At 46.4% G+C, this 288,358-nt stretch overlaps 6 protein-coding genes across 23 annotated transcripts; 2 read left to right on the plus strand and 4 right to left on the minus strand.

The window, feature by feature from the left end:
• Positions 1 to 332: 332 nt before the first annotated feature.
• LOC122940299 (proline-rich protein 36-like) lies at positions 333 to 1,756 on the minus strand. 2 transcript variants are annotated; one of them, XM_044296902.1, is made up of 2 exons: positions 1,492 to 1,756; positions 333 to 1,383 (listed from the first exon to the last, which is right to left on the minus strand). In XM_044296902.1, exons 1-2 carry the CDS (start codon positions 1,754 to 1,756, stop codon positions 620 to 622), a joined length of 1,029 nt encoding a protein of 342 aa, XP_044152837.1. In that variant the 3' UTR covers positions 333 to 619. The 2 variants fall into 2 exon arrangements, with proteins under 2 accessions (XP_044152837.1, XP_044152836.1); XM_044296901.1 differs by having other exon boundaries at positions 333 to 1,453; positions 1,490 to 1,756.
• On the minus strand, positions 333 to 40,575 carry ZNF384 (zinc finger protein 384). Of its 12 annotated transcripts, none has more exons than XM_044296891.1 (12): positions 40,320 to 40,575; positions 21,380 to 21,459; positions 20,552 to 20,619; positions 19,408 to 19,500; positions 16,745 to 16,985; positions 14,255 to 14,561; positions 12,708 to 12,932; positions 7,495 to 7,677; positions 6,136 to 6,318; positions 5,795 to 5,873; positions 4,547 to 4,705; positions 333 to 2,635 (listed from the first exon to the last, which is right to left on the minus strand). In XM_044296891.1, the coding sequence occupies exons 3-12, from the start codon at positions 20,612 to 20,614 to the stop codon at positions 2,402 to 2,404; spliced, it is 1,767 nt and encodes a 588-aa protein (XP_044152826.1). In that variant the 5' UTR covers positions 20,615 to 20,619; positions 21,380 to 21,459; positions 40,320 to 40,575; the 3' UTR covers positions 333 to 2,401. The 12 variants fall into 12 exon arrangements, with proteins under 12 accessions (XP_044152826.1, XP_044152825.1, XP_044152823.1 ...); XM_044296890.1 differs by having other exon boundaries at positions 16,745 to 16,982; positions 19,408 to 19,503; XM_044296888.1 differs by having other exon boundaries at positions 19,408 to 19,503.
• A 31,070-nt stretch (positions 40,576 to 71,645) lies between these two features.
• On the plus strand, positions 71,646 to 159,024 carry LOC122941029 (WD repeat-containing protein 5-like). Of its 2 annotated transcripts, none has more exons than XM_044298008.1 (14): positions 71,646 to 71,735; positions 74,396 to 74,501; positions 79,173 to 79,276; positions 111,013 to 111,158; positions 118,817 to 118,922; positions 120,217 to 120,335; positions 120,412 to 120,495; positions 121,168 to 121,254; positions 142,440 to 142,528; positions 142,787 to 142,994; positions 144,183 to 144,308; positions 154,256 to 154,424; positions 155,950 to 156,023; positions 157,792 to 159,024. In XM_044298008.1, the coding sequence occupies exons 2-14, from the start codon at positions 74,403 to 74,405 to the stop codon at positions 157,878 to 157,880; spliced, it is 1,500 nt and encodes a 499-aa protein (XP_044153943.1). In that variant the 5' UTR covers positions 71,646 to 71,735; positions 74,396 to 74,402; the 3' UTR covers positions 157,881 to 159,024. The 2 variants fall into 2 exon arrangements, with proteins under 2 accessions (XP_044153943.1, XP_044153944.1); XM_044298009.1 differs by lacking the exon at positions 71,646 to 71,735 and adding an exon at positions 71,762 to 71,835.
• Positions 158,296 to 188,837, minus strand: LOC122941030 (PILR alpha associated neural protein). 2 transcript variants are annotated; one of them, XM_044298011.1, is made up of 6 exons: positions 188,708 to 188,837; positions 187,834 to 187,885; positions 174,303 to 174,604; positions 174,146 to 174,227; positions 164,957 to 165,139; positions 158,296 to 158,433 (listed from the first exon to the last, which is right to left on the minus strand). In XM_044298011.1, the coding sequence occupies exons 2-6, from the start codon at positions 187,839 to 187,841 to the stop codon at positions 158,412 to 158,414; spliced, it is 597 nt and encodes a 198-aa protein (XP_044153946.1). In that variant the 5' UTR covers positions 187,842 to 187,885; positions 188,708 to 188,837; the 3' UTR covers positions 158,296 to 158,411. The 2 variants fall into 2 exon arrangements, with proteins under 2 accessions (XP_044153946.1, XP_044153945.1); XM_044298010.1 differs by having other exon boundaries at positions 174,303 to 174,871.
• A 17,599-nt stretch (positions 188,838 to 206,436) lies between these two features.
• Positions 206,437 to 226,119, minus strand: MLF2 (myeloid leukemia factor 2). 4 transcript variants are annotated; one of them, XM_044298732.1, is made up of 9 exons: positions 226,058 to 226,119; positions 220,541 to 220,639; positions 220,330 to 220,456; positions 220,172 to 220,207; positions 218,119 to 218,172; positions 217,807 to 217,938; positions 216,288 to 216,447; positions 215,616 to 215,779; positions 206,437 to 207,311 (listed from the first exon to the last, which is right to left on the minus strand). In XM_044298732.1, exons 2-8 carry the CDS (start codon positions 220,591 to 220,593, stop codon positions 215,619 to 215,621), a joined length of 723 nt encoding a protein of 240 aa, XP_044154667.1. In that variant the 5' UTR covers positions 220,594 to 220,639; positions 226,058 to 226,119; the 3' UTR covers positions 206,437 to 207,311; positions 215,616 to 215,618. The 4 variants fall into 4 exon arrangements, with proteins under 4 accessions (XP_044154667.1, XP_044154665.1, XP_044154666.1 ...); XM_044298730.1 differs by having other exon boundaries at positions 225,976 to 226,115; XM_044298731.1 differs by having other exon boundaries at positions 220,541 to 220,653; positions 225,976 to 226,115.
• Positions 226,120 to 254,879: 28,760 nt separating this feature from the next.
• LAG3 (lymphocyte activating 3) lies at positions 254,880 to 268,857 on the plus strand. Its single transcript, XM_044299326.1, has 8 exons — positions 254,880 to 255,006; positions 257,578 to 257,710; positions 258,781 to 258,998; positions 262,388 to 262,633; positions 264,137 to 264,391; positions 264,520 to 264,771; positions 266,812 to 266,927; positions 268,521 to 268,857. The coding sequence occupies exons 1-8, from the start codon at positions 254,958 to 254,960 to the stop codon at positions 268,602 to 268,604; spliced, it is 1,353 nt and encodes a 450-aa protein (XP_044155261.1). The 5' UTR covers positions 254,880 to 254,957; the 3' UTR covers positions 268,605 to 268,857.
• Positions 268,858 to 288,358: the final 19,501 nt, after the last annotated feature.

Genomic DNA, 288,358 nt, shown 5'->3' on the forward strand with positions numbered 1-288,358 from the left:
CTGAAAGCTTTTCATGGCGAACTCCTCTGCAACCTCTACTAGAACTGTATAGGGTTCTGGTCTCTCCTGAACACACATACTGTTAAGCCTCATGCAGACGTCCGTGAGATACCGGACTGGCATTGCAGGAGCGCACGGCGTCATAGCAACCAATGATACCAACCAATAGCGCTCCTGCAATGCCAGTCCGGTATCTTACAGACCGCGCTCCACAGACGTCTGCACGAGGCTTTATATGGTGCTGTGTATCCATTCTCAGTACATGTCACGACTGTCAGTTTATACCGCCCCTTCATTCCTGATGAAAAATCTCTCAGCGGCTGCAGAGAATATAAAACACAATGTAGATGGAGGTTTATTTCTACACAATATACTAATATGGGGACAGGAGAGGACACCAGTAGAGTCTGACAACAACTGCAGCCTCCCACATCACAACAGCTGAATGCACGGGGCGTGTTTGGCCTCTTCCCAAGGCTGATTTTTTTTTTTTCCGTAAATGATAATGGATCCAACAAGGTGACTTGGAACAAAGCAAGTTATAGTGATACTGGTAATAACAGGACAGGTGCGAGAAGATGGGTAAAGTTATCCATTAGAAAAGAGGAGGAAAACAGTGCTAGGAACACGTTCGGCAAGGTCTTGAAAGTTTAATGACAGAGGAAGGGGGGGGGGGGGGGGGGATAAGATCGGGACCAGGAGCAAAGAAAGACCAGGTTAAAGAGGTGTCAGGACCAGGGTGGTGAGAAGGTAAGAACAGGACAGCGAGCAGGGTGGCGAGTAGGCAGGACAGCGAGCAGGGTGGCGAGTAGGCAGGACAGAGAGCAGGGTGGCGAGTAGGCAGGACAGAGAGCAGGGTGGCGAGTAGGCAGGACAGAGAGCAGGGTGGCGAGTAGGCAGGACAGAGAGCAGGGTGGCGAGTAGGCAGGACAGAGAGCAGGGTGGCGAGTAGGCAGGAGGACAGGACAGAGAGCAGGGTGGCGAGTAGGCAGGAGGACAGGACAGAGAGCAGGGTGGCAAGTAGGCAGGAGGACAGGACAGAGAGCAGGGTGGCAAGTAGGCAGGAGGACAGGACAGAGAGCAGAGTGGCGAGTAGGCAGGAGGACAGGACAGAGAGCAGAGTGGCGAGTAGGCAGGACAGAGAGCAGGGTGGCGAGTAGGCAGGACAGAGAGCAGGGTGGCGAGTAGGCAGGACAGAGAGCAGGGTGGCGAGTAGGCAGGACAGAGAGCAGGGTGGCGAGTAGGCAGGACAGAGAGCAGGGTGGCGAGTAGGCAGGACAGAGAGCAGGGTGGCGAGTAGGCAGGACAGAGAGCAGGGTGGCGAGTAGGCAGGACAGAGAGCAGGGTGGCGAGTAGGCAGGAGGACAGGACAGAGAGCAGGGTGGCGAGTAGGCAGGAGGACAGGACAGAGAGCAGGGTGGCGAGTAGGCAGGAAGACAGGACAGAGAGCAGGGTGGCGAGTAGGCAGGAGGACAGGACAGAGAGCAGGGTAATCTCTGAAAAATAACACCGCATCTGAAGATACAGAGAAGAGAGAAGACCTGGCTTGAGAGCTGGGACCTAAAACTGGAAGCTCCCCATACGCCATCATGTATAAGAATGTATAAAAAAAAATAATGACAAGCTGCGCAGGAAATAAGCAGTGGATAGATATACACACTTTGTTCTGTATATATTTATACATAGTATGAACCAGGACACAGGTCCCTGGCAGGTGAGCAGAACTAGCTAATAGATCCTCTAATGCAGAACTCATCCGCCACCTCCCCTCCCGAGACCGGCAATGTCAGTCTTAATCCTACGCAGTGTACTTCCAGGGAAGATGTCAGCTGAGGAAGAGCAGGAACAAGATATGGATAAAATAATATATAATACAGAGAGCTGCCCCCCCTCCCCCCTCCCCATTTTATGTATTAGGGTATAAAATAAAGTCCAAAAATCTTAAACCACACTTCCCCCAATCTGTCCTGTGCGGGCAGTATTGCTGGATATAAACTGCAGTCCTTTCAAAACACTAGCGGTGCATGGCATCCTCCGGGCCAGTGACCTGTATATAGTCATTAATGGGATGCAGTGCACTGTATTTAACACTGCTCGGGCACTGCATTTCTCCATGTGCTGTTAACGTATACTATGAGCAAGCAGCAAAAGTGTTGACGTCAGGACCTCCGCCTGATCCCAGCCCATGTCCAGGGCTTCAACAAATTCATAGCTTGAAAACCTCCATTATACTGAGGCTGATTATGGAGTCCATTCTCTCCAAAGTTCCAACCCACGACGGGACTTTTTTCTTTCACTTTTCCCCCACCCAACAAGAACTGGTCCAGACCTTTAAATCCACCCCCACATGTCTGGTCAGGGACCGTTCATTCCCCTCCCGCCTGTCCAATTTTTTGTATAACTAGGAGCTGGCTAAATGTTCCACTTGGATGGCGCTGGTGGAGACGGTCAAACATAAGTCCTTGTGATGATCCGTCTTGAAGGGATTCATGTCAAAGGAGCACTGGGGTCCGTCGGACGTGGGGGCCTGGGACACGGGGGTGAAATGCGCTTGTGAGGATAGGACTTGTGTCGAGGGCGGCTGCGAATTGTCTGGAGCGTTGTGTTTTCTCATGTGCTTCATCAGATATGTTTCCTGGAGAGGAAGGAAGGAAACGCGAGAATAAAATGAATATACATAAGTGTAGTGATAATAAGGCTGTATTTACAAAGGCGTCCGGCACTCCTGGAGGATCTGAAAGGGCATGTCAAGTACTAGGTACTTCTCCTATGTAGATAGGATGTGCCCCTCTGTTCTTTTGATTCTCTGTCAGAATGCCCCCCTAATGTGCTGGTGGTCACACAAGCTCAGTACCACCCCATGGATCCTCTTGTACACGGGCAATGGTTTGATTTCTGCCAGTCCATGAGAAGGGCGCACACATGAGGTGGGTGTTCTGATGGAAAATGTAAAGATCACAAACACCAAGGGGGGCAATAGCAGTAACAGTCACAACTGCAAATGGAAAACATGTCTTTCCTGATCTAATAGACTAAATGAATATTTAATCTCGGGTCAACATATTTAACCCCCATGAGGTTCAGACCACCTTTAGCCCCTAGAACCAGTAAAAAGGTTTCATTTTTCCTTTTTGCATTCCGGCAGTCCTAACAGGGGATTATAAGAGGCTGGATGTGTCCATGTATTGTAGGTTTGTAAATTATTTTTGGGAAATACACATTAGTGTTTAAAGCGACCCTCCGGATCAAGAAAAAATATATATATTTAAAAAAAATCACATTAACTGAGCAACAAACGGAACGCGTACCTGGTGCCGTCCTTTTCATCTACAGATCCGCTAAGTCCCTGTCTTCTCTACTGCCATCCAAGATGGCTGCTCTAGTGCTCACACCGCCTAATGCATATTGCACATTTGGTAGTCCAAGACACTTCCTGCTGCTCTTGGATTGGTCAGCACTGCTCATGTGAACAGTGCTGGCCAATACACGAGAAGGGATGGGCAAGCAGTGTCTTGGGCTACCGATGCACAGTCTGAAAGGCAGGGCAGGTGCCCGAGAATTAGCGGATCTGCAACTAAAAAGATGAAAAGGAGGGCACCAGGTAAGTGTTCTGTTCTTTTCCCAGTTAAAAGGGTTTTCAAAGATTTTTTGAATTTTTTTTACTGTTTGAATGGGCAGTGGTGTTCCTGCGAGCGCCGCTGCCTTCTCTCTGCTCATCAAGCACAGCGCCATATAGCATACACACATCATTATTAATGACGCCATCTGTTTATTGTCCAGGTTGTGTATATTATGTTATGTCTTGGCTTGACATTTATTAAAGCTCATTTACGATATAAAATGTGCATTTGTTTTTTCGATTACTTATTAATATTACTTTTTTTTTTATCCCCATCATGACATTCTTACTTTTAACTGTAATGTGCTGACAAGCACCTATATGGCAGTACAATATTCTGTGTGCTAAGACTACGCAGGCAGTGGTTAGGGTAGACTAAGGAGAAATATGGTCAGACAGCCCCGGTGGATATACTAGGTGTGAGCCTCGACCGCATCACGGGGACTCAGTCTGTAGCTTTCTATACTGTAATCAGCATTGATTGCTGCAGGTTTAAACATTAGAGCAGGCCTGTGTATTAAAGATGTTGCCCCCATCCCTGATCGCACGGACACCCATGCAATCAGCTGGAAAGGTACGCCAGTCATGATGGGCATCCTCGCCCTGCGTTCTCAACCATTTGGACACCCATCAGCACCCGCAATTCATGGAAAACTTCCCAGTTTCCGTATGAGCTCTCGTCAAATACGAAGAGCATTACAACCCTTCACACCCTCCCCTAAGACTGAAGGGAAAGCAGAGTAACCCAGTTGTTAATGGGTATCCTTGCAGTTCACCGTTTATGATGCGCAGTCCTCCAGTACCAAGAGCTGGAATCAGAGAAACAAAAGCATGCAAAGGGCTGAAGCACAAGAACTGATGAAATAGGCCGAAATACTGAGGGGTAGATAAACGAACGCAGACATATACAGTTATATTAACACCCACCGAAGTATACGCTCGACTACAGATGGAACAGGTATACACTTTAGCATGCTTGACGGTGTGAGTAGACAGGTGGACCTCTAGGGAGGACGAGTCGGTGTACGCTCTGTGACAGTTGTGGCACTTGAAAGGTTTATCTTTGTTGTGCTGCCTCCTGTGAGACTTAAAGAGAAACACAAGAAACAGTGAAGTCATCAAGGCGGCAAAAACACAAAAGCCGAGGGCTAAAAACCATCAGCTTTACAGATCTGCTATAAAAAGATGAGAAAGAGGCTGCAAGGTCCCAGTCCCTGGTGCAGTAGTGGCCACAAATACGTGGCTAGTCTCCATATCACTGATTGACTGAGTGGTAGGACCCCCCAACTATAATAGGGTCCGGCCAAAACCCAGCAAATATGCTGAGAATTGGCTGGACAGATAGCGCAGCACGCAGCGGTTGGTGTCTGGCCACTTCTCAGCATTCTTTTACAGCACAGCCTGCTGGAGAGCCATGCCGGCGGCAGTGTGGAACCAGCCTAAACATTCTAGTTCAGATCCTGCCCTAATCATGTCCCGCATACACAGCCACCCAACTCTCTCTGCTGCAATTTCTGACAAAACAAGACAAACAAGCAAATGCGTTTCTATAAAACAGCAAAAAACTAAAAAACAAAAAACAAACTGCAGATGTGGACTTTCCTTCAGTGTCTGACCACTAGCTACTAAAATCTACAGTCATGTCTCCTCCTGTGCTGCAAGTACATTTATGGAAATATCAAAGAGAAGAACATGCAAAGTCCAGGCAAATGCTGTCCTAACTGCGCCTGAACCCCAGACCCCACTGCCGCACGGTGTGTTGCGAACCTCTATGTCCCCAAGCTGTCCCTGAGTTCAAATGCTGCAACAATAGTGCATATTCCGTCAGTGAAAAATTGAGGCATGACTTCATTTATAGGGTGAAATCCACAGCAAAATCTACATTCAAGACAGTTTCCGATGCAGATGGAAAAACAATCTGCATTGTGGAGACTCAGTATGTGGAAGTCGATTCATCTGCTGCCCAGTCTGCAATAGTCTGATATACTATGTGCATGGGGTCAGTGGCTTGGTAACTGGCACATGTCCACCTGGATACCACAGAAGTATAGGCCTACGCAGGAGACGGCAGCACCAAGCTTGGCATCACAGCCTCCAATGAAAGACAGAAAACTTTAATATCCAGCAGCTTACAAGGTGTCAGTGTGTCATTCATGGTGGGGTAAGAGCTCTTACCTGCAGATTTGACAGCTGGGTGAAAGCCTTGTCACATCCAGGATGTACGCATTTATAGGGCCTGTCGCCTGTGTGAATCCTGCAAACAGAGATAAAAAATAAGAAGAATTACATCAACAAGCCAGACTAGCATTAGGGTTAGGCGCGGGAAGGCAGCGCAAGGGGGGGAGCGGGGAGGGGAGGGAATGTTAATGGGGGGAGGGGGTGAAATGAACAGACCGGATGTAATCCCTCCCCTGTCCCGGTTTCCATTCAGACACGTGTGCATGCGGTTGGTGGGGGGAAAGGAGGGTACATGCTGGTGTCGGGGCTCCCCCAGCTCTCTCCTCCTGCCTTCTTACCGTGTATGCTGCTGGAGGTGAGAGAGCTGGCGGAAGGCCTTCTGACAGTAGCGGCAGTTGTAGGGCTTGGCCCCCGAGTGGATGCGCACGTGCTGGGCCAGGTAGGAGCTGTTGGCGAAGGTTTTGGAGCAGTGCGGGCACTTGTGAGGCTTGGACACCGCAATATGCACCTTCGTGTGGATTCTGCCAGAACAACACAATGGTTGGGACAGGGACCATTAAAGAAAAAAATGGAAGAGAACTTGCAGAGGGTTTGCAAATCTGCCAATTCTCAGCGCAAGGTCGGGGGAACAAATCAATGATGTACAGTATGTATGGAGGGAGAGAAGAGGCTAATCTGTGTCTACAAACCAAGGGGGTGTGTGAAAACGTACACACATGCTAAGAGGTTACATACGTGAGACTGATAAGGTGTCAACGAAGTTCTGCAGCTTTTTAATATACATTGTTTTTCACTGACAAACAGGTACAGACCTAATACTTCTCAAAGCTGAGGGTTTGCTACAAATGTTTCCAAATGTTTCTGTATTGACAGTTTGATGCAATGTATCTGTGCGGGTCCAAGAACTGATGAAGTACAACTGTAGCAAACTATCAGCTGTGAGAAGTATTGGGTCTCTGCAAGATTCACTTTCTGCAAGAAAAGATAAGAAAATTAAGAAACTATGTGCAAAGTATTCTAAAAAGTCACAGAACTTCCTACTGTATGATAATTAAAGCGGAGCTGCAATATCGGGCATGGCCACAGATGTATACAATATATAATTGGTGCTGGTCTGGTGGTCAGACCCCCTCCAATCAAATACTGATGCCCCATCCTAAGGACAGGTCATTAAAGGGCTAGGGGTTTATTACTGATGACCTGTCCTTAGGATAGGCCATGAATATCAGTTGGGTGGTGTTCAGACTCTTGACACCCCCGCAAAGCAGCTGTTTGAAGGGGCTGTGTGGCTACGGTGAACAGGAACGCTGCAACACCCAGGACAGCGGCCATCATGTGTACGGAGCAATGTAAAAATGAAGAGGATGCAGCACTCACTGGAGCATCATAACCCCTTCAAATAGCTTATCATGGGAGGTGCCAAGAGTCAGACCCTCGGCGATCTAATATTGATGGCCTACCCTAAGGATAAAACAGTCCCTGTTAAAATCCTAGACCAATATGGAAGCAGACAGTTTAGCTGTGCCGAGAAGAGGTGAAGATCATAACTTTGAGTCCTTTAATTTAACCTCTAGAAGATGTGGGCCCGGGAATAGGATGTGTGCATGTAGAGATGTACATGGTGTAAACATTGTTAGGTGGGAGGGGTAACATGCTGGTGTCGGGGCTCCCCCAGCTCTCTCCTCCTGCCCCCTTACCGTGTATGCTGCTGGAGGTGAGAGAGCTGGCGGAAGGCCTTCAGACAGTAGCGGCAGCTGTAAGGCTTGGCCCCCGAGTGGATGCGCACATGCTGAGTCAAGTAGGAGCGGTTGGCGAAGGATTTGGAGCAGTACGGGCACTTGTGGGGCTTGGAGACAGCACTATGCACCTTCGTGTGGATCCTGCCAGAACAACACAAAGGTTGGGTCTGGAAGCAGTGAAAATTAATGTGGCGAGGCAGGTGTTGTATACAAGAGCATGGGGTAGGTTCCGGTCTCTGTCTAGTCCCTATGCTATTGTCAACCATAAGTTGTCACTGCTCGTGGCCGACCTGACTGCCACGTACACCAAGATGTGCTTTCTGAGCAATCCTTACTATGACTCTAATGAGGAGGGGATTAAGTCTCAGCTACTGTGTACACCTAACAGCTACAACTACAACTCCCAGACTGTTAGGGTCAAGCAGGGAGTTGTAGTTTCACAATGGCTCTACTCGATATGCAGAAGGATGTAGTGGCACCGCACTTAATCCTACTGATGACCTGCATTTGATGCATGCTGCATGGGGAAGTGACTGTGGCAGCATTAAATGGGTTGTCCGAGAGTCTAAGGGCCCCTACACATGGTACACATTTGTAAGCGAAAATCCTCCTGAGATCCACACCATAGCCTCACACAAATCTACTCTATTTATTGCGGATTCTGTGTGGTTTTTGTTGCAGATTTTTAGTTTATTAACAACCCCATTGAAGTCTATGGGAAAAAACACTCTACAGAAGGTGCGGAATCGCACAAACAATCAAACAATTGCCGAGCTGCAGATTTCAAATTCTGCACAGAAGAAAAAAAAAAAAAAAGAAGCAAAGTGAACATAAGATTTTTTTCTAATCTCATTCACATTGCTGGTACTGTAGTACGCTGCAGTTTTTCCACATGAAAATCCACACGGAAAAAATGCACATAATCTTCAACATGTGCAGGCAGCCTAAAGAGAGCTCCCTCTGCATGCTACAATCATACGTTTATCTGGCAGGACTGCTGCAGAAAATGAGCTGTAAAGCGCACACAGGGCCGACACGAGCCTCTCTGTGCACCTAACGCCGGCTCTTAGGCTAGGTCTACATGTTGACATAGGGCACAACTACACTGCAATATGTGCATTAATGCCGCACAACAATTTTTATGATTTAGTCTATGGTTTCGCACTGCGACATTCTGCGACAGTCGCCGTAAAATCCATCTTGAATGGTTTTTTTGCGACTGTCGTGTCGCAGTCGCAGTGTGACACCATAGACTATCATTATAAAAATTGTTGCGCAACATTGGTGCGACAAATATCGTCGTGTATACCTAGCCTTATTCCCTCGCAGCCCCTTCCATCTCCAGGCGTCTGAACCATCCAGCAATCCTGGGACCTAAAGGTATAATCAGAGTATAATATGGCGAGGGAGCCCTACCTATGGGTGACTTGTAGGGATGAGCCAACTTGTGTTTTCAAGTTCAGTGTACAAGGTTCGGGTTATCTAAGAATTCCGTTATGGATTCCGCTACCACGGACTATAAGTTATGGTCTGTGGTAGCGGATTCCATAACGGAATTCTTAGATAACCTGAACGTTGTACTCTGATCTTAAAAACACATGTTCGCTCGTCCCTACAAGTCACCCATGTGTCATGTCACCTACGTCAAACTGTTTGTTGACACAGGGAGACAAAGGAACTGCAGAGCCGTCAGGGCAGAGATGGAGTAAGAAACCCAGTGTCAGGGAGCAGGTAGGTACGATTACTGCCATGGGTCTGCCCATGCTTGGGGTGTCAGTAGAAAACATCAAGGGTAAACAGCTTCAAAAAATGTAAAAAAAAATAATTAAATAAATAAAAACCATTAATCCCCTGTTCAATCCCTCACTGTCCAAGCACCGATGCTTTGGTGGACCTCACTGGCTTTTAGTTTAGTACATCCATGTGACCGCTGCAGCCAAACACTGCTTGCATTTATGGCACAAAACTACTGAGGCCAGAGATTGGCTGCAGCAGTCATGCATATGTACGTACAGCGCCTCTGCAGGAAAATAACCATAGACCAGTGGGCACCGCCAAGGCAATGGTGCTGGACTGGTGAGGGATTTAATATGGAAATAATGGTTATTTTATATATTTTTATAAAACTTCTTGAGCTAATTTCATCTCCCTCACAGGGACTAAGAAGGGGGAGCTGCCTGACACATTCTCACGCTGGGTTTGTCTTTGAATCCCCTGTATCATGTTTGGCCCCCTCGAGCCCTGCACTAGGTATATTACAGTGCCTACATTTTGTGGTCCTTTAACTATAATATTATGGTAATGGCAATGTACACGGACTATGTTTAAAGGGGTTACCCGAGACTACAAAATGTCCCCTATATACCTTGGCCCCTCACAATGAATCTATTAACCTGGCTCCAACTCCCTGCACCACCGCTGCTGCTTGTCCCCCTGCGCGGATGAGGCGCGATGCTAGGGAGGCTCATCCCCATCACCACCTGCCATTGGCATGTTTTCATCATGGGACGGGAAGAAGCAGCAGTGGCGGTGTGGGGACCCGAAGCGGCGCAGGGAGCGAGTTAAGTAAAACCAGTGAGGGGGGCCCGGGCATATGGGGGACATTTTTTAGTCTCTGATAACCCCTTTAATGGTGGATGTACTCTGCTGCAGCGGGGATCTGACTTCCTCAGGATCCCCTTGTAGTCGGAATCATTCCAAAAACAACATAAGAGATTTACAGAAAATGGAGGTTCACTCCAAGTCCCTGCGTGTAATTCAGCTGGAAATGTGAACTGTACGAGAGCAATAGTGAATCTAAACCTGCGATGCACATGCTGAGGTGTGGAGGCTGCGATTCCAGAATGGTGCGCTCACTACGGGGGGGCTGGAGACCTGTGCGCCTGCCATGTGCTGCATCTGCGCTGGGGACCAATAAGCAGCTGTTAGTGGGAAAAAGAGACATGCTACCTGTATATAGCAGAGATAGAAGAGACGAGAACATGTGGGAGGAAAGCGTCCACAGGATTTTAGTGATGGAAACGTCTGCCGTGGAACAGATGAGTTGTGCAAAATGTAGAGGAAGGATGATGACAGAAGCAATGTCCATGACAAGGACGAGGAGAACATTGCATAACAGATGGGACAAGACACATGGGGTAGGAGAGAGACGTACCAGGTGCTGTAGGGTAGGATAGGGACAGCAAATACAAAGAAAGGGGCACAAGCAAAGCAGGACACATTGGTAATGGGGAGCCGGGACACCATAAGGGAGAAAGGCCGCGGCAGACAAGGGGAGCCTGAGGCACACAGTGGAATCCATCACCCTTAGGGGAAAAAGTACACCATGCTATTCCATATAGTAAGTGTACACTAAAGCATACCAGTCTATGTTCTATATTCTATTTTTCATGCAGCCCTGGCCCCATAGAAGTGAATGGGGCTTCAGTGAAAAACGCATGGCATCCGGAAGCAAGTGCGGGTGCGATGCGTTTTTCACTGATGGTTGCTAAGAGATGTTGTTCGTAAACCTTCAGTTTTTTATCACACGCGTGAAAAACGCATCAAAACCACGTGGAAAAAACTGAACGCAATCGCAGACAAAATTGACTGAACTTGCTTTCAAAATGGTGAGAGTTTCACTGAACGCATCCGGAGCCAATCCGTCACGCTCGTGTGAAAGTGCCCTAAAGGTACTTTAGGAACAAGAGGCCAGCTGATATAACAGGTGGTTGGAACTGGAGGAGATTGGGAACTAGGCGCAGTGAAGGGAGAAAACACTAAGTAAAATCCTACAGATAGAGCGGGGGGGGACGCTGAGCAATTAGGTCACAATATAGCGGACGGAGGGTTCAGGGAAGTAAAGACACAGACGGAGAAAACAGGACACTTCAGGAGGCAATGAGGAATCGCAATGGACAGAAGAGACAGACGATGGAAGGAGGCAACTATAGGGGAGGCAGCAGTGGAAGGAGGCAACTATAGGGGAAGCAGCAGTGGAAGGAGGCAACTATAGGGGAGGCAGCAGTGGAAGGAGGCAACTATAGGGGAGGCAGCAGTGGAAGGAGGCAACTATAGGGGAGGCAGCAGTGGAAGGAGGCAACTATAGGGGAGGCAGCAGTGGAAGGAGGCAACTATAGGGGAGGCAGCAGTGGAAGGAGGCAACTATAGGGGAGGCAGCAGTGGAAGGAGGCAACTATAGGGGAGGCAGCAGTGGAAGGAGGCAACTATAGGGGAGGCAGCAGTGGAAGGAGGCAACTATAGGGGAGGCAGCAGTGGAAGGAGGCAACTATAGGGGAAGCAGCAGTGGAAGGCGGCAACTTTAGGGGAGGCAGCAGTGGAAGGCGGCAACTATAGGGGAAGCAGCAGTGGAAGGCGGCAACTATAGGGGAGGCAGCAGTGGAAGGCGGCAACTATAGGGGAGGCAGCAGTGGAAGGCGGCAACTATAGGGGAAGCAGCAGTGGAAGGAGGTAACTATAGGGAGCAGTGAGGCAAAAGCAGATGCAGGGAGAGAAATGTGACAGCGGTAGCACAAAACATCTCAGCGCCACTTAGATGATACTTAAAGAGGTTTGACATGATAGTTGATGAACATGGGTTCAATAATAGAGAGATGACAATTAGTGCTGAGTGAACCTGTGTTTTCAATTTCGGCATACAAGGTTTGGGTTCGGGTTATCCAAGAATTCCATAAGTTATGGTCCGTGGTAGCGGAATCCGTAACGGAATTCTTAGAGAGCCCAAACCTTGTACGCCGAAAATGAAAACACAAGTTCGCTCAAAACTAATGAAAATGTGTCTGCGCCGTGTACAAGGATACATGACACCGTGTGTAAGTGCTGTGTACATGGAGAAGGTAAGAGACATGTGACACGATGTCCGAATGGAAACGCTCCCTGCTACCAATGGCATAAGTGTAACACAGACTGACTGGATGTCCTAGACTCAGAGCACATTCACGTCACATATCTAGTACATATCGCTAACACTGCTGCCAGAGAGCACAAGCCTATTCTGCGTGCTGAGGGATCCTAACGTACATCATGTCAAATGATTATGTCAGTGACAGCCTAGGACCAAAGACCGCCATATGCACAGAGCACATACGGTGACACCCAGCTCACACATTCCCAACCTACATTTACTTTCTAGCTTCCATCAAAAGCCTTCGGTTTGTCAGGGCTCCTCTTACCGTGTGTGCTGCTGGAGGTGAGACAGCTGGCGGAAGGCTTTCTGACAGTAATTGCAGGTATAGGGCTTGGCCCCTGAATGGATGCGCACATGCTGAGCCAGGTAGGAACTGTTGGCAAAGGTTTTCGAGCAATGAGGGCACTTGTGGGGCTTGGCCTCTGTGTGAGATTTGGAGTGAATCTGCATCTCGGACTTTGAGAAGAAGGTGATCGAGCACATCCGGCATCTGGAAGAGACAACGGGTGACTGTCAGCTCTGGTGACTAGATTTAAGTGAGATGCAAGATGGAGAGATGTGCACGTGACAATGAGGATCCATAGGAAAAGCCATCATCGGCCTGATTCATGGAAAGATCAGGGGACTTGCTGTATTAACCTCTTAAGGACCTGATTAAGGATGAGCAAACCCAAACTTTACAGGTTCTGTTATTCTTGGCCATCATCTATTATGACAGATCAGAACGGAATGCCTCTTAGAGGACTCTGCTTTGCACTCCGTCATAGAATTCTGTTATATTCCGTTATAACGGCATCCACAACGGGATTCCTCCACTGCCCGAACCTGTAAAGTTCACTCATCCCTACACCCGACATGTGGAGCTAGCCCTAGAAGTGGGGGTCAATACAATTTCGGTGATAGCAAATTTATATAGATTTAATAATGTTTAGCTACTTAAAAATAAAAATCTCTGAATTTTTTTTAAAACTTTTTCCTTGCATTGCCATATTTAGAAGCCGGTAACTTTTTAGATTTCCATCTACAGAGCTGTTTGGGGCTTGTTTTTACTGGTACCATTCTGCAGCACACACAACTTTTTATCCAATTCGTGGTGAAAAAAAAATGGCAAATCGTGCTTTTATTTTTTTTGTGACACTAGAAAAAAAAAATTATATTTTAATAGATCTGACATTTTTGGATGCGGTGAGAACACCGATACTTATTTTTTCTATTGCCTATTTTTATATGTAAAATTGGGAAAGGGGGCGATTTTAATTTTTGTAAAAAAAACTTTTTTAATGTAATTTTTATTCTCTCTAGGGGACTTGTACATGTAATCTTCTTACCACTTGTACCATAGACTATAACAGGATACTACTGCAGTCTATAGGATTTTCAATAGCTGCTTGTCAGGCCGTTGGCTATTCACAAGGCTGATCGGTGGGGGTGCAGGGAGCTGGGCCACCACCCCACTGATCTGATATTGCTGGCCTATCCTGAGAACAGGTCATCAATATCAAAATCCTGGAAACCACTTTAAGGGGTTGTCTGGCTAGGACAACACTCTTCTGTGGACAGCGAGCTTCTCCCCAGAGGTTAAGCTATTGGAACTCAGACGTTCGGCGATGCTGCTGACAGGCCCAGATTTTGCTACAGGGGAAACCCTGATACAGAGTAGTCCAGAGTAAAAACTATGCTTTGTAATAGAGCCTGAGAGAGTGTGTTGCAAATAGAGTGCCCCTTTTATGAAGTTCTTCTTCCCTAGTGGAGCTTTCCTAAGAGAACCACCACAAAAAACTAGCAGCACACTCGTCACAATAGGATTATTACCGGTAGGTCTTCCCATCTTTATGATGCTCTTCGTCGTCTTCATTAGACAAGTCATAGGGGTCGTGCAGCTCTGGTAAGGTAGGCTCTGGCATTCTCTTCTTCTTCCTCCCACGGCCTGATTTTTGGACGCCTACATTTCCCATTTCAGAGATTTTCGCCTTGGTCAGCTCAGACACGACTTGAAATGTCTGGGTACCGGGCAAAGTTGACACAATCATGGTGGAAGGGGCAGAAATGGGAAAAGTTTGACCAGAAGAGGATGGCGTGGTCACAAGAGATCCAGAAGGAGATGTGATGACCAGGCCGGCTGTAAGAGGGAGGAGATGTGTAACAATCACTACACGGTAACAATCACTACATGATATTATTTATTTTTTTTTTTTAATGCAGAACGACCAAGAAACGCATTCTATCTATCCTAGTCTAAAATTGCATTCCACTTCCCGTAAAACCAAATCAATATGTCTAATCATCGCAGATGCTATTTCTGATTGCAATAAGAAAACCTCGACGCAACGCCTAGATGTCAAATTATTTGTAGACTTTTAGGAGGAATAACAGAGGGACAGCATGATCCAAAGTTCTAAGATAAGACAAAGTATTTACAAATTTGTCAGGTCTTCTCTCACATTATTTCAGTTGCCTCTAAAAGTGCGGTCACTTTGCAAATACTTTTCTTTCATTTGTACTGACTTAGGCCCCTTTCACACGGGTGAGATTTCCGCGCGGGTGCAATGCGTGAGGTGAACGCATTGCACCCGCACTGAATCCAGACCCATTCAATTCTATGGGGCTGTGCACATGAGCGTTGGTTTTCACGCATCACTTGTGCGCTGCATGAAAATCGCAGCATGTTCTATATTCTGCATTTTTCACGCAACGCAGGCCCCATAGAAGTGAATAGGGCTGCGTGAAAATCGCAAGCATCCGCAAGCAAGTGCGGAAGCGGTGCGATTTTCACGCACGGTTGCTAGGAGACGATCGGGATGGAGACCCGATCATTATTATTTTCCCTTATAACATGGTTATAAGGGAAAATAATAGCATTCTTAATACAGAATGCATAGTACAACAGGGCTGGAGGGGTTAAAAAAAATAAAAAAAATAATTTAACTCACCTTAAAGGGACACTGACAGGCCGAATAAGCATAATTAGCTGTATATATGTATGCACAGGTCTTCTATTGTGTATTAAAAACATATAAGTCTAACCCCTGTCCACCTTATGAAGACTGTAAAATGATGTTTTATAACCTGATAGAATTGCTCGTCTTTCTGCCCAAGGGGCGGCGTTTCAGCTTTACTTCTGCCCAGGCAGCCGCCCCCCAAACGCCGCCCAGCTCAATATTCACTTCGCTGGGCGGCTTCTGCTGTCCCCGACGTTCCGAGATCCGGCACATGCTCAATACAAAGCTATGGGCATCGGACTCCATTTGAGCTTCAGCGCATGCGCCCGGTACCCTCACTGGCCGGGATCACATCGCGCCTGCGTCCCCTCTGCTTCTTTGAGGCCGCTTCAGCCTCTGCGTTCTGCACGGGACACTTTTCTGAGCAGCGCAGAAGCCGCCCAGCAAAGTGAATATTGATGAGCTGGGCGGCGCTTCAGAACGGTGTTTGGGGGGCGGCTGCCTGGGCAGAAGTAAAGCTGAAATGCCGCCCCTTGGGCAGAAAGACTAGCAATTCTATCAGGTTATAAAACATCATTTTACAGTCTTCATAGGGTGGACAGGGGTTACACTTATATGTTTTTAATACACAATAGAAGACCTGTGCATACATATATACAGCTAATTATGCTTATTCGGCCTGTCAGTGTCCCTTTAATCCACTTGTTCGCGCAGCCCGGCTTCTCTTCTGTCTTCATCTTTGCTGTGCACAGGAAAAGGACCATGGTCTATGGATGGTGTGATGGACCATGTGATGAGCGCAGTGACGTCATCAAAAGTCCTTTTCCTCAAAGAAGACAGAAGAGAAGCTGGCTGCGCGAACAAGTGGATTAAGGCGAGTTAAATGATAATTTTTTTTAACCCCTTCAGCCCCATTGTACTATGCATTCTGTATTAAGAATGTTATTATTTTCCCTTATAACCATGTTATAAGAGAAAATAATACAATCTACACAACACCTAACCCAAACCCGAACTTCTGTGAAGAAGTTCGGGTTTGGGTACCAAACATGCAGATATTTCTCACGCGCGTGCGTGCAAAACACATTACAATGTTTTGCACTCGCGCGGAAAAATCGCGCATTTTCCCGCAAAACGCATCCGGACACGCTCGTCTGCAAGGGGCCTCAGAGTTTTTTTGTTTTTTTTTCCTTATTTCCATTCACACAAAGCTTTCAGGAATCTGAAAGTTACCTGAATGGGTGACGGCAAATCCAATGCATTCAAGGTCCAGGATAGCACGCAGTGCAGACACCAAGTCAGTGAGGTCAGCCCTGGCCTGTCCTGAATAGCGCTGTGGCTTTAGATGACCCAAGATACTCACTTGCTGTCATGAGCCCTGTGGTGGGCACGGGCAGGACGGTGATGTTCTGTGTGACCGATGCCTGACTGTGAGGAATTCCATGAATCTCCACCTTGTTCTCCCCATCTAGGCTGATGCCGGCAGGTAGGGACATGGTCGTGGGTACCGTCAGGAGAGTGGGGTAGTGTGAGCCAAGATTGCAGCCCTTCTCCTGGATGAGCTGCTCTTTCACTTTGTTTAGGAACATGGAGTTGTCAATCTGCTGGAAAGAAAAAATAACGTGACATTAGCGCAACCTTACGGGACTCACTACGCTCTACCGTGTAAGTGTCCAACAGACTCCCGCTACAAAGGGATCATCTCACTTCAGCAAATGGCATTCATCATGTAAAAAAAAGTTACTGCAAGGCACTTACTAATCTATTGTGATTCTCCATATTGCCTGCTTTCATTTTCCATCGCATCATACACTGCTGGTATAGAGGGGTTATGGCCACCGCTGCAGCCCAGATACAAGGTAGATCTCGCGGTCCCAGTCACCAGAGGACAATGTTTTTTCCTATAGTGGGCAAGCATGACCACCGCGGCCGGATTGCAGGATGGTCGTAACCGTGGAAACGAGCAGTGTATAATGTGATGGAAAAATGAATCCAGCCAAAGGAGGCAATATGGAGAATCACAATACATCAGTAAGACTAGGCTTGTCTAGTCTTTATTTGACACTGTAGGAAAACCAACAAAACCGCCGTGGCTGCGATAGGTTGATTATGGAGTCCGCAGGCAGATCCCGGAGGATGCCATCTGACAAGCATAAAAGCCATTAAAGGGGTTGTCTCACGTCAGCAAATTTCATTCATCAGGTAGACTCATCCCCCAGGAGCTGCCTGCGGACTCCATAATCAACTTATCGCAGCCACGGCGGTTTTGTTGGTTTTCCTACAGTGGCAAATAAAGACTAGACAAGTCACAAAAGAAACTTACAAGGAGGCGTGAGCTTATTATACCCCACAATGCAATGAACTGTAACACACCAGCCAAACCCCTGAAAATTAATTTCACGGATTACCGAGATTTGATTGATTGTCACAAAAAACTGGGAGAAATATATTGAGACCCCCCCCCCCCCCCCCCCCACTATTCTATGTCTAGCCGTAAGGCAACTGGTTACAGCAGTAGCCCCCCCCTCTCCTGTTTCTACAATAGGAGAAAACTAAACACCCCCCACTAAAGAGAAGCACCAAATGGGATTGATTGGGAAAAAATGAACCCGTGCATTTAGAGAAACTTCCTACAACACTCTTTGCTTAAAAAAAATATAAAAATCTGAAAAACAATAGGGTCCGGCAGTGAACGGCAGTATCCGGCTAGGCCAGATCCGGTGAACTCCAGCAGACAGTTCTTGGTGGGAACAGCCTGCCAGAATTCACCGCATCGGACCTAGCCTGACGCTGCTGTTCACTGCTGGACCCCACTGACTATGAAAACAGGCACCTAGGCCAGAAAGCATCCGGATCCCATTATAGTCAATGGGGTCCGGCGGTGAATGACCATATCCAGCTAGGCCGAATCTGGTGAACTCCGGTAGACTGTTCTCTGTCAAATCCGTTTAACAGAGGTGTGAACCTACCCTTAGGCCCCCTTTAAAACAAGCGGATGTCACGCTGCAGACTCGCAGCACAGCACCCGGCCTGAACTTCCTGCACTGTCTGGATAACACTGGCAGCATTAGGTCAGTGTTATCCAATACATTCCAGAACTGTAAGGGTTACATAGCATCATAAAATAAATATAATGTGATGTGACCCCGGCAGGGCAGTGAGGTCAGGCTGGGAGCTGCGCTGCGACTCGCAGCGTGACAAACCCTGGTCTGTAAGGGGCCTAAGGGTCACATAGCATCATAAATTAATATAATGCTATGCGACCCTGTAAGAGCTGGAGGTTCAGGCAGAGTGCTGCGCGAGTCTGGAGGGTGACACCGGATCGTTTGAAAGGGGCCTTAGACTCTAATGCACACCTTGTCCTGATTCTGCTCCGGGGCGCTGATCTTTGGGCTGGTGACAGACAGAGGCACAGGACGTGCTCTCCATCTACTCCCTTAATGTAGAGGAACAGACAAGGGTATGGGCACCATATCAGAAAGATTTTGTTTCCCACTACTCCTTATTGAAACAAAGGATTTTGCAACCAAGCAGTAAAAAAAAAAAAAAAGAAACCTTAAAAAATGCAGTAAAATGTGTGGCATTACTGTGAGTCGCCGTAGGTTTGAGATTTACCAGTATTTTGTTTTTGGCCGCTTATTTCAATGTGTTTCAACTGTACACAGCGCTTAGTCTAAAACCGCAGCGACTCACAGTACTGCACGTGGTTTTGCTGTTATTTTTATGCCAATACGTTAGTTATAGGAACCCCATGAGACATTTCTCTTTATAACTGATCATTCTCCTTAGGCCTCATGCACACGACCGTTGTGTGTTTTGCGGTCCGCAAAACACGGATGGCAATTTGCGGAACGGCACGGACAGCCATTGATATAACTGCCTATTCTTGTCCGCAAAACGGAAAAGAATAGGAAAGGTTATATTTTTGTTTGCGGACTACGGAACGGAGCAACGGATGCGGACAGCACACGGAGTGTTCTCCCCATCTAGGCTGATGCCTGCAGGTAGGGACATGGATGTGGGTACCGTCAGGAGAGTGGGGTAGTGTGAGCCAAGATTGCAGCCCTTCTCCTGGACGAGCTGCTCTTTCACTTTGTTTAGGAACATGGAGTTGTCAATCTGCTGGAAAGAGAAAATAACGTGACATGATCGCAACCTTACAAGACTCACTACGCTCTACCGTGTAAGTGTCCAACAGACTCCCGCTACAAAGGGGTTGTCTCACTTCAGAAAATGGCATTCATCATGTAAAAAAATGTTACTGCAAGGCACTTACTAATGTATTGTGATTCTCCATATTGCCTTCCTTCATTTTCCATTGCATCATACACTGCTGGTATACAGGGGTTATGGCCACCGCTGCAGCGCAGATACAAGGTAGCGGGTAAGGGAGCTGCTGCGCATGCGTGCCAAAGAGCGATCTCATAGAAACATAGACTGTGTCGGCAGATAAGAACCATTTGGCCCATCTAGTCTGCCCAATATACTGAATACTATGAATAGCCCCTGGCCCTATCTTATATGAAGGATGGCCTTATGCCTATCCCATGCATGCTTAAACTCCTTCACTGTATTTGCAGCTACCACTTCTGCAGGAAGGCTATTCCATGCACCCACTACTTAGAGGGGCAAAGGTTTAAAAGTAATATCAGGAGGTATCAGAGGCCAATGTTTTTTCCTATAGTGGGCAAGCAAGACCACCGCTGCCGGATTGCAGGATGGTCGTAACCATGGAAACGAGCAGTGTATAATGTGATGGAAAAATGAATCCAGCCAGCAAAGGAGGCAATATGGAGAATCACAATACATCAGTAAGACCAGGCTTGTCTAGTCTTTATTTGCCACTGTAGTAAAACAAACAAAACCGCCGTCATCCCCCCCCGTTTCTGCAATAGGAGAAAACTAAACACCGTCCACTAAAGAGAAGCACCAAATGGGATTGGGAAAAAATGAACCCGTGTTCTCAGCGAAACTTCCTACAATACTCTCTGCTTTAAAAAAATAAAAAAAATCAGAAAAACAACGGGGTCCGGCAGTGAACGACAAAACGCAAAAACTGCGGCTCGGATGCGGACCAAAACAAGGGTCGTTTGCATGAGGCCTTATGTAGATTATACAAGCACATACTTCTGCCAGACACCCCTCACCCACGTGTATTGCAGTCACTTACCTGCCCAGAGACGGTGGGGACAGCAGGCCAGAAATAGGAGGAGTTGAAGTGAGACTCCTCCATGGCTCCTGTGAAGAGAGAGAAGAGGCGGCGTCACATCCCCATTTAACAAAATTGCGGATCTCCAAAAAAACCTCTCTGTTTTGTCCTCATGCATGCTGAATGGAAAGAGATCCGTTCAGGATGCATCAGGATTTCTTCCGCTTCAGCAGCATTCCGTTTTGTGACCGGACACTAAACCACGGCAAAATAAAAACGGAAAAAAAAAAAAAAAAAAAACAGAGCCGGCACTGAAAACAATGTAAGCCAATGGTGACGGAACTGGTTTTTTAGGAGCCTAAAATAAAAAAATCCGTCACCCTTTTTTTCCCCGTTTTGACTTTACACAACCGCATCCTAACACAACGGATGCATCCAGATGTGCAAAGTCAAAACGGATCAGTTTGATTCCGGAATGGAGATTCTCTGCCGGATCTCAATACCGGAATTAACGACGCAAGTGTGGAAGTAGCCATACTCCTATTACATATTTCTGTGCATGCCAATGTAATATATTGGACACATTCCGCCATCTCAGATGTTAGATTCATGGGGGCTTGTTTTCCTCACAGCAATAATGTATTGAATCTCTCATTTGGTCACTGGGTCCCCCCAGGCTTTGTGGAAATGCACAGCCCCTGCTCTCCCCTCTCCTGGTATGCAGCGCCTCCCCTATACCATACTGGGAGGAAAAACCTAGAAACATATATCATGACAAATGAGGAGAACACAGAAACGGCCCAGGACTGAAACCGAAAGGATAGAAGTGAATGAGGCGTCGTGTCTCACCGCTGCGCACTCCTGTGTCCAGCCTCTGCGGAGCAGCTCAGGGAGAAGTGTCCAGGTCAGTTCATGAAAAAAGTCTGAATCTGTGGGAGAAAAATACATCAAATCAGTTGTAGAAAAGAATACACGGTATCAGCCGTGTGTGAACCGACTGTAATCACTGCAGGGGAATAAACAGACAATCAGAAAAGCGTAAATGCTTGCAGGTCTAAGGCTTGGCGGGTGAGGGCCGGATGCGTTGCATCTGCGTTCAGGGAAAATCGCTCGAGTAGGCACGCAATTGCAGTCAGTTTTGTCTGCGACTGCGTTCCGTTGTTCAGTTTTTTTCCGCGTGTGTGCAATGCGTTTTGCACGCGCGTGAGAAAAAACTGAATGTGGTACCCAGACCAGAACCCGGACTTCACTGAAGTTCGGGTTTAGGTTTGGTGTTCTGTAGATTTTATTATTTTCCATTATAACGTGGTTTTAAGGGAAAATAATAGCATTCTTTAATACAGAATGAAAAGTCTAATGTCACTTAAGGGTTAAAAAAATAATAAAAACATTACTCACCTCATCCACTTGATCGCACAGCCGGCATAGTCTTCTTTGTTCTTCTTGAAGGACCTACAAAAGGACCTTAGCTAATGTCCGCGCTTAGTGACGTCAGCGCAGGTCCTTTTGCAGGTCCTTCAAGAAGAACAAAGAGGATCCCGGCTGCGCGATCAAGTGGATGAGGTGAGTAATGTTTTTATTATTTTTTTAACCCTCAAGTGACATTAGACTTTGCATTCTGTATTAAACAATGCTATTATTTTCCATTATCACCATGTTATAATGGAAAATAGTAAATGGGGTCCCGGGTCGTACATCCCTCGTCTCTTAGCATTCGTGCGTGAAAAGCGCATTGCATCCACACTTGCTTGCCGATGCGATTTTCACGCAACCCCATTCATTTCTATGGAGCCTGCGGTGTGTGAAGAACATGCTGCGATTTTCACGCAACGCACAAGTGATGCGTGAAAATCACCGCTCATGTGCACAGCCCCATTGAAATAAATGGGTCTGGATTAGGTGCGGGCGCAATGTGTTCACCTCACGCATTGCACCTGCGCGGAATACTCGCCTGTGTGAAAGGGGCCTAAGGGTAGGTTCACGAGGAGGTTTTTGGAGGAGGTTTTGATTCGCAGTTTCCTACAGATTTTTCAGCCAGAAGTGGATTTGAAAGAAATCAGAAATATTAAGGAAAGACTCATTGTCACTTCTTGCTCTGGCTGAAAATCCTGAAGGGAAATCTGCCTCAAAATCTGCTCCAACAACGCTCCGTGTGAACCTACCCCTAAACACTGTTCTAGTTTACCATCCAACAGCATAAAAACCGTGGGAAAACGGTTCTCTGTTCAGGACCTTGAGCCGCCAACAAACTCGGCTCCTCTATTCATTTGAATGGACACTATGTATTAGGGCTCATGCACACGAACATATTTTCTTTCAGTGTCCGTTTTTTTGCAGACCGTATGCGGAACCATTTATTTCAATGGGTCGGCAAAAAAATGTCACTCCGTGCGCATTCCGTTTGTCTGTTCCACAAAAAAATAGAACAGGTCCTATTAATGTTAGCATTACAGACAAGGATAGGACTGTTCTATCAGAGGCCAACTGTTCCGTAAAATACGGAATGCACACGGACACCATCTGTAATTTTTCCGGGTCTTTTTTTTCCGGACCGCAGGATACATACAGTCGTGTGCATGAGCCCTTATCAGCATGGTTGCTGTATGAGAACATATGTCAGCCACCGCTTATCACTACGGTTTACAGAAGGCAGACGAGGGTCAATCAGCTGCCTCCGGTAGTAGCTTATTCTTGGCGGAGGCCATCGATGTGCGACCGGTTGGGGTCCGACCCCCCACCACGATCAGCAGGACGAACGGCCAGCCAGAGCCATATGCACAGACGAGCTGCGGTCCATTCGATCCTGCTGATCGATGGAGGCTACACATTGACGAGCGCGAGAAGCTGCAGAATCCGTAATCACATCAGAGCATCTGACAGGTTTAACTTCTCAACTTCGTAGAGAAACAATAAGGGAAAACACTGAGTGACAAACTCCGCCAATATACACGGCGTTCCTCTGAAATCTGAAGGCTGCGCGGCGGATAAGTGAGCTACAAGTCTTCATCCATTACGAAATGTCAGCAGTGAGGCGCTGCGGTCGCCACTTTAATCACTTGCGTGACATAATCCTTCACGCTGGCGACGTCTATACCGTGCCATCCATTATGCACTCCGCCATATAGCGCAGGATCGCATATCGCCGCACGTAATGATTTCTGCTTCTGCATTTCTTGTCATCTCTACAAAGACACATGAATATTGAATGGCGAGGCTTAAAGGGGTTATCTAGGAATCCGATGGAACCATTAGCCGCCATTTCCTACCTCGAAGTGATATCGTAAGGCGTTTTACTTTACTGTTATGCTTTCTTTCACTCCATTATTCCCCCTGTCCACAACCCAGCCGTCGCTCTGTGCCACTGCCGAGATTCTGGTCAAGACATTTCATACCGAAAGCAGTTTGCCTGCGCTCCTGCGCTGTGCACCCCCTGGTACTGACATCTCCTCCACATCACTTGTGTTTTAGCTCCACCCACTACACCCATGAACTAGCAAAAAAAACGCCCACTACACCCAGGGGCCAGTTCACTACCAGATGCCAGGGGTCACAGTTATCAGCGCATGCGCAGAAGGATGTGGTCAACATCTATGCATGCGTGAGAAGTTTCCATGCACACACACAGCGTGATCCCAGCCCGTGTGACGTACACGGAGGTGGCGCCCACAGTGGGGGAAGCTCACGTGAACGGTGTGCGGCGCGTGATATAGAAGTTAGCAGCGGAAGTGAGGAGAGCCACCTGCTGTTTGTTCTATTCCTTATTCCTCTGTCCACCTTGCTGACGTGGTCGCACATGCTCAGTTCTATCTTTCAACTGCCATCAGCCAGATCTACCATTAGAAACTGTGACAGTTAGGGCTCATGCACACAAACGTTTTTTCTTTCAGTGTCCGTTCAGTTTTTTTTTGCAGACCGTATGTTGAACCATTCATTTCAATAGGACCGCAAAAAAAAACGGTTACTCCGTGTGTTACTCCTATTGTTGTTTCATTACGGACAAGGATAGGACTATTAGGGGCCGGCTGTTACGCAAGATACAGAATGCCCACGGGCGTCATCTGTATTTTTCGCGGACCGGTAAATACAGTAACATCCCACCCTACAGCTATCCCATGTATACAGCCAGCTTAAAGGGGCTGTCTCAAATAGACCCCCAACTGCCCTATTAGAACATATGGATATTATAGGCGGGGGCCTCCAGCTTCGGATCTCCCCCTCTATGAGTCAGAACCACTACCAACAGTGTGTCTGCTTTTGCTCACCTACTAAGCCATCTGTGTATCATACAAATGGCCAGTGTGCAATACCACATTTCACCTGTAGCAGGCGCTGGAGGTGTAAAAAGCGGGATCAAGGCTAAACAGCAGATGCCTATTGTTGTTTCATTACGGACAAGGATAGGACTGTTCTATTAGGGGCCGGCTGTTACGCAAGATACGGAATGCCCACGGACGTCATCTGTATTTTTCGCGGACCAGGAAGAAAACTGCAGCAGGACACACCCACTGAGCTGTTATACGGAGATATTTGCAGCAGAAAGGGCAAGCTATAATGGGAAGAGGTTGCACTAGACATGACACGTCTCCTGAGCTGCCAACTTGTAATGTTAATATATTTCATTTATAATTAATTTTGGCCCCTTATGGTCATTTTTCTTTAGTTGAAGAGACACTGAGCTCAGAATATATGGGTGAAGGCATCCTACCGCTGTACATAACAATATGGCAGATTACACAACAGTTTTCTTCCAAAAACAGCGCCACACCTGTCCATGGCCGTGTCTGGTACTGCAGTATTAAAAGTGACCGGGGCTGAGCTGCCACACAACTTTTACATGATGCATGTCACTGGAGGAGCGCTGCACTAGGACTTCAATTAGGTTTGCCATGGCAACCCCAGAGCCAGCACAACACGTGTAAATTCTATAATGCCTGTGAGTCAGTGGTCTACCAATAGTGCCTCTCCAACTATAACAAAACTACAACTCCCAGCATGCTCTGACAACCCTCTAAGCCATTCAGCAGAGCAGGAAGGGGTCACACGGATTACCTCCCTGCAGCACTCATTCCTTAGACACAGGAACATCCTTGAACGCTTAAAGGTTTCTTAAAGGGGTTGTTACAGACGTTTCCGTTACGGCCCCCGACTGCGCCACGGTACGGACACAAGCCACAATTATCCTATGTTGAGATTTATAAAATAAGCCCAAAAATTAGTTCCCCGACTGCAAATGTTAATCCCACATTAGGAAGAAGCTGCAAAAAAACCTCAGAGTCTGGTCAGATGCCAAGAAAAGCAGAAGCCCATCGAGCAGGACCCCGCCTGCAGGAGGCCTCCGCTCCGACCGCTGCAGAGGATTTGCCGCAGATATTTTCCCAGGTTAGACCAAGTAAAATATGCATCTGGGTGTAACAGGAGCAGTCTGTCTGGAGGGAAGTCATCGCTGTAATTTATTCCATATGACACGGTGGAACCAAAACAAGGGCGATCTGTTACTTCTGTCGCTGCAAGCGAGCGGCCATTTTACATGAGCCCCACGACTAGGAAACTAAACAGGAGACAGGACGCTTTACAAAGTCGATGTGGATCACATATTCGGTACACACATGATGCAAATTGTACACGGAGACACTAAGTGTAAGATCTGTAGAAATCCCCAGCAAACCCAGGCAGACTGAGGCAGGTCCGGCTACTGTAACCCCCAGCGATCAGCCGACGGCGGCGGGTCCGGCTACTGTAACCCCCAGCGATCAGCAGACGGCGGCAGGTCCTGCTACTGTAACCCCCAGTGATCAGCAGACAGCGGCGGGTCCGGCTACTGTAACCCCCAGTGATCAGCAGACAGCGGCAGGTCCTGCTACTGTAACCCCCAGTGATCAGCAGACAGCGGCAGGTCCTGCTACTGTAACCCCCAGTGATCAGCAGACGGCGGCAGGTCCTGCTACTGTAACCCCCAGCGATCAGCAGACGGCGGCAGGTCCTGCTACTGTAACCCCCAGCGATCAGCAGACGGCGGCAGGTCCTGCTACTGTAACCCCCAGTGATCAGCAGACAGCGGCAGGTCCTGCTACTGTAACCCCCAGCGATCAGCAGACAGCGGCAGGTCCTGCTACTGTAACCCCCAGCGATCAGCCGACGGCGGCGGGTCCGGCTACTGTAACCCCCAGCGATCAGCAGACGGCGGCAGGTCCTGCTACTGTAACCCCCAGTGATCAGCAGACGGCGGCGGGTCCGGCTACTGTAACCCCTAGTGATCAGCAGACGGCGGCGGGTCCGGCTACTGTAACCCCCAGTGATCAGCAGACAGCGGCAGATCCTGCTACTGTAACCCCCAGTGATCAGCAGACAGCGGCAGGTCCTGCTACTGTAACCCCCAGTGATCAGCAGACAGCGGCGGGTCCGGCTACTGTAACCCCCAGTGATCAGCAGACAGCGGCAGGTCCTGATACTGTAACCCCCAGTGATCAGCAGACAGCGGCAGGTCCTGATACTGTAACCCCCAGTGATCAGCAGACAGCGGCAGGTCCTGATACTGTAACCCCCAGTGATCAGCAGACAGCGGCAGGTCCTGATACTGTAACCCCCAGTGATCAGCAGACAGCGGCAGGTCCTGATACTGTAACCCCCAGTGAGCAGCAGACAGCGGCAGGTCCTGCTACCGTAACCCCCAGTGATCAGCTGACATCGATGGCGGTGACTTCACTTACTATGAACCCCAGTGATCAGCTGAATGCGACGGGTCTGGCTACTACAACCACCAGTGATCATCTGATGGCGGTGGCTCCAGCTACTGACACCCAGTGATCAGCTGACTGCGGCAGGTCCGGCTACTACAACCCCTAGTGATCAGCTGCTGAGGGCGGCGGCTCTACTACAACCCGCAGTAATCAGCTGACAGTGGCGGCTCCAGCTACTGTAACCCCCAGGGATCAGCTGACTTTGCCTTTTGATGCAGTGGGGGTCACAAATTTCCCCTGAAGCAGCTTCTAAAGGTGACCTAGTACTTGGCTGCGATCAGGCCCCATGAGCGGGGACGTTTTTCCAGTTGGGACATCCTTTTTTTTTTTTTTAAAGCCCCGAGCTGGTCAAAGGTGACCTCGTTCTAAGATGCTGCCATAGCAGTGGCCTCTGATCCCGGAGATTGGGGGGGGGGGGGGGTAAATACAGTAACATCCCACCCTACAGCTATCCCATGTATACAGCCAGCTTAAAGGGGCTGTCTCAAATAGACCCCCAACTGCCCTATTAGAACATATGGATATTATAGGCGGGGGCCTCCAGCTTCAGATCTCCCCCTCTATGAGTCAGAACCACTACCAACAGCATGTCTGCTTTTGCTCACCTAAGCCATCTGTGTATCATACAAATGGCCAGTGTGCAATACCACATTTCCCCTGTAGCAGGCGCTGGAGGTGTAAAAAGCGGGATCAAGGCTAAACAGCAGATGCCCTTTAGGATACATCCACAAGGGACGAAAACGCTGTGGATTTGCTTACGGTAAAATTATGGCTTTTATATACAAACACTGTATAATAAGTGCTGGCCCCACCCCAGAGACCCCCACAGATCCTGAGAATAAGGCCTCATGCACACAACCATATATTTGGTACACGTACGCATTATTTTTTGCAGTTTCATACGAGGACGCCTCTGGCTATACAACCACCAGTGATCATCTGATGGCGGTGGCTCCACCTACTATGAACCCCAGTAATCAGCTGAATGCGGCGGGTCTGGCTACTACAACCACCAGTGATCATCTGATGGCGGTGGCTCCATCCACTATGAACCCCAGTGATCAGCTGAATGCGGCGGGTCTCGCTACTACAACCCCCAGTGATCATCTGATGGCGGTGGCTCCACCTACTATGAACCCCAGTGATCAGCTGAATGCGGCGGGTCTGGCTACTACAACCACCAGTGATCATCTGATGGCGGTGGCTCCATCCACTATGAACCCCAGTGATCAGCTGAATGCGGCGGGTCTGGCTACTACAACCCCCAGTGATCATTTTACTGTGTGTATTCAGACATCAGTGTTTTTAGCACGGATGCATGCTCTATTTTGTCCGTGTTCATGGATCCATCACGTCTATTATAGTCTATGGGTCCGTGAAAACCACAGATTCCATCCGTGTTTCACGGATCATTAGAAAGAGATGCTTTGAAAATTATTTTTCAGCTGTTCAGTGTCAGTGAAACACGGATGCAACATGAACAGCAACAAACGGACACACGGACCCAACACGGATGCACCACTGACCGCCTGCTCACGGATTTGAGCACAGACGTGTGAATGAGGCTTAATACTTTGTTTCTCCTGTGGTGGCGCTGCAGAGAAATGGAACACTTACTGCCAAGGTCTCCCCCAATGATTACAGCCGATTGCTGGAGGTCCCAGCAGGGGGCTACAGTGATTATACGAAGCCGAGAACCCCTATATAAAAAAAAAAAAAAAGAGACCTTCCTACTATATATTCAATTGGGGTGTTGACTAAGGCAGACGACCTCTTTGCTGATTGAAGCTGCAGAAAGCCCCCACAGCCACTGCAGGAGTAAGGCTACATCCACGGCAGCGTTATGGACAGCCTGCCGGAGCTAACCGCATCCAGCGTTGCCGGATCATAGCCTTGAGTTGCTTACTTCCGCGAAGCTGCCAAAAATTCAGTCGTTATTGATATCTGGTCCTGGAAATGTCAGAAGTTACAGCTCCCACAAAGGGGTTCACACTAGAGTATCTAAACTACTATGCTAGGGCCTGGATGACATTGCCCAAAATAAAAAAAATCTGGTCCCCCCCCCCCCCCCAAATTTAACCCCTTAGTGACCAACCAAATTTTTTTTTTCGTTGTCGCATTCCAAGTGCTATCTTTTTTTTTATCTTTTCCATCAATGCCCGTTTTATACTGTTGCACAATTTTTTTTAATACATTTTATTTATATTTTTTTTGCATCATCACGTCCCAAGACCCGTAACATTTATTTTACAGAAATGTGCAAAGGCTTGATTTCTGTGGAACGACCTGTACTATTTTGGGGTACATAATTTTTTTTTATTTTTATTCCATTTAATGGTGGCGAATACGTTCACCGTGGGTGATAAATTAATGATAATTGTAATGTTTGGGTCAATATAGATGTGGTGAAACCAAATATTGTGGAGGGGGCTTTATTTTTAAAACATTTTTCCCACTGAAAGATATTTTCAAATGGAAAAAAAGAATACATTGAATTGTACATTATATAATGCATTGTACTCACCTGTAGCACAGTGTATTATGCTGTCAGCAGGACACCGAGAGGCAACCTACTAGGCTGAGCTTACACTGAAGGCAGACCTGGGGGTCTTCATTAGGCCATGAAGGATAGGTCATCAATATCAGATCGTACGAGCGCTGCTGTCTCTTCAAAGAGCTGACCAGCGAGGATCCCAAGTGTTGGACCTCCCCCCAATCTAATATTGATGACCTTTCCTGAGGATAAATTATCAGTATAAAAAAAAAAAAAAAAAGCAGACAACCCCTTTAAGACATTGGCACCCCACATTAGCAGTGGTGCCAACAGGTGACAGTGGGTGCCCCCCTCCCTCTGAAACGACCAAAATCGGGCAGTTAGAGCATTGGCTGGGCGGTCTTGAGAGAGCAAAGCTCCTGCTCTCCACTGCACAGGAGTCCCAAGCAGTGCTTAGACTAGGTGGCTGTAAAGAGGCGACCCGGGTGTCAGACCACCACTGATCAGATACTGAATACAGCCCTGAGACCAGACCCCCAAAGGAATACAGCCCTGAGACCAGACCCCCAAAGGAATACAGCCCTGAGACCAGACCCCCAAAGGAATACAGCCCTGAGACCAGACCCCCAAAGGAATACAGCCCTGAGACCAGACCCCCGAAGGAATACAGCCCTGAGACCAGACCCCCAAAGGAATACAGCCCTGAGACCAGACCCCCAAAGGAATACAGCCCTGAGACCAGACCCCCAAAGGAATACAGCCCTGAGACCAGACCCCCAAAGGAATACAGCCCTGAGACCAGACCCCCAAAGGAATACAGCCCTGAGACCAGACCCCCAAAGGAATACAGCCCTGAGACCAGACCCCCAAAGGAATACAGCCCTGAGACCAGACCCCCAAAGGAATACAGCCCTGAGACCAGACCCCCAAAGGAATACAGCCCTGAGACCAGACCCCCAAAGGAATACAGCCCTGAGACCAGACCCCCAAAGGAATACAGCCCTGAGACCAGACCCCCAAAGGAATACAGCCCTGAGACCAGACCCCCAAAGGAATACAGCCCTGAGACCAGACCCCCAAAGGAATACAGCCCTGAGACCAGACCCCCAAAGGAATACAGCCCTGAGACCAGACCCCCAAAGGAATACAGCCCTGAGACCAGACCCCCAAAGGAATACAGCCCTGAGACCAGACCCCCAAATGAATACAGCCCTGAGACCAGACCCCCAAAGGAATACAGCCCTGAGACTAGACCCCCAAATGAATACAGCCCTGAGACCAGACCCCCAAATGAATACAGCCCTGAGACTAGACCCCCAAAATGAATACAGACCTCAGACTACATCCCTATATGAATACAGACCCCAGACCATCTGTTAGCAGATGGTTTTTCCCCATGTCCGTTCTTGTGGCCTGTATACAGGACCATTCACTTCAATGGGGCCACCAAAAAAACAGACCCGTTCACTGCCGGATCTCCACCGACTATGGTGCGGTTTGTAGGCCTCTACAGAGGAGCAACTGACAACACTGTAAATGACACGCAGGGAATCTGAAGATTCTTATGCCCTTAGGTGTCTGTTGCAGCCTGTGAACCCCTTTGGGGAGCATTAATAAGGCTGTGTTCACAGTAGAGTTCAGATACCTGGCCGCTTATGCCGGGTTTCGGCTTGACAAATACCGTTGCATGCATTTTCGCCGGAACAGGCTATCGGATATCGGAACTGTACTATAAACGTGGCCTTAGCAATCCTCCCCCAATATTCTGAGAAGGGGTCCACAGACTACACCAAACTAAGGGGGCCAACGGCATAAAATCTTCAGATTCCCCAGTTGTCAGAGGCCTACAAACTGCCAGTCCGCAGCCTAAGGATCAAGTGAGAAGTGACCGAATGATAACGAACGCATAAAACACTCGGGGAGACTTCAGGTCGCGTTCACACTGCTGTAATATGGCTGCATCTCCTCGACCAAACCTGCAAAACCACAGAAATCAGCTCCACAAGGGCCATGTTGACTATAGGCATCTGTTCACACACGACAGATTGTGCCGCAGACATCTCCATTCATCTGAATGTGAATATTTTGCTGGGAAACCACATGGATTTCTGCGAGCCGCACTCAGATGAGCGGCGCTACGGCATAAAATTCTGCGACAAATCTGTTGCATGTGAATATAGACAAACGGGTTTTCCCATGAACAATCAACAGGATAGGGGATTACGGACTCGTTCACATTTCCATGTCCATTTGACGTCCATGGAAAATCCGTACGTGATTAGGCCTGAGCGAATCGGGCTTCTGATCATAGACCCGAAGTCGATTCGTTCAAACACTTTGGGGGTTATTTATTAACAGAAATACGTCTACAGCAGGGGGATTTCTGCCGCAGATTGTGGAGCAAAGTTTTTTCTGCGCTGCAATCGGAGACTTTTCCCTGCTCTCTCCGGGTCTACAAAAGTGGGCGTGGAGAAATGGATTGGGCCAGCAAGCCCGCCTAAGGGTCCATTCACACGTCCGTATGCGGATCCGCAAAACACGACACCGGCAATGTGCGTTCCGCACTTTCATAGAAAATGCAATTGCGGACAAGAATAGGACACGTTCTATTTTTTTGCGGAATGGAAGTGCGGTTCCGCAAATGAGAATGCTGACAGCACATTCCGGCCCCATTTAAAATGAATGAGTCCGCACCTGTTCCGCAAAATTGCGGAACAGATGCAGACCGATTTTGCGGATGTGTGAATGGATTCATCATTTTCTACGCCTCTTTTAAGCAAAAATGATCGAGCTCTATGCCAGCAAGGGAATTGGCGTAGATTTAGAAGCAGCGGTGGATACGGCGCAGCTACATAACCTCGGGGGATCCACCGCCAGTGCAGGGCCTTATTAACACTGGTGTCTAAAACACAGATTTTAATAAATGACCCCCTTTATTTTAACGTTGCTCGGTTACCTGTCTCAGTACAGAATTAGGCCTCTTTCACACTACCGCAATTTTTTTCCGTTTTGCGGGCCTTTTTTTGCGTTCCGTATACGGAACCATTCATTTCAATGGTTCCGCCCAAAAAAACGGAATGTACTCCGTATGTATTCCGTATCTCCATTCCGTGCAAAGATAGAACATGTCCTATATTTGGCCGCAAATCACGTTCCGTGGCTCCATTAAAGTCAATGGGTCCGCAAAAAAAAACAGAATGCATACGGAAATGCATCCGTATGTCTTCCGTATCGGTTCGGTTTTTTGCGGAACCATCTATGGAAAATGTTATGCCCAGCCCAATTTGTTCTATGTAATTACTGTATATGCCATATGGAAAAACGGAACCGAAACGGAAACACAACGGAAAAAAAAAAATGAAACGGACCAGTGAAAAACGGACCACAAAACAGTGAAATAGCCATACGGTAGTGTTAAAGAGGCCTTAAAATGTATCTGTGGAGGCAAAATTTGTTTCAGCTGAGGTCGCGCGAGACTTCGGTGAATGAATACGGTATTCACTTGTACATCTTTAAAAACATTTAAAATTCTGAATCCAAAGGCGGCTGGTACCTCGATACTAAACACGACTTCGGATTGCTAAATTGGAAGCTTTTTAAAGACGGAGAACCGATTACCGAATTCATTCACTGAAGTCTCACATGACTTCGGCTAAAACGAATTTTTCCTCTGTGGAGCCCATACATTTTAATGCTGTACCGAACGGGTCTCCGGACAGCATTAAAACAAAGTGTTTGAAAGAATTGACTTTGGATCTATGATACGAAGCACGATTCGCTCAACACTAACGAACGTGTCCGTGTGTGGTCCTTCGTGGGTCATCGCGTACTACACGCACACTGAAAATTAATTTCCAGATCATTTACTACTAGTGATGAGCGAACGTCTGTTTTCACTTTCGGCGTACAAGGTTCGGGTTGTCTAAGAATTCCGTTATGGATTTTGCTACCACGGACCATAACTTATTGTCCGTGGTAGCGGAATTCTTAGATGACCCGAACCTTGCACGCCGAACTTGAAAACAGACGTTCGCTCATCCTTATTTCCTACCAATGGTCTGTGAAAAATGGACCAAACATGGATGCCATCGGTGGTTTTTCATGGACCCATAAGCTTCCAGGGGTGTGATTGGTCCGCAACATGGACCAAATACTGATGTGTGAACAGACGTGTGTGCGCTGTCTGTGGAAAATGAGGATACTACACATCAGTGAAAGATGGAAATGTGAACGAGGCCGATGGCTGCCATGTTTCTCCATTTGAGTGGAGCGGAGGTGGCGTATGCCGGCTGCTACCACTCTATCTACGGGACTGCCAGAGATAGCCGTGCGCACTCACAGAGCCGAGTGCAGCGGACATACGTACTGTTTGTAGAAAAATCCCTTTAGGCCACCTGCACGCGTTGCGGATTTCGCATGGTCTTTCTTCGCCGATTTCCGTGCGGAAAAACCACAGTGTAGTACAACACCAGCAAAGTGTATGGGATTAGACAAGTCACATGCACACTTTGCGGAAATTAGGCTACGTGCACACGACCGTTGTGTGTTTTGCGGTCCTCAAATTGCGCATCCGCAAAACACGGATGACAATTTGCGGAACGGCACGGACAGCAATTAGAATAACTGCCTATTCTTGTCCGCAAAAACGGACAAGAATAGGACAGGTTAGCAACGGATGCGGACAGCGCACGGAGTGTCGTCCGCCTCTTTTGCGGGCCCCATTCAAGTGAATGGGTCTGCATCCGAGCCGCCTAAAACTGCGCCTCGTTAGCGGAACAAAACAACAGTCGTGTGTATGAGGCCTTAACCTGCGGTGCGGATTTCCAGAGTGTCAATGTTTAGGGTTTTAGCTGCAGATTTCAGTCACATAGAAAATTTGGTTTCTTTGCGAATCCAAAGCAAAATCTGCATCTGTAATCCGTAGATTGTGCGCTGGATTTGTGCGATTCCAACTCTCTAAACATTGGAAGGGGTGAAATCTGTGAAACGGACACTCGGAAAAATTCTGCGCCGTATGAATGAGATTTGTTCAAATCTTACTGTAAAACGCTGCGCACCCTCCATCCACATGGCAGTTCTGTGGATATTCCCTTATAGCTGTGATGGCTAACCTCCGGCACTCCAGCTGTGGTAAGACTACAACTCCCAAGATGCACACTTACTCTGTTGTAGAAATGAATGGAGTATGCTGGGAGTCGTAGTTTCACCACAGCTGGAGTGCCGGAGGTCAGCCATCACTGCCTTATAGTATACATTTAGGCGTAGAATGAGTAAGGCCTGGCACACACAAGCGAGTACAATGTGAGGAACACGCAGCGTGTCAGCGTAATTTCTATTAGGGTCCATTCACATGTCCGCAATTTCGTTCCGCGTTTTGCGGAACGGAATTGCGGACCCATTCATTTCTATAGGGCAGCACGATGTGCTGCCCGAATACGGAATTGCGGACCCGCACTTCTGGGTCCGCAATTCCGTTCCCTAAAAAAATAGAACATGTCCTATTCTTGTCCGCAATTGCGGACAAGAATAGGCATTTTCTATTAAGTGCGGAACGCACATCGCCAATGTCCGTGTTTTGCGGATCCATGATTTATAATGCTGTGTGACCGCGAGAGCCCTGGAATCTACTGAATTAGGCCTCATGCACACGACCGTTGTGTGCATCCGTGGCCGTTGTGCCGTTTTCCGTTTTTTTTCGCTGACTTATTGACTTTCAATGGGTCCGTGGAAAAATCGGTAAATGCACCGCATCCGTGATCCGTGTTTCCTGGCCATGAACCTGTCCTATTTTTTTCACGGCCAACGGTTCACGGACCCATTCAAGTCAATGGGTCCGTGAAAAATCACAGATGCACACAAGATTGTCATCCGCATCCGTGTCCGTTTTTTCCTATCATTTCAATGGCAAACTTGACTTAGATTTTTTATTTTTATTTTCATGTCCGTGGATCCTCCAAAAAACAAGGAAAACCCACGGACGGAAAAACGGTCACGGATCCCGTTTTTGCGGACCTTAAAAAAAAAACGGTTGTGTGCATAAGGCCTCACACTGACATAATGCTGTCAGTGTAATACAATAGATTCCAGGACTCTCTGGGTTAGGTCTCCTGCACACGACCGTATGGCTTTTTCAGTGTTTTGCGGTCCGTTTTTCACAGATCCGTTGTTCCGTTTTTTGTTTCCGTCTCTGTTCCGTTTTTCAGTATGGCATATACAGTATACAGTAATTACATAGAAAAAATTGGGCTGGGCATAACATTTTCAATAGATGGTTCCGCAAAAAACGGAACGGAAACGGAAGACATACGGATGCATTTCCGTATGTGTTCCGTTTTTTTTCCGGACCCATTGACTTGAATGGAGCCACGGAACGTGATTTTTGGGCAATAATAGACATGTTCTATCTTTTAGACCCCGTTCACACGTGCGCAAAATGGTTCCGCAATTTTGCAGAACGGGTGCGGACCCATTCATTCTCTATGGGGACTGAATGGATGCGGACAGCACACAGTGTGCTGTCCGCATCCGCATTTGCGGTGCGCGGCCCCGATCTTTAGGTCCGCAACTCCGCAAAAAGATAGAGCATGTCCTATTCTTGTCCGCAGCTTGCGGACAAGAATAGGCATTTCTATGGGGGTGACGGGCTGGTGTGTTGCAGACCCACAATTTGCGGGTCCGCAACACACCACGGACGTGTGAATGCAGCCTAAACGGAACGGAAATACGGAGTACATTCCGTTTTTTTGCGGAACCATTAAAATGAATGGTTCCGTATACAGACCATATACGGAACGCAAAAAGGACTGCGCCTCTTAAGCCAGTGACGCCCAACCTGCGGCCCTCCAGCTGTTGTAAAACTACAACTCCCACCATGCCCTGCTGTAGGCTGTCTGGGCATGCTGGGAGTTGTAGTTTTGCAACAGCTGAAGGGCCGCAGGTTGGGCATCACTGGCTTAAGCCAATGCATTCTGGGTATGGCCACACAATTCGTTTTTTTTAAGCCAAAATCAGGAGTTGACTCCGAAATAAATAAAAAAAAGGAGAGAAAAGACAACGTATCCGTCCTTTATACTTTCTACCATTTTATGATCCACTCCTAATTTTGGCTTCCAAAACCCCATCAGGAAACCTGACCACGTGGCCGTACCCTAAAATCTATGTATGAGACGCCATTATTATTTAAAGGGGTTTTCTGGTAATAAAAATAATAATAATTATCAAGTGCTAGCAGCAGAAGTTTCATACCTAAATCTTCCGGTCCTCCATGCTGCCCCACTGTTTACATCTGGCTGGCCATGAGCATGCTCAGAGGCACCGCTCCAGCCAATGACTGGCTTCAGCTGTGACATGCTACTTGTGGCCACATCACGGCTTAAGCCAGTCATTGGCTGGAGTGCTTCATGTGACCATGTCCATAGCCAACCAGATGTAAACCGTGCGGGGAGCAGAAGATGGAGACATCGGGGGAGCTTGGAGCAGGTAGGAATGAATCAACTGTTCCGGGTCAAGCCTGCACCCTGCCTCTCCATTAATATTTATAGGACCACTGGAGACGCCAACTACAACTCTCAGCTGTTTATAGCAGGTCTCATAGAGATGAATAGAGCTAGGGTGCCCTGCAGGGTACAGGCCCCCCTCCTTGTGATCAGTGGGAGACCCAGCGCTAGGATCCCCACGATCTAGTAGTTATCCTCTGGACAGGGGGCAGCTTGAAGGGTGGCTGCACACGGTGCGATTTGTGTGCAGAAAATCTGCACTATTCATTGCAGGTTTTGCTGTAGATCTCACTGAAAAGAGTGAAATTTGCACAGAAAATAATAAAAATAAAAATCATCGACAATTGACATGCTGCAGATTTCAAAATCCTAAGAAAAAAAAAGCAAAGCGTACATGAGACGTTCTCAAACACTTTTCTGGTACTGTATTAGGCTACATGCACACAGCCGTGCCACGCTTTACAGTCCGCAATTTGCAGAATGGAACAGGCTGCCCACGATAGAAATGCCTATTCTTGTCTGTCCGCAAAACGGACAAGGATAGCACAAGTTCAATTCTTTTTGCGGGGCCACGGAACGGAGCATCTTTTGCAGCCCCACTGAAGTGAACGGGTCGGCATCCGAGCTGCAAAAAAAAAAAATGCGTCTCGGATGTGAACCCAAACAACAGTCAGGTGAACGAGGCCTTATGCTGAGGTTTTACCGTACCGCGTGCAGTCAGCCTTAAATTGCCTCCAAAGTCTATTAGAAAGTTGCAGAACTTTTCGGCATTCCAGCCATTTTTTTTATTTTTTGTTTGCAAAATGTTGCTGTACAGCCTTCGGTAAATTCTCCATTGTATGCTTCATTCCATCACCATTTTCAAGCTCTCTGCTTGCTGTCACTGAATAAGGCCTCATGCACACGAACGTATTTTATTTCCGTGTCCGTTCCATTTTTTTTGAGGATACGATGCGGACCTATTCAAAAAACGCGGACAGCGCACCGTGTGCTGTCCGCATCAGTATGTCAGTTCTATTGCCCCGCCCAAAAAAATTGTGCATGTCCTATTTTTTCTCCATTTTTTTGGGGCGGACCGCAAAACACATACGGTCGTGTGCATGTAGCCTAAGAAGGTCCATATTCACACAAAAATAAAATGATGTAAAAGCCTTTAAAAAACCAAATAGTTCTCACAGCTGAGGACCTGCTACACTGCATCCAGTCTAGGCCATTCTCTGTGAGGTGAACACACCAGCAGTACAACACACTGATACATTGTAACACTAAAGCCCACTGTTTACCTCACTGGATACATTGTAACGCTGTAAAGCCCACTGTTTACCTCACTGGATACATTGTAACGCTGTAAAGCCCACTGTTTACCTCACTGGATACATTGTAACGCTGTAAAGCCCACTGTTTACCTCACTGGATACATTGTAACACTAAAGCCCACTGTTTACCTCACTGGATACATTGTAACACTACAGCCCACTGTTTACCTCACTGGATACATTGTAACACTGTAAAGCCCACTGTTTACCTCACTGGATACATTGTAACACTGTAAAGCCCACTGTTTACCTCACTGGATACATTGTAACACTAAAGCCCACTGTTTACCTCACTGGATACATTGTAACACTACAGCCCACTGTTTACCTCACTGGATACATTGTAACACTGTAAAGCCCACTGTTTACCTCACTGGATACATTGTAACACTGTAAAGCCCACTGTTTACCTCACTGGATACATTGTAACACTGTAAAGCCCACTGTTTACCTCACTGGATACATTGTAACACTAAAGCCCACTGTTTACCTCACTGGATACATTGTAACGCTGTAAAGCCCACTGTTTACCTCACTGGATACATTGTAACACCCAAAGGCTGGGACTACACAGCGGTTTTGGCTGAGACCAATAAGCCGCCACTGACCGGAAAGGAGGTCGCGGCAAAGATCTCTGTGTAGCCCCAGGATATGTTGTGAGACGTATTAGAATACTTTCAACTTGCGTTGTTGGATTTTGGCAGGCAGTTCAGTCGCTGGATCCGGAAATCTGTATGCAAACGGATAGCACTTGTTTCCAGATCCGGCTGACAAATGCATTGAAACACCGGATCCGTGTCATCTGGAATAACAGATCCGGTATTTATTTTTTTCACATTTTTAAAGGTCTGCGCATGCGCAAATTGGGAGACCGGTTCCGGTTTAACAGAACACTTGGTACAGGATCCGGCATTAATACATTTCAATGGAAATAAATGACGGATCCGGCTTTCCAGCAAGTGTTCTGGAATTTTGGCCGGAGAAAATACCGCAGCATGCCGTGGTATTTTCTCTGGACAAATACCGTAAAAGTGACTGAACTGAAGACATCCTGATGCATACTGAACCGATTGCTCTCCATTCAGAATGCATTAGGATAAAACTGAAGCGTTTTTCCCCTGGTATTGAGCCCCTGTTACAGAACTCAATACCGGAAAACTATAACGCAAGTGTGAAAGTACCCTTAGATAGGTCCAGGTTTTCAGCCTCAGTTCACCGACAGCAAGCGGAGATCTTGAAAACCGTGAAGAACAGAAACACAAAGTGTATTATAAAGTTGCAGAACTTTTCGTTACATGACAGTTAAACGCTAATAACATAAAAATGGAGAATCCCTTAAAGAACAGATGGAAATGATGGAGATGCAGCAGCGTACAGGCCGTCCTATAGGCAGGAACAAATGCGCACAGATACCGGAGCAGGGGCGCATGCAGAAGGGGGGCGTGCAAATAACACACAGGCAATGCCTAGAAGGTGGGAAGTTGCTGGGACTTGTAGTTCACCTGTCTGTTCAGCTATAGGTAGAGAAAAGCACCTGTACTACCTCGCAGAGACGTGGGAGGGCGCTATAAGGGATGAGGTAGGCATAAACTTGGGCAGAGCTATTCACAACACAGGCAGGACAGACCACACAGGCACAGTGGGGGTACACTGCGGGGCAGGGCAGCTCAGGGCGCCCCCTAGACCTGGACTGAGGGGCTATACAGAGCAGCATGACGTCACATCACGGTATTTACCCACAGTTACCTCACACGTTATCACCTCGCTCCCTCTCAGCCTCCGGGTCCCCCAGCTCCTGGCGCCGCTTCCGCTTCCGGTCCCCTCAGAGGAGGAGGGGAGGCGCGTCCACGAGCTGCGCGTTCACGACGCTTCCTGGCGCTCAAGCCTCTGCGGCGGCCATCTTGCTTGAGGGCATTACGCTTATTCCGCAAGCGTCCGACCGATCAAATCACGCCATAGGAACTCGGATAGACTCAATAAGTAAACGTAGACAACGGTCCCGCCATCCGTTCTGACAGAGCAAAGAGGAAACTTACCAGCGCGTAAAGTGCACCGGCCCACATCCAAGATGTCTGCCGCTTGAGCCAGCCGATGACGTCACGAACGCGACGTCTGCAGTCTAAGCATTCCGCGAGTCTAAGCCCCGCCTACTGCCTGCTGGACTTGGGCGTTTTTTTTTATCTTTTATCCGCCATTTTTTTTTTTTGCTGCAAATTATCTTTATTGACAAATTGTTTATTTTGCAGCGCTGCGGACTGTCTGGGTGTAGGAGAAGAGATGTCCTCCTGCAGAGCACTGCTATTAATGGGACTTTACAGTGAGGGGCGTCAGAGTTATAAGATACAGTACAAGCTGCAGGAGGCTAAAGGGGTCCTCAGAATGAGGATAAACAATGATAAAATGGGAGGGAAATCACTAATCTATATATATAAAGAAGGACGTATGTTTGTATGGTCCACAATCACTCAAAAACGCGATTTTCGCACAACTGATGCGTAAAAAAAAAACGTGACGTGAACGCATAGCCCCCGCACTCCACACTGAATCCTGACCCATTCATCTCAATGGGTCTGTGCACATGAGCGTTTTTTTTCACGCATCACTTCTGCATTGCGTGAAAAATCGCAGCATGTTCTATCTTCTGTGTTTTTCACGCAGCCCTGGCCCCATAGAAGTGAAAGGGGCTTCAGTGAAAAACGCATCGCAGACAAAACTGAATGACTTTGCAAAATCGCGCATCTTTCACTGAACGCATTCGCAATGCATCCGGGCCTAATCCGCACATGCTCGTCTGCAAGGGGCCTTAGGCTAGGGCTACACGACGACAATAAGTCGCACGACACATAGGGCACAACTACACTGCTACATGTGTCTGGCGACATTGATGTCGCGCGACAGTTTTTATAATGATAGTCTATGGTGTTGCACTGCGACATGTGACATGCTGCAGTGCGACTCCCTAGAGTAGACTATCATTCTAAAAATTGTTGAGACAAAATGTCGCGCGACACATGTCGTCGTGTAACCCTAGCATTAAAGGGGCAGTGCACTGTTAAAGAGGCTGACACTGTGGAGGTCACTGTTAAGGGGGTAGGGGCCACTATTAAAGGGACAACTGCTGTGGAGGTCACTGTTAAGGGGACGGGGTGCTGTGAAACTTACTGTTAAAGGGGCGTGCTGCTGTGAAGGTCAAAGTTAAGGGGGTGGGCTGCATGAGTAAGGGGGCGGGATTTCCGAAACGTCGCACATGATGGAGTAGGTTACAAGTCGGCATCTCAGAAACATAGGCCTGCAAACCCACAAATTACTTTTAACCTTTGCAAATAAATAACTAAAAGTGCAAGCACTTCATGAAAAGTGAGTAGTAATTTTTCTTCACCTATACAAGTAAGCTAAGAGCTGTATACAACTGAACTGCACTGAGTCGGAGTGAGACTCGAAGTCCGTTGTTTTATACAAGTGGGAGTAATCTGATATTTTGCACTGCTGTGGAGGTCAAAGTTAAGGGGATGGGCTGCTGTGGAGGTCAAAGTTAAGGGGATGGGCTGCTGAGAAGGTCCCATTTTAAAGTGGCGGGGTACTGTGGAGTTCATTGTTAAAGGGGCGGGGGCTGTAGAGGTCACTGTTATGTGGGATACTATCCATATATTTTAACGACACACACAAACATTAAATGAAATATACCGATGCGAAGCCCGGTCCTTCTGCTATTAAGAAATAAAAAAGAAGTTAATTTACATTCCCCAGAGCCTCTCACTCCAGCGTCGCCGCTACAATCATCCGTCCTGTCTTTGTTTACATGACTGCAGCCATGACGCACCCGTATGTATGCTCTGCAGCCAATCACTGGCCTCTGTGGTCTCATGCCGTAAACCTCCGAGGCCAGAGATGGGCTGCAGCAGAGACGTACGGTGTACAGGATGTCAGCACTGCAGCTAATGACATAAAGTCATGGCTGCAGTGGTGGCACTGGAGGGGGTTGGAATAGGGAGTATTGTTTTTTTTTTTTGTACTGTTGGCCTATCCAAAGGATAGGTTGTCAATATCAGATTAGTGGGGGTACAACTCCCGGCACCCCTGCCGATCAGCTGTTTGAAGAGATCACGGCACTCCGGGGAGAACTATAACCTCCTCACAGCAAACTACGCACAGTGCTGTACATTGCATAGTGGTTGTGCTTAGTATTGCAGCTGATCGGCGGGGGTGCCAGGAGTCGGACCCACACTGATCAGATATTGATGACCTACCCTGAGTATAACATATACTCCCAGCCTATGCAGTCTGCCATTACCACAGGTGTATAACATCCAGCCCCAGCCATGCAGTCTGCCATTACCACAGTTGTATAACATCCAGCCCCCAGCCATGCAGTCTGCCATTACCATAGGTATATACCATCCAGCCCCCCGCCATGCAGTCTGCCATTACCACAGGTGTATAACATCCAGCACCAGCCATGCAGTCTGCCATTACCACAGGTGTATAACATCCAGCACCCAGCCATGCAGTCTGCCATTACCACAGGTGTATAACATCCAGCCCCAGCCATGCAGTCTGCCATTACCACAGGTGTATAACATCCAGCACCCAGCCATGCAGTCTGCCATTACCACAGGTGTATAACATCCAGCCCCAGCCATGCAGTCTGCCATTACCACAGGTGTATAACATCCAGCACCCAGCCATGCAGTCTGCCATTACCACAGGTGTATAACATCCAGCACCCAGCCATGCAGTCTGCCATTACCACAGGTGTATAACATCCAACCCCCAGCCACGCAGTATGCCATTACCACAGGTGTATAACATCCAGCCCCAGCCATGAAGTCTGCCATTACCACAGGTGTATAACATACAGCCCCAGCCATGAAGTCTGCCATTACCACAGGTGTATAACATACAGCCCTCAGCCATGCAGTCTGCCATTACCACAGGTGTATAACATCCAGCCCTCAGCCATTTAGACATTAGTGAATAAATGGCTTGTTTTAAACAGAATTCTGAATTCCACTATGGTCCTGTATTAGGAGTCACTGCTGCCACAAGTCAGTTCCTGAAATGTCTTCCCTCCTAGATATCCCACCAACTGGGAGCAGTATTATTGTAAAGTGAAAGGAAACAGTACCTCAGCCACGAAGTGGAGACCATGTAAAGTTACAGAGCGGAGTCATCGGGTGCTGAGGAGCTTAGTGCAACAAAGTCACCAGCGCTCTGCGGACTCCAGACCTCACCTGCCTCACCAGCGCTCTGCGGACTCCAGACCTCCCCTGCCTCACCAGCGCTCTGCGGACTCCAGACCTCCCCTGCCATTAACATCAGCACAAAAACTGTGCTGAGCCAGGAGCTTCTTGGCATGGGTCTCCATGGCCGAGCAGCTGCATCCAAGCCTTCCATCACCAAGCACAATGCCAAGCGTCGGATGGAGTAAAGAATGTCACCACTGGATTCTGGAGCATTGGAAATGTCTTCTGTGGAGTGAGGAATCACGCTTCTCTATCTGGCGGTCTGATGGACGAGTCTGGTGGTGAATGCCAGGAGAACGATACCTGCCTGACTGCATTGTGTCAGTTGTAACGTCTGCTGGAGGAGGAATAATGCTATGGGGTGTCTTTCAGGGGCCAGTCTTGGCCCCTTACTTCCAGTGAGGAAAATGTTAATCCTTCAGCAGACCAAGACATTTTGGCCAAGCTGGACAATCCAGCTTTGTAGGAACAGATTGGGGAAGGCTCTTTTCTGTCCCAGCATGACTGTGCCCCAGTGCATAAAGCAAGCCCCAAAAAGGCATGGATGGGAGAGTTTGGTGTGGAAGAACTTGACTGCCGCCCAGAGCCCCGACCTCAACCCCATCCAACACCTTTGGGATGAACTGGAACGGAGATTGTGAGCCAGGCCTTCTCCTTCAACATCAATGTCTGGCCTCATAAATGTTCTTCTAGACGAGTGGGCAATATAAACGATATACGATATTATCGTCATAAACTCGGGCAACGATATAGATTTAAGTTATATCGTCATATCGCCATATCTGACCACGGAGTGGTAGTGAATTGAAGAAGCTTCTCACTCACCGCTCCGTGGCCTCCTGACTCTGCATCGCGCTTCACTGGCCAGGGCCTTGTGTGCACACATCGTCATCGCGCTGTCTGACGCTGTGTGTGATGTCAGGTCCCTTCCAGTGCATGCTGGGAAGAAGACGCGGTCTGTCTCCTGCGGACCCCATCAGCCAGCCGCGCACCCTGCAGGAAAGGTAAATATATTAGCAGGGGCCCGAATCTACCGGGGGTTGTATGGCTATGGCATGGGGCTGATGGCGCTGGCTGGGGGACATGATGGTGGTAAACTGGCAATGGCATGGGGCTGATGGCGCTGGCTGGGGGACATAGATGATGATGACCATGTAATTTGTATATGTACAGAAGAAAATAATATATTGCGATATATCGTTATATCGCACATGCTTCAAATTATATCGCAATATAGAGTTTGGGCCATATCGCCCAGCCCTACCAGTGGGCAAAAATTCCCCCAGAGACACTCTGAAATCTTGTAGAAAGCCTTCCCAGATGAGCAATGATGGGGGGGATACAACTCAGTACTAATTCCTATGATTCTAGAACGGGAGGTCATAAAAATTTCTGAAGGTGTAATGTGTAGGTGTCCCAATATAGTTGTCCATATAGTGTATACACTCAACATTGAAATTGCAACACCAAGAAGGAGAAATTATGGAAATCACAGAATCGATAGATATGTTACGGATATGTAAATGATAAAAAATTGATACAAAATATTCTAAACATCTGGATTTATTCAGTATGGAGTATGAGAGCCACACACAGAAATCCATGCACTTACACGCCTTGGTGTGCTATCAATGAAATTACTAATTGTCTGAGGAATGTTCTGCCACTGTGAATGCATCTGGGCACACAAATCATCAAGATCCACTGCCGGCATCTCCCTTTGCAATTGCCAAACAATAACGTCCCAGATGTACTCGATGGGAGACAAGTCCAGAGCCATTGCAGACCATGATAGCAGGCTTAGTTGCAATAGATTTTTATTGAGTGTTTTATGCAGTAAAACGAACAAACACTGTGGACGCAGCCACATGATGCAGAATAGTAAATAGATCATGCATTGATATGCTCTAATACACTTGAGCACCAGGGCACCCGCTCGGGTGCTGCCAACCTGGTACCGTTATTTTGCGCATTACATTCAGTTGAGAGTAATAGAGGACTTGTAGCGAATCTAATTCAGTATCAAATGTGACTATCCACGTTAGCGGTAGTGTACATATATGTAGTCGCATGCCCACTGTAGGAAGGCGCAAGGGTCCGTCATTGACGGAAGGTATGTGTCACTGAGGTTCCTGGCGTCAGTGAGATAAGAACCAGTAATTTTGTGTGGCTGTAAAGCCAATCCGGGCCGGTTCTTATTGGGAGCAGCCAAAGAGCAGGGTGCGTGGATCTAGGGATCCGGAGAGCATACATTAAAGGCTTATAAAATAGCGTCTGGGAGAGGTGTAGTATGGGAACTCAAGAGCCAGGACAACCATTGGTTAAGGGCCTTACTTCTGGATTGTAGGCCAGGTATGTACATTATTTCATGTTGCATATGCTGGTTTACCAGTTGTTGGACCTCAGTGATAGGGGGTGTGATGCCTTGCTTCCAATGGTGGGCTATTACTTTACACGTGGCCGTAAGGATATGTGCCACTATCCATCTTTTTTCGCAGGGAATATCAGATAAACCAATACATAGTATAGAAAGTTCCGGGGATGGGGAAACACGCATCTCAGTCACTTCTGAGATAAGAGCAAAGGATTGGTGCCATAGAAGAGAGATGAGAGGACAGAACCATATTGGTTGGGTTGCCCCTATATCCGCATCCACACCAACATACAGGTGGATAATCCGCAATCACATATGATAGCAGCTTTAGGCCATGCAGGATGCTAACCATAGTACAAGAAACTTGCGGCTGGCGATGTCCTGTTGAAAAATGGCTCCTGGGACTCTTTGAAGTCTGTACCACTGGTTCCATGACCAAATTATTGTAACATCGAGCTGTTAGTGTACCTGAAATAAAGACTAGAGAGGTCCGTCTACTATACATTATGGCACCCCACACCATAATCCCAGGAGTAGGACCTGTGTGATGCTCCCTTGTGAAGGTCTCTTCATGGTGTTGCCCACATGGTCTCCAGACCTCCATTCCAGCCTCCATTGCCATCTTGCTGTGCATCATGAGCCTTTAAGAAACGTGTGGCGAGGTTAGTCGAACACCCGGAGCTGGATGTCTGGCTTGTAGACCAATGTTGTGCGGACGACTTCTTATGGTTTATGAGACACTGTTTGCTGCCTTAGTGATGTCTAATTTCACTTGCTATACAAAATGGATCACCATGCGCCATTCTTCTAATCAGACAATCCATCCATGTAGAGGTTCTTCTCAGTCATCCTTTTACTCTCATTCCAGGTCCTCGTTGTTTTCCCAACCATCGGGACATGCAACGTTGAACAGTGCTGATGGAGCACCCCAGACCAGGGGGTAACATAGTTTATAAGGCTGAAATAAGACATCCCTCCATCCAGGTCAGCCTGTTATCCTGCAAGTTGATCCAGAGGAAGGCCAAAAAAAAACCTGTGAGGTAGAAGCCAATTTTCAGTACTTTACGGGAAAAACTTCCTTTCTGACTCCAACCAGACAATCAGAATAACTCCCTGGATCAACGACCCCTCTCTAGTAGCTATAGCCTGTAATATTATTACCCTCCAGAAATACATCCAGACCCCTCTTGAACTCTTTTATTGTACTCACCATCACCACCTCCTCAGGCAGAGAGTTCCATAGTCTCACTGCTCTTACCGTAAAGAATCCTCTTCTATGTTTGTGTACAAACCTTCTTTCCTCCAGACGCAGAGGATGTCCCCTCGTCACAGTCCTGGGGATAAATAGATGATGGGACAGATCTCTGTACTGACCCCTGATATATTTATACATAGTAATTACATATCCCCTCTGTCGTCTTTTTTTCTAAAGTGAATAACCCTAATTTTCATAATCTTTCAGGGTACTGTAGTTGCCCCATTCCAGTTATTACTTTAGTTGCCCTCCTCTGGACCCTCTCCAGCTCTTCTATCTCTGCCTTGTTCACAGAAGCCCAGAACTGTACACAGTACTCCATGTGTGGTCTGACTAGTGATGTGTAAAGTGGCAGGACTATGTTCTCATCACGGGCATCTATGCCCCTTTTGATGCAACCCATTATCTTATTGGCCTTAGTTTGTCTCACGTTCGGGTGTGGGAGGCAAACACCACACCGAACATAAGTCCAACTTGGAGAATACCTTGGCATCCACAATCTGGTTAAACAAATCAGGAATCAAAGGAAGAGGGTAAGTAATCCGATTGAGCTCACGGAAATCCAGACATGGCCTAAGAGTTCCGTCCTTTTTTTTAACAAAGAAAAACCCTGCTGCCCCTGGAGATTTGGAAGATCTTATGTGTCCTTTATCCAAACTCTCGGTAATATACTCTTTCAGGTCCAGAAAGGTTATACAACCTAGATTTGGGCAACTTAGCTACGGGAATAAGGTTGATAGGACAATCATACTCCCGATGTCAGAAAATACATTGGCAAAATCAGATATAAAAGAGGGTAATGTTTTAGTGGTTAAAGCAGAAAAAGATGTATGCAGACAACTGTCAACGCAATAATCACCCCAATCCAGAATGTGTCTAGCTTGCCAATCGATGGTTGGATTGTGCTTGCTTAACCACAGAAAACCCAGAACCACCGGAGCAGGGAGACCCTCCAACACAAAACACGAGATGAATTCCTGATGAAAGTCACCCACTCTTAGGGCTCATTCACACGACCGCAAAATACGGCACTTTCATGTGAACGAGCCCTTAATCGGATGTCATGCACCATCTGAGTTAAACTCTTCTAAGTTAGAGGTGCAGAATCAATAACAAAATTGGAAATGTTTTTCTCTAATGCACTTGGAAACAACCCGTGCATACGGACGAACTGAGCATAAATCAGGTTCACCCCTGCCCCACTGTCGATGAACACCTCAATGCCCACAGTCTTGGACTCTAGCGCCACCTCGACAGTCAGGAGAAATCGGGTACTACTAGTCAAAGACAAATGCACGTTCTCTGACTTCCCCTCCAAGAGTCAGATGGGAATTAGACGTCCCTTTTTTTTCTTCTTTTTGATGCTGAATGCATGGACATACATCGATAAAATGTAACTTTTGTCCGCAGAAAAAACACACTCCCTTTCTACGACTAATATGCTTAAAAGCAGATCCAGGAGTAGCTCCCCCTAACTGCATGGGTTCGTCCCCAAACATAAATCCAGGAGTATCTTCACCAAAAGTGTCAGAGGAAGACGATACGTTATGTCATAGTACGTCCTGAGAGTGGGGACCCCTAGATCTCTCTCAGGCGTCTATCAATGCATACAGCAAGTGACATAGCGGCTTCCAAAGACTCAGGATTCTCATGAAAGGCCAAAGCGTCCTTCAGCCTCTCTGATAATCCCTGACAAAACTGACTACGGAGAGACGGATTGTTCCACTCAGTATCGGTAGCCCACCTCCTAAACTTAGAGCAATAGACCTCCGCAGAATGCTCTCCCTGACGATTCATGTAGCTTGGCGGTCCGATCCGGGTCATAATAGATAAGACCCAGAGCTTTGAAAAATTCATACACCGACCGGAGAGACTGCGATCCGGTCAGCAGAGAAAAAGCCCATGACTGAGCGTCCCCTTTAACCCCTTAAGGACTCAGCCCTATTTCACCTTAAGGACTTGGCCATTTTTTGCAAATCTGACCAGTGTCACTTTAAGTGCTGATAACTTTAAAATGCTTTTACTTACCCAGGCCGTTCTGAGATTGTTTTTTCGTCACATATTGTACTTCATGACACTGCTAAGATTGGGTCAAAAAAGTAAATTTTTTGGCATAAAAAAATACAAAATTTACCCAAAATTTGGAAAAATTTGCAAATTTCAAAGTTTCAGTTTCTCTACTTCTGTAATACATAGTAATACCCCCAAAAATTGTGATGAATTTACATTCCCCATATGTCTACTTCATGTTTGTATCATTTTGGGAATGATATTTTATTTTTTGTTACATAGCTTAGAAGTTTAGAAGCAAATTTTGAAATTTTACGGAAATTTTCCAAATCCCACTTTTTATGGACCAGTTCAGGTCTGAAGTCACTTTGTGAGGCTTACGTAATAGAAACCACCCAAAAATGACCCCATTTTAGAAACTACACCCCTCAAGGTATTCAAAACAGATTTTACAAACTTTGTTAACCCTTTAGGTCTTCCACAAGACTTCATGGCAAATGGACATAAAATTTAAGAATTTAGATTTTTTGGAAGATTTTCCAATATAATCCATTTTTTCCAGGAACAAAGCAAGGGTTAACTGCAAAATAAAACTCAATATGGGTTGCCCTGATTCTGTAGTTTGCAGAAACACCCCATATGTGGTCGTAAACTACTGTTTGGCCAAACGGGAGGACATAGAAGGAGGGGAACGCCATATGGTTTTTGCAAGGCAGATTTTGCAGGACTAGTTTTGTTAATACCATGTCCCATTTCAAGCCCCCTGTTGCACCCCTAGAATAGAAATTTCGAAAAAGTGACTCCCCTCAAGGTATTCAAAACTGGGTTTACAAACGTTGTTAACCCTTTAGGTGTTCCACAAGAGTTAATGGCAGATGGAGAAACAATTTTGAAATTTAAATTTTTTGGAAAATTTTCAATTTTAACCCATTTTTTTCCAGTAATAAAGTAAGGGTTAACTGCCAATCAAAACTCAATATGGGTTGCCCCGATTCTTTAGTTTGCAAAAACACCCATATGTGGTCCTTAACTACTGTTTGGCCAAACGGGAGGACATAGAAGGAGGGGAACGCCATATGTGTTTTGGAAGGCAGATTTTGCAGGACTGGTTTTGTTTATACCATGTCCCATTTCAAGCCCCCCGTTGCACCCCATGAATAGAAATTTCAAAAAAGTGACTCCATCTAAGAAAGTACACCCCTCAAGGTATTCAAAACTGGGCGACTATCTAATGTAGGGGCTCATTTTTTGCGGTGTAAGATGGCGGTTTTATTGGCACAAATTGGGGGTGCATATGACATTTTGATCGCTCGCTATTACACTTTTTGTGATGTTAAAGGGATTCTGTCACCAGGTTTCACCCCTGTCAGATAAAAATATGCTGATGTTCAGGGCGTCTTAACGATTCCTAATGTGGGCTTATAAATGTCATCTGTAGGCTTATTTAGCTAAAAAACAGCTGTTACTAACCTGTCAGTCAAACAAATAAGGTGCCCAAGGGGATGTTAATGGATGCACACCCGCCGCCGTTCGTGCCCAGCGCCGCCTTTCCAGACTTCTGCACCGCCTCCTAATCCTCTGTGCCGCCTCTCGCTCTCCCTCCCTCCCCCCTCCTCCTGCTGTAAGATCTCGCGCATACAGGGGTTGAGCGAAGTGCCGGCACATGCGCACTTCGCTGTATGAAGCCAAATGAAGAAGTCCACACGGGCGCATCAGGCAGAGCCCTGTGCGCAAGCGCGAGATATTACAGCAGAAGGAGGGGGGAGGGAGGGAGGGAGAGCGAGAGGCGGCACAGAGGATTAGGAGGCGGCGGGGTCAAACCTGGTGACAGAATCCCTTTAAGTGACAAAAAATAGCTTATTTTTTTTAAACGCTGTTCATCCGGGGGGGGGGGGGGGGGGTTGGGTTAAATGTTATTTTTATAGAAAAGATTTTTACGGACGCGGCGATGCCCAATATGTATGGCTCTCAGACTTTGGAGACACTAAGCAGGCATCCTAAAACTGTGGCCCTCCAGATGTTGTAAAACTACAATTCCCACCATGCCCTGCTGATGGCTGTAGGTTGTCTGGGCAGCTGGGAGTTATAGTTTTACAACATCTGGAGGGCCGCAGTTTAAGGATGCCTGCACTAAAACTAATATTTTTTTTGGGAAAAAAATTGTTTCTGTGTCTCCAAAGTCTGAGAGCCATAGTTTTTTATGTTCTCTAGGGGACTGTTGGGGATTATAAAAATGTAGTACTCCTTGGAAGTGTGATACTCCCTGAAGCAATCGATAACGCAGAGGCCTGGATAATCGGGGCACGTGTCACATTGAGTGGTGGTGTGCTTCCGTATCCCCTTTTTTGGGTTCGTCCCTTCTTTCCAGTATGGGGGACCACACCTGGAAAGTGTTGGCCAGGGACGATCCGGGCGCCTCCAGTTCCCGAGGTACTCCGGCCTGCTCTTTCCCGGTCCGAAAAGATCAGGGCCTTGAGGACTGCCTCATAGAACTGGAGGAATGTCCCTGTGCTGCCAGCGCTTCGGGATAGTACAAAAGAGTTGTACATGGCAACCTGTACCAAGTAGACCGCAACTTTTTTGTACCATGCCCGGGTTTTGCGCATGGCGTTATATGGCGTGAGGACTTGATCAGAGAGATCAACTCCTCCCATATACCGATTGTAGTCGACGATACATCGGGCTTGAGGACCATTGCCGCGGTACCTCGCACAGAGACTGGGGTGGTGCTGTTACCGTGGATTGTGGACAGTACAAGGACATCCCTCTTGTCCTTATACCTGACCAGCAACAGGTTTCCAGTGGTAAGGGCACGGGTCTCACCCCTGGGGATAGGTACCTGAAGGGGGTAGGTAGGGAGGCCGCGTTGATTTTTCCGCACGGTCCCACAAGCGGACGTGGATCTGGTGGCGAGGGACTGGAACAAGGGAATGCTAGGATAAAAGTTATCCACGTAAAGGTGGTAACCCTTATCCAGCAGTGGGTACATAAGGTCCCACACGAGTTTCCCGCTAACACCCAGAGTGGGGGACATTCTGGGGGTTCAATACGGGAATCTCGCCCCTCGTACACACGAAATTTGTAAGTGTACCCTGAGGTACTCTCACAAATTTTGTACATTTTCACGCCATACCTCCCCCGCTTTGTGGGAATGTATTGGCTCCAGTATTGCCTGACACTGGGTTTTTGCACTAGAACCATGTGCAGCACGAGGGGGGGCTGGTGGTGGTGGGGGGTATGGGGTCTCAAAGCTGGAAAACAGTATTTTTTTTTCTTTTCCTAACTAACTTTTCCCTTCTATCCCTGCCTAACGGTGCCTCTCCCTCACTGACCCTAACCTACCTGGAGGGCGATGGATGCAGGAGGGTGATGGGTGCCAATGGGGGGATCGCGGGAGCCTGGTGAGGACGGTGCTTTAGGGTGCAGGTGCTGAACAGGAAGAGGAGGGGAGAGAGGAGCGCTGGAAGTTTGAATCTCGCGCCTCTCTCCCTGCACCAATCAGCACCCTGGACAGCAGGCATCAGCACCACGGCCAGCACCGCCTCTCCCAAATGCACGGACTGTGATTGGTGGTGTATAATCACACCACCGATCACAGTCTTTTTCCGGTTCATCGGGTCACCGGAGACCCGAATGGACCGGAAACGCAGCAAACCGCAGGTCTGAATTAACCTGCTGTTTGCTGCGATTGCCGATGACCCCCCCCCCGGGCGTTGTGACAGGATGCCCGCTGAATGATTTCAGCGGACATCCTGTTCGGATCAACCCCTGCCGCAATCGCGATTTAAAGTTAGGACGTACCGGTACGCCCTGAGTCCTTAAGGGCTCGGGAAACGGGGCGTACCGGTACGCCCTAAGTCCTTAAGGGGTTAAGCAACGAAATAACCACACCAACTCTCTGAATCTCATCCCCAGATGAGTGTGGACGTAGCCTAAAACACAGTTTGCACGCCTCCCTAAACAAAATGAAATTATCACTTTCCCCAGAGAATCTGTCCGGGAGGGCAACTTTAGGTTCGAGACAGGCCTGGTAACCACCACTAGGACCAGCAGCCTGTGGTCTCTGAATCTGCGAGACGGTCGTGCGGAGGTCAGCTACCTCCAAAGATAGCCCTTGCAGCTGACCTGCCGGTGCAGCAATAGGATCCATGGCTGTACTGAAACAAGCAAAAGAATGACTGTTTCTGCGGTTTATAATGGGGTGAGGGAACAAGGCCTGGAAACTAGGGAAAGGAGATGGACACCTCCTAGTAAAACCCTAATCAAATTGGCTAGCTTGCTACACCACTGTTTAGACTGGATTGGGGGACGTAGCAAACACTCTAACTTTGAGTTAGAGAGGGAAATGTTTAGGCCCTGGAACCTATCTACATTACTACACACTAAATTCTCAGAATTGCCAATCAAAGCTGGACATAGTCTTCTATTCAAGGACACATATGCGACATGGAAAGCAGTAAGGAAAAGACTAGGACTCTCCTGGCAATGCTCCAAATACCTAAATCCACTAACACTTATCCAACCAGATACGAAAAACACTAACATTTGGAAAGGACCAAAAACAATAACAGATTTCTGGAATAAAGAGGAAATAGATACTACACATTTGAGGAATTCAAGGACAAAACAGGGATAGAAAAATCTTCTTTCCTAAATTACTACGGAATAGTAGGAAAGCTAAGGAAAAAACTGATAGACTACACACAAGAGTCCCAGCACACAGTCTTTGATTCCTTAAAAGGAAATATAGGGGATAAAATAAAAAATATCCTACATTTATAAAGATATAAGGTGCCACACTTCCAAAAAACAAGCTGGAAGTATTTTCAAACAGTGGAAAAAAGTCATCCCGGAATTAAATGTACCGGCGGATGTGTTAAGGGGATGGGAATCAGTCAGCGAGATATGGAGAGAAACACAATATCGCATAATGCATAGGGCAATATATGGTTTTTACACAAGGAATAAACAGACTGACAAAATGACCTCCTGTCCTAAATGCAAGACAGAATACACAGACCTATATCATGGCCTGTGGTCATGTCCGTTGGTCAAGACGTTCTGGGAAACCATAAGACAACACATAAATAATACATTTAAAATAAGATTGGCTCACGACCCTTGCCTGTTCATAATGCAAGCAGGAAAGGGAGACACAGTATTAACGAAGGCAACACATATGTTAATTCTGGCATCTAAAAGATGTCTATTGAGTAAATGGTTAAAAACACAATTCCCAACCATCGCTGAAGTAATTCAGCAAGTGAAACGCGGATTAAAACTGGAAGCAATAGAAACTGAACAGAATAAAACGAAAGTAACCGCACAATTTTTCAACAAATGGCAACAATTTATTGAAGCTTTTATGTCTGAGGAAGAACTACGATCAATTGTAACACCATTCAAAGACACATCATGGTATCATAAGAGGGTGCTTTCAGATTCATTGGGAAGGTTGAAACTTTGAAAAGGAGTTTGTCAAAGACTAAACCGTCAAACTGAAAGAACCCACATTCAGAACAATAAAGCCAAGAGTGATACCAGTGGGAACAGAAAATAACCATGCCGAGGAGAGAGGGAGGGGAGGGGGGATTGTTCGGGACTCAAAAAGATTATTGGGAAATTATTATTGATTAAAATGCCTGTCATTACCAAAGCATTCATGTAACCACAGACACTCATCTTGCTGGCCAATGATAACATTCGATGTCATATGTAATGCTTTATTTACTTTGTCAATTCTCTTTGAAAATCCAATAAATAAAGTTTAAAAAACAAACCTTAATCAAAGTCCTGACTAACTACCAGTATGAACAGACCCCAGGGGTAGGTGAGTTCATACACAGGAATACCCACTGTCCTAACTCACCCTATAGGACCCTGGTACTAATGTCCAAAAGGAAGGACGAACAGGAGTCTCACTCAGGCCTTAATACAAATGACAGGGAAATGCAACACACAAAATAACCCAAACAAAATACAAAAGGGAAAGAAAACACTTAACTTCAAGTGGCTATGTCCGCACCAGGAACTCAGCCGAGATCCACACACCAGCTATCCACAACTCAAACTGAAGCTATAAACCACATAGCATAGTGGGAGAAAGAACAATAAATAGAGAAGGTTAACCCTTTCTACCCCGGGCCAGTTTTCACCTTCCTGCCCAGGCCATTTATTGCAAATCCGACATGTGTCACTTTATGTGGTAATAACTTTGGAACACTTTTATTTATCCAAGCCATTCTGAGATTGTTTTCTCGTGATACATTGTACTTCATGATAGTCATACATTTGAGTCAATATATTTCACCTTTATTTATGAAAAAATCCCAAATTTTACTTTTCAAAATTTCAATTTCTCTGCTTTTAACATTCCCCATATGTCTACTTTATGTTGGCATCATGTTGTAAATGTTATACATTTTTTTTAAAGACGTTAGAAGGCTTAGAAGCAATTCTTAAAATTTTTTAGAAAATTTCCAAAACCCACTTTTTAAAGACCAGTTCAGGTCTGAAGTCACTTTATGGGGCTTACATAGTGGATACCCCCCATAAATGACCCCATTGTAGAAACTACACCCCTTAAGCTACTCAAAACTGAATTTACAAACTTTGTTATACTTTTAGGCGTTCCACAAGAAATAAAGGAACATGGAGATGAAATTTCAAAATTTCACTTTTTTGGCAGATTTTCCATTTTAATCCATTTTTTTCTTTAACAGATCGAGGGTTAACAGCCAAACAAAACTCAATATTTATTACCCTGATTCTGAGGTTTACAGACACACCCCACATGTGATCATAAACTGATGTAAGGGAACACGGCAGGGTGCAGAAGGAAAGGAGCACCATATGGTTTTTGGAAGGCAGATTTTGCTGGACTGGTTTTTAGATGCTATGTCCCATTTTAAGCCCCCCTGATGCACCCTTACAGTAGAAACTCCCAAAAGGTGACCCAATTTTGGAAACTAGGTGCCAGTTTTATTGGTACTATTTTGGGGTACATATGATTTTTGCTCTATATTACGTTTTTTATATGAGGCAAGGTAACCAAAAAATGGTTACCTTGGCACAGTTTTTATTTTTTACAACATTTATCTGACAGGGTAGATCATGTGCTATTTTTATAGAGCAGATTGTTACGGACGCAATGATATCAAATATGTCCACTTTCTTTGTTTCAGTTTTACATAATAAAGCATTTTTGAAAAAAAAATTATGTTTTTGTGTCTCCATTTTCTGAAAGCCATATTCTTTTTATTTTTCTGACAATCGTCTTCTGCAAGGGCTCGTTTTTTGCAGGAAGAGTTGATGTTTTTATTGGTACCATGTTTGGGTACATATGATTCTTTGATCATTCATTATAACACTTTATGCGACAAGGTGACCAAAAAATTGGTAATTTTGGCACAGTTTTTATTTATTTATTCTTCCAGCATTCACCTGAGGGGTTAGGTCATGTGATATTTTGTATAGAGCTGGTTGTTACGAACGCGGCTATGCCTAATATGTATACTTTTTTTTTATTTCACTTTAACACAATACGGTAAGATCATTTTTGAAAACAAAAAAAATGATGTTTTAGTGTCTCCAAAGTCTGAGAGCCATAGCTTTTTTAAATTTTGACCAATTGTCTTAGGTAGGGTCTTCTTTTTTGCGGGATGAATTGACTGTTTGATTGGTACTATTTTGGAGGGCATATGCCTTTTTGATCGCTTGGTGTTGCAATTTTTGTGACACTGTTTTTATTTTATTTTATTTACGGTGTTCACCTAAGGGGTTAGGTCATGTGATATTTTTATAGAGCAGGTTCTTACAGATGTGAAAATACCTAATTTGTCTACTTTTTAAATTTCAGTTTAACACAATAATAGCATATTTGAAACAAAAAAAAATGATGTTTTAGTGTCTCATGTTCTGAGAGCTATATTTTTTTTAATTTTTTGAGCAATTTTCTTATGTAGGGGCTAATTTTTTTGCGGGATGAGGTGACGGTTTTATTGGTTTCATTTTGTGGGACATACACCTTTTTGATTGCTTAGTCTTGCACTTTTTGTGATGTAAGGTGACAAAAATGGCTTTTTTTTTTTTTTTATGGTGTTTATCGGACGGGGTGGATCATGTGATATATTTATAGAGCCTGTCATTATGTATGCGGTGATACCTAATTTGTGTGTTTTTTCATTTTTTATTTTCAATTTTTTATTATAAAATCAGGAAAAAAGGGCGTTTTTTCTTTTTTTACATGAAACTTAATTTTTGTTATTAAAAACACAGTTTTTTACTTCTTTTTTTTTAACTTTATTTCTGACTTTAACTTTTGGGGGTCTGATACCCTCTGCAATCCATTACAATACACAGAGTAATACACTAACGGGTTGCCTAGGAGACCCAGCCGGAGGCGCTGACCGCAGCATAGAAGGGGTTAATGCACCGGCGGGCGGTGATCGGAACAAGGTGCCTGCTCAAATCATTGAGCAGGCACCTCGGCTAAATGCACGGGGGGGTCCAGTGACCCCCCCCATCCCGTGTCGGCGATCGCAGCAAACCGCAGGTCAATTCAGACCTGCGGTTTGCTGCGCTTTCTGCAGTTTCTGATCCTTGCGGTCCCTGACCGCGGGGATCAGAAACTTTAATATGCCGAAAATATAGATTTTTCACCCGGGGGTGGTGCGGGCGGTGAATGAATATTCATTGGCGTCCAGTGGGTATACCAGAGTGTCATCACATAAACGGCTGACATCTGTGCTGTGATGTCAGTCGTTTAACCCTTTCCATACCACAGACCGCTGTATGGAAAAGGTTAACAGTCAGGGAGCTCCCTCCTTCTCCCATCGGGGGGCTGCTGTGCCTTTGCAGCACCCAGACAGGATGGGGTTACAGAGGGAGGGAGCCCCCCTCCTTACCCTTACCCGTCTGCTCAGTTGTGGCAGACGGGGAAGGTTCCCATGGCAACAGGACGCCTTCTCAGGCATCCTGCTATTCATGGTGCTGAACAGATCTGTGCTAAAGGCATAGATCTGTTCAGACAAAGTGTAAGGAAAATACAGTACAATACACTATATAGTGTACTGTACTGTATTATACAGAGATCAGACCCACTTGATCTTCAAGAACCAAGTGGGACTGGGTCAAAAAAAAAAAGGGAAAAAAGTAAAGATAAAAAAAAACACATTTATCACTGAATAAAAAAAAATACACTACACATATTAGGTATCGCCGCGTCCGTAACGACCTCTAAAACGGTCATGTTACTTTCCACGCACGGTGAACGCCATAAAAAAATAAATAAAAAAAATATGAGGAAATTGAAATTTTGCCCACCTTACTTCACAAAAAAGGTAATAAAAGTGATTAAAAAAGTCGCATGTACGCCAAAATAGTACCAATCAAACTGTCATCTCATCCCGCAATAATCTTACCCTACCCAAGATAATCGCCCGAAAACTGAAAAAACTATGGCCCTTAGACTATGGAAACACTAAAACATGATTTTTTTTTGTTTAAAAAATGAAATCATTGTGTAAAACTTACATATATAAAAAAAATTGTATACATATTAGGTATTGCCACATCCGTGACCACCTGCTCTATAAAAATACCACATGATCTAACCTGTCAGATGAATGTTGTAAATAACAAAAAAAAGCTTTTTCTTGTTACCTTGCCTCACAAAAAGTGTAATATAGAGCAACCAAAAATCATATGTACCCTAAACTAGTACCAACAATACTGCCACCCTATTCCGTAGTTTCTAAAATGGGGTCACTTTTTTGGAGTTTCTACTCTAGGGGTGCATCAGGGGGGCTTCAAATGGGACATGGTGTAAAAAAAAACAGTCCAGCAAAATCTGCCTTCCAAAAACCGTATGGCATTCCTTTCCTTCTGCGCCCTGCCGTGTGCCCGTACAGCAGTTTACGACCACATATGGGGTGTTTCTGTAAACTACAGAATCAGGGCCATAAATAATGAGTTTTGTTTGGCTGTTAACCCTTGCTTTGTAACTGGAAAAAAAATATTAAAATGGAAAATCTGCCAAAAAATGTGAAATTTTGAAATTGTATCTCTATTTTCCATTAAATCTTGTGCAACACCTAAAGGGTTAACAAAGTTTGTAAAATCAGTTTTGAATACCTTGAGGGGTGTAGTTTCTTAGATGGGGTCACTTTTATGGAGTTTCTACTCTAGTGATGCATCAGGGGGGCTTCAAATGGGACATGGTTTAAATAAACCAGTCCAGCAAAATCTGCCTTCTAAAAATCATACGGCGCACCTTTCCCTCTACGCCCTGCCGTGTGCCCGTACAGTAGTTTACAGCCACATATGGGGTGTTTCTGCAAACTACAGAATCGAGGCAATAAATATAGCATTTTGTTTGGCTGTTAACCCTTGCTTTGTTACTGGAAAAAATTGATTAAAATGGAAAATTTGCCCAAAAATCTAAATTCTGAAATTTTATCACCATTTGCCATTAACTCTTGTGGAACACCTAAAGGGTTAACGTTTAAAATCAGTTTTGAATACCTTGAGGGGTGTAGTTTCTAGAATGGGGTCATTTTTGGGTGGTTTCTATTATGTAAGCCTCACAAAGTGACTTCACACCTGAACTGGTCCCTAAAAAGTGGGTTTTTGAAAATTTCTGAAAATTTTCAAGATTTACTTCTAAACTTCTAAGCCTTATAACATCCCCAAAAAATACAATTTAATTCCCAAAATGATCCAAACATGAAGTAGACATATGGGGAATGTAAAGTAATAACTATTTTTGGAGGTATTACTATGTATTATAAAAGTAGAGAAATTGAAACTTGGAAATTTGCAATTTTTAAAGAATTTTTGGTAAATTTGGTATTTTTTTATAAATAAAAATTTTGTTTTTTTACTTCATTTTACCAGTGTCATGAAGTACAATATGTGACGAAAAAACTATTTCAGAATGGCCTGGATAAGTCAAAGCGTTTTAACGTTATCACCACTTAAAGTGACACTGGTCAGATTTGCAAAAAATGGTCTGGTCCTTAAGGTGAAATAAGGCTGTGTCCTTAAGGGGTTAATTCTGGCCTCATTCTTCAATATCACACTTCAATCACTGAGCAACAACCTGAGGGAGTAAACCATGACACAATACTTCATCAGGGCCACTACCACTCCCATCCTCTGCACTGGCTCACTGCACTGACATCTCTGCCTATAATTTAGAAAAAGTTAATACAAGGCAATTACTAATGTATTGTGATTGTCTATATTGCTTCCTTTGCTGGGAGGATTCATTTTTCCATCACATTATACACTGATCGTTTCCATGGTTACGACCACCCTGCAATCCACTAGTGGTGGTCGTACTTGTACACTATAGGAAAAAGCACTAGCCTATGTGCGCTCTCACAGTCCAGACTTCTAGAGAGGCCGACGCTTTTTCCTATAGTGTGCACGCAGAGCCACCAATAATAGATTGGGGGATGTCCATAACCATGGAAACAAGCAGTGTGTAATGTGATGGAAAAATGAATCAAACCATTAAAGGAAGCAATATGGACAATCACAATACATTAGTAAGTGACTTGTATTAATTTTCTCTACATGATAAATGGCACTTGCTTAAGTGAGACAGCCCCTTTAATAATTTAATTCAGGGCCTTCATTCAGTCGCATTACCACAGTTGTATACAATCCAGCCTCTAGCCATGCAGTCTGCCATTACCACAGGTGTATAACATCCAGCTCCTGGCCTTGCAGTCTGCCATTACCATAGGCGTAAAACATCCAGCCCCAGCCATGCAGTCTGCCTTTACCACAGATGTATAACATCCAGCCCCAGCCATGCAGTCTGCCATTACCACAGGTGTATAACATCCAGCCCCAGGCATACAGTCTGCCATTACCACAGGTGTATAACATCCAGCCCCAGCCATGCAGTCTGCCATTACCACAGGTGTATAACATACAGCCCCAGGAATGCGGTCTGCCATTGCCACATATGTATAACATCCAACCCCCAGCCATGCAGTCTGCCATTAACCACAGGTGTATAATATCCAGCCCCAGGAATGCGGTCTGCCATTGCCACATATATATAACATCCAACCCCAGGCCATGCAGTGAGCCATTGCCACAGGTGTATAACATCCAGCCTCTAGCCATGCATTCTGCCATTGCCACAGGTGTATAACATCCAGCCCCCAGCCATGCAGTCTGCCATTACCACAGGTGTATAACATCCAGCCCCCAGCCATGCAGTCTGCCATTACCACAGGTGTATAACATCCAGTCCCTGGCCATGCATTCTGCCATTACCACAGGTGTATAAAAATCAGCCCCCGGCCATGCAGTCTGCCATTGCCACAGGTGTACAACATATATCACAGTAGTGGGCTGCTCACAGTAGCACAAGAGGCATGTGGCTTGGCGTTGTCCTGTTGAAAAACAGCTGCTGGGACACTTTGGAGAAATTTGCGTACCACTAGTTCTACGACCAAATCAATGTAACGTTGAGGTGTTAGTGTACCTAAAAGGAAGAGTAGAGGGGTCTGCCCACCATTGTCATGTATCTTCTATATAAAAAGAATCTTCATATAAAAGAGAGGATAAAAAAAAACAAAACATAAAAATTATATTATCCTTCGGGCGGACATAAACACTCCTCTAAGTTCTTTTTATCGGGTATCTTAATTTGATTTGTGCAAGCAGTGAAACAAAGGGACAATTGTATATGCAAAAATATATTATCGTTTATTATAAAACAAAGCATATAAAATCAATACAATTGCAAAACAAATGATGAAGTTACAAAATAATACCCAAAATGTACCACATGGTGGTGCTAACACACCCCTATCTGATCAGCACAGTATGATTTAGTGATTTATGACAACCAGTGTCTCACATACCAAGAGAAACTTAGGATCTTCTGTTTATCAAACAGGCTATAGTAATAAAACATGGATTATACAGGAAAATAACTGTTATCCCTTGACTCTGTTTTCCTATGACCAATCAAAAATATATGATATTAATATGATAAAATATTCAGCTCGGCAATCAGACTAAGGAAAATAACTTTCCAAGGGTTTAGTCCTCTTTTCAAATAATGTCAGATCTTCCATTAACAATATGCATCTTTGCTAAGAGAATAATCAGCATTATGGAGGCACCTCACACTATATATTCCCACAGTATGGGAACTCTTGGCTATATACCGAGAGAAATATCTTATTAATATCATGAGTAGTAAACAAAATATACGTTACCGGGTCAAAGGTAGACAGAGTTCAGATGGGACCAGTTCTGAAGAACTTTCCTAGTAATCCAAAAAAATTATCCAAGTTTCTTCTGGTAAAGTTTTCTTTTTGATTGAATGAATGGATTGATGGATCTATGGCTTAATATGGATTATTTTTATGACCATAATTAATAATTCTTAATTGAATTATTACTCCCCGACACGCACCATACATTAAGCTGCACCATAATCCAAGGAGTAGGACTGGTGTGATGCTCCCTTGTGAAGGTCTCTTCATGGTTTTGCCCACATGGTCTCCAGATCAATCTACGACCATCATTGCTTCTAAGACAAAAGCAGGACTCAAGAGGACAGACCTCCATTCCAGCCTCCATTGCCACCTTGCTGTGCATCATGAGCCTTTGAGAGAGGTGTGGCGAGGTCAGTGGAACACCCGGAGCTGGATGTCTGGCTTGTAGACCAATGTTGTGCAGACGCCTTCTTATGGTTTATGAGACACTGTTTGCTGCCTTAGTGACGTCTAATTTCACTTGCAGCACAAAATGGATCACCATGCGCCATTCTTCTAATCAGACAATCCATCCATGCAGAGGATCTCCTGTCATTCCAGGAGATCCTGGACCAGCAAGTAATGGTTGGCAAGGAAAAGGGCTAATCACCCTGTTCCTCCCCTTTTGTTAGGAGTGGGCTGGTCCTGCTTGCTGCCAGGAGGGGGAGCTCCTTACACCAGCATTAAAGACACTGCTGCAAGGTGAGGGATTACAGCCAAGACACCCATCACTCAGAACGCTACTAGACCAATACCACATAAGTGCTGAAGTCATGGAGGCGGTCCCATCAGTGATTGACTACCTTCCCTTTGTGCTTACATAGGTAGCTATAAATCGCTGATAGGACCGCCTCCTCATAGAGGGAAGCCTGTCAGTCACTGATAGGACCGCCTCCTCATAGAGGGAAGCCTGTCAGTCACTGATAGGACCGCCTCCTCATAGAGGGAAGCCTGTCAGTCACTGATAGGACCGCCTCCTCATAGAGGGAAGCCTGTCAGTCACTGATAGGACCGCCTCCTCATAGAGGGAAGCCTGTCAGTCACTGATAGGACCGCCTCCTCATAGAGGGAAGCCTGTCAATCACTGATAGGACCGCCTCCTTGACTTCAAAGCTCTGAATGAGCAGCAATTTAAATGAATTAAGTATAAGTTATACTGAATATTTTCATAAAACTATATGTCAATCTGCTCAGCTCCTCCTGTTCTATAACATGCTGCCTGTAGATTATTTTGCATTTTCATGGCAACAGGTTCCCTTTAATTCTGGCCTCGTTCCTCAATATTACACTTCCACTGCACCGATCCCCCATGGAACAACAGCCTGAGGGAGTAAACCATGACACAACACTTTATCAGGGCCACTACCACTCCCATCCTCTGCACCAGCTCCGGCACTGACATCTCGGCCTAGGCGCGTAGCGATCTGCTGGAGTGATAAACCAAGTTCAAGGATTCTGTCCCTCTCAGTTTGTGACCAGTGGAGATACCTAGCATGTCAATGAGCAGGAGGCATCGTGCAATCATCCCACACGACGTGATTCCATTTTTGAGGTTTCATTTGGCTAAAAATTAGGCTTTTATGCCCCTCCCACATGCCACAGATTGGAGCTAGGTGCTTGAAAATTTGATAATCTGTAGATCTTTGTGACACCTGCAACTTTCTCAATATGCATAACCTTACGCTTCGTCCTTTTTGATGTTACAATGTCAATGTTGAGGAGTGTGTATATACAGACGCATTCATCAGTGTCTAAATAGGTAGATCATCTCTAAAATGAAAGGTGTTGTCGGGTGTTCCCATCAGATTAGTACCTGCGAAGGAAGGACAACCAGTAACATGGTCATGGGCTGCCAAGATGTGTGTGGTGTGAAGGCTAGCCTGTCTGGCCTGATCTCTTAGACAAGATATTGTATAGGAAATGTCTGACAATGTTCTTTCTGGCTATGATAGAGAGTTGTCAGGACACACAAGTTAACACGGCTTGTCTAGTTGCAGACCAATCAGAGTGCCCATGACCACCTCCGAGAATGCTTGCAATGGGTACCTGAGCATCAGAATTGGACAATGGAAGAAGGCGGCCTGGTCGGATGAATCACATTACATCATGTGGACAGCCTGGTGCATGTGTGGTACTTACATGGGGAATAGATGGCACCAGGATGCACTTGTCACGGTGGGGAGTAGGGGAAACGCCCCCACCGTATAATGTAAAGGGATAAAGGGGAAGCAGCTAGGTCAGGACGCCGGAATCAGGTCACCTCCTATTGCATCCCTAATCCTCACCGTATGAGCGGACCTGGGTGGTAGGACGGCTCATAGCAGCATACCTATGGCCCTGAGTCGCCCTGATAATCCCTCACATAGAAGCAGGGGAGAGACGACCTGTTCTTCCCAGACATGGATGAACAGGAGTCTCAAATGGCCTAGCAGCAGGGAAAAGGGAAGCCCATACACAGCTCGAGGATCGGCAGGTAAGAACAACAAGACTACTTACTTACCTGCCGAAGCCTCCACAACTGGGACCCGTGCTCAAGTACAGGAGCCCAAACACACAGCAGGTGACAGTACAAACAACCACACAGGAATCCAGCATACCAACTCTGCCAGAGCCCCCCATGCTCACACAGTGCATGGCAGCCCCAAGCAGCGCTGCATACAGGCTTATGGTTCACCCCTCCGGGAAACCAGCCCCCTCGTGGAGGTAACACACACAAAGGGAAACGTCTTGCACACATGCAGGGACAAACACCAACAACATCCCAGACATGCAACAACAAACCTCCAACTCAAACCCACACCATAAACAACACACCCGGAGGGGAAGGAAGACAAGGAGGAAACACACAGAAACTGGGAAGACCTTGATGACCACAAGGGTGGCCCTCACTGGACAGATGGTAAAGCCAGGAGCAGTGTACCACCAGCTCACACCAATCCTGGAGGAACACTGAGCTACAGGCTTCCAGCAGAAGCTAAATAGCCCAAAGCGACCACACCCAATCAGGGGCTTAACCCTTACAGCACCAGACAGGGGAAGGCTACAACTTAAAGGGGAAGTGCACACACCGGCAACAGCATGCGTGGCAACCATGTCACGGCGCACACAGCCAAGTCAGCCAGAGGTGTAACTTGACCAGCATGCACTTTCTATAATACTGGTGTCTTTTTATGCACCGCAAGGGTCTTTGGGCCCCTCAGGCTCCTGGGCCAGGTAGCGACTGCTACCTCTGCACCCCCCTATAGCTACGCCCATGCTTATATAGCAAGTTAAAGGGAAACAAGTGTTGGTTGTTTATAAATATGCTATTAGTCATGATTCTTATCTCAAGTCAATAAAAAGACGGTTTGCGATTTAACCAATATTCCTAATTTTCTATATATTATTTTATCCCTATTTTATGTGATTTTTATACATTTTTTATGATTTTTATTAGTATTTTGGCTTATCCTATACTGCAATTTCATAATAGCTTATTATGATCAAATAGATAGAAATATTATGGCATTCTTAGGTACTCCTGAGGGACGAGGGGGGAGGAAGGGGGAGGTATAAAAGGGAAAGGGGAGTTTTCAAATCAATATACAAGGATAGATATTGATTAGAGCCATCTTCCTGCCACATTATAGTCATCCTCTTTATTCATCTATAAAAATCTATCAAAAATAAAATAAAAAATTGTATCTCCACTATGTTTATCCTGAATATGTCTTGCAAGGGCAGTATCCGAGTCTGTATTAATACAACTTAGGTGTTTTGATATCCGTCGTCTTAGTTGTTGTATGTTTTTTTCCTATATATAACTTGGGGCATCCACATTTAATAGCATAGATTACTCCTGTGGATTTACAATTAATATACTCCTATACTCCTGTATATTTGGATACATCTTATTGTCCACTGGTTTAGTGAACTCTTTTTTAGGCACCATCTTGTTGCAAAATATACAGTCTCCACTGGGGTAAGAGACCCTTGTCGATAGTCATGTAGTTTTTCGTTCTTTTTGGTTTTGCTGGTAATGACTATGCACCAAGTTGTCTTTTAGGTTTCTACCCCTTCTATATGTAATTGTTGGATTGGGGGGAATCGCACTCCTCATCTGTCGTCAAAATGTGCCAATGGCGCTTCGAGATGTTCCTGACTTTTTCATGTTGTACATCATATGTACCAACGCATCGTATTATTTTCTTATTTTCAGTTATTTGCTTATGACTTTGTAACAGAATAGTTCTCTGGGGACGTTAGGGACATAGATGACATCTTAATTTTATGGGAGAGCACTGAAAAACACTTTTTACAATTTGTAGAGATACTAAATGACAACACAATAGGTCTTAGGTTTACTGCTGAAATACACAAAAAGAATCTCAATTTTTTGGACCTGAAAATTGCCCTCAAGCCTGATGGGAGTGTCAAAACAGAAGTGTTTAGGAAGACCACCTCAACTAACAACTTTCTCCATTGGGAGAGTTATCGCCCACCGGCCCTGAATATAGGTATTCCGGTGGGTCAGTACCTTCGAGCAAAAAGAAATTGCTCAACCAAAGAAGGTTTTGAGGAAGAAAGTCAGCTTTTATATAGAAGATTTAGGTCCAGGGGCTGTCCTAAAAAAAGTCTTGCATAAGGCATACAAAATAAAGATGTTTATTCGTCTTATGGGCTCGTAATAAACTTGGGCTATTCATCAGTGACATGATGGTCAACATGGCATCTAAAGACTGTCAGTGGGCCACGTTGCCACATGTGTGGCTGTGACACTTGTCATAAAAAATCCAACACAGGATGTGCTCCATTCATCAAGGGAGCGGGGCTAGGGGAGTATTCATTTTTTATTTGTATATATTTTTTAACACTGAGGGGCTTCACTACTGGAAGGGGACAAAACTATTGTAAGGGGGCATAACTACTGTGTGGGCATTCTTACTGTGAGGGGGCACTAAGGCCTTACTCAGACACCCGTAATATGGGCACAGAAGCCAATCTTGTCCTGACCAATGATCCAGACTCCCAGCATTATAGATCGCTGTGATAGAGATGTGAATATCATTCTGTTTCAATGACTACGCCAGTGGCGTAGCGTGGGTTGCCAGCACCCGGGGCAAGCCAAGTATTGCGCCCCCCCCAACCTGTGACCACGCCCCAAATAATGTAGTAGATATCACCTGCAGTCCTACATAACACCACAAATAACACAGTGATAGCTCTCTGAGTACAGATAATGTAGTAGATGGGTGTGAGGCCTCAGAATTCAGAACACGCACAGTGTCGCCTGAAGTCTGGGGCTGGGCTGAGGCAGTGTGGGCCAAATTCTATATACCCCCTCCCACCCTACCGTGAAACAGATATTTGGATAGACATATCATACATTGCTATGAAATATACTGTAAAGGAGAATACCGCACTATACCTGTTACATCCAGTGACATCTCCTGTGATGTAGACTTTCCTCAGCGTCTTCATTCGGCGATAGGACCGTCATGACAGCGTCTCGTCTCTGCAAAGTTTCGCAGATTTTTTTTTAGATTCCTTACTTTACTATCATCTTCAGATAACAGACCTCCCCTCCCTACGTAGTGTCCATAAGTATAATGCCCCCTGTATAATTATAATATATAATGACCACCTCTGTAGTATTATAGTAATAATTATGGCCCCCTTCAGCCCCTCCAGCATACAGTCCCGTGTAAGATAAATCACTTCACTGCCTTCAGCCCCTCCAGCATATAGTCCCGTGTAAGATAAATCACTTCCCTGCCTTCAGCCCCTCCAGCATACAGTCCCATGTAAAATACATCACTCTCCCTTCAGTTTCTCCAACATATAGTCCCATGTAATATAGAACCCCCAGAGGATGCCATCTGCCCATCTCTGCTGTCCATATACCAGGCCTACCAGTATTACCCCTTCATATACCGCCTGGTCACCCCACACCTAACAGTCTGAGCCACTTGTCTCCCTGAGTGTTAGGTGGGGTGACCAGGCGGGCAGGCGGTATATCAAAGGGTAATGCTGGTAGGCCTGGCCTGGTATATGGACAGCAGAGATGGGCAGATGGCATCCTCTGGGCAGTACTGTCTCTCTGGTCATCTTTCCCCAGCACCCTGACTGCCACTTGCTTGGCCTGGCTGTCATGGCACTTCACTGCCTGGTGCTTGGCTATCAGCGCTGAGTGACAGTCACACTGCGACACTGACTGAGTCACTCAGTGCCGATAGCCAAGCACCAGGCAGTGAAGTGCCATGACAGCCAGGCCAAGCAAGTGGCAGTCAGGGTCCTGGGGAAGGATGATCAGAGAGACAGTACTGCCCAGAGGATACCAGGGAAGGCCTGGTATATGGACAGCAGAGCTGGGAAGAATGCAGATGGCATCCCAGAGAGGCATACTGTCTCAGTCAGGGTCCCTGGGCTGGTCATCCTTCAGCAGCACCCTGGCTGCCACCTGCTTGGCAGCCTTGGCCTGGCTCTCATGGCACTGGCACAGTGGCACTTCACTCATATATTACCCCTAACCCCTGCCCTCAGCCCATGCCAACACACCTAACACACTCAGGGTGGGAGGGACACTGACTGTCACTCACTGTCAGTGTAGCTTTCAGGCTGCCTCTGTCTCTGGACAAACTCTCTAGTCTCAGTCCTGAAGCGACAGTGCGGCAGGTATCTTCTTCTTCTTGCTCTGGCTCGCACTGTATTTCCGGCCTGGAAGATGGGCGGAGCCTATCAGTGTGAACTAACTGCCGTGAGCGCCCCGCCTCCTCACTCTGCTCTGCGGCGCTATGCTGGAAGGTGGGCGGAGCCTATCAGTGTTAACTAACTGCCGTGCGCGCCCCGCCTCCTCACTCTGCTCTGCGGCGCTATGTGGGAAAAAAAACCCCACAGAATCAGCTATTTAAGATTTTGTTGTGCCAGCGGACAGCGCCCCCCTCAGTGTGGCGCCCGGGGCAACGGCCCCCCTGGCCCCCCCCACGCTACGCCCCTGGACTACGCAACCAGATGATTTCTATGTAGATGCTTGAAACTGCCTCTTCCATATAACAAGTGCCTCCCCTCTACCTTTGCTTCGAGCTGCCTGTTTATTCAACACTGAAGAGAGAAAGGAGGGGGAACGAAGCTGCAGAGGCCCCTCTCTTCTCCACACAGATGTATGAAGAATGATGTATGGACTGTAGAAGAATGCTTAAGCCAATTAGTTAGATTATATATATATCCAGTGCCTATAAAAGCTCCTCATTGACGTGTCACATATGTCGTATGCAGTATTGATATTAGTGAGAAGCCATTACAATATGGCGCTGGCACACAGATGTTCACATACCAAAGTATGTAAGATAGTGCACAATGCGCAGATGCCAAGTGTTATCTCTTTTCTTCTTAACTTTTTAGCCATTTAAACAATGTATGGGCCTCAGTGGAAGAACGTCCTCCCTGAAGATATATAAACTGCTTAAACTTACTGCCATAAAATGGAAAAGAGAGATTGTCTTTGACCCACCTTTGTCAGGGTGACCACTGGCTTCACCCCAGAAAGCCGGCCTCCCCGGCCATGCCCATGCCATGTCTGCGTCTCTAGTGACTGACTGGGGGTGAGAGAAGCCTCGGTCAGTTGCTGCAGCTCACGCTCAGACAGCGCAAATGAAATTTAAAAATTTGATCTCCATTTTCCTTTAATTCTTGTGGAACGTCTAAAGGGTTAACAAAGTTTGTAAAATCAGTTTTAAGTAACTTGAGGAGTGTAGTTTCTACAATGGGGTCATTTATGGGGGTATCCACTATGTAGGCCCCACAAAGGGACTTCAGACCTGAACTGGTCCTTAAAAAGCGGGTTTTAGCAATTTTCTTAAAAATTTTAAGAATTGCTTCTAAACTTCTAACATTCTAAAAAAAATAAAAATATGACATTTCCAAAAGTAGACATATGGGGAATTTATGAAGTATCACTTTCTGTTTTAAAAGTAGAGAAATTGAAATTTTGAAAATGTTTTCATAAATAAAGGTGAAATATATTGACTCAAATTTATGACTATCATGAAGTACAATGTGTCACGAGAAGACAATCTCAGAATGACCTGGATAAGTAAAACGTTCCAAAGTTATTACCACATAAAGTGAGATATGTCAGATTTGCAAAATTAGGCCTGGGCAGGAAAGGGGGCAAATGGCCCGGATGTGAAGTGGTTAAATGCTTTAATTGAAAGCAACTTCAACTGCTGTGACCGCTAGATCATATAATCGGAGCCGCAGTCAGGCTGAAGATGGCGAAACGCGAGCAGGCCGTGATTTACAGCCACCATACCAAAGCCATGACTCCACAAGTACAGCACTCCTCAATAACTCAATGGGAGCCCAGTTCCTTCTCTGCTGTCTCCTGATCTGTGTCAGTCTGAACTGTAGTTCTAGCTTTAGATTCATGAACTAGGGGAGAACTACACCCATTGGAGATCCACGTCTGTATATAACACAGTTGTAATACTACAGAGTGTGCCTTGAGGCATTATAGAGACATGCATATACTAGAAGTACAGCGGCAGCCCTGAGGTGAGCAGTGTGTACGGCGGCAGCCCTGAGGTGAGCCGTGTGTACGGCGGCAGCCCTGAGGTGAGCGGTGTGTACGGCGGCAGCACTGAGGTGAGCGGTGTGTACGGCGGCAGCCCTGAGGTGAGCGGTGTGTACGGCGGCAGCCCTGAGGTGAGCCGTGTGTACAGCGGCAGCCCTGAGGTGAGCAGTGTGTACGGCGGCAGCGCTGAGGTAAGCGGTGTGTACGGCGGCAGCACTGAGGTGAGCGGTGTGTATGGCCCCCGCACTGTCACATGCACAGGACCAATCGGAGGAGGAAAGGCTTTATTATAGAAAGTGCAGGTTCGCTGACTGCGCTGACACACACAAAGCAATCCAACAAAATGGTGACCGCGAGACTTCCGGTGTCCAGCCAGTCGCCTAGCAGCCGGCCGCACTTCCGGGTCATCCTCCTGTTTACCTTCCGGGGCGCGGGAAAAGGTAATATTGGCAAATTATGTTTTATTATAGAAGTCACCACAGAGCAGAGATGTGCGGCCTGAACTCCGCGTGTCCTAGTGTGGAGGACGGCTGTCTGCCTGTAGGAGAGATGGGGCGGCGGAAAGGGTGCTAGACCCAATGTGCTCACTGACTGGGCTGCTGGTTATACATCTATCATCTGTCTATCTCCTTATATCTCTATTTATCTAATATCTATCCCATATCTATCTATCTATCCATCCATTTCATATCTATCCATCCATTTCATATCTATCCATCCTATATCTATCCATTTTATATCTATCCCATATCTATCTATCTATCTGGTTGCGCTCTTTACAGTACTTAGGACCCCTATTTTACCTATCAGTGGGTCCCCCATGTATATAGCGGGATAAACCCTTTAAAAGGGGTAGTCACATCTCAGAAATGAATAACTTATATACAATATATCATGGAGGCCTTAAAGGGGTTCTCTGGGCTTTTAATATTAATGACCCATCCTTAGGATAGGTCACCAATATCAGATCGCTGGGGGTCCGACACCCGTCACCCCCGCCGATCAGCTGTATAACAAGCAGGCACACACCATGCGGACGTGCCGTCTCCTGTCAATGCGAGCAGAAAGAGAGACAGGAGACGGCACGCGCAGCACGTGCCTTCTCTTCATACAGCCCAGAGAACCCCTTTTGATTTTAGACCATTACCTACAGTAATAAATGATTAGTACTGCAGATCTGGAGTCCAGATCACTTTGTTATTTTCCTACTGCCTTTTAATTTTAATAGTACAGGTGTTATATTACAATTCAATGCTGCCACCTGCTGGCCTGAATTGTAATATAAAAGTAATGAGCATAGAAGTCTAGTACAGGCTCGGGCTCATTACTTCTATACAGCGCCTTCCCCTATATCTGCCTAGGGAGGCATTCCTGCCCAGAAAGCGTGCGCTTCAGGGTTTTCAGCCTCTCGGATGCCATGGTCAGATTTGACCATGGCATCTGAGGGGGTTACATATCTGTGATCGGCATTACCGCCGATCACAGACATTAAAGGGGTTTTCTGAGATTTTTATACTGATGACCTATCCCAGGACCCCGGTTGATCAGCTGTTCTGAGAAGGCATTGTCACTCTTGTGAGCACTGCAGCCTTATCGCAGCTTACCAGGCACAGTTTGGTACATTGTATAGCGGCTGTGCTTGGTATCGCACTGAGCCCAATTCATTTCTATGGGACTGAGCGCGATACCAAGTACAGCCGCTATACAATGTACGGCGCTGCGAGAAGGCTGTGGCGCTCACAGGAGTGCCAATGCCTTCTCAAAATATCTGATCAGCGGGGGACCCAGGTGTTGGACCCCCATGACCAGATGCTGATGACCTATCCTGAGGATAGCGGAAAAAACACTAGTTCAGAGCAGCACCAAAGTACCATGTAGACTTCCACAGGAATGCATCAGCCCATCCGTGACCCCAGATCCACAGTGGTCATTAGATCAGTATTCAAATCAAAGTTGACGGCAGGATATCCAAGATCTTTATTCATAATGGGTCCATAGAAAAATGTACAAAAAAGGCTTTAAAAAATACCTTTTCTGTACATTTTTCTATGGACCCATTATGAATAAAGATCTTCTATATCATGGATGTCAAACTCATGGCCCTCCAGATGTTGCAAAACTACAACTCCCATCATTCCCTGATAGCTGTAGTATGCCCAGGCATGATGGGAGTTGTAGTTTTGCAACAGCTGGAGGGCCGCGAGTTTGACATCCCTGTTCTATATGGATATACTGCCGTCAACTTTGATTTGAATACTATCCTGAGGATAGGTCAACAGTATCAAAATCTCTGAAAACTCCTTTTAACCCTGGTGTCTACTGTGCTGAAAGACCCGACATCCACCATACTATTACAACGGATATCAGGAAGGGGTTAAAGACGCATTGGCTTCATTGGGAGCTGCGCTGCAGTAATTAAAGGGAACCTGTCACCGGGATTTTGTGTATAGAGCTGAGGACATGGGTTGCTAGATTGCCGCTAGCACATCTGCAATATCCAGTCCCCATAGCTCAGTGTGCTTTTATTGTGTAAATAAACCGATTTGATACATATGCAAATTAACCTGAGATGAGTCCTGTCCCTGACTCATCTCACATACAGGACTCATGTCAGGTTAATTTGCATATGTATCAAATCGGTTTATTTACACAATAAAAGCACACAGAGCTATGGGAACTGGGTCTTGCGGATGTGCTAGCGGCCATCTAGCAACCCATGTCCTCAGCTCTATACACAAAATCCTGGTGACGGGTTCCCTTTAACTCCCTCAACTTCAAGGTTGATGGTGTTGTGTAGATCTGATGCCAAACTTATTCTCACTATCCTGAACCCTCTCCATCCATTCCAGTTCCACCTCTGTGTCCTCCCTGACGAACTTTGACTGCAGTGGTCTCATGTCTGTATACCTCAGGTGACTTCTGCAGCCATTGTGTGCTATATACTGCTGAAGCCAGTGATTGGCTGCAGTAGTCATGTGCAGTATATGGCACGTCTTGGCTGCAACGACAGGAGGGATCCAGGCGGCCCTGAAATGGAGGGGACCCTCGCTGCTATTAAAAAAATAAAATCTCCTTTTAACCCTTGTTTTTTTTTTTCTAGGACTGCAATGGCCGCTCTTGAGCTCCGAAAACTACGCAAGAAACTAAGACAGATTGAAACTTTAGAGCACCTTCCTCGGGAACTGGTCCCCAGTGAAATTGCAAAGGTGAAGTACTGCAGTCCTTATGTTTTAGGGCAATGCTGATCATATACTTTGTCTTTACAGCTTTATATATTGTTACATCAGTGAGTGTGAAACCACAATGTCAACTGTGAGGCGGTGACAGGCCTCATGGCGGTTAGGGGAGGTGTATGGCAGGTTTTACCATCTCTTCCCCATCAATCAGCAGGTCTGAGGCAGCACCAGGTGCCACAATTATTACTGGGGAGTAAAAGCCTATGGCTAGGTCTACACAACAACATTTGTCGCGCGACATTTTGTTGCACCAATGTCGCGCGACACTTTTTATAATGGCAGTCTATGGTGTCGCACTGAAACTGCGACGCAACAGTTGCAGAAAATCCATTCGAGATGGATTTTTCAGCGACTTTCGCGTCGCAGCATGTCACATGTTGCAGTGCGACACCATAGACTGCCATTATAAAAATGTTGCGCTACAAATGTTGCAGTGTAGTTGTGCCCTATCTGTTGCGCGACTATTGTCGTCGTGTAGACCTAGCCTATCCCAGACTGTCAGTTGGTGGTATGGTTACAACCAGAGGCCAGGTGAGGCTCTGGACGTGTAGTTTCAGCCGGGCTTGGCTGAGAAACCTTGAGGCTGGGAAATAGCCTGGACTGACCGTGTTACAGCCTGAGGGCTGGTATACGCTTAGCTGAGGAAGCCGGACCTGACACTGTATCTGAACAGCACTGTATAGGTGAGTCAGGGATTGTATCGTATGTTTAGTTAGAGCCCAGCCGGGCAGGTGTTTGTTCATTGTTTAGTTGTTCTGGTATTGCTTTTGTGCCAAAATAAATGTACGGTTTGGACTGCAACATGGTTTTCAGCGAGATATCTGTGACCAAAGCCCCAGAGATAGCGCTAATCCTTCACACATTGAGTCACACAACCAACAGATTGGACTTTGGGTCAGTCCTAAGGGCGTTATCCTGGTGGTCCCCTGGTATTCACCCTTTAACCCCTATACAGGGATATTGACTTCACTGCAGGGGAACCAGCGGACCATTGCCTTATGGAGTAGTGAAGAGCACCAAGGGGTCAGGCAAAATCGTAGTCAGGGACAGGTGGAGTATATGCAATACGGTACATGGTCTGAGATCAGGGCAGGCAGCAAAGGGGTCAATATAGAGGCAGAATCCAGTAAACAGGCAGAAAGTTAGTACATGGGCAAACAATAGAGACAGCACACCTTTGCAGGAACTTGGCAAACTATGGAACCTGTTGCCCAGGCACCCTTCTACAGCAGAAGGTGCCTTAATTGACCTGACTTGGCCAGCCATAGGCTGGAGCAGATTAAGGTGCAGATGCTCTGGCCGGTTTACAACCGGAGGGAGTGGGTGCGCACCGCCTAAGGGCACAGGAAGACGTGACAAGCAGGACACAGCCTGCGTGGACGGAGGGACAGCGCAAACCTGGCGGCCAGGCACACTGGAAACTGCTGAGATGGAGCCCGGTCCACGCCTCCAGGAAACCAAAACCCATGACTGATTAGTGAAACAGTGGTGGCCACGGGCTTTGGCTATAACATATATATTAAAAGACGTGTAGATTTTTGCAACCATTTTTACTGCTCCAGTGACTCCAAAATAAAGCACTGTCAGGGGCGTAGCTAAAACCTCATGGGCCCTGGTGCAAGACTTCAGCTTGGGCCCCCATTCCCTCAATGCTTTCTGGCCAGGGAACGGGAAGCACATAGCCTTTGTGCTGCCTGAGGCAAAAGTTGAAACAGCATCCCCCCACACCCATGCCAAATTCTTGACCTAATCCCCTTCCCTAACTTGACCAGTATACACTTGCTATAATACTGGTGTCTTCTTTTGTGGCACAAGGGTCTTTGGGCCCCCTCAGGCTCCTGGGCCCGGTAGCGACTGCTACCTCTGCACCCCCTATAGCTACGCCCCTGAGCACGGTAGTCTTAATTGAAAATCTCCTTCCGTTTCTAGACGTAGAAAATGGTCTAAATGTAAGACTGCTGGGAAGCTGGCTTGCATTTAGACCAGCGCTGGATACGCCAAAGTTTATGAAGAGGCCGGCACCACTTCATAACTTTAGTGGATCTACCACCAGATATAGGGGTTATTAAGACGGCGCCTAAAACGCCCCCTATGTGTCTCCATGATTACAGACATACCACAAACCTTAAATTTAGCCTTCCCTTAGGCTACTTTCACACTAGCGTTCGGGTTTCCGTTCGTGAGCTCCGTTTGAAGGAGCTCACGAGCGGACCCGAACGCAGCCGTCCAGCCCTGATGCAGTCTGAATGGAGGCGGATCCGCTCAGACTGCATCAGTCTGGCGGCGTTCAGCCTCCGCTCCGCTCGCCTCCGCACGGACAGGCGGACAGCTGAACGCTGCCGTTCGGAGGCGTGCGGATCCGTGCGGATCCGTCCAGACTTTCAATGTAAGTCAATGGGGACGTTTGAAGATGCCACAATGTGGCTCAATCTTCAAGCGGATCCGTCCCCCATTGACTTTACATTGAAAGTCTGAACGGATCCGCGCAGGCTACTTTCGCACTTGCGCACTTGCGAATTTTTTTAAAGTTATTAATGCAGACGGATCCGTACTGAACGGAGCCTCCGTCTGCATTAATATGAGCGGATCCGTTCAGAACGGATCCGCCCGAACGCTAGTGTGAAAGTAGCCTTATGTTGTCAGGTTCATCTGTTGCTTAGCTGTAGTCAGTTTCTGGGAAATCATGGTGACATCCAATAAAAAAAACAATGTAACTCACACAAGGGTTGTCAGTTGGCTTTCCTAAAACCCTCAAGAGGAAATCTGCCTAGATTTGCAATGATATGGAAGCAGAGGATGCATCAGTATGTAACAAAGCAGATCTCATTCAGGGCAGCTTTGGGTTGTTAGCCAGCTAAGGCTACTTTCACACGAGCGTTGTTGTCTGATCCGGCAGGGTCCAGCAAAAACGCTTCCATTACAGATAATACAGCCATCTGCGTCCGTTATGAACGGATCCGGTTGTATTATCTTAAACATTGCTAAAACAGATCCGTTTTGAACTCCATTGAAAGTCAATGGAGGACGGATCCGTTTTCTATTGTGTCAGATTGTGCCAGAGAAAATGGATCCGTCCCCATTGACTTGAATTGGATCCATTTTGCTCCACATCCCAGGACGGAAAGGCAACCGCAGCATGCGGTTTTCTCTCCGTTCTGGGGATGAAACGGAATGCATTTTGGAGCATTCCGTACCCTTCAGTTCAGTTTTGTCCCCATTGACAATGAATGGGGACAAAACTGAAGCGTTTTTTCCAGGTATTGAGCCCCTATGACGGATCTCAATACCGGAAAACTTTAACGCTAGTGTGAAACTAGCCTTATCCAAAAAAGGGTGTAAATAAAAAAAGCTGAAAATAATTTGAGAGAACAACTTGTCAGAAGGAGACAAATTGAAGCTCTGTTACAGGCTGTGGACACCTTTGCGTAGAATCTTTTATTGTTCATTTGCTTTTTTGAGTCTTTTTAGTCTTAACGACATCCTACCATTTTGTTGCTGCAGAGTTTGCGTAACTCCTCCACCTAGCTGGTGGTGCTGCCGCTTCTTACATCACAGCACGCTGCTCCTGACTCGGCTTTCTCGGCTCTCCCTTCTCTTGGTGTTACAGATAGCAGCTTTGAGCAGCAAGGAGACTGCACATGGCAGATCAGTGTGTGGAGAGGGGGGGAGCATCTAAGGAGGCCTGTAGATTGGGGCAGTTTTAACCCCTTGAACCCCAGCATTGTACATGTAACGAAAAAACAAAAAAATCCTCTGACTCAAGGGGTTAATGGAAAGAGAAAAACACAAAGGCTATGTGAAAGGCTACTTTCACAACTGCGTGTACATTTTCCAGTATTGAGATCCGTCATAGGGTCTCAGTACCTGAGAAAAACGCTTCCGTTTTGTCCCCATTCATTGTCAATGGGAAAAAAGAACTGAACAGAACGGAATGCTCCAAAATACAATCCGTTCCATTTGGTTGCGTTTCCATATCGGAGAGCAAACCTGTTTTCTTTCCGTCATGGAATGTGGAGCAAAACGTCTTTCCGTCATGACCCACAATGCAAGTCAATGGGGACGGATCAGTTTCTTCAGACACAATAGAAAACTGATCCGTCCCCCATTGACTTTCAATGGTGTTCATTATCCGTCATTGCTATGTTAAAGATAATACAACCGGATGCTTTCATAACGGATGCCGATGGTCGTATTATCAGTAACGGAAGCGTTTTTGCTGAGCTCTGCCGGATCAGACAACAACGCAAGTGTGAAAGTAGCCTTAATGTAGACAGGAGAGCACCCATGGCAGACACTGTAGGGGGAGGGAAGAATAATCCAGGAATAAAGCTGTGCTGAAAAATGAGAGCCAGGGAGGTCAGCAGCATCCTGGACACACGCCTCTCACATCCAGCACATATTACAGGGAGGGACACGTTCACAAGAGTAAATACGGAAACTACCAGCAGGTTGTAAACTGAATATCGGGTTCTGAAAATGAATGAAGGAATGAAGACTGCAGATGGAAACTAGTACAATACTAGTAGAATATGTCCGCAGCCTTGTTTTTAATGGGGGATCACCCTCTATGATGTCCATATACTATCAGCTATCGTATGAGCATGCACAACTATGATGTGACTGACCTCCTCCTTCATTTAGGTTGCCCAAAAACATGAGCTGCGGAGACTTATAGAGGAATTGTTATCTCAGACTGTAGAAGAGAAACCCAAGGAGGAGACGGTGGAGACAAGTGGAGAAAGCAGGTGCGTCCTACAACGTCATCCAGTTGCTATCTACAATATCTAACTGCGTCTGACGTCACACTGTGAGATGTTAAAGAGATTTTCTCACCTCAGACATTGGTGGCCTATCCTAGCGATATGTTACCAATGTCATATAGGTGCAGGTCCTACCTCTGGGACTTGATCCTATATACAGAAAGGGACACCCAAAGTGAATGGAGAGCAGCTGCACATGCGTGGCCACCCTCCATTCATTTTTGTGGGAGTTCTGAAAATAGCTGCTCGCCCAGCTTTTTCCAGCAGTCCCATAGAGGTGATTAGAGCTGGGGGTGCGTTTGTGTGAGCGGCTATTTTCAGAACTCCCATACAAATGAATGGAAAGCGCGCTGTGCAGTTTCCTTCACTTGGGGGGCCCTGTTTTTCTAAATTGGAGCATGTCCCTAGCGATATGCCACCAATGTCTTATGTCAATATAAAGAAATCCGCAGCACTCGTCAGATAATCGTGAATAAAATGGATTTATTCCATAAAGCAGCAAGGTAATGCCTGGTACCCCCGCCAATCAGCTTTTTGAAGAGGCAGCGGTCTGTGATGTCAAGTTCCTTAGTCACATGGCTCAACTCTGTTCTGTTTAAATGAATGGGCCTGGCCTGTAATACCAAGAACAGCCGCTATCCAATGTATAGATATGGATTACCCGGTGGCCGGATGAGGAGACGCGCTAGCTCCAGAGCCTGCAATTTTAAAAAAGTTGCCCACAGCAAAGTCAGTGACCCCTAGTACCAACCAAAGGCAGTGGGACACTATTCAGACCCCCTTCTCACCGTCTGAAAGCACGGGACACACAAGGAGGAAGCGCCAAGCAAGATCAAGGCATTCAGCAGGGCTGCCGGAGGAATCCAAGATGGCGCCTGCTCCTCACACCACGCGGCATAGGAGAAACAGCCTGACACTGCTCCCTTTCCAGCACGCCTCAGAAATACAGGGGGAAGAAGCCCCTCACCTCTAGGTCGGTCCACCTCTGCTGCATCATCCCCATCTGAAAAGGACCACTCACCTGCCTTTGCCCACAATCAGAATATGCTGCAGGATGCCACTTCCTCCTATAATGAGGGAATCCTACCCCAGGAGAAAAGTTTGCAAGCAATCTGCTCCCCCTCACCCCCAAATGATAGCAACCAGTCTTTACCAGTTACAGAATCCACTTTAAGGTCCTTACTATCTGACCTGAGACACTCCATACAGAAAGATATAACATCTGCGTTTATTGCCTTGCAAAAAGATATTACATGAAATGGAGAAAGAACGTCTCATATCGAGGATAAAATGGAAGAATTCCCTAACGCCCACAACCAGTTGGTGGTCGCACACAATGATGTTGAGGATGATATATCAGCATTGAAACTCAAACTAGAGGCTCTTAAGGATCGTTCAAGATGTAATAATCTAAGATTCAGAGGGGTCCCGGAAACCATTGAACCTGAAGCTATCAAGGACTTCCTTACAGATTACTTTGTCGCCCTGATTCCAGATGCAGAGCAAAAAGATCTAGTAATTGATACAGCGCATAGAATCCGTAAACCCAGAAGTGCCCCCAGTCCTGCTCTCAGAGATATCATTGCTAGGCTGCACTTCTATCATTTCAAAGAATTGCCCCTCAAAGCAGCAAATTCCGCACAAGACCTCCCTGAACGCTTCAAGAACATCTTAATATTTTCCGAACTCTCAGCAGCGACGCTGAACAGACGCAGAGAATTCTCCGCTGCTACCAAAATCCTAAGGGATCACAATATTCCATACAAATGGGGTGTAATGCCGTGGGCTCCTATGACCAGTTTTGAAGAAAGGCAGGGACACAACAAAGTCTCTTCAACACGGTTTATTGCTTGTTCCAGCAAACTTGCAGTTCAGTTACAGCCGGGTCGCATCTGGGTCAGGTAATCAGTCCACAGGCCAGTGTTGCTCCACACGTGCCTTGCACTTGGTGATCTGCAGCCTCTCACTCAACAGACACACCCTGCAATCGTGGACATGAGCCACGTATAAAACCCTGAGTGGATCGTGGGGAATAAGCACCCACCCAGCTCTTTGCTTATTCCCAGTAAAAGCCAGGTACGGATTAGTTGATACCACCTATACTAGGTAGCATCAGCGTCCACTATCTAACTTAGTGGACACCCTAGCTACAGGCTTCCACTCCACCAAGGCTGGGTACCTTGGTGGCACGTCTCAGGTGAACCACAGCAAACCACGATATGCATCCCCTCTAATAGTTTTCCTGCACCATTCTCAGAGATGCTTAACGTCCTTCGTATATGAGGCCTGTCACTGCCTCACAGGGACTACCCGGTAAAACTCGTAATCTTCAAGAACGGAATCACTCACACGATCTCTTTCCCGAGCGATGACATGAAGCTACTTCAGAAATGGTGGATACAGACAGCAGCTCGCCCATGAAGAAGAGGCCTCCTACTCTGGCTAGAGAATGTACCTGAAAGTCTCACCGGACAAGAAAGGACTTATCCTACTTGCCTCAAAGGACATATCCTTTTCTTTATTCAAGGGTCATTAGACTCATTTATTCACCTACACTTTTTGTTGCAGGTCTCATTGGAGATAACTTGTTTGCATTTCCTACAACCCACCTCCATTGATACCTGGATAAATTGGTATCCAGTTGGTTCTCTTTGAACTGGACTCTGATGCATCTACTTTGTTATAGATAGAGTTGAATTGTTCTGTTTAACCTTATCTATCCTATTCCTCCTTTTATTCTAACATTATCCTGTAATTACTAAGTGACAAGTGAGTTTGATATTCCTATACCTACGGCTGTAGAGAGACTGCGACACCCATACGCTGGGATACCCCCGCCTGCTCTGTAGCATATTGTATTATTTACTCTGTACTACCTTTACTGCCAGCAATGGTTATCAAAATTTCTTCAATTAATGCCAATGGACTAAATCCATTCTTGTTTAGTGTTTTACGTATCGTAGATTCGCTAACAGGGATGTTAGCATATGCCAGAGACTTGTGTAAGTCTTTAGCTGACACTCTAGGATTCTTCTCCACCTCATTGAGCAGTCTGCGCTGTGCTCTTGCAGTCATCTTTACAGGACGGCCACTCCTAGGGAGAGTAGCAGCAGTGCTGAACTTTCTCCATTTATAGACCATTTGTATTACCGAGGACTGATGAACAGAAAGGCTTTTGGAGATACTTTTATAACCCTTTCCAGCTTTATGTAAGTCAACAAGTCTTAATCGTCGGTCTTCTGAGAGCTCTTTTGTGCGAGGCATCATTCACATCAGGCAATGCTTCTTGTGAAAAGCAAACCCAGAACTGGTGTGTGTTTTTTAGGGCAGGGCAGCTGTAACCAACACCTCCAATCTCATCTCATTGATTGGACTCCAGTTGGCTGACACCTCGCTCCAATTAGCTCTTGGGGATGTCATTAGTCTAGGGGTTCACATACTTTTTCCACCTGCACTGTGAATATTTACATGGTGTGTTCAATAAAAATATGTTGCAGAAGAAGAAAAAAGATGAACCTTTGGATGGCGCTGTCAGCAGGAGTCAGAAGCAGGTAGGTATTGATAACACAATACTTTTTTATTTTCAGTCAATGCGTTTCAGGGGCGGAGAGCCCCCTTCATCAGGACAGTATACAACATAAAACGGCATTCACATGTGGCGGTTATTTAAACTCAAAAAAGGCACGTGAGGCCAAACAAAGGTGGAGCAAGGGGAGGAGGAGGGGGGGCGGGGAGTAGGTGTATATCTACAACTATAGAGAGCTGTCATCGGGCATAGGACACCTGTACCCAAAAGTGTGTGTGTATGTATGTGTATATATATAGATATATATAGATATATATAGATATATATATATATGGTATATAAAAATACAAAAATAGATATAGATATAGATATAGATATATATATAGAACACAAGGATGAGGCAGCACTCCAACGTCAGGTGAAAACCGTGGATCCTTTATTCCCCTCTGCAACGTTTCAACCGCTCATTGCGGTCTTTATCAAGCATGGTTTACAAGTGTCATACAGGGGTATATATACCCAGAGTGCATTGTGCCAATACAAGTGAAAATTATTCAATTACATCAATATAAGCATAAAAAAACATTTTAGACTAACAGAAATTATTACCGGAGTAAAACCAGCATCACAGTGAAAACATACAATTGTACATATAATGTGATGTGAAATATACCATATACATGATCATATAAATGCCGCAGCATAAATATTCTAAATGAGGCTCATTCAGCCAATGATTCACCACATGTGTAGACGTGTTGATTATAATCATAATTAAAGACATAAAATAAACTCACACAGCAGTAGATGACTATCGGCGCCAAAATCCGCGTCCTCTCACCCCAGCTGCGCATGTCCAAGCACCCAGCAACGCTACCCAACAAAACCCGACAGGAGGCATCACGCAGGCCACGGGATAGATCACCTGATCAACCACATGACCACCGCAACACCCACCCGTCACGTCAGAGGGCGGCGCCGGACCACGTCATCAGGGCGAGAGAGCGGCGAACGTCAAAGTGCAAACGGCGTCAGCTAACTGGCGTCGTTGTCACAGTAACCATCCGCACATCCCCGCCCACTAGACGCGTCCAAGCTAGAGGTGGACATGCGCAGCAGGAGCATACAAGGAGTAGGAGAACCAGAGGGCACAATCTAATTAAATGGTCAGCAAAACCAAGATATACAAGTGAATGTCAACATAAGAGGTGTGTTGACTAAACATGCCTGATCGTTGTGATAACAGCTCAAAAAACGAGTGATCGTGGTACAACATATATCAGCACCATATGAAATCTATCGAGATCGATGCCATACAGCTCAATGTGTAAAAGAGAAAGAGAGGGAGGAGCCAATGGTTATCCCATTTCCATGATCATAGCCAGAAGCTCATAAAAGGTGAGAGGTCAAGGACATATCAGTGCCCCGTACCCCAACACCCAGTTTCACCCCGTATTCTCAAAAGAAAAGATAAGAAGAGACCACCACTCCATATATAGAGCCATCAACAGACAACCAGCATAGTAATCATAAATATTTATTATGACATATATCTCAATTATTTAGTATATGATTATTGTGCTCCATGGAACCCCCCAATCACAAGATAACATAAACGGAGAGTCGCAGGATTCCGGAACCGCAGTACAACGAAACCGCTGTCAAGACATTGATAGAAGTAATCTAAAAGAGAAAACCAAAAACGGTTTAAACAATACTGTAAAACCAGTAATTGTAACAAATGGTGAAATAGATGACACTTATATATCTCACACATACACAAACAGAACCTAAGAAAAGGAAAAGCAGAAACGACAAGCAAGCCCTACATTATATCAAACTCCACTTGAAGTCAACATTAAGACCAGTGGGTCTCAGGGTGTTGAGGCGATGTATCCATCTAAGCTCCCTCTGTTTGAGAGCCCTTGTCCTATCACCTCCCCTCCTGGACTGAGTGATTTGATCCAGAATCATAAATTTAAGATCCTTCTCTTTATGATTAGCTTCAACAAAATGTTTGGGGACTGGCAAATCTCTTCTCTTACGTCTAATGGAGAAACGATGATTGTTGAGACGTGTCTTCATGTCACATGTGGTCTCCCCCACATAGAGGAGACCACATGGACAGGAAAGCACATACACGACAAACGAACTGTCACATGTCAAGTAGTGACCAATAACATAGGGGGACTCCTGTTTGGGGATGGATGAATCTCTCTCCCTTGATCATGTAGGAACAGTTTACACAACCAAGACAAGGATAACTTCCTCTTCTACGCGATCCAATGTACGTTTGTGTCAAAACTTTAGTTGGAATATCAGCCCTAACCAGTTTATCACGAAAACTGGTGGGGCTGTTTATATGAAAAAAGGGGGGGGGGTACAGTAAACACTGTGATATTTGGGAGATTGCTCTTGAGTATGGACCAATGTTTGCGGACAAATTTAGCTAAATTTGTCCGCAAACATTGGTCCATACTCAAGAGCAATCTCCCAAATATCACAGTGTTTACTGTACCCCCCCCCCCTTTTTTCATATAAACACCCCACCAGTTTTCGTGATAAACTGGTTAGGGCTGATATTCCAACTAAAGTTTTGACACAAACGTACATTGGATCGCGTAGAAGAGGAAGTTATCCTTGTCTTGGTTGTGTAAACTGTTCCTACATGATCAAGGGAGAGAGATTCATCCATCCCCAAACAGGAGTCCCCTATGCTTATTGGTCACTACTTGACATGTGACAGTTCATTTGTCGTGTATGTGCTTTCGTGTCCATGTGGTCTCCTCTATGTGGGGGAGACCACATGTGACATGAAGACACGTCTCAACAATCATCGTTTCTCCATTAGACGTAAGAGAAGAGATTTGCCAGTCCCCAAACATTTTGTTGAAGCTAATCATAAAGAGAAGGATCTTAAATTTATGATTCTGGATCAGATCACTCAGTCCAGGAGGGGAGGTGATAGGACAAGGGCTCTCAAACAGAGGGAGCTTAGATGGATACATCGCCTCAACACCCTGAGACCCACTGGTCTTAATGTTGACTTCAAGTGGAGTGTGGATATAATGTAGGGCTCGCTGGTCGTTCTGCTTTTTCCTTTTCTTAGGTTCTGTTTGTGTATGTGTGAGATGTATAAGGTGTCATCTATTTCACCATTTGTTACAATTACTTGGTTTTACAGTATTGTTTAAACCGTTTTTGGTTTTCTCTTTTAGATTACTTCTATCAATGCTTTGGCAGCGGTTTTGATGCACTGCGGTTCCGGAATCCTGCGGTTCTCCGTTTACGTCATCTTGTGATTGGGGGGATCCATGGGGCACAATAACCATATATTATATAATTGAGATATATATGAAAATAAATATTTATGATTACTATGCTGGTTGTCTGTTGATGGCTCTATATATTGAGTGGTGGTCTTCTCTTATTTATCCCTTTGAGAATACGGGGTGTAACTGGGTGTTGGGGTACGGGGCACTGATATGTCCTTGACCTCTTACCTTTAATGAGCTTCTGGCTATGATCATGGAAATGAGATAACCATTGGCTCCTCCCTCCTTTTTCTCTTTCTCTTTTGCATATTGAGTTGTATGGCACCGATCTTGATAGATCTCATATGGTGCTGATATACTGTGTACCACGATCACTCGGTTTTGAGCTGCTATCACAGCGATCATGTACATTTAGTCTACACATTTCTGATGTTGACATCCATATGTATATCTTGGTTTTGCTGACCATTTAATTAGATTGTGCCCTCTGGTTCTCCTACTCCTTGTATGCTCCTGCTGCGCATGTCCACCTCTAGCTTGGACGCGTCTAGTGGGCGGGGATGTGCGGATGGTTACTGTGACAACGACGCCAGTTAGCTGACGCCGTTTGCACTTTGACGTTCGCCGCTCTCTCGCCCTGATGACGTGGTCCGGCGCCGCCCTCTGACGTGACGGGTGGGTGTTGCGGTGGTCATGTGGTTGATCAGGTGATCTATCCCGTGGCCTGCGTGATGCCTCCTGTCGGGTTTTGTTGGGTAGCGTTGCTGGGTGCTTGGACATGCGCAGCTGGGGTGAGAGGACGCGGATTTTGGCGCCGATAGTCATCTACTGCTGTGTGAGTTTATTTTATGTCTTTAATTATGATTATAATCAACACGTCTACACATGTGGTGAATCATTGGCTGAATGAGCCTCATTTAGAATATTTATGCTGCGGCATTTATATGATCATGTATATGGTATATTTCACATCACATTATATGTACAATTGTATGTTTTCACTGTGATGCTGGTTTTACTCCGGTAATAATTTCTGTTAGTCTAAAATGTTTTTTTATGCTTATATTGATGTAATTGAATAATTTTCACTTGTATTGGCACAATGCACTCTGGGTATATATACCCCTGTATGACACTTGTAAACCATGCTTGATAAAGACCGCAATGAGCGGTTGAAACGTTGCAGAGGGGAATAAAGGATCCACGGTTTTCACCTGACGTTGGAGTGCTGCCTCATCCTTGTGTTATATATATCTACCTATAGCCGTTTGAGCCTTGAGGATATTTTGCACCCACATCATTTTTTGTCTTGTGCTGCTGGTTTTTTCTTTTTTCTTTTTTTCTTTTTTGTTATTTATATATATTTATATATATATATATATATATATATATATATATATATATATATATATATATATATATGATAATATACATCCTATATCAAAATGAATGGGTAAAATGTAATAAATGGTACAGGGGGTGGTGTAAAGCATGGTGGTTATATTGATTAAGGATTAAAAAAAAAAAATTATATAAAATGTGTATATCTTAAAAAAATAAATAAATTTTATTATATATATATATATATATATATATATACACGAACTTATACACACTGTGAGACAGTGACAGGTCTCACACAGGTTAGAGGCAAGGAAGGGGTGGATAGTTCGGTCCACACCCCTATTCCACCACAGGTGAGACCAGCTGGAAGTAATCAGGCTGGCACAAAGCACCTCCCAGGGTGTCAGCAAGGGGGGAGTGTGTTGCCTGTGGACAGAGGCCTGGAGGCTCTGTGTGGTCCAAGCCAGGAGGGCTGAGAGACCACTATTCCCCATGTGTGCTGAGACACTGGACTGGAGACAGTGGGCGTACTGTGCTCTGTACAGCCAGGAGGCTGTGGGACATTGGCTCAGAAAGCCGCTTAGGTTCACAAGGTGTGAACAAGGACTTAGGTGAGTCAGGAAACTCTGTGTTAGTTAGAGCCTAGCCGGGCAAGTGTTTATTATTTTATGTGGATGTCACATGTGTTAGGTGAAGCTGCGACTTCATGATAACCTGTATTGGTTGGAGTGTGCACAATAAATGCACGGTTTGGACCTGAAACCTGGTGTCCTAAAGTCGTATCTGTGAGAATGACCCCCAAATAAGAGGCGATCCCTTACAATTGGTGTCGGATGCGGGCAAGTTGTCCATGAGAGAAGGGCAACGGTCGGTTGCTAGGGGCAACGCTGAGACTGCAGGTGCTGCTAAAAGCTGTTTTTGCCGTGTGTGGCGTTAAAGGAACGGAAGCTTTTTTTTTTTGTCCAGTGGAGCAGGTGCTGCTCATAAGAGTGTGAACTATTTTGCTGTGGTGCAAGTAAAACTGCAGTGAATTAAAGGGCCAGTAGCCCAGCAAAAGTGGACTTGTGGCTGAAAGCTTTTCCTGCTACCATGGGTCTCGGGGAAGAGTACGTCCGGCAGCGCTGGCGCATACAGCAGGCAGAAGAAATGGCCATAGCAATTGGCTACACTAAAAATGAATTGGCGAAATTTGATGCAGAGCGAGAGGCTTTGGAGGCGCAGTTGCAGCTGGCCTTGAGAAATGGGTTCTCAACACTGTATGGACCCTGTACAGAAAGATCCTGCGAGTTGGTGATTGGGGGAATCCCGCTGGGGGTCACTCTAGATGCCCGCCAGCAGGTGTCTCGCGTCAGGCCTGAAGTGCTGGACTTTCTGGAGAGAGGGCCAGAGACAGATGTCACCGTGTCTCTGACCTTTATAACAGACTATGGCCCTGTGCAATGGGAGCTCTTAAAATGTGAGACCCTGGAAGTGGAGTTTGTGCTTGGCAAAGACTTCCCATTATTTTGGCAGCTGTGGAGCGGAGAAAATGCTACAAATTGTGTACCTGGAGAATCCGATGAACAGCAGATATATGCCGTTGCCAAGGGCAACCGTCGGGAAGACAAAGAGGTGGAGAGCGGTGCGGTTCTCGGGAGTGCATATCTTCCCTGCGACTGTGTCCGGAGTCCTAAAGAGGAAGTGCGGAGGTGCGGTAAAGCTGTTGCTAGGAGCAACCACAACCTTGATGAGTCCGCGGGAGAGGATGTCACTGCTTTACCAGAATGGTTGATTACAAAGGGTAAGACTGTTCCTGTTATTAACTATGTGGCAGAGCCGGCGGCAGGGGATATCTGCTGGGCCGGTAGGTAATAAGTCACACAGAGAAAAGACTGTGTCTGGACAGGCGGATAAGCCTGCTGTGATCGCTCCCTCGCAGGAACCCGCAGGGGAGAAGGTTTCTGTGTTACCTCGGTTGCCCATGACCAAAGCTAGTTTTGGGATGACAAGGATCCGGGATCCCATGCTAGCCCGGGTAAGGGGCAGCACAATATTGAAACCTGAGACTGGTAAAATAATAAAGGTGCTGGACAGTCGTGCGGAGAAGGACTATCCACTGATTTTCACTGGGCGTGAGACTCCAATGAGAACAGAGACGGATGAACTTGATGTTACAGATAAGCTTATGCATGAGGGAGTGTTGGGGTGTACTTTTCCCTTATGCTGGGAGTTGTGGAGTAATGGAGACACTTCTGCAGAGAGTGCAAAAACTCCTGCAGAACCTGTACCTGTCCCTTTAAGGGAGCTGCACTTTGACCTGCATGGGGAAAGAATATTGACCATTGGAAACAATGGTGCTGGTCAAATGCAAAGTGATGGTGACAAAAGTGCGGAAATGCATAAGGAAAATGTGATGTCATATGAAATATGTGATAATAATGACATGCCTTTTCCTTTGCAGGCTGTGATTGGGGAAAAAGCTCCCCCTGTTGGTAAACATGTATCTGATATAAAAGTGTTGATAAATGTTGAAGAAACACCGCTAGGAGACCCCATTGTAGACAATGTGGCGGGGCTAGAGGGTGTACCACACGGACCAGAGGTGGATGTGCAGTCTCCACAGGTTTCTATGATTAATAAAATATCCCAGGTGGGGATTGACTCAGGGGTGCCCCTAGAGGCCAGGGTTAATAATGACTCGAGCAGTATAAGTGGCCTATGTGCCGTGACAGTTAGCAATTCCAAGAGTGAGGCTACCATGTCAAGACCCAGCAAAACTAAAGTGGTTACTAGTAGCGAGTCTAGCGACCAGATGACAGTTATATCTGACGAGACGAGAGTTCAGTCGGATGACAGCCTAGTGTCTGAAGCTCATATCCTGACAGTTGTAGATGACCGGACAGGACAGTACAGATACAAACTTGAAGATGTTTTCGCTCGCTCTGCACAGTCCCTAGATACACTAGAGATGGGGCTAGCGGTTCACGCAGAGCAACTGCAGGAATCTCCAGAGGAGTCACAGAAAGAGATGAAGGAACTGAAGGAACTGGAGTCACTAATAGAAGCGGAAATTCTCCAACTTCAAGAGGAACTTGCAGCTTCTGAGCAATCCAGACTTCATGCAGAGCAGGAAAGAGATGAGCTGGCTGGTGAGGTTCTAAACAGCGCCTCAGAAAAATCTGCTCTCTTGGAGGAGAAAAGACATTTGGAAGCCAGGATGGCTCAACTTGATCAAGAGTTATGTGATCGCAAGGTGGACCTGGACCACCAGAGACAAACTGTATCTAGATTGGAGAAGAAACAAAAGAAGTTTGACAAGCTCTTGGTTGAGGAGAAATACATATCGGCTCGGTATGCCGAAGAACGTGACCGAGCGGAGGCTGATGCTCGGGAGAAAGAGTCCAAGGCCCTCTCCTTGGCTAGAGCCCTTGAAGAAGTGCTTGAGGAGCGAAATGAATTAGAGAGGCTGAACAAGCAACTCAGAGCAGAGATGGAAGCTCTCATGAGCTCAAAAGATGCCATCTATGAGGTGGAGAAGCCTAAGTGTGCTCCTGCACAGCAGGTGGAAAAAAGTGAGAAACCAGAAGAGGAAGATCCCCTGGAAGGTGCCAAGAAGTCAGAGCCTGGTAAGAGTGGGTCTGGAAATGGTGGTGCCAGGGTGCTGGCCAAGGCAGAGAAGGTGGAAAAGGTATCGGCTGAACCAGTTGATGGGGCTGATGTCGATGCAGAGGCCAAGAGTCTCATGACAGTGTGTAACCAGGACCAGGTCGCAAAAGACGTCCCCTCCGCCTACAAGGCCTTCCAAGTAGCCAGCTGCCTGCTGGGGAAGAAATATGAGGAGATGGACGACCAGTATGCAGATCCGGGCTATTACGATGGGCTGTCTCTCCTGACTCCTCCCCAAAAGGAGAACAGTGTCCTGGGTGAGCCTCTGAAGAAAATGACAGAAGACGAGGAGTCTGTTGAAGACCCTGGTGCCTCCTGCCTCGATGAGAAAGAGGGGGAGGGGTTAACAGGGCAAGTGTATGGTGCCATGTCCGAGAAGGATGAGAAGGCGGTCAAAGAGACTGGAGACTTCAAGAAGACAAAGACTGAAAAAGTTAAGGCCGATGTGTTGGTTGACGTGAAGACCCCAGGTGCTACAGAGACCAAAGTTAAGCCAAAGGGAGCCGCGGCCGAAGTGGCAAAAGCCGCTAAAGAAGCAGAGGTCTCTAAAACTGCCATAGTAGCTGGGGTAACTACTGCTGGAAAAAAGGAAGAAGTGACCCAGATGCACGTAAAAGAAGCAAGTAGGGGCAAGCATGCTCTGCTGAAGGAGTCCTGCAAAGCAAAGGAGAAAGTGTCGGGATATGACCATGACTGGGAACAGTTCAGGCAAGAGCTGCAGCATATTACTGAATAGTTATCCTACTTAAAACTTAACTTTTAGTCATTATCATTTAAAATAGGTCCCACAGAAGTGTTTCGATAGCTGCATATATCAGATACAGTGGACTTATGCACAATGAGACACAGGGTAAATGAAAAATAAAGAGCACGAATTTGGACTAAATAGTCCCACTCACGGTTTGATGATTATTCTGTTTACGGAGATGAGTCGTACCGCATAGTGGGAGGTCCAGTCAGGAACTGATAGAGGAGTGTTGTAGTTACCGGCTCTTCTTATAGAGGACAGGTGGATAACTGGGAAGATAAAATCCCTATCCGACTGGTGAGGCCCTGGTGAGCTGCAGCAGTCCAAGAAAGGACGTGAGGCGCATGTACAGGAGCCTGAGGATCTAAAAAGAGAAAGAGATCAAAATATACGACAGCGCATCATTATCACTCGGGAAAAAGTAGCAAAAGAGTATCTGGTCATGAGATGGGCACATGAGGCCTTTAGGCAGTTTCGGTTAGGCAAGATGTTGGTTTTGGTGATAAACCAAGCTCTGCTGGCGTGGGTCTGGCAGAACAAAGGGAAGGTATGTGTCACCGAGGTTCCTGGCCTCGGTGAAATAAGAACCGGTAATTTTCTGTGTCAGCGGCAGCTAGTGCTCGCTGACTCTGTGTTACTTAGTGTGGCTAGAAAGCCAATCTGGGCCGGTTCTTATTGGGAGCAGCCAAAGAGCAGGGTGGGTGGCTGTTCCCCACGTCCAGGCCAGGTGGATTCCCTCTCACCAGCCTCCCTTGGTTATGCAGGTGTTCACCCTCACGGGCTTGAACAAAGGGGGGGGGGGGGGGATATGTGAGACAGTGACAGGTCTCACACAGGTTAGAGGGAAGGGGTGGATAGTTCGGTCCACACCCCTATTCCACCACAGGCGAGACCAGCTGGAAGTAATCGGGCTGGCACAAAGCACCTCCCAGGGTGTCAGCAAGGGGGGAGTGTGTTGCCTGTGGACAGAGGCCTTGAGGCTCTGTGTGGTCCAAGCCAGGAGGGCTGAGAGACCACTATTCCCCATGTGTGCTGAGACACTGGACTGGAGGCAGTGGGTGTACTGTGCTCTGTACAGCCAGGAGGCTGTGGGACATTGGCTGAGAAAGCTGCACGTGTTCACAGGGTGTGAACAAGGACTTAGGTGAGTCAGGAAACTCTGTGTTAGTTAGAGCCTAGCCGGGCAAGTGTTTATTATTTTATGTGGATGTCACATGTGTTAGGTGAAGCTGCGACTTCATGATAACCTGTATTGGTTGGAGTGTGCACAATAAATGTACGGTTTGGACCTGAAACCTGGTGTCCTAAAGTCGTATCTGTGAGAATGACCCCAAAATAAGAGGCGATCCCTTACAACACATATACATCAGCATATACATAAAATTGTACCATGATTTATATGACTATATATAAAAATCTTACTGTAAATAAAATTACACATATTGGTAGATAAAATGGGGGGGGGTGGGGGAAGGGGGTTGTTGGCTGATTTTTTTTTTTTTTAAATAAGTAGGGGAGAGCAATATCAGGAGATTAACCTGATTAGAATCCAAGGGAAATGGCTACTGATACAATGTTGTAGTTATTTCATGAGGCTGTATCAATTGTCCGTCATAGACACAGTTTCACAAATGTAGCTAGCAGAGATTTTCTAGGCAGTAATGTAGGGCTGCAGATGTTTGTTATATGAAGGTAGTATTTGGGATATAAAACTGAGGCCGCCCTTTGCCCCGGTCGACTCCAACATTCAGAGAGATATATAAATATAGTAACCTAAAATATTATAGAGTATTCTGTTGTATGGGCCCCTCGCATAAAAAAATCTTTTAATATTCATGGTGGAATACCAAGCGACGAGATGTTAGAAGTTTTTCGAGGATGGTCTCATTTATTTCATTCAGCCCTTGGGGCGCAAGGGTATCCAATTGGTACATCCAATAGACTTCTCGTCGCTGTAATGTACTGAACCGATTGTATGGGTTTTCGGGTATGTAATCAATTGGTGTGATCTTGATAGGATGTTTTTCTTTCTCTGACGTGGAGGCACAATGTCTGGAGAGGCTATGTTTTTGATAATGTTTTTGGATGTTATGCCTATGTTGGTTTAGCCTGCAATGTAACTCCTGGGTGGTGCGGCCTACGTATTGAAGCCCGCAGCTACACTCAATTAAATAAATTACATAGCTAGACTGGCATGTCAGATGGTGCTTTATCATGAAGGTGGTCCCATTTTCATTAGACGAAAAATGTGTACATTTGTTGGTTATAGTCTTACAGCATAGGCACCGACTCTTTCCACATTTGTAGCTGCCTAGTTTTTTAGGTGGTAACGGTGGTCTAGCCGAAATAGCTTTTTATGTTGTTTCGGCTTGCTAGGGGCAAGTAGGTTCTTAAACGTCGGGGCTCTCCTGTAGATCATTCTAGGCTTAGGGGGCAGGTGTTTTGCAAGGTATGGATCCTGTAGTAGGATATACCAGTGTTTTGAAAAAATTGTGCGTATATTACTGTTTGATGTATGGAACTGTGTGACAAAGTTTATATTCATTTCTGTGTGTGTCCCTTGTCTGTTTGTGGGCTGTAGACAGGTTTCTTGTGTGTCAGTGATGGTTCTGCTGTAGGCGTTCTTTATAAGTTTCCTTGGGTAGCCTTTCTCGATAAAACGTTTTTTGAGGATTTTTGCCTGATTTTTAAAAACACTATCAAGGGTACTGTTTCGCCGGATTCGTTTGTATTGGCTATATGGGGTGTTTTCTAACCATTTTTTATTGTGAAAACTTGAAAAATTGATATAACTATTTGTATCAATGGATTTGAAGTATGTTTGGGTGGTGTGAGACAGTGACAGGTCTCATGCAGGTTGGAGGTAAGGAAGGGGTGGATAGTGCGGTCCACACCCCTGTTCCACCTCAGGTGAGAGAGGCTGGAGGTAATCAGCCTGGCATAAGGCACCTCCCAGAGTGTCAGAAAGGGGGGAGTGTGTTGCCTGTGGACAGAGGCCTGGAGGCTCTGTGTGGTCCAAGCCAGGAGGGCTGACAGACCACGATTCCCCAAGAGACACTGGACTGGAGGCAGTGGGTGTACTGTGCTCTGTACAGCCAGGAGGCTGTGGGACATTGGCTCAGAAAGCCGCACGTGTTCACAGGGTGTGAACAGGGACTTAGGTGAGTCAGGGATCCATTTGTTTAGTTAGAGCCTGGACGGGCGAGTGTTTATTATTTTGTTGTTGCTGGTGTTGCACAATAAATGCACTGTTTGGACATTATATCCGTGTCTGGTGAAGTAACCTGTGAGAATGACCCCCTAAGAAGAGCTAATCCCCCACAATTGGTGTCGGATGCGGGCAAGCGTCCCTGCTGAAAGGAGATAACTGGTTGCTAGGGGCAACGGCAAGAGCAGGTGCTGCTGAATTCTGCTATGTTGCAAAGGAAATTGCTGTGTGGATTTAAAGGGCCAGCAGCCCTGGGAAATAAACTTTAATGTCTGCAATGCAAAAGAGACTGAATGCTGAAATTGTCTCTTGAGAGTGAGACACCTGGAGGCCGGCTCTCTGTTAGTGGACTTGTTGCTGAAAATTTTTCTGGTGCCTGGGCTGTCTGTTGCTATGGGGTGGATGGAGGATCTCACCGAGCAGCTGAGGCAGGCCAATCTGGAGGCTACCCAAAGGCACTTGAAGTGGCAGCAGGAGCATGAAAAACTCATGGAGGATTATGAAAGGCAAAGAGAACTCCTAACCCAAAGCGTTTCCCAGGGTAACAGCTGTGCTGATGCTTTGAGGACGCCATTGCAGTGGGCCCTGGAGACAAAACCTGAAAAGCTGAGTGAACAATTTGTAAAAGTCCAAAGTGTCGGTGATGCGGCTGAAAAAGCAGTCAAAAAGGTGATGTGTGCCGTTGCCAAGGGCAACCGTCGAGAAGAAAAGGATGTCCGGAGGAGTCGTGATGCAGGTGCTAGGTGCAACCAACCACGACAGCTGGCAGCTGTCCTGCAACAAAGAGAGCGCTGCTGGAGATGCCGTCAAGTCACAAAGTGTGAACCTGATTGTCCTATGGTCAGAAGTCAGGTAACCAGGAATCAAAGGCGGGAGGTTCCTAATGTCCAGGAGAAGGACGGTGACCTCGGGGAAGATGTTCCTGGCTCTCCCTCATCGCCTAAGGCTGCCGAACCAGTGACGTCTGTGGGTAAGACTGTTCCGTGTTTTTCTGGTGTAAAAGACAAAGTGACAGTGAGCACGGTTCTGGAGACTGAGCCGCAAATGATAGATGTGTGGGACAGTCATGCGGATAATAAGGACTATCCGGTGGTTCTCACACAGTGTGAGACTCCAGTGAGAACTGGGTATTGTGGACCTGATGTTATAAATATGTTCATATATGATGTGATGTTGGGCTGGGATATTGTGTCGTTGTTGTGGGGTAAGGTAGACACTTCTGCAGATAGTGAGGAAACTCCTGCAGAACCTGTACTTGTCCCTTTAAGTGAAGGTCTAAGGGAGCTGCACTTTGACCTGCATGGGGAAAGAATATTGACCATTGAAAACAATGGTGCTGGTGAAGTGCAAAGTGATGGTGACAAGAGTGTGGAAATGCATAAGGAAAATGTGATTTCATATGAAATATGTGACGACAGTGATGCACCTTTTCCGTTGCAGGTTGTGGTCAGGGGAGAAGCGCCCCCTCGTGGTAAAAATGTAAATGATAATGAAACTTTATTTTCTGCATCTGCTATGTTTCATGAAGTGCTATATGACTTGATCAAAAGGTTTGAAGACATGCATATAAGTAGTGTGGAGCAAAGCCCAGCTCCAGCTCAGTGTTTGAAGGTGCAGGAAAATAGGATGGGGTTAGAGGGTGTACCGCACGGACCAGAGGTGGAAATGCAGTCTCCACAATGTTGGTTGGTTACGAAGGAAGTGTCCCAGGTGGGGAATAGCTCAGCAGTGCCCCTAGAGGTCAGAATTAATAATGACACGAGCGGTATAGGTGACGTATGTGCTGTGACTGATAGCAACCCAGAGAGTGAAACAAAGGTGGTTACTAGTAGCGACCAGACAGTTATATCTGACGAGATGGGAAAAAAGTCGGGTGACATCAGCCTAGTGTCTGAGGCCCATGTCCAGGCAGTTATAGATGACCTGACCCGACAGTACAGCTGCAAACAGGAGAAGTGTGACTGGCTCCTAGCTGAAGAGAAATACATTTCGGCTCGATATGGTGAAAAACGTGACCAAACAGAGACTGATGCTTGGGAAAAGGAGACCAAGGCCCTCTCCTTGGCTAGAGCCCTGGAAGAAGCGCTTGAGGAGCATGCTGAATTTGAGAGGCTGAACAAGCAACTCCGAGCAGAGACTGAAAATCTCATGAGCTTAAAAGATGAGTTGGAGAAATCTAAGTGTGCTCTCGAGCAGCAGGGAGAAGGTGAGAAACCTGAAAAGGAGAGTTCTCTGCAAGACGTCATGAAGCCAGAGCCTGTTAAAAATTGTACTGGAGATGGTGGCGCTGTGGTGCTGGCTGTGGCAGAGAAGATGGAAGATGCTTCTGCTGAACCAGTTGATGGGGCTGATGTGGATGCCGAAGACCACAGACCCGTGGGAGCGTGTAGCCCAGGCCTGGAAGATGTCCCCTCTGCATACAAGGCCTTCCAAATAGCCAGCAGCATGCTGGGGAAGAAATACGAGGAGGTGAACGATCAGTTTTTGGATCCGGGCTATTACGATGGGCTGTATGTCCTGACTCCTCCCCAAAAGGAGAAAGTGTCGGGACATGACCATGACTGGGAAGGGTTCAGGCAAGAACTGCAGCAGTCCAAGAAAGGACATGAGGCCTTTAGGCAGATTAGATTGGGCAAGAGGATGGTTTGGGTGATAAACCAAGCGCTGTTGTCCTGGGTCTGGCAGAACAAAGGGAAGGTACGTGTCACCGAGGTTCCTGGCCTCGGTGAAATAAGAACCAGTAAATTTATATGTCAGCGGCAGCTAGTGCTCGCTGACACTGGGTTACTTAGTGTGGCTGTAAAGCCAAGCTGGGCCGGTTCTTATTGGGAGCAGCCAAAGAGCAGGGTGGGTGGCTGTTCCCCACGTCCAGGCCTGGATGCCCTCTCGCCAGCCTCCCGTGGTTATGCAGGTGTTCACCCTCACAGGCTTGAACAAAGGGGGGGGATATGTGAGACAGTGACAGGTCTCATGCAGGTTGGAGGTAAGGAAGGGGTGGATAGTGCGGTCCACACCCCTGTTCCACCTCAGGTGAGAGAGGCTGGAGGTAATCAGCCTGGCATAAGGCACCTCCCAGAGTGTCAGAAAGGGGGGAGTGTGTTGCCTGTGGACAGAGGCCTGGAGGCTCTGTGTGGTCCAAGCCAGGAGGGCTGACAGACCACGATTCCCCAAGAGACACTGGACTGGAGGCAGTGGGCGTACTGCGCTCTGTACAGCCAGGAGGCTGTGGGACATTGGCTCAGAAAGCCGCACATGTTCACAGGGTGTGAACAGGGACTTAGGTGAGTCAGGGATCCATTTGTTTAGTTAGAGCCTGGACGGGCGAGTGTTTATTATTTTGTTGTTGCTGGTGTTGCACAATAAATGCACTGTTTGGACATTATATCCGTGTCTGGTGAAGTAACCTGTGAGAATGACCCCCTAAGAAGAGCTAATCCCCCACAGTGGCCAGTTGATTGTTTTTGGTGGAGATAATGATATCTAAAAATTCAATCTCACTTTTGCTGTATTTCGGGGTGAATTTGATTCCCCAACCTGTATTGCTTATATTATTACAAAACTGTAGAGCGGTATTTTCGTCACCATCCCATATGATAAAAATATCATCAATGTACCTTTTGTAGTACACGAGTTGTTGGATCTGGGGTGTGATGTTTTGGATGTGTAGCCTTTCAAATTCCCCCATAAAAAGATTTGCGAAAGATGGCGCCACTTTCGTCCCCATTGCGGTACCTCTGCATTGATGGTATGTTACACTATTATAGATAAAAAAAATTGTTCTCCAAAATGAAGGGGAGACTGTCTATAAGAAAGGTTACTTGGGGTGGTTTCAGGGTGGGATCTCCCTCTAAAACGGTTTTTATACACTGTATGCCCAAGTTGTGTTGAATATTGGATTAGAGGGCTGTGACGTCCATGGTGAATAGTGCGTATGAATCTTTCCAAGTGATGTCTTTTAATTCCCGAATTAGCTGACTAGAATCATGAAGGTAACTGGGTAATGTGCGTACATATGGTTGCAAAAAAAGATAGCTTGTGGCGCATTTTGTGTTTGACACAATTGGTCTGCCAGGTGGGTGTGTTCCATTCTTATGTATCTTAGGAAGGTGATAAAAATAGGGGGTGCACGGGGCTCTTGGCATTAGGAAGTTTTTTTTCTTTTTTATTTATATAATTTCTATCATGGGCATCCTTTATTATTTTTATGAGATTTTTATTTATACCTGGAAAGGGATTTTCTGACACTTTTTCGTAGTAAACCGTATCATTGAGGATATTTAGTGCCTCCTTCTCATAGTCCGCAAGATCTTGGATAACTATCCCACCCCCTTTATCTGCTGGGCGGATAATTAATTATATTTTCATTTACACTGAGTTTTTTCAAAGCATTTTTTTTTTCTGGTTTACTAAGGTTATCTTTTCTATTTGGCATGATTGGTATAGTAGTCATTGTTTTGATATCAGAAGATATAAGGTCAAAAAAAGTGGGGATGTGGTGTCCCTGACTTTGGAGGGGAAAGAAATTGGACTTTGGTCTAACATCTTGGTGTGTAAATGAGGATAATTCCGTCTCTATTGGTTGGTCTATTTTTTCCTTGGGGGGGAAATTTAATATGTTCAACCTCAAAATGCCTTTTGATTGTAAGATTTTGCCTTAATTTTTGTATATCTAAAAACAACTCAAAGGGATTGACAGTATTGAAAGGGCAGAAAGATAATCCCTTCTCCAGCACTTTAGTTTCTATTGCAGTCAGTATATGGGAGGAAAGATTAAAGATTTTTATGGTGGAGGTGGTTGCATGTTTAGTTTTTTCTAATGCCTGGACGATTTTCCTTTTTTGGATACCTCCCCTACAGCCTCGTGTTCTAGTTTTCTTTTTCCAGGGATTGGTCTGAAATATTGTGTGATCTGGTGAACAGCTTTTTGGGAATGTGGGGGGTGTGGAGGAGGCTGGGCCAGACTGACAGGAGGTGGGGTAGTTTTGACATGCCCTAAAAAAGGTACTAGCGCAGAGGGACCAGAATGTGAGTTGTCTATGGTAATAACCTGATTTTTGGCTGTAGTTGCCAGTGGTGGTGTATCATGCGTGGTGAGGTTACACAGTAAAGAGATGTCCGTGGGGGGACTATCTATGGACGATGTGGGTATAGGGGGTGGGGGAGAGCAGATAAATGCGGTTAGTAGCAAGAGGGTGGGAAGCCGGCAAAGGCACCAGGGGCTCAAGCGTGAGGCTGTGATTGGAAGCCTCTAGGAGATTGGTTGGTTCTTGGAGCGGGGGATCTATTAATGAAAGTCGTGGTCGGTTTTTATGTTCAAAATATTTGGTTTTTAGAGCCCTAAATTTCTCTATAAAGTCATTGTTTGCGTTGGTTTCTATCTGGAGGGACTGCGTGGACTGTGAGGCTGCTGGGGTGGGCAGGAGTGCCGGCAAGGAACTGGGTGACATATGTTTGCTGGAGTGTTGTTGCTGACAGGTGGCTGGGGTGGGCATGAGGGTCGGCAGAACGTTGGGCGGTATGTGATTACTGGAGTGTGTGCGAGAAGAGGCTGCTGGGGTGGGCATGAGTGTCGGCAGGGTACTGAGCGGTATGTGATTGCAGGATGCTGCAGAGTGGGGATGGTGATCATCTGTATGGAGCGGTGGCCGCTGGTGGGGACTGGGGTTGTGTCTAGTGTGGAATGGGTGAGGACTGCTGGAAGGAGTATTGGCAGCCAAGGGGTGAGGTAATAAGGCAGAGCTTTTGTGGGCAAATAAAAATATGGTAACATCTAATTCTTTGTGTGTTATTAGTTTAAAGGGAGTCTGTCAGCACATTTACCCCTTTTTAACAGTTCCCATAGCGCTGTAGCCGCAACACAGATGATTTAAACGGTACCTTTATATGCTTTTGTGGACTTTTAAAACTGCCAAAAACGAACTTTGATGCATATGTAAATGAGGGCTCGCAAGTGCCCAGGGCAGCGTCCACCGCGTTGGAGCCCAGGCAGCTCTGCCTCTTCGGCTCTTATCCCCGCCCAGCCTCTTCCACTGCCCGCCCATCTGTTTTCTCTCCCCCTCAGCGAGATCCCGCACCTACGAGATGACTTCCTTGGTCGGGGCATGCGCATAAGCTACTGCGATGCCGTGCCAGCAATGGGCATCGCAGTGCGCATGCCCCGGCCAAGGAAGTCATCGCGTAGGCGCGGGATCTCGCTGAGGTGGGTGATCACTGCCTGATCACCCCCCATATACACTGCCTGATCACCCCCCCTGTCATTGATCACCCCCCTGTCATTGATCACCCCCCTGTAAGGCTCCATTCAGACGTCCGTATAATTTTTACGGATCCACGAATACATGGATCGGATCCGCAAAACACATACGGACGTCTGAATGGAGCCGTACAGGGGGGTGATCAATGACAGGGGGGTGATCACCCATATAGACTCCCTGATCACCCCCCTGTCATTGATCACCCCCCTGTCATTGATCACCCCCCTGTAAGGCTCCATTCAGACGTCCGTATAATTTTTACGGATCCACGAATACATGGATCGGATCCGCAAAACACATACGGACGTCTGAATGGAGCCGTACAGGGGGGTGATCAATGACAGGGGGGTGATCACCCATATAGACTCCCTGATCACCCCCCTGTCATTGATCACCCCCCTGTCATTGATCACCCCCCTGTAAGGCTCCATTCAGACGTCCGTATGATTTTTACGGATCCACGGATACATGGATCGGATCCGCAAAACACATACGGACGTCTGAATGGAGCCTTACAGGGGGGTGATCACCCATATAGACTCCCTGATCACCCCCCTGTCATTGATCACCCCCCTGTAAGGCTCCATTCAGACGTCCGTATGATTTTTACGGATCCACGGATACATGGATCGGATCCGCAAAACATAATACGGACGTCTGAATGGAGCCTTACAAGGGGGTGATCAATGACAGGGGGGTGATCACCCCATATAGACTCCCTGATCACCCCCTGTCATTGATCACCCCCCTGTAAGGCTCCATTCAGACGTCTGTATAAATAAAATCATCATTTTCCGCTAACTTGTGACAAAAAATAAAAAATTCTAGGAACTCGCCATGCCCCTCACGGAATACCTTGGGGTGTCTTCTTTCCAAAATGGGGTCACTTGTGGGGTAGTTATACTGCCCTGGCAATTTAGGGGCCCTAATGTGTGCGAAGTAGTTTGAAATCAGAGGAAGGGGAAGGGACACGCCTCTTCCTCCCCTGCTCCGCCGCACTAGCACAGGCATCTGTATCGCTGTCCTGAGGACGGCGATACAGATGACTATGGAGATGAGCGCAATGGAAGCGCTCACCTCCCTGTGCCCTGCGGCGGCGGCGCCCCCCCCCCCCTACTCAGTTGGGGGGGCACAGCGTGATGTAGGCGGGGCCGTAGCCCCCTCTGGCCCCCCCTTGGCGATGCCACTGATCGGCAGGGGTCCTGGATGTCGGACCCCCGCCGATCATATGCTGATTATCTATCCAGAGGATAGATCATCAGTTTAAAAAAACTGCAGAACCCCTTTAATCTGGGCCTGAAAGATTCAGACCTTGCTTCATTGAAAGTCAATTTCCCATTTAAATGGAATTCAGAATATATTACATATCTAGGAATCCAACTAACCCCAACAATCGCCAATCTCCTACTGGTAAACTTAAAGGGCTTCTGTCACCCCCCAAAAGTCATTTTTCATTTTTGGGTTAATTAAAATGCTTATACTGCGATTTTTCAATATATAGCGCTCTTACCCTTTTCTGTTGTCTAGTTTCTTTAAAAACAGCACTTTTATAATATGTTAATTACCTGGCTACCAGCAAGTAGGGCGGTTGCTTGCTGGTAGCCGCCGCATCCTCTTGTCTTCTCTCCTCTCATTGGCGGCAGCGGCAGCACAGGGGGGAGGGAGACACTGCTTCCTTCTCCCCTGTGCTGCTGAGGGAACACGGAGAGCGCTGACAGCAGCGCGATCCGTGTTCCCCATACGTTATCAGAATATCAGCAAAATAGATGCAGATACCGATAACGTTCAAAATCCTGAATATCGGCCGATAATATCGGTAAAACCGATAATCAGTCGATCCCTAAACCCAAGCCCCCCTTTGAAGTAGATTATTTCTGTTTGGACTCTCGGTCTTTTATCCTGCCATGTGTAATTAAGGAGTAATCTTTGGATTTCTTTTAAATGTGTTATAGGGATAGGGATTGGCAAGTTGCGGAATAAATAAAGGATTTGTAGGATAATAAACTTTTTCAGGGCTGAGATCCTCCCCATCCAACGAGATTTCATGCTTTTTCATTTTGTTCAGGTCATTTTAATTTTTTTCTTTTAGAGTTCTTAAAGGGCTTCTGTCACCCCCCAAAAGTCATTTTTCATTTTTGGGCTAATTAAAATCCTTATAGTGCGATTATACAATATATAGCGCTCTTACCCTTTTCTGTTGTCTAGTTTCTTTAAAAAACGCACTTTTATAATATGTTAATTACCTGGCTACCAGCAAGTAGGGCGGTTGCTTGCTGGTAGCCGCCGCATCCTCCTTTAAAAAAAACGCCCCCTCCTCCTGTTGATTGACAGGGTCAGCGAGCGCTCTCCTCCTCTGGCTGGCCCTGTATGCGTTCTAAATCTCACGCCTGCGCCGTACCGGTCTTTAGTCAGCGCAGGCGCACTGAGAGGAGGGCGCTCGCTCGGCCGCTCCTTCCTCAGTGCGCCTGCGCCGATGACGCCACATCTACACCCGGCGAAGGCGCACTGAGGAAGGAGCGGCCGAGCGAGGTCCTCCTCTCAGTGCGCCTGCGCTGACTGAAGACCGGTACGGCGCAGGCGTGAGATTTAGAACGCAGACAGGACCAGCCAGAGGAGGAGAGCGCTCGCTGACCCTGTCAATCAACAGGAGGAGGGGGCGTTTTTTTTAAAGGAGGATGCGGCGGCTACCAGCAAGCAACCGCCCTACTTGCTGGTAGCCAGGAAATTAACATATTATAAAAGTGCGTTTTTTAAAGAAACTAGACAACAGAAAAGGGTAAGAGCGCTATATATTGTATAATCGCACTATAAGGATTTTAATTAGCCCAAAAATGAAAAATGACTTTTGGGGGGTCACAGAAGCCCTTTAAGAACTCTAAAAGAAAAAATTTAAAATGACCTGAACAAAATGAAAAAGCATGAAATCTCGTTGGATGGGGAGGATCTCAGCCCTGAAAAAGTTTATTATCCCACAAATCCTTTATTTATTCCGCAACTTGCCAATCCCTATCCCTATAACACATTTAAAAGAAATCCAAAGATTACTCCTTAATTACACATGGCAGGATAAAAGACCGAGAGTCCAAACAGAAATAATCTACTTCAAAGGGGGGCTTGGGTTTAGGGATCGACTGATTATCGGTTTTACCGATATTATCGGCCGATATTCAGGATTTTGAACGTTATCGGTATCTGCATCTATTTTGCTGATATTCTGATAACGTATGGGGAACAAGGATCGCGCTGCTGTCAGCGCTCTCCGTGTTCCCTCAGCAGCACGGGAGAAGGAAGCAGTGTCTCCCTCCCCCTGTGCCGCTGCCGCCAATGAGAGGAGAGAAGACAAGAGGAGGGGAGGAGCTATGGCCACTGCGCCACCAATGAAGATAAGTCTCTCATTAATTCATATACAGGAGGCGGGAGCTGCAGGATCACATAGCCGGCTCCCGACCTCTATGAACAGTAGCTGCGATTCGCGGTAGTTAACCCCTCAGGTGCCGCGGATCGCAGCTACCGCTCATAGAGGTCGGGAGCCGGCTATTTGATTCTGCAGCCAGCTCCCGCCTCCTGTATATGAATTAATGAGAGTTATCTTCATTGGTGGCGCAGTGCGCCCCCCAACCCCCATCCCCAGTATTAATTCATGGTGGCGCAGTGCGGCCCCCCCCCAACCCAGTATTAATCATTGGTGATCCAGTGCGCCCCCCCCCCAAACACAGTATCAATCATTGGTGGCGCAGTGCGCCCCCTCACCCAAGCCCCCCATTATTAATCATTGGTGGCCGTGGCCACAGGGTCCCCTCTCCCCTCCTCCTCAGTGGCAGTTCCAATCGGAGCCCCAGCAGTGTAAGTCTGGGGCTCCGATCGGTTACCATGGCAGCCAGGACGCTACTGAAGCCCTGGCTGCCATAGTCAGCTCCCTGCTGCTGTGTGCACTGAGCACAGAGCAGCAGGGACAGTGTGAGATCCTATTCACCCTGATAAAGATCTATCTGGGTGAATAGGACAAGGGTTCTAGTCCCTAAGGGGGTTAATAGTTAGTAAAAAAAAAAAAAAGTTTAAAAAAATATAAATTATCGGCCTGAAAGTTCAGATTATCGGTATCTGCCCTAAAAAATCAATATCGGTTGATCCCTACTTGGGTTGCCCATCCATTGTTAGATACCTATAGAGCTTGTATTTTTGAACAATTGAGATTTTCATGGTTAAACTATCCCAACAAACACTGGATCTCTATTGAGAACTACCGAATGGGTGTGACAGACCCTCAGGTATTCTTCTACTCACGGTCCTTACAGAAGAACCTCTGTGCTCTTGAGGTTCCCCCTACAATCCAAGCTGCACTTGAAATATGGACCTTACTGTCAACTAAATTGAGCTTTGTCAACTAAATTGAGCTCCCTTTCCGAGATCCCTTTAGCGGTCGTGGCGAAATGCATCTCAGACTTGCACATTCATATTTGGATTGACTTGGGAATCAAAAAACTGGGAGACCTTTTTACCAATGATACTTTGAACTTACGGGTTTTTGCCTGAGATTCAACATCCCTCAAAGGGAATTTTTTAAATACTTAAAAATTAGGCATTTCTTGTCTGGGTTGAGTTTTCCCGTGACTGCTGATATCTCCCGAATGATGAAGTTGTTACGAAACCCGTCAGTTATTATTATTATCATTATTTATTATTAAAGCGCCATTCATTCCATAGCGCTGTACATATGAGAAGAGGTATACATACAGTACAGACCAAAAGTTTGGACACACCTTCTCATTCAAAGAGTTTTCTTTATTTTCATGACTATAAAAATTGTAGATTCACACTGAAGGCATCAAAACTATGAATTAACACATGTGGAATTATATACATAACAAAAAAGTGTGAAACAACTGAAAATATGTCATATTCTAGGTTCTTCAAAGTAGCCACCTTTTGCTTTGATTACTACTTTGCACACTCTTGGCATTCTCTTGATGAGCTTCAAGAGGTAGTCACTTGAAATGGTCTTCCAACAGTCTTGAAAGAGTTCCCAGAGATGCTTAGCACTTGTTGGCCCTTTTGACTTCACTCTGCGGTCCAGCTCACCCCAAACCATCTCGATTGGGTTCAGGTCCGGTGACTGTGGAGGCCAGGTCATCTGGCGCAGCACCCCATCACTCTCCTTCATGGTCAAATAGCCCTTACACAGCCTGGAGGTGTGTTTGGGGTCATTGTCCTGTTGAAAAATAAATGATAGTCCAACTAAACGCAAACCGGATGGAATAGCATGCCGCTGCAAGATGCTGTGGTAGCCATGCTGGTTCAGTATGCCTTCAATTTTGAATAAATCCCCAACAGTGTCACCAGCAAAGCACCCCCACACCATCACACCTCCTCCTCCATGCTTCACGGTGGGAACCAGGCATGTAGAGTCCATCCGTTCACCTTTTCTGCGTCGCACAAAGACACTGTGGTTGGAACCAAAGATCTCAAATTTGGACTCATCAGACCAAAGCACAGATTTCCACTGGTCTAATGTCCATTTCTTGTGTTCTTTAGCCCAAACAAGTCTCTTCTGCTTGTTGCCTGTCCTTAGCAGTGGTTTCCTAGCAGATATTCTACCATGAAGGCCTGATTCACACAGTCTCCTCTTACCAGTTGTTCTAGAGATGTGTCTGCTGCTAGAACTCTGTGTGGCATTGACCTGGTCTCTAATCTGAGCTGCTGTTAACCTGCGATTTCTGAGGCTGGTGACTCGGATGAACTTCTCCTCCGCAGCAGAGGTGACTCTTGGTCTTCCTTTCCTGGGGCGGTCCGCATGTGAGCCAGTTTCTTTGTAGCGCTTGATGGTTTTTGTGACTGCACTTGGGGACACTTTCAACGTTTTCCCAATTTTTCGTACTGGCTGACCTTCATTTCTTAAAGTAATGATGGCCACTCGTTTTTCTTTACTTAGCTGCTTTTTTCTTGCCATAATACAAATTCTAACAGTCTATTCAGTAGGACTATCAGCTGTGTATCCACCTGACTTCTCCACAACGCAACTGATGGTCCCAACCCCATTTATAAGGCAAGAAATCCCACTTATTAAACCTGACAGGGTACACCCGTGAAGTGAAAACCATTTCAGGTGACTACCTCTTGAAGCTCATCAAGAGAATGCCAAGAGTGTGCAAAGCAGTAATCAAAGCAAAAGGTGGCTACATTGAAGAACCTAGAATATGACATATTTTCAGTTGTTTCACACTTTTTTGTTATGTATATAATTCCACATGTGTTAATTCATAGTTTTGATGCCTTCAGTGTGAATCTACAATTTTCATAGTCACGAAAATAAAGAAAACTCTTTCAATGAGAAGGTGTGTCCATACTTTTGGTCTGTACTGTACATAATACAGACAATTGCACTAAGCATGAACAAGACGAGTTACAAACTGGTACAGAAGGAGAAAGGGCCCTGCCCGCGAGGCTTACAATTTACATGGTATGGGAAAAGGACGCAGTAGGTGCGGGTGAAGCTGGTCATGGCGGTATAGAGGCAGCAGGGTCACTGGTTGTAGGCTTGTCTGAAGAGGTGGGTTTTCAGGTTTCTTTTGAAGGATTCCACTGTAGGTGAGAGTCTGATATGTTGGGGTAGCGAGTTCCAGAGTGTGGGGGATGCGCAGGAGAAATGTTGGAGGCGATTGTGGGAAGAGGTGATAAGAGGAGAGAAGGAGGTCGTGTGAGGATCGGAGAGTGCGTGTGGGGATGTATCGGGAAAGTAGCTCAGAGATGTAGGGAGGGGACAGGTTGTGGACGGCCTTGTATGTATTTGTTAGTACTTTGAAGTGAATTCGCTGGGCAATGGGGAGCCAGTGAAGGGATTGGCAGAGGGGAGAGGCAGAGGAGTAATAGGGTGAGAGGTGGATTAGTCGGGCAGCAGAGTTGAGGATAGATTGGAGGGGTGCCAGAGCGCTAGATGGAAGGCCACAGATTTAAGTTAATCTGAAAGTCCTATCTCTCAGTTATTATTTCATGACAGAGATTGGACTCGCCATTGTCTCCATTACTTCGAAAATGGGAATCAGCATTAAACGTTAGTGTATCCTCAGAGCAATGGGAATCTGCGTTCTCTATCATGTGTGCCTCCTCCAAATGCGTTAACCATCTGGAAAATTCTCTACAGATGGTATTATACTCTTTTATAGACTATCTAAAATGTACCCTTCATCTTCCCATGTCTGTTGGAGATGTTCATCAGCAGAAGCGGATATGGAGCACATATGCTGGGAATGCAGGGAAATCAAACCCGTTTGGAACTCAATTAACATAATTCTAACCCAAATATGCAAATCACCCATTTCCCTATCAATGGCGCAAAGCCTACTTTCTATTCATTTGGATTCCTTTTCCAGATTCTTTCCAGTCATAATTCGTATCATCATAGCAACCAGAACGAAAATTGCCCACTACTGGAAACCCCCCCCCCCCCAGTAATGGAAATTACCCTCAATTCAACAAAGTATCATTACCTTTGTGATGTAATGTGAAGCATACTACTCCTTGTCACCTTTTTATTTATCTCTCCTTTTTTCCTTTTGTTATTATTTAATTTGGACAAGTTCATTATATTGTAACGTTTTTTCCGCTTTCCCTGTGTCCCCCTTTTAATGGGACTTTAAGGATCATGCAAGATTAGATTGATGTTTGGAAACAAAGAAAGCAACACCATGCATATTCTTGTATGTAATATTTTATTATTGAAAACAATAAAACATATGTTTAACAAAAAAATATATGGATTACCTACCCTGGGGATAGGCCATCTATATTAAACTCATGGAAACCCCTTTAACTGTATAAGCCTATCACAGCTTGGGGTGTGTCCTTTCTCTCCCTATTACAGCTTGGAGGAAGGTGCACTTTTTGCTGCAGTTCTCTCCCTATCACAGCTCACAGGGTGTGTCCTTTTTACTGCAGCTCTCCACCTGTCACAGCTCAGGGGTGTGTTCTTTATGCGGCAGCTCTCCACCTGTCACAGCTCAGGGGTGTGTTCTTTATGCGGCAGCTCTCCACCTGTCACAGCTCAGGGGTGTGTTCTTTATGCGGCAGCTCTCCACCTGTCACAGCTCAGGGGTGTGTTCTTTATGCGGCAGCTCTCCACCTGTCACAGCTCAGGGGTGTGTTCTTTATGCGGCAGCTCTCCACCTGTCACAGCTCAGGGGTGTGTTCTTTATGCGGCAGCTCTCTCCCTGTCACAGCTCAGGGGTGTGTTCTTTATGCGGCAGCTCTCCACCTGTCACAGCTCAGGGGTGTGTTCTTTATGCGGCAGCTCTCCACCTGTCACAGCTCAGGGGTGTGTTCTTTATGCGGCAGAGCTCTCCCTATCACAGCTCAGGGGTGTGTTCTTTATGCGGCAGCTCTCCACCTGTCACAGCTCAGGGGTGTGTTCTTTATGCGGCAGCGCTCTCCCTATCACAGCTCAGGGGTGTGTTCTTTATGCGGCAGCTCTCCACCTGTCACAGCTCAGGGGTGTGTTCTTTATGCGGCAGCTCTCTCCCTGTCACAGCTCAGGGGTGTGTTCTTTATGCGGCAGCTCTCCACCTGTCACAGCTCAGGGGTGTGTTCTTTATGCAGCAGCTCTCCACCTGTCACAGCTCAGGGGTGTGTTCTTTATGCGGCAGCTCTCCACCTGTCACAGCTCAGGGGTGTGTTCTTTATGCGGCAGCTCTCCACCTGTCACAGCTCAGGGGTGTGTTCTTTATGCGGCAGCTCTCCACCTGTCACAGCTCAGGGGTGTGTTCTTTATGCGGCAGCTCTCCACCTATCACAGCTCAGGGGTGTGTTCTTCATGCGGCAGCTCTCCACCTATCACAGCTCAGGGGTGTGTTCTTTATGTGGCAGCTCTCCGCCTGTCACAGCTCAGGGGTGTGTTCTTTATGCGGCAGCTCTCCACCTATCACAGCTCAGGGGTGTGTTCTTCATGCGGCAGCTCTCCACCTATCACAGCTCAGGGGTGTGTTCTTCATGCGGCAGCTCTCCACCTGTCACAGCTCAGGGGTGTGTTCTTTATGCAGCAGCTCTCTCCCTGTCACAGCTCAGGGGTGTGTCCTTTTCGGCAGCTCTCCACCTGTCACAGCTTAGGGGTGTGTTTTTTATGCGGCAGCTCTCCACCTGTCACAGCTCAGGGGTGTGTTCTTTATGCGGCAGCTCTCCACCTGTCACAGCTCAGGGGTGTGTTCTTTATGCGGCAGCTCTCTCCCTGTCACAGCTTAGGGGTGTGTTCTTTATGCGGCAGCTCTCCACCTATCACAGCTCAGGGGTGTGTTCTTTATGCGGCAGCTCTCTCCCTGTAACTGTTGCAGCTTCTAACAGTAGATTCAGCTGGTGGCAGTTGAAGGATAGAACTAAGCATGTGCGACCACCTCTGTGAGGTGGACAGAGAAATTAAGAAAAGACTAAACAGCAGGTGGCGCTACACAAATGTGTTTCACTGAATAACTCGCAGGCTATGTAATATTTTTATTTCAATTCAATTGCAAAAGTATTTAGAGGCAGGTGCTGATTTGCAGAGTGTAGAATATTTTTGGTGGACAACCCTTTTTAAGCTTGGAGAGTCTGAAGGTTTTCAGGAGGATCCCCAGGAATCCATTCTCTTTAGTGGCGGTCCTAGCTCAAGGCCCCCCATGATACATGGACACATGCACATTTCAAGCAGGTCAATGAGTTTTCCTGTAGCTCTTCCCATACTTTGCTCCTTCTCTTGTAGAACGACTACATTCTCTCCCCCGGACCCCGACATCCAGCCGAGCCCTCCGCCTGCCGCAGCGTCTAAGAGGAAAAAGCAGAAAACTCCCAAAGCAGCTCAAAGAGCAGCTCCAGATGAGACGCCGACCTCTGCAAGACGTCTTACAGGTTTGATCCATAATTTGTGTGAAATGAAATCCCCAGTAAATAAAAATCCTACAGTTGTCTCCCCCAATTTATACTCTGGTTTCTTAGTTATATCTGTATCTGGGAAAGCTGGATAACAACATGGCGGCCATTACATTGCAGGATAGCCTCTAGGAGCAACGGGCGTGTTACCATTACACCTAGAGGTTCTGCTCTCTCTGCAACTGCTGTGCCCCGCTGTTCAGCTGACTGAAGGGGCTTCGGTGACCTGACGAGCTCCAGTCCGCTCTCAGGACAGTCTTGCTGACGGGATCGGCAGATCCCAGTCAGTGTCTACCAGGCACAGCGCTCTACATGTTGTAGTGGCCGTGACCGGTACTGCAGCTCCCATTCGGATCTATCCACTGTATGGCGCTGTGCCTTCAGGATTTGGCGTGAGGTTGTCAGGGATCCTAAAGATTATAATTGCGTTTGAACATTCTGATGCATATGGGGCCTGACAGACGGCCGACGGGTATAATAGCGATGCCTTAGGCTAGCCGCGCACACGGCGTAGAAGGCTAGATTCTGGATGTGCACACTAGATGCTAATAGATAAAGTTCTGCATCACATAGAAATATATACATATGTCAGGTGGCTCGACCAACAGACTACCAAAGAATTAGGTGCACTCTCCTATGGCGACACCCCCGCCAATGTAGTTACAAAGGGAAATAGTATAGTAGTGGAGGGCGCTCTAAAATCTGGTGCTTTAGATGGAAAAAGGTATCTATATCCAAGATATTTCCTTCAAAGAAGCAATTTTATTTATAAAAACTATATAAAAATGTACAAATGAAAATAAAAGCTAAAAATATATAATAAAAAAGGGAAATAATAAAATCAATACTTTATCTGTCTATATCCTTATTCAGACATAGATCTGCCTATAATATTGCGATTACCCATAATGTATGCAGGGATTCAATGATAATTCATGAGGATATAGATAAAGTACTCAATCATCACAGTACACATAACCACATGCTCCGCTGGGTACATAAAATCACATGTTACACTGAATACATATGTTTTTTTACTGGATACAAAACGTTTCCCGCTGAGTATAAAAAATTCTGCTGAATACAAAAACTTTTACTGGATATAAAGAAAAAGTTTGTCCATGTGTGTCCTAGTATTTGGGCAGAAATCTGCGTATTTAGTTGTAGTTGCCGTTAGTTACTCCAGGTACTCAACAGAAGTTTGTAAGGATATCAATCGAATATATGCTGTTATATTACACCATTGGCAGTCACCGATATTGTCCAGTATAGTCCATATAGGTATCTTCAAATAGAATTGTTGTTAGTAATTGTCAGTATCTGAATCTGGCCAATATAGGGTTAATGAACATACCCCAGTATAGGCTGTTTCCTCCTTCAGAATCCAAAATATATACTGGTATACCGATCATATATCAGGTGTAATGTCTATATTGAGACCGTCCTTACTGTAGTATTAGTAGATGTTAAGGAGAGGTATGGGGTAAATAACTACGTAACCGCGGCTTGTATGTGTCCAGGGGTGCTCTGTCATTCAGAACTAGCGGGACTCACGGTTACTTTAGTTCGTAGGATTGCCTTGCTGGTCTCGGCGTCCCACGTGGCGTCCCACGTGTCCTTGGAGTCCTCTCCGGAGCTCTCCTGTTTGCTGTTTGTGATGAATATCAGTTATAATGGATCCAATTTGTCATGTGCTGGTCCCGTATGTGCACATACTATCTGCCTCAAGCCCAGACGCATTTCGAGGCTTCCTTCATCAGTGGGAGGTAGTAGTATTATGCACCATTTTGGATCCTATTTATATTACATTTCTTAATCAAAAGAGGAGGTGCAGCCCAACGAAGTCTAAATCAATATATGGAATGGATCAGTATGTGAAACATGGTTATAAGGGAAAATAATAGCATTCTGAATACAGAATGAATAGTAAAATAGCGCTGGAGGGGTTAAAAAAATAAATAAATAAATTTAACTCACCTTAGTCCAGTTGATCGCGCAGCCCAGTTTCTCGTCTGTCTCCTTTGCTGAACAGGACCTGTGGTGAGCATTCATTGCAGGAACAGGACCTGTGGTGACGTCACTCCAGTCATCACATGATCCATCACCATGGTAAAAGATCATGTGATGGATCATGTGATGACCGGAGTGACGTCACCACAGGTCCTGTTCAGCAAAGGAGACAGACGAGAAGCCGGGCTGCGCGATCAACTAGACTAAGGTGAGTTAAATTATTTTTAATTTTTTTTAACCCCTCCAGCGCTGATTTACTATGCATTCTGTATTCAGAATGCTATTATTTTCCCTTATAACCATGTTATAAGGGAAAATAATAATGATCGGGTCTCCATCCCGATCGTCTCCTAGCAACCGTGCGTGAAAATCGCACCGCATCCGCACTTGCTTGCGGATGCTTGCGATTTTCACGCAACCCTATTCACTTCTAAGGGGCCTGCGTTACGTGAAAAACACAGAATATAGAGCATGCTGCGATTTTCACGCAACGCACAAGTGATGCATGAAAATCACAGCTCATGTGAACAGCCCCATAGAAATCAATGGGTCGGTATTCAGTGCGGGTGCAATGCGTTCAACTCACGCATCGCATCCGCGCGGAATACTCGCCCGTGTGAAAGGGGCCTAAGGCCTCTTTCACACGAGCGTGGCGTGTGAGGGCCCGATAAGGTGCGTTGCAGTAAAATGCACGATTTTTCCACGAGAGTGCAAAGCGTTTTAATGCGTTTTGCACGCGTGTGAGAAAAATCGCCATGTTCGGTACCCAAACACGGACTTCATCACTGAAGTTCAGGTTTGGGATCGGTGTTGTGTAGATTTTATTATTTTCCCTTATAACATGGTTATAAGGGAAAATAATAGCATTCTTAATACAGAATGCAAAGTAAATTAGGGCTGGAGGGGTTAAAAAAAATAAAAAAGTTAACTTACCTGCTCCATAGCTGCCGGTCTCTGTTCTATCTTCAGGACCTGGCAAAAGACCTGTGGTGACGTCACTATGGTCCAATGACATGGTTCATCCACCATGGTGAGGGACCATGTGATTAGATCATGTGATGTGACGTCACCACAGGTCCTTAGCCGGCAGCTCAACATTACAGAAGAAAACAGAAATCCGCAACTACGCGATCAAGTGGACTCGGTGAGTTAATTAATTTATTTTTTTAACCCCTCCATCACTATTTTACTTTGCATTCTGTATTCAGAATGCTATTATTTTCCCTTATAACCATAATACTAGAACATGGGGGGCACACCAAAAATCATTAAAACAGAGTGCTGGCCTGGTATATATATTATAACATGAATACAACCAGAAAAAGAAATACCAAACAATGGCCACACATCAAGATCATAAGCAATTTATTGAAATATCAAAAATTAAAAACAACAACATATACATGGAGCAGACCCCAAGGATGGTATAATAAAAGTATGACAATAGTTTTATCAATGTGTGATAATGTCCCACAGGTAGATCAATACACAAATGATTATACCATGAAATCCCTACAAAAATTGTATCCCTCAAGCCTACAGCGAGGACAAAAACACGATGGTAACACACATAGCATACAAAACCTATCCAGGGGGCATGCAATCAAGCCTAACGCGTATCGCTGGTTCCTGGACCAGCTTCCTCAGAGGTCCATGTACGTTGTGAACCTAGAAGTTCATCCTATATAATCAGTATCATTAATTATTTAAATTACATAAATATGAGTCAGATGTGGTCATACCTGTTGCGTTGGCAACACGCCGGCTTCGCTGGCGCCTGCGGGTGCGCATGGATCATGCACCGGGACAAACTTAGGTGACACCTATCGGCTCCTTCACCCAATGTCTAATCTTTCTAACAGGTATGACCACATCTGACTCATATTTATGTAATTTAAATAATTAATGATACTGATTATATAGGATGAACTTCTAGGTTCACAACGTACATGGACCTCTGAGGAAGCTGGTCCAGGAACCAGCGATACGCGTTAGGCTTGATTGCATGCCCCCTGGATAGGTTTTGTATGCTATGTGTGTTACCATCGTGTTTTTGTCCTCGCTGTAGGCTTGAGGGATACAATTTTTGTAGGGATTTCATGGTATAATCATTTGTGTATTGATCTACCTGTGGGACATTATCACACATTGATAAAACTATTGTCATACTTTTATTATACCATCCTTGGGGTCTGCTCCATGTATATGTTGTTGTTTTTAATTTTTGATATTTCAATAAATTGCTTATGATCTTGATGTGCGGCCATTGTTTGGTATTTCTTTTTCTGGTTGTATTCCCTTATAACCATGTTATAAGGGAAAATAATACAGATCGGGTCCCCAGCCCGATCGTCACCTAGCAACCATGCGTGAAAATCGCACCGCATCCGCACTTGCTTGCGGATGCTTGCGATTTTCACGCGGCCCCATTCACTTATATGGGGCCTGCGTTGCGTGAAAAACGCTGACTATAGAGCTTGCTGCGATTTTCACGCAACGCACAAGTGATGCGTGAAAATCACAGCTCATGTGCACAGCCCCACAGAAATGAATGGGTCCGGAATCAGTGCGGGTGCAATGCGTTCACCTCTGAATAGCTTCGTTTTCTTATTGTTAGTTTAATGTGCAGTTGTGTTTAAGACGTCTGAATTGACTTGTGGGTATTCAATAACCAAATGGGAAGGTGACATCTGGAGAATAGGATAGAACGGATTTTCATGACAAGTTTGTGGAAGGTGCTACACATAAGTCTATGGTTTATATTTTTTATCGTTAAGGGGTACTTTCACACTAGCGTTATTCTTTTCTGGCATTGCGTTCCGTCCTAGGGGCTCAATACCGGAAAAGAACTGATCAGTTTTAGGCCTCATGCACACGACCGTTGTGTGCATCCTTGTCCGTTGTTCAGTTTTCCGTGATTTTCTGCGGACCCATTGACTTTCAATGGGTCCGTTGAAAACTCGGAAAATGCACCGCGTCCGTGATCCGTGTTTCCTGTCCGTCAAAAAAATATGACCTGTCCTATTTTTTGGACGGACAACGGATCGCGGACCCATTCAAGTCAATGGGTCCGTGAAAAAACACGGAGGCACACAAGATTGTTATCCGCGTCCGTGATCCGTGTCCGTTTTTTTCCTATCATTTTCAAGGCAAACTTGACTTAGATTTTTTTTTCACTTTTCTGGTCTGGTGATCCTCCAAAAATCAAGGAAGACACACGGAAGAAAAAACGGACACGGATCACGGAACAACGGAACCCCGTTTTGCGGACCGTGAAAAAATACTGTCGTGTGCATGAGGCCTTATCCTAATGCATTCTGAATGGAGAGCAATCCGTTCAGGATGCATCAGGATGTCTCCAGTTCAGTCTTTTTGCCTTTTCAGGACGTCCAAAATTCCGGAACACTTGCCGGAATGTTATTGAAATGCATTAAGGCCCCAAATGTTCCGGCAAAACAGTTCCGTTTTTGCGGTCTGCACATGCTCAGACCGCAAAAAAAAAAAAAAAAAAAAAATGCCAGATCCATTTTTCCGGATGACACCACCGGAGAGACGGATCCGGCATTTAAATGCATTTGTCATACGGATCAGAATCCTGATCTGTCTGACAAATGCCATCAGTTTGCATACGTGTTGACGGATCCGGCAGACAGTTTAGTCGATGGAACTGCCTGCCGGAATCCTCTGCCGCAAGTGTGAAAGTACCGTACCCTAAATCCAATCTGTGATTTACTTATGTTAGTTGTAAACCTCAGATTTCTCTCATTATTGTTAATCTGAAATAAAAAATTGTTGAAAAGATCTTCTGCATCTTGCCATATGACTACAATGTATTCAGTGTAACACGTGATTTTATGTACGCAGCGGAGCATGTGGTTATTGAGTACTCCATCTATATCCTATGAATTATCATTGAATCCCTGCATACATTATTGGTAATCGCAATATTATAGGCAGATCTATGTCTGAATAAGGATATAGACAGATAAAGTATTGGTTTTATTATTTCCCTTTTAAGGGTACTTTCACACTAGTGTTTTTCTTTTCCGGCATAGAGTTCCGTCCTAGGGGCTCTATACCGGAAGAATCCTGATCAGTATTATCCTAATGCATTCTGAATGAAGAGGAATCCGTTCAGGATGTCTTCAGTTCAGTCACTGTACGTTTTTTGGACGGAGAAAATACCACCGCATGCTGCAGTATTTTCTCTGTCCAAAATGCCGGATGCGCAGGCCTTTTAAAATGTGAAAAAGATAAATACCGGATCCGTTTTTCCGGATGACAACCAGAGAGACGGATCCGGTATTGCAATACATTTGTGAGACGGATACACATTCCCTTTTTTTATTATATATTTTTATCTTTTATTTATATTAGTACATTTTTATATAGTTTTTATGAATAAAATTGCTTCTTTGGAGGAAATATTGTGGATATAGATCTTTTTCCATATGGAGTGCCCTCCACTACTATACTATCATAGAAATAAATGGGGTCTGTCAAAGCCGCTCCCTTTCCTTCTTCCAGCTCATATGAGCGGTCCACTCTGCACCTGCATTCCACCCAGTCACACTAGGTACGGTACTTCCTGCTACTTTTTACACTGAAATCTAATCTGTGATGTGTGAACACGGCCTAAGGGCTCATTCACGCTTCTATATTACAAATACATGTTAATTCATTTTCTTTGATGAAAAGCGGCACCAATACATTTACATACTTTTATTCACACTTCCAATTATTTTTTTTATACTTTGTTATTTATGCTTCATTGTTACCTTTTTCAGTCCACTGGAATCAATGTTTTTTTGTTTTGTTTTTTCATTTTCTTCAGTTGTCTAGTTTTTTTAATTTTATTTCCTCCTGTGGAGGAGATGATACTTACCTACTACCCGCTGCTCTGTTCCGGCTCCCTGACTCTCTCTTCATTGGACTTCTGCTCCCTGTCTGTCATCTCCTGAATGGACGGGGTCGCGTGCACTGCTGCAGCCGATGACTGGCCTCTGCAGTGACCGAACAGTGAGGCCAGTCATTGGCTGCAGCGGTGCACGTGACCCCATCCGTTTGGAAGTTGCAAGACGGGAAGCCTCAGAGCTAGAACGGAATGGCGGGGAAGGTAAGTATGGATTTCTCCACAGGTATGCTCCCTGGGAAGGGGAAATTAAAAAAAATAAAACCTGGACAATCCCTTTAAAGGTCTCCCTGTCCTGACAAATCTGTTATATTCTTCTTTGTTCAGCCTATAATCCAGAATATTTGATAATCAGTTCTTCGGATTAATCAAAGTATATATACATTTGCATGTATGTGTATATATATTTATGTTTGTTTTTTTAGAAATATATTATTAGCAGATATAATGTACAGCGCTACAGACTACATTGGCGCCATATAAACATAATATTTTCATATAAATAATTGTGCTGATTGTGTTTTTTTTAATCAATATTCATTCATACCTGGCAATCGTGTAACTTTTTTCTTTTTCATGTTTTCTTGCACTGTTCTCCTACATTCTTTTCTTTTCTCCATCTTTTTTTTTCTCCCCCCCCCCCCCCCCATCTCATCTGCTCTGATACATTCCCAACTTGTACCCAAATTTTTCCTGAATTTATCCCTGCACCAAGATCCGTATCCGCTGCAGAACTCCCAGTTCCTTGTTCACAGTTTGGAAGGGCACAGTGATCTAGTGACGTGTGTTCTCATACATGACACATACATAATCTCTGGGAGGTGAGACATGTACATCATCTGTATTACTTCAAAAGGTGGCCACAGCACTCATCAGTTGTAGAAGGCTTTTCCCGGGTGCATGTCCCTTATGGATCTGTGACAGTGTAGGGGGAGGGGAGGAACAGCAGAATGACAACAGAAGGAAAATGACCAGGAACTAGGCCTCAAGGCTAGGGAAAGGGAAATGGTGACCACCTAAGGAAACCCTAAAGCTATCCCTGACTCCTGTCAGTATGAATAGACCCTGAAGGTGGGAATATACATACACCGGAAACCTAGGCCCTAGTAACCCTGAAAATCCCTAGGATTAGTGACAGGGTCTGAGACTACTGGTCCTTACCAGATGAACGAACAAGCATCTCCCTGAGGCCTAGTAAACAACAAGCAAATGGGAGCAACAAAATACCAAGAGAAGTACACTTATCTACAATAGAAAATGGATGAGCAGGAACTCAGATGAGGACTACACACCAGCTCGTCCAACTCCAGGTAGATAATATAAACCGCATGGTAAGAAGTGTGAGTCCAGACTAAATAGAGGAGCAGTAATGACCACAAGCTACACCTGAGACAAGAGGTGTGGTCATTACCAACAACAACACTGCAACAAGTGAAAACAGATAGGCTGTCAGATAACCTAACGTGCAGCCAGTCTCTCAGATCTTCTAACCTCTATCACTGTAGGGACCGTGACAGGCTCCTCCTCCACCTTAGGACCACTACTTTGTAGATACACCATTTAGACGGCACTCCAGATATGCAGTGTTCGCCTGAAAACTTTCTTTCAGCCGATGTGCACAGTGGTCCAGCAACGTTTCGGGCTCAGGAGATAATTAGCCCTTTTTCCAAACATGTTGGTGCACTCTGGTCGAGTGCTGGCTGTGGTGTGACCAGAGTAGACTAACATGCTTGAAAAAGAGCTAATAAATAAAATAAAGATTTTCATGTGAACACTTCACATCATATGTAGTCACAGTGATCCCACCATTACGTAGACCAGCGTTCCCCTAATAGACTTTATAAGGGTCCCGTGCTGTATCTTTTTACATGGCTTCCATTGATCTGAATAGCATCTGGAGCACAGATCGCCACCTAGGGGCAGCATCTGGCTGCAGACATTGTGGAGGGATTGAGGAGCGTTTATTATAGGGGAGTGTAAAATGTAACTTGGCATCAACTAGAAAGACAGAGACAAGTTTCCTGTCCTACATCAACCTGTCTGTTACGGCTTGTCTCCTGCCTTTTGCTTCCATTTTTCTTTTTCCGTCTTTCCTTGCCCTCCATCTTGAGATAGTTGGGACACCTCAGTACGTGTATGGGATGTACCGTCCCGGTCAGAGGTCAGGACGCTGTGTGGCCACACTGGAGGAGTCGCCTGCATGGTCATGGTCTACCTGGATGGAACCAAGCTAGGTAAGTGACCGCTGAATAAGCTGAAGGGCAGAAATCTGGGACTGAAGAAACGCTGATGTGGATTTTTTCGTTCTAGCTTCAGATCTTTTGCCTCTTGGAGAACATTTTGTCTGCAGCGGATCGTCCGATTGCAGCATCAAAGTGTGGAGCCTGAATACAGGTAAGAGTGAGGAAAGTTTGAAACCAGCGTGTACCCATGTAATGCATGGTGGCAGCAGACCTCCAGAGTGAAAGCTGATTGTCTGTTACAGGGGTTGTCTAGGAGTATATAAGGATATGCTTCCCCCCCTCCCCCCCACAAACAGCGCCACTCTTGTCCTTGGTCATGTATGGTATTGCAGTTTTCATATAAGTGTGACTAAGCTGCAATGACCAGCCATTACACATGAACAGCATTTATTTAAAAAAAAAAGCATATCCATTGTTATAATCATAACATTGACTATAATTATAGTCAAGTCCTTTAACTTAAGGGATTTTCCAGGGCTCTAATATTGTCGCCCTGTCCTAAGGATTGGTGGGGGTCCTACTCCCAGCACGTCTGTCAGTCACAAGACCATTCGAGTGAATGGGACTGAGCTGCAATACCAAGCACAGCCACTATACAATGTACAGCGCTGTGCTTGGTCCGGGTGCCACTGATTGACAGGGTTGCTGTGGGTCGCCCACCACCACTGATCTGATATCCTGAAGGTAGGTCATCAATATGTAAGGCTCCGACAACCCTTTAATAGGACATTGTGAACATGGTTGTCGCAAACAATGAAGGAAATAGACTGATATGTTACGTTTTTGGATGTCCCAGTAATGATTGTTGTGCTCTTTCCCCCAGTTCAACCTCTCCTCAGTATATACACATTCTCTGCGGTGTCTGCCATCACTCATGTACCACATACAAAGCTGCTAATTTCAGGGTCAGGTAAGGCGATACAGATTTTCATTAAAACTTTGACGAACCACACTGTAATAGTACGACGCAGGCAGGAGTCCACAGATGACTGGTGCCATGCTGCTACACTGCTGTGATCCTGCTTAGGTACGCCCTAATAACCGGCCAATGTGCTTGGATACATGTACACATTAGTATGTCAGAACATAAATGACGAACCCCTTCGCAACCTTTAACCTTTTCGCTACCAGCGCCGTACATGTATGGCGCTGGTGCGATGTGTAAACATGACGCCCCCTCGCACGTGCAGCCGGTGTCATGGCCGGCAGATCTCTGCTGTTTCATACAGCAGAGACCTGCGGCCAATTACCGTGACCGGCAATAATGCCGATCACGGTAATTAAATGCTGTGATCAACTGAGATCACAGCACCTAAATGCGCAAAAATCCTGAAGCTCGTGCTTCTGGGTTTCCTACCTATGCCCCGTGTGTCCAATCCGGGCATAGGTAGTTGCGCCGAATACTGGTGAACAGTAAGCGAACAGTATTCAAACTGCAATTCCTATTTTGGCCACCAGATGGCAGGCCAGGATAAGTAAAGAGCAAAATAAGCTAATAATAAATTCCTGATAAACCCCCAAAAAAAAAGTTATAAGCTTATATATGAGGCACATAATGATCACAATTTTTTTTTTTTTTATGTTAAAAAATATATAATACATATACAGGTCCTTCTAAAAAAATTAGCATATTGTGATAAAGTTCATTATTTTCTGTAATGTACTGATAAACATTAGACTTTCATATATTTTAGATTCATTACACACCAACTGAAGTAGTTCAAGCCTTTTATTGTTTTAATATTGATGATTTTGGCATACAGCTCATGAAAACCCAAAATTCCTATCTCATAAAATTAGCATATCATGAAAAGGTTCTCTAAACGAGCTATTAACCTAATCATCTGAATCAACTAATTAACTCTAAACACCTGCAAAAGATTCCTGAGGCTTTTAAAAACTCCCAGCCTGGTTCATTACTCAAAACCGCAATCATGGGTAAGACTGCCGACCTGACTGCTGTCCAGAAGGCCATCATTGACACCCTCAAGCAAGAGGGTAAGACACAGAAAGACATTTCTGAACGAATAGGCTGTTCCCAGAGTGCTGTATCAAGGCACCTCAGTGGGAAGTCTGTGGGAAGGAAAAAGTGTGGCAGAAAACGCTGCACAACGAGAAGAGGTGACCGGACCCTGAGGAAGATTGTGGAGACGGACCGATTCCAGACCTTGGGGGACCTGCGGAAGCAGTGGACTGAGTCTGGAGTAGAAACATCCAGAGCCACCGTGTACAGGCGTGTGCAGGAAATGGGCTACAGGTGCCGCATTCCCCAGAAACAGCGGCAGAAGCGCCTGACCTGGGCTACAGAGAAGCAGCACTGGACTGTTGCATGTCATTCGGAAATCAAGGTGCCAGAGTCTGGAGGAAGACTGGGGAGAGGGAAATGCCAAAATGCCTGAAGTCCAGTGTCAAGTACCCACAGTCAGTGATGGTCTGGGGGCCATGTCAGCTGCTGGTGTTGGTCCACTGTGTTTTATCAAGGGCAGGGTCAATGCAGCTAACTATCAGGAGACTTTGGAGCACTTCATGCGTCCATCTGCTGAAAAGCTTTATGGAGATGAAGATGTCATTTTTCAGCACGACCTGGCACCTGCTCACAGTGCCAAAACCACTGGTAACTGGTTTACTGACCATGGTATTACTGTGCTCAATTGGCCTGCCAACTCTCCTGACCTGAACCCCATAGAGAATCTGTGGGATATTGGGAAGAGAAAGTTGAGAGACGCAAGACCCAACACTCTGGATGAGCTTAAGGCCGCTATCGAAGCATCCTGGGCCTCCATAACACCTCAGCAGTGCCACAGGCTGATTGCCTCCATGCCACGCCGCATTGAAGCATCCTGGGCCTCCATAACACCTCAGCAGTGCCACAGGCTGATGCCTCCATGCCACGCCGCATTGAAGCCTCCTGGGCCTCCATAACACCTCAGCAGTGCCACAGGCTGATTGCCTCCATGCCACGCCGCATTGAAGCCTCCTGGGCCTCCATAACACCTCCGCAGTGCCACAGGCTGATTGCCTCCATGCCACGCCGCATTGAAGCCGTCATTTCTGCAAAAGGATTCCCGACCAAGTATTGAGTGCATAACTGAACATAATTATTTGAAGGTTGACTTTTTTTGTATTAAAAACACTTTTCTTTTATTGGTCGGATGAAATATGCTAATGTTTTGAAATAGGAAATTTGGGTTTTCATGAGCTGTGGCCAAAATCATCAATATTAAAACAATAAAAGGCTTGAACTACTTCAGTTGTGTGTAATGAATCTAAAATATATGAAAGTCTAATGTTTATCAGTACATTACAGAAAATAATGAACTTTATCACAATATGCTAATTTTTTTAGAAGGACCTGTATATAAGTTTAACTCACCCCCCTTTCTGTATAATTTAAAAATAAATACCTAAATAACAATAACTATAAACATCATTGGTATCACCGCGACCGAAAATGTCCATACTATTAAAATAGAACCAAAAATTCCAATACGGCGAATGGCGTAACGGAAAAAATGATCAAAATGGCTGATTTGCAATTTTTTCATTGCTTCTCTTACCCCCAAAAAATGTAATAAAATGTGATCAAAAAGTTACACATACTCCAAAATGGTATCAATTAAAAGTACAGATTGTTCCGCAAAAAATGGGCCCCTAAACAGCTCAGTAGACATAAGTATAAAAAAGTTATGGGGGTCAGAATATGGTGATATAAAAAAAAACCATTTTTCTCAAAGTTTAAATTTATTTTTACACTATCTAGACATAAAGAACCTATACATATGGGGTATCGTTGTAGTCATACTGACCCAGAGAATGAAGGGCATGGGGCAGTTTTGCTGTGGGAACAAAACCTGTAAAACGGTGGAGGGATTGCGTTAATTTTTTTTTCAAATTCCATCCCATTTGGAATTTTTTTTAACGCTTCCCACAACATTTTATGCCATAATTAATAGTGGCATTACAAAGTACAACTTGTCCCGCCAAAAATAAGCCCTCATACAGCTATGTGACCGGAAAAATTAAAAAAAAGTTATGGCTCACGGAAAATAGGGACGAAAAATGAAAACGCAAAAACAAAAAAAACCTCCGGTATCCAAAGGGTTAAAGATGGTGCCTGCTCACACATACAGCAGGCGCCATAACCGTTGGATTTCTGCAGTTTCAAACAGCAGAGGCCCAGGGCGAATGTATGCAATCAGCCATAAGGCTGATCGCATGCATTTAACCTCTCAGATGCTGTGGTCAAATTTGACCACGGCATCTGAGTGGTGCAGATGTGGGAGCCATGTACTCCTGCGCCCATAACAGCGTTCCCCAACTAAGATCAGGGAAGCAGTAGTACTCCAGTGATGGCTTGGAGCCCCCATCATTGAAATATTTCAATATAGGCCAGCAGATGGCAGCACTATATTTGAATACAGTGAATGGTGTGTTCTGCGATGGCTGTATATCCATCATAGAACACAATTGGCAATCTAATGATTGCTACTTGCAAAAAACCTTATAAGCATCAATGCATCCAAAAACAGATTTTTTTTTTGATTTTTTTAAATGGCCAATTCACAATTTTTGGTCATTACACCTCCCAAAAGAATAAAAAGTAATCAAAAAGTCACACACACTTCAAAATGGTATCAATGAAAATTTCAGACCGGCCCGCAAAAATGAGACCTCATACAACTCAGTTTTACCACAAAGGGAACACCGTAAATCCCCCCCCCCCCCACCCTTAAAACGTTGCAGAATTGCGTTTTGTTTTTCAATTCCATCCCATTTTGATTTTTTTTTCCAGCTCCCCACTACATCACATGCAATACTAAATAGTGCCTTTAGAAAGTACAAAAAACAAGCCCTCATACGGCGTGACTGTTCATGTGAACAGAAAAATAAAAAAAAGTTATGGCTTTGGGAAGGCAGGGAGTGAAAAATGAAAACACACATAAAGAAAATGGTAAATCGTAAGGTCCATTTAGGGGCTATTGTCCTGATGACCAGTCCTCTGGATAGGTCATGAGCATCTGATTGGCAGGAATCCTGGGTGTCAGAGACCTCACAGTTCAGCGCTGTACATTGTATAGCGGTTGTGCTTGGTATTGCAGCTCGGCATCTTTCCCTTGAATGGGGCTGAGCTGCGCCTGAGCCGTGTGACCAATGAACGTGACGTTGCTGGCCTAGGGTAAGTTGTGATCAGAACATTCACATGAGCAACACGGCGCTTGAAACAGCTGATCAGCCTGATCCCTGGTGTTGGATCCCCACCGATCAGATGTAAAAGATGCTAAATAATAAAATATCTATTAAATCACATTAAAAGTGAGCATACTGCCATGCAGGGTAGACGCTGTGGAACATAGCCATACCTTTCTTGTGACAGTCTGGTCCTCTAATCCTGAAAAATGCTTTTTTATTTTATTTATTTATTGCAATCAAAGTTTCAGTGCACCATGGGAGGGGCTGCTCTGTTCGGGGCACTTAGCCTCCCATGTTTTAATGCTATTAGCTCTGAAATCTCAGTCAAATAAGTGGTAAGACATTGGCCGGTGCACCTAGCGGAGCAATGGTTTACCAAACAGAGCAGCCCCTCCCGTGGTGCACCGAAAACCTTATTTGCATAAAAATAAACTTTTTGGGGGATTAGAGGTTTTTCACGAGGGGTCGGGCTATGCTTCGGGCACCTACCTCACATGTGTTTACTCAGAAACTGATTTTGACTAGTCTGAAGCATCTATTAGGTATTATTAATGAGGTGGTGTACGGTTTTTATGATAAAATCTTCTGCTTTTGTGCCTGTGAAGTTATAATCCTGTTATGGAAATTTGTAGCTCCCTTCGCTTTGATGCACGGGGTACAGTTAGTTCATGAATCCTGTTTGTAGATAGAAAATGTCCTTACAAATCTGACAACATTTGATCCTGATGGATTGAAGTGGAGAGTCCGGCTGTGTAGCTGCTGGTCTGTATGTGTGGGTAATATTTGACTTTCAAATTTGGATTGGGGAGGCGCACCAGTGTGAATGGTCGTGTGCACGTGGGCTAGAAGTCAAGTAGAGTTTGTGTTTGTGCTAAAAAATAAACCTACAAACCCCATATTTTCGTACACGTAATATAATTTATTATATAACTTATACAAGTGTATACAAAGCAACAAATATAATAGACATAATGGGTATCACTATAACTCATGTCGATCTAAGATAAAAAGAACGTTTTGACCACCAGAATAAAACAGAAAAATATTTTTTCTCCTTAAAGGGGTTCCGGACATAACTTCTTCTTTACCCGTTCAGTGAAGCATCGGAGCATTCCATACTCCAATGCTGCCCCTTGCTCTGCGCCGCATCGCGCAGGGCAGGGGCTGTTTTACTTACACTGACACACTGCTAGGCAGAAGTTTCCACCTAGCAGACAATGACGCTAATGGGCGGTCTTTAGCGCTGCCCTAGGCTGTTTTACAGCATGCCCATCAGAAGCCCAGTATCTAAAGAAAAAGCCCTTGCCCTCCGCCATACAGCACAGGGCAAGGGGGAGCATCGGAGCATGAAGTGCTCCACTCAGAGGGGCTGAATGGGCGAAGAAGGGGTTATGTTCAATTTCATCTCTGAACCCGGACAACCCCTTTAAGGCCAATAATGGCCTGGTCTTTAATGAGTTTCAGCAATTATTGCATCGTCGGAGACATCCAGGAGGCAGTGATGCTGAGAACAGCGGAAGGAAAGTGTCATCATGAAAACGGTATATGGGAAAAAATCTGCAGTGTTTAGGTTACACTGAGCAGATAAAAATGTCATTTTGGGACCAGAGAACCCCTTTAAAGAATAGCTGTCACACTTAGACCCTAATTTCAATTTTCATATATGTAGTTACTAATAACATGATAATGTCTCGGATGGTGTAACAGAAAACAAGAAGTTACAAATAGGGATCCGACTGGCTCGATCCAAAACTAAGGAACAAAAGGGTGACCCCTATTAAAGCCCTGAAGCTCTCCCTGTCTTCTCAGCCCATGCAAAGTTCTCAGTGATAGAAGGTTGCATGTCCACGTACCTAGACTGAATGACACCTGCAAACCCTATAATAGTGAGGGACACGACCACCAGCTCCCTGCACTTAATACGGAGTCAGGGTCACCTAGAACCAAGCCAACAGGAAAACAATAAATACAGAAATAGACTTATCTGAAAACCCAGCTGTAGCAACTTCTAGCAGAGAACACAATCCAGGATGTAATATAAACCGCAAGGTGAGGCAGTATAGGAAGGAGATATATAGGGAGGCAATCACTGCTAATAGATGACAGCTGGGAGAGGGAGGAGAGATGTCAAAACGAAAGCAAAACAAAAGATGATCATGCAGGAGGTACTGAAGAACGTCTATCAGAACTTCTCAAAGATCTGGTGGTGACAGATATTCCAGAATCAGTTACTATTAGACTGACTTACCCCATATTTAATAAGATTCAGCCCTTAGCAACCAGTCTGCATAAAACTGCAATTTCACTATTCAGTTAAGATGGCCGCCACTGCCCTCCCCCTGAGGCTAATCCCGCCTGCCCTCACTAGCCAGTAACAATAGCCCCCCAAAAGTGTCAGTAACCACAGCCCTCCCCCTAAAGGGTTAATCTCCTGCAGCACAAAGGGGTCCTCTTACCACATGTTGCTGTCATTTATACACTGAGCAGACGGCAGATCTCCCTTCCCTGCTCTGCGCTGCTCCAACTCTGCATTTTCCAGCTCTGCTGAGTGAGGGAGCGTCTGTCAAGCGCAGGCACGGGGAGAAGTGCACACAGCCCAGGCACTGGTATCAGCTGCTGGGGAGGACCTGGCTCTAATCATTTACTTACAGTCCCTGGCTGTCAGTAATCTGACCTTGCACGCTGCGTGCTTCTGCGTCCTCCGTCCTTCAACACATAGATGGACCCTGCCTAGCAACACTATTTTAAGCAGAGGTAAAAGTAGGCAGTACAGGGAACTAAACTGTGGAATTAAGGGGTAATTGAGTACACAGTGAAAAGTTGAAATAGGGCCACCAAGGAGATATTAATCACCACAATCCAATACTCCAAAAAAAAATATATATATATATATATGACAGTTATACTTTAAAGGAAATATATCATTCGAAAATTGTTTACGATTGTTTGAGATTTTATGTTGAATATATATTCAATTTTCCATGTCATTATCTATATTTAAAAATATCCTGAAATTCTGCCATTTTCGCACTGAGCCTCATAATCGGCTGACACTTCCTGCTGTTTAAAGATCACTTCTCAGCAGTCATCTCATTATCATCACTGGATCCATCATTCACAATAGGTAATGTCACAGCTCACCTCCTTGCACAGGTCACAGAGCATGCCCGCACCACTCTCCTACAAAATGAAACCGGCTGACCTGTTGCATGTGCACTTGTCAGCTGAAGGCATCTGTGTTGGTCCAATGTTCATATGTGCCGCATTGCTGAGAAAAATAATGTTTTAGAATATACAAATGAGCCTCTAGGAGCAATGGGGGCGTTACCATTACACCTAGAGGCTCTGCTGTCTCTGCAACTGCCGCTGCCACTCCATGGCGGTGGACAGGGTCAGGTGTGATGATGTTTTCACTGCCTGGTCCTGTCAATCAAAGTGCAGAGGGCGCAGCAGTTGCAGAGAGAGAGCCGAGCCTCTAGGTGTAATGGGGACGCCCCCATTGCTCCTAAAGGCTCATTTGCATATATTAAAACTTCATTTTTCTCAGCAATGCGGGCACATATAAACATAGGACCAACACGGATGTCTTAGGTACAACACAGTGTCATAGGTACAAATCTGCTGACAGATGCCATTTAAGCATAATTCAGCTCAGGGAAGATGACTGCCACTATCATCATGTGTGGGAAACAAAATGAAAAATAAATAAAAATAACAATAATTTGAAATGATTTTTTTCAGTATCTGGTTTTATTTAGTAGAAAAAATGTGGTGACCCATTACCTTTACAATATAGATAGGTCCGGCAGCACTCCTATGTCCAAAAAACAACCAATTTGGAAAGTCCATATATGATACCTTAGTCACGGAAATGTTGGTGCCCGCAGATCGGGATCCTGGCCGATGATCCACCGTCAAATAGCAATATAAAGAAATCCGCAGCACTCGTCAGATAATCGTGAATAAAATGGATTTATTCCATAGAGCTCTATGGAATAAATCCATTTTATTCACGATTATCTGACGAGTGCTGCGGATTTCTTTATATTGCCATTACCTTTACAGAAATCAAATGAACTGGGAGAATGTAGCCATGAAGGTCTCTATTCACAAAGCGCATGCAGTACTCCATATCTCCTGTAGTGGCCGCTGCAGCGAGGTCTAGGAAAGCTGGGTCCTATCCCCTGTAAAGGTGTGCAAGTTGTCACTCACATTCCTGGAAACAGATGTAACAAGAAGCTTCTGCATAGAATGTCCATCACTGGTGAGGAGGAGGCGACAACCCAAGGACTTTTTAGACTTCTTTGGAAGTTTGCGTCATTGTCCTTGAATGAAGGCGCCGTCGAGACTCTTTATTTAGAAACATCTAGTTGCTTATTTTTACCTGCGCTGCAATTACGTAAGAATCCAGACAATTATCCGCCTGATTATCCGTTCTTTGTTCCTACGTCGCAGCCTCAAGCAGAATAAGGTCGGGGGGAGATTGTGAGCTGTTTTTAAGTTTCTTAACACCTGCTTCTTTTCCAAGTTTTCATGTATGTGAGGGTGGGAGAACCTTGAGTAACTTGTACCGTTACTGCTGAATTTCATGCTGGAAGCTGAGATATGTGATGCTGTATGCACAGATTCTACCAGAAAAATAGTGAGTGCAGCTCTAGAGTATATTACAGGATGTAACTCAGGATCAGTACAGGATAAGTAATGTAATGTATGTACACAGTGACTCCACCAGCAGAATAGTGGATGCAGCTCTGGAGTATAATGCAGGATGTAACTCAGGATCAGTACAGGATAAGTAATGTATGTACACAGTGACTGCACCAGCAGAATAGTGAGTGCAGCTCTGGAGTATAATACAGGATGTAACTCAGGATCAGTACAGGATAAGTAATGTATGTACACAGTGACTGCACCAGCAGAATAGTGAGTGCAGCTCTGGAGTATAATACAGGATGTAACTCAGGATCAGTACAGGATAAGTAATGTATGTACACAGTGACTCCACCAGCAGAATAGTGAGTGCAGCTCTAGAGTATAATACAGGATGTAACTCGGGATCAGTACAGGATAAGTAATGTATGTACACAGTGACTGCACCAGCAGAATAGTGAGTGCAGCTCTGGAGTATTATACAAAATGTAACTCAGGATCAGTACAGGAAAAGTAATGTAATGTATGTACACAGTGACTGCACCAGCAGAATAGTGAGTGCTGCTCTGGAGTATAATACAGGATGTAACTCAGGATCAGTACAGGATAAGTAATGTATGTACACAGTGACTGCACCAGCAGAATAGTGAGTGCAGCTCTGGAGTATAATACAGGATGTAACTCAGGATCAGTACAGGATAAGTAATGTAATGTACGTATACAGTGACTGCACCAGCAGAATAGTGAGTGCAGCTCTGGAGTATAATACAGGATGTAACTAAATGATTTTCCTATTTCATGACGTAAAGTCATAGTTTTATTAAAGACACGGAGGCGAGTATTGCTATCTCCTTCTTTACTTCCACCAATAGCAGCAAAGGAAAAATTAACATAATCAAAACAACCAAGGACCCTCCCCTGACAGATCCTATAATAAGCAGTGTCCTCTTCATATCTTCCTCTTTCTTTGAATCCACGACACCAATCGCCAACCATAACCGAACACGAACCGAACCGGAACTGGAACCGACACCGACCCTTCTGGTCCCTCCGACTGAAGAACTCAAGCCAACATGGCTAACATCTCAGGAAACCTGGAACAACACGGAACGCCATCTGCCAAGGAGTTCTCAACCTGAAACAGAACAAATAATATAGCCAGCGTAAGCACATGGGTACAAAACGCGCAATCTCGACCCTATAACGGTCGCACCTCAAAAAGGTCGCTGAAACAACCATAATCAAACTGAACGGAAAACAGTCATAAATAACAATAAAAGACAGTCAAACAGTCAATAACAACAATACCATAACAATAGGGGGGGCAAGAGAAACCTAGGGCGGGCAATACTCGCCTCCGTGTCTTTAATAAAACTATGACTTTACGTCATGAAATAGGAAAATCATTTAGTTTTACAGCAAGACACGGAGGCTTCGTATTGCAAGTTCAAAGCTGCTCAATAATAGCTGAAAACACATGAGTAGGAGGACGGAAATAAAACTCTGTGAACGTCGTGGCCCTAGACCAGTCAGCCAGACGCAGAATGTCCTCCAAACGAGCCCCCGAAACCGCCAGGGCAGTAGCAGCCGCGCCCCTGGCCGAGTGAGCGGTAAAGATCGTCGTATCAATCCCGGAAAGGGACATGACCCACTTCATCCATCGCGCCAAAGTGGGACTGGTCACCGGGCCAAAGGGATGGCGAATAGAGAGAAAAAGCTGCGGAGTGTCCGCAGAACGGTGAGACCGAGTGCGCAACTCATATTCCCGCAGGCAAACCACAGGACAGAGCGCCGGAGAAGACGGAAAACTGGGATAGGACACCGACCGAATATTGGTCTTGGTACGCCGTGTGATGTTAAAAGTAACACCCTCGGGCGTAAAGGACCTGGCATCATGATCCAGAGCTCTAACATCTGAGACCCTCTTACAGGAAATCAGGCAAAAAAGAGTCAGCAATTTGGCCGACAGCTGACGGAGGGAAAGAGACGCGTTGTCGGGCCAGGAAGAGAGAAAAGACAGGACCAGGGAGACATCCCACGTAGCGGTGAAACGCGGCCGAGGAGGCCGAGCCAAACGCGAGCCACGTAAAAGCCGAGACACCAAAGGGTGTTGACCAGCAGGAACGCCATCAAAACCCTGATGAGTCGAGGAAACCGCGGACCGGAACAAATTGATGGTCCGATAAGCTTTCCCTGCTTCAAAAAGAGACGTCAGGAATTGCAATAAATGGGTCACAGACGCCGAAACGGGATCCAGGTCCCGTTCCATGCACCAGCCAACCCAAGATCCCCAAGCTGCCCGGTAAGATTTTCGGGTGCCGGGAGCCCAAGCGTTGTCCAGGAGGCGTCTAGTTGCCTCCGAAACTCCCTCGACCTCGCCTGGAGTCCTGAGATTCGGCACGCCAGAAGTTGAAGGGAGCCGTCGACCAGGAGAGGATGTGGGGCACCCAGCGGGTCCTGGAGGAGATCCGTCCGCGTCGGGAGTAGGAGAGGCACATCCACCAGGAGTTCCAGGATAATCGGGTACCAGGCTTGAGACCCCCAGAAGGGAATCACCACCACCAATTCCGCCGCCTGACGACGAGTCTGTAGCAGCATCCTCGGAATCATGGCGAACGGCGGAAATGCGTAATGTAGGGCTGCAGACCAGTCCTGGAGAAACGCATCCACCGCCTCTGCCTCCGGATCCGGACGCCAGCTGAAGAACCTGGGCAGGTGAGCGTTGAGACGGGACGCGAAGAGGTCTATGGAACAAGGACCCCAGATGTCCGAGATCATGGAGAACATCTCCGGAATCAACCTCCAGTCGCTGCCGTCCGTGAAGCATCGGGAGCTCCAATCCGCTCGGTAGTTGTGGAGACCCGGAAGGTACTCCGCTTGAACCATGATGTCCCTGGACAGACAGTAGGACCAGAACTCCTTCGCCAGTCGGGCTAAGGTGGCCGATTGAGTGCCGCCTAGATGATTGACGTATCGGACCGCCGACACGTTGTCCATGCGTAGACGGATGCATGCATGAGCTATGCCCTTGGTGAAACTCCTGATGGCAAATGAACCCGCTAGAAGTTCCAGAGCGTTGATGTGAAAACGGGTCTCGGACTCCGACCATCGACCGCCAGTGGAGATACCCTCGCAGTGGGCCCCCCAGCCTTGGAGACTCGCGTCCGACTCCACCGTGAATTCCGGTTGGAATCCGAAAATTGCTCTGCCGTTCCAGGCTTCCAAGTTGCTCAACCACCAACGGAGTTCCTCCTGAGCTTCCTGATCCAGAATCACCGCGTCTGCAAACGAGGCCCCGGCCCGGAGGTGGGCGATCTTCAGACGCTGTAAAGCCCGATAATGTAGCGGAGCGGGGAAGACTGCCTGGATAGAGGAGGCTAATAGCCCAATGATGCGAGCCAGATGGCGTAGCGATAGGGAGGGAGTAGAGAGAGCATGTCTCAACTCCTTGCGTATCGTCCGTAACTTCTCCGCAGGAAGACTGAGGGATTCCGCGACAGAGTCCACCGTGAAGCCCAGAAACTCCATACGCCGAGACGGTGTGAGACAGGACTTCTCGAGATTGAGTAGAAAACCCAGACTCGTCAGCAGATCCGAGGTCCACTGGAGGTGTTGTAGCAGAGACTGCTGACATTGGTGCATAATGAGGATGTCGTCCAGGTATATGACAAGACGCACCCCCCGACTCCGCAGCCAGGCCATGACTGGGCGCAGTAACTTGGTGAAGCACCAAGGCGCCGAGGAAAAGCCGAACGGTAGGCAAGTGAAGCGCCACACTTCGCCCTTCCACAGGAAGCGAAGAAGGTCCCTGGAGGAGGAGGCAACCGGAACCGTCAGATAGGCATCTTTGAGATCCAGCTTCACCATCCAGTCCCCTGGAATCAGCAAGTCCCGAAGGAGGTGAATCCCCTCCATTTTGAAGTGGCGGTAGCGCACCACAGAGTTCAGTGCCCGGAGATTTATGACTGGACGAAATTGTCCCCCTTTTTTCTGAACCAGAAAAATGTGGCTGAGAACGCCCCTTCGGGTAGGAGGGGCCCTTTCTATCGCACCCTTGTGCAAGAGGGAAAAAAGTTCTACGTCCACTAGCTCCCTGTCCGGTAGCGCCAGGGGCGGGGGAGAAAGGATGAAATCTGGGGAACCCGTAAGTTCTATGTGGAACCCCTGCACAGTGTTCAGCACCCATGGGTCTGATGTGATGTTGGACCAAACGTGGGAACATAGACGGAGTCTGCCCCCTACGCGAGGGGTGGAAGAAGTCCCCACTGGGGAAAGACTTACCGAAAGACTTTCTGTAGTTCGGATTCCCTCTAACCGACCTGGAACGCCATTGGCCGCCTCTGGCCGGGAAGAACGAGGGGGGATTTATTTGGTCCTGGAAAGGAGGCCTCTGGTTGAAGGAGCCTCTGCCCGAGCTGCGGGCTTGATAACTGGAACGGCCGGACAGACGGCCCCTACCACTGCCGGCCCTAGTGGAGACCCGTCCCTGAAATACCCTTTTCATGGAGGACTGGGCCTTGTCCAATGCGGTAAATGCTCCAACGTACCTGCTGAGGTCCTTAATGAAGGAATCCCCGAACAGTTGACCCTGAGCCTCCTTCCCTGTCTCAGTGAGTGCCAAGTTGGCCAATTTTGGGTCGATTTTAAACAGGATGGCTTTACGCCTTTCAATAGACAGGGAGGAGTTAGTGCTGCCCGCAATGCAAATGGCTCTTTGAATCCAGCCAGCAAGCTCCTCCGGATCCACCGGAGAGCCGTCCACCTTGGCCGATTCGGCCATCTCAAAAATTTTGGCTAGGGGGCCAAAAATGTCGAGGAGCTTGTCCTGACAACTCTTTATAGCGGAATCTAGCCCTTTACGGGGATTCCAGCCGGTTTTGGCCAAAAACTGTGTCATCTTTTGATCCACAGCTGGCGTTTCGCAGACCTTGTTTGGGATTAATGGTCTGGGGCATTCCGCACGGAGTTTACTGCGCGCCTCTTTGCTGAGAGGACGACGCACCCAATGCTCCAGGTAGTCGCTCACATGAGCTACCGGCATCCACTCCGCCGACCTAGGGTGGTGGAGGGCATCAGGGTCAAATAGTGGGTTGCCAGAGGGATCCACCAGGCTAGAAGCCGTGTTAGGGGCAGAGGTGGATGCGCCCACGGACCCAGATGTGGACGGCCTAGGGCCTGAGGTACCTGGAAATTCCTGTTCCCTCTCCAACTCTCCATCAGAGTGGTCATCTGCCTCCGCATAAGCCTCCATATCCGATTCAATATCAGAATCTATGTCGTCAGTTTGTGCTCTAGCACATTTCCACGTTCGCGCCCTTTCTGCCTGGCGCGGTAAGGCTCTTTTGCGCGATCTAAGCGCGCTATCCTGGGTGGCTTGGATCACACCAATCAAATTCTCCTGGGCAGGAGGTTCAATGGCAGGCTGCGGGTAAGTGGGTGCAGGCATTAAATTAGAGGGGCCCGGAGCATGGGCAGATAAGGCCTGAGATATGGTCTGAGAAATCATTGAGGACATGGAGCCCATGGCCTCTATAATGGCACTAGACACTGAGCGTTGTAGCTCCAGGGCCTGTGTGCTCATGGCTGGCAAACCGGGGTCCCCCGATGGTGGGGGGGGGTTAGGCCCTGAGGGGGAGCGGTCTGAGGACATGATCTCGATTATATCCCTGGGATGATTATAAGAATAATAAAGGGATCCCCTTCTGTACCTAGTCTAAAGTAACTACTCTGTAGCAGAACAAACTGACCTAAGCAGGGGTTAATCACCCCAAGCGCCGCAGGGAGGTAGGAGCCGATCCGGAGCCGAGAGGAGCAGTGAGGCGACTGACGAATGCTCCGAAATCCCGCGAGAGGACGGGCGGGAGCTCCCAAGATGGCCGCCGAGATCTCGCGAGATCTCGGAGCCGCGGGAAGCCAAAGGAAGCGCCGCTGAAAGCCTAGCCGTCGGAGGCCAGCAGGGAGGAATCGGAGCGGCGCAAAGGTAGGGGTAGAGGAGGGGGGTTAAAAACAAAACCCCACAAGTGAAAAGGTCAGGGATAACAGCTTCGATGCCGAGGCCAAGGGGAAGAGAGGGAGGGGGGAAACGAACCCCAGCAGAAGACCGCAATAGGTGTACACAGGATACAGCAAAACTGTGCAAAAAATCCCACAATGAAGGGAAAAAAGGGGGGAAACCTGTCACAGATCAAAACAGTATATATGTATATACTCGGCCAGCATTACAATACCATGCAAAGACATAAATTGCTTTCAATCTAAAGTCACATGAATAAATATAGACAACTTATCTTTGGTGGAGCAGCAAAGAAAGAGGAAGATATGAAGAGGACACTGCTTATTATAGGATCTGTCAGGGGAGGGTCCTTGGTTGTTTTGATTATGTTAATTTTTCCTTTGCTGCTATTGGTGGAAGTAAAGAAGGAGATAGCAATACGAAGCCTCCGTGTCTTGCTGTAAAACTAAGGATCAGTACAGGATAAGTAATGTATGTACACAGTGACTGCACCAGCAGAATAGTGAGTGCAGCTCTGGAGTATAATACAGGATGTAACTAAGGATCAGTACAGGATTTTGACGGTTACCAAAATTTTGCTGTTATTCTTTTTGATAATCAGCAAAAGAATGATATTTTAAGAAGCCTAGTCAGATGTATTTGACAGTCTCACATCTGCCACATGGTTTCCAGCCGTGGTCAGACTTTAGTGGTCTCATACAGGTGACACATTTAGTGATAACCGCCATACCGTCACTGTATGTTACTCTACATACTGTATGGTTGGCTTCTGTCACATGAGATGTTGGCGTTCAGCATGCCCAATCCTGACTTTCCCTGACAGCATTTCACATTCATTAGATGATCTGGTCCTGGCGAAAGCTTTGGGCTCGGCTAACCTAAATCTATTATGCATGGCGGTCTTTACAGTGAATATGAGGGGTAGAATGCGTGTGATCGCTGACATTTCACTTTTCTCTGGAGTTCTCCTTTAACATACTGGGACATCTCCAATGCATTGTAGTCCTTGTGTTGTCCTCTTCTGTCAGACTTCTAGACATTGTATTCAGTTCTCTCCTTTGGCAGTATTAATACTTTATGACTACCTCTCTTTTCCTTCCTGTAGAGCGCCCCCCCCCCCCCAAAATAAAGAATTGACCTAGAAATGTAAATCCCCGAGCTCTGCTCTTGTGCACGGGCTCCTAGAATTTTGCTGTTCTATGAGTTTTCTCGGTCTAGTAGACAGGAATCAAGTACTGAGTGATAATCCCTACTGACGGGTATTACGTCTCAATACAGGCCCCAATTGGGATATAAATCTGGATTATTTGCTCTAACTTTGGATCAGTTTACACTGTCATTCTGTAATTCTAGTTTATTCCTATCTATCCTATGGCTAGGATATGCCATCACTTGGGAGTCTGATCATAGGGACTTCATCAGTCCTGAGTACAAAGTCTCTGCGGTCGTGATTCATCGCTGGCCCTGATTTTTTTCCCTTCCACAGCTGCACTCCGGCCGGCCGGTGTTCAGAGTTGCTGCAGCACAGGTCCCTGCCCAGTCAGAGTCACCGCTGTATAGGGAGCTCAGCTCTAAATCAGCACCGCAGACCCTTCATATTCAGAGTCGGGGGGTCCCAAAGGTCGAACCCCACAGTCAGTAAAGGGTATTCCACACGATGCCACCTTTGGGTCCCACTCATACCTCCAGAATGGGTGTCCTGAAGTGAAGGAGACTACACTGCGCACACGCAGCAACCCTCTGTTCACCGCTGTGGGAATTAAAAAATATCCAAGCGCTGGTTCTGCTATTTCCAACAGCCCCATATAAATGGAGAGGTGCCCGTGCATGCGTGGTGCGCTCTCCATTCACCGCTTCAAAATAAACACAATGCAACAGCGCTCTGCTAATATAAAGTAAAGTAAATACAATCGTGTCATACTCACTATGGAAAGTGTACTCATGCTACGTTATAAATTTGAGATTCTTGGCAAATACATTTTGTTCAAAACTATTTGTGCCTGTCCGCCAACGACAAGGCGATCTCTATAGAACAGAACTTAAACTCAATACTACCTCCGCGGGTTCCACAATGGCCTCCATTAAATACAAGGAATGCAGGTTCCACATGGTTTGACATATTTCTTCCAGGGAGGCACCGGTTCTCTCTGTCTGAGAGGAAGACATGGCCCTAGTGGAATGGGCCTTAATGTTGACTGGACACAGAAGATTTTGAATTTGGTAACACAGGCAAATAGTTTTAATATTAAACATGTCAGCCTCCCAAGACTTCCTGAGGAGTCCTTTGGGGTTTCTTTAGACACCTGAAAGGAGGAGAAGTAGCTATAAGGGAATGGTCGGAGGAAATGGGGGGGTGGGGTAAGGGGGTCTACATTGGAGCCAGAGCTGAGAAAGAAACTCCCACATGTAAGATTTGCGCAAAAAGGGGGGGACCTCTCAAGAGATAGAGAGGGGACCCATAGCATTCTTAGTGTTAAACAGACTAACAGAAGCCTTAGACTGGGGGATCAATAATCTCCCCCCCCCCCCCCCTCCCTTTCTTCTTGCAGGAGAGGGGGATCAGCAGACTCCCTGACCAAGCAAAAAACACCCCCAAAGGGGACTCGCGGATGGCGGCAGCGGTGGTTCGGACTCTGTAGGGGATCGTGCCTCTGTCCCAGACATCGTGGCCGGATGCTTTCGCCCTCTCAGACCGAAGAATAGGTGAGGGGCTCCAGATTCCTCAGAAGCATCCACTGAATGTCCAGGCCTCGGCTTTGAGCCGGGCCGGACGCCGAACTTCCGGAGCGCCGGAAGTGACGTCACACATATGCGCAGTGAAAAACGGACAAGATAGAACATGTTCTATTTTTTTTACGTCCCTTATTCACTGGCTGTAAAAAAAACATGCCGCGTGAGTAACCCCATAGACTACCATTGGTCTTAAAGGGGTGATCCCATGACCAATGTAAAAAATTTAAATCAGACATCATATAGTTCATAACAACCTCTTTGTAACAAAGCTAGAACCAGCCCTGTACCTCACATGTATCCAGAGTAGGGTTGTTGCGGGTATCGAAATATCGATACCCAATCGATACTTTTGTCCTAGTATTGATACGATATCGGGATTTGACATTTATCGATACTAGGCCCTACTGCACAGCCTAGCATGGAGCGCACTGCTGTCAGCGCACTCATGTTCCCTCAGCAGCACAGGGGAGGAGTCGTCACTCTCTCCCTCCCCCCTGTGCCGCCGCTGCTGCCGCCAATAAGAAGAGAGAGGGGTGGAGGAGGGGCAGAAGCACTGTGTTACCTATGATAGTAGAGGACCTGTCATGGGTCTAAACATTGTAAACTAACTATCCGGATATGTAGCGCGGCGCCCAGGGCACTCACTGCACTTACTATTATTCCTGGGCGCCGCTCTGTTCACCCGCTGTGGCCCCGGTATATTCTCCCGCTCTGTATGCTAATTGCTAGCATCAGAGCAATGGGGAGGAGACTGCCCTTTTTTTTCAATGGGCGTTCCTTCTCCCTGGCTATAGCGCTGTCCAGTCAAAGCGCAGAGCATCACAGGGAGAAGGTGAGTTTGTTTATCTCCCTGGCTGTGATGCTCTGCGCTTTGATTGGACAGCGCTACAGCAATGCATGGGCCGCATAGCACGGGCACCGACTGTTGGGTACGCTATCCGCATGCGGTGGCCCATTAACTTGAATCCGCATCCTACGGTCCGCACCGCAAAAAAGTAGTGCATGCACTACTTTTTTGAGGTGAGGAGGCACGGACAGAAACCCCAAGGAAGCACTCCATAGTGCTTCCATGGATCGGTTTTGCGCCGACCTTCCAGATTGTGGACCCATTCAAGTGAATGGATCTGCTTCCGTGATGCGGTGCCAGAACAGCCTGGGCCCGCACTACGGTCCTGGCCGGCACACAGTCATGTGCATGAGCCCTAAATGTGAGATTCTTAGATGCCAGTATGGCACCAGAGGAGGTAGTATTTAGTGTAGGTTCTGTCCTATAGAGATCGACTTGGCACTGGCGGACAGGCACAAATCATTTTGTACAAAATGTATTTTACCAAGAATGTCATATTTATAGCGTAGCATGAGTACATTTTCTACAGTGAGTATGACATGATTGTATTTGATTTACTATTTGTGTTTGCAGAGTGCTGTTCCATTGTTTGTTTTTGCGTTTGTGCTTTCAGCCATGGCGACGTGCACCTGCACACTGGGATGTGTTGACTAAAGCCTCATTCACACGTCAGTGTTTGGTCAGTAATTTTGAGCCAAAATCAGGACTGGAGCCTCCACAGACTGTGGTATAAGGGAAAGATCTGCACCTGTTCTGTGTTTAGAGCCACACCTGGTTTTGGCTTAAAATCACTGACCGAAGTTATCCTGATGTGTGAATGAGGCATAGCCCCATAATTTACTCCCAAAAATAGCTCGCTCTGGTATTTTTGGAACTCCCATAGCAATGAATGGAGAGCACCTGCGCATGCATGGAGAACTTTCCTTAAAGAGGACCTTTCATTTGATTTTTTTTGTTGTTGAATTAAATACCTTTCCTTGTGGGGTACCTGCGATCCAATCACTGCGGAGAGTGTCACAGCCAGGGAGAAGGAGACGCCCACTGAGAAACCCTGGCGTCTCCTCCTCCCTGTACCGATGCTCCGTATTAACATACTGGGCGGGAAAACTGCAGGGGGGCACAGCGGGGCGTAAGAGTGATATTTAAAAAAAAAACAGGCAGGGTGGCAGTATCAGCGGGGGTACCCCGCAAGGGAAGGTATTTAATTAAATAAATAAAAATTAATAATAAATCAATGAAAGGTCCTCTAACTTTGGGGTCCCTGTTCTGGAGATAGGTACAGGTTCCACCTCCAGGGCCCGCTCCTCTCAGACATTGATGGCATAACCTAGCGATACGCTATAAAAGTATGAGATAGGAATACCCCTTTAAGTGATGGCATATCCCAGTCAGATGTATCCGATGGGAATCCTCCTTTAAATGCAAGAGTGGACCGGTTCTTCAATGACTGCAGACGTGTGACTGACCTCGCGCTATCATTAGAGGCTTACTAGTTTTATTACAATAAAGCTTTGCAACTTTGCATTTAATTTTCTCAGTATTTTCAAGATCTTTGCTTCCTTTCAGTGACTGAAAATCTTCCTGTTTACATCCAGAGGCTGAAAACATGCCCTGACCTAAGACTTCTCACAGCTGAGGGTTTGACACAGTTGTGTCCAGTCTAGACAAACCTCTTTCATGTAAACAGACGGATACGTTTTTACCTGCACTGATACACTGTAGCAAACTATCAAGACAGGAGGGAGATTTGTGTGGCTGGTATGTTGAGCTCACAGAGGATTGCCTGGACAGGAAATGATTGGAACAAATTCTCAGCTGTGAGGTCTGTATAAGGGCTCATTCAGACGACCGTATGAATGGCTCCGCTTCATTTCAATGGGGCCACAAAAGATGCGGACACTGTGCCGCCGCTCTGTCTTGTGGTTACATAACGGTGTAGACCTGCTCTCCACTGACTGTGTTATGGAAACAGAAGACAGAGGAGCGTTGCTAAGGTACTGAAATCCGGTAAAGGGTCTCAATACCGGAAAAACACACACATCAGTTTTGTCCCAATGCATTCTGAATAAAAACAACCCGTTCAGTCTGCATCAGGATGTCTTCCGTTCCGTCCCTTGTACGGTATTTGACCGGACAAAATACCGCAGCATGCTGTGTTTTTTTTTTCCGTCCAAAATCCCGGTACAGCACCGCACTTGCCGGTGAGATGTATTAATGCCGAATCTGGTACCAAGTGTTCTGGAAATTGCCGCATCGCCGGATCCGGTTTTCCGGTCTGCGCACGTGCGGAGGCTTTTAAACTTAGAAAAAATGTATTACAGTCTAACGGATCCGGAAAAAATTGCTTTCCGCTTGTATATGGATTGCCGGATCCGGCAGGCAGTTCTGTTGCCGGATTCTAAAAACGCTAGTGTGAAAGTAGCCTAAGGCTCAAAATGGGACACTTTAGAGCTATTTTCTAATAGAAATGTATGATTTCAGTAACTAAAGTATATTACAAAAATGGTCAGTATAATAGAAGGGCAGTTAACCTTGAAATATGGTGGGATTTGCATCAAGAAGTAGATTCGCAAATGTTGATTTACATGGGACTTGATGATTATCCCCCTGAATGTCAGACACCAGTTTTCCGCAGTAACATCCATTATCTGTTATATTTCAGATGGTGGAAAGATTGATGTGTGGGATCTGGAAACACAAGAAAACCTTCGGTCTGAGAGAGCGCATGATGAGAGGGTGTCGGCGTTACAGGTAATATGGGAAGGGGGTTACAACATGCTGTCAGGTCTCGGAGGACACATATCAGCGCCTTCACGTATATCAGAGAGAAGAGGAGCTGCGATCGTTAGTGCAATGTGTGGCTGGCACTAATAGGGGGTAACTGACAGTGTAGCCCTGGTCTGGAGAGAAATACATCTACCAGTAATTAGATTGTGAGCTTCTGGGGACAGGCACTGATACATTATATAAGAATGGAAAGTTAATATATTCCTCTTTTATTCTGCTTAGTTCCACTCGGGATTGCTGTACTCTGGTTCGTCAGACGGCTCCTTGAAGGTCTGGAGAGTCGTCCCGTCTTCTGGAGCTCTAAGTCTTCAGCACGCCTGTGACCCTCTGGTGCAATCCTTGAGGGGTTTGTACAGTCTTTGTGCCACAGCAGACCAACTATACCTGGCAACCCAAGGATCGTGCATAAAAGCCGTCCACTGGAAACAAGGTAAGGTTCACATCGCCGCGCAGGTTCAAGTAACTAGATCTAAAGGACGAGCCTAAGTGATTGCTTTTTAAAAAATATATATATATATTTTTTAAAACAAGGACCATAGTGGGATATGTCTTTAGCCAGTGAGCAGATTTCTGGTCTGATATTATTGTGGGATCACCCTGACAACTGTAGGACCGTACAATTAAACCAAGACAGGTTCTGGTTGTCAGTCAGTGCAGCCCACAAGAGCAGTGAACCAGGGGCCATGAACAACGGGTCGAGAAACAGAAATGTGATCTAAGGATGACAGCAGTCTTCAGAGAGGTGCATTTGCAATGATATTAAATGGGAGCATTTCCTTATAAGCATAATAATAATCTTTATTTATATAGCGCCAACATATTCCAGAGCGCTTTACAGTTCAGGGGCTCATGTACAAACAGTCATAAATAACACAACAACAGTCTAGTCTATAATTAGAACAAGAGGAATGAGGACCCTGCTCGCAAGAGCTTACAATCTATGAGCAGACAGTGGTGACACAAAAGACTTCTTGGGAAAATAGGGGAGTAGATATAAAGCTGCATGAGCCGGTCACCCGCCGAAAAAGGTGTGTTTTAGGGAGCACCTAAAACTGTGTATATTGTGATTTAACCTAACTTCTTGGGGTAGGGTGTTCCAGAGAACTGGTGCAGCTCAGGAGAAGTCTTGGAGATGGAAGTGAGAGGTTTGGATTATGGTGGATGTCAGTCGTAAGTCAATGTCTGAAAGGAAAGCACGGGTAGGGTGGTGGACAGAGGTAAGGGAGGAGATGTAGGAGTGCAGCACTGTGGAGAACTTTGTGGGTGAGAGTGAGAAATTTAAATTGGATTTTGTACTGTATGGGCAGCCAGTGCAATGACTAGCACAGGGAGGAGGCATCGGAATAGCGGTAAGACAGATAGGTGACCCTGGCTGCTGCATTAAGGATAGATTGGAGAGGGGGAAGTTTGGTGAGGGGGAGGCCAATTAATAGAGAGTTACAGTGATCAAGGCAGGAATGGATCAGGGCAACATTGATAGTTTTTGTTCTTTTCCCTGTGTCTAGCTGGGAGTGAGCCTCATTTCCTTTGATGGAAAGTTTAGACCCTGTACATTATCAGGCATACCTTTCCATCATTGTCCTATCTCCTGAGTTCATCCAAACTTATTTTTTTTTAGATCGTCTCACACTTCTGTCCAATCACAATTCCAGCTCAGGATTTGTTGATGCATTAGCTGTTACTCCTGACAATCTGCTCATCGCCACTGGCTTTAACATTGACCAAGGACATGGATACCTGAACAGTAAGTCCTGCAGTGTGTGAACTGTCTCCACTTTGCAGTTGGCTGTTTGGTGTCCTGCATACCCCAGGTTACAATACACACTGTGGGAGATTTATCAAAACTGGTGTAAAGGAAAACTGTCTTATCTGCTACTGTAGTACTCCCTTTATATACAAGAATATAACTACTATAATACTGCTCTTATGTACAAGAATATAACTACTATATTGCTGCCCCTATGTACAAGAATATAACTCCTATAATACTGTCTCATATGTACAAGAATATAACTACTATAATACTGCTCCTATATACAAGAATATAACTACTATAATACTGCTCCTATGTACAAGAATATAACTACTATAATACTGCCTCCTATGTGCAAGAATATAACTACTATAATACTGCCATCTATGTACAAGAATATAACTACTATAATACTGCCTCCTATGTACAAGGGTATAACTACTATAATACTGCCTCCTATGCATAAGAATATAACTACTATAATACTGCCTCTATATACAAGAATATAACTACTATAATACTGCCTCCTATGCATAAGAATATAACTACTATAATACTGCCTCCTATGTACAAGAATATAACTACTATAATACTGCCTCCTATGTACAAGAATATAACTACTATAATACTGCCTCCTATGTATAAGAATATAACTACTATAATACTGCCTCCTATGTACAAGAATATAACTACTATAATACTGCTCCTATGTACAAGAATATAACTACTATAATGCTGCCCCTATGGACAAGAATATAACTACTATAATACTGCCTCCTATGTACAAGAATATAACTACTATAATACTGCCTCCTATGTACAAGAATATAACTACTATAATACTGCTCCTATGTACAAGAATATAACTACTATAATACTGCCTCCTATAGACATTTGGAGTTGCTGATTTGTCTAGGTGATTTTTACACTGGAGCCATTTTGATTTACCCTTAGAACCTCTCCCAGATGCCGCGCTGTGTTTAGGTTCTTGCACACGCTGTCGGCCTGTTTAGAGAAGGGACATGGATTTTCATGCCCACTCCAGGCCTCCGTCCATTAGATGGATGCTCGGCAGGAGATCGGAGCAGTGAGAGGCGGACATTGGCTCATTTTCTGATGGAAGCATATTTCAGTTAAACAGCTCGTGGAGTGTCAGGCGGAGTAATTTATCCCCTCGCCTGCACACAGTGTAACCTGCATTATGTAGGTCGGACTACAAGATCATTAAATGATTGTTTTATTGAGCTCAGGCGGAAAATTACAAATGGTGCTGAAATCATTCACGGCTGAGGGCTTTTATTGAACGTCGGAGAAAAAAAGCACTAAAAGTAATGTGCGGCGTTACCAAGGATCGGGGCGCGCCACGTGCATCCCGAAACTAGAGGCGTCTCCTGATGAAATATTTTCATCCAGATTTATGAACGGTAAAATGAATCTTTACTTGGGACTGCGGGATAATTGTTCCCTGATTGCAATCCACCAGGATGTTACAAGTCACCAAAAGACATCTGCCGCCATCGAAAAGCTCAGAGCTTCTAAGACTGAGGTCGTGAAGCTCCATAAAGGCCCATGACTCCATTCCTGACTTACAGTGGATTGGAGCGATAGGATTTCACAGCAGCACAGAGTGTTTCAGGAGAGGGCTTGTGCTGGACAGAGTATTTCAGGAGGGCAGTGTCATTGATCCGGCCACTGGTGTGATTATAAAGGCTGCGTGTGAGCGGGAAATCACAGACCATGTCTTAAATACTCTGTGCTGCTGGGGATCCAGCTCCTTCCATTATCTTAGGAGATGGGTATAATGGGATCTTCCTCGGGGCAGTTACCTACTCACATACGCAACAATGTAATTGAGAAGACTGTAATCACAGACTGAGAGATATCGGAGAAACAGGGTTCCAAAGCAGCACAGAGTATTTCAGGAGAGGGGTCTGCTGGTTTTGGGATGGCCTCCATGTGAATAGAGACAAGAGGGAAATCTCAGACTTAGGCCTCATGCACACGACAGTTTTTTTTCACGGTCCGCAAAAACGGGGTCTGTGGGTCCGTGATCCGTGACCGTTTTTTCGTCCGTGGGTCTTCCTTGATTTTTGGAGGATCCACGGACATAAAAAAAAAATCGTTTTGGCGTCCGCCTGGCCGTGCGGAGCCAAACGGATCCGTCCTGAATTACAATGCAAGTCAATGGGGACGGATCCGTTTGAAAATTGAGCCACAGTGTGTCATCTTCAAACGGATCCGTCCCCATTGACTTACATTATAAGTCTAGACGGATCCGCTTGCCTCCGCACGGCCAGGCGGACACCCGAACATAACTTGAAGCGTCCCCATCACCATGGGAACGCCTCTACGTTAGAATATACTGTCGGATATGAGCTACATCGTGAAACTCATTTCCGACAGTATATTCTAACACAGAGGCGTTCCCATGGTGATGGGGATGCTTCAGGTTAGACTATACTGAAAAACTGTGTACATGACTGCCCCCTGCTGCCTGGCAGCACCCGATCTCTTACAGGGGGCCGTGATCAGCACAATTAACTCCTCAGGTGCCGCACCTGAAGGGGTTAATTGTACTATCATATCCCCCTGTAAGAGATCAGGGCTGCCAGGCAGCAGGGGGCAGACCCCCCCCCCCCCTCCCCAGTTTGAATATCGTTGGTGGCACAGTGTGCGCCCACCATCGGGCCCCCCCCCTCCCTCCCTCTATTGTTATAAATCGTTGGTGGCACAGTGTGCGCCCACCATCAGCCCCCCCTCTCTCTATAGTAGTAACAACCATTGGTGGCAGTGTGCGGCCTCCCATTCCCCCCCCCATCATTGGTGGCAGCGGAGTTCCGAACGGAGTCCCAGTTTAATCGCTGGGGCTCCGATCGGTAACCATGGCAACCAGGAAGCTACTGCATCCCTGGTTGCCATGGTTACTTAGCAATAGTACAACAGTAGAAGATTCATACTTACCTGCTTGCTGCTGCGATGTCTGTGACCGGCCGGGAGCTCCACCTACTGGTAAGTGACAGGTCTGTGCGGCGCATTGCTAAAGACCTGTCACTTACCAGTAGGAGGAGCTCCCGGCCGTTCACAGACATCGCAGCAGCAAGCAGGTAAGTATGAATCTTCTACTGTTGTACTATTGCTAAGTAACCATGGCAACCAGGGCTGCAGTAGCTTCCTGGTTGCCATGGTTACCGATCGGAGCCCCAGCGATTAAACTGGGACTCCGATCGGAACTCCGCTGCCACCAATGATGGGGGGGGGGGGGGGAAATGGGAGGCCGCACACTGCCACCAATGGTTGTTACTACTATAGAGAGAGGGGGGGCCGATGGTGGGCGCACACTGTGCCACCAACGATTTTTCACTATAGAGGGAGGAAGGGGGGGGCGATGGTGGGCGCACACTGTGCCACCAACGATTTATTACAATAGAGGGAGGGAGGGGGGGGGCCGATGGTGGGCGCACACTGTGCCACCAACGATATACAAACTGGGGAGGGGGGGGTCTGCCCCCTGCTGCCTGGCAGCCCTGATCTCTTACAGGGGAATATGATAGTACAATTAACCCCTTTAGGTGCCGCACCTGAAGGGGTTAATTGTGCTATCATAACCCCCTGTAAGAGATCGGGTGCTGCCAGGCAGCAGGGGGCAGTCTTGTACACAGTTTGCAGTGTATTCTAACTAGAAGCGTCCCCATCACCATGGGAACGCTTCTGTGTTAGAATATACTGTCGGAAATGAGTTTTCACGAAGTGAAAACTTAGATCAGAAAAAGCTTTTATGCAGACGGATCTTCGGATCCGTCTGTATGAAAGCAACCTACGGCCACGGATCACGGACACGGATGCCAATCTTGTGTGCATCCGTGTTCTTTCACGGACCCATTGACTTGAATGGGTCCGTGAACCGTTGTCCGTCAAAAAAATAGGACAGGTCATATTTTTTTGACGGACAGGATACACGGATCACGGCCTCGGCTGCAAAACGGTGCATTTTCCGATTTTTCCACGGACCCATTGAAAGTCAATGGGTCCGCGAAAAAAAACGGAAAACGGCACAACGGCCACGGATGCACACAACGGTCGTGTGCATGAGGCCTTAGAATCGGATAACGGAAGACCACTGCTGAGAGTAACAGGGTAGAAAGAACAGGGTTCCCACAGCAGCGCAGAGTATTTCAGGAGAAGTGGGAGTCCATCGACTGAGAGTAACAGGGTAGAAAGAGCAGAGTTGAAACAGCAGCTGAGGAGTGTGCTGACTATCTGACGAGCAGTGACTTACATTAGGCCACATGTGACAGGGGCAGTGTTAAGATGTGAGAAAGGGAGTGTAGACACATGGCAGCTCACAGTGGAATCATCAGTTTCCCAGCAGCACAGAGCATTTCAGAGGGTTATCCATACAAGTGCAGGCAGACTGTAGGGTGCGGCATTCACTATGTTTGTATATGAGGTGTTGATTCCCACCCCCCATGCAGGTGTGTGTACGCTTTGAGAAGCAGATGCCGCAGCCGTTTTGGCCATCCTATCGTCTGTAATCCATTACTTTTCCTGCGCGCTGTCTTACTGATTCGCTTTAATTGCCTGCATCCCGCGTCCGCGCTCACTTACATCGTCTCACTCCTTTATGTGGCGTCTGGGGAGCCATAATGCAAAATGAACTTTTGTCTATGAAGATGAGAATACGATGGTAACAGGTAGAGGATGGGGCCGTTGCGAGGGCGCAGCGACCCTGCTGTATTTCTATATCTGGTGAGCAGCGTGACACTCGGCACAGAATCAGCGGCTCGCTAGGTTCTCATGATCTGAACAAGGACGCAATAATGGAGATTCAAATTTAAAGGGGAATTATAGTGAAAGACATATTCGTCTGACGCCAGAATCCAGGAAGAAGTGGGTGACAACCATCAATTTTCCTAGGGCCGTACATTCTGCTGTTGTCACTGACCCTCCCTCCGGGCTGTTTGCCGTGTCCTGCGGATGATGTAAGGCTGTTGCCGCCAGTCGTCCCTGCTTCTCTCTGCTGTGAGATAGAGTTTGCCTACCGCTTGTGTCATGCTGCACGCTGCTGCACAGAGCGCAGCCTTTCCTGGGCGTTAGACTCATATTTTGTGTCCCGTCAGCATCCTGCTCATCATTTGGCGTGATGTATATAACTTTAGCTTCTGAAACCACGTCTACCTGGGCAAGGCATTATGAGACATGTAGTTTCCAGCACTACTTCTGCAGACAGCAATTTCTAGGATCAAGATGGCGGGTAGAAGCTGGATTATTCCCCCCCCCAAAAAATTGAGGGGTTAAAATAGAACATGGACTGGATTATAGGGTGATGGGAAGGTTTTGAAGGTGTTTCCCTGTAAAGGGATGCGGTCAGTCTCCACCCCTTTAAGATGCCCATGGACTGATTTTCTCTTTCTCTTGTTGGCAGGTACACTGCTTCTTGCCCTGGATCTGCCATTGGCTAATACATGGTTCAGACAGGTTGGGTTTTTCCTGTTGGATCCCATTGCTACCCCCTCAAGAGATAAGCAGTTCCAGAGCTGTTGTTTGCCGCTTGTCTCCCCCTTTATTAGAATTGGCTTACTGCACATGTATGTTAATGGAGTAATACGTACAACAAGGGGGACCCCATAGCAAAAAACTAAATGAGATCCCATGCCCCTGGTGCTGGTTCATGTTATCATTCCCCCACGATCCGTGGACAGACAAACCCAAGGCTTGATGGCTCCTTCCCTTGTAGACCAGAAGGGTATGACAACCAGTGATGGCTCCTTCCCTTGTAGACCAGAAGGGTATGACGACCAGTGATGGCTCCTTCCCTTGTAGACCAGAAGGGTATGACGACCAGTGATGGCTCCTTCCATTGTAGACCAGAAGGGTATGACGACCAGTGATGGGTCCTCAGCCAACACCCTATGTCTTGGGCCACCTTTTAGATAAGCTCATTTGACAGGTACCCCAATAATACGCTTAAAGGGGTTATCCTATGATTAATGTATCAGACATCATACAGTGCAGGACAATCTCTTTCTAACAAAGCTAGAACCAGCCCTGCACCTCACATGGATCCAGAGATCTCCTCATTCATTGCTCTGCTAAATTTATAATAAGCTGACAGCTCAATGGCAGTGTATTTTATGCTGCAGCTCAGGGGGCGTGTCCATGCTCTCCCTATGACAGCTCAGGAGGCGTGTCCATGCTCTCCCTATGACAGCTCAGGAGGCGTGTCCATGCTCTCCCTATCACAGCTCAGGAGGCGTGTCCATGCTCTCCCTATCACAGCTCAGGAGGCGTGTCCATGCTCTCCCTATCACAGCTCAGGAGGCGTGTCCATGCTCTCCCTATCACAGCTCAGGAGGCGTGCCCATGCTCTCCCTATCACAGCTCAGGAGGCGTGTCCATGCTCTCTCTATCACAGCTCAGGAGACAGTTGAAGGATGAAACTGAGCATGTGCGGCCATCACAGTGAGCGGGACAAAGAAATAAGAAAAAGAACAAGCAGCAGGTGGCGCTATATAGATACATATTTTTTTTTTTTAACTCAGTGGCTATGCTAAATTTTTAATTACATGCAATTACAAAAGTCTTCAGATCCAAGTGCTGGTTTGAAAACTGGAGAATATGTTTTGTGGGACAACTCCTTTAACCCCTTAAGGACACAGCCTTATTACACCTTAGGACCAGGCCATTTTTTGCAAATCTGACCAGTGTCCCTTTAAGTGGTGATAACTTTAAAACGCTTTGACTTATCCAGGCCATTCTGAGATTGTTTTTTCGTCACATATTGTACTTCATGACACTGGTAAAATAAAGTAAAATAAATTATTTTTTTTGCATAAAAAAATGTCAAATTTACAAAAAATTGGGAAAAATTTGCAAATTTAAAAGTTTCAGTTTCTCTACTTCTGTAATACATAGTAATACCCCTAAAAATTGTGATGACTTTACATTCCCCATATGTCTACTTCATGTTTGAATTATTTTGGGAATGATATTTTATTTTTTGGGGATGTTACAAGGCTTAGAAGTTTAGAAACAAATCTTGAAATTTTTCAGAAATTTACAAAAACCCAATTTATAGGGACCACTACAGCTCTGAAGTCACTTTGCGAGGCTTACATAATAGAAACCACCCAAAAATGACCCCATTCTATAAACTACACCCCTCAAGGTATTCAAAACTGATTTTACAAACTTTGTTAACCCTTTAGGTGTTGCACAAGAGTTATTGGCAAATGGGGATGAAATTTGAGAATTACATTTTTTTGCCTAATTTTCCATTTTAACCCATTTTTTCCACTAACAAAGCAAGGGTTAACAGCCAAACAAGACCATATCTTTATTGCCCTGACTCTGCCGTTTACAGAAAGACCCCATAAGTGGCCGTAAACTACTGTACGGCCACACAGCGGGGCGTAGAGGGAAAGGTGCGCCGTAAGGTTTTTGAAAGCCAGATTTTGCTGGACAGTTTTTTTTTTACACCATGTCCCATTTGAAGCCCCCCTGATGCACCCCTAGAGTAGAAACTCCATAAAAGTGACCCCATCTAAGAAACTACACCCCTCAAGGTATACAAAACTGATTTTACAAACTTTGTTAACCCTTTAGGTGTTGCACAAGATTTAAAGGAAAATAGAGATACAATTTCAAAATTTAACTTTTTTGGCAGATTTTCCATTGTAATATTTTTTTTCCAGTTACAAAGCAAGGGTTAACAGCCAAGCAAAACTCATTATTTATGGCCCTGATTCTGTAGTTTACAGAAACACCCCATATGTGGTCGTAAACCGCTGTACGGGCACACGGCAGGGCGCAGAAGGAAAGGAATGTCATACGGTTTTTGGAAGGCAGATTTTGCTGGACTGTTTTTTTTGGCACCATGTCCCATTTGAAGTCCCCCTGATGCACCCCTAGAGTAGAAACTCCAAAAAAGTGACCCCATTTTAGAAACTACGGGATAGGGTGGAAGATTTGTTGGTACTAGTTTAGGGTACATATGATTTTTGGTTGCTCTATATTACACTTTTTTATTTTATTTATGTAAGTTTTACACAATAATTTCATTTTTAAAACAAAAAAAATGTTTTAGTGTCTCCATAGTCTAAGAGCCATAGTTTTTTCAATTTTTGGGCGATTATCTTAAGTAGGGTCTCATTTTTTGTGGGATGAGATGACGGTTTGATTGGCACTATTTTGGGGTGCACATGACTTTTTGATTGCTTGCTATTACACTTTTTGTGACGGAAGATGACAAAAAAATTGCTTTTTTTACACCGTTTTTATTTATATTTTTTTACGGTGGTCATCTGAGGGGTTAGGTCATGTGATATTTTTATAGAGCCGGTCAATACGGACGCGGCGATACCTAATATGTATACTTTTTTTTATTTATGTAAGTTTTACACAATGATTTCATTTTTGAAACAAAAGAAATCATGTTTTAGGGTTTCCATAGTCTAAGAGCCATAGTTTTTCCAGTTTTTGGGCGATTATCTTGGGTAGGGTATGATTTTTGCGGGATGAGATAACGGTTTGATTGTTACAATTTTGGCGTACATGCGACTTTTTTGATCACTTTTATTACCTTTTTTGGGAAGTAAGGTGGGCAAAATTCCAATTTCATCATAGTTTTTAATTTTTTATTTTTATGGCGTTCACCGTTCGGGTAAAGTAACATGACCGTTTTATAGATCAGGTCGTTACGGACGCGGCTATACCAAACATGTGTAGGGAATTTTATTTTTTTCATTTTTAATCAGTGATAAATGTGTTTCTTTATTTTTACTTTATTTTTGACCCAGACCCAGTTGGTTCTTGGAGATCCAGTGGGTCTGATGTCTGAGTAATACAGTACAGTACAATATATATTGTACTGTACTGTATTTTACTTACACTTTGTCTGAACAGATCTCTGCCTTCAGCACAGATCTGTTCAGAACCATGGACAGCAGGGCACCTGAGAAGGCGTCCTGTTGCCATGGGAACCTTCCCCGTCTGCTCAGTAGTGGCCAGAACTGCGCAGACGGGGAAGGACGGGGCTTGGGGGGCTGCCTGGGAGCTCTCTCCCTCTCCATTCGGGGGGCTGCAAAGGCACAGCAGCCCCCCGATGGGAGAGGGAGGGAGCTCCCTGAGCTGTTAACCTTTTCCATACAGCGGTCCGTACGGACCGCTGTATGGAAAGGGTTAAACGGCTGACATCGCATCACCGATGTCAGCCGTTTATACCAGGGTGCCAGCAATGTGCTGGCACCCTGGTATACCCACTAGACGCCAACGATTATGCAATGGGAGGCGGGCGGGGGATCGCTATCCCGCCTGCCACACCGCCCGCCTCCCGCACCGCCCGCAACCCTCCCCCTGCACCTCCCACCGGGCTCAAATAACTCAGGGGTGCAGGGGGGGAGGGATACAGGAACGTTTTTTGAATCCTAAAGTTTCTGATCCCCGCGGTCAGGGACCGCGGGGATCAGAAACTGCAGAAATCGCAGCAAACCGCAGATCTGAATTGACCTGCGGTTTGCCGCGATCGCCAACATGGGGGGGGTCACGGGACCCCCCCGCGCATTTAGCCTAGGTGCCTGCTCAATGATTTGAGCAGGCACCGGGTTCCGATCACTGCCAGCCGCACGGCAGTGATCGAAAATACACAGGGCGTACATGTACGCCCTGTGTCCTTAAGTACCAGGGCACAAGGACGTACCTGTACGCCCTGTGTCCTTAAGGGGTTAAAAGAGCAGATATGGTCTTACCGGTTGCTAGGTCTGTATCTGGGGCACATCGAAGGCCTATGCGTCTTAACACCACCGCGTGCACCAGGGACTGTATATATCTGTACGTGTGTGTGTATAGGCACCTGATAATCCAGCACCTCCGCAGTCCCACGGTCTTCATTGGTTCTATATATGTCCTCTTTGATTTCACGTGTTTTCTCTGCTTCTTTGCAGTCCGTGCTGTGGATTCAGGCAAATACCTGTGCACCGTGTCCTGCCCGGAGGTCCCTCGCCTCTTGTGTTTGGCGGTGTCCAGCACTTCTGATGGGCTATGCCGATGGGTGACAGGAGGGAGGGAACTGCTGCTGTGGGAGGAGCTTCCTAGAGGAGGAGCATTGGACAGGTGAGCCGAATACCTGCCAGTCATATAGCTATATAATGGAGGCGGCCCGTGCCTCATACCTCATCCCTAACCAATGTATGCAGAGGAGACAAGTATGGAACAAGACAGGGATCAGTAACATCAAGCACTGCAGCTCATGCGACACCACAACCTCCAGCATGCACACTTGCTCGGGTGTTCTTGGAACTTTCATAGACATAAATGGAGCATGCTGGGAGTTGTAGTTTCACAGCAGCTGGAGCGCTGGAGATTGCTGACCTCTTGACTAGGAGAACATAAGGCTCAGTCAATTGTATGACCTCCAACCATGGTCATAAGTGTCTCATAGGTGGGGGTCCAACCACTGGGACTCCCACCAAATACAAGGGGTCCTGTGTCCACCGTTTGAATATAACAGTGGCCGAACATGCTCTTTGCTGAGATCGCTGCAGTCTCCCTAGGGATAAATGGAGTGGTGGCAATCATGCTCGTCCCCCATTTGCCTTTTAGTGCTATTTTCACATCTGTGTTTTTCTTTCCGGTGTTGAGATCTCTCATAGGATCTCAAAACCGGAGATAAACGCTTCCGTTTTGTCCCCAATCAGTGTCAATGGGGACAAAACGGAACGGAATACAGCAGAATGCCTTCCGCTCCATTTCGTTGCATTCCCATGACGCAACACAAATGCGCTGCGTCGTGGGATATGGAGCAAAACTGATACGGCATGAAACACAAGGTAAGCCAATGGCGCCGGATCCGTCTTGGTCATTTTAGAGATAATACAACTGGATCCGTTCATAAACGCAAATGTGAAAGTAGCCTGGGGTCCGTCCTTAGGCCCTGTAGCGAGGATGTCAATGGGGTGACAGGTGTTGCTAATGACTGGCATCTAAGGGTTAAGCTTGGACTGACGTTATCTCTGTACAGTTTGTTGCAGCAGAGAGACAGGTGTACTATACTGCCCACCCCCACTGGCCATGACTCCTGTGCCCCCGCCATACATGCGTTAAGTACATTTCACAAATTTACAAGGTTTGGCACCAGAAGATTATATAGGGGTTTTCGGTCAGGGTGGGTATTCAGCCTTTTGGATGTAAATCTGGTTTATTCCATTCACTAACAGCAAACAGAGATCTTGAAGCAACTATATAGGAAAGTTGACGTTACTTAGGACTTGGCCTCTAAGGTGTAGCTCCTCTTTTATAGTTTAAATCTTTACTTTACTGATCTCATACTGATGCTGGGTAACATCATGTCTCATATACTGCTGTCACATCCGGAGCTGCATTCATAATTCTGCTGACTGCCACTTGGAGTCTGGTAGCTTTTATACCCATCCACCGACAACCGAGCTGATGTCTGCCCTAAGCACTGCACTCCATTATGTGGCATATATAATACATCAGACCACGACATCTTTGAGCCAGCAGGAGGCAGCAGTGAGACGCTACAGCTTTGGTGATCATTCTGATCTGGATGTGATCGGAGCAGAACTCGTGATCAGCACAACATGAGCGCATCTTCGTTCTTTTTCTCTTGTCTTAGGTCAGCCGCGCAGGTGCAGTTCTGTCCAGATTTTCTTCTTCCCGCTCCTGACAGCGAATCAGAAAATGATGATGGTAAGAAAACTGCGGATTGGGTCTTATCCACGAATTTGTGCCACTTAAAGGGAAGCTGCCAGGAGTTTTGACCATGCTAAACTGCTGACTGCACTAGGCAGGGGCTGTGGAAAGCAGATACACACATAGGGGGTCATTTATTAAGACCGGCGTTTTAGACCCCGGTCTTAATAACCCTGTGCGCTGGAGGTGGATCCGCCAAACTTATGTAGAGACGCCGGCATTTACATAACTTCAACGGATCGACTGCCGGTCTAAATCTATGGCAGCTTCCTTGCTGGCTTGAATTTAGACCATTTTCTACTCCTAAAACAGTAGACGCAACAGTCGCAGAAAAATCAATTTCGAATAGACTATCATTAGGAAAATTGTCGAGCGACATTGGTGCGACAAATGTCGCCGTGTAGACCAAGCCTTATTCTGCCAGATTCTGCTCCTGCAATTGCCCAGGAGACGAAGCTTCACTGCATTGAGCTGCTCCAAAGCCCCGCCCCTTGGCTCTGAGTGACAGCTGTAGCATGCAACCAGGAGACCACTCCAGCTGTCATTTAGAGCAGAGGGGAGGGGCTGCAGAGAGCACTTCAAAGTCAAGCTCTGCCCCCTGGTCGCTTATCTGGCAGAATAAAACTTCATGTTTTCACTACTTCTGATAAGAAAATTTCCCAAAATATTTATATTTGTACTGGTCAGACCAGCCCCCGCTTACTCTAGCACTGTCAGCAGTTTAGCATGGTAAAAACTGCTGACAGACTCCCTTTAAAGCGATTGGTTCATATGAGTGTCATGAGAGGGTTTGTTGCTTGGGAACCCCTCTACAATCCAGAGCCCCCGAGCATCAGCGGCTCCCACCCTGGAGGACCCAGGCCATTGATTTCATTGGTTGCCATCTAAGTTTCCGGGGGCCATGTGTGGCTGACTGCAGCTTTCCATGGTGATAGCCTCTGATTGCTGGGGGCCCCTTCCTCCGCCCTGGTGCTGATCATCCATACTAGCTGCAAGGTGTGAACACTCTCATAACCACAATTTCCACATTAAAAGTGACACGAAGAAACGAATGAAGGCGAAGTCCAGCAGAAAAAATCATTAATGTGCAAATCGTCTGCAGAGTGGAGGAAACATATATTTTTAATGACCCCCGGGGTCTCCTGACACGCTCATCCAGTCTGCATCTCTTAATGGCTTTGGATTTAAAGGAACAGTAGATCCAAAGTCTATGTGATGTGCTGGTGAATACAAGCTACGGTTCCCTGTTATCAGCCAGGAGAGGAGGTGACGGGGCATAGAATGGAAAAACACTACTGCTTTCTTCCAAAAACAGCGCCACATCTGTCCATGGGCTGGTATTGCAGTACCACACACAACCTGTAGAGCTGCTATTCTTGTAATCCAGTACTGCCCCTTTAATGAGGTTGTCCAGGATTAGAAAAAACATGGCTGCTTTCTTGCAAAAACAGCACCACCCCTGTCCACGGGTTGTGTGCGGTATTAATTGGAGTGAATGAGGCAGAGCCGCAATACCGCACACAACCCGTGGACAGGGGTGGTGCTGTTTTTGCAAGAAAGCAGCCATGTTTTTTCTAATCCTGAACAGCCCCTTTTAACTCTTTCCAGGCTGTACAACACACAGAGCCTATGGGCTTTAGCTCTGCATCGTATATCCATTTCCCATAGCGGGTGTGTAGCGGCGGCGGCGCCGCGCGCAGTCAGTGCCCTGTGTCACATCCTTGGCTTTTACTGTACGTTCATCCGTGACCACGTTCTTTTCCAGAGGAAGATCTATGGGAAGCGTACACGGAGGCCGGACCGCCCGACTCGCACGCAGAGCCCCGCCACCAGCCGTGGTGCGCACTGATGTAACCGGAGAGAAGCCGCCGCCGACTCGTTACACTTCAAATTACTTTTTATTAAAAATAAAACTGTGATCCGAACCCTGAAGATGAGCGGATACTATACACGTAGTGTGGGTGCGGATGCAGACATTCACAGCACATACGTGGAGGGGGAGGGGTTAAGCCCTTAGTGATCACATGGTACCAGTCACACATGCTGTCATACACACACAGATAGATATAGAAAAGAACACTATTGTTAGGTATATGTCCACGGGCAGCCCCGTATCACTAGTTATGTGCGCCCATGCATACATACATGTATCATAAATAACATACAGCCCTACGGCTGGGGGAGGGGGCTACTCCTGGCTAGGTGAGGTCGTCATCCGCCGACCGCTCTCTTCCTCCGGCACTTGTCTCCTCTCTCGCGGTTTTGGGGTGCAGAGGTTTAAGTAATGGGGGGGGAGGTCGTATACCACCCGCTGCCATCAGGTCAGTCCCTTTTATTTTCTTGTTATATTCACCCGCTGTGTCCATTATCACCATAACAGCGCCATCACATGGTCACCACCGGGATCCTGCGGGGAGAGTAAAGTGACCTTTAAGAGCGTCCCCATGCAAGTTTAAAAAAAAAAAACAATTCTATTCATTTCTTAGTCATATGCTGGGTGAAAACAATATGGCCGCAGTGAGATGACACCCAACTTTCCCAGACTCTCTATTAGCAGACGTGCCGTGCGGGAGTCTCAGAAACCTGGGTGACCACCCTCTAGTCACCTCTAGTCACTAGGCTTTCCCAGAGGCTGAACACTCCGTGAATGTCACTCCCCACCCTGCAAGGTCCCTGAGACGCTGCCCTTTTAAATGCATTTTAGATTAAACTCCACCCCTTTTTATGATGCATTTCGAGGGTTAATGCTGCAAAAATCAGGACTGCTGGTAGGGCTACCGTCTTACAATAAAATGTGCAATTGTTCTGTGGTTAAAAAAACTAAAACATTTTTACAAGCTGGTGTCACACAGGTTTGTTTTTTTGGGGTATTGGTGCATTTTTTGGATGCTTTGTTTAGCAAAAACACCTGCTCCACATGTTACATGGAAATCTATGGGAAATGTTAAATGCAGGACAAACAGGTGTTGTTTTTTTTTTTGTAGTGTTGTTTTTTTTTCACCCATAAGGTGCATTCTTTGTTTTTGGTTTTTTCTTCTTCATGCTCTGAGTCTGGTGGTTTTTTCCCCTCATTACAGGCATTTTTTTTGCAGCTTTTTTTCAGTTCAATCAGTTTAAGGCACCATTCACATGACCATATTTTTGGCCCACATCTGATCTGCATTTTTTTGCGGATTGGATGCGGACCCACTTATCATTTTAATGGCCCCAAAAAATGTGGACAGCACACCGTGTACTGTCTGCATCCGTATGTCCGTTCTGCAGTCCTGCAAAAAAAAAGATAGAACATCTATTATCGCCTCCTTTGCAGAAAAAAAAACCGGATGCAACACGGTCGTCACATAGACATCATCCGTATTTTTTGCAGATCCTTACATATAGTTGTGTGACTGCACCCTTAGTCCTCTATACGGATTGGCTCCGGGTGCGTTCAGTGAAACTCGCACCATCTTGCAAGAAAGTTCACTCAGTTTTGTCTGCGATTGCGTTTAGTTTGGTTAGTTTTTTCCGCGCGGGTGCAATGCGTTTTGATGCGTTTTTCACGCGCGTGATAAAAAACTGAAGGTTTACAAACATCTCTTAGCAACCATCTGTGAAAAACGCATCACATCTGGATTAGGCCTCATGCACACGGCCTTTGTTTGGGTCCGCATCCGAGCCGCAGTTTTGGCGACTCTGATGCGGACCCATTCACGTCAATGGGGTCACAAAAGATGCGAACAGCACTCCGTGTGCTGTCCGCATCCGTTGCTCCGTTCTGAGGCCCCGCAAAAAATATAGAACTTGTCCTATTCTTGTCCGTTTTGCGGACAAGAATAGACATTTCCACAATGGGCCACCCGTTCAGTTCCGCAAATTGCGGAAGGCACACGGGCGTCTTCCGTTTTTTTGCGGATCCACAGTTTGCGGACCGCAAAAAACGGAATAGTCGTGTGCATGAGGCCTCACTGAAGCCCTATTCACTTCTATGGGGCCAGGGCTGTGTGAAAAACGCAGATTATAGAACAAGCTGCGATTCTCACGCAACGCAGAAATGATGCATGAATAAAACGCTCATGTACACAGACCCATTGTGTCAGGATTCTGCGCAGGGGCTATGCGTTCACGTCACGCATTGCACACGTGCGGAAAACTCGCTCGTGTGAAAGGGGCCTTAAGCAGAGTTCATACTTTTAGTTATTTGGTCAGCTATTTCTGTCAATTAGGGCTCATTCACACGACCACATGAATGCCGCTGCGGAACAGGAGTGGACCCATTCATTTCAATTGGGCCGCAAAAGATGCGGACAGCACATGGTGGTTACTTTCCGCCAAAAATATAGAGCATGCCCTATTCTTGTCCGCATTTTCTGTATAGGGCTGGCTGTGTGCATTCCGCAGTATCCGTGTTTTGCGGATCCGAAATTTGCGGACTGCTAAACACTCACGGCTGTCTGAATGAGCCCTTATTAGGAGCCAAAAACACAGAACAGGAAGAAATGTTTCCATTATACCCGATCTCTGAGAAGCTTTTACTACTGGGTTTGGCGCTGATGGAAATAACTGAAGTGTGAACTCGTCCTTATCAGTGCTCTGCCTCCACTATAGCGCTACAGAACAAGTGACCGCACAGGGGCACAGACTATCACATAGAAAAAACACCAGGCGTACAAAAAATGGCATTAAAATCAGCGGCTGGTAAGAACACCTTAAAGACTCTACAAAAGTTTATTTTTGCCCCCCAAAAAAGTTGTGAATAAAAGTGTGTGTGAAGGAGCCCTAGGTGCTTTTTTTTTTTTTTTTTTTAAAAAAGGATATACTGAATAGGTGTTTTTCACCTTCCAAAGAGATTCCTATTGGAAAAATGTCTGAAGAAGCCCCTTACGTAGAGCATGCTGATTTTTGACAAAAGCAATAAAAAACGCGGAGCTAAAAAAACAACAACAAAAATTGCTTTGAATGTCGTGAGTTTCATTTATTCCTTTCAGTACCATCTGTCTGCACTCAAAAAATGGCGCAGAAAAACCGATCCGTGACTCCATTATGTATGCCAGTGGGAGAAGTGTTTTATGTCATTGTGATGAACAGGTTAAAAAAAAAAATTCTAAACAATGCAGTCACGGTCCAGTGTGGATTTGCTGCAGTTTTGCGCCGTTTTATTACGTAATAGCGTCAACTGCCGGACACCACGGGTCAGAGATGGAGATGATGAGCAATCAATGTGCAGTACAGTGATGGCCGGCGGGTCAGCAAAGGAAGGGAGTAGTAATTCTGACAGGTGTAAGTGGCTCCAGCTGGGACCGGTACTTACCTTTATAAATGCCACAGCACCCCTGACCCATTGAGGCATGGACTCCACAAGACCTTTACCCTGGGTTCACACCTGAGCGTTCTGAAAGGAGCGCTCTGTATGCGCGATTGTACAGGCGTTTACAATTGTGCATACAGAGACAAGCGAACGCCCATTGTCGCGCGTTCCCGAAAGTCTGTACGGGAACGCGCGACAAAACGCCCCAAAGAAGCTCAAGAACTTTTTGGAGCGTAGGGCGTTTTTCAGCGCGTTCAAACGCGCTGTAAAACGCTCAAGTGTGAACCATAGGGAATAGGGAAGCATTGGTTTTCATGTGTTGAGCGTTTTACAGCGCGTTTGAACGCGCTGTAAAACGCTCATGGGTGAACCCAGCGTTAAAGAAGACCTCTAACCTCTCCTGACATGTCTGTTTTAGCAACTACTTCCTTCCTTCATGTACTAACCGTTCTGAAGCATCTGTTCTTATGACTTTACGTTGTGCCATTCCTTTATTATTCCTGCTAGAAGTTAGGAATGCATTGCTAGCAGGTCCAGATGGGTGTTACCAGTTGTGGTAACAACATAGTCATATGAATCATTATTCCATGGGGAATGCGAGTAGTTACTCAGACATATCAGGAGAGGTGACAGGCGACATGACTGCATCCCATTGTATTCCACCAGTGACTGGACAGGTGTCACCTAGCGTACAGGTAGAGGACGGCCATGAGGGGATACGTCCTCGCTGATGTCTTGTCAATGGCTGCTGGTTAATCAATCTGCATACACTTTACAAGTGGCAGACAATATGACACTGTAGATGTGACAGGAATATCAATGGCGTTACGGACGGTCCAGAATCTTAAAGGGGTTGTCTGGTCTCACACGTTGACGGCATGTCACTAGGCTATGGGACCTGCTCCTATCTCCAGAAGTGAACATAGAGAGCAGCCAGACATGTGGGGTCAGCACCAGTTCACTGCTATGGGAGTCCTGAAAATAGCACCGACTCGGCTATTTCTGGCAGTCCCGCAGCGGTCGCGCTTGTGAGGTGCATTTTCCATTTGCCACTATGGGACTTCCGAAAATAGCCAAGCGCACTCGCGCATCTATTTCCGGAGCTCCCTTGAGAGCAGCACCTCGAGCATGGGCTGTGTGCTCTCCTTCAGAGGTGGGACCCGCACCATGTATGAGATGAGCCAACCGCTTTAAAGACCTCGTTCACTAAAGATCTACTATTTTGTGTGTGCAGCTCCTGTGCAGACCTATGTGTCTCCATGGTAACAGACTACAAACAGATCTCGTGTAGTCTGGCCCTGCAGTCGTGTGTTAAAGGAGTTGTCTCATCTCAGACAATGGGAGCATATCGCTAGGATATGCCCCCATTGTCTGATAGGTGCGGGTCCTATGGGGCCACTGAAAATAGCAGGGCTCTGGCTCGGTTATTTCCATCGGGCCCATAGAAGTGAATGGGAGCGGTGGCCGGTCATGTGCTGTGCGCTCCCATTCACTTCTATGGGGAGAGCACTTGGTGGGGGCCGGACCGGAGTCCTCCAGCCACCACTTTTGCGGGGCTCCATTCCTGATGTAGGTGCGGGTCCTACGGGTGGATAAGACAATGGGGGCATATCCTAGTTCACATCATAGGGGATGAGACCCTCGGACCCGGCTAGGCTGCTGAATTACACATTATTATTTTTTGTAGTTCAGGTTGCATTTTTTTCCTGCATTGTGTCACTGTGTCTGTTCTCTATTTATGACCACAGGCAGGAATCCACGGCTCATTAAGTGCAGTTCTCCGTTTTGCCTGCAGGTGCCGCCAGTGGAAGCGGCACAGGCTCCAGCTACTGACAGTGTAAGATCCAGAATTAATTAGCTATAAACGTTCAGTTAAACAATCGCTCGTAAATTATGTCGCTCTGTGAACCTTGTTTTTTGCACATTTTATGGCTCGAGTTGAGAAGAAATTTACTTGGCTGCAAGAAAACGGAAACCTTCTAAATGTCTGCTGTAAAATGAGGCGTACGGCTAATCAGACCCCTAATACACAGCCGCACGTGACATACGCCAAATACAATGGTATCATATTCCGTTATTCCTTTATGATTAATGGATGCTTTTTTGTGACAAGCTGATTGGGGGGCTACAGCTGCTGGAAACACTTGAGGGTGCATCTTATGTACTAAAAGCATTCTCTTACAGCATTATAGGACGGATGGTATTTGTCGCCAGTCTTGCTGACTGTTTCTGGTAAGTATTGGGAACTATATCCCTGAGTCACTAGAAACAGGACACTGTATCCCTGAGTCACTAGAAACAGGACACTGTATAAGTGGGCCATCAGGGACAGGACACTGTATAAGTGGGCCATCAGGGACAGGGCACTGTATAAGTGGGCCATCAGGGACAGGGCACTGTATAAGTGGGCCATCAGGGACAGGACACTGTATAAGTGGGCCATCAGGGACAGGACACTGTATAAGTGGGCCATCAGGGACAGGACACTGTATAAGTGGGCCATCAGGGACAGGGCACTGTATAAGTGGGCCATCAGGGACAGGGCACTGTATAAGTGGGCCATCGGGGACAGGGCACTGTATAAGTGGGCCATCGGGGACAGGGCACTGTATAAGTGGGCCATCGGGGACAGGACACTGTATAAGTGGGCCATCGGGGACAGCACACTGTATAAGTGGGCCATCGGGGACAGGACACTGTATAAGTGGGCCATCAGGGACAGGACACTGTATAAGTGGGCCATCAGGGACAGGACACTGTATAAGTGGGCCATCAGGGACAGCACACTGTATAAGTGGGCCATCGGGGACAGGGCACTGTATAAGCGGGCCTTCAGGGACAGGACAATGTATAAGTGGGCAGCCAGAATCAGGATACTGGAGCACTAGGCCACCAGGGACAGAACATTGCATCACTGAACCAATAGAGACAGGATACAGTACAATTAGTTGAGCGGAAACAGAATACCATACCACCAGGTACAGGACACTGTTCCACTAAGCCACCAGGGATCAGCCATTGCATCACCGGGCCACCAGGAACAGCAATATTATACCACTAGGCCACCAGGGACAGAACACTGGGCAACCAGAGACAAGATACTGTATCACTAGGCCACCAGGGACAGAACATGGCATCACTGGGCAGCCAGAAACAGGATACCAAACCACTAGACCACCAGGGACAGAACATGGCATCACTGGACCATCAGCGACAGGATACTGTACAACTGGGTGACCAGAAACAGAATACTGTTTTACTAGGCCACCAGGAACCAGTCATTGCATCGCTGGCTCACCAGAGACAGTATACTATACAATTGGGTTACCAGGGACAGAACACTAGCCAGAAACAGAATACTGGACCACCCGGGGCAGAATACTGTTCCACTAGGCCACCAGGAACAACATATTATACCATTAGGCCACCAGGGACAAAACACTGGGCAACCAGGAACAGGATAATGTACGACTAGGCCACCAGGGAGCAGACACTGCATCTCTAGACCACCAGAGATGGAATGCGACACAACCGGGTGACCAGGGAGCGTCATCAGCAGTGGAAATTTATTTAAATCTAATTGTAAGAGAAGATTTTGCTCTGCACGCCACGTGCATCCTGGACTCGGGGAGGCGCTTCTTACTTGCTTGTCCTGCAGGGGAGGCCTCTCTCCTCTAGGCTACTTTTGAAGTCTCCAAGCTTTAGAGGGTGAAGGCCGGGGATGTCAGTGTCAGGCGAAAGGTCAGTGAGCGGTTGTAAGCTTCCTTCCTCCGGTAACGCGCAGCGGTCATTCCGGTGTCGTCTCCGTTTCTGTCTGCGCTCACAACTAAGAGGAAGAGGAGATCAGAGATGAAGTATATGTAAGGCACTGGAGGCAGTATAAAGTCATAAGCCCTCACATCCATAATGGACACACGACCAGTATGGCCGCCAGTACGGCATCTATAGGAGGGCCACTCAGCTTTCCCAGGAAAACCTACCAGAGAGATTCCCGCCTCACGTAATCGCTGCGTAACCAGGCGGACCGTGCAATATCTGGACATAAGAAAGCTGGGTTATCAGCCCCAATGGGTATGGCAGGGTGACAGTCCCAGTGCGAGCGTTAATGGCGGCCATCTTGTTGGACACCCAGCTTTCCTAGGTCCAGTGCGAGGCCATTGTGGTGACTAGAAGGTGTGTAATGAGCAGATACAGTGATGAAAACTTTAGGGCGATTAGATTGAATTGAGCAGCATGCGGGAGGATTTGTGTCCTCGGAGAGCCCTGGCATCGGAAGCCATGCATGTAAGTGGCAATCTGACGAGCCGCTGAAAATATCGAGCCGGGATGAGCAGATAATCCTCGCTAAAAAGTCTGGAAGGAGACGGCTCCTTGTATATAGATCGGCCCCTGGTGTGCGGCTGCGTTCAGACAGGACATGTACCACATACAGTATAACACATATAACATGTATAACACGTAAAATGTCTGGGAAATGTATGAACACTACACAATTACACAGAGAGGAGCGGCACTACATAGGCACTGCTTATCTCTTCCTGCAGGAGCAGCCAGTGACTGATCACTTCCCTCTTCTATGTCAGCCACTGATTGATGGCATGTGCTGAGTCCACTGTCTATAAAGTGGTTCTTCAGCAGCTGCAGTGTGTTACAGAAGAAGCTGCAGAACATCATAATACACACCTCAGCTGCTGCAGAACATCATAACACACCTCAGCTGCTGCAGAACCTGATAATACACACCTCAGCTGCTGCAGAACATTATAATACACAGCTCAGCTGCTGCAGAACCTGATAATACACATTTCAGCTGCTGCAGAACATGATAATACACATTTCAGCTGCTGCAGAACCTCATAATACACACCTCAGCTGCTGCAGAACCTTATAATACACACCTCAGCTGCTGCAGAACCTGATAATACACACCTCAGCTGCTGCAGAACCTTATAATACACAGCTCAGCTGCTGCAGAACATGATAATACACATTTCAGCTGCTGCAGAACATGATAATACACATTTCAGCTGCTGCAGAACCTCATAATACACACCTCAGCTGCTGCAGAACCTTATAATACACACCTCAGCTGCTGCAGAACCTGATAATACACACCTCAGCTGCTGAAGAACCTGATAATACACACCTCAGCTGCTGCAGAACATCATAACACACACCTCACCTACTGCAGAACCTCATAATACACACCTCAGATGCTGCAGAACCTCATAACACACACCTCAGATGCTGCAGAACCTCATAATACAACCTCAGCTGCTGCAGAACCTCCTAATACACACCTCCGCTGCTGCAGAACCTCATAATACACACCTCAGCTGCTGCAGAACCTGATAATACTCACCTCAGCTGCTGCAGAACATCATAACACACACCTCACCTACTGCAGAACCTCATGATACACACCTCAGCTGCTGCAGAACCTCATAACACACACCTCAGATGCTGCAGAACCTCATAATACGACCTCAGCTGCTGCAGAACCTCCTAATACACACCTCCGCTGCTGCAGAACCTCATAATACACACCTCAGCTGCTGCAGAACCTCCTAATACACACCTCAGCTGCTGCAGAACCTCATAATACACACCTCAGCTGCTGCAGAACCTCATAATACACACCTCAGCTGCTGCAGAACCTCATAATACACACCTCACCTACTGCAGAACCTCATAATACACACCTCAGCTGCTGCAGAACCTCATAATACACACCTCAGCTGCTGCAGAACCTCATAATACACACCTCAGCTGCTGCAGAACCTCATAATACACACCTCAACTGCTGCAGAACCTCATAATACACACCTCAGTTGCTGCAGAACCTCATAACACACATCTCAGCTGCTGCAGAACCTCATAATACACACCTCAGCTGCTGAAGAACCTCATAACACACATCTCAGCTTCTGCAGAACCTCATAATACACATCTCAGCTGCTGCAGAACCTCATAATACACACCTCAGCTGCTGCAGAACCTCATAATACACACCTCAGCTGCTGAAGAACCTCATAACACACATCTCAGCTGCTGCAGAACCTCATAATACACACCTCAGCTGCTGCAGAACCTCATAATACACACCTCACCTGCTGCAGAACCTCATAATACACACCTCAGCTGCTGCAGACTATGTGAAAGAAGGGGGCATGAGGAGCGGTTTGTGTGGGGAGGAAACACGATGAGCAGTTAGAATGAGGCTTGGGGAGTCTTTTTGAAATAGAGGGAAGGTATGGGGAGCAGTCTTTTTGAGAGAGGGCTACACTGGGATAAGTCTATGAGACAGGGGCATTAAAGGGGTTTTCCCATCACGGACAATGGGGGCATATCGCTCGGATATTCCCCTATTGTCTGATAGGTGGGGGTCCCACCTCTGGGACCCACACCTACTCCGAGAATGGAGTGGGGAAAGGTGGTGGAGGGCGCACTGCGCATGCGCAGCCGCCCTCCATTCATTTCTATGGAGTCGCTGAAAATAGCCGCTCACAAAGAAATTAATGGGAGCGGTGGCCGCACAAGTGCGGTGCGCTCCCATTTAATTGTATGAGTATAGCGCTTGGCGGTGGCCGGACCACGAGAAACCCGGGGACCTCCAGCCACCGCTCTCCCCGCTCCGTTCTCGACGCAGATGCATCTCCCAGAGGTGGGACCCGCACCTATTAGACAATGGGGGCATATCCTAGCGATTCGTCCCCATTGTCTGTTATGGGAATACCCCTTTAAGAGCAGTCTGTGTGATAGACACCTTTGCATCCATTTTTATTGAATTGCATTTATTTTGTGCTTTTTAACCCTTTCGTGTTTAAGCTTAGTTAAATATTCTGCTCCATTTGGCCTCAGCAGCTGGCGTATTGTATACCACATCGCACGCTGACAGATAAGGTGGATTTAGACGAGCAGATAATGGTTGAAGCGATCACCGACCGAACGTTCCAGCAGACGACTAGCATTTAAATGAAAGGTTTATCGTGTAAAATTGAGTTTATTTTCGATCGTATAATCGTCCATGCGCCTGCACAGGGCCGTCTGTCATCAAGAATATACACGATGCACATTTACATAACGCATTTCATTAATGACAAGCGATGATTGTACTTGTTTGTATCAACGGTTTCACAATCGCTCAGTCGAAACATTTACATGCCACGATTCTCGTCCAGCTTCCATCGCTTGCCTTCGAATCATAACGATCATCTGCTCGGCTAAATTCAATCCCCTCATTAGCTCCCCCTGTCAGCCCCTCTCTGTCCTCTTCCGCTCCCCGGACACTACCCAGCCAGAGGGACGACCAACAGGAAGGGCTATGCACCAGACCATACAGTGGGCCTGCACAGACCCCAAGTGGGCCCCACCTCAGAGGCTGTGATCTAAGTTCCTGGTTTGCTATACAACCGTATCATGAATACAGGAGGGGGCGCTATTGCATCCTGTACACGAGGCACAGTGCTGTTTATCTAGCAATTAATAAAGCTGGGGTGGCGGGGTGACTTCCACTTCCGCCAGGACCCCCCCTCCCCTAGCCTTGCAGGACTCCCATCTGCCAGTCCATGCAGAGTTATATGCAGGCCTCCCCGACACATAGAGGCTTGAGCAGCGGCGCCCATAGCACCGCTTATCCCACATGGGGTTAAGGATTTAAGTGACGTTTATTACAAGTCTCTTTCTAACATAAAGTATTTTTATGATCTAAATACTCAAGGTGACATCGGAGCTGAATATATTTATAATGTAATTTGTTCTGTGGGAGAAGCAAAGTTCCTCTGCTCTGCTGTGACGAGGAAGTCACGCCGAAGGACACAGCAGGGGAGCACTCAGCGCTGCTACAATTAGAGCCTTATAATGGCTTGCAGTCATTTATTTCAAGTAAGTGCATGCGTTTTACACGTCTCATATTACGCCACGACATGGGCAGCCTGGCAAACACCGAGTTATAAATGTTACCGTCAATTATAGAATAAAATGTTTAATACTCCGCGCAACAATGATTTTGCTACTGACGCGTCTAGATTTCAGTTATAATATTAATGCATTATATTGGAGATATTCCGATGGACATGTCCGGACGCACTCAGGCTGATGTCCGCAGTAAGTATATAAGGCGAGCTGGACAGATTTGGATAAAGTGATCTGCTATAGCGCTATCAGTATTGAAAGTTAAGATGGATAAACGCAAATGTGTTAACGATCCAGACAATTTCTGCTACATATGTGGCAAATACACTACTTATGATCAGCGCAAGAATCTGACGAAGCGAGTGCGTCTTGCAGCTTGCGATGTATTTGAGCAGAACTTCCTTGGGAACAGACGAGCTGCAAACTCTGCTGAATTAGGCTACGTCTACACGACGACATTTGTCGCGCGACAATTTTTATAATGGCAGTCTATAGTGTCGCACTACAACATGCAACATGCTGCGACTGCGATGCAACAGTCGCTGAAAAATCCATCTCGAATGGATTTTCTGCGACTGTTGCCTCGCAGTCGCAGCATGTTGCATGTTGCAGTGCGACACCATAGACTGCCATTATAAAAATTGTCGCGCGACATTAGTGCAACAAAATGTAGCGCGACAAATGTCATTGTGTAGACCTAGCCTTAGTAGACAACATGGTTACAGCACATGAACAACTTGGCTGCCGAATGTCATTGAAAGTGCATTTCTTACATTCCCATCTTGACTTTTTCCCACCCAATTTGGGACACGTATGTGACGAACACGGAGAGCGGTTCCATAGAGATATTTCTACAAGGGAGAACAGGTATCAAGGCCGCTGGAATCCCAACATGATGGGGGAAAATACTACTGGGCCGCGCTCGAGTAAGACTTTTAAGGCTACTTTCACACTTGCGTTCGGGGCTCCGCTTGTGAGCTCCGTTTGAAGGCTCTCACAAGCGGCCCCGAACGCATCCGTCCAGCCCTAATGCATTCTGAGTGGATGCGGATCCGCTCAGAATGCATCAGTCTGGCACCGTTTGTCCTCCGCTCCGCTCAGCAGGCGGACACCTGAACGCAGCTTGCAGCATTCGGGTGTCCGCCTGGCCGTACGGAGCCAAACGGATCCGTCCAGACTTACAATGTAAGTCAATGGGGACGGATCCGTTTGAAGTTGACACAATATGGCTCAATTTCAAACGGATCCGTCCTCCATTGACTTTCAATGCAAAGTCTGGACGGATCCGTCTGAGCAACTTTCACACTTAGAATTTTTTCAGAAATATAATGCAGACAGATCAGTTCTGAACGGATCCCATCGTCTGCATTATAGGAGCGGATCCGTCTGTGCAGACACCATACGGATCCGCTCTGAACGCAAGTGTGAAAGTAGCCTAAGCTGAAAAACGAGACTTTTTGAAATGTTGTTATTCCATTCCATTTTCATGCTTTGATGCCGATCAGGTAATTGTTGGAGTAAAACTCGTTCTGTTCTAAATTATTCAATGCTTTCCAAGTGCCTCATTCATTTAGGCGTACTTATTACTTATGCATAGCAGAATTTCGTGACGTGTTACAACAATTCTGACTTGGGATTTGTAATCCGCACTGGATTTAGTATAGGACAAAGGGTTTTTGGCCAGTAGCAGACGTGCCTGGTGTAATCGGTCTCACAAAATCTCTAACCTGACAAACCCGGGCGTCATGCAGGGCTGCGTTTAGGGTTTGTGCTGCCCCAGGCACATCTAGCGCTCACCCCCCTATTCCTTCAGCTGTATCTGCTTATTGACCGGAGGGTATACCGTATGATTGTCACCATGCGGTAAAAGTCGCTCTTGAAAACGCCCTTGGCTTTACCATGATGGCTGCAGTTCTGTGATGTGGTCATTGCAGTTTATATAAGTGAAACTCCTTTATGTTACAATGCATAACAAATAATCACATCACAAAACCACAGCAAACCCGGTAACACTGAGCGCGGTTTTAAAAGGGCATCTGTCAGCAGTTTTGTACCTATGACACTGTCTGACCTGTTCCATGTGCACTTGGCAGCTGAAGGCGTCTGTGTTGGTCCCATGTTCGTTCGTATGTGACCGCATTGCTGTTTTAATTTATGCAAATGAGCCTCTAGGAGCAACTGGGGTGTTACCATTACACCTAGAGGATCTGCTTTCTTTGCAACTGCCGCGTCCTCTGCACTTTAATTGACAGGGCCAGGCAGTGTAAACGTGACCACACCTGGACCTGTCAATCAAAGTGCAGAGGGATCGGCAGTTGCAGAGAGAGCTGAGCCTCTAGGTGTAATGGTAACGCCCCTGTTGCTCCTAGAGGCTCATTTGCATAAATTAAAACATAATTTTTCTCAGCAATGTTGACACATATGAACATGGGACCAACACAGATGTCTTCAGCTGCCAAGCGCACATGTAACAGGTCAGCCGGTGTCATAGGTACAAAACTGCTGACAGATGCCCCCTTTAAAGGGGTTGTCCGGGTTCAGAGCTGAACCCGGACATACCCTTATTTTCACCCCGGCAGCCCTCCTGAGCCTGGCATCGGAGCATCTCATGCTCCGATGCGCTCCCGTGCCCTGCGCTAGATCGCGCAGGGCACAGGCTCTTGTGTTTTCAATAACACACTGCCGGGCGGTAACTTCCGCCCAGCAGTGTGTTCGGTGACGTCACCGGCTCTGAGGGGCGGGCTTTAGCTCTGCCCTAGCCGTTTTACTGGCTAGGGCAGAGCCAAATCCCGCCCATCAGTGCCGGTGACGTCACCGGGCTGCCTGTCAGCCCCATAGAGAGCCCGGTATGTCACCGGAACTCAGAAAAATGCCTTTGCCCTGCGCGATTTAGCGCAGGGCAAAGGAGAGCATCGGAGCATGAACTGCTCCGATGCTCATGTGAGGGGGGCTGCCGGGGTGAAAATGGAGGGCTGTCCAGGTTCAGCTCTGAACCTGGACAACCCCTTTAAGCACCTTTTTTAATGCAATTTTGACTGTGTGGTTTAAGGGGTTGTGCAATAAACTGCTTTTCATTCTAAGAGTACATTCACATGAAAAAAGGACACACAGACAGTTTTTCATGGTTATTTTTCAACGGTTTTTGCATCCATTTTCGGATGTCTGGCCGTTTTTCACAGTTGTTAAAAACTGATGCAAAACGGACAGACATCCAGAAAATGGATGCGAAAATGGTTGGAAAATAACTATGAAAACTGTCTGTGTGATTTTCATTTCATTGGCTGTTTTATTTAAATCCCTACCCCTGCAGTACACATAATGCCCCCCCATAGTGGCCCCTAGCATTAATAATGCCCCCCCATAGTGGCCCCTAGCATTAATAATGCCCCCCCCATAGTGGCCCCCAGCAGTCCCATATAGTGTCCCATAATAATACCTCGAGCACTTGCAGGAGCGGGGAACACTCTCTCCTAACTGAAGGCTTAAGGACTTGACGCTCCCGGCATGATGACATCACCACACTGGGAGCGATAGGTCCTTCTGCATCCTGTGGGGAGTGAGTGCCATTTTTCACTAGTGTATCCATTTTGAACAGCTGTTAGATGGGTGCACCCCTGTCTACGCGCAGCCTTTTAAACAGCCCCATTGATTTCAGTGTGGTCCGCCTGGCCGTTGACTGGTCCGATAACTGCTATTCACTGGCTGTTAAAAAATGGCCACTTGAATAGCCCCAGCCTCAAGATTTATTCACTCAAGTGAGAGGGTCTGCAATACTGTAGCTACAACCATCAAAAGTCAGTGATAAGGAGACTGAGGAGCAGCACTAAGGAGAGAGAATCAACATAAAGTGCTGCACCCTCCTTCCTGACTCCTTAGGCACGTGCCCGTAAGTGCCTTGTAAATACAGCCCTGGCTCCATGAATATAATTATTTGTTTACAGCTGGTATAACCTAAGCTTATTTTTATATAGTGATATGGACCATGCTGGTATAACCTGGGCATCTCCTGTATATAATTATATATGTACAGCTGGTATAAGTTATACATCTTCTTGTATATAGTGATATGGACCATGCTGGTATAACCTGGGTATCTCCTGTATATAATTATATATGTACAGCTGGTATAAGTTATACATCTTCTTGTATATAGTGATATGGACCATGCTGGTATAACCTGGGCATCTCCTGTATATAATTATATATGTACAGCTGGTATAAGTTATACATCTTCTTGTATATAGTGATGTGGACCATGCTGGTATAACCTGGGTATCTCCTGTATATAATTATATATGTACAGCCGGTATAAGTTATACATCTTCTTGTATATAGTGATATGGACCATGCTGGTATAACCTAGGTATCTCCTGTATATAATTATATCTGTACAGCTGGTATAAGTTATACATCTTCTTGTATATAGTGATATGGACCATGCTGGTATAACCTGGGCATCTCCTGTATATAATTATATATGTACAGCCGGTATAAGTTATACATCTTCTTGTATATAGTGATGTGGACCATGCTGGTATAACCTGGGCATCTCCTGTATATAATTATATATGGACCATGCTGGTATAAGTTATACATCTTCTATTATATAGCATTATGGGCCATGCTGGTATAACCTGGGCATCTCCTGTATATAATTATATATGGACCATGCTGGTATAAGTTATACATCTTCTATTATATAGCATTATGGGCCATGCCGCTATAACTTGGTTTTCTTCCAGGTACCTACAGTGCTCTGCAGCAGATCATGCATTTCATTGTGGTTGCGCTTGCAGGGGGCATCATATAGATGTAAAGCTTTGCAGCCGGGATAACAGGAAATCAGCGGAATTACAAATGTAGCATTCAATGTGGTTGGAGAACAAGATGTGATTCCATGTTCATAATGAGTACTTACCAGAACTTGATGATTATTCCAGTGGCCACAAACACAATGACCACTGAGATTACGATTGTCACATACAGTTGGGGGTCCGTTCCTGTAGAAAAAGACAGAAGTAAAGTAGGTGCAAAGAACATCTTGTCCTCTAACCCCTTCCCAGTTATCCCTTCACCTTCATCTTTTGGAGGAAATCCATGGGGTCTCAGCGTGGTCGGAACCCCTCGCAAATCTAATCCCCGTGCCGGTTCATTGTTTTCCAAAAGGCCCCACTCGGGATGGTAAAAAGGTCGAGGAGTGTAAGAAGAACTTTGAGCCTCTTCTTCATCTGAGACAGTGGGGTCCCACAAGATGGCCCATGGGTACTGAGATGGGGGAACTGCTCCTTCAATGGCTACGGGAAGGAGCAAGCTAGATGCCGAGGACTGACGCTTGCCTCTGGTGGGCACAGAGCGCTGATGAAAGTGCTTAGGGTTCCTGTGGGCGAAGTATGTGATTTTTGGTGGAAAGTCTCGTGATCTGATCATAGGAGAAGCATAAAGGTCGAGATGGTGAGTAGAGCCTGAGGGTTGTGGTGCGGGATGATGGGAAGAGTGTAGATGCGTAAGGGCGGTTGGACTAGAGGAAGATCTTATTGTCCCATGGTGGGGAAACCTTGTAGGTTGTAGGAGATTGGGGACTGAAGAACACGTGCTTGACAGGAGTACAGAGAAATAAATGAAGAAGGTGGAAGGACAGCCAGACCTGAGACAGAGGAGAAGGTTAGTAGACTGGCTTATACACCAACCCTTCCTGCCTAGCTTCTTCTCACCCTATACTTCTCTGCTTGCTCCTTAAAGGGTTCACCTGTCTTTTACTATGGCGCCACAAAAATGAGCTCACAACAGAAAGTGCCAGTGCTAGGACCCTGCAGGATCAGCTCTAATCTCTGAGAAAACATGGGGCAAGTGTTCGGTTCCTCTGCAGCGCCTCCACAGGAGATGTGAAGCATTACACAATGTCCATCCAAATCAGTAGGTTGTCTGTTTAATGCATGGACATATCAGGTCCTCCAGGGACACGTTTTGTAACTTTTCGGTCTGGCCAATTGATGGTGGCACCAAACAGGGATCAGCTGTATTATGGAACCATGTGAGGTTTATGCTACCCAGCATGGTTGCTTAGCGCCACTCGTATCCATGGGCTGTTGTTGGTATTGCAGCTCAGTCCTATTCAAGTGAAAATGTGCAATACCCGACGCAACCTACGGACACTACCCCTGTATATGGTCTGATACTGCACTCATCTGCCTCTTCTGCGGTTGTAGAGGAGGCATTGCTGCAGGATCAGACTACACACATGGCTTATTTGTAGTCTGTTACCTTGGAGACGCATAGGAGCTGTATATTCAGTACAGTCGATTTTTTTATCAAACGTTTTTGCAAAGTTACAGATTTTTTATTTTAGATGCATTGGAACATGGTAGAAGATGTCTATATACTTGAATAGGTAGCAATGTATGGTCAGATCAAGACAATCATAACGTCTGTGGTGGCCTGGCGTACAATACCGCCATTTCTCCACCAACATCCCTCATACGCCCCCTCTAGTCTCACGTTAACTCCCCTCCCCCTCTCCTTACTGCTGTGGCTTTGCAGAAAGGGCTGGAACCTATAAAGATGTGACTATAATAATTACGTTTCCTCTGTACCGAGGACACTAGCATCGCTGACACATATTCCGGGGATTCTAGAACATGAAGTGAACATTCCTGCTTTCCTTCCCACTCACTCTCTGTCCGTGTATTGCTCCCTAATTCTCTAGTCTGCCCAAGAAATAAGAATTTCCACTCACCCTGGATTCTCATCTATTACCAGAGCGGCTCCAATAAGTCTCTGCCACCTCGGAGGCCCCAGCACCTCAGTGCATAACATGGATGACCCATTTACAGTTGCAAGAAAATGTATGTGAACCCTTTGGACTGATATGGATTTCTGCACAAATTGGTCATAAAATGTGATCTGATCTTCATCTAAGTCACAACAATAGACAATCCCAGTCTGCTTAACTAATAACACACAAAGAATTAAATGTTACCATGTTTTTATTGAACACACCATGTAAACATTCACAGTGCAGGTGGAAAAGGTATGTGAATCCCTAGACTAATGACATCTCCAAGAGCTAATTGGAGTGAGGTGTCAGCCAACTGGAGTCCAATCAATGAGATGAGATTGGAGGTGTTGGTTACAGCTGCCCTATAAAAAATACACACCAGTTCTGGGTTTGCTTTTCACTAGAAGCATTGCCTGATGTGAATGATGCCTCGCACAAAAGAGCTCTCAGAAGACCTACGATTAAGAATTATTGACTTGCATAAAGCTGGAAAGGGTTATAAAAGTATCTCCAAAAGCCTTGCTGTTCATCAGTCCACGGTAAGACAAATTGTCTATAAATGGAGACAGTTCAGCACTGCTGCTACTCTCCCTAGGAGTGGCCGTCCTGTAAAGATGACTGCAAGAGCACAGCGCAGACTGCTCAACGAGGTGAAGAAGAATCCTAGAGTGTCAGCTAAAGACGTACAAAAGTCTCTGGCATATGCTAACATCCCTGTTAGTGAATCTACAACACGTAAAACACTAAACAAGAATGGATTTCATGGGAGGACACCACAGAGGAAGCCACTGCTGTCCAAAAAAACCATTGCTGCACATTTACAGTTTGCACAAGAGCACCTGGATGTTCCACAGCAGTACTGGCAAAATATTCTGTGGACAGATGAAATCAAAGTTGAGTTGTTTGGAAGAAACACACAACACTATGTGTGGAGAAAAAGAGGCACAGCACACCAACCTCAAAACCTCATCCCAACTGTGAAGTATGGTGGTGGGGGCATCATGGTTTGGGGCTGCTTTGCTGCGTCAGGGCCTGGGTGGATTGCTATCATCAAAGGAAAAATGAATTCCCAAGTTTATCAAGACATTTTGCAGGAGAACTTAAGGCCATCTGTCCACCAGCTGAAGCTCAACAGAAGATGGGTGTTGCAACAGGACAACGACCCAAAGCATAGAAGTAAATCAACAACAGAATGGCTTAAACAGAAGAAAATGCGCCTTCTGGAGTGGCCCAGTCAGAGTCCTGACCTCAACCCGATTGAGATGCTGTGACATGACCTCAAGAAAGCGATTCACACCAGACATCCCAAGAATATCGCTGAACTGAAACAGTTCTGTAAAGAGGAATGGCCAAGAATTACTCCTGACCGTTGTGCACGTCTGATCTGCAACTACAGGAAACGTTTGGTTGAAGTTATTGCTGCCAAAGGAGGTTCAACCAGTTATTAAATCCAAGGGGTCACATACTTTTTCCACCTACACTGTGAATGTTTACATGGTGTGTTCAATAAAAACATGGTAACATTTAATTCTTTGTGTGTTATTAGTTTAAGCAGACTGTGATTGTCTATTGTTGTGACTTAGATGAAGATCAGATCACATTTTATGACCAATTTGTGTAGAAATCCATATCATTCCAAAGGGTTCACATACTTTTTCTTGCAACTGTAGTTCAGTGGTCAACGTGTAATACCTCATTTGTCCTGTGGTGGCGCTGTGTGGAATCTGATCACTTTCTACTGTGTTATCCCAGCTATTACAGCTGATCGCTGGAGGTCCCAGCAGTAGATGACTCTGCAATCAGTTCATTTTCATGTGAGCCTTCTAACAAAAAGGGATTGTCTAAAGCGGAGAACCCCTTTAACCACCTCCGGACCGCCTAACGCACATGTGCGTTCCGGAGGTGGCAGGCTGGCGCACAGTCACGCATCGGCGCGTCATCTCGCGAGATGCGAGATTTCCTGTGAACGCGCGCACACAGGCGCGCGCGCTCACAGGAACGGAAGGTAAGCGAGTGGATCTCCAGCATGCCAGCGGCGATCGCTCGCTGGCAGGCTGGAGATCCGAATTTTTTAACCCCTAACAGGTATATTAGACGCTGTTTTCATAACAGCGTCTAATATACCTCCTACCTGGTCCTCTGGTGGTCCCTTTTGTTAGGATCGACCACCAGAGGACTCAGGTAGGTCAGTACAGTCGCACCAAACACCACACTACACTACACCCCCCCCCCCGTCACTTATTAACCCCTTATAAACCCCTGATCACCCATGATCACCCCATATAAACTCCCTGATCACCCCCCTGTCATTGATCACCGCCCTGTCATTGATCACCCCCCTGTCAGGCTCCGTTCAGACATCCGTATGATTTTTACGGATCCACGGATACATGGATCGGATTCGCAAAAAGCATACGGACGTCTGAATGGAGCCTTACAGGGGGGTGATCAATGACAGGCGGGTGATCACCCATATACACTCCCTGATCACCCCCTGTCATTGATCACCCCCCTGTCATTGATCACTCCCCTGTAAGGCTCCATTCAGACGTCCGCATGATTTTTACGGATCCATGGATACATGGATCGGATCCGCAAAACACATGCGGACGTCTGAATGGAGCCTTACAGGAGGGGTGATCAGTGACAGGGGGGTGATCACCCTGATTACCCTGATCACCCCCTGTCATTGATAACCCCCCTGTAAGGCTCCATTCAGACGTCCGCATGCGTTCTGTGGATCCAAAACATGTATCCATGGATCCGTAAAAAATCATGCGGATGTCTGAATGGAGCCTTACAGGGGGGGTGATCAGTGACAGGGGGGTGATCACCCTGATTACCCTGATCACCCCCTGTCATTGATAACCCCCCTGTAAGGCTCCATTCAGACGTCCGCATGCGTTCTGTGGATCCGATACATGTATCCATGGATCCGTAAAAAATCATGCGGATGTCTGAATGGAGCCTTACAGGGGGGGTGATCAATGACAGGGGGTGATCAGGGAGTCTATATGGGTGATCACCCCCCTGTCATTGATCACTGGTCATTGATCAATGGTAAGGCTCCATTCAGACATTTTTTTTGGCACAAGTTAGCGGAAATTTGTTTGTTTTTGTTTTTGTTTTTTCTTACTAAGTCTCATATTCCACTAACTTGTGTCAAAAAATAAAATCTCCCATGAACTCGCCATACCCCTCACGGAATCCAAATGCGTAAACATTTTTAGACATTTATATTCCAGACTTCTTCTCACGCTTTAGGGCCCCTAAAAAGCCAGGGCAGTATAAATACCCCACATGTGACCCCATTTCGGAAAGAAGACACCCCAAGGTATTCCGTGAGGGGCATATTGAGTCCATGAAAGATTGAAATTTTTGTCCAAAGTTAGCGGAAAGTGAGACTTTGTGAGAAAAAAACAAAAAAAAATCAATATCCGCTAACTTATGCAAAAAAAAAATAAATTCTAGGAACTCGCCATGCCCCTCATTGAATACCTTGGGGTGTCTTCTTTCCAAAGTGGGGTCACATGTGGGGTATTTATACTGCCCTGGCTTTTTAGGGGCCCGAAAGTGTGAGAAGAAGTCTGGGATCCAAATGTCTAAAAATGCCCTCCTAGAAGGAATTTGGGCCCCTTTGCGCATCTAGGCTGCAAAAAAGTGTCACACATGTGGTATCGCCGTACTCAGGAGAAGTTGGGGAATGTGTTTTGGGGTGTCATTTTACATATACCCATGCTGGGTGAGAGAAATATCTTGGTCAAATGCCAACTTTGTATAAAAAAATGGGAAAAGTTGTCTTTTGCCAAGATATTTCTCTCATCCAGCATGGGTATATGTAAAATGACACCCCAAAACACATTCCCCAACTTCTCCTGAGTACGGCGATACCAGATGTGTGACACTTTTTTGCAGCCAAGGTGGGCAAAGGGGCACATATTCCAAAGAGCACCTTTAGGATTTCGCAGGCCATTTTTTACACATTTTGATTGCAAGGTACTTCTTACACATTTGGGCCCCTAAATTGCCAGGGCAGTATAACTACGCCACAAGTGACCCCATTTTGGAAAGAAGACACCCCAAGGTATTCCGTGAGGGGCACGGCGAGTTCCTAGAATTTTTTATTTTTTGTCACAAGTTAGCGGAAAATGATGATTTTTCTTTTCTTTTCTTTTTTCCTTACAAAGTCTCATATTCCACTAACTTGCGACAAAAAATAAAAAATTCTAGGAACTCGCCGTGCCCCTCACGGAATACCTTGGGGTGTCTTCTTTCCAAAATGGGGTCACTTGTGGGGTAGTTATACTGCCCTGGCAATTTAGGGGCCCAAATGTGTGAGAAGAACTTTGCAATCAAAATGTGTAAAAAAATGCCCTGCAAAATCCGAAAGGTGCACTTTGGAATATGTGCCCCTTTGCCCACCTAGGCTGCAAAAAAGTGTCACACATCTGGTATCGCCGTACTCAGGAGAAGTTGGGGAATGTGTTTTGGGGTGTCATTTTACATATACCCATGCTGGGTGAGAGAAATATCTTGGTCAAATGCCAACTTTGTATAAAAAAATGGGAAAAGTTGTCTTTTGCCAAGATATTTCTCTCACCCAGCATGGGTATATGTAAAATGACACCCCAAAACACATTCCCCAACTTCTCCTGAGTACGGCGATACCAGATGTGTGACACTTTTTTGATGCCAAGGTGGGCAAAGGGGCACATATTCCAAAGTGCACCTTTTGGATTTCGCCGGCCATTTTTTACAGATTTTGATTGCAAAGTACTTCTCACACATTTGGGCCCCTAAATTGCCAGGGCAGTATAACTACGCCACAAGTGACCCCATTTTGGAAAGAAGACACCCCAAGGTATTCCGTGAGGGGCATGGCAAGTTTTTAGAATTTTTTATTTTTTGTCGCAAGTTAGTGGAATATGAGACTTTGTAAGGAAAAAAGAGAAAAAAAAAAAAATCATCATTTTCCGCTAACTTGTGACAAAAAATAAAAAATTCTAGGAACTCGCCGTGCCCCTCACGGAATACCTTGGGGTGTCTTCTTTCCAAAATGGGGTCACTTGTGGCGTAGTTATACTGCCCTGGCAATTTAGGGGCCCAAATGTGTGAGAAGTACTTTGCAATCAAAATCTGTAAAAAATGGCCTGCAAAATCTGAAAGGTGCACTTTGGAATATGTGCCCCTTTGCCCACCTTGGCAGCAAAAAAGTGTGACACATCTGGTATCGCCGTACTCAGGAGAAGTTGGGGAATGTGTTTTGGGGTGCCATTTTACATATAACCATGCTGGATGAGAGAAATATCTTGGCAAAAGACAACTTTTCCCATTTTTTTATACAAAGTTGTCTTTTGCCAAGATATTTTTCTCATCCAGCATGGGTATATGTAAAATGACACCCCAAAACACATTCCCCAACTTCTCCTGAGTACGGCGATACCAGATGTGTCACACTTTTTTGCTGCCAAGGTGGGCAAAGGGGCACATATTCCAAAGTGCACCTTTCAGATTTTGCAGGCCATTTTTTACAGATTTTGATTGCAAAGTACTTCTCACACATTTGGGCCCCTAAATTGCCAGGGCAGTATAACTACGCCACAAGTGACCCCATTTTGGAAAGAAGACACCCCAAGGTATTCCGTGAGGGGCATGGCGAGTTCCTAGAATTTTTTATTTTTTGTCGCAAGTTAGTGGAATATGAGACTTTGTAAGAAAAAATAAATAAATAAAAATCATCATCATTTTCCGCTAACTTGTGACAAAAAATAAAAAGTTCTATGAACTCACTATGCCCATCAGCGAATACCTTAGGGTGTCTACTTTCCGAAATGGGGTCATTTGTGGGGGTTTTCTACTGTTTGGGCATTGTAGAACCTCAGGAATCATGACAGGTGCTCAGAAAGTCAGAGCTGTTTCAAAAAGCGGAAATTCACATTTTTGTACCATAGTTTGTAAATGCTATAACTTTTACCCAAACCATTTTTTTTTTTGCCCAAACATTTTTTTTTTATCAAAGACATGTAGAACAATAAATTTGGCGAAAAATTTATATATGGATGTCGTTTTTTTTGCAAAATTTTACAGCTGAAAGTGAAAAATGTCATTTTTTTGCAAAAAAATCGTTACATTTTGATTAATAACAAAAAAAGTAAAAATGCCAGCAGCAATGAAATACCACCAAATGAAAGCTATATTAGTGAGAAGAAAAGGAGGTAAAATTCATTTGTATGGTAAGTTGCATGACCGAGCAATAAACGGTGAAAGTAGTGCAGTGCCGAAGTGTAAAAAGTGCTCTGGTCATGAAGGGGGTTTCACCTAGCGGGGCTGAAGTGGTTAAGGGATCTGTTTGTCTTTGAACACAGATTAGCAGTTTACGTACAGATATGAAGTACATAAGGAGTTGAGCCACTTTGTAATGCATTGTATTTCTTGTACTGATCCTGAGTTACAGCTTCTGTTATGCTTCAGTGCTGCATTCACAATTCTGCATGTTTCTATTGGAAACAGTCAGCAAGCTTGCTGACAGACGCATTTGGTTGAGCTTGTGTGATACAGCAGGGGAGTTAGTTTCTCCTATATCAGATGACTGTACAGTGAACACTACCCTAACTCTGCATAGACACTGAACAAGCAGGGAATACTGGGAGATTTCAGTCTAGCAGAACTGTGAATGCAGCTCTAGAGTATAAGACGGTCTGTACATTCTCTCTGCAGCGCTGCTTCCTACAAAGTGACATTCTGCCATGCTTCCTGATACATTGGATAGCCTCCATAAAACTGACATTTTGCTTGCTTCCAACGCTGTGCACATTCTACCACCGCTCCTGCTGACAGAATACTTTCCAAAATAGCAGGAAGCAGCCGGTGCACGCACTCCTGCACTTCACTTTCCATTACTTCTACTTCCTGAGCAATTGCATATTTGTGATTTGTAGCAATCTCTACAGACGGAGCACTCTACCATTGCTTCTCTACTATGTGAGCACTTTACCATTGCTTCTCTACAGACAGAGCACTCTACCATTGCTTCTCTACAGACGGAGCACTCTACCATTGCTTCTCTACAGACGGAGCACTCTACCATTGCTTCTCTACTATGTGAGCACTCTACCATTGCTTCTCTACTATGTGAGCACTCTACCATTGCTTCTCTACTATGTGAGCACTCTACCATTGCTTCTCTACTATGTGAGCACTCTACCATTGCTTCTCTACAGACGGAGCACTCTACCATTGCTTCTCTACAGACGGAGCACTCTACCATTGCTTCTCTACAGACGGAGCACTCTACCATTGCTTCTCTACAGACGGAGCACTCTACCATTGCTTCTCTACAGACGGAGCACTCTACCATTGCTTCTCTACAGACGGAGCACTCTACCATTGCTTCTCTACAGACGGAGCACTCTACCATTGCTTCTCTACAGACGGAGCACTCTACCATTGCTTCTCTACAGACGGAGCACTCTACCATTGCTTCTCTACTATGTGAGCACTCTACCATTGCTTCTCTACAGACGGAGCACTCCACCATTGCTTCTCTACTATGTGAGCACTCTGATGACACTCAGTTTTCTGCTGGTAGTGATTGCCCTCACACCGGGCACTTTACCACTGCTGCCAGTCTCCCGCAGCTATGAATTCTCCATAGAGAGCATTCTACCTCTGCTTCCTCGTGTCCAGGCTGTGTGAGCACTCTACCATTACTGCTCTGTACTGCAACTATTAAAGCATTGCCCTCACAATATGAGCAATCTCATATTAACTCCTCGCATGCTGTCTGCCCTTCTCTTCTGCACCTTCTAAGATCTCTTCTCACACTCTGCACACAATTTCGGTGTCTCAGCACTCTAACCCTGCCTGTCCTCACAACTGACCTGCCAGCTTTTGTTTCCAATGCCATAAATTGCCACTCATTGACTTGGACATTGTACATTTCCTTCCATACACAAAGAATGTTCTAAGTGTAATTCCTGTCATATCCTACACAATAGTCTAATCTGTATAGGGGTTACAGTCCCCTTCTGAAACAGAGCTCCAACACCACTGCCTTCCTTCAGACTGCCTCCAACCTGCATCTTAAGAGCTGAGCGTATGCAGATCTATTATTATCACAGTTAGGGAGCGTGTCCTTTCTACTGCAGCTCTCTCCCTATGACAGCTTAAGGGGTGCGTCCGTTCTGCTGTACTACTCTCCCTGTCACTTTTCAGGGGGATGTCTTTTCTGCTGCAGCATTTTCCCTGTCACAGCTAAATGGGTGTGTCCTTTCTGCTGCCGCGGTCTCCCTATCACAGTTCGGAGGGTGTGTCATCTCTGCTGCAGCTTTCTCCGTATCACAGCATGGGATTCCTCCTTTCTACTTCAGCTCTCTCCCAGTTCTGGGGAATGTCCTATCTGCTGCAGATCTCTCCCTATCACAGCTCTGGATGCATATCTTTTCTTCTGCAGCTCTTTCCCTATCACAGCTCAGGGGATGTGTCCTTTCTGCTGTTCCCCTCTCCCTGTCACAGCTCGGGGGGTGTCTTTTCTGCTAAAGCTCTCTCCCTATCACAGCTTGGGGGGGGGGGGTCCTTTCTGCTGCACCTCTCTCACTGTTACAGCTCAGAGGGCATGTCCTTTCTGCTGCAGCTCTCTCTGCCATAGCTCAGGAGGTGTCTCCTTTCTGCTGCAGCTCTCCCTGCCATAGCTCAGGAGGTGTCTCCTTTCTGTTGCAGCTCTCTCCCTATCACAACTCAGGGGCTTGTCCTATTCACTGCAGCTCTCTTCCTAGCACAGCTCAAGGGGCGTGTCCTTTCTGATGCAGATCTATCACAGCTCTGGGTGCATATCCCCAGCTCTCTCCCTATTACAGCTCAGGGGAGTGTCCTTTCTGCTGTTCCTCTCTCCCCGTCACAGCTCAGAGGGGTGTCTTTTCTGCTAAACCTCTTTCCCTATCACAGCTTAGGGGGGTCCTTTCTGCTGCACCTCTCTCACTGTCACAGCTCAGAGGGCATGTCCTTTCTGTTGCAGCTCTCGCTGCCATAGCTTAGGAGGTGTCTCCTGTCTGCTGCAGGCCTCTCCCTATCACAGCTCAGGGGAAATGTCCTTTATGCTGCAGCTCTCTCTGCCATAGCTCAGGAGGTGTCTGCTGCAGCTCTCTTCCTATCACAGCTCAGGGGGCGTGTCCTTTCTGCTGTTCCTCTCTCCCCGTCACAGCTCAGGGGGGTGTCTTTTCTGCTAAAGCTCTCTCCCTATCACAGCTTAGGGGGGTCCTTTCTGCTGCACCTCTCTTACTGTCACAGCTCAGAGGGCATCTCCTTTCTGTTGCAGCTCTCTCTGCCATAGCTCAGGAGGTGTCTGCTGCAGGCCTCTCCCTATCACAGCTCAGAGGGCATGTCCTTTCTGCTGCAGCTCTCTCTGCCATAGCTCAGGAGGTGTCTCCTGTCTGCTGCAGCTCTCTTCCTGTCACAGCTCAGGAAGGTGTGTCCTTTCTGCTGCAGCTCTCGCTCTAAATGCCACAGCTTCTAACAGTAGATTCAGCGGGTGGCAGTTGAAAGATGGAACTTAGCATGTGCGACCACCTCAGCAAGGTGAACAGAGAGATACGGTAAATAGCAAACAGCAGGTGGCGCTGTACAGATACATTGTATTGAATAACTCAGTGGCTATGCTACATTTTTAACTACATACAATTATGAAAGTATTCAGATCCAGGCGCTGGTTTGAAAAATGTATGATATTTTTGGTGGGCCACCCCTTTAAGGGATGCAGAGGATTTGGAGTTCTGTATCTGAAAAGGTCTACTCTAAACCCTATAAAAAAAAATATTTCATCCGCACAAATTTAGATTAAAAAAAAGATCAAATAAAATGGTGATCAAAGATTGGCATTCACCTTAAAAGGGTTGTACAGGGTTAGAAAAAAAGTAACAGCGCCACACCTGTCTATGACTTGGTACTACAACTCCATTAAAGCGGCTGCAATACCACACACAACCTGTGGACATGTGTGGCGCTTTCTACCTCAAGCATTGTGCACAGTCTATGCCCTGCACTGGAGTGGCTGCCATTGCTCCACCTAACCCTTCTTTGCTATTATTCTCACGTTCCCAGTTACATGGCTTAGGAAAAGACCCAGGTCCATCAAGTTGATCCCTGATGTGGCCTCCTTCCATCCAGCGCCTTCATGAAGCCTTCCACCTGTGCCTGCTCCTGGAGCACTTCCCCTCAGTCTAGACATTGTAGCATTGTGTCTCCTTACCTTCCTCACATTGCAACATTGTTTCTTCGCATTAAGCATTCTAATGGCTCCTGCGCACTCTACTTTTGCTTTCCCACAGACGAGGCATTCTAGCACCTCACGTCCTGGCTGTATAGCACATTGTGTCACCGCGCGCACACAGCGCGTTCCAGCCGCGCAGCTCTACATGAAGCGTTCTACCTCAAACATCGCAGAATCAATATTTGCTTCTCTTTAGTGCATTCCGCATCGTCTTCCTCCATAACCTTTTCTGTACATCATTCCTTTCTCTCACTCTTTGGGTCCTTCTCCGACCTGTCTACATCTATCACTGCGCTCTGTGGTCGCTTTTCGGAAACCTCTGGACGCTCGCTCAGAGGAGCATCTGCCATTGCTTCCCCAAAATTATTATAGAGTGAATATTCTAAAATGTCTCAAATATTGTAACTTCTACCCTACCTATGCCTCTCTAGTCATGTGACCACATCCTTACGTACCCTTGTATACCTCTCCTAGGTACGCAAATCTATACATTTCCAATTAACCCTATATATTCCATGTCTGCCTTTATATAAACACTTCCTTATATACCCTTGTATACATCTCCTAGGTACGCAAATCTATACATTTCCAATTAACCCTATATATTCCATGTCTGCCTTTATATAAACACGTCCTTATGTACCCAGGTATATCTCTCCTAGGTACGTAAATCTATACATTTCCAATTAACCCTATATATTCCATGTCTGCCTTTATATAAACACTTCCTTATATACCCTTGTATACCTCTCCTAGGTACGTAAATCTATACATTTCCAATTAACCCTATATATTCCATGTCTGCCTTTATATAAACACTTCCTTATATACCCTTGTATACCTCTCCTAGGTACGTAAATCTATACATTTCCAATTAACCCTATATATTCCATGTCTGCCTTTATATAAACACTTCCTTATTTACCCTTGTATATCTCTCCTAGGTACGTAAATCTATACATTTCCAATTAACCCTATATATTCCATGTCTGCCTTTATATAAAAACTTCCTTATTTACCCTTGTATACCTCTCCTAGGTACGTAAATCTATACATTTCCCCCAAAAAACTATATATTCTGTCTGCTTTTATATAAACACTTCTTTATATACCCTTGTATACCTCTCCTACATACCTAAATCAATACTTTTCCAATTAACCCTATATATGCCTTTAAATAAACATATAATATATTCAAGTATGCATCCAATATGTCCTATATATTCTATGGATACCTTTATATAATCACACCCTGATATACCCTTGTATACCTCTCCTACATCCCTAAATCCATAAATTTCCAATTTACCCTATATATCCTATGTATGCCTTTATATAAACACACCCTAATGTACCCATGTATCCTTCTCCTATAAACTCACCTATGCATCCTATATTTTCTCTAATCCTATACATACATATATTGCCCTATATATCTAAACGCACATATATAAACCCAATAAGTCTACAGCACTCTCTGTATTCTGTCATCACTACAACCCTGATCTTACTATGCCACCCCAACACTAACTACTCCTAAATTTCCCCAGGAGAGGATCTTACATACCACTTCATAGTCGGACCGCACAGAGTTAACCCCAGGACGAGATGATCGTCGCCTGTGGGTTGAAGAATCGGTTAGATGGAGACATCTGGAGAATAGCCCACACTTCCCCGGTTACACAAATGACCACCCCAGTCCACCCCTTCTTCTTCCCGAACCCTCCCAATAGGATCATCAACATGTATGTACCCTGATAACTGCACGTGGAAAAACTCTGGGAACAGCAGCCGTCGTGATAAGCTGTTATGTAAAGAGGGGGATTTGTGCTCGGTGCCTATGGGGGGCGCCAACGAGCCTCTCCGCCATGGCTGGGGGTATTTAGATACATGACTGGTGCAGTGAAATGAATCTTTGGAAACTCCAGCTAGGACTCTGTCTAAAGGAAGGTCAATCAGTGCAGGCAGATGGCGGTACATTGACGACGTTCTGGAATAGAAGTCCAATCTCAAAGTAACAGAGAGGTTCTAGGTTTACTCTGCTGCCATTGTATTAGCACAGCTGGCACTTGTAGTCCTACAAGCACCCTGAAGCCCCCAGGCTGCTTTTCCCAGTTCTACTTCTTGAGGGTGAGTAAAGATTCTTGGCAGCGATACTTTGTATCACACAAAGTGATGGCAACAATGTATCCGTGTACACAAAGCAACTGGTGGTACTCCTTGCACTACCGCACACAGTGCTGTACACCCACCAAGTCCCTGACACACCCACAAGGCATGCAGTGTCACACACACCCCAAGTGCTGCAGCTACACACCCAGTTGGTGCACCGCTACATGGATGCACAACAGGTGGACATGCCCAGAGCTGCACAGTGAAGCTGCCCCTCCTAGCACACATCACATAGGACACAGGTATACACACACAGCTGGCGCTCTGACCTCAGTTGTGGGGTGCAGGCTGGTTTTGGGGTGACGCTGCTCAGTCTACCTCTGCTTTCTCTTTTTCTCGCTCTGTCTGGCAGGATTACTGCGCTCGCTCTCCCTCCCTCTCGCACTTTCACGCTCTCCCCCTCTCTCCCTTCCATCCACTCATATTATCTCTCTCCCTCCCTCGCAGACTGTCTCCACCTTTCTCTTCTCTTGCTCTTTACCCTTCCTTGTCCACTGTTGCATGCAAGATGCAACATTCTGCAGCGTCTTGGGATTGGTGGTGGTGGTGGGGGGGGGGGAGCAACTGGAGCGACGCGCTGCATGGCAAGATCAGGGTAGAGTTCCTCGACTTGACGGGCTAAAACGAGAGAAGGTTTCGTAGGCCCTTGGGAGGCAAGAGGTTAATAGAGGGATAGTAAGCCGGTCTGCGGAGAACGGGTTAACGGCGAGATGCTCTGCAGAGCTGCGTTAATGGTACAAGTTATTGCAGGCGCTGATGGGGACATTGTGTACTGACGAGAGGAAGCATCTGCCCTACTCTCTCGTTTTGTATGAATGACTCAGTATGTCTCTTTTGAGGTGACCTGCTGAGGCTGCTCGCTCCGTCACTCACTCTATGGCTCTCTTTTTCTATATCGTACTTTTGGAGTCTCTTTACATCTTTCATGCACCCCCCCACCCCACCCCACCCCTCCTTTCTCTCGTTTGCTGTCTCCTTGCAAGATGCCGAGAGGTTACCATGGAGACAGAGGAGAGCGCATCGCTGGTACCAGCTGTCTCCTTTCCACCCAAATGTCCACCTCTCTCTGCACATCGCTGTCTGGTCTGTCTCTCGTTTTGCAGGTCTGTCTGTCTCACACCTCCTCCCCCTGTGATCGCTGATGGTGTTCAGCCTCTCAGAGCTACAAATCATTGCACAAATGTCCTGTCTCTGTGGATTGGGTGTAATAATTCTAGATGCAAATGGCTGTCTGTTCCCAAGGTGTCTGTCCGTCTGTCTGATACCCCTTCACCTTGCTCTCTCTCTCCTTGGCTGCATTTCTCCAAGCAGCAGTCTGTCTCCATCACCTGTTTGACATGATCTCAAGATGTCTCTGGGATATTGCATAATCAGTCTGTCTGTGGTCCTGACTGTCTCTTGTTCTGCACAGATGTCTCTTCTTCAGTCCCTGTGGTTGAGTATTGCATGTTCATCATCTTTACATTGTTAGGTCCATGAAGTTCAGCCTGTAGATACCCTCCACCCTCCATCACTTGTGGGGCATTCTGCCACCCGCTCTATATAAGCAAAACTCTGGACCCATGAATGTCAGAATCCCTTTACCTTTGCCGTTTCTTCATCATCGTCATCATCATCATCTGGGTTGACATCATCGTTGTTGACTTTCACCTCCAGCTCCCATAGGATCTCTGCTAATGTCCTCTGCGGGCATCCGTTCATCGTCTAGGTTGACATTTATCTGAACCCCCTATGTGGGCACTTGCAGCAGAAGATTTTTGTTGATTCTTCTGTATGCACCCAATTTCATAATGCCCTCTGCTCTCATTGACCGTCACCAGTGGACACATCCAACAGAAGATGTACTATTGATACTGCTGTATGCGGGCACTTTGATAATGCCCTCTGTGGGCACTCATTACTATGTTAGCATTCATCTGAACCCTATAGGTGTGCACTTCTGTTACAAGATACTTCATGTACATATTCACCAGTTTCTTATATGAAGCCACTTTGATAATGCCCTCTATGGGCACCCTTTGCTTTTCTGTTTTGACGTTCTTCTGAACCCTACGGGTGGCCACCTACAGAGGTTCTTGGTTGACATTCACTTGAACCCTCAGTGTGGCCACTTCGAATATGAGATGTTTTAAGCTGATGTTCACCAGATGATGCATGCTGCCATTCTGATAATGCCCTCTGTGGGCACTCATAGATCCTCTAGGTGTAGGCACAGTCATGTTCTTTGTTGCCTTTCTCCCAAACTCCATAAGATGGCAATTGTGATGTCTTTTGATGGCACATTGATAATGTCCTTTACTTCACTGCATTAGTATGGCCTACAGCTCTGTATGTTGGCACTTTCCTATTCCCATTCATCTAAACCTTTTTGGTCCAACGGCGTACACAGGGGCACCTCAGCAACCATTAGAATGGGTTCCATTTCTTTGCCCCCTCATAGACGTTTCATGATGGTGCTAATGGTGTATGACTGATGGAGATGGGATCCCCGTACAGGTTCACACCACCCATTGAAATGACAGATGGAGCCAACCTGCTTGGACCTCTCCAGGTGCCCCATTGATCTAAGGTCTGTCTCCGTACGCCCTTGGTGTGCCAATTGAACCCTGTATGAGTTAACCTCATCCACCATAGACCCTTATTTTCCCCTTTGTGATGACGGCACTTATATGTGGGTACCTACCTGGCTCTTCCTTATCTACAGTACCCTTTGCCATGTTTGCCTAGCTAGTAGACGGCCGATACAGAACTAGAAATCCTGGATGGACTGGATGCCCCTGGACTTCTCATGGGCGTAACTATGTGTGGTGCAGTCACACCCGGACCCTGGTACCTCTCCACCTAAGAAGACCCCTGAATGTCACATGGTAGGTGGGGGCCTGATCCAGATTTACGGTCCAAGAGCTTCAAGTTATGCTTCTGTTCTCATCCAACACTCCCCTCAGACCTAAACATGGCTGTCATTACAGGGGTTGTGAGCTTTGCTTATCCCGTGCGGTAAGTCTTCCTGCAGTTATATAGGACTCAGGTCGTAACTCTGCAGTACCAGACGATTTACCATTCAGGAGCTTGGGAAAGCTGAGCGACAACCGCTATAGGACCGGTAAAGGCCGCCATATTGGTCTTACCAAGCACCTGGGGCTGATTCATGATGGGAGTCGAATTGCTATTGGCACACACCTTGGACACTGCCAGCGGTGCCGCCCTGCAGTCTGCATAGGATACCTGGCACTTGTCTGCAGGGCGTCGCAGTCTGCGATAGTCTGCAGCTGATTCCTGTGATCGCTTCATTTCCCAGCAGGATCATTGAAAGAAAATTATAGCCTTCATTGCCGTTACATTTAGTCCTTGAAGGAGAAGATTTTTTTTTTTCTAAGTTATTGCTAATTTTAGGAAGCGGCTTCCAAGCGTTGAATGAGTCGGTGAATGAATTCATGTAATGTTCGTCGGCAGCGCACGCTGCGTCCCCCCCACACACTGGCCGGGTGGTCTTTCTTCTTTTCTCCCCTGTTATCTTGCCTACGTCCTCCATTTATAATAACACTGGTCTTACATAAGGCTCGCCGTGCGGCAGGAACACATTGTGGGAACACAAGGCAGGCTCGGCTCGTAGGCTCACAATCTGTGCGGCTTCCTACAGCATCATCGCGTCCTCTCGCGCAGGTCCCAGTCTTGTCATCACACTTCCGTCCTCTTCTTGTCGATCACTCGGAGTCCATCTGCTCCGGTGACTATTTCTACACGGTGCACCATTCCTAGGGTGCGCCATTCCTCTATTATTCCTGCTAGAAGTTATGAATGAATTGCTAGCAGTTTGCAATGAAGTTCCAGCTGAATTTTACCAGTTGGGGGGGGGTTCCTGCACAGTCTGACATCGGCAGCACTTAATGGATAGCAGCATCTGGACCTTCACTGCAAACTACTGGAAATTCATTCATAACTCCTAGCAGGAATAATAGAGGAATGGCACAACATAGGGTCATAACAATAGATGTTCCAGACATGGGGGATGCAGGTAGTTACTAAGACAGACATGTCAGGAGAGGGGTTGTCCAGGATTAGAAAACCAGGGCTGCTTCCTCCCAAATCAATGAATGGAAATGATCCGCAATACCAGACACAACCTGGGGACGGGTGTGGCGCTGTTTTTGTAAGAAAGTAGCCATGTTTTATAATCGCAGTTACCAATGAACCTTTTACCCGGACACCAGACCACTTACCTCAGGTAACCCTTCCTACTGGACAGTCAATGACCTAGCAGCACCTACCTCTCCTAGGTGACCAACATACTCACCTCCGAGCTGGACAGTAAAGAGATTTATCATGAAGGGAATTTTTGGTCGGCTTGACATTGCAAAATTTTTGGGACTTTTTAAAAGTAACAATTCTTAAAGGGGTTGTCCCATGAAAAATATTCTACAGCTCTCAAACCAGCACTTACAGCCACCACTAGGGGGAGCTCAGTGCATAACAATTTATACAATTACCATTCATTTCAATGGAAGCTGTAATTAGTCTCTTTGCACTCAGCTCCCTCTAGTGGTAGCTGAAAATGGTGTGAATCTATGTCAGGAACAGGAGAAGCAGTTCAGCGCCTGGACCCATAGCAGTCGGTAGTCTGCCTCCATGGTGGGTACACCGCTGCCTATGGGACCTCCACCTCTCAGGAATAGGGGGTGGTGTAAATTTGTGTGGATGTCAGGCCAGTCAATTGCCCTAATTCCCATAGACTTCAGTGGAGAGGGCTGTGTACAGCCCCCCCATATGTGGCTGCTGGGGCCAGTATTATTTATAATACTATGTTTTTCTTATGTGGGGGGGCCCACACCCCGATCCTGGTGCTACTGTGGCCTCTGCACCCCATATAGCATGTTGCTAGGCAACTGCAAATCTTATTCCAAGGGACCTGAACATTTGCAGATACTATTCATTACAGTGCTTGTCCAGCCATGTAATTCTTTCATAAAACTGCTAGAATGTTATAAGATAATTGATTCTGACCTTCCGGACCTCCGACACTCCCGTTTCCACATTTCCTGATCCCCACTGTTTTTTGTCATTTCAGCTCCAGTGATGACATTCCAACACAGACATGTGACCACTGCAGCCAGGCGCTGACTGAGGTCACTGCTGCAGCCAGGCGCTGACTGAGGTCACTGCTGCAGCCAGGCGCTGACTGAGGTCAATGTGGCAGCCAGGCGCTGACTGAGGTCACTACTGCAGCCAGGCGCTGACTGAGGTCACTGCTGCAGCCAGGCGCTGACTGAGGTCACTGCTGCAGCCAGGCGCTGACTGAGATCACTGCTGCAGCCAGGCGCTGACTGAGGTCACTGCTGCAGCCAGGCGCTGACTGAGATCACTGCTGCAGCCAGGCGCTGACTGAGGACTGCTGGATGCAGCAGTTACATGTGTCGGGATGTCATCGCTGGAGCACAAGAGCACAGAGACTAACGGGGGACCAGAGAGCATCAGAAGGGTGGATCAGTGCGGTGACTACTTCTTCTTCTAGTAATTTGTAACAGTCTAAACAGTTTTCCAAAACTTTTTTACATGGTTGTAAAACCTCTTTAAAGGGGTATTCCCACTGTAGACATTTATAGCATATCTAAGGGTCCATTCACACGTCCGCAAAATGGGTCAGCATCCGTTTGCGGAACAGGTGCGGACCCATTCAATTTCAATGGGACCGCAATGCTGTCTGCATCCACACTTCCGTTCCCTGGCTCCGCAAAAAAATAGAACATGTCCTATTCTTGTCTGCAGACACGGACAAGAAAAGGCATTTCTATTATTATGGTGCCGGTTATGTGCGGACCGCAAAACAGTTGCGGATGTGTGAATGAACCGTAAGGGCTCATGTGCACGACCGTATGTATTTTGCGGTTCGGAAAAAACTGATCCGCATAAAATACGGATGATGTCCGTGTGCATTCCGTATTTTGCGAAACGGAACAGCTGGCCCCTGATAGAACAGTCCTATCCTTGTCTGTAATGGAGACAATAATAGGACATACTGAAACGGAATGCACACGGAGTAACCAGTTTTTTTTGCGGACCAATTAAAATTATTGGTTCCGTATATGGTCTCGCAAAAAAAAAAGGAACGGACACGGAAAGAATATAACTTTGTGTGCATGAGCCCTAAGGCCTCCTGCACACGAATGTTTTTTTTTCCGTTTACGTTCTGTTTTTTGCGTTCCATATATGGACCGTATACAGAACCATTCATTTCAATGGATCCGCAAAAGAAATAGAAGGTACTCCGTATGCCTTCCATTTCCGTATTTCCGTTCTGTTCAAACATAAAACATGTCCTATTATTGCCCGCAAATCACGTTCCGTGTCTCCATTTAAGTCAATGGTTCCGCAAAAAAAACAGAATGTATATGGAATGCACCCGCATGTCTTCCCTACCGTTGCGTTTTTGCGGAACCATCTATTAAATATTTTATGCCCAGCCCAATTTTTTTATGTACTTAATGTTTAAACATTATTGTATGCTTCCGTTTCTGATCCGCAAAAACGGATCACAAACGGAAAAACTGAGCGCCAAAATGGAACGGAAGCGGAAACACTACTAAAACAAAAAAACGGATCCGTTTAAAACGGACCGCAAAACCATACAGTCGTGTGCAGGAGTCTAATAGAGGTGTGTCCTATCTCTAGGAGCCGCACCCATCTCCATAATGGGGGGTCTCCCATCCTGCAGGCATGAATAAAGAGATGGCCCCACACATTTGTGACTCCCTCCATTCACATTAAGCAGGATGGTGGTTGGGGGACCCCATTCTAGAGAGAGAGGGCAGAGCCGACCTTCATGGCCTAGTCTGCCAATAGGCCACAAATGTCTGAGATGGGAATACCCCTTTAAGACTCATCAGCAATGACACGTAGGAGAACCTGTTCAGTATTTGTTCCTCCTTTCTTTCCTGCCCTCTAAACTGTGACCTTAGGCAGAAGCCAAGTTTGGCTGTATGGTAAATTTTTTTTATATAATTTTGGAAAAGTGGGTGTGGTTAGCTATGTTAATTAGGTGTTAATCACCTGGGAAGTTTTATAAGGTTGCAAAAAAGTGGTGTGGGTGTAAAAAAACTTGGAAAAAAGTGTAAAACTTGTTAAAGGGGTTTTCTGGCCTAGTAACTCACAACCCCTATGGCTCTACCGTGTGACCCATAAAAAATAATAATTTCACAGCCTGTCTGCGGGCCCGCCGTGGCTGTTCTGTTTCCGTCTGCTTCGGATCGGGAAGTGGCTGGTTCCTGTGACCGTTGTGGCCAATCACAGGGCCTCAGCGGTCACATTTGATTGAACGCTATGTTATTGGCCACAGCTGTCATGGGACCAGAAGCAGTCAGGAATGGAGCAGCGGCGTGTGCACGGCAGGACCGCGGACAGGTTTTAGGTTTTTTTATGGGCCGCACATTAGGACCATAGCGGTTGTCGCTCCTGTTCCAGACGACCCCTTTGAGAGGAGCAAAATATACCAAATAGCATTTGACGTTAGATAAATTTGACTCAAAAAAATAACTGACTTAAAAAATCTCCCCCCCACCCACAATGGCTGCTGGGGCTATTGTTGCGGCGGCCATGATTATGACTGGCCAGTCTCACTGCACCCCCTCACATGACGTCATCCTGTTCCCACGTGGCGAACCTTCCTCGAGCGCCCACACATCGGTCCTGGACGCCATTTTGCTAACTATCCCCACATTTACAAACCAGATTTGCATATTCGCATAATTATAATAAAGATCTTCCTTGGGGGGTCTAGCAGCGGCCCCCACCAGGAGCGAGTACCGCTATTCTCTCCTAGCTGAGGAAGATGTGCGCCCACCACAGCCATGACGGCATCTGCTGGCCCGAGCGGCGCTTCATGTGAGAATACACAGGAATCAATATTGGGCGCGGAGGGCACATTACACCCGTGACACAGTTGGTTAGTTTGGAAAAGAAGAAGCGACGTGAGAGAACAGATTGTCACAGCAGAAGACACGGGAAGGCTCGGAGCGCGGCAGAGCAGTAAACGAGCCATTATTTCGCTGATCAAAAGCCGACAAGAGAGAAGCTGAGGCTTCCAGCCCGTTCATTAGCAGCCGGCCCTCCGCCGTCACCACCACTCCATTATATTTAGATTAGAAATGAAATGTGGGCCTCCAAATGGTGCTGGGCCTGTCGATGAACCAAAGACAAAGCCCTGCCAACCACTGTGATATCTATTTCTGGTAAAGCTGGGTGACAACCATGTCACTGTTACAGCTCCACAGAGGTAAATCAGCCTCACAACACAAGAGAACAGGGTTGCCCATAGCAACCAATCAGAGCGCAGCTTTCATTTCTCAAGAGCAGAATACAAAATGAAAGCTGCGGTTTGATTGGTTGCTACGGGCAACAAAGACAGTTTCATAAATCTACCCCATTGTATGTTTGGCCTAGGTTGGTTGGTGCCCTGTGCATGACCTTCTATTGACACCTTCAATTATGGGGCGGATTTAGCATTTCTGGGGCCCCAAACAAAGCTATGTCTGGGAGCCCCCAGTGCACTGCTAAGCCCCACCCCATCTTACTACTTAGTCCCACCCCCATGACCTCCCAGCTTAGCAGGGCAGGAATGGGCCCCCTCCTATGCTGGGCCCCTGTTTTTTTTTAGCCAACTGCTTGTAGCAAGTAGGGGCCAACCCTGATCTCTAGGGCCCCAAGCATTCGCATGGTTGACATGGTGGTAAAGTCCGCCCCTGAGTGCCCAAGTCATACCCTGCCCAGTCAATAAACTATTGAATGCACCCCCTTCAGTAGCCATAGGTGATGCGCTTAAGTGATCCCGCATCCGTCCCATCCCCAAAAAAGTGCAAGAGGCAGAGTTATGCTGCGCCGGGCAGATTATTTCCCGTTTTTAGAGGCCAAAGAGCCACAAGTACATTTTTTCAGCCCTAATACCCCTCAAAGTGCACCCCCTTCAGTAGCCATAAGGCGCAGGGTGCGCACCTGTTCCCGCATCCGTCCAATCCCTGAAAAAGTGCTAGAGGCAGAAAGTTCTTCCCTTTTTTAGAGGCCAAAGAGCCCTAATACCCCCCAAAGTGCCAGTGATACATTCCTTGTCTGATGCAGGTTCAGATGTCTTGTGATGATGCCATCCATGACAGCACCAGGTGGCACGCCACAGGGGCCCCCGATGCAGCTCCACAACTTGCCCTATGGATAAAGCATTGCTGCCCACACGGAACAGAAAGTGTGTAGTGTGCGTTTAGCCCCTCATACTCAGTTATTCTTGCCGTATATATAGCGGTAGATCCTAGAAGAGCAAAACGATAAAAAAAGCCTCTAATTTTGGGTAAATACGATGCAGAGGAAATACAGACGTGTAAGTGCACCCTGCAGAAGTCCAGGAAAGCTGGGTGATAACCGCTGAGGGAACTGTAATGGCATCTACAATGGTTGTCACACAGCTTTCCCAGACAGTGATGTAACTTAAAGGGGTTCTCCCATTAAAAATATTCAGCATTTTTCCAGCCAGCACCTGGATCTGAATACTTTTGTAATTGCATGTAATTAAAAATGTAGTATCACCTCTGAGCTATTCACTGAAATCTATCAGTATAGCGCCACCTGCTGTTGGCTCTTTTTCTCTGTCCTGCTCACTGAGATGCAAGCACATGCTCAGTGCCATCCTTCTACTGCCACCAGCTGCAGTAGACAGGACATGCCCCCGGCACGTCCCCTAAGCTGCCAGCATCTAGCCGAGCAATGAATGAGGAGATCTCTGGATCCATGTGAGGTCCAGGGCTGGTTCTAGCTCCGTTAGGGTACATTCACACGTCCGTAGCGTGTTTTGCGGATCCACGGATCCGCAAAACACAGACACCGGCAATGTGCATCACCGCACATCACCGGCACTAATAGAATATGCCTATTCTTGTCCGGACAAGAATAGGACATGTTCTGTTTTTTCCGGGAACGGAATTGTGGACCCGGAAGTGCGGGTCCGAAATTCCGTATCCGGGCAGCACATTGTGTGGCCCCATAGAAATGAATGGGTCCGCAATTCCGTATTCGGGCAGCACATTGTGTGGCCCCATAGAAATGAATGGGTCCACAATTCCGTTCCGCAAAATGCAGAACGAAATTGCGGACATGTGAATGGGGCCTTAGAAGAGAGTGTCATGTACTGTATGATGTCCGGTTCGTTTTTTTCATTCATCATGGGACAACCCCTTTAAGAATGAAGAGACTGAAGTTTTTTGTTTTTTAATGGGATTCTTTTTTTGGGGTGGAGGTGGCTGTATAAAGTGGTAGGACCAGGATGCAGGAAAACAAAAACCCTACGAGGGGCGTCCCGGTCCCTTGCGCAGGATTTCACGATTCAGTAAGATAAAGTCAGTGTTTTAAATGATGGGGGTGGTAGTATTTTACTGATAAATGTAAATCCTCCCAGCATCAGGGGTGGTGTTCTTCAAAGGATGGCGACCAGGCTGTCTCGGGGGAGCTGCGGCCGCGTTCTGTTAAGTGGAGATAAGAGAATAGACGCGATGTTCTGCCTGTGGCTCTCCAGCTGCTGCGGCAGGTGAAGCACCGACGTCTACCTCTGTTCTAGACCGCGCAGAGCTGAGGACGTCGTGACAATAACAGACATCGCAGCTTGTCTACGCCTGGGCTACAAAAATGGTGACGAGCGCACCTAACCCAGGAATAGGGTTTTTAATCGGCAGCTTTTTAATATACTTTGTGGCTTAGTTTTCTCACCTTCTTCAAGATCTCTGCTTGCTGTCAGTGAATGCGACTATTGTTTATATGTAGAGCCTAAGAAAAAATTAAAACATTGTGACCAAATGCTGCTCACAGTCTAGTCCAGGCATCCTCAAACTGCGGCCCTCCAGCTGTTGCAAAACTACAACTCCCAGCATGCCCGAACAGCCTACTGCTATCAGCTTACAGCAGGGCATTGTGGGAGTTGTAGTCTTACAACAGCTGGAGGGCCGCAGTTTGAGGCTGGTCTATAGATGGATACATTTTTCCTGCACTGATACATTGTAACAAATTATCAGGACAGAAGAGAGGTTTGCAGTTGCTGAGGTGGAGGCAGGTAACACAACTGCTATGGGGCCGGTGGTGAGGGGGGCCGGGCCCTCCATCTTCTGCGTCCTGACACAAAGCCACTGCAATATCCTGCAGCCACCATCGGGGACTATGGCTTTACTTGTATTTTCTTCTCTATACTATAGGAGGAATTCAGTTTGGCCTAAAATTTGAAACTTCTTCTTACTTCTCTCACCAGTTCATGCCAGAGATTGGTGTAAATTATAGTGCAAATTTCGCATTGATCTCACTTTCTGCAGCGTGGAAAGGCAAAAATGTGCCAAATTTATTAGGAAATACTTTGCCCTACTATTACAGTCTGGTGCGGAAAGGAATTCAATTTTATCACAGTAGAGCTCCCCCTAGTGGCGGCTACAGGCATCCAGAATTTTATCGACCCCCCTATAAAGATATATTGTGACATTTTAACAGTGCGGAGCTCTGGAGCCGTTTATCCACCGTCACATTTTCCCAAAATGCCTCAGTGCCCTCCCAATAAGTAATATGGCCAGCAGAGTGTCAGTAACATTAGAGTATATGTATAATTAGTGACTCCAACTAAGCAGCACTGTCTGTTGGAGTCAGTGATAGTTGGAAACCTGTCCCATCAGAGGCTCAGGCTGCTGCTCTGCCTCTCCTCCATGCTTTAAACTGCAGCGGCTTGTTTAGATTGCCTCTTGTGCTTGCTTAGCAGGAAGTCAGAGCCGAGACAACTTCTATTATAGCAAGCAAGAATTGCTGCTCCAGAATTATTACTGTGACAGACATGGCAGTGGAGGATACAGGACCACTGGGCACCGCATTACATTACGTGTAGTATGTTGTTATACAACAGGTGTAAATTTAGAGGGGTGGTCTATGTAGGCCGAGGGTGTGGTCAGGCTAAAAGTGGGCATGGCCTATACAGCCCAATATAGGGAATATTACTTAGGCCATGAAACATTGACTAATAGCGTAAAACTGTGGTGCAAAATGACGCGTCTGAAGTCACACTTAAATATGTCTAAAATGAGATGCAGCAAATTGATAATTCGAGTGCAGTCACAATAGTAAATGGGCTGACGCCAGGAGACCACCCCGAAACGTGAGTGGCGTGAACCGATGCAATTTCAAGGGTAAACTAATTTGTACAGATTGCAAGCTCTTGGGGCTCACTATTGGAAAGTAAAATGTGGAGATTGGGACGACTGTAAAACCGACTCGGAGGGAAAATAACGGAAAGGTCAATTCTGTTCACAATAATAACATTTCCTGCGCTCTCGCTCTGGTTATTACTCTTCGGGGATGACGAGCGCCTCCTCGCCTCTGACAATTAGATGAATGAGAACCGTTTCTGTTGTTCTATTGTATTTTTAATAAGACCTTCACCAGGTTTTAGCTTTTCTTGTTTTCAAATCCGAGAGATAAAATGTGCAAATCTCACCAGCACGAGTCCAGGTCAATTTACTGGACGGGCCCCAGCGCCAGGAACGGTCCCAGGCCCCGGTACTGAGGCAAGATTTACAACGCCAAGGGGCACCAGCCGCACAGAGGAGGTTTATGCTGCTATTCTTTACCCTTTCACTGCTGGAAAGATTTTCATTCTTGAACCACACAAATAAAATCTGAATTATAAAATTAGAAATCGTCCTGTTTATAGTATCTTAGACACTGGGCACATTGTGAAAATTCCTCCTCACTCTTTAAAGTCATGGCTGCAAATCATATTTGTGCCTTATAGAACTCCTTCCCAAGCAATCCCTCACATAACCACCAGAATTAAAGAGGAATGTAAAAATAAATTCCCCATTAAAAGTGCCCTGTCTGACCCAGGAAGAAGTACAACAGCGACTTAAAAAGATTAAAATAGACAAATCGCCAGGACCAGATGGCATACACCCCCGTATCCTAAGGGAATTGAGTAATGTCATAGCCAGACCCTTATTTCTGACATTTGCGGACTCTATACTGACAGGGAATGTCCCACAGGATTGGCGCATAGAAAATGTGGTGCCAATATTCAAAAAGGGTCCAAAAACGGAGCCCGGAAACGATAGGGCAGTAAGTTTAACATCTGTTGTGGGTAAACTGTTTGAAGGTTTTCTGAGAGATGCTATCTTAGAGCATCTCAAAGGAAATAAGCAAATAACATCATATCAGCATGGCTTCGTGAGGGATCGGTCATGTCAGACTAATTTAATCAGTTTCTATGAGGAGGTAAGTTCTAGACATGACAGCGGCGAATCAATGGATGTCGTGTATCTGGACTTCTCCAAAGCATTTGACACTGTACCACATAAAAGGTTAGTATATAAAATGAGAATGCTCGGACTGGGAGAAAACGTCTGTATGTGGGTAAGTAACTGGCTTAGTGATAGAAAACAGAGGGTGGTTATTAACGGTACACACTCAGATTGGGTCACTGTCACTATTAATGATCTTGTAGAAGGCTTGCACAGAAAAATATACATTTTCGCAGATGACACTAAACTGTGTAAAGTAATTAACACTGAAGAGGACAGTATACTGTGTATATACTACAAAGGACAGTATACTGTATATATACCACAGAGGACAGTATACTACTACAGAGGGATCTGGATAGATTGGAGGCTTGGGCAGAGAAGTGGCAGATGAGGTTTAACACTGACAAATGTAAGGTTATGCACATGGGAAGGAATAATGCAAGTCACCCGTACATACTAAATGGTAAAACACTCGGTAACACTGACATGGGAAAAGATCTAGGAATTTTAATAAACAGCAAACTAGCAGCTGCTGCCAAGGCCAATAAGATAATGGGTTGCATCAGAAGGGGCATAGATGCCCGTGATGAGAACATAGTCCTACCACTTTACAAATCATTAGTCAGACCACACATGGAGTACTGTGTACAGTTCTGGGCTCCTGTGAACAGAGCAGACATAGCAGAGCTGGAGAGGGTCCAGAGGAGGGCAACTAAAGTAATAACTGGAATGGGGCAACTACAGTACCCTGAAAGATTATCAAAATTAGGGTTATTCACTTTAGAAAAAAAGACGACAGAGGAGATTCAATTAATATGTATAAATATATCAGGGGTCAGTACAGAGATCTATCCCGTCATCTATTTATCCCCAGGACTGTGACGAGGGGACATCCTCTGCATCTGGAGGAAAGAAGGTTTGTACACAAACATAGAAGAGGATTCTTTACGGTAACCCTAAGTTCACACCTGAGCGTTTTACAGCGCGTTCAAACGCGCTGTAAAACGCTCAACACATGAAAACCAATGCTTCCCTATGGGAATGGTTCTCACCTGGGCGTTTTACAGCGCGTACGATCGCACTGTAAAACGCCCGACGCATAATCAAGTACTTGAGCTTCTTTGGGGCGTTTTGACGCGCGTTTGTGGCCATAGGACACTGCAGTCAATCACACAAACGCGCGTCAAACGCGCGTTTACTATTACAAAAAACGCGCATAAAAACACACGACAAAAACGCGCGTTTGCAAAACGCTCAGGTGTGAAAGCAGGTTAAGAGCAGTGAGACTATGGAGCTCTCTGCCTGAGGAGGTGGTGATGGTGAGTACAATAAAGGAATTCAAGAGGGGCCTGGATGTATTTCTGGAGTGTAATAATATTACAGGCTATAGCTACTAGAGAGGGGTCGCTGATCCAGGGAGTTATTCTCATACTTTATTCCCCTAAAATGGGGAAAATTGGCTTCTACCTCACAGTTTTTTTTTTGCCTTCCTCTGTATCAACTTGCAGGATGACAGGCCGAACTGGATGGACAAATGTATTTTTTCAGCCTTATATACTATGTTTCATACTGTATATAGTCTGATTAGGAGCAGGGGGATGATTACTTACGCAACTGCTCTTCTCACCCCTAAGACCTCTTGCACACGAACATATTTTCATTCATTTTCCGTTCCGGGTATTTTTGCAGACGCTATACGGAACCATTAATTTCAATGGGTCCACAAAAAAAAACAAAAAAAAAACGGAAGGTACTCCGTGTGCATTCCGTTTCCGTATGTCCCATTATTGTCCACATTACGGACAAGGATAGAGGACTGTTCTATTAGAAGCCAGCTGTTCCCTTCCGCAAAATACGGAACGCACATGGACGTCATTCTTTTTTTTGTGCAGACCGCAAAATACATATGGTCGTGTGCAACTGGCCTAATGGTGACAATCAGAGATCACATATATTCACCAACTGATAAAAAGGGCGATACCATGAAGAAAATGTCCTCCGTCTATTCCCTGGGGACAGTGGAGGCTATAAAGGGGATAGAGAGGGGACCTTAAAAGCCTGCGATCGGTAAGAGGAGCGTATGCCATACGTTTTTTTGCAAATCCATTGTAACAATCCCTAATGAACAAGAATAGGACTTGTTCTATTTTTTTTGCGGGGCTACGGAACGGACATACGCATGCGGATAGCACACGGTGTGCTGTCCGCATTTTTTGCGGACCAATTGAAATGAACGGGTCCGCATCCTATCCGCAAAAAAATAAATAATGGAACGGGCATGGAAACAAACAACGTGCGTGTGCATGTAGCCTTCAAGTCAGACTTTAACCTTTTCAGGCCCGGAGGTGGGGGTTTTTTTTGCGCTCCCTGCCTTCACAGAGCCATAACTTTTTTATTTTTCTGTTCACATAGCCATACAAGTTGTACTTTCCAACGCCACCATTTAATTTTGCATATGATGTAGTGGGAAGCAATTTCACCAGTTTTACAGTTTTTTATTTTTATTTATGACGTTCAATGTGCGATAAAACTGACCGATTACTTTTATTCTACAGGTCAGTACAAATCCAGCGATACCTTAGGCTGCTTTCACACTAGCGTTTTTTCCGGATCCGGCAGGGTTCAGCAAAAACGCTTCCGTTACTGATAATACAACCGTCTGCATCCATTATGAACGCATCCGGTTGTATTATCTTTAACATAGCCAAGACGGATCCAGTCATTAACCCTATTGAAAGTCAATGGGGGACGCTCAGTTTTCTATTGTGGCAGATAAAACGGATCGGTCCCCATTGACTTGCTTTGGGGTCTGTACGGATCCGTCTTGATCAGTTTCCCAGGACGGAAAGCAAAATACAACATGTTGCGGTTTGCTCTCCAGTATGGAACGCAACTAAACGGAACGCATTTTGGAGCGCTCCGTTCTGTTCAGTTTTGTCCCCATTGACAATGAATGGGGACAAAACGTAAGCGTTTTTTTATTGAGCCCCTATGACGGAACTCAATACCGGAAAACGCTAGTGTGAAAGTAGCCTTAGGCCTATTGCACACGACCGTATGGCTTTTTCAGTGTTTTGCGGTCCGTTTTTCATGGATCCGTTGTTCCGTTTTTTGTTTCCGTTGTGTTTCCGTTTCTGTTCCGTTTTTCCTTTCCGTTTTTCCGTATGGCATATACAGTATACAGTAATTACATAGATAAAATTGGGCTGGGCATAACATTTTCAATAGATGGTTCAGGAAAAAACGGAACGGAAACGGAAGACATACGGATGCATTTCCGTATGTGTTCCGTTTTTTTTGCGGATCCATTGACTTGAATGGAGCCACGGACTGTGATTTGCGGGCAATAATAGGACATGTTCTATGTTAAAACGGAACAGAAAAACGGAAATACGGAAACGGAATGCATACGGAGTACAATCCGTTTTTTTTGCGGAACCATTGAAATGAATGGTTCCGTATACGGACCGTATACGGAACGCAAAAAACGGCCAGTAAACGGGAAAAAAAACCGGTCGTGTGCAATAGGCCTTATATGTATAGTTTTTCTTGCGTTTTGATAGTGATAAAAAAAAAATTAAAGAAGTGGGAAAAAAATATCAGTTTTATATTTTTGTTGCCATATTTTGACCCCTATAACTTTTTTGTAACCATGTGCACGGAGCTGTATGGGGGCTCGTTTTTTGTGGGGCGATCTGAACTTTTTATTGATACCATTCTGGGGTGTGTATGACTTTTTGATCACTTTTTATTTGGACGCTTTTTTCCATTTTGCTGTGGGGAATATATTTTTATACTATGGGCGTTTTCGCACACATCACGACACCACTGATGTGGTTATAAGGGAAAATAATAGCATTCTGAATACAGAATGCATAGTAAAATTAGCGCTGGAGGGGTTAAAAAAATAAATAAATAAAAATTTAACTCACCTTAGTCCACTTGTTCGCGTAGCCTTCTGTCTTCATCTTAGTTTTGTGTAGTGTAGCAACAAGGACCTTTGGTGACGTCACAGTCATTACATGATCCATCACCATGGTAAAAGATCATGTGACGGACCATGTGATGACCGGAGTGACATCATCACAGGTCCTGTTCAGCAAAGGAGACAGAGGGAGATGTTGGGCTACGCAAACAAGTGGACTAAGGTGAGTTAAATTTAAAAATAATAATAATTTTAACCCCTCCAGCGCTATTGTACTATGCATTCTGGATTCAGAATGCTATTATTTTCCCTTATAACCATGTTATAAGGGAAAATAATACAATCTACAGAACACCGATCCCAAGCCCGAACTTCTGTGAAGAAGTTCGGGTACCAAACATGCGTGATTTTTTTCACGCGAGTGCAAAACGCATGACAATGTTTTGCAGTCGTGCAGAAAAATCGCGGGTGTTCCCGTAACGTACCCGCACATTTTCCCGCAACGCCCGTGTGAAAGAGGCCTAATACATCTAGACACCCAATGATCATTTGAAGACCCCCTATCCTTCTGTGTATCAGCTGTTACGCACATCTGTTTCCATGGTTACAGACTACAAACATGAATGTAGTCGGATCCTACAGTCACACTCCCTTTCATCAATCCCCATACTTCTTTATCAAATGCGGGCGACACCAGACTCCTCCAACCTTGAGGCCCGAGCAAGACTTTGCAGCGTATCGCAGGAGCCAAATTCCTGGCGAAGAATCCAGATGAAGGAACAGAACACGTTCTTTTATTAATACAGTTGTACAATTATTATTATTATTATTATTAAACATTGTGAAACAAAAAAAAAATAATGTTATACTATAACCCCTATCAGGCAGAGCGAATTAGCCTTCATTGCACTCGGCCACGAGCAGTAACTCTGCAGAGCATCTGCCCTGCTGTAGAGGAATGTTAATCCACCCACATAGCTACAAGAATAATAATACAAGATGGCTGCCCCCTCATGTTGTAAGAGCCGGAGAGTGCCTTGTCCCCTCCCCCACCCAGACGTAAGAAAAAAAAAAAAAGTCCGTCCTGCTCTCCTTTCTCAACATCACGGAAAATCTCAGACTGTCTACACCAGTGACATGCAAGCCTCGGCTCCCTGGAGGCAGTGAGACTACAACCCTCATCATACTCTGACTGCTGCATGCTGGGAGTTGGAGATTTACTATACTAGCAGAGCCTACAGCTTGCAGGTCAATGGTCTATAAAAATAAAAAAACAAAAAAACCTACATCTAGAGAATTTAAATATTAACTCCACCCCCACCGCCCCTTGCAATTCTCAGGCCCCGCCTCCCCTCTACGCAAACCCCCCATGTAACGAGACTCCACTTACCCCCTGTGTATGACCCTAACAGAAGTTTTTGCCCTCTCCCTAATGTCGCTCCCATATTTGTATCAAGCGTCTTATGTAATTTCCAGATGGGAGGTAAAAAAAAATAATAATAAAAAAGAAAAAAAGGGCAGACATTAGGATAAAAAAAAATATATAGGGGGTAGGGGGACTGGGGAGCGGTATCAGGAGATGATGCAGCGGTGAGCGGAGGGACTGGTCCCTTTCGGAATATTCAGAATCTTGTTTTCAGTCGCAGACGTTCCCTGTAATGAGAGAGGAGAGCGCAGGTCACAGGAGATGAATCTTCTATACAGGGGCCTAGACCACAGGGGCTGCACAAGAAGATGAGGGGTGCAATAAAAAAACTCATCTACTGATCAGCTGCAATCTGTAAGGAAACCTGGCAATTCGCCTGCAGCGCCACCACAGGAGAAAATGAGCATTACAAGTAGTTCTTTAAAGGGCATCTGTCAGCAGTTTTGTCCCTATGACACTGGCTGACCTGTTACATGTGCACTTGGCAGCTGAAGGCATCTGTGTTGGTCCCATGTTCATATGTGTCCTCATTGCTGAGAAAAATTAGGTTTTAATATATGCAAATGAGCCTCTAGGAGCAATGGGGGCGTTACCATTACACCTAGAGGCTCTGCTCTCTCTGCAATTTGATTAAAAGGGCCAAGTGCGATGGCATTTACACTGCCTGCCCCTGTCAAAGTGCAGAGGATGCGGCAGCTGCAGAAAGAGCAGAGCCTCCAGGTGTAATGGCGACGCCCCCGTTGCTCCTAGAGGCTCATTTGCATATATTAAAACCTCATTTTTCTTAGTAATGCAGGCACATATGAACATGGGACCAACACAGATGACGTCAGCTGCCAAGCGCACATGTAACAGGTCAGTCAGTGCCATAGGTACAAAACTGCTGACAGATGCCCTTTAAAATCAATGCAAAATCTATGAAATGTGACATACTGGGTCCTCAAGAGACATGGGCACTCATGTAAGCACTCTGCACAATGAAGACGACCCAGTCTCAGACATCTCCTTCCAGGTTCTGGACTGGGCCTTCAGACTGAACAGGATTCTGCAGCATTCTAAAAAGGCAGCTCTCGGTGTGACTGGAGCAAGATACGATGTGAGCTGAGCAGTAAGGCAAAGCATTTGCACAGTTGCTCGGCATTATAATATACACTCGGGGGACCTCGGATATTGGTGACAAAGCTGCGTTCTGCATACGCCATGTCACTCTGTCCTTTAAAGGGAACCCGTCATCAGCTTTATGCCGCCCATACTAACGGCAGCATAAGGCCTCATGCACACGACTGTTTTGGTCCGCATCCGAGCTGTAGTATTTGCGGCTAGGATGCGGACCCATTCACTTCAACGGCGCCGCAAAAGATGCGGACAGCTCTCCGTGGGCTGTCCGCATCCGTTGCTCCTTTCCGTGGTCCGCAAAAAAAATCAAAAAATAACCTGTCCTATTCTTGTCCGTTTTGCGGACAAGAACAGGCAGTTATATCAATGGCTGTCCTTGCGGTTCCGCAAATGGCAGAATGCACACGGACGCCATCCATGTTTTGCAGACCGCAAAACACACAACGGTCGTGTGCATGAGGCCTAAAGTAGAGACAGGCGAGTTGATTTCAGCGGTCGGTCATTTACCTGCTGATGACTGACTGACTTCTGTCTAGTTTTCTCCCTTACTTTCTAGGAGAGAACTGCCAGTCATCAGCAGATGGGTGAGAGCAGGAGATTATAATAACCAGGACTCTTCTCAGGTAGATTTGACTCTTTTCCAGGCCTGAGCTGCAATGATTGTGATGCTGGTTCTCGTCAACCACTTACTTTTAGCTGATGAGGGACGCACCGCTGACATCAGCACTTCTGTCACTACTTTATACTGCCCTCAGTGAGGTCGGCATAACGTTGATGACGGGTTCCCTTTAAAAATGTAGTCAATTGCTGACAGTGACAACCATGAGGTCTCCAGGGCAGCGAGCACAAAGAATGGCATACATAAAACATGGACGCCTCAACGGGCCTAGAAATTAGCTGAAAAACAGCCCAATGGGGCGAATAAACTCCCTCTGTCAATTACAGCGAGTTGGGGAGGGGTAAGTCACAAGTTTCTAGCCATTTTAAAAGGCTGACAGGGCATGAAAAGGAATCGGGCTGTGAGATCCTCCACCCACGTGGGAATCACCGCGGTATAGATGTATTCACTAATGTAAATGACAGGTCCTAATTAGATCATCATTTTGCAATTTTCATCAGAAATAAAAACGCAGACGGGTGACGATATTGCTCAGCGGGAAGGTTTCTTGATTACACCGAACCCAAGCTGAAGCTTTAAGGGGGAAAAAAAAAATGCTTAAAGTCTCAGAGCTCCACCTGCTGGTAATTACGAGGTACTGCAATGAGCACACACCTCCGAGGCAGAGAGTCTTCCATACACATGGATGACCATTAGAGAGAGAGAGGATTTACTTTATCAGCAAAAGAGAAGGAACGTCCACTGACAGCTCCTAACAGGCACAACGGAAAAAGAAAATGCTGCACTGCAGATCCTTATGTCTACCGTAAATATGGTTCTTGCAGGTCCCTTTAGTACGAACTCCTTAAACAGTAACTCCTTCATTTCTTTCTAAAGCGAAAATAGGAAACTTTGTAATATATCTTATTATAATAAATAATATTTATTTATATAGCGCCACCATATTCCGCAGCGCTTCGCAAGTTCACAGGGTTCATGTACAAAACAAAAGTAACTGACTAATATACAACTGAAACACTAGGAGCCAGCGCCCTGCTCTCAAGAGCTTGCAATCTATAAGGAGTTGGGGGTGACGCATAAAGTAGGATTATTAGAGAGAAAGCCTCTTTCTTCATCTATCAGCCACTAATAAAACGTCAGCTACTTGCTAATGACGTCCACAACTTTGACCTGAAGGGACGGTAGAAACAACCCCCATCATCTTCCATAGATTTCTCTTTGATGTGAACAGAGTCATCTCTGTGCGCACACCTACTCCTTGCTGACTAACATCCCGCCTGACGTCAGCGCTAGCGAGGGGGATGTCAATCAGCGAGGAGGAGGTGTGCGTACACAGCCAGAGAGGGACAGTTATTAACCACTTCAGCCCCGCTAGCTAAAACCCCCTTCATGACCAGGCCACTTTTTACACTTCGGCACTACACTACTTTCACCGTTTATCGCTCGGTCATGCAACTTACCACCCAAATGAATTTTACCTCCTTTTCTTCTCACTAATGGAGCTTTCATTTGGTGGCATTTCATTGCTGCTGACATTTTTACTTTTTTTGTTATTAATCGAAATTTAACGGTTTTTTTGCAAAGAAATGACATTTTTCACTTTCAGCTGTAAAATTTTGCAAAAAAACCGACATCCATATATAAATTTTTCGCTACATTTATTGTTCTACATGTCTTTGATAAAAAAAAAAAAGGTTTGGGCAAAAAAAAAAAATGGTTTGGGTAAAAGTTATAGCGTTTACAAACTATGGTACAAAAATGTGAATTTCCGCTTTTTGAAGCAGCTCTGACTTTCTGAGCACCTGTCATGTTTCCTGAGGTTCTACAATGCCCAGACAGTAGAAAAACCCCACAAATGACCCCATTTCGGAAAGTAGACACCCTAAGGTATTCGCTGATGGGCATAGTGAGTTCATAGAACTTTTTATTTTTTGTCACAAGTTAGCGGAAAATGATGATTTTAATTTTAATTTATTTTTTTCTTACAAAGTCTCATATTCCACTAACTTGCGACAAAAAAAAAAAAATTCTAGGAACTCGCCATGCCCCTCACGGAATACCTTGGGGTGTCTTCTTTCCAAAATGGGGTCACTTGTGGCGTAGTTATACTGCCCTGGCAATTTAGGGGCCCAAATGTGTGAGAAGAACTTTGCAATCAAAATCTGTAAAAAATGGCCGGTGAAATCCGAAAGGTGCACTTTGGAATATGTGCCCCTTTGCCCACCTTGGCAGCAAAAAAGTGTCACACATCTGGTATCGCCGTACTCAGGAGAAGTTGGGGAATGTGTTTTGGGGTGTCAGTTTACATATACCCATGCTGGGTGAGAGAAATATCTTGGCAAAAGACAACTTTTCCAATTTTTTTATACAAAGTCGGCATTTGACCAAGATATTTTTCTCACTCAGCATGGGTATATGTAAAATGACACCCCAAAACACATTCCCCAACCTCTCCTGAGAACGGCGATACCAGATGTGTCACACTTTTTTGCAGCCAAGGTGGGCAAAGGGGCACATATTCCAAAGTGCACCTTTCGGATTTCGCAGGCCATTTTTTACACATTTTGATTGCAAGGTACTTCTCACACATATGGGCCCCTAAATTGCCAGGGCAGTATAACTACGCCACAAGTGACCCCATTTTGGAAAGAAGACACCCCAAGGTATTCCGTGAGGGGCACTGCGAGTTCCTAGAATTTTTTATTTTTTGTCGCAAGTTAGTGGAATATGAGACTTTGTAAGGAAAAAAGAAAAAAAAAGAAAAATCATCATTTTCCACTAACTTGTGACAAAAAATAAAAAATTCTAGGAACTCGCCGTGCCCCTCACGGAATACCTTGGGGTGTCTTCTTTCCAAAATGGGGTCACTTGTGGCGTAGTTATACTGCCCTGGCAATTTAGGGGCCCAAATGTGTGAGAAGTACTTTGCAATCAAAATCTGTAAAAAACGGCCTGTGAAATCCTAAAGGTGCTCTTTGGAATATGTGCCCCTTTGCCCACCTTGGCTGCAAAAAAGTGTCACACATCTGGTATCGCCGTACTCAGGAGAAGTTGGGGAATGTGTTTTGGGGTGTCATTTTACATATACCCATGCTGGGTGAGAAAAATATCTTGGCAAAAGACAACTTTTCCCATTTTTTTTATACAAAGTTGGCATTTGACCAAGATATTTTTCTCACCCAGCATGGGTATATGTAAAATGACACCCCAAAACACTTTGCCCAACTTCTCCTGAGTACGGCGATACCAGATGTGTGACACTTTTTTGCAGCCTAGATGCGCAAAGGTGCCCAAATTCCTTTTAGGAGGGCATTTTTAGACATTTGGATCCCAGACTTCTTCTCACGCTTTAGGGCCCCTAAAAAGCCAGGGCAGTATAAATACCCCACATGTGACCCCACTTTGGAAAGAAGACACCCCAAGGTATTCAATGAGGGGCCTGGCAAGTTCATAGAATTTTATTTTTTTGCATAAGTTAGCGGAAATTGATTTCAATCTTTCATGGACTCAATATGCCCCTCACGGAATACCTTGGGGTGTCTTCTTTCCAAAATGGGGTCACATGTGGGGTATTTATACTGCCCTGGCTTTTTAGGGGCCCTAAAGCGTGAGAAGAAGTCTGGAATATAAATGTCTAAAAATGTTACGCATTTGGATTCCGTGAGGGGCATGGCGAGTTCATGTGAGATTTTATTTTTTGACACAAGTTAGTGGAATATGAGACTTAGTAAGAAAAAACAAACAAAAAAATATATATATTTCCGCTAAGGGTACTTTCACACTTGCGTTGTTTGATTCCGGCAGTCAGTTCCGTTGCCTGAACTGACTGCCTGATCAGGCAAACTGTATGCAAACGGATGCCATTTTTTCTGACTGATCAGGCATTTTTCTGACTGATCAGGATCCTGATCAGTCAGAAAAATGCCTGATCAGTCAGAAAAATGCATTGCAGTACCGGATTCGTTTTTCCGGTGTCATCAGGCAAAACGGATCAGTTTTTCTTTTTTTTTTTTCTTTTTTAAAGGTCTGCGCAGACCGGAAGGACGGATCCGGCACTAATACATTCCTAGGGAAAAAAATGCCGGATCCGGCAATCAGGCAAGTCTTCAGTTTTTCTCGCCGGAGATAAAACCGTAGCATGCTACGGTTTTCTCTTTTGCCTGATCAGTCAAAACGACTGAACTGAAGACATCCTGATGCAAACTGAACGGATCACTCATTATTCAGAATGCATGGGGATATGCCTGATCAGTTATTTTCCGGTATAGAGCCCCTGTGACGGAACTCTATGCCGGAAAAGAAAAACGCAAGTGTGAAAGTACCCTAACTTGGGCCAAAAAAATGTCTGAATGGAGCCTTACAGGGGGGGTGATCAATGACAGGGGGGTGATCAGGGAGTGTATATGGGTGAGCACCCCCTTGTCATTGATCACCCCCCTGTAAGGCTCCATTCAGACGCCCGCATGTGTTTTGCGGATCCGATCCATGTATCCGTAAAAATCATGCGGACGTCTGAATGGAGCCTTACAGGGGGGTGATCAATGACAAGGGGGTGATCACCCATATACACTCCCTGATCACCCCTCTGTCATTGATCACCCCCCTGTAAGGCTCCATTCAGACGTCTGCATGTGTTTTGCGGATCCGATCCATGTATCCATGGATCCGTAAAAATCATACAGATGTTTGAATGGAGCCTTACAGGGGGGTGATCAATGACAGGGGGGTGATCAATGACAGGGAAGTGATCAGGAAGTCTATATGGGTGATCACGCCCTTGTCATTGATCACCCCCCTGTAAGGCTCCATTCAGACGTCCGTATGCGTTTTGCGGATCCGATCCATGTATCCGTGGATCCGTAAAAATCATACGGACGTCTGAATGGAGCCTTACAGGGGGGGTGATCAATGACAGGGGGTGATCAGGGAGTCTATATGGGGTGATCAGGGGTTCATAAAGGGTTTATAAGTGACGGGGGGGGGGGGGGTGTAGTGTAGTGTAGTGGTGTTTGGTGCTACTTTAGTGAGCTGCCTGAGTCCTCTGGTGGTCGATCCAAACAAAAGAGACCACCAGAGGACCAGGTAGCAGGTATATTAGACGCTGTTATCAAAACAGCATCTAATATACCTGTTAGGGGTTAAAAAAAATCACATCTCCAGCCTGCCAGCGAACGATCGCCGCTGGCAGGCTGGAGATCCACTCGCTTACCTTCCGTTCCTGTGAGCGCGCGCGCGCCTGTGTTCACAGGAAATTTCGGCTCTCGCGGGAGGACGCGTATATGCGTCCACCCAGAAGAGCAGGGCCGCCGGCAGGACGCAATCCTGCGTACGGCGGTCCTGATCAGGTTAAGCTAAATGCGCCAATACCGTGGCGTAGAAAAGTTGCACATTATGCCATAATTTGCGACTTTTTAGGCTTCTCTACACTTTTCCGAAATTATAAGAAAAGGGGAGGGGCTTAGCTGAAGTGGTCAGGGCTTCTCGCTGTATTTACTATAACGTTCGCCAGAAAGTGGCGCAAATTATAGCTGAAATCTACGCCAGCCTGTAGCTGGGGTAGACTTCAGTTTCTAGGGCACAGAGGCACCCGATTTGTTAATAGGCTTTTGCCTCTTAATAAATTAGACGCATCTCATGCCAGAGCAGGGATATCATGACTGCCGGAGGGATGCGTCAGTGTGCCCCCAAGTCATGTAACGTGTTTGCGTTCATCACGCGCCAGTATTACCGCAAGTAACAAGGGCACTTTTCCTAACGTCCCCATCCAGTCAGTTTGATACCCAAAAGGCTCATAATGGGTTCCCTTAAGAGTCCAGTAAAATTCTACCCCCCACCCCTACAATTATTTTCCTAAACATGGCCATGAAGGTCTTGTTTCTTGCTTGAGGAGCTGCAGATATTTTGGAGACACGTATACAGCGCTCAGTTCATTTTATGATAAAATCATGGGGGGAAAAACGGATGACGGTACATTTTATTTAGTAAAGTCAATTTCTTTACACCTCATTACATTGTAATTGAGAGCAGTCGCAGGGGGAGGGGGGCAGATTACATAAACTTTGGCACAGTTTTTACTGGAACGACTGGAAAATATTCTCCCTGACCCTGGGTTCACACCTGAGCGTTCGCGATGGAGCGCTCTGTATGCGCGATTGTACCAGCGTTTGCAATCGCGCATACAGAGACAAGCGAACGCCCATTGTCGCGCGTTCTGGAAAGTCTATGTATGGAAATGCACGACAAGACGCCCCAAAGAAGCTCATGTACGATCGTACGCGCTGTAAAACGCCCAGGTGAGAACCATTCCTATAGGGAAGCATTGGTTTCTCCTTGTTGAGCGTTTTACAGCGCGTAGGAACGCGCTGTAAAACGCTCAGGTGTGAACCCAGCCTGACTGTGATAATCATGAGGCAGGTTAGTGTATGCCCACATCGGACTAAAAGGCTGCGGATTTGGCACCAAAGAAAAAAAATTAATAAATCGGCTGTACTTTACAGTACCAGCGATGTGAATTTAAGAAACCTCACCCACCTGCTGTAAATTGATGGTGCGGATTTTAAATCTGTAGCTGCGGTTTAGTGTTAGACCATTAAAATGTATTGCCTCCGTGAAGGCAAAATTCGCTCAAAACTTCGGTGAGTGAATTCGGTATTCATGTCTGCATTTTTAAAAAAGTTTTAAAATAGCAATCCGAAGTGGGGTTTAGTACCGAGGGAGGCGATACATTGTTAATGCCGTACAGAAACATGTTGCTGCGGCTCCGCTCCACACTGCGCAAAACAGCATTTGTACTCACCTATCACCAGTCGTATCTGCGAGACGGCCTAATCGTGCTGTCTTCAGGTCCCTGGATGGCGAGCTGCTCTTCTGCGCCGCCTCGCCTCCTGTATGGCAGCCCCCTCTGGTTCCTGTAACGGGAGGTCCCTCTCTGCCATTCTTCATCAAACTCGGCAGCGTCATCTGTAGTGGAAGACATAAAGCAGAGTAGTCATAGGCAGCGGCACGGAGGGGCAGAGCTACGTTGAGACTCCAGTGGCGGTGCACATCTGCTCCGTTCTCAGGGTCTCTATCTCTGTTAGCGGAGGCTGTTTTCACGCTCAGCAGCACGTGAGAGCCCCTCTGCAAGGCTATGGTATATAGCGCCTCTACAATCACATAGGGAGCGGCAGCCTTAAGTAATACTTATCATTCCGAATTGTGATCAGGATTCTGGAGGGACACACATTCATATCTGAGGCTCAGGAGAGGAGACAGACTGCGCTCTGTGCAGCAGCATGTCACAGGCAATGTGAAAGTCGTTAGTTGGCAGTAGCCATACATCACCTACAGAAGGAGGCAGCAGAACATTACATGTCTAATGGAGGCCGGAGTTTTACATCATAAGCAGCAGCCATTACATGTGCTGCCCTCCCAGCTTTCCACCGCCACAAGCAGAGCAATCTACACGACGAGAGGCTTTTCTGCTCACTTTCATCCATGTTGATGAACTCTTGTCTTTCCTCTCGGTCTCCGGTGCGGTGGTTGTGTGAGCGCTGCATGATGTGCGACCGTTCCCTGATGTGATGTCCAATGCTCATCTGTTCCATTCCGCTGTCTGAATCCCGCACGGTGCGCCGGGTTTCACGGATCTTAAAGGAAAAGATATATAGTTGATCTAACAAGCCTGACCCTCACCGTGTACATCCTGTATCAAGCAGCAAGGAAGCACCCGCTTCAGTCCGTACACGCTCGGCGGAGTTCTGCCATCAGGGCACACACAGTGAAGCCGGGCGTACTCGCTGCAGCTTCATCAGCGCATGCCCCAAAATGTGGATTCAGCAGAGCGTGTGCGGGATCTCAGGAGAAATTCAGAGGCCGAACCCAATTGGCACATTAATGACACTATAATGGAGATTGTGACGACGGGTCGGACAGCTTGAATCTTCAGACCTGCACTGATGACTTTTCAGGGGAATTTTTTCCCCCAAAATTATTTTTATATATAAGCCTATAAAGAGCTGAAGAATGTGGTTATGCTGGTGGTTTAGTGCAGGAGATGATTTATTACTGCCCCTGCTGTCCCCATTGGAGTAGAGATCAGGATAGGCCAGTCTGACACCCAGCACCCATGCTGATCAGCTGCTTAAAGAGGCCATAGTGTTAAAGGGGTTGTTGAACCCGGACATACCCCCGTTTGCACCCAGGCAGCCCCCCCTGACTTAAGCATCGGAGCAGTTCATGCTCCGATGCTCTCCTTTGCCCTGCACTGAATGACGCAGGGCAAAGGCATTTTCAGGAGTTCCGGTGACGTACTGGGCTCTCCATGGGGCTGCCAGGCAGAGGCTTCCGCCCAGCAATGAGCCCAGTGACGACACCAGCACTGATGGGCGGGCTTTAGCGCTGCCCTAGCCTGTAAAACGGCTAGCGCAGCGCTAAAGCCTGCCCATCAGAGCCGGTGATGTCACTGAACACACTGCTGGGCATAAGCCTCCGCCCGGCAGCGTGTTATTGTATATAAAAGAGCCCTTGCCCTGGGTGATCCATGCTCCGATGACAACATCAGGGGGGCTGTCTGGGTGAAATTATGGGTATGTCCGGGTTCAGCTCTAAACCCGGACAACCCCTTTAAGGTGATCGCCATTGCCTCCTCACAGCATGCCAAGCACAGCGCCATACATTGTATAGTGGCTATGCTTGCTATTGCAGCTCAGTCCCATTCAAGCGCCTAAAACATGTGACTGATAAGCGTGACGTCACTGGCCTATGAGGAGGGAGCAGCGTGGTGTCTTCAAAGAGCTGATCGGCAGGGTGCTGGGAGCTGGACACCCACTGATCAGATACTGATGACCTACCCTGAGGATAGGTCATCAATATCTAATTCATGGAAAAGCCCTTTAAATGGTCCCATCTCCGTCCATTACAAGGTGAGCGCAGCTGCTGTGGCTGTGAGATCGCCAGGTGTTGATGCTGCAAAATAAGGAGACGACCGGTACTGAGAAATCCCTCACCCCACCAGGTGCCGTGCGCATCTGCGAGGTCTCCTGATAAACTTTAGGGGCTCCGCTGCCCACCATATTAGAGTACGAGATGACTGTGGAAGATGAGAAGGTCTGACAGTTGGAGGCGCTTGTCATTTGCTCCTGAGGAAGGAAAGGAAACCAAAGTGAGAATTGGGAGGAGGGGGAGGGGTGAATGGAGCTGAAAATAGAACATGGTGGACAAGTCCTGCAGGAGACCAGGGCAGAGTAATCACCTACACAAGTACCAACCATGTCGGGGACGCCAGGCAATGGCACGGGTAGAAGATGTCAGACACTCACCATACCTCCCATCAGGTCATTCATCATAGAAAACATGTCCATAAATCCACCGCCCTGCACAGAAAGACACACAGACATCAGTACCATGGAACGTAATCACGTTGCTTCTCTCCAACATCCCACCCCCCAGATTTATGTGTGTGCGAGACCACCCATGACCAGCGTATTGTGGTGGGACAGTTTCCAAAATGGACAATCCCTTTAAAGATTGGCAATACGCCTTTTTACACTGCCAGCCTGTGCCGCCCTAGAGCTACTGTTCGATGCATAAAGGGGGCAGGTGATAAGAGATTGTGAGGGTGCGACCATTGGGACGAGGGGCCTCCATATTGCTCACTAAGAATCGGTAGTGCACATGTCGGTCCACCTAATGTAAACAACGCTCCATCAGCCCCTTTTCTTGGAGTTTTAGGCTGGGTTCACACAGGCGTGTCCGGATTAGGTCCGGATGCGTCCCGGTGTATTGCGCAAACCCGCACGAGTAGGTACGCAATTGCAGTCAGTTTTGACTGCGATTGCGCTCCGATGTTCAATTTTTATCGCGCGGGTACAATGTGTTTTGCACGCGCGTGATAAGAAACCGACTGTGGTACCCAGACCCGAACTTCTTCACAGAAGTTCAGGTTTGGGTTCGGTATTGTGTAAATGTTATTATTTTCCCTTATAACATGGTTATAAGGGGAAATAATAGCATTCCTAATACAGAATGCTTAGTAGGTGATCAATTGAGGGTTAAAAAAATAAAAAATAATTAACTCACCTTCTCCTTTTGTTCGCGTAGTTCCCGTTCTCTTCTTTAATGATGAATTACCGGCTAGGACCTGTGGTGACGTCAGATCACATGCTCCAATTACATGGTCCATCACCACGGTGATGGACCATGTGATCTGACGTCACCATGTGATCTGACGTCACCACAGGTCCTAGCCGGTAATTCATCATTGGTGACGTCAGATCACATGCTCCAATCACATGGTCCATCACCGTGGTGATGGACCATGTGATCTGACGTCACCACAGGTCCTAGCCGGTAATTCATCATTAAAGAAGAGACCGGGAACTACGCGAACAAAAGGAGAAGGTGAGTTAATTTTTTTATTTTTATTTTTTTTAACCCTCAATTGATCACCTACTAAGCATTCTGTATTAGGAATGCTATTATTTTCCCTTATAACCATGTTATAAGGGAAAATAATACAGTGAATAGACTGTCACCTAGCAACCATGCGTGAAAATCGCACCGCATCCGCACTTGCTTGCGGATGCTTGCGATTTTCACTCAGCCCCATTTCACTTCTATGGGGCCTATCCTGCGTTAAAAACGCAGAATATAGAGCATGCTGCGATTTTCAAGCATTGCAGAAGTGATGCGTGAAAAAAAACGCTCATGTGCACAGCCCCATTGAAATGAATGGTGCCGGATTTAGTACGGGTGCAATGCGTTCACCTCCCGCATTGCACCCGCTCGGAAATCTCACCCGTGTGAACTCAGCCTTATACCGACGAGCAATCCTCAGGATAGGTTATTAGTAACTGATGGGTGGAGGTCCGACACCCGAGACCCCCGCCGATCGGCTGTATGAAAAAGCATGCAGTAGAGCCACGGCCTTCTCCAGCTTTTCCTAAGCCAGTGACGTCATGTTCATCCATCACTTGGTCTAGGAGCAGCCCAGCCCCATTGAAGTGAATGAGGCTGAGCGCGATACCAAGCACGGCCACTATACAATGTATGGCGCGATGCATGGTGAGCACGGAGAAGGGAGCGGTGCCGACAGGGGCGCGGGTGCCAGCTGATCAGCCGGGGTCCCGGGTGTTGGACCCCCCCACCGATCACATACCGATGTCCTATCCTGAGGATAGCTCAGCAGTATTAAAGTCTTAGAAAACCACTTTAATGGAATAGTCCATTCAGAGAGGGGACCCCTCGTTCTCAGGATCACTGGGGGTCCCTGCAATCCAATATTTATCCCCTATCCGGTGGCCAATAAGAAGGTCTGCTCCAGTCTTTACAGATAAAACGTATACATACATGGATGGCCCTCATCACACTTACCATTCCCATCATGCCAAATGGACTCAGCGCTCCCGCCTGGCGTGTACGGGGAGGGGGCACCAGTCACGGGTCATGGAACAAACGAGAGAGAAGACAGACAATGAGACCGACATAGTAAATAACGTGGGGGGAGATCGGAGACGGTTAGGAGGCGTCACCTGCTGATGTCCCCCAGATTGTGGAAGCGCCGGCACACTCCCATCCGTCAGGCTCAGGAAGGGCGACATTCCAAAATTCCCGGAAAACATACGTCTCATGTGCTGACGGTGCAACGCAAACGGATCCCTGCCAGGAAGAATAATGAATCGCGGTAAGACGGGTAAGACGATAGAATATAAAGGGGAAGGAGGGAGCAGGGTCTGAGCTCACATCAGGAACATGGCCGGATCTTGGGGATCGGTGTCTCTCATGAAGCGAAACATGACGGCGGCGATTTATGTTCAACTGGCGGATGTTTCTTAGTTGAATCTAGAGAAAAACAGGTAACAAAAGTGGACAGATCAGAGACATAGTCCTCTCTGCTATTCCTATACCCCGCGTCGCTCCTGATGCCCGCACGGCCGCTACTGCATCTAGCCGTCCTGCGGATCAAAGCATCCGTCGATGGCGGTGGGAGAGCAGCCAATAGCAGGCCGCGATGGGGACGAGCCTCCCTAGTGTCACCTGCGATCCCAGGGAAGCTCGGAGATGCAGAGGTGGCCGTGTGCGGAGCGGGGTAAGTATCATCTCTATGAGGGGCCTGAACATGGGGCGGGGGGCTGCAGCTGCAGGATGGGGCAGAACATGTGAATACACACCAATCAGCCAGAACATTACAGCGGATCTGTGCTATACATGGGGCGCACATTACGGCGACGCCTGCGGTGCTGCTAGTCTCCATTATAGGACAGAAGGAGCCCCACCCCCTGACTAACTGCTCAGATGCCACGGTCACTACTGACTGTGGCAGGAGACGGGTTAAACAGCTGCAGCGGGTGGTTGTCAGCTCCATTACACAATGGTACCTGCTGCATACAGAGCGGCCTCAGCTCCATACAGCGCATATGGAAAGTCTTCTGACCCTTTCACGTTTTTCACATTTTGTTGTCGCCTTGTGTTAAAATAATAATAAAAAAAAATCTAGCCCCCCCCAATCATTCTGCACTCAGTACCCCATAATGTGAAAGTGAGAACAGAATGGTAGAAATCTACTCATTTATTATTGAAAAGAAAAACTAAAATCTTGCACTGACATTTAAGGCTCCGGCCCCTGCCCGCCGGGACACACACAGGGCTCCGGCCCCTGCCCGCCGGGACACACACAGGGCTCCGGCCCCTGCCCGCCGGGACACACACAGGGCTCCGGCCCCTGCCCGCCGGGACACACACAGGGCTCCGGCCCCTGCCCGCCGGGACACACACAGGGCTCCGGCCCCTGCCCGCCGGGACACACACAGGGCTCCGGCCCCTGCCCGCCGGGACACACACAGGGCTCCGGCCCCTGCCCGCCGGGACACACACAGGGCTCCGGCCCCTGCCCGCCGGGACACACAAGGCTTTTTCATTGCAACAATAATGTTAGCACTGCGCCCCCTGCTGTTTCTATTGAACAACCTTTCCGGGTCCACCTCAGTAAGGGCTCATGCACACAAACAATGCACACCGACGGTGTGGCTGCCGCATGAGGATTGCGGACTTACACTTGAATGGGGTCCGCAATCCGCATCAGACGGTCCCCACTGCAAAAAAGTAGTGCATGCACTACTTGTTTGCGGTGCGGAGGCACGGACAAAGAACCCACAGAAGCAGTCAGTAGTGCTTCCGTGGGGTTCCTTGCCTCCATTCCGCACATTCAAGTGAATGGGTCCGCATCCTTGATGTGGTGCCAGAATGGGCGGGGCCCGTATTTTGCGGACCCACTGTTTACGGGCGGCAATACGGGCCCGGCCTGAACACGGTCTTGTGCATGAGGCCTAACTGTGCTGTAGTGGACACACATGCTCAGTGTCGTCTCTCTGCTCTTTCAGATATGAGGAGGAATCCCTGTATGGGGGAGGCACCAGCTTCTGAAACTGCAGTGTCCACCCTGCTTCTCCTATAGACAGGCCAGGGATGCACTCCTCTCTGCTATTCCTATAGACAGGCCAGGGATGCACTCCCCTCTGCTATTCCTATAGACAGGCCAGGGATGCACTCCCCTCTGCTATTCCTATAGACAGGCCAGGGATGCACTCCTCTCTGCTATTCCTATAGACAGGCCGGGGATGCACTCCCCTCTGCTATTCCTATAGACAGGTCGGGGATGCACTCCCCTCTGCTATTCCTATAGACAGGCCAGGGATGCACTCCCCTCTGCTATTCCTATAGACAGGCCAGGGATGCGCTCCCCTCTGCTATTCCTATAGACAGGCCAGGGATGCGCTCCCCTCTGCTATTCCTATAGACAGGCCAGGGATGCGCTCCCCTCTGCTATTCCTATAGACAGGCCAGGGATGCGCTCCCCTCTGCTATTCCTATAGACAGGCCAGGGATGCGCTCCCCTCTGCTATTCCTATAGACAGGCCAGGGATGCACTCCCCTCTGCTATTCCTATAGACAGGCCAGGGATGCACTCCCCTCACACTATTCCTATAGACAGGCCGGGGATGCACTCCTCTCACGCTATTTCTATAGACAGGCCAGGGATGCACTCCTCTCTGCTATTCCTATAGACAGGCCAGGGATGCACTCCCCTCTGCTATTCCTATAGACAGGCCAGGGATGCACTCCCCTCTGCTATTCCTATAGACAGGCCAGGGATGCGCTCCCCTCTGCTATTCCTATAGACAGGCCAGGGATGCGCTCCCCTCTGCTATTCCTATAGCCAGGCCAGGGATGCGCTCCCCTCTGCTATTCCTATAGACAGGCCAGGGATGCGCTCCCCTCTGCTATTCCTATAGACAGGCCAGGGATGCACTCCCCTCTGCTATTCCTATAGACAGGCCAGGGATGCACTCCTCTCTGCTATTCCTATAGACAGGCCAGGGATGCGCTCCTCTCCGCTATTCCTATAGACAGGCCAGGGATGCGCTCCTCTCCGCTATTCCTATAGACAGGCCGGGGATGCGCTCCTCTCCGCTATTCCTATAGACAGGCCGGGGATGCGCTCCTCTCCGCTATTCCTATAGACAGGCCGGGGATGCACTCCTCTACTACAGGTCCTTCTAAAAAAATTAGCATATTGTGATAAAGTTCATTATTTTCTGTAATGTACTGATAAACATTAGACTTTCATATATTTTAGATTCATTACACACAACTGAAGTAGTTCAAGCCTTTTATTGTTTTAATATTGATGATTTTGGCTACAGCTCATGAAAACCCAAATTCCTATCTCCAAAAATTAGCATATCATGAAAAGGTTCTCTAAACGAGCTATTAACCTAATCATCTGAATCAACTAATTAACTCTAAACACCTGCAAAAGATTCCTGAGGCTTTTAAAAACTCCCAGCCTGGTTCATTACTCCAAACCGCAATCATGGGTAAGACTGCCGACCTGACTGCTGTCCAGAAGGCCATCATTGACACCCTGAAGCATGAGGGTAAGACACAGAAAGAAATGTCTGAAGGAATAGGCTGTTCCCAGAGAGCTGTATCAAGGCACCTCAGTGGGAAGTCTGTGGGAAGGAAAAAGTGTGGCAGAAAACGCTGCACAATGAGAAGAGGTGACCGGACCCTGAGGAAGATTGTGGAGAAGGAGCGATTCCAGACCTTGGGGGACCTGCGGAAGCAGTGGACTGAGTCTGGAGTAGAAACATCCAGAGCCCCCGTGTACAGGCGTGTGCAGGAAATGGGCTACAGGTGCCGCATTCCCCAGAAACAGCGGCAGAAGCGCCTGACCTGGGCTACAGAGAAGCAGCGCTGGACTGTTGCATGTCATTCGGAAATCAAGGTGCCAGAGTCTGGAGGAAGACTGGGGAGAGGGAAATGCCAAAATGCCTGAAGTCCAGTGTCAGGTACCCACAGTCAGTGATGGTCTGGGGTGCCATGTCAGCTGCTGGTGTTGGTCCACTGTGTTTTATCAAGGGCAGGGTCAATGCAGCCGCTATCAGGAGATTTTGGAGCACTTCATGCTTCCATCTGCTGAAAAGCTTTATGGAGATGAAGATGTCATTTTTCAGCACGACCTGGCACCTGCTCACAGCGCCAACACCACTGGTAAATGGTTTACTGACCATGGTATTACTGGGCTCAATTGGCCTGCCAACTCTCCTGACCTGAACCCCATAGAGAATCTGTGGGATATTGGGAAGAGAAAGTTGAGAGACGCAAGACCCAACACTCTGGATGAGCTTAAGGCCGCTATCGAAGCATCCTGGGCCTCCATAACACCTCCGCAGGGCCACAGGCTGATTGCCTCCATGCCACGCCGCATTGAAGCATCCTGGGCCTCCATAACACCTCCGCAGGGCCACAGGCTGATTGCCTCCATGCCACGCCGCTATCGAAGCATCCTGGGCCTCCATAACACCTCAGCAGTGCCACAGGCTGTTTGCTTCCATGCCACGCCGCATTGAAGCCTCCTGGGCCTCCATAACACCTCAGCAGTGCCACAGGCTGTTTGCTTCCATGCCACGCCGCATTGCAGCCTCCTGGGCCTCCATAACACCTCAGCAGTGCCACAGGCTGATTGCCTCCATGCCACGCCGCATTGAAGCAGTCATTTCTGCAAAAGGATTCCCGACCAAGTATTGAGTGCAGAACTGAACATAATTATTTGAAGGTTGACTTTTTTTGTATTAAAAACACTTTTCTTTTATTGGTCGGATGAAATATGCTCATTTTTTTTAGATAGGAAATTTGGGTTTTCATGAGCTGTAGCCAAAATCATCAATATTAAAACAATAAAAGGCTTGAACTACTTCAGTTGTGTGTAATGAATCTAAAATATATGAAAGTCTAATGTTTATCAGTACATTACAGAAAATAATGAACTTTATCACAATATGCTAATTTTTTTAGAAGGACCTGTATTCCTATAGACAGGCCAGGGATGCACTCCCCTCACACTATTCCTATAGACAGGCCGGGGATGCACTCCTCTCTGCTATTCCTATAGACAGGCCAGGGATGCACTCCTCTCTGCTATCCCTATAGACAGGCCGGGGATGCACTCCTCTCCGCTATTCCTATAGACAGGCCAGGGATGCACTCCTCTCTGCTATTCCTATAGACAGGCCAGGGATGCACTCCTCTCTGCTATTCCTATAGACAGGCCAGGGATGCACTCCTCTCTGCTATTCCTATAGACAGGCCAGGGATGCGCTCCTCTCTGCTATCCCTATAGACAGGCCGGGGATGCACTCCTCTCCGCTATTCCTATAGACAGGCCAGGGATGCGCTCCTCTCCGCTATTCCTATAGACAGGCCAGGGATGCGCTCCCCTCTGCTATTCCTATAGACAGGCCGGGGATGCACTCCTCTCCGCTATTCCTATAGACAGGCCGGGGATGCACTCCTCTCTGCTATTCCTATAGACAGACCAGGGATGCGCTCCTCTCCGCTATTCCTATAGACAGGCCAGGGATGCGCTCCTCTCCGCTATTCCTATAGACAGGCCGGGGATGCACTCCTCTCTGCTATTCCTATAGACAGGCCGGGGATGCACTCCTCTCCGCTATTCCTATAGACAGGCCGGGGATGCACTCCTCTCTGCTATTCCTATAGACAGGTCAGTGACAGGCCCCCCTCCCCCACAGCTTATCCCTATGGACAGTCAGCGCTATACTCGGCTCTGCTGTGCCTATGGACTGGCCTCCTCCCCCTCCGCTCTCCCCCGTTACCTGTTCACCTCCGGGATCGGCTCCGTGCTCCCTGTAACACAACAATAACACAGCCTCGCAGCGGAAGTGACGTCAGACAAACCTATCTTCCATAACGGAGAGGCGAAGCCTGTGCACTTCCTTCTTTCCCCCAGAATGCACCGCGCACGATGTGACGTCTCAGAGGGGTGTGGCCGCAACGACCTACAGAATGAGCGGCTGCAGTACCGAGGGCGCCTGTAGGTGTCGCAAAGAAGCACTTTTGTGTCACTCAGTTAGCGGTGCACTGCGCAGGCGTATTTATTTGTCCCTCTTATTGTATTTTTTACTTTTATATTTGTTTTATTTCAGTGTATTTTTTTTTTTAACAATAAATATATGTGAATCACGTTCAGTTTCACACCCAGTTTTTATTTTATAGGATTGATTCTTGGACCTAATAATACAGCTTGAATGGCCATTATATTCTAAGTCACTAATAAAATCACTATATCTGACCTGTGGCTCATCATGGACCCCTGACCCCGGTAGCCACAGATGTGGGTGCAGATCCTGTGGACATGCCCTTGCTGTCGGAGGTGGGAGTACCCCTTTAAGTCCCATTCTAATCCGTATGCAGATAGCTCCCCCTAGTGGTGAATTTTATTTATCAAGTCAGATATATCTCAAAATGAATTATCATCACATGTCTGATCTCAAAAATAAATGGTGGATGTTAACCCTTTAGTGACAACCACCGTATATGTACAAGGGACGTGCTTGGGGACAATATGCGAGGGGATCAGGAGCTGAGGGGTTAACATGGCAGCAGGGGGCAATACGGAAGTAGTATAGTGTACAAGTGATCATATATTTAATTTCCCTAATGGAACTATAAAAAATATAGTTTATAGTTTATATAAAAAATAAATAAAATAATAACCCCTTATTGACTAGGCAGTTTTCTATTTTTCCATTTTTATATTTTACTCCCAGCCATAATGTTTTTATTTTTCCATTCATTTATGAGGGCTTGTTTTTTTACGGGACAAGTTGTACTTTCTGATGGCAGCATTTACGGTTGCACATTGTAGTGGGGAAAAAATTCCAAAGAGGGTGGAATGATATAAAACAGAAACAAAACACAATTTTGCCACAGTTTTATGGGTTTTATTTTTACAGCGTTTCCTATGCGGTAAAACTGACCTGTTCTCTTCATTCTTCGGGTCAGTACGATTATGATGATGCCACATTTGTATAGTTTGTCTTGTGTTCTAATACTGGAAAAAATAAAAACTTTTGGAAAAACGAATCTTTTCTTTGCATCACCATAGTCTTACCCCGCCATCCCTTAGCTTTGTATGGAGCTGTGTGAGGGCTCATTTTTTGCGGGACGATCTGTACTTTTGCTTGATGCCATTTTGGAGTGTGTACGGCTTTTTGATCACTTTTTATTCAATTTTTTTGTGGGAGGTGAAGAGACCATAAAAGGGGAAATCGGCCAATTTTAACTTTTTTTTCTGTTTCGCTGTTTGCTTTATGGGAAAGATATTTATATTACAGGCGTGTTCGCACACCGCAATACCCATGATGTATATTTTTTTTATTGTTTATGTACTTTTAATTTTGGTGAAGGGGGTAATTTGAATATCTAATATATAAAGCTGAGTGTATGTCTGCTAAAGGAATCCGCACCGTCGCATTTACAATCATGAAATTTGGCACACAGGTACATCAGGTGTCCGGGAAGGTTTTAGACCGGGTCTCATCTCTCTAGGACGTACCGTTCCTGAGATGTTCCCAAAAAATGCATTAGCCAATAGAAGCTTGGTCACATGACCCTCATCAGCCAATAGAAGCTCGCAGATCCTCCAGCCTCCACATACACAGCTTTACTCCAGGTTTCCATAACAACCCAGCCATTTATCTTAACTGCTGCAGGAGAGCTTTAAAGAAAACTGTCACCAGGATAATAGCTATTGAAGTAAAGCCATGGCCTAATAGCACTTAGTACCTTATTTCCAGATGTGCCTTTGTTCTAGCAATAGATGTTTTTATCCTCTGAAAAACCAGTTTAGGCTAGTTTCACACTAGCGTTCGGCTGTCCGCTCGTGAGCTCCGTTTGAAGGGGCTCACGAGCGGACCCGAACGCTTCCGTCCAGCCCTGATGCAGTCTGAATGGATGCGGATCCGCTCAGACTGCATCAGTCTGGCGGCGTTCAGCCTCCGCTCCGCTCGCCTCCGCACGGACAGGCGGAGAGCTGAACGCTGCTTGCAGCGTTCGGGTGTCCGCCTGGCCGTGCGGAGGCGTGCGGATCCGTCCAGACTTACAATGTAAGTCAATGGGGACGAATCCGTTTGAAGATGCCACAATATGGCTCAATCTTCAAGCGGATCCGTCCCCCATTGACTTTCAATGTAAAAGTCTGGACGGATCCGCTCAGGCTACTTTCACACTTAGCTTTTTTTTGCCAATATAATGCAGACGGATCCGTACTGAACGGAGCCTCCGTCTGCATTATTATGATCGGATCCGTTCAGAACGGATCCGATCGAACGCTAGTGTGAAAGTAGCCTTATTTGGTATGCAAATGAGCCAGTGAGGTGCCCAGAGGGGCCTCACTCTTGCAGGAAGGAGCCCACCAGACACGCCTCCTGCCACAATGTGTCCACCCTCAAAAGACTTAAAACTCCACCCCCAGATCCAGATAAGCCACGCCCCTGATCTGGTTAGGCCACGCCCACTCCTGAGCTGACGGGGATTAAAAAAATGAATGTAAAAAATCAACTTCTGTCAGCTGCAGGGGTGGGAGGGAGGGTGACTTTCTCCCTGCAGCTTACACTCAGACAGCACAGTGCTGCTGTCTTAGAGTGAGCTGTTCAAAAGGACACGCCCCTAATCCAGTTAGTCCACGCCCCCTTCCACTCGTCAGCCGACAGGGATTGAAAAAATTAAGTTAAAAATCAACTTCTGTCAGCTGCAGAGGTGCGAGGGAGGGTGACTTTCTTCCTGCAGATCACACTCAGCACAGTGCTGCTGTCTGAGAGTGAGCTGTTCAAAAGGACATCCTTGCGTCCGTCCAGGCCCTGCGCCAGATGGAGGACAGGGAGTCTGACAGCCGGACTGTCCGGCCTAAAACTGGACCTCTGGCCTCCCTAGGGGCAGGCTGCTGTGGAGGTCACAGTTAAGGGGCTGGTCCACTATGGAGGGGCAGATTGCTATAAAGGCCACTGTTAAGGGAGGTCACTGTCAAGGGGGTGGTGTGCTGTGAAACTCACTGTTAAAGGGGAAGGCTGCTGTAAAGGTCAAAGTTAAGGAGGTGGACTGCTGTGGAGGTCCAATTTTAACGGACGGGGCACTGTGGGGGGGCAGTGTTAAGTGGTGGGGGGCTGTGGAGGTCACTGTTAAGGGGGCGGGGGCTGTAGATGTCGCTGTTATAGTGGATAGTGTTGATATATTTTAATGACACACACAAACATTAAATAAAATAGATTAAATATACCTGAGCGAAGCCGGCTCCTTCATATAATATATATATATACACACACACCGGTATTTAAAAAAAATAAATATATTTTTTAAATCTTTTCTTTTCTTTTTTTTTTTACACTTTTTATAGTTCACCTAGGGAACTATAATAAGCAGTCATCAGATTGCTTCTCTCTTGACTCCAATGCTATTAGAATTAAGCTGATGGGGTCATTTATCAACCTGGTGTAAAGTAGAACTGGCTTAGTTGCCCATAGCAACCAATCAGATTCCACTTTTCATTTTGGACAGCTCCTTTGGAAAATGTAAGGTGGAATCTGATTGGTTGCTAGGGGCAAGTAATCCAGTTCTACTTTGCACCAGGTTGATAAATGACCCCATAAGTTCCTATGAAGCCCTGTCACAGGCACTAGGCCTGCACCCTATCAGAGGCCGGTGCAGGCGGCGCGATGACGGAAGAGGTCTGCATCGCTGAAAGCGCATTGTATTAGTGTTTATTTATTTTTTATATGGCACACAATGCAGGAGAGGAGCGCTATGGGGGCACTTCTTATTGGTACTGGGGGGCACTATGGGGGCATCTACCGAGGGCACAGAGATGTGGTATTTTATATGGGGGACTCTGTATAGGGGCATTTTGGACTGGGACATATTATGGGGGGAAAGGGGAAAGAGGAGCACTATGGGGGCATCTACTGGGGGCACTAAGAAGGGGTATTTTATACTGGCAAACTATGCAAGACACTGAGGACATCTACAGGGGGCTCTGTATACATTATGGGGGGCACTATAAGGAAGGGGGAGAGGAGCACTATGGGGGCATCTACTGGGGGTTCTATATAGGGGTATTTTATACTGGCACACATTATGGGGGCACTATGGGGACATTAGCTCAACTGGGGCATTAAAAGGGGATATTTTTTGCACTGGCACACATTATAGGGGACATTTTTCTACTGTCACATTATAAGGAGAATTATTACTACTGGGGGGCATTATGATGGGCTTTATTACTACTGGGGGTCTAGGGGGGACATGATTACTAGTATGGGCACTATGGGAGCATTATTACTTCTGGGGCACAGTGGGGACATGTTGGGGGCACTGTAGGAGCACTATTACTACCATGTGTGCTGTAGCAGAGAATTATTCCTATTGGTCGGACTTTTGGGAGCACTATTACTGTGGGGGCACCAAGGCACAGTATCCGCTTACCACAATTATTTTTGGGGGACGTTATGTTTACACTATTAGTGTCAGGGGCACTTTTTGCTGGGCGCAGTTATTTTAGGGCACTGCATGCCAGTTAATATTGAAGGGGGCACTGTCTGCATGGTACTACTATTATCAGGGGGTTTATCTGTTCCTGCAGTATAGTATTGGGGAGCACAGCGGCACAGTATTGGGGGTGGTAGGATGATTTGTCCAGAAGGTGGTTTCGCCTCAGGCAGCAGAAAGGCTAGGTGCACCCCTGTGCGGCAGCCTCCGATCACTCAGAAGGACAAGGTCTGCCGCAAATACACTCCGCCCCCCCTCCTCCCGATCCTCATCGGTGGGAGCAGGAGCATGGCCAGTGCGCTCTCCTGGTTTTTATTCTCCCAGATGCCGTGGTCACATTTGATCAGGATCAGTGTTACCGCCGGTGGCAGACATTAGCCCCGGGTGTCTGCTGGTGCGAACCGGCGCCATATTTGAAGTCTTATTAATCTCCTAATAATCTACAGGTAATTTTAGTTTTTGTGTTTGTCCTACCCGCCTTCCATGAGCCATAACTTTTAAAATTTTCCGTTGACACAGACATATTACGGATTATAGTTTGTGCGGCAAGTTGTATTTTTTATGGCACCATTTAAGTTACCATAACTTGCATTGGAAAAAAAAATATTTTTGAGGTGAGACAGAACAAATACTAAAAATACTGTGCTAAAAATGACAGGATGACTTTATTCTATAGATCGGTAGCATTACAGCCATGCCAAATTTATATAATTTCTATTATCTTTTACTTAAAAAAAAGAAAAACCTTTAATAAAACTTTTTTTAACTTTATATTTTTCAGTCTACAGAGCTGTGTGAGGGCTTATTTTTGTGTGGTGAGCAGTAGTATTTATTAGTACCTATTTGGGATACATACAACTTTTTGATTACCTTTTATTCTTTTTCTTTGGGGGGGGGGGACAATGTGACCAAAAAAACACAAATTGTCTATTCTTTTTTTTTTTTCCGTTATGGCATTCAACGTGCATTATAAATATTTTAAAATGTTATTAGTTTGGGTAGATACGGATGTGTCGATACCAATGGTGTTTATTTTGTTATTGTTTATTTTTATGTGTGAAATTCTGTTTTTTTTTTTTTATTATTATGTTTCTTAAATGTTTAGAATTTTTATTTCCTTTTTTTTCACTGTACTGTTTAGTCTCCTTAGGGGACTTAAATATGCAATATTTCTTCTAATCTCTTGTACCATAGCCTGCAATAGATTACTGTTGCAGTCTATGGGATTTTCACAGACTGCCTCAGGCACGGCTGTTAAAGCAGCTCAGTATGACAGGCCAGGGAGGAGACATCAGCTTCTCTAGTGGGCGTTCCTTCTCCCTGTCTGTAGCGCTGTCCAATCGCAGCGCAGAACGTCACAGCCAGGGAGAAGGTGAGTTTTTTTTTCTCCCTGGCTGTGACGCTCTGCGCAGTGATTGGACAGCGCTACAGCCGGGGAGAAGGAACGCCCAGGGAGAAAAGCTGATGTCTCCTCCCTGGCGTTCCGACGCTGTTACTTAGCATATAGCGCTGGAGAATGTAACCGGGGCCACAGCGAGGCAACGGAGCGGCACCCAGAAATAATAGTAAGTGCAGGGACATCCCCCATGTATGCTCTACATGTCCTGTTACTTAGTTAATAAAATATAGACCCCTGAAAGGTCCTCCAGTGGCCAGCGTGGCTCAAGAGGCAGTTGCCTTGGGCCCCTCAGAAGCAACTGGGCCTGGGGCAGCTGCCTCTTTTGCCCCTGCAGAAACTCCTAATACACACCTCAGCTGCTGCAGAACCTCATAATGCACACCTCAGCTGCTGCAGAACCTCATAATGCACACATCAGCTGCTGCAGAACCTAACAATACACACTTACGCTGCTGCAGAACCTCATAATACACACCTCAGCTGCTGCATTACCTCCTAATACACACCTCAGCTGCTGCAGAACCTCCTAATACAAACCTCAGCTGCTGCAGAACCTCCTAATACACACTTACGCTGCTGCAGAACCTCATAATACAAACCTCAGCTGCTGCATTACCTTCTAATACACACAGCTGCTGCAGAACCTCCTAATATACACCTCAGCTTCTGCATTACCTCCTAATACACACCTCAGCTGCTGCAGAACCTTCTAATACACACCTCAGCTGCTGCAGAACCTCCTAATACACACCTCAGCTGCTGCAGAACCTGATAATACACACCTCAGCTACTGCAGAACCTCCTAATACACATCTCAGCTGCTGCAGAGCCTCATAATACACATCTCAGCTGCTGCAGAGCCTCATAATACACACCTCAGCTGCTGCAGAACCTTCTAATGCACACCTCAGCTGCTGCAGAACCTACTAATACACACCTCAGCTGCTGCAGAACCTCCTAATACACACCTCAGCTGCTGCAGAACCTCCTAATACACACCTCAGCTGCTGCAGAACCTACTAATACACACCTCAGCTGCTGCAGAACCTGATAATACACACCTCAGCTGCTGCATTACCTCCTAATACACACCTCAGCTGCTGCAGAACCTCCTAATACACACCTCAGCTGCTGCAGAACCTCCTAATATACACATCAGCTGCTGCAGAACCTCATAATACACAGCTTAGCTGCTGGAAAACCTCATAATACACACCTCATCTGCTGTAGAACCTCATAATACACAACTCAGCTGCTGAAAAACATCATAATACACGTCAGGAGGGATTTTCTCATCAGTGTTGGAGACCTAAATGACAAGTCTTGTGGAGCTGTACACACTACCCAGATAATGTTACCCTTACCTTGTGCAAGTAACCCAGATTTCCCAGGATCCTGAAAGGCAAATCTATCTAGCCATGGCACTATTTAGGAGTTAGATGTGGGCTTTATCTTGGTAGATTTAGTATTCTGCAGTCCTTGTTACAGTTCCACATGGTAGCAACCCAGCTTTTCCAGGATCCTGAAAGGAAAACCTGTCTAGCCATGAGGAAGGGGAAGAAGACACGGCTGCAACCTGAGAGAACAACTTACAGCTTTTCTATTGTATTTTTCATGGTCTGTAATTGTGATATCTGGCGAAACAAAAGCAAATAATAAAGATTATGTTAATTTTGTAGGTTGTTCTTTTTTTTATTCTGGTTTTAGTGGTTTTCGGGGTTAACGGTAGTAAAGCTGTAGCACATGTGGCCGAGCTCTCAGTGGTGGCAGAGGCTCATTCAGAGTTTTGCTCTGGGGCGCCCTGATTTCTGTGTTCGCCCCTGTACAGTATTATCACCAATAAGATGTAAGAAAATACTAAATTAGAATTTTATATTTCTTTATTTTTTAGGTGCAGATTTTTTTTTTTCTAGTCACATTTTTTTTATAACACGGAACACATGTCATCTCTGATCAATATCACTCACAGGAGTGTAATAACCTGAGCGCCGTCGCGCGGCGCCACCGGGGGCCATGTAATAACGAGCTTCAAATAATAATCACGTGATGCAGGATAAAATATAGATAAGTAAGTCCATTAGGGAGGAGGCGACCCAGCTCTTTCATGTTCGTGGACGCTTTACTCTGATGGAATAGAGAACTAATCCCACATGACTGACGGGCACATCAGGGCGCGCACGAGCGGCTAGGAGATCCGCGGATGCACTTGGGACGCCAATCTGGCTCTGCAGTACCTGCCTGTTTGACGAGAGTGCAGAGTGTCGTGTCTATATGCAGTCTGAATAGTCTCTGCTGACCTACATACTGATTACAGATCTACAAAGTATTGAAAAATTTGATTTGGCTGCTTCGCCGAATAAAAATAAATAAATAATGCTTTGTGGCGAATTACGATTGCACCGCCCCCCCGTCAGTGTACCCCTCAGATGGCGCGTTCATGGCTGATTGCGGCATCTGACAGTAATAATACCGTGTATAATAAAAAAATTAAAATCATACTTACCTTCTTCGTTTGATCACCAAGAATCGGTCGCCGCCACTTTGATTGAAGATCTAGCGCGAAATCTTGTGCGGCCCGTAATGACATCATCACGTCGAACATTATACATCACCGTGCACAGGATTTCGTGTGAGATCGTCAATCAAGATGGCAGCGGCCGACTCTCCGCGCTCAAAGGAGGAGGTAGGGACGATTTTTATTTTTATTTTATACGGCCATTCAGGGAAAACCGATTCACTACCATGAAGCATTAGGAAATTCGGCTTTGTGGCGAATGGAATTTACCCTGAAATTCGGATTAAGTCCATGAAGTAGACTTCGATTCACTCAATGCTAATACTGATCATTATACTATTTACAGGGTGTGTAGACTTTTGTAACTAAGGGTACTTTCACACTAGCGTTAGAAGAATCCGGCATCCAAACGGATATAATTTGTTTCCGGATCCGTTTGACAAATGCATTGAAACACTGGGTCCGTCTCTCCGGTGTCATCCGGAAAAACTGATCTGGTATTTATCTTTTTCACATTTTTAAAGGTCTGCGCATCCGCAGAATGGAAAACCGGATCCGTCAATGCGGCAATTTCATGAACACTTGGTACCGGATCCGGCATTAATACATTTCAATGGAAATTAATGCCGGATCCGGCAAGTGTTCCCGAATTTTGGCCAGAGAAAATACCGCAGCATGCTGCGTTTTTTTTATACGGCCAAATACCGTAAAAGGGACGGAACGGAAGACATCCTGATACATACTGAACGGATTGCTCTCCATTCAGAATGCATTAGGATAAAACTGAAGCGTTTTTTCCCCGGTATTGAGCCCCTAGGACGGAACTTAATACCGGAAAACTTTAACGCTAGTGTGAATGTACCCTAATTTTGTTTTTATTGTTCCAATGTATCTAAACAAAGCAATTGAATCTGAAAATGAAATAGTCTTAATAAAAAAAAAGTCTTGATTAAAAATGTCCTGCCGCTTTGTGTACACAGCTCCTAGAGGTTTCCGTAGTTACAGACTACAGACTCTGTGTAGTCAGACCCTGCAGTCATGCGCTACTCCTCTTATTCCTCATTCATTGACCGCGGATCAGAATGCACAAAGTTTGTAGTCTGTAACCATGGAGACGCATAGGTCTGCATGCTAGCTGTATGCACAAAACAGTGGGAGATTTGCTGACAAAAGAAGTGTCTTGCTGTGATATACCCACCGATGGAGGCAGCGTGGACATGGCAGGGTATCTTTGACAGTCCTCTGGCACCCCACGTTCACATGGCAGAGTTGCTGATGGGCTTACACAGGGTCCTCCCCTCCTTCTGTAACATCTAGCTGCCACGGTCAGTATTGACTGTAGTGTCTAAGGGATCAAACGGATTATTACTATATGATAAAGTGATTATTACTATTGCAGCATTGTGTGGGAAGGGGGTTAATTATGGGAATAAATATTTTTCATATAATTCGTTTTTTTTATATTTTTTTTATTGCTAACCCCCAACCCTATTAAATATTATAAATTATATACTAAGGCCTAATGGCCGTGTTTTGCGTTCCGTATACGGAACCATTCATTTCAATGGTTCCGCAAAAAAAAACGGAATGTACTCCGTATGCATTTCCGTTCAGTTGAAAGATAGAACATGTCCTATTATTGCCCGCAAATCACGTTCCGTGGCTGCATTTAAGTCAATAGGTCCGCATAAAAAACGTAACACATACGGAAAAGCATCCGTTCCGTTTTTGCAGAACCATCTATTGAAAATGTTATGCCCAGCCCAATTTTTTCTATGTTATTACTGTATACTGTATATGCCATACGGAAAACGGAATGGAAAAATGAAACGGAAACACAGCGGAAACAAATAATGGAACAACGAATCCGTGAAAAACGGATCGCAAAACACTGAAAAAGCCATACGGTCGTGTGCAGGAGGCCTAATTATGTAAAAATAGGGGTATACTGGTTGTTACAAGTTTTCCCCTATCCACAGGATAGGGGATAACTATTAGATTGGTGGGGGTCCTACCGTTCAGACCCCCATCAAGAACAGGGGCCCCGTACCCCCTGCAGCCCCCCTGAAAAGAACGGAGTGGCTGGTTGCACAGGCACGTGGCTGCTCCATTCATTTGTATGAAAATTCTGGAGATAGCGGAGCGCTGTACTAACATATCAGTTACAGTGTAGTATAAATGTAATACTTTATTTATCCACAATTGCCATCTGTCCTGACTTTACGGGGCCAATTCGGGCTGGCCGGGGCCAAACAGGGGCAGGGCTAATGAAAACGCCACCCATCAGTGGGCAGTCCTGGACAGGTTTAGGGCATTTCTGGAGGCAGGACTTCGATGCCCCAAATTTACCAACTGAAATGTTGCTAAGTATGTTTATCGGCCACAGAAAACATAAAGTATAAAACTAAAATTATTTGGTAAAGAGTGTTTTATTATGCAAGTATATAATGAAAGCCGTATACATTTGGTATCATTGGAATCGTGCTGACCCGCAATATAAAATTGTCATGTTGTATACATCCCATAATGGTTCCTATAAAAAACACAACTACAACTTCCATCAAGATTTATTTTTACAAATTAACTACCTGTATGTGATTTTTATTTATAAAAACGGGTGGATGGTTTTCTATATCTCGTTACTCCGTGTATTCTACATATTTTACCTTCCTCTTAGTTTGGACTTTTAGCACTGCAGGCAGCGTCCCGTAAAGGGAATCTGTCACCGGCCACCCCCCGATCCAGCTGTTTGTACAGACACAAAGCTGATTAGAACACCGTCTATACATGCCCCATCGTAGCCAGGCCCCCTTAGTGCCCCAACACTGTAGAATGCCCCCTTAGTGCCCCAACACTGTAGAATGCCCCCTTAGTGCTCCCACACAGTAGAATGGCCCCTTAGTGCCCACACATAGTACTTATTCCCCCCTTAGTACCCCAACACAGTAGTTATGCCCCTTTAGTGCCCCCCCCACAGTAGTTATTCCTTCTCAGTGCCCCCACACAGTATTTATTCCTTCTTAGTGTCCCCACACAGTATTTATTCCTTCTTAGTGTCCCCACACAGTAGTTATGCCCCCTCAGTGCCCCCACACAGTAGTTATGCCCCTTTAGTACCCCCACACAGTAGAATACCCCCTTATTACCCCCACGCAGTAGTTATTCCCCCTTAGTGCCCCCACACAGTACTTATGCCCCCTTAGTGCCCCCATACAGTAGTTATTCCATCTAAGTGCCCCCAAACAGTAGAATGCCCCCTTAGTGCCCCCACACAGTAGTTATGCCCCCTTAGTGCCCCCACACAGTAGTTATGCCCCCTTAGTGCCCCCACACAGTAGTTATTCCTTCTTGGTGCCCCCACACAGTAGTTATGCCCCCTTAGTGCCCCTACACAGTAGTTATTCCTTCTTAGTGCCCCCACACAGTAGTTATTCCCTCTTAGTGCCCCCACACAGTAGGTATGCCCCCTTAGTGCACCCACACTGTAGTTATTCCTTCTTAGTGCCCCCACACAGTAGTTATTCCTTCTTGGTGCCCCTACACAGTAGTTATGCCCCCTTAGTGCTTCCACACAGTAGTTATTCCTTCTCAGTGCCCCCACACAGTATTTATTCCTTCTTAGTGCCCCCACACAGTAGTTATGCCCCCTCAGTGCCCCCACACAGTAGTTATTCCCCCTTAGTACCCCCACACAGTAGTTATGCCCCTTTAGTACCCCCACACAGTAGAATACCCCCTTAGTACCCCCACGCAGTAGTTATTCCCCCTTAGTACCCCAACACAGTACTTATGCCCCCTTAGTGCCCCCATACAATAGTTATTCCATCTTAGTGCCCCCACACAGTAGTTATGCCCCCTTAGTGCCCCACACAGTAGTTATGCCCCCTTAGTGCCCCCACACAGTATTTATTCCTTCTTAGTGCCCCCACACAGTAGTTATTCCTTCTTGGTGCCCCCACACAGTAGTTATGCCCCCTTAGTGCTCCCACACAGTAGTTATTCCTTCTCAGTGCCCCCACACAGTATTTATTCCTTCTTAGTGCCCCCACACAGTAGTTATGCCCCCTCAGTGTCCCCACACAGTAGTTATGCCCCTTAGTACCCCCACACAGTAGTTATGCCCCTTTAGTATCCCCACACAGTAGAATGCCCCCTTAGTACCCCCACGCAGTAGTTATTCCCCCTTAGTGCCCCCACACAGTACTTATGCCCCCTTAGTGCCCCCATACAGTAGTTATTCCATCTTAGTGCCCCCTACACAGTAGAATGCTCCCTTAGTGCCCCCACACAGTAGTTATGCCCCCTTAGTGCTCCCACACAGTAGTTATGCCCCCTTAGTGCCCCCACACAGTAGTTATGCCCCCTTAGTGCCCCCACACAGTAGTTATTCCTTCTTGGAGCCCCCACACAGTAGTTATGCCCCCTTAGTGCCCCTACACAGTAGTTATTCCTTCTTAGTGCCCCCACACAGTAGTTATTCCCTCTTAGTGCCCCCACACAGTAGGTATGCCCCCTTAGTGCACCCACACTGTAGTTATTCCTTCTTAGTGCCCCCACACAGTAGTTATTCCTTCTTGGTGCCCCTACACAGTAGTTATGCCCCCTTAGTGCTCCCACACAGTAGTTATTCCTTCTCAGTGCCCCCACACAGTATTTATTCCTTCTTAGTGCCCCCACACAGTAGTTATGCCCCCTCAGTGCCCCCACACAGTAGTTATTCCCCCTTAGTACCCCCACACAGTAGTTATGCCCCTTTAGTACCCCCACACAGTAGAATGCCCCCTTAGTACCCCCACACAGTAGTTATTCCTTCTTAGTGCCCCCACACAGTAGTTATTCCCTCTTAGTGCCCCCACACAGTAGGTATGCCCCCTTAGTGCACCCACACTGTAGTTATTCCTTCTTAGTGCCCCCACACAGTAGTTATTCCTTCTTGGTGCCCCTACACAGTAGTTATGCCCCCTTAGTGCTCCCACACAGTAGTTATTCCTTCTCAGTGCCCCCACACAGTATTTATTCCTTCTTAGTGCCCCCACACAGTAGTTATGCCCCCTCAGTGCCCCCACACAGTAGTTATTCCCCCTTAGTACCCCCACACAGTAGTTATGCCCCTTTAGTACCCCCACACAGTAGTTATGCCCCCTTAGTGCCCCCACACAGTACTTATGCCCCCTTAGTGCCCCCACACAGTAGTTATGCCCCCTTAGTGCCCCACACAGTAGTTATGCCCCCTTAGTGCCCCCACACAGTAGTTATGCCCCCTCAGTGCCCCCACACAGTAGTTATTCCCCCTTAGTACCCCCACACAGTAGTTATGCCCCTTTAGTACCCCCACACAGTAGAATGCCCCCTTAGTACCCCCACGCAGTAGTTATGCCCCCTTAGTGCCACCACACAGTACTTATGCCCCCTTAGTGCCCCCACACAGTAGTTATGCCCCCTTAGTGCCCCACACAGTAGTTATGCCCCCTTAGTGCCCCCACACAGTAGTTATTCCTTCTTAGTGCCCCCACACAGTAGTTATTCCTTCTTAGTGCCCCCACACAGTAGTTATTCCTTCTTAGTGCCCCCCGCACAGTAGTGTTTCCCCCTTAGTGCCCCCACACAGTAGTTATTTCCCCTTAGTACCCCCACACAGTAGTTATGCCCCCTTAGTACCCCCACACAGTAGAATGCCCCCTTAGTACCCCCAAACAGTAGTTATTCCCCCTTAGTGCCCCCACACAGTACTTATGCCCCCTTAGTGCCCCCACACAGTAGTTATTCCATCTTAGTGCCCCCAAACAGTAGAATGCCCCCTTAGTGCCCCCACACAGTACTTATGCCCCCTTAGTGCCCCCACACATAGGCCAGAGGATGATCCCCAGCCTGTGCGCTCTTCTGCCCAGCTCTGCAGGAGTAATGTCATCATCACATCACGCCGCCTGCTGGGGAGAGCACAGGCCAGGGAATGGTGGGGCAGGGAGCTGACAGCACATTCTAGGTAAAGCATGGGGGCAATGTTTCAGTAACACTTTGCTGTTCTAATATTCATCTTTTTGTTTTTCACCCTTTTTATTCAGTAAATATAAGTAATGCCTTATAATGTACATCAATAATGAATCCTTCGTTTGTACCATATAAATCCTCCGTTACTTCTTGGTGTATTCGTGTAACATAAAAAGCGCACACAGCAAATAAAATATTGTTTTCATCATAAAACCACTTGATAAAGAGGAAAAGCACATTGACTGTGCACACCATATAAAGCTACATCACCAGAGTGTCTGGAAAAACGTCTGACTAACACTAAGAAGTAATGCGCAGAGCCGCAAACCAGTCCAACGTACAGATTTTCCGTGCACTCGAGTGAAAAACAGGCAAATACAAGTTGCCTAGGCCAGCAGATATTGTCTGTGAGGCGTATCACGAAATATAGGAAGGACACACAGCAGCACAGGGAGGCGATGGTCAGCTCCCAGGGCGAGAGGCACACACGGCCATACTGGACACTAATAAGATAAGCAGCAGCACTCAATGTCAAGCAGCAGCTGCGAAAGTCATTTTATGCTGCGTTAAAACCTATAATTCAGATAAAATATCATCACTTTACAGATCCAGGAAAAACTGAACTTGTTCAAAATGATCCCGTCACTATGGAAATGCAGTCAAATCTGCAGGCAGTGTGTTATAGATGGATAGAGCCCCTGTCATGGGGCGCGGTGGCTGGCTCTGTTGTATAGTGCTATCGCTGGATCGGTCATGGAGCACTGTGGCGGCTGTGATAGGGGCCACTATAGCTGTGTCATTTATATGGCGTCTGTGGTGGGCTCTCTTATATTGGGCACTAGGCTGATTCTGTTATGGAGCACTGTGGCTGTCTGTTATGTGACATGGTGGATGCCACTGCTATGTGCCACTGTTCTTAGCACTGTTATGGAGCACTGTGGCTGGCACTGTCATGTAGCACTGTGGCTGACACTGTTATGGAGCACTGTGGCTGGCACTGTTATAGGGCATTGTGGCTAGCTGTTATGTGACATGGTGGATGGCACTGCTATGTGCCACTGTTCTTGGCACTGTTATGGAGCACTGTGGCTGGCACTGTTATGGGGCACTGTGGCTGGTTCTTTTATGTGACACTTTGACTGGCACAGTTATGGGATGCTGTCACTGGTTCTTTTATGTGACACTGTGGCTGGCACTGTCATGGAGCACTATGGCTGGCACTGTTATGTGACACTGTGGCTGGTACTGTTATAGGGCACTGGCTGGCACTGTCATCGAGCACTAAAGCACTGTTATGGGGCACTGTGACTGGCACTGTCATGGAGCACTATGGCTGGCACTGTTATGGGGCACTGTGGCTGGCACTGTTATGGGGCACTGGCTGGCACTGTCATGGAGCACTATGGCTGGCACTGTCATGGAGCACTATGGCTGGCACTGTCATGGAGCACTATGGCTGGCACTGTTATGGGGCACTGTGGCTGGTACTGTTATGGGGCACTGTGGCTGGCACCGTTATGGGGCACTGTGGCTGGCACTGTTATGGGGCACTGTGGCTGGTACTGTTATGGGGCACTCTGGCTGGCACTGTTATGGAGCACTGTGGCTGGCACTGTTATGGGGCACTGTGGCTGGCACCGTTATGGGGCACTGTGGCTGGCACCGTTATGGGGCACTGTGGCTGGCACTGTTATGGGGCACTGTGGCTGGCACCGTTATGGGGCACTGTGGCTGGCACTGTTATGGGGCACTGTGGCTGGTACTGTTATGGGGCACTGTGGCTGGCACTGTCATGGAGCACTGTGGCTGGCACTGTTATGGGGCACTGTGGCTGGCACTGTTATGGGGCACTATGGCTGGCACTGTTATGGGGCACTGTGGCTGGCACTGTTATGGGGCACTGTGGCTGGCACTGTTATGGGGGATTGCAGCTGTTTCTGTTATGTCGCTCTGTTGATGGTTTTGTTATTTGGTACTGTCATTGGTTGCATGCAGTACTTTTAGTTCGGCTGCCTCTTGGCGTGCGCTGCTGTGCTGCTGCCGGAACTCCACCCCCCGCCCCTATTATAGTCAATGGGGACAGAGCGGCAGTTCGGGGGTACACGTGAACTAGCGGCAGGACAGATCCGACAGGCTGTTCACCAGCCGGAACAGCCTACCGGAGTCCCCTGCCGCTAGTGTGACAGTACCCTAAAAATAAGCCCTGATATGGCTACACCACTGGAAAAATCAAAGAAAGGCGGTGAAGAAAAAATTCTGACTTCTTAAGGGGTTACTTTTTTAGCCTGAGAGCTCAATAGGGAAACCTTGACCACCAGTTCTTTACATTCTTATAGATGATATATATTGATGAGATACATCCGGAGTTCCCCCTAGCATTCTATGGATGTATTTTTTGTTGTCCTGGCCAAGTTTTTGAAATTTTCTTAAATGTTTTACAGACAATGAAATAAAAAATCTTGGCCTAGCTGGAAGGAAAGCTGATGAAATTAACAGGCAGGGAAATTAGGCAGCGATAGGAATCTGCCAAATGCATAAAACACATGGCTAATTAGTGAAAAGTGCTAACATCAGCTGAGCGGAAACGAGATATTGTATTTTCATCTTCCATCTGACGCGTAGATAAAAGGGCAGGATTGTTCTGACTTCTTGGCTGATTTACATGAAGCGGCGGTGTGGTTTTCTGCTAGAATTTCAGTCAAATTCACACTAAATCTTGTTTTTAGAAAGCACCAAAACATACAAAAACCTACAGCAAAAGTACAAAAGGGACTGGATTACAAAAACATGACTGCTTTCTTCTAGAAACAGTGCCGACCTTTTATATTATTATTTGAAACATATATTTTTTTTTACCTTTTTATCTGACTTATTACACGCTATAACGTTTATCTTCATCCATGCCATGTAATTTATTTTTTATGTTTAGTTTTATTAATAAAAAAAAATAAAAATATAAGAAAAATCTGGAATGCTTTTGGGGCAATGTATTATTATTATTATCGTTATTACATTGCACTCATTTTTAACTAAAAATCATTTTTCAATTCGTCTTCATTAAAAATGTTCAGCCCCTTTCTCTGTACAGCCTTGAGATTCTCTAGGACCAGGCTCTGTGTTTATACTGTTTTCCATCAGGCAGCTCAGCTGACGGCTCCTTATCTCTGCTCTCTGATCTCCTAAACTCTCATTATAGCTTCATTCTTATCTTACTGATAAGAATATGACTTTACAAAAAAACATTTATCAAATATAAAGGATGTATATGGGTGGCAGATAACGGTAACCCTTTATGACAAAAACTGCGATTTTTAAATAAAAAACAATATTTTTGGGCCAAATTGGGTAAAATGCAGTAAAATAAAAATTGCCCCCGAAGTAGTGGTAGCACCAACATCTTGTGGTAGAATGCAGCAAAATTTGGCACCACTTGTTGCATCTTTGACACATCTAGTTTTAGGAAAATCCGATAAACCTAACCTTCAAAGTTGGCATGGCTTACAGGAATTTATGGGGCGTGGACTAAAATGTGCCATTTTGTGCCACCATTTCGCTAACATTTTGGCCTGCTTGCAAAGATACTTGCAAGAAGACTTGCTAAAGTGATAACTGAATTGAACCACCCAAATCAAACTGTCTTTCTTCTCTCTAAAGGCACACATTGCAACCTGCAGCCAGGGGCGTAGCTATAGGAGGTGCAGAAGCCCAGGAGCCTGAGGGGGCCCAAAGACCCTTGTGCCGCATAAGAAGACACCAGTATTATAGAAAGTGCATGCTGGTCAAGTTACACCTCTGGCTGGAGGGAAGGGGTTAGGTCAAGAATTTGGAAATGGGAGGAGGATTCCATTTCAATTATTGCCTTAGGCAGCACAAAGTCTATGTGCTTCCCGGCCCCTGGCCACAAAGCACTAAGGGAAGGAGGCCCATTCTGAACTCTTGCATCAGGGCCCATGAGCCTTTAGCTACACCCCTTCCCGCATTGTCTCTTTGCAAACATACCATTTTCTGATGGGGGTTCCTGTTCCATCCTGTCTCTTGATGCCACAACAGGGTTGAGTGGGAATTCCTATGGAATATTTAGAGGAGATCTGGATTCAGGATTTGGATTAAGCTCTTATATAACCACCCAACGGCTAGAGTCAATGTTAGCGGAATCCTTACACCTTTATTTTATTTGAATAGAAGCACCCGTCAGGGATGACCTCTTTCACCATTACTGTTTGATATTTACATTGAACCATTGGCCATGAGTGTTAGACATGATAGCATGATCAAAGGCTTTGCGCTAGAAGGTGAAGAAGATTGTATATCTTTATATGCAGATGACATACACTTTTATGTAAACAACACCAATTCCGAAAATTGTCCAACTGGTTGAAGGTTTTGGCGAGGTGTCAGGATTAGAGATTAACTGGTCAAAATCTGCCCTCTTGCCTCTAGATGGTTTTGAATTGGAAAATGGGGGAGGCATCGTAGTCATTTGAATATTTGGGAATAAGGTTTCACTAAATATTGAGGACTTTAAAACACTCAATTTAATGATACTATCTAAATTAAGGTCAAAAACTGCCATCTGGCTTAGGCCTCTTTCACACTACCGTTTTTTTTTTCCGTTTTGCGGTCCGTTTTTTGCGTTCCGTATACGGTCCGTATACGGAACCATTCATTTCAATGGTTCCGCAAAAAACGGACCGCATTTCCGTATTTCCGTTTTTCCGTTCCGTTGAAAAGATAGAACATGTCCTATATTTGGCCGCAAATCACGGTCCGTGGCTCCATTCAAGTCAATGGGTCCGCAAAAAAAACTGAACACATACGGAAATGCATCCGTATGTCTTCCGTATCCGTTCCGTTTTTTGCGGAACCATCTATTGAAAATGTTATGCCCAGCCCAATTTTTTCTATGTAATTACTGTATACTGTATATGCCATACGGAAAAAACGGAACGGAGCAACGGAACGGAAACGGAACCACAACGGAAGCAAAAAACGGAACAACGGATCCGTGAAAAACGGAACGCAAAACACTGAATTTAACATACTATAGTGTGAAAGAGGCCTTAGACTACTACTTTCCAAATCTGATAAAATCTCACTGGTTAAGATGGTGATTCTTCCTCAGTTTTTGAATATTCTGAGAAATTCCCCAGTCTTTGAATATAAATTTTTGAATATTATTGAGAAAAATCTAAATGTCTTAGTTTGGTGAAGAAAACATCATAGGATAAAAAATTGAACATATGTGTAGGCCCCTTAGGCGTGGTGGGGGGGGCTATTTTGAGTGGGAACAAAGCAGAATGCTCAGTGCGTTGGTGTCACCGCCAGTTCTGTGAGAAGGTCTGGCAGACGTACTTCTCTACCTCTTGTATGATGTTCTTTGTTTTTGTTTCACTTTCTCATCTCTTTTCCTTCTGCCAGGTGTCACTTATTTAGACTAATCATCTTCCTTTATATTCCCTCCCATACTGCCTCACTTTGCGGTTTATACTACTTCCTGGATGAAGTGTTCACTCCAGGAGGCTGCTTCTGCTGTTTGCTCAGATAAGTCCTTTACTTTATTGTGTTTCCTTTCTGGCTTGATTCTAGGTGACCCTGACTCCATCCGTATTAAGTGCAGGGAGCTGGTGGTCGTGTCCCCTCACTATTATAGGGTTTTCAGGTGTCACACAGGCTTAGGTACGAGGGCATGCAATTGTCTACCATCGAGACCCTTCCATGTGCATAGCAGTCAGGGAGAGCTCTTAGGGTTTTATAGGGCTCACCTATAAGCTGCTTAGTTTGGGATCAAGCCAGTCGCTCGTTTATTTATAAGTTCCAGCTATCTGCAAACTTCATCCGTGACAGTTGGTTAAACAATCCCCTTTTAATGATATATTCACTTTGTTGGAATCTGGTCGGTTGAGGTATGCTGAAAATAAGTTTCGAGCCACTAGTTTATTCTTGAATAGGTGTTGGGTTTCAGTAAAGGAATTGTTGGGGATTAAAGGCTCGCTTTCCTGTACCCCACTGTGGAACAATCACTATTTGGAAGAATTAAAAAAAAAAATATATGACCATCAATTCTGGGTGAAAAAGAATATAAACTATGTTACAAAAGTAGCCACTGATAATAAAATAGTTCCATGTGGAGACTAAATGTCAAAAGGGAATTTTGGGCCGCAGGGTCCTTTTAGATATGACCAGTTGAGCTCCGCTTTTTGTTGCACTAGGGATAAATCTCTCTTTAGCACCGTAGGGAGTGCTCCTATGGAATATCTTATTAGAAATCACAGTCACAAAGTTACTACTGCATATATATATATATATACACTCACCTAAAGAATTATTAGGAACACCATACTAATACGGTGTTGGACCCCCTTTTGCCTTCAGAACTGCCTTAATTCTACATGGCATTGATTCAACAAGGTGCTGATAGCATTCTTTAGAAATCTTGGCCCATATTGATAGGATAGCGTCTTGCAGTTGATGGAGATTTGAGGGATGCACATCCAGGGCACGAAGCTCCCGTTCCACCACATCCCAAACATGCTCTATTGGGTTGAGATCTGGTGACTGTGGGGCCATTTTAGTACAGTGAACTCATTGTCATGTTCAAGAAACCAATTTGAAATGATTCGAGCTTTGTGACATGGTGCATTATCCTGCTGGAAGTAGCCATCAGAGGATGGGTACATGGTGGTCATGAAGGGATGGACATGGTCAGAAACAATGCTCAGGTAGCCCGTGGCATTTAAACGATGCCCAATTGGCACTAAGGGGCTTAAAGTGTGCCCAGAAAACATCCCCCACACCATTACACCACCACCACCAGCCTGCACAGTGGTAACAAGGCATGATGGATACATGTTCTCATTCTGTTTACGCCAAATTCAGACTCTACCATTTGAATGTCTCAACAGAAATGGAGACTCATCAGACCAGGCAATATTTTTCCAGTCTTCAACAGTCCAATTTTGGTGAGCTCGTGCAAATTGTAGCCTCTTTTTCCTATTTGTAGTGGAGATGAGTGGTACCCGGTGGGGTCTTCTGCTGTTGTAGCCCATCCGCCTCAAGGTTGTGCGTGTTGTGGCTTCACAAATGCTTTGCTGCATACCTCGGTTGTAACGAGTGGTTATTTCAGACAACGTTGCTCTTCTATAAGCTTGAATCAGTCGGCCCATTCTCCTCTGACCTCTAGCATCAACAAGGCATTTTCGCCCACAGGACTGCCGCATACTGGATGTTTTTCCCTTTTCACACCATTCTTTGTAAACCCTAGAAATGGTTGTGCGTGAAAATCCCAGTAACTGAGCAGATTGTGAAATACTCAGACCGGCCCGTCTGGCACCAACAACCATGCCACGCTCAAAATTGCTTAAATCACCTTTCTTTCCCATTCTGACATTCAGTTTGGAGTTCAGGAGGTTGTCTTGACCAGGACCACAACCCTACATGCATTGAAGCAACTGCCATGTGATTGGTTGACTAGATAATCGCATTAATGAGAAATAGAACAGGTGTTCCTAATAATTCTTTAGGTGAGTGTATATATATATATATATAGATATATATATTGATGATTATAGAGTATTCAGAAGGTCTCATTGCTTCGGGGTAAAGGGTCTGTGGTCAGGAGATTTCGACCATTTCACAGGACAATTGGATTAAGATTTATGAGAATATGGCAAATGTGTCACATAATTTCAATCACGTTTTTGTACAATTCAATATAATTCATAGGTTATACGTTATTCCCATTCTTATGAGTAAGATGGGAACAAAGGATACCTCTGACTGCCCACGGTGTGGTGCCACTGGCTGACTTCTTGCACCTGCTCTGGATGTTCCCGCAGATAGGACAATTCTGGGGTATAGTATCGGATATTATAAAAGAAAAATTAAAACAACAGATTCCATTCACTCCACAAGTTTTCATACTCAAAGATTTCTCAATAGTTGAGTCCTGCAAGACGAGGGGAACACTACTTACTTAATTAAAGGAAATGTGTCACCAACAGCACAGTACTGTACATAAGGAGTCCAGATCTTTGTTTTTTATTTCTTTGCATAATTGAGAGGGCTCATGGGCATGCAAAGCAGTCCTGACAATTTATTTCAGCACAGCAGTCCTGACAATGTATTTCAGCATAGCAGTCCTGAAAATGTATTTCAGCACAGCAGTCCTGACAATGTATTTCAGCACAGCAGTCCTGACAATGTATTTCAGCACAGCAGTCCTGACAATGTATTTCAGCACAGCAGTCCTGACAGTGTATTTCAGCACAGCAGTCCTGACAATGTATTTCAGCACAGCAGTCCTGACAGTGTATTTCAGCACAGCAGTCCTGACAATGTATTTCACCACAGCAGTCCTGAAAATGTATTTCAGCACAGCAGTCCTGACAATGTATTTCAGCACAGCAGTCCTGACAGTGTATTTCAGCATAGCAGTCCTGACAGTGTATTTCAGCACAGCAGTCCTGACAATGTATTTCAGCACAGCAGTCCTGACAGTGTATTTCAGCACAGCAGTCCTGACAGTGTATTTCAGCACAGCAGTCCTGACAGTGTATTTCAGCACAGCAGTCCTGACAATGTATTTCAGCACAGCAGTCCTGACAGTGTATTTCAGCACAGCAGTCCTGACAATGTATTTCACCACAGCAGTCCTGAAGATGTATTTCAGGACAGCAGTCCTGACAGTGAATTTCAGCATAGCAGTCCTGACAATGTATTTCACCACAGCAGTCCTGAAAATGTATTTCAGCACAGCAGTCCTGACAATGTATTTCAGCACAGCAGTCCTGACAGTGTATTTCAGCACAGCAGTCCTGACAATGTATTTCAGCACAGCAGTCCTGAAAATGTATTTCAGCACAGCAGTCCTGACAATGTATTTCAGCACAGCAGTCCTGCCAGTGTATTTTAGCATAGCAGTCCTGACAATGTATTTCAGCTCAGCAGTCCTGACAGTGTATTTTAGCATAGCAGTCCTGAAAATGTATTTCATCACAGCAGTCCTGACAATGTATTTCAGCACAGCAGTCCTGACAATGTATTTCAGCACAGCAGTCCTGACAATGTATTTTAGCACAGCAGTCCTGACAATGTATTTTAGCACAGCAGTCCTGACAATGTATTTTAGCACAGCAGTCCTGACAATGTATTTTAGCAGAGCTTAGAGCACTGACAGAGAAAGAATGGGGACAGTAGGGATGTAAAACATAGCAATCTGGGCTCCTTATCTGCAGTACTACTGCAGTAACTATGTTACACTATTACACAATATAACACTTTTAAGCAGTGCTGCCAGCACCATTCACACCAAAAATAATATAAAGTAAGTTGCCTAAATAGCAGTGCCACACGATGGCAAATAAATACCACCATAGGTGCTTGCACCGTTAATGGGGACTCTCCTTGGCTGGCCCTCCTAATGGAAGTGCTATCTAGTTGTCACTGTTTTTGGGGCCATTTCTTAGCTGGCACCGTTAATGGTAGTAATCTCAAGCTGGCACAGTTTATGGGGAATTGCTTTGTTGACACTGTTAATGGGGGCACTCTTTGGCTGGCACTGCTAATGGGGTATTGTTTGGCTGGTCCTCTTAATAGTAGTACTCTAGCTAGCATTCTTTTTGGGAACATTCCTTGGTTGGCACTGTTAATGGAGGCGCTCCTTATCTTGCACTGTTAATGAGGACTCTCCTTGGCTAGCACTGTAAATTTGGACATGCTTTTGTTCTCTTAATGGTAGTACTCTCTAGCTGGCACTATTTATGGGGCATTCATTGTCCGTCATTGCAAATGGGACATTCTTTGCCTGGCACTGTTAATAGGGTACTCTTTGCCACTCTTAATGGTAGTACATTCTAGTTGGCACTGTTAATGGTGGTGCTCCTTGTTTGACACTATTATTGGGGCACATCTTGGCAGGGACTGCTAATGGGTACATTCTATGGCTGGTACTGTTAATGGGAGCACTCTTTGTCTGGCACAGATAATGAGGGCATTGATTGGCTGACACTCTTAGTGGTAGCACTCTAGCTTATTGGGCCATTTCTTGACTGTTAATGAGGGCACTCCATAGCTGGCACTCTTTGAGTACTCTCTAGCTGGCACTGATTATGGGGGCACTCTCTGGTTGGCACTGTATATGAGAACCCTTTGTTTTTGGGGAGCTATGACAATATTCAGCCCCTATGTGAGCCGTGTGTCTGACCCCCAGTAACCAGCTGAGAGCATGCAGTGCGGACAATCTCCAAGGAAATGCTGCTGCACTGCTAGAAGTTGCTGACTTCAGAGTTAATGCACCTTGAAGAAATGGGTGTGGTCTTGTCTGGAATGGGTGTGGCCTATCAGGTTAGAGGGAGTGTCCTCATTTTCCCTAGCTGTCTGTGCACCTCACCGGGTATTGTCGTCTCCAGATGTTGGCACTTCCTCCGGGCTCTGACGCTTGTTTAGTTCACGTCGTATTTGATGTTTTGAAGACAAAGCTGTGGTTTTACGTGCGGTTGTGCCCAGGTGGAACTTTCAGCTGCGCCGCCTCCGGAGCTGCATTCAGAGTACACACCTTCAAATATTAAATAATAGAGTGTTATTATTCTGCAGGAAGCCACAGACACCGCAGGTCACCTGCTCATTCACCAGACGCCACGTTTGCCCAAATTTGTTTTTGTGCCTTTTTTTCCCCCTCATCTGCAAAGAGTAGTGGACCACAAGTCTCAGCGTGCAAGGATGTATTGATTGATTCCTCTGTTATTCCTCATGGAATTGTATGAATAAATGTTCAATATCTTGTTGGCTTTAGAGGCAGCAGACTGGCATTGAGCACTAGAATTTAGTTTATTATCAGCTCACCCAGCAGTGATCCATTCAAGGTTTGGCGTAGTTTTTTGGAAGACAGCGGCCATGTTTTTCTAATTCTGGACAACCCCTTTAATCTGTAGCCTGCCTTTGCTTGTCTATAAGTGTGTATAGAGTATGTACGGTATATAAGTATGTAATTGATTGCAGGATCATGTAGGCATAATTATATATGTATTTTAGTGCAAGATTATGTGGGTAAACTTATCATTATTATTAACAATTTTTGGGTTGGTGGCATTATATTTGATAACTGGGATGTCGCCCAGTATACCTACGTTATGTATAAAAGCCTGTATATCGCATGATTTTGTTCTAATCAGGCCACATGTTTTTATGTAATCACATGACTCAGCAATCACATGATTACACCAAGACGCGGCCCGATACATGCGCCGTCTGAGGTCCTCTGGACGCGCTCCGTAGCGTGCTACACGCGCTGAAAGATGAGGTCAGCCAAAAAAATTACAATTTTAAACACAATAAAAAAATAATACAAATAAAAGGGGGAAAAAAAGTGCAAAATAAAAATAAACAAGTCATTGTCCCCCAGAGGGCTTTTAAAGACCTCTTGGGGGACATACAGTGCTGCAAAAATATATATAAAAAAAATGAATTTTTTTTTGTAAAAAGATGTAAAATAAATAAAAGACAACTATAAAAAGGAAAATGTGCAAAATAAAATAGTTCACTGTCATATTATGTGGCAAAAATATATTTTAAAAATAAATAATAAAGTGATGATAAAAAAAAAAAAAATACTAAATGAATAAAATACAAATAAAAGGAAAAAAAAGGAAATGTGCAAAATAAAAAAGTCAGTGTTCCCCAAAGGTCTTTTTGTAGCAGAAATATATATATATATATATAAAAAGAAAAAATAGTAAAATACATAAAAGAAAAAAACGCCCACACCAACCAAAACCATTACAATTATCACCCTATTCATGGGAAACTATACATATTGTATAATAAAGCGATCCAACACATATAGGGAACTAATTATAATAATTTGCATATTTAAATAACGAGCTATAGTTTGAATAAAAATGACTTAAAAAAAAAAATAATTGTACAGTTTCCCCCTAATAAAACTAAAAAAATATATTCGAAAGCCCTGTGTTATGTAATAAAAAGCTGCAAAAGTTATTTTGGTCGTCCAAAAAGTATGTGTGTTGAACCACGAGCGCTAAATCACAGAAAAGTGACTGGTCATTAAAGCCTTTTCGGGCCTGGTCATTAAAGGGTTAACCAATAAGTGCTTTCCCGTCTAGTAAGGCCTCATACACACGACCCTACCTTCTCTTTTGGTCCGCAGGACACCAGCCATGTGTGTTCTGCATTTCGCAGAACGGAGTAACGGATGCGGGCAGCACATGGAGCGTTGTCCGCATCTTTTGGTGGCCCGTTGAAGTGAATGGGGCCACATAAATAAAATGCGTCTCAGATGCAGACTCAAACAATGGCCGTGTGTGTGAGCCCTCAGGGAAAGTGCTTACTGGTTATTGCAGGGCACCTACAGTATATCTGGGGGTGCAGGAGGCAGTAAGTGAGCGCCGTCCTCTGCAGTGAAGGAAAGCGCTTATTAGTGAATAGGAGGCAGGAAGGAAACGTCGCCACTTAAAGGAGTTTCCTAGTTAAAATGATTTTTAATGATTTCTTAAGTTCCTGCAGCATGGCCCCTGACACAGAAGATTCCCACTTTCCTGCTCCGTGCTGCTCTCGCCATCTCCATCCTCCGCTCCCGGAGCACCTCTCCCGCCAATGCCTGACTTTAGCGGTGACACGCTGCTTGTGACCACATCACCACTGAAGCCAGGCATTGGCTGCAGCAGTACAAGTGACTAAACAGTGCCGGAACCAGAAGATGGAGACAGCGGCAGGGAGCAGGAGAGTATGAACCTTCTGTTTCAGGCCTAAGCTGCAGGAACATGTTAAAAATCATTTTTTTTCCAGGCAATCTCTAAGCCCCTGTTACACGGCGCCATATTCAGGACAATTACTGGGAACAAGTGTCCATAGGAACATTCCGGATATTTGGCGGTATAATCACTGATCAGCCGATAAGCAAGGAATCGCTCGTTTGTCGGCTGATTTGCATATTTAATCAGGATGAAAGACGTACGATTATCGTCGGCACATCTCACCGTGTAATCAGGGATCGGCTGCCGATAATCGATAGAAGTGAGTGAGGGAGGAATGACTGTAGTAGCGATCATTCCTCCCCTGTCACTTTGCATTGGCCGGTGTAATAGGCTGATGCAAACAAGCGCTAATTAACCTTTTTTTTTTTTTTTGCGGCCCCTTGAAATAGTGCGATGTGACAATGCGGCCCCCAGACCAAAAAAGGTTGTGGACCCCTGGTCTACAGTTACCTATTATAGGAGTGATATAGCGCATGTAGATGAACGAAATCACCTTCCCTGGTAATTTGTAATCCATACGGCCCTCTTTATTATTTATTTATTGGGTATATGTATATCAGCGGTCCCTTTGGACAGAAACAATTACTGCCCAGGGCTATACTTGTTTCAATACTTTGGGATATAGAGTGCTTTATCTGATGTATGGGCCTCATGCACTTTTTCTGTATCTATTTCCATCGTGCCTTTTTTTTCTAAATATTTGATGTGTAATTATGTACTTTGATCAATAAAGATTATCATTATATATATTTTTAGTTCCACTTGATCTTTTTTTGTTTGTATTGGTTGTTGTTTTTGATCTAGGGGCAGTGTTTGATAATATGAGGTGGTTGTAGGTTTTTATTATATCTTGATGTGGTCCCCAGACTATCCCCCAGGGGGATGCAGTCATCCTTCTGTGGCTTCATACGTTCCCCCTGCTCTACACTTTTTGGTTCCAGCTCGACACACAGGAAGTGTCTTGGACTGCCCATTCAGCCAATCGCTGGCCACAGTGATGACCCGCCTCATCCAGTGATTGGCTGAAAAGGCAGTCCATACCAAGAGGTGGAAAGCAGCGGGGACCGCAGCAGCGTCAGACCACACTTCTTCTCATCGCTACCTCTCGAAAAAGGGTCCTTTAGTGACCACGGTCGTTCCTTTTTTCCCTCCATGTGGATTCCAAATTTTAACTCCCCAATTTTAATCGATGCGCTGTAAACGTTTGGTGTTTTTTTTAAATTTCTGCACTGAAATCCATGGCAAAAAATGCAGTTTGAACATAGCCTAACAGTAACAAGTGATACTTTACTGGGCATGCTGGGACTTATGGTTGTATGATAGCCGAGTACAGTTATAGGGTTACATGAAGCAGCGCTCTCTTTCTCTAGTAAACAGCAGTCTCACATTTTCCAGTGACAGAGACAGTCAGAGACAGCAGAGAGTGAGAGAGCCCGATGTACATTTTCCAGTCTCTATAGCGTCTCTCAGAGATGTCACTTCTCAGCTGCCTCTGACAGGCGGGAAGAAAGTCAGCACATTGTGACGTGTGACATACATATATATACGAGGGGAGACTGCTGCTGACAACTGACACCCACAGAGATGTATGTGAAAACTATCTGTCTCTTACTCTTCTCCGCCATGATCCCAGGTAAGAGAAGGATGACCACTGCTGATAGTGTGCGGTATACTGTGTGTTCACTGCTGATAGTGTGCGGTATACTGTGTGTTCACTGCTGATAGTGTGCGGTATACTGTGTGTCCACCGCTGATAGTGTGCGGTATACTGTATGACCATCGCTGATAGTGTGCGGTATACTGTGTGTCCACCGCTGATAGTGTGCGGTATACTGTGTGACCACTGCTGATAGTGTGTGGTATACTGTGTGACCATCGCTGATAGTGTGCGGTATACTGTGTGTCCACCGCTGATAGTGTGCGGTATACTGTGTGTTCACTGCTGATAGTGTGCGGTATACTGTGTGACCATCGCTGATAGTGTGCGGTATACTGTGTGTCCACCGCTGATAGTGTGCGGTATACTGTGTGACCACCGCTGATAGTGTGCGGTATACTGTGTGTCCACTGCTGAGAGTGTGCAGTATACTGTGTGACCACTGCTGATAGTGTACGGTATACTGTGTGACCACTGCTGACAGTGTGCGGTATACTGTGTAACGACTGCTGATAGTGTGCAGTATACTGTGTAACGACTGCTGATAGTGTGCAGTATACGGTGTAACGACTGCTGATAGTGTGCAGTATACTGTGTGACCACTGCTGATAGTGTGTGGTATACTGTGTGACCACCGCTGATAGTGTGCAGTATACTGTGTGACCACTGCTGATAGTGTACGGTATACTGTGTGACCACTGCTGACAGTGTGCGGTATACTGTGTAACGACTGCTGATAGTGTGCAGTATACTGTGTAACGACTGCTGATAGTGTGCAGTATACGGTGTAACGACTGCTGATAGTGTGCAGTATACTGTGTGACCACTGCTGATAGTGTGTGGTATACTGTGTGACCACCGCTGATAGTGTGCAGTATACTGTGTGTCCACTGCTGATAGTGTGCGGTATACTGTGTGACCACTGCTGATAGTGTGCGGTATACTGTGTGACCACCGCTGATAGTGTGCAGTATACTGTGTGACCACTGCTGATAGTGTGTGGTATACTGTGTGACCACCGCTGATAGTGTGCAGTATACTGTGTGACCACTGCTGATAGTGTACGGTATACTGTGTGACCACTGCTGACAGTGTGCGGTATACTGTGTAACGACTGCTGATAGTGTGCAGTATACTGTGTAACGACTGCTGATAGTGTGCAGTATACGGTGTAACGACTGCTGATAGTGTGCAGTATACTGTGTGACCACTGCTGATAGTGTGTGGTATACTGTGTGACCACCGCTGATAGTGTGCAGTATACTGTGTGTCCACTGCTGATAGTGTGCGGTATACTGTGTGACCACTGCTGATAGTGTGCGGTATACTGTGTGACCACTGCTGATAGTGTGCAGTATACTGTGTAACGACTGCTGATAGTGTGCAGTATACTGTGTGACCACTGCTAGTAGTGTGCGGTATACTGTGTGTCCACTGCTGATAGTGTGCGGTATACTGTGTGTCCACTGCTGATAGTGTGCGGTATACTGTGTGACCACTGCTGATAGTGTGCAGTATACGGTGTGTCCACTGCTGATAGTGTGCGGTATACTGTGTGACCACTGCTGATAGTGTATGGTATACTGTGTGACCACTGCTGATAGTGTGCGGTATACTGTGTGACCACTGCTGATAGTGTGCAGTATACTGTGTAACGACTGCTGATAGTGTGCAGTATACTGTGTGACCACTGCTAGTAGTGTGCGGTATACTGTGTGTCCACTGCTGATAGTGTGCGGTATACTGTGTGTCCACTGCTGATAGTGTGCGGTATACTGTGTAACGACTGCTGATAGTGTGCAGTATACTGTGTGACCACTGCTGGTAGTGTGCGGTATACTGTGTGTCCACTGCTGATAGTGTGCGGTATACTGTGTGTCCACTGCTGATAGTGTGCGGTATACTGTGTGTCCACTGCTGACAGTGTGCGGTATACTGTGTGACCACTGCTAATAGTGTACGGTATACTGTGTAACGACTGCTGATAGTGTGCGGTATACTGTGTGACCACTGCTGATAGTGTGCGGTATACTGTGTGACCACTGCTGATAGTGTGCAGTATACTGTGTGACCACCGCTGATAGTGTGCGGTATACTGTGTAACCACTGCTGATAGTGTGCGGTATACTGTGTAACGACTGCTGATAGTGTGCGGTATACTGTGCGACCACCGCTGACAGTGTGCAGTATACTGTGTGTCCACCGCTGATAGTGTGCTGTATACTGTGTGACCACTGCTGATAGTGTGCTGTATACTGTGTGACCACTGCTGATAGTGTGCTGTATACTGTGTGACCACTGCTTATAGTGTGCTGTATACTGTGTGACCACTGCTGATAGTGTGCGGTATACTGTGTGACCACTGCTGATAGTGTGCGGTATACTGTGTGTCCACTGCTGATAGTGTGCGGTATACTGTGTGACCACTGCTGATAGTGTGCGGTATACTCTCTGACCACCGCTGATAGTGTGCGGTATACTGTATTTTTATAGCATGTCCGTGACCCCTGTATTCGTATCCTTTTGGCTCTCTTCATCTCTCGGCAGTTTCCGCGGATCATGTTACTGGTGTCCTGGGGGGCCATGTAGTTCTGCCGTGTACCATGTCTAAGGATTTGTTGGAAGCAGGACGTCGGTCTTCATACCCCGCCAGCTTTGTGTTGTGGCAGCGAAGAGATAGGTAAGGACATGACGTGCGCCTGGCCGCCACATGGGGGGTTTTATCTACAACATTCTTGGTTTGGGTCATTCGGCCTCTCAGTAGCTTCACTATTATTTCTGTGATTATATCCGCCATATTGCTGTCTATTCTGCTATCCTCATGCCCCGTCAGATCTCCCATCTACGCTTCTAGCTGTGTAGTCGTCCATCTTCTCTAATGTTCTCTTTCAGTTTTCCTCTCTTTCTAATCTTCTAGTCTTCTCTCTAGCTGTTGGGTGAATGCTCATTTTTTCAGCCCCCCATACACATGCACCCTCGGCCAAGTGTGCATGTGTTCTGAATGGAGAGAGGGGTGTAAGTATTGGGCACGACTGATCCCTCTTACCCCAACATCTGCTTCTGAGGGACGGCTGGGACTCCACCATACTCTAGAAGGTCGTCCAGCCCCACCAGAATCAGCAGGTTCTGCCTACGTTCATCTTATGTATATGGCTGCTGATTCCAGGTCTGAATCCTGGAAGAACATAAGATTGGCTGTTGAATAACAACATGCCCGATCCTTGTTCTCCTCCATCATCTGGAAATGATTAGGGAAGAGTCTGGAAACCGCCATTAGAGTCTCGGTAGATCCTGACAACGTGGTCAGCATTTATCTAATCTCTATGGACAGATTCAGTCTTCTATAGTGTCGAGTGACTCCACCATACACTTGGCCGAGCCCCGTGCATGTTAATTTGCCTCTTATCTTCCACCCCAACTCTACTTTTAGTCCATCGCCACGATCTTTCCTTTCATCCCAACTCTTTGAGCGGTCATGTATATAAGGTGAACGTCGGCTGAAGACACCGATTCCGTCGGGACCAGACAATCCTCTAATGTGTATGGACTGTACGGGCACTTGGCTTTCAGCATGTCCAATCCTTTTGTTCTCAGGGGCGATAAGCCACTGCCAGAGGTATCTGGCATTGCACACCATTTCACTCCGAGAACACATGCATGCTCGGCTGAGCTGGGTGTGCATGTGTATGGTTTACCACGTATGACCAGCCTGACTTCTTGCACCACGTCAACAGTCTTTCTTTCTTTCAGGATTCCACAGACGGTGCACAAGCTGCTCCCGAGTGGGGTCACTTACACCTCTCGCCGAGCCAGGGATCGTGTCTTGGTCCGACCCTCTTTGACCGATCAAGGAATTTTTTCATTGCACCTAAACGGTTTGATGGAGCAAGACGCCGGAATGTACCGTGCGGTGGCCAGATACGGCGGCAGCAAGCAGAAATGTCTGGTAACCCTGAGAACCATAAAATGTATGTACTTCTTCATTTTTGAGGGATACTTTAGGGTTAATTCTGTATTTTTGACTGCAGTATAAAATACCGCCACATAGTTCCTGCTTTTACATTTCATCTCGAGGAATTTTATAAAACATTAAAAGTCGCCGTTTTTTATTTTTCTCATTTCCACTCGAAGCACCTGATAAGGAAAGTTCATCACTAATGAAATGCTCGGAAGGTAAAGTGCCGCCACGTCCCATCCATCTGATAAGCCCGCCTCATCTATTTGGTGACATTTCTTTAAAGTGGCAGTGAGCAGTAGAGAGGCTTCACACTGCCTAGTAAACATTGGAAAAGACAATTAAAGGGTACACTAGGGGGCGCTACTGTCCCTGATGGCCTGGACACCCACAACTTGGAACCCCAATCTCACACATGCCTTAGGACCTGTGTAAATAATTAGATGCAAAATATGTATATAATTAATAGATCCAAATATCTCCATTAACTACATGGAAACTGTCAGCACACTGCAGTTGACGGATCCAAAGTACAAAACTTCAACAAACAACCCAAATATCAGGGGCTGGAGCTGTAATATAACCAGGCGAAGTGAGTTTCTTTTAGATGCTCATAGTTTGACTATAAAACCATAAAAAAAGATCTGCTAATAGCTGGTACAGAATAGGATCCTGCCTCATCCCCTACTTTATTGATGTTACTTTCTGTGGCGGTATTATTTGAGCGCCATATAGTATATGATAAGGTGGGGTTTTCAAAAGACAGTACTTACAGTGCTCTTATCAACTTAGGTCAGGTCCTGTATAAATATTCAGATATAAAGTTTGTATATGACGCATGGATCAAAATATCTCCTTTTTCTACCTGGAAACTGTCAGCACCCTGCAGCTGACGGATCCAAAGTACAAAACACCAACAAACAACCCAAATATCAGGGTCTGGAGCTGTATTATAACCCCCTGAAGTGAGTTTTTTGGATGCTCATAGGTTGAACTGTGAAGACTATAAAACAATAACAAAAGACCTGCCAATAGCAGGTACAAGATAGGATCCTGCTACATCCCCTTCTTTATTGATATTACTGTCTGGCGGCATTATTTGGGCAGTGTATAGTATATAATAACAGTGGGGTTGTCGAAGGAAGGTGCTGCACAGGGCGCCAACCAACTTAGGTCCGGCCATGTATAAATAATTTCAGAAAAAGTATGTAAATGATGCATGGATCAAAATATCTCCTTTTACTACCTGGAAACTGTCAGCACCCTGCAGCTGACGGATCCAAAGTACAAAACACTAACAAAACTAAAATATCAAGGACTGGAGCTGTAATATAACTGTATGAAGTCATTTTTTATGCTCACGGGTTGAGCTTTGCAGAGTATAAACCCCAAAAAGATCTGCCAACAGTATGTATCCTGCTTGTTAATGGTTTTCATGTGAAAATGGTAAAAAGTAATGTAGTTCTGCTGGATTTTCTCATTTAATGACTATATTGGCCATATTTTTGGGCTTTTTGGAGTAGAAGAAGAGGCGGATTATGGGGGTTACAGCCAGGTTCACAGTTGCAGAATGCTTCCACAGCTCAGAGGACTTTACTACTGATATTTATTACTGAATACACATTTCAGAATTGTACGACTGAGATTGAAGGTGGGTGCTGGATTTTTTTGCAAACTTCTGTTGTAATATATCACTGTCTAAGAACAGCTACATAATTCCAATCTACAATTTGGGTTTGCAATAGTCTGTAGGCTGCAGAGCATCACTGTGGGATGTGTCAGTACGTTATTGAGACGGGCAAACTGAAAAACTGAAAATAGTGCGGGGAATACGGGCAGCAGTGGAAACTGTGAGGCATCCTCCCTGCCACAATGTATCTCACCATGTCTTCCTTGCATGGGATAGATTGCAACAATGTAAGCACCAAGTAGATTCAACCGTCTACTCGGCAGATGTGCACTGCCCCCCACATCCTGTTATTATCTTGTATGTATTAGGGGCTCCGCTGACGCACACGGAGGGGATTCAGGAAACCGGTGACACATCAGAAGACAAGTGTGAGGGTCCCTGGTAGATCTGATATCACATTTTCCCTTAGGTCATAATATTAAATATAAACCGTTAGTAATAAGACTGAAGGTGGAAGAAAAGAAACGAGGGACACAATGAAAGAAAGGGCGAGGAAGAAAAAGACACAGAAAACTAAATCGGTGACACAGAGTGGGAGCTAAGTGTTGAGAGAGTTGCCGTTTCGGAAAAAAATGTCTTGTAGGTAGGTGGTATTCTCAGTAGGTCAGGTCAACTTAAAAAATACAAATTGGTACATGGTTCTAAGTGTAGACCTTGGGCACGTCATCTCCATGTGGTAGATATGTGTTCAAAATTGGAAAGGGTTCTTTACAGTAAGAGCAGTAAAGATGTGGATTGTACTGTAGCCTTGGGTGCTGGGGGCACCAACCGATCACCCAAGGGCAAAACTGGCCATAGTCGATGGAGAGGGGCTTGAGGGTTGGTTGTTTTTCCTCTCTCTGGATTGAAGAACTAGATTTCTGTTTATCAATGTCATATAGTACTTACTTTTTTACCATTAAAGGGAATGTGTCATCAGATAATGGCTTATTATTTAAATGTTTTTTTTAGTTTTTTTTTAGAGTAACATTTTGAAGACTTAAAGACTATGTACACCCTTGGGGGCAATTTTCTATTTATTATTGCAGTGTGCATTGTATTATTACAATGTTCTTTATTAAAAATATGGAGCCCTTTTTTCTGTACAGAGCTGAGACGCTGTAGTAGCATCCTGTGTATTGTCATCTGAGGAGCTGACGGCTCCTTATCTCTGCTCTCTGACATTATAAACACTCATTATAGCTCAGTTCTTATCTTACTGATAAGAATGTGGCTTAAATAAGTGTTTATGACCTCTCAGTAGTTTAGATAAAAGGTTAACCCTTTGTAACAGAACAGCTCAATAGTTAATAAAGGCCAAGTGAAAATATTATTTTCAGCCAAAAATGAGTGAAATTCAGTCATAAATAAAATTGCATTGAAGCTGCCATAAAGCGCACATTGCTGCACTGTCTATACAGATGACAGGAAGGACATGTGTGTCACCAATATGGCTGTACAAAGAAAATAAATAAAAAATAACAAAAAAATCTCTAGTTCCAGTTCATGAAACTGAAATTAAATACATGAGACGTTCCACTTAAAGGAAGTAATGTATTTCATGGCTGAGCGTGGTGGATCTCATGGACATCTGGTCTAAATCAGAAATGGTTGCACAGACCTTGTGAGAAATGAGCGGCACCAATATAAGTTTTATATAAAAACAGATGATGCCGATATTTTTGAATTGGATTCACATTTCGTCTTCTCACTGGTCTCACGTTGTCTTGCAGTGATACAGTTTCCCCTTGGTCCTCTTCCTGAGAACAGCTCCTTCAACCTGACGTGCAGAATTGTTGACCCGGATCCTTTTTCCACCTCTGTTCGGTGGTTATATAATGGAATCCTTGTACAGCCGTCCAGCAGAATATCAGTGAGTGGGAGTAGACTGTATATTCACAGGCTTACTCTAGAAGACCATGGCAAGTGGAGCTGTGAGGTGGACGGTGCAAGGTCCAGTGTGACCCTTTTGGTGGTTGGTGAGTCATTATCGCAGTATCTCACATGGATGGCATGTATTATAAATATGGGCACCACTTCAAGTCCAAGTACAGATTCTTGTGGCCTACACTGACCCAGTACAGATCCATGTGGTCCCCACTGCTCCTGGTACATATCCTTGTGGTCTACACTGTTTCCAGTTCAGATTCTTGTGGTTTCCACTGATTCCAGTAAAGACCATTGTGGTCTCCACTGATCCCAGTACAGATCCTTGTGGTTTCCATTGATCACAGTACAGATCCTTATGGTCTCCACTGCTCCTCATACAGATCTTTGTGGTCTACATTGCTCCCAGTACAGATCCATGTGATCCACATTATTTCAGTACAGATGATTGTGGTCTCCACTGATCCCAGTACAGATCCTTGTGATCTCCACTGTTTCCAGTACAGATCCTTGTGGTCTCCATTGCTCCCAGTAGAGATTATTGTGGTCTCCACTGCTACCAGTACAGATCCTTGTTGTCGCCATTGATTCCAGTAGACATCCTTGTTGCTTCCACTGACCCACTACAGATCCTTTTGGTCTCCACTGTCCCTTCTACAGATCCTTGTGGTCTCCACTGGTCCCAGTACAGATCCCTGTGGTCTCCACTGTCCTCATTACAGATTCTTGTGGTCTACACTGTTTCCAGTACAGATCCTTGTGGTCTCCACTGCTCATGATATAGATCATTGTAGTCCCCACTAATCCCAATACAGATTTATGTGGTCTAATAATTAATTGTTTCCAGTACAGATCCTTAATGTCTCCACTGATCCCAGTACAAATGATTGTGGTCTCCACTGCTACCAGTACAGATCCTTGTTGTCTCCATTGATTCCAGTACACATCCTTGTTGCTTCCACTGACCCACTACAAATCATTTTGGTCTCCACTGTCCCTTCTACAGATCCTTGTTGTCTCCAGAGGTCCCAGTACAGATCCCTGTGGTCTCCACTGTCCTCATTACATATTATTGTGGTCTAGACTGTTTCCAGTACAGATCCTTGTGGTCTTCACTGCTCCCAGTACAGATCCTTGTGGTCTTCACTGCTCCCAGTACAGATCCTTGTGTTTTCCACTGCTCCTGATACAGATAATTGTGGTCCCCAATGTTCCCAGTACAGATCCATGTGGTCTACATTGTTTCCGGTACAGATCCTTGAGGTCTCTACTGATCCCAGTACAGATCCTTGTTGCCGCCACTGATCCCAGTACAGGTCCTTGTGGTCTCCACTGTTCCAAGTACATATCCCTGTGGTCTCCATAGCTTGTTGTGTGCTACTGTATCAAATGCTTTAGCAAAATTTATATATATATTGCATATCACTTATTATTGTTCATTAATGATGTCAGGAGAATATCAGAACTGCAATTATGAACTGTCTGTAAAATTTAGAGAGAAATAGCATCCATGGAGGGACGAGATCCCAAGACAAGATGCGCCTTTGATTTTTATCCATTGTCCGCTAGTCATCGGATTCATCTTCTTCTACCAGGTGTCTCTGGTCTGGACCCTCTCTCTGTCTACACCGCCATCGGCTCTTCTGTTGAGCTCCCCTGTAACATCACCCATTTGCCTGTGGAAAGACGATTACGTTTCCACTGGAGCAAAGATAAGAAAAGCATAAATGACAACAATCAAGTGGTTGTCCTTAATCACGTGAGACCAGAAGATGCTGGAACTTATCAATGTGACACCACCTACAAAGGCCAAAGACTGACCCGACTGATGGAACTGAGGGTGATACAAGGTTAGTGGAGGATGCAATTCATAGGATGATTTTACCTTCTCATTACAAGATGATTTCATGAATACACCTATACTATGTTTCCACTTATACCTCCTTGTATAAATAAGACCTGTCCATTTGGTTCTTAGTGTCACCCTCTGGCCCTGTGTTCACCAAAGAAGGTTCCCAACTATGGCTGCAGTGTAACATCAGTATTTCAACGGGGAAAGAGAGGTTTCAATGGACAGGCCCATCTCTTCCAGATGGACAAAGGAAAGTCATTCAAGGAACAGTAGTGGACCTGCCGAACGTGCATACAGAGGACTCCGGAGCCTGGACCTGCTCAGTGTATGGAATGAATGGAATTCTAGGAGAGCTGGAACATTGGGTCTATGTTCATGGTAAACCGCAGGAAATTTTACTTAAAAGATACTATCACAATGCTCACTGTACTGTACATCCTATCTGGGAAGGCTGTATTAGATGACAAGATCTAGAAGGCGATTGTCGGGAGGGTTCCTTCCCGGTAATCACCTCCTCGGTAGCGGAGGAGACCACTGCTAATACATGCAGTGATCTCCTCCACAGCATGGGGTGGAGCGATCCTTATGACATTGCTCATCCCCATGCTGTCTAGTTTGCCTGTTGCAGATCGTTGTTAAACAGCACTATCTCCCGCCGGCAATGGAGCAGGTTTAAAAATCTGATCGGGTAATCGGTGGAAGTATTACACTGCCAGATCATCACTAACGAGCTTTCCTGTGAACATTCATGAACGATGAACTGGCCAACAATCGACCAGTCTAATACAGGCTTAACTATGGTTTTTCACCAAAATTTCCTTGACCATCTCTTGCTCTACCAGTATGTCTATGTTATCTTCATTTGCTCTTTTCCTCTGTATCCCCACCACCCGCCATTCCTTTTATTTCTCTGCCCATCTTTGCATTTTCTGTACCTACTCCTGCCACTATCTTTCATCCACTGCCTGCTATACCATACTTTTCCCCCCAGTAATCATGATTGTACATTCTCTTCATGTCTCTTGACCCACCACCGTGTCCCATTCCATCATTGCGTTCCATCTACCTGCTCTTCCTTACTTTTGTATCTCCTCTACTCTCACCATTTTCTTCTTATTGTATCTCCTCTACTTTTTGAGCTCACCAATGTATTATTATCTCCTTTACTTCTTCTCTCCTCTTTGTAAATGTTCTTTACCATCTTATTTCACCAACTTCTTATTATAGATTGTAAGCTCTTGTGGGCAGGGTCCTCTCCCCCTCTGTAGCAGTCTGTTAATAGTTTCTTGTTTATTTTATTTTTATAGTATGTATTTGTAACCTCACTTGATGTACAGCACCATGGAATTAATGTCGCTTTCAGATGAATAATAATAATTGTATCTCCTCTACCTTTTTCTCTCACCATCTGTTTCTGATTGTATCTCTTCTACCTTCTTCTCCTACCAGATTCTTTATTGTATCTCCACTAGCTTCCTATTTCACCAACTTATTTCATTATGTTGTATTTTATTTCCTCTACCTTCTTATTTCACCACTTTCTACTGTATCTTCTCATTCTTTTCTTACAGTGCCATCCTATTATTATTGCATCTTTTTATTCTTCTCTTACCAACTTATTGTTGTATCTCCTCTATCATCTTCTCCTACCAATTTCTTCTGCTTATTGTATCTGTTCTACCTATTTCTCACAACTTCTTATTATTGTATGTTATCTACCATCTTATCACATCAACATCTTACATTTTGTATCTACTCTACCTTCTCTCACCACCAACCACTTGTTAATGCTCTCCCTCGACGTTCTTCTCTCACCTTATATTATTGTATCTTCTCTACCCTTCCTCTCTCTGCAACTTATTATTATGTCTCCTCTACTTTTATTTCTAACCAGCTTTTCTTATTATGTAGCTTCTTAATTTCATCTCTAACCGTCTTATTGTCTTTCCTCTACTTTCTTCTCTCACCTTCTTCTCCCCTGCAGTACCTTCTACTCTTACCTTCTTTTTATATCTTCTCTCTCGTCTCTCCACAGATTCTTTTTGTATTGCCTCTGCCTTCCTCTCAAAAACCTATTATTAAATGTCCTCTACCGTCTTATCTTACCAACTTCTTATTGTATCTTCTCCACCTCTTCTCACCGTCTTTTTTATTGTATCTCCTCTGTTCTCTTCGCTCACCACTATTTTGTCTTCTACTGCCCAGTCATGTTATTACCATTTTGCCATTACTGGCGAATCCCTCTGTTATCTGATACTTCTTCTTCTCCACCGCTCTTCATATTGTCATCTCCACCATCTTGATTTCTCCCTCTACTCCCTTCTCGAGCCTCCATTTTGCTCCTGATAATTACTTCATTATATCATTGCATTTTGCTAACAATTTGTTCTGACTCTGGCGAAATATTCTCTTTCCCAGCTGCCCAGACCGCAGGTGTTGGTTCATTCACCTCTTGGCATGTCCTCCTCCTCCTCATGATCCTACTGGTTTTCTGCCTGGCAGTCATCGCTTTTATTTCTTTCCGTAACCACAAGGTGAGCAGTGAAAAAATAGAAAAATCAAGAGATTAAGTCAATTTAATTTAATTCAAAGCCACCACCACTTCACCGGAGCAGAGAGCGGCTACAGATACCATCTCTCCTCCTGGAGGACTCAGCAATGGCAGTGCTTTACAGTGGAGCGGTCATCTGGAAACGGCACGCACATATAGATATTAATAATGAATGAATCCCCCATAGAGAACTGCTGGTACCATGGGCGATACCACATCTCTGCACTGCCCCTTATGCGTTTCTCCTGGGTAATAATAATTTACCAATTTATCTATAGCGCTCGTAGTGCCCCTAATGTTTTACCTTCTTCTGCAGCTCCCATATAACAGTGCTGGCCATGTGCTAGTGCCTAAAGAGGAGCACCAGCTCTAGCAGTGTCAATACAATAGTGCCAACCATAGTATAGCCCATTAACAGTTTCATCCCTGGCAGTGCCCACACAACTGGACATACATCATATCGGTGCCAATACAATAGTGCCAACAATAGTACAGCCCATTAATAGTTTCATCTCTGGCAGTGCCCACATAATAGAACATATAGCATATTGGTGCCAGTACAATAGTGCAAACAACAGCACAGACCATTAACAGCTTAATCTCTGGCAGTGCCCGCACAATTTTTCATACAGCATATCGGTGCCAGTACAATAGTGCCATAGAACAGACCAGTATTTTTTTTTAGCTCTAGCAGTGCCCATACAGTTGTGCAGGCAGCATTGCCAGTACAATAGTGCCAGCTACAGTATGGATCATTATCTGTTTTAGCTCTAGCAGTGCCTATATAGTCGTGTGGACAGTATATCAGTGCCGATACAATAGTGCCAACCACAGTACCACCAGTAAGTACTGAATATACAATTGTACATACAGCAAATCGGTGCCAATACAATAGTGCCAACCACAGTACGATCTAACAGTTTCAGCTCTAGCAGTGCCCATACAGTTATGCAGGCAGCATCTCAGTGCCAAGACAATAGTGCCAGCTACAGTATGACCCATTATCTGTTTAGCTCTAGAAGTGCCCATACAGTTGTACAGGCAGTATATCAGTACCATTACATTAGTGCCAATAATAGTATGGCCCATTGCCAGTTTCAGCTGTAATAGTGCCAGTACTAATGCCAATGCCACTCCAATAGTGGCAGTCATGGTACAGCCCATTATCTGTCCCGCTATTGTAGTGCCCATTAACACTGTCAGTGCCTATAGATAGTGCCACCTGCATATGGATAGTTGAGACGATCTTTTATTGCCTCTGTCCACACCTAGCACCGGGTACACATGCCCCACCAGCCCGCTCCGAACAACTACGCCCAGGGGTGCAGCTAGCCCTTCTGCTGCCTGAGGAGAAAACGGAAAACGACGCCCCCCCTCCCCAATGCCAATTTCTTAACCTAACCCCTTTCCTTCAGCTCATGGCCCTTTGGGTGCCCCTTTCTTGCCCCTACCTAGTGCTGCCTGAGGCGATCGCCTCACCTTGCCTCATTGGTGGTGCACCCCTGACTATGCCTTTATGTCTTTGGTCGGCATTATACTTATCTCTCTCCTAACCTATTGTCCTTGTGTATTTCAGAGGCGACTGTCTCACCTGACAGCTCTGACGTCTATAGGAGCGCCTTCCACCTCTCAGCCAAAGAAGCCGTCCGTCTCGGAATAATGCTGACCTTGATCCATGATCCGGACTCTTATCACTTCTCGCCTCCATTCAGCTTGCTTACATTTGTGTAGGGTTCCCCCCTCTACATCCAGTGGGAGACGTGGGCTGATATTGTATTCCTGTGATATTTTGCACATAAAATATTTAGCATTTATTGTTGTAATTTATTTTTATTATTTGGCTCCTATGTGCCTACGATGTCGTTTGAAATAAAAATTCCACTAAAATTAAATAAAGTATATCCATCACAAGGCGACGGTTTTACCATCGGTTTCTTAGAAATTTAAAGGTGACGACCAATATGGCTGCACTTTACATGGTTAATACGGTTGAAAAAAGAAATAAGTCCATCAAGTTCAACCAAGGAAACGGTTTCTACTTTTGCAATATGGCTGTCACAGGCTCACAGAAAAATTTTGATTTCTACATAATTAATGTAAAAAATAAAAATCAGACATCATACGGTACATGACAACTTCTTTCTGACAAAGCTAGAACCAGCCCTGTACCTCGCTCTGCTAGATTTATATCTAACTGACAGCTCAAGGGGCGTGTCTTTTCTGCTTCAATTCAGGGGGCGTGTCCATGCTCTCCCTATCACAGCTCAGGGGGCGTGCTCATGCTCTCCCTATCACAGCTCAGGAGGCAGTTGAAAAATGAAACTGAGCATGTGCGGCCATCTCAGTGAGCAGGACAAAGTAATACGATAAAGAACAAACAGCAGGTGGCGCTATACAGATACCTTATATTGAATAGCTCACTGGCTGTACTAAATTTTTAATTACATGCATTTACAAAAGTATTCAGATCAGGGAGCTGGTTTGGAAACTGTAGAATATTTTTCATGGGACAACCCCTTTAAGTAAATTAAACCCAATGACTAAACATTGGCGTTTGCCCTAACTTCAAATTTCAATAATAGATAGGCAAATGTCATTTTATGGGTGGATACCCCCTTTAAGAATATTCTGATAAAGAGCAGAATTCATGGTTCCTTCAATACAGGTAAGTTTTCCAGGACCAACTCCCATCATCACTTTACCACCGCTCAGTGGCGTACCAAGGGGGGGGCGGGCCGCCCCGGGTGCCACTCACAAGGGGGGGTGCCTGACGGAGTCACCCGTCCCCGGCTCCATCCACTGCTGCGACGCGAAGGATTATTGCGGCGGCGGGCGGCGCGCAACATGACGTGACGACGTCACGACGCTGACGCCGCGCCGCCGCCTTCACGGATCAGAAGAAGGATCTCCATTATACCAGCGGTCGGACGGCCAGACGGCGGGCATCATCAAAATAAATGTGAGAGAGACGACGAGTAAAGTAAATAATTGTGTAATAAAAGGGGAGAAGAGAGGGTGTAATTAAGGGGGGGGGGGTGCAGGATTTGTTCATTTTATTGATGGGGATTTGGATTTTTTTTCTTTTTGGTGCAGATGGAAAGTGATTTTTTTTAAGGGGGTGCAGGTTTTTATTTTATTAACCACCTCCGGACCGCCTAACGCAGATGTGCGGTCCGGAGGTGGCAGCCCTGCGCAGAGTCACGCATATACGCGTCATCTCGCAAGACGCGAGATTTCCTGTGAACGCGCGCACACAGGCGCGCGCGCTCACAGGAACGGAAGGTAAGCGTTAGCGAGTGGATCTCCAGCCTGCCAGCGGCGATCGCTCGCTGGCAGGCTGGAGATGTGATTTTTTTAACCCCTAACAGGTATATTAGACGCTGTTTTGATAACAGCGTCTAATATACCTGCTACCTGGTCCTCTGGTGGTCCCTTTTGTTTGGATTGACCACCAGAGGACTCAGGCAGCTCAGTAAAGTAGCACCAAACACCACTACACTACACCCCCCCCCTGTCACTTATTAACCCCTTTTGAACCACTGATCGCCCCTGATCACCCCATATAGACTCCCTGATCACCCCCCTGTCATTGATCACCCCCCTGTCATTGATCACCCCCCTGTAAGGCTCCATTCAGACGTCCGTATGATTTTTACGGATCCACTGATACATGGATCGGATCCGCAAAACACATGCGGATGTCTGAATGGAGCCTTACAGGGGGGTGATCAATGACAGAGGGGTGATCACCCATATAGACTCCCTGATCACCTCCATCATTGATCACCCCCCTGTAAGGCTCCATTCAGACGTCCGCATGTGTTTTGCGGATCCGAAAATTTGTAATAAATATTATTGAAAACATTGAAAAAAGTTTGTGCATGTTTTCTTAACTTTCTTGGGGGGGGGGGGGGGGGGGGGTGCCAAACAAAGGGTTCGCCCCGGGTGCCAAATGCTCTAGGTACGCCCCTGCCACCGCTTGGAGTGTCATTGATAGTAGTCATTCAAGAGACAATCCATTTATAGGGTTTATCCTCTGGATAGGTCATCAGTATCTGATAGGTGGGGGTCCGACACCCAGGGCCCCCACCAAGCAGCTGTTTGAGAAGGTACTGGTGATCGCAGTAGCGCCACAGCCTTCTCTAACATTTCCTAGGCCATGTGTCGACACGTTCATTGGTCACGGGGCCTAGGCGCAGCTCAGCTCCATAAAAGTGAATGAGGCTGAGCTGCAATACCAAGCATGACCGTACAACATATGGCGCTCTGCTTGGTAAGCTTAGAGAAGGCCGCAGCGCTATTGTGAGCATGGCTGCCTTCTCAAACAGCTCATAAACAGGGGTACCGAGTGTCAGACCCCCACCGAGCAGTATATAAGTCTTGGAAAAACCCTTTTAAGTATTAATGAATCATTTAATGGTGGGGGGGGGACCCTCTGCTAGAGACCTTCATCTCTTGACCAGAGCAGAGAGAAGCTCTGGAGGCACAAATGATGTATTGATTGACAGATGGACACTGTGTACTACCTCATTCCTCCAGTGGTGTCGCTGCAGGGAAATGAAACCCTTACTGCCCAGTTTCCCCCAAGCTGATTGCAGAGGACCTCAGGAAGGGGGCACTTTGTTATCAGCTTTTTGTAAAGGCACTTTTCTAACATAGAAGGATTATCCAGGCGCATTAATACTATGTGGTGGGTAGTAAGTGGGCACCATAACTGTGCTGCAAAAACATGGCTCTATCATTGTGTCTGGGGTGTATTACAGTGTGGAGGTATTATTACTGTGTGGGGAATTAAGGAATCACTGTTACAGTCTGGAGCACTATCTTTTTGGCAGTATTATTTTTAGGGGTACGATCAGTGTGGCACTATGTTACTTTGGTAGGATGCTGTTAAAGGGGGCATTAGGAAGGAAAGTTTATGTAAAGGGTGCTGGAAATGTAAAGCACCAAATACATCAGGGCAGCAAACTTTGCAGAAAGGATTGGTGGTCAGGAGAAGTTGTCATGGGGGTCTGGTCACCTGCGAGTCATTGGACTTAATGGTACTATATTCATCGCACTGCATTCACAGCATTATTACAAACTATCCTTGTAGCCCATAGCTGCCAATCACAGCACGGCTTTAATTTTTCAAGTGCATAAGAACAACTCTTTGGGGGCACTAGGTGGGAATTATTACCATGTGGTAGGCTGTAAGTGGGCACCATTATTGCTAAACCAAGGAGGCTCTATTGCTGTGTGTGGGGGATATCACTGTTTAGGGGGAAGTAATGCAGCGTGAAAATCGGGGAACTTGATGTCTGTGGCATAAATAATTGGGCACTATTACTGTGTGGGGCACCAAGGAGTCACTATTGTGGTCTGGAGCACTATGTATTTGCCACTATTTTGCAGAGGTTGGAGAGTATTAAAGGGGGCATCACATAGGGAAGTTTATGCAGAGGGTGGTAGAAAAGCGATGTCCCAAAAACATCTGGGCAGCAAACTCCGGAGAGATGCATAGTGGACAGGAGAAGTCGTCATGGCGGTCTGGTCACCTCTGAGTCACTGCATTTCAAGGCGCTTTATTAATAGTATTGTATTCACAGAATGATTACAAACCATCTTTGTGGCCCATAGCAGCCAATCTCAGAACAGCTTTCATTTTTCGTATTAGTCCATATTTGTCACGGACGTTCCTGGGACAGGTGGCAGAAGATCAGTAGACTGGCAACACGTGGTTTGATCTGACAGGTTTTCCTTGTGGATCAATAGGCGTTGGTATTGTTTCTGGTAATGGCCACACCCCATGCCTCAGGTGTTGCTAATGTAGTTTTTTAACTTTCCTTATTTATTGTTGCTTCTCCCACAATGCTGTGCAGTTTATGGCTTCAGTTTCAGTTGTGGATAGCTGGTGTGTGGATCTCGGCGGAGTTCCTGGTGCTTCCATAGCCCCTTTGAAGTTCAGTTTTTCCTTTCCATTTTTGTATGTTGTTTGGGATTCTGTGTGTTGCATTTCCCTATTGTTTGTATTAGGCCTGTAGGAGACTCCTGTTTGTCCTTCCTTTTGGAGGAACAGGTAGTCTCGTCCCTGCCATTAGTACCAGGGTCCTATAGGGCTAGATAGGACTCTAGGTATTCCTGCGTATGAACTCACCTACCTCTGGGGTCTGTTCATACTGGTAGTCAGTCAGGATTTTGGTTAGGGTCTTACTAGGAGGTGTCCATCATCCTTCCCTAGTTCTCAGGCCTGATTCCCTGTTCCCCCTTCCCTCCTATGCTCGGTGTGGTGTTTCCCTCCCACACCGAAGAGTGACAATATTAGTTGTCACCCAGCTTTCCCATTAAAAGAAAATCACAGAGTTACTGCAGTTTTTCTTATTTTAGGGTGGTACGTCGCTGCCGATAATTCTCTCTGCTTACAGGAATTAATGGGCTCAGATTACCCTCTAGTGTCTGAGGGAGTCAAACGCCGTATTTCTGAGGGCTCAGCTCTTCTCGCTATGACATCTCTGCCGGTTCTTTCCACCCCCGGTCAATCCATATATGACTTTGGTGCAGAACTTAATGTGCGGAAAATATAGCATCTGTATGTAGCAGTGCTGACCTGGCGCATAAGTCAGAACCTTATTTTTTAGCAAATCTCATTCTAGTCATACAGAGATTTAGAGCCAGCAATCGAAACGTTTTTATTGCATTGTCAGTCTTTATTTTATTATTATACAGTTTTTTTGGTTCCTCCCACGTTTTTTAAAACAGCAGCTGATGATGATGACGATGCATGACAATGGCGCTTTGCAGAACATACAGCCATAAATGCGGCCTGGAGATCAGAATCGGATCCAAAGCTTCTTTGGGTCGTATCGTCCTGTAATGATTGGGAATGAGTGGTTCGTTCCCAGTGATTGCCCTGCGTATCGGCCCGTGTAAGTTGGTACTTATTTGCGCACTGTATGGCGACATTATTTCCATGTACAATATGGCAGCATAGTCCATGTACAGCTTATAGTGGTGTTATTGGCCGCGCAGTATTGAAGGTGCCGTGTGGTACTCGACTGGGCAATGGTTGCACTGCAACCGCGATACCACCGAGCTGTGCGCTCGCAGCCCTAGTGTTTGCTCTAGCGGCTCAGTTAGCCTGTGTTCTACTGTCTCAGTGTCCAAGTGCCTCCATTAATAGTAGCAGAGTGCCTAATTACAGGGCCAGACTGTCTAATTAATCGTGCCAGAGTGCCTCATTAAACAGGACTTTTCACCACAAAATGCACCATGTCATAGAGCAGGAGAAGCCGAGCTGATTGATTTATAGTTTTGTAGGATATAATTCAGTAAAACCTGCAATTTATACATTTATATCTCTGCTTTTTTCACTTCCTGTGAACAGGTATCGGTACAGGAGGGAGGAGTCATCAGTGATTGACAGATCTGTGTGTATAAGTGCACATACAGAGATAGCTGTCAGTCACTGATAACACCTCCTCCCTGTACCAATAGCTGTTCACAGGAGGTGGAAAAAGCATTTTTCACCCCAAAAGACACACTTTTTTTTCACTGCGTCTTATGGGGCAAATACTAATGAGTGCTTGTGGAAGCGCTCATTAGTACCGGAGGACCGCGAAGAGGTGAAGGCTCTGTACTCACTGCTTCCTGGTCCTCTGCTGTCGGCTGTGCTGTGGCTGCGCACAGCGTGAGGGCGCCTTGTGATCTCGCGCTGTATGCGTCAGGTCACAGCACAGCCGATGGCAGGAAGAAGAAGACAGAATGCTGGAGGCGAGGAGTGGCGGCGTCCGGAGCAGGATAGATACGTTTTTTTTAAATTTTATTTGCTGTGAGCTGATCTGAAGCAGGGGCCTGATCTGTGGCATTGGGGGGCTGATCTGAGGTCTGACTGAGGGTCAATCACATTGGGGTCTGATTTGAGGTCTTATTGGGGTCTTATTAACATTGGGAGCTGATTGCTGGCCTGATCTGAGTTCTAATAAAAAATATTTTTTACTTATTGTCCTTCTCTAAAACCTAGGTGCGTCTTATAGGGCGACAAATATGGTAAATGTATTAATTACAGGTTTCACTAAATCTTTTCCCGCCAAAATATATATTAATCTGCTTGGCTTCTCCTGCTCTATAACACGGTGCTTTCAGACTGCATTGCCTTGTGTGGTGACAGGTCCTTTTTAACAGGGCCAATAATAGTGGATCCAATAATAGTGCCAGAGTTCCCATTAACAATGCCTGAGTGCCTTATTAACAGTAACAGAGTGCTTCAAATAACAGCACTAAAGTGGTCAATTAATATTTAATATTGTTAATAGAGTGCCCATTAACAATACAATACTGCCTCCATTAACTGTGAATACTATTTCTAAAAACAGTGTCTACATAAACATTACACAGGCAGCGCTCCCCTAACCAGTGTCAGCGCTCCCCTAACCAGTGTCAGCGCTCCCCTAACCAGTGTCAGCGCTCCCCTAACCAGTGTCAGTGCTCCCCTAACCAGTGTCAGCGCTCCCCTAACCAGTGTCAGCGCTCCCCTAACCAGTGTCAATGTTCCCCTAACCAGTGTCAGCGCTCCCTAACCAGCATCAGCGCTCCCCTAACCAGTATCAGCGCTCCCCTAACCTGTATCAGTGTTTCCCTAACCAGTATCAATGTTCCCCTAACCAGTGTCAGCGGTCCCCTAACCAGCGGTCCCCCTACCAGCGGTCCCCTGTTAGCGCTCCCCTAACCAGTGTCAGTGCTTCCCTAACCAGTGTCAGCGGTCCCCCTACCAGCGGTCCCCTGTTAGCGCTCCCCTAACCAGTGTCAGTGCTTCCCTAACCAGTGTCAGCGGTCCCCTAACCAGTGTCCCCTAACCAGTATCAGCGGCGGTCACCTAACCAGTGTCCCCTAACCAGCGTCAGCGCTCCCCTAACCAGTGTCAGCGTTTCCCTAACCAGCGTCAGCATTCCCCGAACCAGTGTCAGCGCTCCCCTAACCAGTGTCAGCGGTCCCCTAACCAGTGTCAGCGTTCCCCTAACCAGCGTCAGTGCTCCCCTAACCAGTGTCTGCGTTCCCCTAACCAGTGTCAGCGCTCCCCTAACCAGTGTCAGTGCTCCCCTAACCAGCGTCAGCTTTCCCCTAACCAGTGTCAGTGCTCCCCTAACCAGTGTCAGTGCTCCCCTAACCAGTGTCAGTGCTCCCCTAACCAGTGTCAGTGCTCCCCTAACCAGTGTCAGCGCTTCCCTAACCAGCGTCAGCGCTCCCCTAACCAGTGTCAGCGTTTCCCTAACCAGCGTCAGCATTCCCCGAACCAGTGTCAGCGCTCCCCTAACCAGTGTCAGCGGTCCCCTAACCAGTGTCAGTGCTCCCCTAACCAGTGTCAGTGCTCTCCTAACCAGTGTCAGTGCTCCCCTAACCAGTGTCAGCGCTCCCCTAACCAGTGTCACTGCTCCCCTAACCAGTGTCACTGCTCCCCTAACCAGTGTCACTGCTCCCCTAACCAGTGTCAGCGCTCCCCTAACCAGTGTCAGCGCTCTCCTAACCAGTGTCAGTGCTCCCCTAACCAGTGTCACTGCTCCCCTAACCAGTGTCACTGCTCCCCTAACCAGTGTCAGCGCTCCCCTAACCAGTGTCAGCGCTCTCCTAACCAGTGTCAGCGCTCCCCTAATCAGTGTCAGCGCTCTCCTAACCAGTGTCAGTGCTCTCCTAACCAGTGTCAGCGCTCTCCTAACCAGTGTCAGTGCTCCCTTAACCAGTGTCAGTGCTCTCCTAACCAGTGTCAGTGCTCCCCTAACCAGTGTCAGCGCTCCCTAACCAGTGTCAGTGCTTACCAGTGTCAGTGCTCCCCTAACCAGTGTCAGCGCTCCCCTAACCAGTGTCAGCGCTCCCCTAACCAGTGTCACTGCTCCCCTAACCAGTGTCAGCGCTTCCCTAACCAGTGTCAGTGCTCCCCTAACCAGTGTCAGTGCTCTCCTAACCAGTGTCAGTGCTCCCCTAACCAGTGTCAGTGCTCTCCTTACCAGTGTCAGTGCTCCCCTAACCAGTGTCAGCGCTCTCCTAACCAGTGTCAGTGCTCCCTTAACCAGTGTCAGTGCTCTCCTAACCAGTGTCAGTGCTCCCCTAACCAGTGTCAGCGCTCCCCTAACCAGTGTCAGTGCTCTTCTAACCAGTGTCAGCGCTCCCCTAACCAGTGTCAGCGCTTCCCTAACCAGTGTCAGTGCTCTCCTAACCAGTGTCAGTGCTCTCCTAACCAGTGTCAGCGCTTCCCTAACCAGTGTCAGTGCTCTCCTAACCAGTGTCAGTGCTCCCTTAACCAGTGTCAGTGCTCTCCTAACCAGTGTCAGTGCTCCCCTAACCAGTGTCAGTGCTCCCCTAACCAGTGTCAGTGCTCTCCTTACCAGTGTCAGCGCTCCCCTAACCAGTGTCAGCGCTCTCCTAACCAGTGTCAGCGCTTCCCTACCCAGTGTCAGTGCTCCCCTAACCAGTGTCAGCGCTCCCCTAACCAGTGTCAGCGCTCCCCTAACCAGTGTCAGCGCTCCCCTAACTAGTGTCAGCGCTCCCCTAACCAGTGTCAGCGCTCCCCTAACCAGTGTCAGCGCTCCCCTAACCAGTGTCAGCGCTCCCCTAACCAGTGTCAGCGCTCCCCTAACCAGTGTCAGCGCTCCACTAACCAGTGTCAGCGCTCCCCTAACCAGTGTCAGCGCTCCCCTAACCAGTGTCAGCGCTCCCCTAACCAGTGTCAGCGCTTCCCTAACCAGTGTCAGTGCTCTCCTAACCAGTGTCAGCGCTTCCCTAACCAGTGTCAGTGCTCCCCTAACCAGTGTCAGTGCTCTCCTAACCAGTGTCAGTGCTCCCCTAACCAGTGTCAGTGCTCTCCTTACCAGTGTCAGTGCTCCCCTAACCAGTGTCAGTGCTCCCCTAACCAGTGTCAGCGCTCCCCTAACCAGTGTCAGCGCTCTCCTAACCAGTGTCAGTGCTCCCTTAACCAGTGTCAGTGCTCCCCTAACCAGTGTCAGTGCTCCCCTAACCAGTGTCAGCGCTCCCCTAACCAGTGTCAGCGCTCTCCTAACCAGTGTCAGCGCTTCCCTACCCAGTGTCAGCGCTCCACTAACCAGTGTCAGCGCTCCCCTAACCAGTGTCAGCGCTCCCCTAACCAGTGTCAGTGCTCTCGTAACCAGTGTCAGTGCTCCCCTAACCAGTGTCAGCGCTCCCCTAACCAGTGTCAGTGCTCCCCTAACCAGTGTCAGCGCTCTCCTAACCAGTGTCAGTGCTCCCCTAACCAGTGTCAGTGCTCCCCTAACCAGTGTCAGCGCTCCCCTAACCAGTGTCAGCGCTCCCCTAACCAGTGTCAGCGCTCCACTAACCAGTGTCAGCGCTCCCCTAACCAGTGTCAGCGCTCCCCTAACCAGTGTCAGTGCTCTCGTAACCAGTGTCAGCGCTCCCCTAACCAGTGTCAGTGCTCCCCTAACCAGTGTCAGCGCTCTCCTAACCAGTGTCAGTGCTCCCTTAACCAGTGTCAGTGCTCTCCTAACCAGTGTCAGTGCTCCCCTAACCAGTGTCAGCGCTCTCCCAACCAGTGTCAGTGCTCCCTTAACCAGTGTCAGTGCTCTCCTAACCAGTGTCAGTGCTCCCCTAACCAGTGTCAGCGCTCTCCTAACCAGTGTCAGTGCTCTCCTAACCAGTGTCAGTGCTCCCCTAACCAGTGTCAGCACTCTCCTAACCAGTGTCAGCAGCGCTCTCCTAACCAGTGTCAGTGCTCCCTTAACCAGTGTCAGTGCTCCCTTAACCAGTGTCAGTGCTCTCCTAACCAGTGTCAGTGCTCCCCTAACCAGTGTCAGCGCTCCCCTAACCAGTGTCAGTGCTCTCCTAACCAGTGTCAGCGCTCCACTAACCAGTGTCAGTGCTCCCCTAACCAGTGTCAGTGCTCTCCTAACCAGTGTCAGTGCTCCCCTAACCAGTGTCAGCGCTCTCCTAACCAGTGTCAGCGCTCCCCTAACCAGTGTCAGCGCTCCCCTAACTAGTGTCAGTGCTCCCCTAACCAGACTCAGCGCTCTCCTAACCAGTGTCAGCGCTCCCCTAACCAGTGTCAGCAGCGCTCTCCTAACCAGTGTCAGTGCTCCCTTAACCAGTGTCAGTGCTCCCTTAACCAGTGTCAGTGCTCTCCTAACCAGTGTCAGTGCTCCCCTAACCAGTGTCAGTGCTCTCCTTACCAGTGTCAGTGCTCCCCTAACCAGTGTCAGTGCTCCCCTAACCAGTGTCAGCGCTCCCCTAACCAGTGTCAGCGCTCTCCTAACCAGTGTCAGTGCTCCCTTAACCAGTGTCAGTGCTCCCCTAACCAGTGTCAGTGCTCCCCTAACCAGTGTCAGCGCTTCCCTAACCAGTGTCAGTGCTATCCTAACCAGTGTCAGCGCTTCCCTAACCAGTGTCAGTGCTCTCCTAACCAGTGTCAGTGCTCCCCTAACCAGTGTCAGTGCTCTCCTAACCAGTGTCAGTGCTCCCCTAACCAGTGTCAGTGCTCCCCTAACCAGTGTCAGTGCTCTCCTTACCAGTGTCAGCGCTCCCCTAACCAGTGTCAGCGCTCTCCTAACCAGTGTCAGCGCTTCCCTACCAAGTGTCAGTGCTCCCCTAACCAGTGTCAGCGCTCCCCTAACCAGTGTCAGCGCTCCCCTAACTAGTGTCAGTGCTCCCCTAACCAGTGTCAGCGCTCTCCTAACCAGTGTCAGCGCTCCCCTAACCAGTGTCAGCGCTCCCCTAACCAGTGTCAGCGCTCCCCTAACCAGTGTCAGCGCTCCACTAACCAGTGTCAGCGCTCCCCTAACCAGTGTCAGCGCTCCCCTAACCAGTGTCAGTGCTCTCGTAACCAGTGTCAGCGCTCCCCTAACCAGTGTCAGCGCTCCCCTAACCAGTGTCAGTGCTCCCCTAACCAGTGTCAGCGCTCTCCTAACCAGTGTCAGTGCTCCCTTAACCAGTGTCAGTGCTCCCCTAACCAGTGTCAGCGCTCCCCTAACCAGTGTCAGCGCTCCCCTAACCAGTGTCAGCGCTCCACTAACCAGTGTCAGCGCTCCCCTAACCAGTGTCAGCGCTCCCCTAACCAGTGTCAGTGCTCTCGTAACCAGTGTCAGTGCTCCCCTAACCAGTGTCAGCGCTCCCCTAACCAGTGTCAGTGCTCCCCTAACCAGTGTCAGCGCTCTCCTAACCAGTGTCAGTGCTCCCTTAACCAGTGTCAGTGCTCTCCTAACCAGTGTCAGTGCTCCCCTAACCAGTGTCAGCGCTCTCCTAACCAGTGTCAGTGCTCCCTTAACCAGTGTCAGTGCTCTCCTAACCAGTGTCAGTGCTCCCCTAACCAGTGTCAGCGCTCTCCTAACCAGTGTCAGTGCTCTCCTAACCAGTGTCAGTGCTCCCCTAACCAGTGTCAGCACTCTCCTAACCAGTGTCAGCAGCGCTCTCCTAACCAGTGTCAGTGCTCCCTTAACCAGTGTCAGTGCTCCCTTAACCAGTGTCAGTGCTCTCCTAACCAGTGTCAGTGCTCCCCTAACCAGTGTCAGCGCTCCCCTAACCAGTGTCAGTGCTCTCCTAACCAGTGTCAGCGCTCCACTAACCAGTGTCAGTGCTCCCCTAACCAGTGTCAGTGCTCTCCTAACCAGTGTCAGTGCTCCCCTAACCAGTGTCAGCGCTCTCCTAACCAGTGTCAGCGCTCCCCTACCCAGTGTCAGCGCTCCCCTAACTAGTGTCAGTGCTCCCCTAACCAGACTCAGCGCTCTCCTAACCAGTGTCAGCGCTCCCCTAAACAGTGTCAGCAGCGCTCTCCTAACCAGTGTCAGTGCTCCCTTAACCAGTGTCAGTGCTCCCTTAACCAGTGTCAGTGCTCTCCTAACCAGTGTCACTGCTCCCCTAACCAGTGTCAGCGCTCCCCTAACCAGTGTCAGCAGCGCTCTCCTAACCAGTGTCAGTGCTCCCTTAACCAGTGTCAGTGCTCTCCTAACCAGTGTCAGTGCTCCCCTAACCAGTGTCAGCGCTCCCCTAACCAGTGTCAGTGCTCTCCTAACCAGTGTCAGCGCTCCACTAACCAGTGTCAGTGCTCCCCTAACCAGTGTCAGTGCTCCCCTACCCAGTGTCAGTGCTCCCCTACCCAGTGTCAGTGCTCTCCTAACCAGACTCAGCGCTCTCCTAACCAGTGTCAGTGCTCCCCTAACCAGTGTCAGTGCTCCCTTAACCAGTGTCAGTGCTCCCCTAACCAGTGTCAGTGCTCCCCTAACTAGTGTCAGCGCTCCCCTAACCAGTGTCAGCGCTCCCCTAACCAGTGTCTGCGTTCCCCTACCCAGTGTCAGTGCTCCCCTAACCAGTGTCAGTGCTCCCCTAACCAGTGTCAGCGCTCTCCTAACCAGTGTCAGCGCTCCCCTAACCAGTGTCAGTGCTCCCCTAACTAGTGTCAGCGCTCCCCTAACCAGTGTCAGCGCTCCCCTAACCAGTGTCTGCGTTCCCCTACCCAGTGTCAGTGCTCCCCTAACCAGTGTCAGTGCTCCCCTAACCAGTGTCAGCGCTCTCCTAACCAGTGTCAGTGCTCCCTTAACCAGTGTCAGTGCTCTCCTAACCAGTGTCAGTGCTCCCCTAACCAGTGTCAGCGCTCTCCTAACCAGTGTCAGTGCTCCCCTAACCAGTGTCAGCGCTCTCCCAACCAGTGTCAGCGCTCTCCTAACCAGTGTCAGTGCTCCCCTAACCAGTGACAGCGCTCCCCTAACCAGTGTCAGCGCTCCCCTAACCAGTGTCAGCGCTCCCTTAACCAGTGTCAGTGCTCTTCTAACCAGTGTCAGTGCTCCCCTAACCAGTGTCAGCGCTCCCCTAACCAGTGTCAGCGCTCCCCTAACCAGTGTCAGTGCTCTCCTAACCAGTGTCAGTGCTCTCCTACCCAGTGTCAGCGCTCCCCTAACCAGTGTCAGCGCTCCCCTAACCAGTGTCTGCGTTCCCCTACCCAGTGTCAGTGCTCCCCTAACCAGTGTCAGTGCTCCCCTAACCAGTGTCAGCGCTCTCCTAACCAGTGTCAGTGCTCCCCTAACCAGTGTCAGTGCTCCCCTAACTAGTGTCAGCGCTCCCCTAACCAGTGTCAGCGCTCCCCTAACCAGTGTCTGCGTTCCCCTACCCAGTGTCAGTGCTCCCCTAACCAGTGTCAGTGCTCCCCTAACCAGTGTCAGCGCTCTCCTAACCAGTGTCAGTGCTCCCTTAACCAGTGTCAGTGCTCTCCTAACCAGTGTCAGTGCTCCCCTAACCAGTGTCAGCGCTCTCCTAACCAGTGTCAGTGCTCCCCTAACCAGTGTCAGCGCTCCCCTAACCAGTGTCAGCGCTCTCCTAACCAGTGTCAGTGCTCCCCTAACCAGTGACAGCGCTCCCCTAACCAGTGTCAGCGCTCCCCTAACCAGTGTCAGCGCTCCCCTAACCAGTGTCAGTGCTCTCCTAACCAGTGTCAGTGCTCCCCTAACCAGTGTCAGCGCTCCCCTAACCAGTGTCAGCGCTCCCCTAACCAGTGTCAGTGCTCTCCTAACCAGTGTCAGTGCTCTCCTAACCAGTGTCAGCGCTTCCCTAACCAGTTTCAGAAAGTGCTTGCCCCATTAACAACAGCCAGAAAGTATCATCCAATATGAGACGGGATCGTCCCTGTATGTATACAGTCGGCTGGGGTCGATGCTGTATAACCCATCCTGATTATTGCACTGATCTAGATTACATTAATGACTGATATTGGGGGCTCCACGAAACAGCAGTATACACGCCAAGACCCCTATAGGTTAATAGTGGTGAGTAAAGTTACAGTCTTATCTATGGGGCATCTCCATGTGCCGAGCTGGAAGAGGATGAAACATGCACCCTTGTGTGTTCCTTCGTTGCCATATGGTGCACATAAACCCCTCATCCCCCTGACGAGAGGGTCTGAGCTCAGCCTAGAGGGTACAAATGTGTAATCACTGCCACAATGAGCTATAAGGTGCATGGTAATTATAGAACATACCCAGCAGGTGGCGGTAGTAGAACACTCGATACACTTAGCGCACATATTCTACACATTTCTTTCCAGTAGAGATGAAGAATGGAATTTAAAGATATTAACTGTATAGTAATGTGCCAGCTGAAATAATACAGTGCTATTCTGATAAAATCAGAGGACAGTACGTCATGGCCGGTTAGTGGGTCCATATATTGGGGAGGGGGCTCTGACAACATCCTGGAAAGCCAGTGTCAGAAATTACCCCATTCAATGAGAAAAATGCACACAGACCATGGATTGGTAGATCGCTCGATACATATGGGATAGATCCTGGCTGCTTGGCCACGGCTCTCCTGCTTTCCTTTCTTGGCTCAGCTGCGATAGTATCCGGACTCCTGAAATACTTCAGCATGGCAGCCTTTTAAAGGGGAATTCTGCCCTTATCACTTTGCCTTTGATTGGCTCTTGCTCCTGATTGCTATTGTGATCCTGATCTTTGTTTCTGAATTTTGGTTGCTGGCCCATCTGCTGTCTCTTAGGGAGTGCTAGCTGTCCTTAAAGAGGTTGTCCCAAGAAAACTATTTTACAGTTTTCAAACCAGTACCTGAATCTGAATACTTTTGTAATTGCACGTAATAAAAAAATTTGCATAGCCACTGAGTTATTCAATAAAATGTATCTGTATAGCGCCACCTGCTGCTTGTTCTTTTTCTTATTCCTTTGTCCTGCTCACTGAGAAGGCCGCACATGCTCAGTTTGATCTTTCAACTGCCTCCTGAGCTGTGATAGGGAGAGCATGGACACGCCTCCTGAGCTGTGATAGGGAGAGCATGGACACGCCTCCTGAGCTGTGATAGGCAGAGCATAGACACGCCCCCCTGAGCTGCAGCATAAAAGACACTCCCCTTGAGCTGTCAGCTTGATATAAATCTAGCAGAGCAATGAATGAGGAGATCTCTGGATCCATGTGAGGTGCAGGGCTGGTTCTATCTTTCTCATGTATTATATATTGTCTGTTTTTCATTTTTTACGTTAGTCATGGGATAACCCCTTTAAATAGACCGGCTGTGTATGGAAACTTATTGGCAATGCTCCATAAGTAAAAATATGCTAAGAGGTATCTCCCAGGGAAATAGAACCATCTTGCTAAAGCCATCATCTGGAAGTGGCTCCCTATGAGTTGAAGTCCATGTGCAGTGTCCTGAAACACACTGCTTAAGGGTCCATTCACACGTCTGCAAAATGGGTCCGCATCCATTCCGCAATTTTGCGGAACAGGTGCGGACCCATTCATTTTCAATAGGGCCGGAATGTACTGTCCACATCCGCATTTTCGAATCCGCACTTCCGTTCCGCCAAAAAATAGAACATGTCCTATTGTTGTCCGCAATTGCTGACGAGAAAGGGCATTTTCTATGAGAGTGTCGGCGATGTGCGGTCCACACATTGCCGGTGTCTGCAATTTGCAGATCCGCAAAACACATACGGACATGTGAATGGACCCTAATACTGTGATTGTGTTTCATGTAAATTGTGCTTGTATAGGAGTTCCAATAAGGTTGCATAGGGAGGGTGAGGTTCTAACAAGCCTCCCAGGGCTGACTCCGCCCTACACATAGTACGGAGGAGAAGGAGGTCAGTGTGTGTGTGTGTGTCTGCGATGTCTGAGGACAAAGCTAAATCTCAGCAGCCATCTTGGAGAGTTAACAAAACTCCAGAGTTAGTTCCATGGACCAGCCCATAGAAGGGAAAGATTACAGAAGAACCAGGCAACTCAGAGAGGGAGTGAGAATATTGGCAAAGGAAGGTAACTGTTGTTTATCAGGTTCCAGTCTCCTTTGCATTAGGTGGAGAGATTATAAGCTACAAGCTGCCCACCATAACCAAGGACAGAAAGGCCATCTGTCAGGAGATAGTATTCCTAGAGAGGATACAGATACAGAGATAGTACATCCCTCCAGCCTGGAGAAACAAGGGAGAAAGATTGATTGTCATAGAAAACTGCCCCTTATGCAACTTCTGGGAACTAATCTCAATCATTGTAAAAGCTGCCTTGTTATAAATGACTTTTGCATACATTGATGACCTTTGGATCAGCTTCAGTAAAGTACTGGGAGTTTGTTAAGAAACGTGGTCTCCTTATTCCACATCATCTCCTAATTGCACCTCACGGTGCTGGCGTCACGAAACAGGGGCCCAGCCACCAAAGCACCCTAAGCATACCCATTACTATCAAGGGCACTTCATCTTCCATCTGGCTGGTGTTCCCTGCAATAGAGAGTGCATGGAGGATTTAGTGCTGTCTTCCTCATCACTACATACCGACTCATGGAGCTGCAAAACCGGGAGTACGACTACTACCCCCATCAGCCCACCGTGCACTCACATACTGCCCCTGCGGTCATGTCCGCTGCATAATGTTGGCGTCACGAACAGGATCCAAATCCTTTGTGCCTTAGTATAAACAATATACATGTGCTCTCAGATCACTGCTGAAGCGTACAGCATCTGTAAAAACCCCATACAAGTGACTGTATTGCATTTATTTGCTGCTGGTAAAACAGGGGTTAATCAGCCATCTTGTTTTTGCTCTCCACATACTGAGGGAGACAAACAGCCCGCCTCCACAGAGGAACAAAAGTGTTTGAGTGCAAGTTCCTAGGAGGACAGAAAAACCAGCTGTACCCAGAGAGCAAGTGAATGCAGCTCGACCTTGAAAGAAAGAAAATAGGAGTTCCAACTCCTCTGCAGCTTGAGAATCATCCATGAATGTCAGAGTGAGTGCAGTTGGGCAAAATTAACCTTAATAAGGACTGTTTGGGATAACAATCTGCCTTACAGAGCACCATACTCCTCTATATTAAGCTGTCACAGCAACTCCTAAAGGGCCAGACACCTACAAAGTAGTGGTTGCCCATAGCAACGCAACGCAAAAAGCGTGTAAACGGTATTTAACCTGCATTATGTTGAAAGACTGTCACTGCCATGTCTGAACAAGGAGATAGTGAGCAGCCTGACCTTAGCAGGTTCCCTGCAGCCGCTGCAGCACTAAGCATGATGCCCTTAACTATGCCTTATTCTCTAGGAGCACCCTGGTTCCCACGAGACGCTGGGTAAGCTCATACTTTAAGGGAATTTAAAGATTTTTTTTCGCTATATTCAGATTGTACCCTATGTTAGCAGAACAGCAAATGGAAATCCTCATTGCACAATTGGAAGGAGCCGCCCTCAGAGAAGTGAAATCCTGGCCAAGCTCAGAGAAAAGAACAGTGGAGCAGATATTTGAACAACTCTACACCACTTTTGAACCCAGGACTGTGTCAGAGATCACCCTATAGTCAGTCAGGAAGCCCAAGCTCCAATTCTTGATGCAGTTGCTGCCTCGACAGATCAAGTCAACTTCCTAACCAAAAGTCTGGAGAAAGTATGCTGATAACTAGAACAGTGAGAGAAACCCCTATTGCTGGAGGATGAGACACCATTACCAAGAAAGCATTTCCCTCATGATGGTAAAGAGACTTATCCTAGAAACTCTGGGAGACACCCCACTGACAGCTTTAATGAGCAAAAGCGACCCATTTGTAGATACTGTCACAAGCCAGGCCATACAGAAATGATGTGCTGGCAGTTAAAAGGTTGACCGCCGAGGCCAAGGACCACCCTTCAGGATGTAAAGCAGAAGGTCCAGAAGATCCCAGCTGGATGCCCAGATATGTAGGACCCCGTCCAGAAGTGGTTCTTCGAATCAATGTGGTTCCCTTTGTTGCCTTATTGGACAACAGGTCTTAAGTCACAACTATCCAACAGACTGCATTTGAGAAATAATGGGACCACAACCAGCTGACACTGCCACCCGAATCCTGGCTTAGCATTATAGCCAGCAACTGCAAACCCGTGCCAGTGCAGGGTTACTGAGAGCCAACTCTTCAAGTGGGAGGAACCACATTACCCCAACAAGGTATCATTGTTGTGCAAGTCAGGGAAGATAACAACCCTCCAGTAGTCCTAGGAATGAACGTCCTTAGGAACTGTTATACTGAATTGCTTGAAGCTTTACACCAGTCCATGCTTACCGCTTAACCTGCCTCCAAAAAGGTGATACAATAGACCATCCGTGTATTAAGTGCAGAACAGAAATTTGCTAATGAGAAAGGAGAGATTTGCCATGCTTGCATCAAAGGTAACCAACCAGCGATCCTGCCACCCAATACTGAAACACTCCTATGGTGCCGAGCTGCTCTTGGAATTCAAGGTCAAGACTACCAACCCCTAGTAGAACCTATCAACCTAGAGGACCATCCTCTAGTCCGAGCTGCAAGAAACCTAGTGACCGTTTCTCAAGGTAAAGTGCTAATTCGTCTCCTGAACTTAAGTAGTAGCAGTATAACCTTGACCAAGCACTACCCTGTTGCTCAATTGTTACAAGTCACTTTTCAAGATGTTATCAGTGTACCTGCAGCTACGACTGAACAGTCTACTCGGAAGCTGAATACTCCAAATACATTATGGTGGAAAGAACTCAATGTGGGAGATACTTCTACACCTGAGAACAAATTGTAGGCGTCTTAAAAGTCTTGAAGGAACACCATCAAGCCTTCAGTAAACATCCTTCAGATTATGGAGAGGTCAGTGTAATCAAGCACACCATTCCTACCGGTTCACACCCTCCAATCAAAGAAAGGCACCGGCCTATACCACCAACTATGTACCAATCTGTGAAAAAGATGATCCAGGAGATAAAAGATTTAAAAATTATCAAAGACAGCCATAGTACATAGGCTGCACCTCTAGTTCTTCTCCGAAAGAAAGATGGTAACATTCGATTCTGTGTGGACTACAGGAAGATTAATCAAATTACCCACAATGATGCCTATCCTTTACCAAGAATCGAGGAGTCCTTGACAGCATTAGGATCCTCAGCTTACTTTTCTACTCTGGATTTAACCAGTGGGTACTGGCAGGTACCCATGGCTCCCGAAGATCGTAACAAAAAAAACAGCATTTACTACCCCTATGGGCCTATTTGAATTTAACTATATGCCATTTGGACTTTGCAATGCACCTGGAACTTTCCAAAGACTAATGGAACGCTGTTTAGGCCACAACAACTTTGAAACTGTCTTGTTATACCTAAATGATGTCATCATCTACTCTAAATCCTATGAAGACCACTTAAAACATCTTGCAGAAGTTTTTCAAGTCCTCATCAAGCACAGACTCAAGATCTAAATTTCTGCTACCTACTTAAACCAGAAGTCAAGTACATGGGACATATTGTCAGTTCTGAAGGTGTCAAGCCAGATCAAGATCGGTGATATGATAGAAACTTTTAAATACATAAAGGGAATCAACAAGGTAAAAGAGGAGAGAATATTTAAAAGAAGAAAAACTGCTACAAGGGGACATAGTTTTAAATTAGAGGGGCAAAGGTTTAAAAGTAATATCAGGAAGTATTACTTTACTGAGAGAGTAGTGGATGC

Source organism: Bufo gargarizans, chromosome 6 (assembly GCF_014858855.1).
Source record: "Bufo gargarizans isolate SCDJY-AF-19 chromosome 6, ASM1485885v1, whole genome shotgun sequence".
Lineage (NCBI taxonomy): Eukaryota > Metazoa > Chordata > Amphibia > Anura > Bufonidae > Bufo > Bufo gargarizans.

What these genes read in the sequence shown, in the direction of transcription:
- LOC122940299 (XM_044296901.1), bottom strand. Translation starts at nt 1,756, where the DNA reads ATGAGTTCTGCATTAGAGGATCTATTAGCTAGTTCTGCTCACCTGCCA. An exon ending in TGTTATTTTTCAGAGATTAC is followed by an intron (nt 1,454 to 1,489) that starts CCTGCTCTCTGT and finishes CCTACTCGCCAC; the next exon opens with CCTGCTCTCTGTCCTGTCTT.
- ZNF384 (XM_044296888.1), bottom strand. Translation starts at nt 20,614, where the DNA reads ATGGAGGAGTCTCACTTCAACTCCTCCTATTTCTGGCCTGCTGTCCCC. An exon ending in CACCTCCAGCAGCACACACG is followed by an intron (nt 7,678 to 12,707) that starts GTAAGAGGAGCC and finishes TTGTTCTGGCAG; the next exon opens with GATCCACACGAAGGTGCATA. An exon ending in GTAGTCGAGCGTATACTTCG is followed by an intron (nt 2,636 to 4,546) that starts GTGGGTGTTAAT and finishes CTTCCTCTCCAG; the next exon opens with GAAACATATCTGATGAAGCA.
- LOC122941029 (XM_044298008.1), top strand. Translation starts at nt 74,403, where the DNA reads ATGGCCGCTCTTGAGCTCCGAAAACTACGCAAGAAACTAAGACAGATT. An exon ending in GAGACAAGTGGAGAAAGCAG is followed by an intron (nt 79,277 to 111,012) that starts GTGCGTCCTACA and finishes CTTCTCTTGTAG; the next exon opens with AACGACTACATTCTCTCCCC. An exon ending in AGCCGTCCACTGGAAACAAG is followed by an intron (nt 142,995 to 144,182) that starts GTAAGGTTCACA and finishes ATTTTTTTTTAG; the next exon opens with ATCGTCTCACACTTCTGTCC.
- LOC122941030 (XM_044298010.1), bottom strand. An exon ending in GGAATAATCATCAAGTTCTG is followed by an intron (nt 165,140 to 174,145) that starts GTAAGTACTCAT and finishes TCTTCCTCTTAG; the next exon opens with TTGTGAGCGCAGACAGAAAC. An exon ending in CTCCCCTGCAGGACAAGCAA is followed by an intron (nt 158,434 to 164,956) that starts GTAAGAAGCGCC and finishes CTCTCCCCGCAG; the next exon opens with GATCCCGGTGGTGACCATGT.
- MLF2 (XM_044298732.1), bottom strand. Translation starts at nt 220,593, where the DNA reads ATGTTTCGCTTCATGAGAGACACCGATCCCCAAGATCCGGCCATGTTC. An exon ending in AATCTGGGGGACATCAGCAG is followed by an intron (nt 220,208 to 220,329) that starts GTGACGCCTCCT and finishes CGTACACGCCAG; the next exon opens with GCGGGAGCGCTGAGTCCATT. An exon ending in ATGACCTGATGGGAGGTATG is followed by an intron (nt 217,939 to 218,118) that starts GTGAGTGTCTGA and finishes TTCCTTCCTCAG; the next exon opens with GAGCAAATGACAAGCGCCTC.
- LAG3 (XM_044299326.1), top strand. Translation starts at nt 254,958, where the DNA reads ATGTATGTGAAAACTATCTGTCTCTTACTCTTCTCCGCCATGATCCCA. An exon ending in AACCCTGAGAACCATAAAAT is followed by an intron (nt 258,999 to 262,387) that starts GTATGTACTTCT and finishes GTTGTCTTGCAG; the next exon opens with TGATACAGTTTCCCCTTGGT. An exon ending in ACATTGGGTCTATGTTCATG is followed by an intron (nt 264,772 to 266,811) that starts GTAAACCGCAGG and finishes TCTCTTTCCCAG; the next exon opens with CTGCCCAGACCGCAGGTGTT.